The following is a 248,468-nucleotide window of genomic DNA, read 5'->3' on the forward strand; positions in this document are numbered from 1 at the left end:
AGTCCAAAGTGGTCTATTGATATTATTCATTCTTTTCATTCTAAATTAAGTACCTATTGAGTTAAGGACAAAGCTCATTTTAGCTCATTCTAACATAGAGACTTAAAAAATGGTCATTTTTATTGTCATCTCGAACATTTATAGAATATTAACATCTTGTAATCTCGAGCCGTCCTTTGTTAAAGTCACACAGGTGCATCCCTGCAGTGAGCATCATAAAAACGAGCAACGGAAATGTGCAGCAGTTAACTGAGTACGTGCTGGACTTTAAGCAGGGGTTTGTAGATAAGCAGTCACGTCCAGAGCTTAATTGTTGCAATAAAAGTTGCACTCAGATATTACAGGCGCAAAGTGTTAATCAGAGCACAAGCCGTATTGACGATTATGTTGCAAGGATCTCTGTTCTCTTTTGGACTTTCTTTCCATGTAACATTTTTCTCCAGAAATGAAGGAAGTATTTGTTTTGCTTTCAGGTAAGGGGCTTCACAGCTTTATCGTAGTCATTACTCTGTATCAGTGTGTAACTTGGAGAAAGTGTATTTTACTCATATGGATTCTGATTTACTAAGAAGTTCAAAGAGGTGGCAGGATTCATCTAATGTGTCACCCTCAATAAACTACACAGGTAGTGCAGTGACAATGGTGTTCTGGAAACGTGCAATATGTTCATATTTCTCTCCCCCTCTCTCTTTTTTATCTCTTTGTCATAAAACTTTCTTCTCAGTGCTGTTAGTCACTGTGTCCTCTCGCACTGATGAGGAGTTCAGCTGTAAATCCCAAGAATGTCTTCCTGCTCGAGTCGTCTCTGATTTCAAGAGGGATTGTAAAGATGGCTCAGACGAGGAGTTTTGTGGTATGCTGCAATTTTTCCAGGTCATATTTAGTTAGCAACAAATAAATCATAAGAGAGACAGGAAAAATGTATGTATGTAACGCGCGCACTTACCTCTAGGCTACTGGCGCCCCCCAAATTATATCTTTTCGACTGCACAAAACTTAAAACAAATGAAATCAAGTGCAATAAAAAAAAGAACAAAAAGCAGGAACCCTATGCCCTCGATTAATTTTACAATCTGTAAATGTTTACACTCTCTGACTATTTATCTGATTTGGCCTCCACTGCTTTTTAAGGGTCATGTGATTTTGAGCTTCACTCCTGCGGATGGAACGACACCAGTGATGGTTCCTATCGCTGGAGACGGCAGATGGCAAATGTCACTTTAATACCTGGACAGGACCACACGACAGGAAGTCAAAGTGGTAAATATTCACCTTCAGTTTTTTTTACATTTGTGATGTTCCTTTGATAATCCTTTACTTTAAACAGCATTAAGAATTTCAGTTGATGTTTAATAAGATTACAAGATCTGCCTGCGTCACACTGTTATTATTTCATATTTCTCTGCTGGATTCAGGTCATGTCATGCACGTAGATGGCAAACAAGGCGGTTTCCTTTCAAAGGCCCATTTAGAGTTTTCTGTGTCCAACCAGGCAGCTTTGGGTTGCCAGATCAGGTACTAAAAATGATCCCACCTCTGACAATACAATAAACATCACTAGAATCACAAGGATTAGTATTGACTTGTCTGTAAGTTGTTGCCTTTAAAAATGTGTTTCAGCTTTTGGTACCACATTTACGATAACAAGTCTTCATCATCTTCATCGCTCCTTACATTAACGATGGTCCGAGGCTCCTCAAGAACAACATTGGATACAATTTCTAAAAGTCACACTGACGGTTGGGAGAAATCCACGGCCTTCCTAGGTAATCAGCCAGGAGGATATAAGGTAAGTGAAATATTCTTCATGTTTTCAGGCTTCACCCGGGGAGGTTGATGTGAGCTATTACCAAACTATTAAACAAGTGAGGTCAAAGAGGCTGATGCATTTATGTTTTTACAACTCCATGGAGTCAAATCTTATGATACACACAGATAGAAGCAGAACACATACTGTAAGTTTGGATGTTTCTTTCTAAGGATGTTATTATGTCACATGTCCACTCCATGTAAACATCTATAATTACACTAAGAAATATATGTGATAAAAAAAAATAATTCATTGACGCTCTTGTGTTTCAAAGACATGGGCTGGACATGGCCAAGGATTCCGCCTAGATAACTTCTTACTCTTTCTTCTTCCCTATATCAGATTTTTTTTTTTTTTTTACATTGGTTTAATGGTTCGTAGGTGTAAAGCAGAAAGCCTTCCACAATAAGGATGTGTCCCCTCTCCTCATTGTCAGACTTTGGTACAATCTCAGTTCACAGGGTGTTAGGAAGGCCATGAGATTTCTCAAACTTCACCCCCCCCATGTGTAGATCGTACTCATTATGCCGTAATACTCCTGTATGCAATCATTTGTTCATTGCAAAAATGAATAACTAGTTGATGGTTATTCTGCCTGTTTTTATTGTGCCAATTTGTCAAAATGAGAACAATTAGGCGCCAGAGGCAAAAACATCAGTCCAAATTATAGCCCACAATATCCCTCTCTAACATACCTTAAGCATTATGGGAACTGCTGAGTTAAGATCCTAAGTGTCTTACAAAGTGGAGTGACCTTACCATGTAGAGGACATTAGGTTTTACTTTCTTAAAATCTGCTTTTTAAAGCTCTCTTTTTAATTGTTTTGTATCTGTTTGAAGCTTTAATTCAATTTAGATACAATACCATTTTATAGTACAATACCGCTAAACTTTATTGTGTCTTTATCTGCTCCGCTTTCTGTAATTACACTGTAATTCATTTCCTGAGGGGGGGACTCATTAAAGAGATTTTATTGTTTCATTTGATAGCTTACTTGCTACATATTCTGTTGGTAAACATGCTGAGGTTGAAGGCAAATTAAATCTGCCATACTTCTCAGACTTCATCCTTCTTTAACCCTGAAACAAAAATCTCTTTCTTCCTTCATCAGTTTAGATATTGAACAACCATTGTGTCCAACATTTCTCTTCCTACAGCTGCAGTTTTCATTCAGCCCTCCTTTTTCAGACGTAAAGGATGTAATGTTGGATGACATCATCTTCGAGTACTGCTTAGAGGGAGAAGTCCCCGCAGGGTCAGACAGACTCTCGTGTGATTTTGAAGATAACACCTGTTCATGGTACCATGATTATACTGCCAGCCTGCTGTGGAAAAGGAGTGACGGGGGATTTAATGAGGGCCCTGCTGGCAATGGTGAGAATCATGTTTACAGTAAAGGACCGTTGTGTTTACACAATCAATTATTGGTTTGTTGAAAAAGCACATTTGAGTAAAAACGTCCCATGAGATTTGAAGCCTAAAAACTAAACTTCATGTTAATAAATTGGTTGTAGATTCCAGGCGCCTCTTTAGTTAATGATAAGCATCAGTGATGCTCATGAAACTTAAATGACCTCAATGTAACTGCCCAACAGAAAACTTGAAACCTTTCGGGCCACGGGGCAAAAGCCTGTTTGGCTCACATTTTTTATACACCAGTGTGAGCATGCTCTGTTTACATGTTTTCTTCTAGTTTATTTAAACCACATTAGCTTTACTTTTACATAAAAACATTCAATCATTTTAATCCATCCAAGCTATACAAACAAGCAAGGTGATAAAAAAGCATTAAAAGTCAAATTAAATAATATTATTAATAATAATAATACTTTATTTGTACATCGCTTTTAAATACAGACAATAAACGCAAACAGACAGGCAGGAAGAAAAACAGTCAAATAAACGTAGACTAACAGACTAAAGAATTACAAATAAAAACCAAATGACAGAGTGAAAGCTTTTTTGTAAAGTAGAGAAATAAAACAAAGGGACTGACCCTGCAAGTCTGAGCTCCTCATGCAGGCTGTTCTCCAAAGTCTGGGGGTCTCTAACAGCAAAAGATCTGTCCCCTTTAGGCCTGGACCCTAGAACAGCCGGCAGTGCTCTGCCAGGGGAAACTCACGCTGCGTGAGGTAAATAACTCTGTGTTGGTCATGTTACTGCAACCAAAGAAATAATAATATATTATATAGCATATATGGAAAATGGGCACTTTATGCACTTCTGCACTTTTACACATGTACCATGCATTTGCACTTTGTTTGTTTTATGTTTTATTTGTGGTTATTAAGTATATGTGACCAAATGTAGCTACAGGTACAAATAAAGTAACCTGAACCTGAACCTGACTTATTGTCTCCCAATAAGTGACCTAAATTAACACGTATTCATTCAATTAAAAGGATGCACAGATAAGGGGGCTTTTCCTCCAAGCGGGCGGCCGGGCTAGAATCTGACCTGTGGCTGCTTTCCCGCGTGTCATTCCCCAATTTGGGATTGGAAATATACGACTACATATTTCTTTATGGTCAAGGATTGTTTGTTTTTTTCATAACAAAGTCGTGAAGACAATAAACTAATGTTTTCACAATTTTGTATTAATTCTTGTTTGTTTTGTCTGTCCATCATGCAGTTGACATAGAATTGAGTGAAGAGAGAGTGAAGAGTGATTTGACAGTTTTTCTCCTCCACAGGTTCCTACATGCTCATAAGTACTAAACTCGAGGTGGATAACTCAGCAGCAGCCAGACTCATCAGCTTCCCTCAGCCTGCAGGTCCAGTCATATGTGTGAGCTTCTGGTATCACATATTTGGCAACAGCATCGGTGCGCACCTCTCTGGCTACAGCTACACTTCAAATAACTATTCAAACCTAGAGATACACACACAGAAAATGCTTCTCTCGGTCACAAAATGAGCCGTACAATTAGGATTCATTCATGCCACTTTTAGCTTCTCCAAAAAACACATGCATCCTTCTAATGCAAGGATTGTGCCTGTTTATCTTGTTTTTAGGTTCATTGAAGATTATAACAAAGCGTCCTGACGAAGCAGAGACTGTCGTATGGATGAGAAGTGGCACACAAGGAAACAAATGGAGATTTGCAGATCTGACCTTCAAAAGTGAAAAGCCAATACAGGTATTCTTATTATTGTTACATTTTGTAAATTCATTTACTGATCATTACAAACACAGTTATTTCGAGATTTATTTTGAATGAGAAGATGTTCTATTTCCAGTTAAGAGTCAATAAAAAAAAGAGCCATCAAGCTGCAAGATTATGAAACAGAATCTCTTATGTATGTATTTTTCCGCACAAATTGTCTTTTCCAAATGAGTCTTACAACAGGTCGGCTAACATGCACTCTCCATATGTTTTCCATCAACTTTCATTTTAAGAACAGCAGGCTTAATGAACATGTTTTACAGTGAAGTTGAACTTGCTCTTCAAATATTTGCAATGTTTCCAGTTCATAATAGAAGCTGTGGTAGGTGGGGACCAAGGCAGCATAGCCATTGATGACATAATGGTTACCGGCGGTGAGAATGGATCTTGTCCAGCAGAGAGAGAGTGCACCTTCCAGGGCTCTCTGTGTGGTCTGCTGCCTGAGCCGTCTGCCAACTTCACCTGGAGCCGCATCACCGGCGCGACAAAACCCTCAAACTCCTCAAGCCCCGCCGCAGATCACACGCTAGGGACAGAGCAAGGTTGGCAAACTTCTAGATTTGCTGCTCTGCTGGTTTACCTGCTTTGTGAAAACTTTTAAAAGTGTGTTGTATTTGTTTGTTTTAGCCTGTGAATATAAACTTTGAGCTCTTTTGGTTCATCTTGGAAATGTGGCAACACATATCACCAGCTCAATATGGCTTTAGTTTAGTCATGAAAAACAAGGTCACATTGTTATCACTGGTAAATCTACTTTAAAATCCTATATTTCAAAGGGTCTGTATTTTAATAACTAACAGAGGATAGATACAGAAGATGCTTTATTATGATATTATTTTTTGTTATTTAGTTTTTTTTACGATTAAAACCGTGCTCTGATTCATCTGTAGGATGTCTGAGTAATGAACATTTCAAAATAAAAGTTTGTTTTTTCACATGAGATGATGTATCCTGTTTGTTATATAAGTCAGTGTAGATTGTTGATCCCATGATATATTAAAGACATTTTTTACATACTTTTGTGCATATTTCTGTCGTATCTGTAGGTTATTACCTGAGTGCCCATCTGTGGAGCCACTCCGAGGGGTCCAGAGGAGCGGTGATGACAGCGCTGATGGAGCCCACCCCTCCTGAAGGAGAGTGCTTAACGTTCTGGTATTACATGGAGGGAAGTGGAGTGGGGGAACTTAATGTTTACCTACAAACACCCTACAACAACAGACCCTCTGCCCAGCTGTGGACCAGAAGAGGAGATCAGGGGGAGCACTGGAGACATGGAAGAGTGACGCTCCTCAGCCCCAATACCCCCTATCAGGTATGTACTGTTACTACAACCTGGTGGTGAGTCATCAGATGATGGCACATAATAATACATGACATGCATCAATGCACATGTTGTGGGTTATAACCTCTATGCACGTGCTAAATACTTGTTTCCTTCTGCTTTGAGCTCATTTGAAGAAAATAAAAAGTGAACACCTACATACATTCATTTAGATTCTATACTCCATCAAATCAGTAATTTTCAATGTTGTTATAAAAGACATACATTTGATTGTCTCTTGGACATGGTTAGCGCTGCGAGGAGGTTCCTGGTTCCAATCCTCCAATCCAATCTCTGTGTGGAGTTTGCATGTTCTCCATGTGCATGCCTGGGTACTCCAGCTTCTAAAGACATGCTTGTTATGCTCAATTGGTGATAGGTGTAAATGTTTGTGTGGCTGGTTGTCTGTCTCTATATCAGCTCCAGCCGTCCCGCGACCCCGAGCAGTATAGATAATGGATTGTTGGATGGATGGACATGATCACCTTTCTTAAGAGCTGTTTGTTGCTTTCGTTGTTCTTCCCTCTCCATATGTGGAGTACTGGTATATTATATATTTTTTTAGTAGTCTGTGTTTGGAAAAAACACAAGCACGTCTCTTTGGTGTGCTATTCCTTTCTTTTGCATGTTTTTTTTTATCTGCTACAGCTCAGTTGTTGAAACACAAAGAGAAAGAAATGCAACTCTTGATTTGTCAAAGATACTGACTATCAGAGGTTGCTCTCTGACTATAAATCCAGTTTCTTTCTGATTGACAGGTTGTGTTTGAAGCAGTAGCTGGGGAGAATCCGTGGAGAGATATCGCTCTTGACGACCTCATGGTCTTCAATGACGCCTGCCCCCCACCCGGTAAGTGAAAGCTTCTACTTGAGAAAAAAAATCAATTGAGCTGCTTATGATTTAGAAATGCATGATTGTGTATTGTATCCATGCTATTGCTTGCAGGTTTTTGTGACTTTGAAATGGACTTGTGTGGCTGGGTGAACAGTCCTCCAGCAGAGTCCGCAGTGGACTGGGACTGGTTCCCAGCTGACAGTGATGGTCATTTCATTCCTGATAGAGACCACACTACAAATTCTGCCCTGGGTAAGTGACCACACACACGACCCTAATAAACAGTGTGACGTTTGATCATTCACAAAAGCACATATTCTAACCAAACATGCAACTTGCAGCCATAATGGGAACCTGAAATGATGCAACTGTTGGCACATTCAGGAAACTGTTCCTGGATATTTCAAGTTTTTTCTTTTTCTCCCTGTAGGCCATTTTGCTTTCTTCATTTCATTTGACTCTGATAGAGAGGAAATTGGCCGACTGGAGAGTGAGACGATGGAGGCAGTGGACCGAGCTTGTCTGGAGATCTGGCACCACACTGAAGGGTGGGGCAGTAATGGTTAGTGTGGTCTCTCTTCTGTGTCATAAGCACTGATTTGGTTATATGAACTTCACTATTGTTACACCTCGTTTATATTTGGTCTGAATGTCAACATTACATCTACACTTTACAAGAGTCACAAAGACATTGAATTTAATGATTTAGATATTAACATTTATGGCCTGTGTCCATGAACAAAAAATGTTGTGCTAGCTGCGCCTATTTACAATACAGAGCTAATGCAGTTCAGCATTTTTAGCCCTCCTTAGTGAAAATATTCCCTTGTTATCAGCTTTTTTTTGTAGCTGCAGTCACACTGCTCTCAATTAAAAATATTTCAGCATTTGGGACACCGTCACACTCAACAGAAAGGCAGTTAGGTGTCACATCATCCCCACCAAGCAAACAAAATCAAAAAGAGATTGTATAGCTACAATAAAGAATTTTATACAGAACATATGGGATAGAAGGACTTGTCCTGACCTGAAAGCTACTAAAGTGAAAAACGAAATATATGGTAAGGGTTTGATGCTCACTGGTTTGAACACCAGTGAAGCTGCACTGTCATTAACTCCAGATGTCCTGAAGAATAACATTTCAGAGGCTTGTTAACAGATGAAAATAATGTTTTTTTAATTATTTTCCAGGGCCTTCAAGCATTACATTGACAGTGTTTGTGAATGAGACTGCTGAACTGCGTCCTGTGTGGAGTACACAGGGATATACAAACAGGACATGGATCCAAGACAGGGTGGATTACAGTGCATCAGGGCGCCACCAGGTAAGGGGAAATGTATCATTTCATGCAGTGCTGTACAGGTAATTAGTACAATTCTTTAGGAGCTCTCATTCCATGTTGCAGATTATTTTACAAGCCAGTTGTCCAAAGTCAAAGGATGGAAGCTTTGCTCTGGACGACGTCCACATCATCAGGGACACATCCTGTGAGGACATGACACCCACCACCACCCCAAATCCTTCCCCTACCACCACTGCTCCTGCCTCCGCCATGGACTGCACCTTTGAACAAGGTGACTCAGAGAAAATAGTCATTGTCAATAATGTTGTATGGTCTCTCTCTCTCTCTCTCTATCCTCTCTCAACTCAACACAGTTTCGGCAGATGGCTGTTCAACATGAGTCTGGTTCTGTTCCAGGTTTCTGCCTGTTAAAGCAAGATGTTCCTTTCCACTGTAACTTTGATAAATGTTGCTTAGTGCTGTGATGGCAGATTACAGAGTCATTATAAAAGTTAAAAATCATCAATAAAATCAAGTTGTAATTTTCCTGACTTTTTGACTTGATTCATATTTTGTCTCAAGAGTTGAAAGCCCATACTTCCTAATATGTGTTTTTAAAATACAAGAAAAAAAACACTATTTTAACTTATTAAACAAAAAAAATGTAGTCGAAGTTTTAAATGTTTAGGAAAAAAATGAGTGTCAACATATTTTAACTTTATCTCTTATTTTTTGTGTTACATTTGAAGCAGAATTTGAATTAGGATGTTTTAAAACTAACAGCAATTAATGTATTTTTTTTTTTTAATCCCATTTTCTTTGTAAGTCAAACAGTATTTTGTGATTCTCAATCCTGTCTTTTTAAAACAGGTCTATGCAGCTGGGTCCAGGAGATCAGTGATGGTTTGAACTGGACTCTCAGTAATGGACTTCAAGTCAACCAGCCGTGGGATGGACCTCAGTATGATCACACTGTTGGAAATAATCAAGGTATTGATCACCGCCAGCCTCCGGCCCTCCCTGCAGGTTAACTACCACATGTCAGTGTGAAATGTGGTTACACATTGCTCTGGTGGATAGGCCAGTTTAACCTGGTTCAGCCTACAAATATTTTTGTCTCCAGTTACATCTGGGTAGTAGAGCAGAAACCACAACAATTATTTTTAAACCATAAAAAGTGTCAGACTTTATTTAAAGGGGCTATATGTAACTTTCAAAAATACTGCAGCGATACCGCATGGCCGTTAGCCATCATCATGCTGGATATTTACCGGCATAATGTTTACAGAGGAGTTAAGTGGTCATACACATGTGGAAGTCTGTGAAGGAGTCTGTGTGTCTGTATTCATTCTCCAGCCTACAAACGACAGTCTCTGCAGGCACTGGCTGAGAGCAGGAGTGTGTGATGAGTTTGTCTGTCTTTGAGAGCTCCTAGAGCGGATAGAAGTGTGTGGAAGGCGGCCTCTGGCTGTAGCGGGAGTGTGTGATGAGTTTGTACTGTTGATCTACGAGGAGGACGTTGAGAACGTGCATAAAATGTCATTTCCTGGAGCTTTCGCGGAAAATACGACCCGGGGAAACTTTTTATACAGGCAACACAGATAGAAAGTGAACATCTACTTTTTCACATCAGTTAACCGCTCGCTTATTAATGGGATACAAAAAAATATTTATAAATGTAAAAAGTTACATATAGCCCCTTTAAATTAGAACATTAATATAAAAAATCATGTCAGTACTGATTTGGATGTTAGCTCTGACTTGTCAACAATGATATGGATAAAAAAAAAAAGAACTCTGATCAGTGTGTAGCTTCGTTAAGTGATTTTCCTCACAGTCTGTCAACCTCTCTTTTTTCTCTCCGTCCAACAAGGTTTCTTCTTACTGCTGAATGGATTTGGACTAAAGGATGGAGATAAAGCAGTGATCTCTGTTCCTATCAATGACGTAACATCACATGTCTGTGTTGGATTCTGGTTTTACATGCTCGGGCCTTCAGTATCCAGCCTGGATCTGCTGGTTCAGACAGTAAGTAGCATCTTTGGCCTTCAGCCTTTTGAAACAGGTGTTGCTTTCAGGGTCATGAATATTTAGCTGTCATGGTTGGCTCTGTTCTAGAAATCTGCTGAAGATTTAGTCTGGACTCGCAGAGGGACCCAGAATCCAGGGTGGATTAAAGCACAAGTATCCATCAGCATGCACAATACTACAAAGGTAACATTTTACTCAAACACCTTCAGCATTTTTATTTTAAGTTTGAGGGTTTGAAAAATAAATCAAAGATTCACCAGCTGATTATTTTAACCATAAATGCATCACATCACCACAAATATGATTTTGGATTTTAAATTAGATTATTCATTATTATTATTGTCGTCTCAAGCGGGCGGCCCGGGTTCACATCTCACCTGTGGCCTCTTTCCCACATGTCATTCCCCACTCTCTCTCTCCCTGATTTCCAACTCTATCCACTGACCTATCTCTCCATTAAAGGCACAAAAAGCCCAAAAATAAATCTTAAAAAAACATTTTTTTTTTTAAAACACAAGTGTGTCTAATCTCCATATTCTCTCTTGTGGATAGACTGTTTTTAAATATTTAGACTTTTCAATTGATTTTCTGCCTAGTTATTGGCTGAATTTGCAATCAAACCTTCGTACTTACAAAAAACACATATGGGCAGATTTTTCTGTAGGAATTAAATCTGCATGTTCAGTCATTTCATTTCATTTCTAAAGGGAACCCTATTCGGTTCATCAAGAAAAAAACAACAAACAAAGAAACCTTTCAAACTTATTCCACTGACTGTATCTTGACTTTGCTGTTCTTCTTTAATCACAGTTAATGTTCACCGGCCATAGAAACTCCAGCAGCAAAGGATTCATCGCTATTGATGACATAACAGTGAGGGAGGGGGTTTGTAATAATCAGGGTAAGTAAACACAGATTTTTGATACGCGCAGGAAGTCACAACATACCAGAGGTTACTGCAAATGATCGCTTTTTTTTAAACTCCATTATAGATTTGTGCGGGTTTGATTCCAGCTGGTGTGGCTTTGAGAACGATGTGGGACAGAAAGGTCACTGGGGTCGCAAAAAAGCCACAAAACATCAGGTGGATCACACCTTCGGAACTGAAAATGGTGAGTTGTACTCTGTAATCAACCAAATGAGAAAGCAGGATAATGGTTGGTCTCACAAGACTCGAAACAGCTTCAACTCTCTTTGCCCTGTAAAGGCTTCTACATGACTGTGATGACACCGAATTGGAGACAGAATGAAGTAGCTCAGCTGCTCACACCTGCTCTCACCTCAGCTAAAGAGATGTGTGTTCGCTTCTGGTGAGTGCATTGCTGCCGTCACACACATGTGCAAGCTGTTGTCTGATGCACGTTCTAACGTTTGTTCATGGACTGTATTTGCTCAGGTACTGGTTACCCGCAGGGCTTTCCAACAGCTTCTCTGTGCACGTGATGCGGAACGCAGAGACAGGCGATGCACTTTGGCATCGATCCGGATCACCCTCCACTGGGTGGGAGGTGGCAGAAGTCACTGTGTCCTCTCCTGCAAAATTTTATGTAAGTGGTTGTGTACACTGATCCCTTTTTTCTCACTCTCTCCCAAAACACACTTTATTTTAAGCCAATGAACAGCAATAATCACTGTGACGCTGCTTTCTTAAAAAAAAAAAAACGTATGTACTTCATCAGGTGGTGTTTAAAGCAGTTCACGGGCCTGACTCGAGCTCCGCGGTGAGATTAGATGATGTCTCCGTGAGGGATGGGGCCTGCACTCCTCCAGGCAGCTGTGACTTTGAGTCTGGACTGTGCGCCTGGATCAACATTCACAAAGACAATGGTCATGACTGGGTGCTGGCCCGTGGAGACTTCCTGGGGCCACTAACAGACCACACCACTCAGACTCCAGAGGGTACAACTTTACTTACTTTGTACCTAACAAAATGGTGACAGGAAACATTAGCCTTTTGCACACACATGCACAAAACTCCTCAGAAATTTGCAAAAATTATGAGCTGTATTCAGGAAAAATGTATCATGAGCATCCCTGCAGAGGTGATGATGTCATTATCATGTGACTGGTGTGCAATCAGTGGAATCTTCATGCACGTACTGAAGCTGCTTTGTACTCTATTCTGCTCGCCACTGTTCTTATCCGCTCATTTGTTGACACGGCAAATTCATCCAATTACATTGCACGTATCATTGCCATACACTGTCGTCATAAAATCCAAACTCTGTTGCTCCATCTCGGATGTGTTTTTAAACAATACAAGGAGACTTCCGTAGCATCCTGTTATGTCCTGTCATCATCCCCCTCCCCACCCCCTGTCCAACAGGAAAAATCTCCTGCCGTGAGGGACATGTATGAAAGAGCAACTCAGGAAGATAGAAAGACTTCCGGGGCAGGCTTTCCTGACATTTTCAGGAGTGGGTGTGTGAAAATGATTATAGTTAATTTGTTACTGAACTCTGATGTGTGCATGTAGAGTTTAAATTATTCATAGCCACGACATTGCAATTTATAATTAATATGAGCCAGCGCAGCTCATGTTAATCCATCCCATCTGTTACTTACGAACGTTACTTTTTTTGTCCTTAATTCATGTCCCGTTGTTGACATTACTTCCTCTGTACTCCAACAAGATTGTTCTTTATGACTCTTCTGTGAAAGACCCTTTAAAATAATAACTGTATAAACAATTCGTCTGCAGCAGACTTTTAATAGTTTAATGAGCAGCAGTGTGAGGGATTCGCCGCTGATTGTCTGCAATGAATAAAAGCCCTCATTAACTCGTCTGTTGTGATTTCTATTTTGCTTTCAGGTCAGTTCTTGTTGAGCTCATCACTGCACCAAAACCACAGAAGTCTCGCTCAGGTTTTGTCCGAGTGGATCCACCTGAGAGACACCCCCTCCTGTCTCACATTGTGGTACCAAATGGACAGCAGGTCAGCAATAGAACATTTAAGAACCACCACCCCTTCACGACCATCTGTAACAATGCAGAGGATGCCCTCTATCCTCTTCATCCTGTTTAGTTTCCTCATTGACTTCCTGAGGAAGTGTGCACAAATGTCACTTAGGCATGAATCACCTGCCTCCCTTTGTGCAAGACGATACATGTTCTGTGGCAGAGTTCACTCCGAACACAGATCTGTGTCAGTCGTTCCAAACTTAAATAAAAAAAGACCTTATATCAACGTTGAACAAAAAACTAATGGTTTAAGATATCATACACATTATTCTCCTTGTGGGGATGTTTGTCTTGGACTCAAATGCTGCACATACTAATATAGCTGCCCGTATAGAGGTTGTAATAAAAACATTATACAAAGAATGCAGCACGTACTACAGCGAATCACAGCAGCATATTGCACATATATTACATAAACAGTCATAAGAACGCCATGAAGCTGTTGTAGAACTCCTGAAACCTCAATCAACATTGTTAAAGAAATTGATTGAGAAATGCAAAGATTATTTGTGAAACTGTTGAGGTTTGCGTTTGGGTTCTTTAAAACACCTGATAGTGTAAACACTCACACTCTTACTCATGAGAGCGGTCAGACAATTTTCTCTGTACTTGCTAAGAAACAGATTGCGTACATATGGGAGTGACTGGTGTTCAATACTTCCCATAACTGTCATGGCAGTCTTTACCAGTGAAGCAAGTCTTTAACAAAATGTTTGCGTCTGATGTGAGAAAAAGGGAAGAGAGTTAATGAACCAATTTTCTAGGAACTACACGGTGCCAGACCCCCCCTGGCCTGTTCGATGGCCACGTCTGGCCCATTGAAACACAAGAACTTTTGATTTTTTTTAAAAAGTACACTTTTTTTAGTAACAGTATTGTAAAGTGAACAACTGTTTTATGTTCAATCTAACTGTAAGAGGTGACTGCCAACTGTTAGAGGTGACTGCAAGTTTCCCCTCAGGCGATCCATGTCTTTGTCACTTTCAAGGGTCGTTTGAAGCTGTGGCTCTGAACGAACCAGATCTGTGATCATCTAATAATCAAATAATAAAATTTTCCATTATGCCAACATACATACATCTACAATATGTATCTAAGCCCAGTGCAATACTGCAGACATAAAACACATATACTGTATGTATGCTAACCCTGTGTAATAGTATGTGCATACACATGTCTGTATATGTACAAAAAGGTACAGTAGGGCTATGTGCAATCACAGCAGCACTTTAAAGTTACAATCCCCAGGGCAAATGTGCAATTTACATCAGTACCTCATAATCTTGTGCAATACTCCTGCATTTTGGCACTTCAATTCTCTAGCACTTTACCTCCCTTAGCAGCACTTTAAGCACTTTAAATCTGAAGGTCACTTTATCCCTGCAGGTTTTGAACAAAATGGCACAGCCACCAAACACCAGTTTATGTTGTTGTTTGGTCAATATCTGTTGTGTGAGAAATTCTGTTCTTGCCCCTTGAGATGAACCATCTCGTTTTCGAGGGGGTCCAACACAAAAACAAAAACACAACAGTACAGTGTGATACAGACAGTCACGCACAACATACACACATAAACGTGTGTTTATTGGTATATAATTTTTATTGTGGCTATATGTAATTTTGTAAACATGTGTACCACCGACCTGCCATGGACTACAGGTGGAAATTAGACGATGGCTACAATCTGGCATATTAACATGTTCATTAATGTGTACTGTCCCTAATTATAATAAATAAATAAATAAACAAGTGGTTTGATACTTCACTTATAAAATATAATATTTTCCTCTTGTTCCTCAGTGACTCTGGGACACTGAAGGTGTATCTGCGTTCAGGTCTGTCGGAGGCTGATCTGATGTTCAGCACTACCAGCAGTGGACACAGCTGGACAAGATTCAGTCAGTCTATAGAGAGCAGCGACCCTTTCCAGGTAACCTCAGACAGACTCATCATGGGTACACAAAATAACAAGATAAACAATTTCATCAATGGTGTTCACTCCCTTCTTTAACAAACGGACACTTAGCTGCTGATGGAAGCCGACGCTGACACCAGAGGATTTATTGCCATTGATGACATCAGTGTCACACCAGGCCTTTGTCCAGGTACACATAATGATTTCTGCAGTTTATTTGTGAAGTGTGTTTGATAATTAACAAATCTCTCTTTTTCTTGCAGTAAATGAAACAAGTTTAGGATTTGTTGGTTGTTCATTTGAAAGCGACACATGTGGATGGGAGGACATCAGTGATGGCCAACTTCAGTGGATGAGAGGAAGGAATGCTACTGGGAACACTGGACCCCCTGTCGACCACACAGTGGGCACTGAACTGGGTAAGGTCACACACTTATCTTCTTTCTCTATTTTGTTATCTTTACCTGGACGGCTTTACTGTTAAACGGAGACCCTGGCAGGTCACACAGACTGTCTCAGGCTGTGTAGATTCAAATCCAAGGCACACATTTTGACCCCTTCTTTTTATATAAATCCAAATGATGTCATAGAGTAACTCTTCACAGTTTCTACTCACCAAAAAGGTGAGAAACAAGAGTATCTCTTTTCGTCTTTAAGGCATTTTTGGCTCATTCCTCCACATAACAAGGTGCTTTGATCTTTAACATTGGTAAATGAAACTGATAGATAGGTAGATCTCCACAGCTTCATGTTTTCTCTATGGGTCATTTCTCTATGGGTATTTTTTCTGATTCATCCAGGTTGGTACATGGCCGTAGAGTCTGACCGAGGAACTCAAATGAGCCCTGCTGCCGTGCAGAGTCCCACCATGAAACAGGCCAGCACCGCCTGCACACTGCACTTCTACTACAACATGTTTGGACAGGGTACGTTCTGCATATTAAACCATCAAAACCACACGTGATGCCTCTCTATGTTTCTACCTTTGGTATTTAACTCCTCCTTCCATTGTCACAGACGTAGAAGAGCTGAATGTCCTGCTGAAGGAGGGCCCCAGGACCACCACACTGTGGTGGCTTTCTGGTAACCATGGAGATTTGTGGCATCACGGTGAGGTCACAGTTGGAAGAACCCCTCAGGACTTCACTATCCTGTTTGAGGCCTCGAGGGCCTTCAATAAGCTCGGACACATCGCTATAGATGACATATATTTCACCAACTGCACTCTGCCTGGTAGGAATCTTGATTTACTTTCTTTGTTATCAGTTTGGCAAATTATTTCAATCTAGCTCTCATGGATTAATATTTATATTTCAGAGCCGCAGCCCCAGTGTCCACAGAATATGTTCATGTGCGATAACAGTGTGTGTATAGAGCACAACCAAGTGTGTGACTACAGCGATGACTGCGGGGACTCGTCTGATGAGATCAAATGTGGTGAGATCTATATAAGCTATATAAGATATATAAGAATACTGAAAACATTGGGACAGTAAACTCATCGAGTCTGTTCACAATATGCTGCCACTCCCTGTGTTGTTCTTCTTCTCCTTAACGTTGTTACGTAATTTCCTTCTTCATCTTTGAAGCTTTGACATTTTGATATTATGTAACAGAAATGTATATTTAAATGTATAAAACTTGATGATGAGGGGTTTATCATTATTTCCTAAGAATGTTTTCTATCAATGTAAACTTCTGTGAATGTTTGTGTGGCTTGAGAAAAATGTATTCACATTCATAGACCAGCAACAATGAGTTGATTTGAAGACAGAAATCACACAGAGGGCCGGGCCTGCTGATTGATTGAAAATGAATTTGACTGTTTGTTGCAGCCTGGCAACATTCACTGACTGATGTTTTTAACAAGTGCTTTGTAACTGGTCGTCCTATTCCTCCCTTTGTCTTTATAATGGCAACAATTTAGAGCAACACGGTTTCGAGGAGCGCTGCAGTTTTGAGCGAGGCCTGTGTTCCTGGATGGGGAGCGAGGTGGACACACCTGGAGCAGAGTGGAGCCATCACAACGGACAGGAAGCCTGGCCCAAATATGGGCCTGCGAGAGATCACACCCAAAACACTGGTGCAGGTATCAGACTCTCACTACACTCGTCTATTCCTTAGGGGTCTGAATAACTTTCGATGTTGATGTCCTTTTACTTATTTTCTTCAAAGCTGACTTTTTATTTTATTATCCATTTCCATTCATCAGGTCACTACATTATCCCTGGGACTCACCTGACAGAGGATGGCCAGACGTCAGAGATTCTCTCCAAAACTTTACTGCCCAGCTCCAACTGCACTGTGAGTGTTCAAAGTTGCACAGGCGATATGAAAGTGGGCTTGTATACCAGACTGACATGACTAACAAAGTTAGCATAGGTTGCATCCATGCTGTAACAAGAGCTAAAAAACTAAAAATCAGGCTTACACGCTGCAGTAATGAAACTTAGCTATGTGTGTTAGCATGCTAACACTAACTAAAAAACTTTAAGTATAGCTGGGAGTGATGAGAATGTCATTAGTTTTATGGATATTTGGTGGTGAATGTTTTCAGCTGATGATGCGGAGGGAAAAAAACAGGTCTCATCAAACTTAAATAAATAATCTAGGAAACATGAATGTTTTTGGGGCTTTGATGATCTTTACTCAGTGTACATGACACATGAGTAGGAAGAGAGAGAGAGAGAGAGAGAGAGAGAGCGGGGAATGACTTGGCAAAGCACCGAGGGTCAGAGTCCAACTCGGGTCGCTCGATGAATATAACCTTTGTGTGTTGGGCGCCAGACCTAACTGCTGTTAGACCAACCAGCTCCCAAAGACATCAATTTTTATACCAAATTTTATGACAACTCAATGTTTCATTCAGGAATAAAGTGGGGAGTGGGGACCCATCATCCTACAGCCATGCTGCTAAAGTGGTTATGAAGCTATGCAGCTCACATTACAATGTGTTTCAACTACGCACCCAAATCACTCCTAGTTTTATTTGGCTGCCTTTAATATATTACAGGTGTCTTATCTAAGAGTACGTTATTACCACCCTTGCATTTTGATCACAGTTTATATGTTTACCGGGTCAATAGAGATAGATGCATTATTGAATTCAAATCACGTCACTACGATTACACTTGTTGTATCCCCGTAGGTGAGATTCTTCTTCTTCAGCCTTGACGATGCCTCAGCCAGACTGACGGCCCAGTCCAGGACGCAGCGCTCTGGCAGTGGTGACACTGTGATGTGGCTCAGGGAGGACTCACAGTCTTACAGCTGGCAGAAAGCAGAGGTCACATTCTCCATCTCCGTCAATAGCAAGGTCAGTGAGACGGTAAACAGACAAATCGAATAACAGATAGAAGTGCTGACAGAATGAAGTTCCTTGATAGTTCATAACATTGTTCCCTGAGCAGTCCAATCCATTTCTTTGTTTTCCAAAGCTCTAAAAAGTGTTTATTGATTTGTTGATCTACCTGCTCAGCACCAAACAGCAGACACTGTTTGTAACTAATGAATGAGACATAATTTTCTCACTAATCTAAAACGTATCAACTCATACATAAATAAATAGACCATTGTGCAAAACTGAAGAGCTGAACAAAATCAGAAGCACACATTTGGCCTTGTCTTCCTTGTTAATAAAGTGTTTGCTAATAACAGATGTAAAGGGCCATGATTAGAGCAAGCATTATCACAACAAGCATTATCACTCTCCAGCGTGTCAAGTGATGATGCAAGTACATGCACAGTTACTTTCCAGTTGTGTTTGATAATTGCATTTGAGGGATCAACACAAGACGTGTTTATCTCTACAGATTGAAGATAGATCTAAGGAAGATATCTGCAAATATATCGGTATCGGGTGTTTTTGCTCCCTAATATCGATGTCAGTATCAGCCCCAAAAATTCTATATCGGTCAGGCCCTAGCCATGATATGATCAGAGTTCTGTGTTTTTTAGATTATTTCCCTTCTCAGATTGTCTTTAGGTATGAGCGAGTGGATGAACGCAGAGGACTCGTCGCCCTGGACGACATCTCTTTCTCCAGGGAATGTTCATTTGATCCTGACAACAACAGACTGCCTGACACATCACCAACCCCTGCACCACCCACGAGTCCAGCTTCAACCTCAACCTCAACCGCACCCACCAATCCCTGTCAGGTAAACTACCTCACATAAAATAGCTCACGACGCAATGGCAGTCCTGTGAAAGTTAAAGTATCCCTGTTGAAGGTTAAATCCACTATCCGCTTTCTGTTGCAGGAGGATGAGTTTTTCTGTTGGCGTTCAGCCGGAGAGCCGAGGTGTATTCAGGCTTCTTTAAAGTGTGATTATTATTCACACTGCCCCCAGGGAGAGGACGAGGATGGCTGTGGTGAGCTCACGGTTACATTTACTATGTCAATTTCAAAGCTGCTGTAAAAAAAATATTCTTTCACGGGGCGCTGGTGGCGCAGTGGTTAGTGCGCTGTAGTCTTCCAAGCGGGCGGCCCAGGTTTGAATCCGACCTGTGACTCCTTTCCCGCATGTCATTCCCTACTCTCTCTCTCCCTAACTTCCGACTCTATCCACTGTCCTATCTCTACAATAAAGGCACAAAAAGCCCAAAAATAAATCTTTAAAAAAATGTGATTCATGGAGCAGTGTTAACGTTCCTTTTTCCTCATCATTATTACTCACGCCTTACTGTAAACTTTCAGGTCCGTGCACATTTGAGAGGGACCAGTGCCAGTGGGCTGACACCGGCGTTGGACCGAGCAGGTGGCAGAGACAGAAATCCAGTCACAACACTGAGCCGCCCACAGACCAGACCACTGGAACTGGTGACTTTAGTGGCTCATTGAATGAATGATTCCTTTATTTTTGTGGATCCAAAAGACAAATGAAATGTTTAATCATATGAAATCATCACAACTGCAATTAAACATTGCTGATTGAGGATGTTTTCTCTCGTACTTAGGCTACTACATGGGAGTGAAATTCAGTCAGGGCTCCACTCAGAGTGAGGCCAGACTTCAGAGTCCCCCACTCGCCCCTTCTTCACTCTACTGCCAGATGAAGTAAGTAATAACCGAAGTATTTTTTTATGAAACAAAGTTGAAAAACCAACGTATGAATTGCTCAATGCACCCCCACCGCCCCCGACTCTTTAACATGCAACTCTCTTCCCAATCCTACACTCTCCCCTTCTTCCTCCTTTCCTAAACGCAGGTTTCACTTCCATATCAGCGCAGAGAATGCTGGGTCACTCAGAGTGCTTATGCAGCAAGCTGAGGGGAGTGAAGCAATACTGTGGTCACGCAGTCACAACACGGGGTCCCACTGGACCCCAGAGCAGCTGCCGCTCGGCCTGCACCAGCGGCCTTATAAGGTGTTTAACAGTTACATGTTAACGCAACGACAAGGGTCCACAGACAAGTGACATTATGAAAGAAAAATGCATTCATGTTTTGATTTGTACAATAATGTGTTAATCATAAAATGATGGTTTAGCCTTAATGGTACTTTTTTTCTTTCAACGTGTCACCTGTCAGTATTTTCACAATAAATAGAGATTTAATACATAAACATACCATTTAATATGCAGTAATGTGCCACATATCGTAGACAACATGTTCTATGTGTATGGCAGAGTATATCAAGTTGTGTCACTTCTAAAAACAACAGCTGTATTCAGAATTCTTGCTGTAAAGTGTCAGCCACGTTTATAGCCGTAATGATCTGCACAATATGAAAACTACTCTACTGGCAATAAGATCCAAAAGCCTCTGAAAGAGACATCAAGTTGAATTCACCAAACCTTTTGCTGAACATTACCATGAAATGAAGCTTCTTTGCAGGATTGGGACACCTGATAGTCTAGTTATGTCACACGCCATGAACAGAGGCTATAAGACCTCGCTGCAGCAGCAACTGTGGGTCCGAATAGGACCTCGGCCCTCTGCTGCGTGTCATCCCCCCACTCCCAACATGTCCTGTCTCTCTTCAGCTGTCCTGTCCAATAAAGACAAAAATGGCCCAAAAAATAACTTAAAATAGAAATAAAAATTAGGATGGTTGCATGACTGCATTCATTTTCGCTTGTTGTACCCAATGCATTTAAACTAAGTGTGTATCTAAATGTGCAATATTTTTTATATGAAGTCCATGAAAAGAGAGGCACTCAAACCATTTTCATTTCTATCTAAAATATGTGACACAAATGTATTAGAACAATAGAAAATGAGTAGAAGATGTAAACACAGAAGTGTCAGTAGTGAATGTGTGCTTGAGGGAATTAATTATTTTGTTTAGGATGCCATTCCTTCAAAAACCTGATTTCAAGTATTTCTACTCATAGGTTTGGTTTAGTGCCTTAAATAAAGAGACTCAGACGGACTCTACTTCTGGAGATCCCAGTGTTGCAGTGGATGATATCTCTTTTGTCAACTGTGAAGAATCCTACCAACCACCAGGTGAATAAAACGTCAACATCACATGCCTTACTAGAACAGAGCCAAAGTGGTGGGCTTCATAAGGGGGGAAGCACTGTGGAGAAGAAATTGTTCAATCCTAAACTCTTTTTCTTCCTTCCTCAGCTCTGTCCACCAATGGCTGTTCTTTTGAAGACGGGCTGTGTGGTTGGGTTCAGGGCGCTGACGATGAGTTGGACTGGCTCAGCAGCTCTGGTCCTACTGAAACCCCAAACACGGGACCAGCAGGAGACCACACCAGCGGCAAAGGTCACTTTCACTCCAGACTGTCTGTGTTTGTTGTCTCCTAAAACAGTATAACCATAACCCAAAAAATAATATTGTGCATGTATTGATTATAGTTAATACAGAAAGTGCATCAGTTCCCGTGTTCATCATTTTCCTTGAAAGAAATCTTCAGTGACTGGAAAGAAGTCACTGTGGCCATGAGTGACCACACTGCACCATTACTGGAACCATTAGTCACATTAGCACAAATAAAGAAGTCATGATTAATAAAAACTGACTCATTAATGTAAGGTACACAGCTGCTCTGGTCAAACCGGACAAAGAAAGACATCAGCGGAAAAGTCCCCTTAGTGCTTTGAATTAAACAGCTGTGGTATCAACTTTTTGTATCTGATAGGGGATTGTGTTGAATTCACTTTTAAAAGGTGTAAACTTTTGCCTCCAAAAGTAAAGCTTTTATATAATTACAAACACCAGCAAAGCATTTGAAAGTAAAACATGATTACGTAACAGTCAGGAGCTGTTTTGTTTGGCAGTGGTTCCAAACGTTGGGGAACAGGGGCGACCTAATGGGTTGCTAGCTTTGGAAGTCATAAGACGATGAAAAGAGTCAGAAGCAAGGAAAAAGATCAATCCTACTTTAGATTTAAAAAATCTTTGTCTTTTATAGCTTTTTCTCAAATCGTTAATTTTGTCATAAACGCTTGATAGTCTCCCGTCAACCTGTAAAAGGTTTTGAAATGGAAGTTCAAATAACCTCCTCACAGCTCAAACAGAAATCACAGATCACTAAAAAAAAAAAAAAGTTGCTTGTGCACTTTCTTTTTTGCTTAAACTGCTGTTTATGTTGTTTCACAGGAAAATACCTTTACATCAAGAGCTCCAAACCAAGTGTGAAGGGAAATACTGCACAACTGAAGTCTTCACTGCTGCCATCTGCTGGTGACCAAGGATACTGTTTCACATTCTGGCACCATATGTTCGGAGCTACTGTTGGCTCTCTGAGGATGCTTCTAAAAACAGCTGATCCTTTGAAGAAAACACTGGTAAAACCTGCATTAAACTTATAGATTTATTATTTATTTATATTGAAGCAAAGAGACACCAGAGGTCAGAGAAGGCCACTTTGTTTTTCTATCAAGAAATCTGTTTGAATCTGGACATATAACTTCCCTTTACGACTTCAGAGAAACGGCTCTGAGGGTTGATTGAGAAATATTGGTCCCTGTTCCCACGTGGTTCTCTCTCTGTTATGATACTTTGCACATTATTGTGAAATGCCGATTGCAAAATAACATGAATGCATTGTATAATGAGTGCAAGCTGCACAGTTTCAGTGCATACACGGTGTTGCAAAAACCTCCTCACATCCTCATTAAGACGAGTGAATCACCTCCTGTCCTTCCTGTAGGTGTGGCAAAAATCAGGAAACCAAGGGGACGAGTGGCAAGTGGTGCAGATCCACGTGACCCTGCAGAAAGTCCATCAAGTGGTTCTGGAGGCCACGGTTGGAGGAGAGGCCGGAGATATAGCCATCGATGACATGTCCTTCATCAGTGGACCGTGTCCCCCCTCTGGTAATAAGACTGACACTGCAAATAATAGATTGAGTGAAGGGGGGCTGAAAAAGAGAAGACCTCCTTTCTCTCCTCAGTGATTCAAATCTCCTCAACCTTTTTTCTGATTCACTTTGTCTGGTTAACTTGCACCTCAGAAGAAAATGTTCACACAATCAAAGGTGCCTCTCTCACTTCTCACCTCTCATTTGTTTGTACTTAATGACCCTTAACATAATCGAATCTTGACCAATAGGAAGTCTTGACAACTTAGTACCATATGTTTAAAGACACGAAAATCAACAAAGTTTTGCCTGATATGTCCTATTTGTCCTTGCAATAGAGCTCTGTAGTTGGTCTATGTATTATATTGATATAGTTGGTGACATGAGATGAGCACTGTATTTAATTTGATTAATGCAAAGACACTGTTGTGCTGTCAATAATTCTCCCTCAAGAAACAAATCAAAGCTTGGACTATTCAATTAATGCACAATTCCTTTGTTTCCTATTTGCTTTGCATGCTTACATTTCAGTCTTTGGTTGGACTAAATTTGCTTTAATTATACTGTTTAGTTGCTTTATGGGATATTTTTTCTTGCAGATCTGTGTGACTTTGAGGAGGGGAGCTGCAACTGGCAGCAGCAGACCTCGGATGACTTTGACTGGGTCCGTCAGTCGGGCCCCACCTTTAATCCCAACACAGGGCCAGACAGCGACCACACCACAAACACACCCACAGGACATTACTATCTCCTGCCCTCCTCCGCCTCCGACGATGCCGGCCAGACGGCCGAAATGTCCTCACCACTGTACCCTGCAGATCAGACCGTCACAGGTTTTCTCTCTGCTGTTGTTTTACTTTGTCCTCTCAGATCTACAAGCTAGGTTTCAAAATGCTGCGGCTCTGATTTGGTTCTATTCTTGCTACAATAAGTGAGAGAGTTGAATAATTACATTGTAGAAGGAGAATAAGGTCTCAGATGCCACTTTGATTTTGTGTTTCATGATGTTTATGCAGACAGTCCAAAGGGTTTTCTGATATACAAAGAACATTTAACTGACCAGGAGGAGAACAGTCTCAACAACTAAGATACAACTAAACTAGAGCTAATGATTTATTTGAAGTTTATCTTAGAGATAGGACAGTGGATAGGGTCAGAAACTGGAGAGAGAGAGAGTGGGGAACGACATGGAGTGAATGGAGCCACAGGTCAGATTCAAACCGGGTCGTCCGCGTTCGAGGACTTGGGCCTCCTTTGTGGCACATGCACTAACTACTATAGGCCACCAACGCCCTTATTTATTCCCATTTAGACATATTCCCTGCGTTAAAATATTCCCCCTTCCTCGTAGAGTCTTGTCCTGTAGTTCTGAGGACATTTAATTTGATAGGACAAATGGCCGGTTAACAGGCATCAAGATGGTGTCGTTGTGATCCAGTAAGACCAAACAAGAACTGCAACATACCAACAGTATGACACACTGTCATGCATGTAGTAAAACATCAGCTAGAATCATTCAATGTTTTACATGAAAAATGACATTACTTATATTTAAGGCCTCATTTGACTGGCTTGTTGGTTAATTAATTATTTTAAAGATTTAATAGATGTATTAGAAAAAGATCTAAAAGATTTCTTTCCCAGACAGAACAGAGTACAAAGTTAAAAGGATTGAAACATAATGAATACTCAAGTACCTTAATGTAGCTTTGCTAAATGCCCTGCGGTTTATAGAGGTTAAATGTGAACAACAGTAAGTTGTGCTTTGGTGTTGCAAACCTCTCTGAAATCACATGTGGTCTGATTATTTTCCCTGTGTCTGTTCAGGTCAAGGAGCGTGTTTGCATCTTTGGTACCACATGTGTGGCGCGGGCATGGGGGTGCTGAACGTTTACCAGCAGAGTGAGGAAGGGAAGCGAGCTCTGATTTTCTCTCAGACGGGAGACCAGGGCCGGCTGTGGAGGCTCGCTCAGGCTTCACTTCTGCCCCGGGTTCAGCCTTACAGGGTGAGTCCTCCTGAACGCGTCCAGGTAGACAGACTCTTATCATTCAAACTAAGATAAGAGATGAATATGGATAATGGTGGAAGGTAGTCGTGTTATCTCTTCTACTCAACTCTTCTGCTCTAAGACACATTTGTCAACCAAACCAGGTAACACAAAAAACAAATGATGCGTATATGACAGCATTAGCATAGTCCATCATACCTGTATGATAAAACACTAGAAACTGTGACTCAAGCACCAGTTACGACGAGAGAGACACCCTCTCGTCAGTGGTGACGTCAGTTTATCAAAAATAATAACCATATCAATACCAATCCATTAAGAAGACAGCAACTTGATACCTTTAAACATCTGCTCATAACCTGAAACTGTATATGATATTATCACTGGGATTGACTTGTGCAAATGTAGCCTGTAAAGATATCAACAAGGCCATTTAGCAGAACTGACAACTAAAATACTCCCTGGCTTCCTTGCCTCAAGATTAAAGCTCATTAGACAAAAGTCTGCCACCGTGATGACATCTTAAACACGACTTTTAACTTCTCAATGACACTTTAAGTTCACAGTTTGATCCCCATGATCTGCTATGCGCTCTGTGTTTCAGATAGTGGTGGTGGGTGTAAAGGCTGGCCCTACACAGGAGGGAGACATGGCTTTTGATGATGTCATGCTGACAGACACTCAGTGTCCTACTCATGGACGTTGTGACTTTGAGATCAACATGTGCAGCTGGACCAACCTGGGAGGAAAAGTCGACCAGGGGGACTGGCTCCGCGGCAGTGGAGCCTCCCCAAACCCCAACACCGGACCCAGTGTTGATCACACCACAAACTCTACTAACGGTAATAATACATACATGTGACTCATGAAGGCGGTCATGAAGTGTTATTAAATCTGATTCTTGGAAACTTTAAAAAAAAAAAAAAACAACATTAATCTGAGAGCCAGAGTTTTCTTTCCTTGTTTCCACCAGGTCATTATCTGTACGTGGACAGCTCAGTGGGCGAGTGGGGAGACATGTCCTTTGTGGTTAGTGATGTGTTCCCTCCGTCCACCAGAGGTCACTGTCTGTCATTCTGGTATCACATGTATGGCAACCATGTTGGGACTCTAAGAGTTTACATAAATGACAGGTAACTATCTGTATTAACAATAAATATGAAATGTACTATGATGACATTTATCGTACAGTAATTTAAATGTGTTCTGTGCTCACTGATAGAAACACACACACTGGTGGTAATGAAGAAGGAACTCTGGTGTGGATAGAGGCAGGAAACAAAGGAGACAAGTGGAACGAGGCCAGAGTGTCTATTAAACATACAGAAGCATTTTGGGTAATATTTTTTTAACTATACTTACACAAAAATAATTCTGGATGTTTCTGATTAAAAACAACATTTAGTCTCTTTAGAGCGAGTGTCAGTAGAAAGTTAAAAAGTTAAAAAGATCACTTTATTATTATGAACATAAAGTAACGGTAATGTTTAGTTCCTGTTTGTTTGTTCATTCCGTGCTTGATCTGAACTTCCTTTTTCTATTACAGTTTGTGTTTGTGTACCAGAGGGGGATGACTACAGGGGGGGATGTTGCTCTTGATGACATCATCATACTCTCCAGCGGTTGCTACACAGACCCCATTGGCCCTACTGATCATAATAATGGTAACCCAAAACTCACCTTCGCTTTTTCAACCAAGCAGGTGATTATTCCTCAGCTGTGAGGTATTTTACAGAAGACAAGAAGGAACCATTTTCTTCTGATCCCCTTTTTTTAGGAATTTATTCACAAGTTATCAAACCAAATCCAAATTATCTAGAGATGATTAAACCATGTACCGGTATATATTAGTCCACACAATTTCTTGTATCAAGTTTTGGGGCGGATGTAAGTTTAACAAAATGTTGTTTAGTAATTATATATATCCACACTAACGAGTTAAATCTTTGAAAATGGTCACAAATGGATAACTACAAATACCTAAAATAACCGTGAGCTTAACAAACAAATAAAGGTTTGAATAGTGAATTTGTATGCCATGGCTTCTGTCACTTCAAAAAGATACACAAAGCTCCAACTCGGCATGGGCTGTCTATGAGCAGTGTGGCCGTTATGAACTGTTTTCATAGAAACCATGTTTTTTGTTTTGGTTTTTTGACATTTTGATTTTGTTTGACCAGTATCTCATCTGTGAACAGAGAAGAGGCAGAGCCTATGACCTTGACTGCAGTCTGTAGGGGGAGCTTCAAATGGTTCAGTCTCACTTTTGAGGAGCTGTCATGTCATCCATCTTTTTATTCAGTCTTTGAAGATTTGAAGATTTAGAAGATTCATTTGGGGGGAATAAATGATGCTATCAGATTTATGCATTTACTGACAGACTTGCCAATACTGCATTTAAAGCTTTATCAGAAGAGGTTTTAATATGCACAGTTCTGTAGCTCATTTATGTGTTTTTTAATAGTTTATGAACAACACCGAAGCTTAGAGTGAAGATCGAATAGAACAATACGCTTTATAAGGATTTGGCTGCACAGGCATATGATTAAGTAATTATAGTTTTTGGCCTTTTAATGGAAATCAAGTAAAAATGTAGAATATCATCATCCTCATCCTTTAAAAAACTATTCTGGAGCAGCCTCCTCAGATAATTATTTTGCTAATGCTTGAAGTGAAGGCCACTTTAAACCTTCACAATGTTAATCCTGTTTCTCTTGTGCCTCTGTGTCTGCAGACATGTCCGTGGGTCTGGCAGTGGGTCTCACTCTGCTGGCTGGAGTCATCATCACCATCCTCCTCTTCATGCTGAACAGAAAGTGGAGAACAATGTACGCAGTTGTTTAAATACCTGAGTCATTTACATAATAATCATTAGCTTGTAAAAAATGTGCAGGATTATCCTCGCTGACATTTCTGCTTGCTTTTTGCTCAGGAACGAGCCGTCACTTATGGACAACAACTCAACTGACCAAAACTCTGCTTTGGACGTTTTTGAAAGCAAAACAGATGTAAGAAAGCAGGATTTGAAAAGAAAACATTTTGTGTTTGAAAGAGTTCGGATGATCAGAAAACATTTTTTTTCCCCTCACAGGTCACACAACATGAATCTGACTTCTCCTTCTTCAACAAAATGTACGATCCTTCCACGAATGTGCCTGACACCGCTACGACCTCATCTAATGCCTAGTCCAGATTAATATCTACAATCAGTCACATAAACCACATGTGTTATCAGTGCTGGTGTTCCCTCAAACAAAGATGTGTAATGGCGGGATCAGTGGCTTTTTCTTTCAATAACGACAACTGGAAATGTATTATATTAACATGCGTTATTTATTGCCTGAAAATCCTTCCATGCAGAGAAACAGAACTGCCTAGCTGAGAATAAGTGACGCTTGTACTTTGAAAATTAAAACTGTGTATAAATGAAACTAAGATTCGGTCTTAGCTTATCTCTTGCTGTTTGTTGTGGAACCAGCAGAATCAACTCTCCTGTTGAACTGGTTTTTGGTAATGGATGAGGTGTGAACAATGCTGAGTAAAGTGTTTCTGTCTAAATCTTACAGTGTCAAAGTGAAAGTCAACTACATTGAAAAAGACAGAAATAATAACTGTGTTTTCTCATAGTTTATGAAAAATTTTGTTTGTTCATGAAGTATATATGTGAGACTTAAAAAGATAAAACATCACTTTTTTTTTTAAATGGCAACAAATATAAACTGTAAATGATCAACAGTGGCTTTATGTGCCAGGTAAGCACAGAAAAACAAACGTGTAAAAGTGTGCAAATAAATTCAATCTCTATCTTGTGATTTATTTTTTTGTATAAATCATATTGATACATCATAAGTGCTTTATAGGTCTTGACACCTAATGATTTAATACAGAAATTAATTATATAATAAAAATATAGGTTTATTGAATATTAGAATGATATATTTAAAACAGTGTAGTGTAACTAGGCACCTATTTTTGTGATTGTACAGCCCTATCCCCGCCATAATCAATATTCTCTAATGACTTCATATATAAACCTTTAATTAATGCCTCTGTGCCATTTATATATTTAAACATCATTAGCAGGACCATCATCATTATACATATGAGGTTGAAGGTTGAGAAAACGGGGCTAAAGCAAAGACTATAAATAAACCACAAAAAAGGGAGTGGATGTTGAACATGTATAGACTGTACTTACAGTCCTGAAGTGCTTACATAAGGAGTGGACGAAACCACTTAGACATTTTATAGGGGTGTTGGTCTTACTGAGGCTGTAGTGTCATTTAGATTTAAAAAAATAGTCCGTCCAGGCATGTACTTAACCAACAGTCATACGTGTATAAAGATGCATATAACATTAGGTTTCATAATTATCAAAGAGAACAGCCTTTTATTGTTATACTGTGTTTTTCGTCGTCCCCCTTTTGAGCGTCTTCATGGCTGCGCCTCAGTACAACGCCCCTGCTGCTAAACCATCGATTTTATTTGCATTTATGCTTAATTAAAACATATTTATCCAATAACATAATTCACAACGATGAATAGTGAACCAATGTAAACACCCAGACCCATAAAATCACACTAGCAGTCTTAAAACCACCTCGCCAAGAAGATCCGCCTCTGCAATGTGGTCTCGTTCATGCGCCGAGACAAGTAGTCCTCGCTGAACGAGCAAATCACATCGCGCGTAACGGAACACCAGTCGCTAAGCTGAGAGAGCTCGTGCTCCAGGAAGTGAGAGGGAAGACTGCTCTGAAAGAACAATGGGTGTCAAAGTGGAAACCCTGAGACCCGGAGACGGTAAAGATTAATTAGTCCTGCTAATTGTTGTGTTGAAGACAATTCATTTTTAAAATGAATACATTCTGATGTTCGTTGTTCCTCTTTTAGGAACGACTTATCCGAAGAGGGGACAGACGGTCACCGTGCACTACGTTGGTAAAACATTACCTTTTCTTATTGCTGCCATGTCACGTTTTTTGGTCTCAATCATGTTTAATTTGACATATCTCTTCAATTAGATATGAACCCACGGTCGATATTGAATATATGTCAACGAAATAGTGTATTCTCTCATTTGAGAAATGGCGTATTGGGCTTCATGCGGACTGGTAACGTAAACGGAGGGGGGTCGCCCCTCTTGTGTCTGTGATGTGAGGCACTAGCATTACAGCTTAGCTTAGCTTAGCTTAGCACACACTGGAATCAGGGGCAAACCTGGTCGTTCAAGGTAAACTAAATCTGATATCAGCACGCCGTTATGCTCACTATTAACCCCCCCCCCCCCCCCCCCCATGTTATTAATTCACAAGCTTGATCCAGATGAGGGGTTTCCCTTCTCTGCCATTATTTTCACTGAGCTAGTAAAGCTAACCGTGCTCATGCTGCAGCCTCATAATGGATGAAACATTAAATACCTTGAGAAGATCTCATTCCCAGATTCTGATATATTAAATATATATAATATATATAAAATAATTGTCCTATTGTGTTTTACAAAAGGGAGCATTACAAATATTTTTCATTTGTGGAGAATCAATGCACTAAGTGGATGCTTTTTTTTTAATGTGTCATCTTACAGGAACACTGACATGTGGGAAAAAGTTTGATTCCTCCAGGGACCGGACAGAGCCCTTCCAATTCAAAATTGGTCATGGTCAAGTGATCAAGGCGTGGGATGAGGGTGTAGCACAGGTATGGAAAGACACTTAAAAAACTACTGTCATTCAACTCAGCCTCTCAGTATGCATTTCAAGAATAATTCTTTGACTTAATCATTTCTTAATGGATGATAATTGCCCCCCTGTCATGTGTACCAATAAAGAAATTATTTTTTTTTACAAGAAATGTTACAAAGCTGTAAACATGTTCATTTCCACTTTAAAAACAGGCATTTCGATATGGAATTTAATGGGGATGCCTTGACTTTTATCAAGGGGGCACTAGAGGAACTGCAGTTGTTGATGTTTTTTGCACTTGTGCATTGGTTTAATTTTATTAGCTGGACTATGGAAATATCTCCATTGCCTTTAAGATACCACTGCCTGTTAAGGTTTATTTATGCTCTGGACTGAATTTAAGTAAACCTCAGACTCCACAAAAAGAATGATCATCCAATTAATTTTAAACTACATTAATATCTTTATGTAACTTGTTCCTCGTCTCCTCCACAGATGAGCGTTGGTGAACTGGCCACGTTGACCTGCTCACCTGACTACGCCTACGGCGCCCGAGGATACCCGCCGGTCATCCCACCAAATGCCACTCTAATTTTCGAAGTGGAGCTCCTGCGTGTTTAAGTTAAAGGTTGCTCATCTAAGTTTCTAATTCCACCCACATCTCTGAAACAATTAAGCGTTTATCCAGAGGTGATGTCAGTACCATTTTTAACATGAATAAATCATTGTAGAAAGAATGATGACAGCTTGGTATGTTGGAAACAAATAACAAGAACTATTTTTTTATGTGTGCCATGAAACAATCAGAACAATCGATCTGGATCACCACCGAATCTGAACCAGGGGCACTTAATTGGAAGACATCTTGTGTGTTAATAGATCAGAATAGATCTGTCTCAAAAGTGGTGTGACAATGATTATTAATGTCAAAAATGTATGTGAAACACCTTTTTACTAAGATCTGGCTTTTTTTTTTGTGGTGTTTTCCCTTGTGTTGAACCCTTCAATGGATACATCGAGTTGATAGCTTAAAACTTTGACACATTGTAAACAAGCACCTCATGTGAAATGGTCCATGATTTAATTTTTCACCGCTGCTTGTATTTTTCCATTCATAGAAATAGATTTTAAATCCCAACCCTCTATTCTCTGATTTCTTTGTTGTACTTAAAGGCCTCAAGTGTCCTTGTGTTATGGCATCACGCTTAAAATTTGTTTTGTATTGTGTTTCTTTATCCTGTCATGCTCCTTAGAATTGGTCTTTTCAGTGGGTATTGCACTCTTTAATTAAACAAAAAGATACAATACTTATGCCTCATTCCTTGTGGATGTGACTATGAATCGCTGTACTGTTAAGTGGTATATTAGAACAAGTTATCTTAAGAACGTTGAGCTCTTTTTGAAGTTGTTTTCCCATAGTGTCAGTCACTAATACAGCTAAGCTATGCTGAAAAAATGTCCTTTGAGAATAGCAGGCTTGTAAAGCTTAACCTCAGTAAATATTTGTTAATTAGGAACTATGTCAGTCCCTTCAAGGCAAATACTTTGTTATTATGTAATCAGACATAACAGTGCTCCATTGCAGCTCAGAGTCCTGCGAGCCAAAACAATAAGCGACGAGCTGTTTCTTGTTTAGGAGTACATTTTTCACACCATGTACTTATTATAATTTTCTAAAATTAATATCCTAATAATTTTCAAAAGTTGTCTCAGAGCAGCAATGAATACTGATTATCAAAACTGTAAGGGGTCAAATTGCCAAATTGAAAAAGTTATTTTACCTAGAGGTTTTAAAAATCAGTAAATCTCAAAAGATTGAAAACAAAAGGAGTAATGATGAGTTACAGGGTGCCCAGAAAAGCTAACCACCCAATAAGGTATAGGAACTAAAAAAATAAAATTAGATAAACGCTAAAGATGTGAATGATTAAATTAAAAAGTAGACTTTAAAGGCTTCATATTAGATTTTTTGATCCAGCAGGTGTCGCCCTTGAGCACCAGCATGAAACCAAAACAACTTGCAGTGCATTGTTGCGTTAGCATGCTAGTGCTAGCAATCTTTATTATGCTCGTATCTTCACACTGCATGTAAATTTACCCGAAATGAGCGTGATCTAGAAACACAGTTAAGCAGTGAGTACAGTATGTTATTCTTCTTTTCTCTAATCCCTCAATTAAACAACTTTTATACGCGAGGGGAGGAGCCAGCTGCTGTCCCAACGATGTCAACAAACTGAAGATAGGACTCTGAAAACTCTGAAAACATCACAGACAGTGGGACTCAGGTGTTACACCCATTGTAGACAGTCATTACTCACAGAGTTATTTTCAGAGGATATACTTGATTTCTATTATATTTAAGTGAAAAATCGCATATAAAGCCTTTAATAAATTAACTAAACCCAAAAGGACACCTCGGTATTGTCTTTCATGGGCTTCACTCGCCTCAAGATTGTCATCATTTTTTTATTGCACAAACCCGTCGCTTTTAACGTTCAAATTATATTTATTCACATTTAAGGTGTTAAGGTTAAGTAGGGTTTAAGACCGTGGCCACCTAGCGGGGAAATTGTTAAAATGCATCTGGACGCAACCTTCAGTGGTCATAGTAATCCTCAGCTTAGCCGCACATTCAGGGGGAAAACAGGGGGCAAGCATTCAGATCATGAAGTCTATTAGCCTTGAAATAGGAACAGTTCAACAATAGGAACTAAAATTGTACCACTTTAAACGGCATGTACTCAGATTTCACTGATTGATTTGCCATTTGTATACATTATAATAATTTAAGTCTGTAAATGATACTTGTTACGGAGTAAAGGAAGTGTTGTTACGTAAGGTACATATATATATTTTTTCTAAATGTGGAGTAGTGTAAATATAAGGTTTTAGAAAGTAAAAATGCTAAAGTAAAATACAAGAAATTAATTTAGCGACAGTAATGAATATATACTCTTCACAGCTGACATCGATGTTTTTTTGTTTTTTTTAAGAAACGGCCCTTTTTTAAATTACAGAGTAAACCTGCACCAACAGGACGTGGAAGGGCAATTGTTGAATGCAGTATGTTTAGTTGTAGAGGAGTATTTTCACAGTTTGTTGTCACAATTCGTAACTTAAATGAGTTATATTCGCCTCCTCCCCGTGCTATGGTCATAACTATGGTATTTACGACAACACGTGAATGCATCGTGTTTTATTCCCGTGAAGACTCATCTGATGCACACACAGTAAGCAGACTTTTTTTCTTTAAAAAAAACGACGTTATCATGATGTGAAGCTTAATGCACGACTATTTAAATACTTTAAATATTAGTAATACAATACAGGAACCTTGACTTACTTACTTAGTTCTAGTTATGCTACTTGACTTACCGTGAGACTTCGAGCCTAAAAGATTGGGAAAGGGTTTTCAAATTAGCCACGGCTAAAAACATGCATACATGGCATATACTTTTAGAACAGTATTTTACATGTGAAGCAATGTCCCTTGCCTGTGTCCCTGCTAAATAAACGAATAAAATCATTCAAAAGCTCAAATTTCCGAGCTTCCGGGGAGTACGTGAATGCAGGTTTAAATAGCGAAGGAAGTGCTCACCCAGAGGAGGCTGGGACCTGAGTTTAAACCACATCCCTCCACCTCAACTCCATGTTTTTGTTATTCGTGCACTGGTTCATCCCGAGGCATCTTCTCTGTCTCCTCCTTTCAATAGAAGTTGTCAACAGATATTATTTCCCCCCCCCCTCTCTCTTGTTTGTGCCCGGATAGAAACCCAAATCGTGTCTCTCTGTTTCATTTCATCACAAGGTAAGATCTAATTGTTCGGACATACTTGGTGTTGATGAATAATGCAACATGAGTACTTTACGTCGTTCGGTAAACTACAGTTGTCTAAGCTATGCGACAATACCTAGAAACCGGGAGGATTTGTTCTTTTTATATGTTTTCATTTAACTCTGCACCAACAGCAGAAGCATTATGGCAGATCAAGTCCAGGTGATATGTCGTTACTTTTATGGTCTTTTTTTTTGTCAGTCTTAGTTAAAGTAGCAAACATCTCCGTATGTCAACAAGCGGCGAACATTGCGCGAGACTTGTTGCTCTGAAGTAGTCACCTGCAGCCACTCCTGTCTTTACCTTTCACTTCACACCTGTTTGCTTTATCCACCGAAACTCAAGATTCTCGTGTATTCGGTGGCAGCTAATCTGACACTTCTGTCAGTAGGTAATAAAAATGAATCTAGGTCATTAACTATCACCTACTGGTTAGACAGCAGCACCTTTGCGTTCCTCACATTCCCCTTCCACTTAATATCACACAAAACACAAATGCATTGTAGTCAAACAAACTTTATTTTTATTAACTTGCGAACAAAACAGCGTCAGGTATTTTTTAATTTAGGACAAGGTCATGATGGTTTTTTTCCACGTTAAAGGCGGACTGATATGAGAATTGAGGGTCACGGTTAAAGATTTCACTAAAAGTAGTCCTCGCGGATTGTGTAAACCTAAAATTAGACGTTTAAGTTTGAGTTCAGCATTTGAAACATGGCATTCAAACATTTTTTTTAGAGCCTAAATATCAAGAGTGATAAGATAGTAAAAGTTAAAAACGATATGAAAGTAGTTGGAAGTGATTAAGCTTTAAATTGAATTAATACCAGATGGTACGGAATTAGATGATATTTCAAATGTTGTATGATAAATCAACTTTGTATGACCACTAGTTATAGAGCTAATGGAGGTGACTATCAGAGAACCAAGTTTCACTTATTTATTTTTCATGCAATATGGTAGTAAAATCCTCAAAACTGTTTCAGTCCTGTTCATCTCAGTAAACCCTGATTCAGTATCTCCTTATGCCAACATGCTGCAGGAGGATTTCTCTCTGGGGGGGGGCTGGTCTCTTTACATCATTTCAGTAGTAATAGGTGTTGGAGGATAACGCATCAGGTTGTAGATGCTTAGACAAATAACTTTCCGCTCTGTGGCCGTGGATTTGTTGACCTGTGGTTTTACACTTCCTTCAGGATTGAGGACTCGTTAAGGGTAGGATTCACTAGCTGACAATGACAAAAGAAACACGTTGGCATGCATTTACAACACACTCCACTAAAGATAAAAATGTGGACAGGATTTAGAAGTTAATGGGTAAACTGTGTCAAGGCCGTGTGATATGAAGGTCACATGGAAAAACGCATTCACGATCCGTCGCTGTAAGGAGGAAGAAGATTTCAGCCATGCGGTGTTCCTGTTTTTGCCAAATTATACCTGTGTGATCATTTGAAACAAATACAGCCTTTAGGGTTTGTTAGGAACAAGAGTATCACAGATCCCTTGTTTCGTTTGCGTCAGCCTCCTCAGGCTAGTGGGTACAGTTTCACGCCTGGTAAACCGTCATCGTTGTTACGTGATGACAGAACTTCGGCAACTCTCACTTGTTTTAGTCGTGTTGTTGTAGCCGTGTTAAAATGATTAGTGCCCATGTCTCCCTAAGTGACATTTCTTTCCACAAACACAGCAGTTAGCTCCCCCCCCCCCCCCCCCCCCCCCCACCGTCTATCTGCCTCATACTTGCCAGACTCGCCGGTCTTGTTTTGTCTCCTGCAGAGAATGACCTGTATTTCATGCTTCTCTCTTCTATGTCAGTGTGGGTGTATCATTTAAGGAGTGGCTGTCACTCACAAACATCCCTCTCTACCAATAACATACGGAGAGGCTCAGAAACAAGTCTTTAAAGAAAGTGAGAGAAGTTCTTGAGAAAGTTGTTCAAGCAGGAGGTGCTGTAAGGTATGTTTATAGAAAAGTGTTGCATGTGATCAGTAAAGGCCTGAACATAGAGTTACTGCTATCGATATACCCTCAAAAACTGGAGCAGTATTTGGAAAAATACATGAAACATAAAAGGGTTTAGTGGCATTAAGAGCAGAGAAATGTTGATTAAATAATAAAATGTATTTATATAGTCGTTTTTAAAACACAATGTACAAAGTGCTTTACACAGGGGGGGAAACGATGAGATACAGATTAACATATGGTATACACAAGTCACATGTAGGGGGGCATCATAGCAGACAAAAGTAGAGCACGACTAGAAACAACAGCAATAGGCAAACAGGAAGAGTTATAAAAAGAGTATCCTGAAGAAGTACATTTTTAACAGCCGTCTAAAAGAAGCCACAGTTTCAGACAATCTGATGGACAAGGCTGTTCCAGAGTTTGGGAGTCACCTCTCGTCTTACATCGAAGCTGCTGATCAGATGAACAAAGAGGCCGACCTCTACAGTAAGGATGTAACAGCTCAGAAATATATGCAGGTGCCAGGCCACGCAGGGCTTTCATAAGTGATTAACAAGATTTTGAAGTCCATTCTGTGTGTAACAGGTCGCCAGTGTAGTGAAGCGAGAAGTGGAGTCATGTGTAACAGGACTAAAACCAACATCTTTTTAGATATTGCCAAAAATCGAATAATTCAGTTTGTAAAATCAACAGAGACTTGCAACACTGTCTGAAAGTCGAGATGGCTGAAGTGCACCGGTTGTCGTCTTGCATATTTATGATGGTGACCTCGTTAATGGCAGTGTTAATCTTTCACCTTGTGGTCCAGACTGAAATATCTCAACATCAACTGTGCAACATGTGCTGCCGTGTTGTTTTGCTCAGTCGTCCACGTTCCATGGTTAAGTTATTTACAGAGTTCTTCATGTTTCCTGGGAGGATGAATCCTTCTGACCTTTTGACCCCCACGCATTTTTATCTAGATGCGCCATGAGGTTCAGATTTGTGGTGTGTATTGAAGCATCTTATCATCTGTTCTGTTGATTACCAAAAAAACGAGTACAGACATTTATTTATAATGAATGGTTGTAACTTTGGTTATCCCTTAACTCTTCATCTTTTCATGTCAAACTGACACCATTTCCACCAGCCTCAGTTTTACTTTCTGTTTAGTGCTAGTTAGCTAATGTTCAAACACAATGGTACACATTGCATCTCATTGGCACCCTCTACTTAGCATTGTCATTGTGAGCATGTTAGCATACTGACATAAGGAATGAGCTCAGAGTAATACTGACGAGTAGTCGTGTTGTCAGCATGGCTAGACCCTCTCGCTGCTTGATCAGTGACAGAAGTTTTTTCGAAGCAGGCAGAATTTTTAAATTTAAACTTTGACATTTGAACCGTGCCTTCTCAAAACAATGGGATATTTTATAAGGGATTCCCACTTTTGGCAGCCCTGAGAGACCTTTGTTCGCCTTCAGTTAAAGCTTAGTTAAATGTCGGCTAGTTTGCTCCTGAGGGGCGGCTGTAGCTCAGTGGTAGAGTTGGTCTACCAGAAGGTCGGGGTTTGATTCCCAGCTCCTGGAGCCACATGTCAGATGTGTCCTGGGTCTAGACTCAATTTTGTCCCGCTTCTTGATTGGCAGCATATGAAAGTGTATGAATGGGATTAGTTACTTCTGATACATGGCGATCTATCAGTTTGTGAATGGGTCGGTGTGACCTGCGATGCTAAAGCTCTTTGAGTCGTCAGAAGACTATGAAAAACACAATACTTGCTCAAGTCAATTTACCATTTCTGATCTTGATCTCTGATCTTTGTTTCAAACACTTGAGCCAGACACCAGCTGGAGAGCTCCTGTGTGAGTTTGTGTCACAGATACTGAAGTCAAACAGTAATGTGTATGTTTGAGGTGTGTCTTACTTTGCCTCTTAAACTCTCTCTGTTAAATAAACAAGCGTCGAGATAAATAGATTCCTGTTCGTTGACGGGGAAAAAAAGTCGACACTTCTCAGCAGTTTTGACTGTTATCCATGTTTATTTCTCCTAATTATATTTTATTGAAGCCATTGTTCCAGTCGATTTTATCAGTCAAAAGCCTTGTTACTGGGGGGCGCTGATGGCGCAGTGGTTAGAGCGTCGCCCCATGTGTGGAGGCTATGGTCCTCCAGGCGGACGGCCCAGGTTCAAATGTGACCTGTGGCTCCTTTCCCGCACATCATTCCCCACTGTCTAAACCCTGATGTCCGACTATATCCACTGTCATACCTCGACAATAAAGGCACAAAAAGCCCAAAAGTAAATCTTAAAAAAATGAAAAAAAGCTTTGTTACTCGTGCCTTTTGTACACGATAACGGTTGATCTGTCTCATTGGTCCTTGAGGAACTGTTATTACCTAGCCAGCAGGGTAAACAACACATAAACTGGGACCCTGTGTCTACTTTCTGTCGGGGTCTGCAACAAATTCAATCTAACACTTACCCCTTGAACTTTTTTGCTATTTTCATTTCACTTTTATTCTCTTGTTTGACCAGATTATTTCCCCCCCCCCCCTTTTATATATATTTTTTTCAGTATCACAAGGAGAACGATGGAAGGCATAACGCAGCAAACATAAACAGAAGTATATGAGGTGAGTCATTGTTGGCCTGCGACAAAGCGCTTTAAGAAGTCAGTTTGGAACAACATGAGTGATTATATTTAAAGGACAAATCCGTCAAAGGATTGTCATGAAGTCTGTCAACTTTTCACGGCGAGATGTGTGTCTCACCGGGATGTGAATCAAGATGAAACACGATAAGCACGCGGTTACACAACATGTATCTTAAGCACTGTCTCTTATAAGTAGAATGGAAAATGTAAATCTATGTCAGTGCACACATTAACTTCTACACCTTAACTTCTTTAATCTATCTTCATAAATCATGTTGTGTCTGATGTTAAAAGCAGTCTCATTTAGCTGTGTCTTTGCCTTAGTGCTGGTCTGACTTGAGTTTTCACACTTTGTCAAACCTGTTCCCTCTCCTCAGGGTTACATTTCCATGGCAACAAGCTGTTTAGAAGTGTTTTTTTTCCCTCTTGTAGGTAAACCTGTCTGTTTGAAGGCTCGTCGTGAGTCAGCAAAGTGCCTTCAGAAACAGATAATAATAGAGGTGTGTTTATTTTCTCTTCCTGTTGAAAAGTAAGCACTTGATCCTGATGATCCTATAATTCACTTTCATTGTAGCGCTGCATAAGAATCTATGTGTTGTCTTTTTAGTACTGAGGTAAGGTTACCTGTCTTCATGCTGTACGAAACGCTGATGTCAAAGTCTAAGCTTTAAGAAAATGGAAACAGGACACGAGAGTTTTTACTTTATACACTAGAGCAGTGATTCTCAACTGGTCACCACCACCTTCTCCTTGAAACATCGCAACAAATATCGTATATTTTTCAACCAATCATCAATTTATTCAATGAAAGTTGATGCAGTTGGGACATCAGATGGTACAAAACATGTGACAGAACAAAGAAATGGAAAAAAAACAAGCATGTTTTAAAAGTGCTTTTGTAGACTTTTTGACACAATCTTTTTTCCAGGCACACATTCTCAACCCACATAAAACAACTTTGCGACCCATTCTTGGGTCCCAACCCTTCAGTTGAGAACCACAGCACTTGAGTATCCTTGTTTGAATTAATGCGCAACGGTGGAGCACAGCTTATTTTACTGAGCATCAGTTTGGAAATATTGTGTGATTTAAACAAATAAATGTATCCACATTCTTTAATTCTAAATAATTTACATATATATATATATATTAACACGTCAACGTTTCTCAGCTTTAGTTTGTCATTATTTGGTTTCAGCCAATTACATTTTCTCTAGATTCCTTTTTTATGTTACTTTAAGTTGCTTAAAAAGAGTACTTCTTTCTCTGTGACTCACACAGTCTATTTTCCAATCTCTGCCCCCTCTCTCTTTCTCTCCCTCTGCTTCTCTCTCTCTTCTCTCTGCTTCTCTCTCTCTTCTCTCTGCTTCTCTCTCTCTTCTCTCTCTCTTCTCTCTCTCTTCTCTCTGCTTCTCTCTCTCTTCTCTCTCTCTCTCTCTTCTCTCTCTCTTCTCTCTCTCTCTCTCCTCTCTGCCTCTCTTTCTGCCTCTCTCTCTCCCTCTCTCCCTCTCTCTCTCCCTGCCTCTCTCTCTCTTCTCTCTTTCTCTCCCTCTTTCTCTCTCTCTTCTCTCTGCCCCCTCTCTCTTCTCTCTCTCTCCCTCTCTTTCTCTCTCTCTCTGCCTCTCTCTCTTCTCTCTTTCTCTCCCTCTTTCTTTCTCTCTCTCTCTGCCTCTCTCTCTCTTCTCTCTGCCCCCCTCTCTCTTCTCTCTCTCTGCCTCTCTCTTTCCCCTCTCTGCCTCTCTCTCTCTCTTTCTCTCTCTCTCTCTCACTCAGCTGTGAGGAGGGGAGAGTGTTCCTCCCCCGGCCTCATATGGCCTCCCTGCATGATTTCTCAGTCCAGGCATGACTGTCATCCCTAAAAACCTCAGTGCTCAGCCTGGTTCTTCCTCTTTTGACGACACAAGTCCCAGGTTGGTGACCGTGTATTTTAAGAACACAACACAGCCGTCAGTGTCCTAGTTTTCCCTCATAAACAAGTAAAACAGTTTTCTAGTCAAGAGGGAAATATTTTCTGGGTTTGTTGTTTGCCTGATAGAGTTTTTTTTTTTTAACTTATTGTGACTCATGTCTGGGCCCTTTGTTGTAGTCAGCTGCATTTCGTCTTTGACATCACTGCAGTGTGCATCAGATAGATAAATTCAGATCTGACGCTCCAAACACTGAATTAACCAATAGCACTGAATGCTTTATTTGTGTGAGTGCATGTTTGAGCGCTGACATCACTTTTACCTGCTGAGCTTTATCTCATCACATACCACGCAGATCCGGTGCAGCGCAGATGGATGAGGTCGATGTCCTGCGTTTGAGGCTCTCCACTGACGACTTGGTGTCACTGGCTCCCACTGAGCCCATCAACCTAGAAGGTCAGCTGGTCACTTTTAACAGGATTGGAATCTACGGAAAGCCCGCTGTGCCATTTTGTCATGGTAGAACTATGTAGCTTCCTGGGAAAAAAGGAAATGTGGATGCAGTTTTAATATGGATGGAGTAAAGTTTGATGTTCTCCTCAAAATAGTGTCCCACACTGCTGAGCACTTTATCTATCAGAATAAGTTAATATGGTTCATGCAAATAATTGACAGTGTGACAGATTTCTTCACATGGATCAGTAAGGGTGGGTCAAAATAGCCATATAGCAGTATAGTGTATATCATCATCCTGACTCGTGTGATACTGTTAATGAATCACTGGTGCAAAATATAGGAGAAAAAAAATATGGAATTGACAAATTCTTTAATCTTTAATTTCTTTTTGACATTTAAAAAAAAAAAAATATTGCTAAATAAATTGTAGATGAATATGATTCTGTGTAAGATTTTCTATGAAATTGTATGAAATGATAAAAGCCCATCACCTTTTAAAGTGAGATAAACAGCGATGGCCAGTGAGGGATCCCTCGGACTCATTTGACCATAAATCACAATCCTCGTTTCTGTCCCTTTCTACACGTCGTCCAGACTCCCATTATGATTTGCTGCGATCTGACCTTGAGTCTGATGCCCAGAACCTGGAGGCCGAGTCCTGGAGCCTGGCCGTGGACCAGAACATCCAGAAGACCCTGAGCAAAGAGGCCATTAAAAGACAGGATGTCATCCACGGTAAACTGAACCAACTGATTCTGAGGATGGATTATCTGTTCAAAGAAATCCGTACATTTAATCAATCCAAAGTGTTTCTAGTATCATATACAATGTCTTACAGTGATGTATAAACAGACAGAGGTCACGCCAATCACATGTTGAAGAAGATGAATTTATAACCGCTCGTGTTTAAGCGGACCTTTTTACTGGTTAACTCAAACAAGCTGTCTGCATTGAAGGTCCTTTTTAGAGCAAATCTATTTGTTTAAGCTGGTAGTTCTTAAGTTATACAAATGTTATTGTCATTTTACCCCCCCCACACGTTTTCCAACCCTGGTCTCTTTAAATGGTTTGTATGGATTATTGAAAGTCTTTGGATCACTTTCCTAGAGCTGATCCAGACAGAGATGCACCATGTTCGCACCTTAAAGATCCTCCTCCATGTCTACATGCACGAGTTGAGGCAGTCTCTGCTGATTGAAGAGTCCAGGCTGGAGAGGCTCTTCTTCGGGGTGGAAGCTCTGCTCGCCCTCCACCAGCGTTTTCTAAACCACCTCAAAGTCCGCCAAAGCCAGAGTCAGGAGGAAGACAACCCAAACATCTATCAGATCACACAACTGGGGGATATTCTCATCGCTCAGGTGAGGAATGTTAATAATGTGAATCCATGCACCTCTCTCCAGCCCTGTCGCTCTCTCTGAATGTGCTGACTGAGTGTGCAGGTGTCTATAGGAATGGCTGGTATGTCTCAAACACGCTGTAAGGGACCGCCGATAGGTGTGTTTGCCCCATAAGCCCGGGATTGGCTGTCTCACCTTCATGCAGAGGCATTTTGACAAGAAAAAAACCCATTATGAGTTTAAAGCACAGATGAACAAGAGCTCTTGTTTCTGGAATGAACTGTAAAAATATTAAGTTTAACAACTTGTAAAGTTTAACAAGTAGACTGAGGATTATATTTCACATCTCTGGCATCAGTTACTGTGAAATGACTTGGGGGGGGGGGGGCTGTTATAGTTCAACCGCAGCTAGTTTGCAGTTTTGACTGGTTTTGGTCATTTCATTTGTAAATTCTAATTCACTTCGACTCACCAGAATAGACTCTCCCTGAAAGCTGCATTACAGTTTCCTCCTCGTTTTGACTTTTTTTTGCTGCATTACCTGAACAACATTTCGGTTCGTTGTTACACACGCCATACAATGCAGGGTGGGATGCATTTTGTGTGGACCACGAGGCCTGATTTAATTCTTAGCTCGCTCTTTTTTTTCACGTCGTCAAATTACGCGACGTGATATTATATAAAGATAATTCGCAAAATAGTAACGTTGAAATCATATCCTGATGTGCATTAATGTTGTGTGTTACTTCCTTTTGACTCAGTTTTCAGGCGCAATGGGAGAAGGGATGTTTGAGAGTTACAGTGTTTTCTGCAGTCATCACAGTGAAGCCATCAGCTTCTACAAAGATCAGCTGCAGAACAACAAGAAACTGCAGCTCCTCATAAGGGTAAGTCGTCTTCACTGATTGGTCCGTTTAGGTACAGTGATGGGATCATGTTCAGGACACAGTGATGGCTGTGGTTGTGTTTAGTCACAGAGAAAATGTACAAGAGTATTTTTTTTAAAGTGAATTATGTGCAAGTCTGCAGCATCAGTAGCAGGATGTAGTAATAATAATAATAATAACTTTATTTAAATAGCACCTTTTTAAAAACACAGGTTTACAAAGTGCTTTGCACAAACAGCAAAAACAAGAACAAAGCAAACCAAACACAGAAGAACATAAACAACGGCGAGAACATAACAAATGCAAAATACTAAAAATAATTGAATACAATTCAACAGAAAAGAACCCAAAGTGCACGATACCCAATAGACATATATAACCAAGAACCATCGTAAGAACCATCATAAGAACCCAGGAAACACAAGAACCCAACAACACGAGCTGAGACCAAGAGGACCAAAGATTTAAAAAAATGTAAGAAACTAAAAGAGATAAAAGCAAATAAAAAGATAACAGCAATAAGAAGGTAAGAGCAGTAAAATAAATAGAAACAAGTGATTAAATTATCAAAAAAAAAACATAATATTAATAAAAATAAAAAGTGTGTATATATATATATATATATATAGGCCCGAGCAACATTTCAGTCATAAAAGAGAGGGATTTGTTTTTAAATACAAGTGCACATTCGGCACAGCAAGCACGGTTGTTTTGTTGTAGGGCAGTAGAGCAGTAGCTACTCCTGGTTGAATATTTAATATATAATAGCTAACAGGTGGATTTCTGTAACACAGATCAAACTTAATTAATTCCTGTTACAGAAATATTTCCTACTCAATTGTTTTGGGGTTGCTTTAATGGCTATATGGATTTAAAAAATATACCCTCAATACCACAATATAGTTTTTCCTCCTCACATTTTCTAAATTTAATTATATTCTGGGGGCCGGATGGGAAGCTTTGGGGGGCCACATGTGGCCCCCAGGCTGCCAGTTGACGATCGATCACTGTTCTACACAGATTGACACTGTCTGTCGAGAGGAAACTATTCAGAATGATGCAAGGCCTAAAAAATGTCAACCTTTTCCTATATTCAGAAAATTGGTCAGCTGCCTCTTGTGCGAAGGTTGGGAATCCCTGAATGTTTTCTGCTGGTGACTCAGCGCATCACAAAATATCCTATCCTGGTGGACAGAATCATTCAAAACACTGAAGGTAGAACCTCAACACTCACTTAACTATCGTAACTCTCAGATCCAAAAAAGTCCAACTGGCTTCCTGCATCAGTAACACAAATGCGTTTTGTATTTCTGTGAAATATTCTCATCTTAATACGCAAAGGCTTTTCAATTGCTACATTTGAATCCTTCCTACAGCTGACACAGAGGAGCACCAGTCACTGGTCCAGGCTTTGGCTCTGATTAAAGAAACCATCTCCCAGGTCAACGATCAGGTCAGTGAATACGAGAATGCGACTCGTCTGAGAGAGATCGGCCTTCGCCTGGAGCCGAAGTCTCAGGGCCGGCTGAAGGATGGCCAGCTGTTCCGCAGAGAGGATCTCTTACAGGGAGAGAGGACGCTGCTGCACGAAGGCGCCGTAACCTGGAAGACGTCTGGCAAACAGAAAGGTTTGTGACCTGTTTATTGACAGTGAATACACGCGCAGTGTGTGCCATCATAACCATTTGGTTGGTTTGGAGAATGTGAAGCATGAATAAATGTTGTTAGTCGTATTACTGATACCAGAAATGTATCAACTTTTAGTCCAGTTTCAGCATCCTTACCTGTTGAGTATGTCATGGACATGATTTTCTTTTCAACAAAAGTGTCTTTATCGTTTCAGATTACTGTCTGCTCTGACTCTTATTAAAACAGATTTTACATTTGATTATCAAAGGCAACTTTACATGAAGCCCCAGAGCAGTGTGTAGAAACCAAGACGGTGCCAGCTGCAGAAGTTTATACATCAACATTGCTTGTTTCCTGTTTTTGTTTTTTTTATTTCTTTGTGAATAGGAGATTATATTAAAATTCAATTTACAGTGGTATTTATAACAGTCTAAAAGGCAAAACAAAAGAAACATACTTGACCCTCTTTGCATACAAACCTTGACTTCGTAAAAAGAAAAGTGTTATAGCAAAATCTTTAACTGGTAGGAATAGATGTATCTTTAAAAGGATGATACATCAAGGGACTGCTGACTCAGCGTTTTAGTGCATGATCAGAGTGACAACATTTGAATTTTTATTTTATTTTTGTATTTATTTCTGGGCTTTTCTTGTCTTAATTAAAGGGACAGGATGGTGGATAGAGTTGGAAATCAGAGAGAGAGAGAGACAGAGTGGAAAATGACATGCAGGAAGTGCCACAGGTTGGATCAAACCGTGGCTCCCCGCTTTGAGGACTGTAGCCTCTGTACATGGGGTACACTTAAATAACCGCAATGCCACTTGCACCCCAGAGTGACTACATTTGTTTCTATTTAGGAAAAGTTTTATTTTTGAAAGGATAAAAATGCAGAGAAGCAATTTAGCAGAGATTTTTTTTTTTTTTTTTTTTACATCATAGCGGTCGTCTTTAAGATGAACAGTCACACAAACGGGAAGGTCCATCTGCTGCGGTAGCTTGAGATGAAACATGGAGCACTTGTTTTGTTTTGTTTTTGATACTGAGAAGCATTTCTGTGTCTCTGCAGACATCCATGCTGTGCTGCTGTCAGACGTGCTCCTCCTCTTACAAGAGAAAGATCAGAAGCTTGTGTTTCCTGCTGTGGTGAGTTCTGGAAAAACATCAGTGAGAGTTTTCTGCAGCCTTCTCTAAGAAAGTTTCACTCACTTACTGAATTTTTAATTTCAAAGTGTTGCTTCTGTCAATCAAGAAAAAAAGTGAACAAATAAGTGGGAAATATGTTAATGATTCTTTACATCATCTTACACGATCTTGTGCTTTTTGTCTCAGTACTAATAACTCCTGCTGTATTATAACGCAGGATAACAAACCTCCAGTGATCTCCCTTCAAAGGCTGATAGTCCGAGAGGTCGCTCATGAGGACAAAGCCATGTTCCTCATCTGTGCTTGCACCTCCAGCATGCCGGAGATGTACGAGATTCACACCAGCTCCAGAGAGGAACGCATCGCATGGACAGCCCAGATCCGGGAAGCAGTGAACCGGTAAGCTGCAGACTCGGAGGATGTGAGAAGTCATTTAACGTGGTCATTAATATATGTTGATTCAGCAATTTCTAGCTGACTTGAGATGCAAAGGATCAGCACATTAAACAGACCCAAGCATGATAACATGTTTGTGTGTGTTGTTCAGTTATCCAGAAGAGGAGCAGTATCGTGAGCTGACTGCAAGACTGCAGCAGTTTCAAGGTAAGAGAGCCCAAATGAACCGCCTCTTACCAAACCTCACAGAATCATATCTCTCTCTAAAAGGGAATCTTTTAGGGTTGTCTTTGTCCTTGTCAGAAGAGATTATTGGAAAAGATAACTGACAGAATTTTATCACATCATTTGTAAATGACATGTTCCTGTGGTGCACACGTTTTCTACCTTTTCTACCTACACTTGATGTTTACCCGTAAAAACTCTTTTTGTGAGAGTTTCTCCAAAAAATCATATTCAAGCCATTTCATGCTGAGCCAAATTTATAGGTAAAAAAACAAAAACTTTAAATGATTAAGCTCTATGTCAAGTATCCTCTATAGAAAGAGGGACTAAATCTGATGTTTGCTATGAAGGAAAGATTTAATTTTTATGAAGAGTCCAAGCCCCGAAATTGCTGAAAAATAACTTTTTAATATTATTTCATTTTTTTTGGTCATGTGAATTTAAGTTTCAAAAAGAAGCTCTTGTTTTCCTTGAAGTCACCTCAGTTGGGTTTGGATTTTGAAGAATAGCGACAAACATCTGTCAACTTTCTGATTCAAAGGGAAAAAACAGAATTTGTTTTTTCAATTGTTTTTTTTCAATTTCTTTTTTTGATTGATTAAAATGTTAAAACTAAATTGACTCTGACTTGGAACTGTACGCCCCACGGCAAGTGATCCATCTAACATCAAGGCCATCTAACCATTTCTATCTCTATCTAGATTTCTGGTTGTCAGTCAAACATGCTGTTTATTTTAAACTGCTGCTGTTTCAGATATTCTTAAGATGAGGGATGACCAGATAAGGCAAAGTCTGACAGAGAAGCAGCAGATCTTTGCCGCTCTGTATGAGACTGTGACAGAACAGGAAACCCCTCACAAAGGTCTGCTGCTGCGAGGAGACACCACAGACCTCCAGCAGGGGGAGACACTGCTCAAAGGAGCCATCGATGAGGGTGAGTTTAGCAGTTTTCCCTTTTATAAAAAAAAGAATTATCAGGCAGTAGTCTGTATTGATTAATTCTTCTCTCATTAACTATCATGCTATTATCATTGACATGTCATAAGTTGTATTTTTTAGTACTGATATTGTCCTCTTAACTAAAGTTAAGAACTTGTTTGTTTTTCTTTTGTTTGCAGTGGAAAACTTGCAGAACCTGCTTTTCTCACGGATTAGAGACCCAAACCTTCTTTTGAATGAGAGAAAGTCACAGGAGGAACTGCTTCTGGGGAGGGCCGATACTGATGGGGTGGCCGATGATGATAATCTGGCTGCTAGTGCCATGACAAGTAAGCTGACATGAAGATAAATCTTATATATATATTTATAAATTAACATATTAATGATGGAGTGTTCAGAGAGAGAAGATGAAACCCAAATAATATAGAACAAAACATAACTAATAGTTATTGAGTTTATTCATGTATTTATGAATGTAAAACATAATGTGTTGAGGCCATTATATTAAACATTTGTATTTGAATAGAGGTAGTGAGGTGTTTCATTCCGACCATCATTTCTCAAACGTCAGGAGTCGGGGAGTTTTCTTTTGGTCAGGTTTGTTGTATAAAACAACATATTGATGTTTGTTTTGAAGACTGATTGCACTGATTCTTCTCACAACAAAGTTCAGACGTAACAAAAAGTCATTTTTGATTGTGTCAGATGGCGACGCTCCTGACGGTCCCGGTGACAGCGAGGTCGATCTGGATCACAACAGTGACACCGCTGGTGATCCTCAGCTGCAGGATTCGTACGCTGACAGTCTGGAACAGTCTGTGAGTGAGACAGATGTAAAATAAAACACATCTTGTTTGTATTCAACAGATAAATGAAAGAGAATGAACATGTTTGTGCTCATTTTTTAAATCTTTTTGCATAGGCTGATGATGAAACAGATCTTCCAAACCGCAGTTTACCTCCCAGTCATTTCCATGAGGCAGAGGTAACACTTCTTCTAATGCACATTTTGTTTGTTAGTTTCCTCTTTTTCCATCAGTTTTCATTCATGCACAATCATTGATATCTAACACTGCGTCTCCTGTTTTCTGCAGGTGTGTGACCGGGTGATACTGCTCGCACAAAGGCTTTACAGTTTACAAGTGAGACATTTCAAAGGTTATACATGAAGCACGTCATTTCTAGGTACAAGTTTTCTTCCATTAGTGTCTTTTAAATGTTGTAAATGTTTTATAAAACTCTCCAATACACAGGCAATAATCGCCCAGCAGGACAGCCAGATCGAGCTTCAGCAGGTGTTCCAGTCAAAGAGCAAGCAGCCTGCCCGTCACTACAGCAGTGTGCTGCTTGAGCAGGAGAAGCAGCGGAACCAGGAGAAGCAGAAGGAGGAACTGAACAACTTGCACAGACTGCGGGTGCAGCACCGAGAGGAGCAGCAGCGCTGGGAGAAGGACTGGGAGCGGCAGAGGATCCAGATAGAGGCCCTGGAGGGTCAGCTTCAACAGAGGGAGGACGAGTGCAGGAAGTGGGAGGAGAAGCTCAATGAGGAGAAAGCAGACCTGGAGAGGCAGAGGGAGGACTATCAGCAGGACCTGGAGAGGCTGAGGGAGTCCACAAAATCAGTCGGCAAGGACCAGGAGCGTCTGAACCAGGAGAGGGAGCGTCTGGAGCAGCTGCAAGAGAAGATAAGGAAGAGCCTCCCAAACCCAGGACATGCCAACTATGAAGATCCTTCACAAGTGAGGAACAAGATCTGATTCAACACGTTTAACATTATCCTGTTTTCATCTGTCCAATAACTGTCTACATTTAAAATATGCATGTGCAAATGTCCTTTTTCACCACAAGGTACAGTCTACTAAAGTTAGAAAGGCCCGTTTATAAAAAATGAAGAAGAGGTTTTAATCTTCTGAACCCACATTAGTGGTCTAGTCTTTATTTAAAGCTGACATTTGGAAAGAAAACAGTGCTATTGGTTTTTAAATTGATTATTAAAATCAATTTAAAATAAAAATAAAATACTTTTGTAAAGCAATAAAGTGTTGGAATAGAACAGCAGTTTGATCACACAAGTTGATGCTAAACATGGTGACAAGTTTGATTTCTTGATCATTTCCTGTGTGTCCTCCAGTCCTGGGCTCTCTCCAGTTACCAGTCGTTCAGAGGAAGCATAGTGAACGGAGGATGGAGTCTGACCTTACCGCCAAAGCTTCACGTCTCGCCCTCTTTCTCGGACCCCAAAGAAATACCGCCGAAGGTTCCACCTCGCAGGGAGAGCATCAGCCCCCTGCCGGCTCGGCCCGAGCGGCCCATCCAGCTGATCAGCACCACCAATCAGGTTAACAAGCCGGCAGCCGTGCAGCAGCAGATCCCCGCCAAGCTTGCCACTCTGTCCAAAGGAAAGGACAAAGGCTCCAAGATGAAAGGCTCCCACCACAGGGCGCACAGTGCAGGTCAGGATGCAGATCTGTTTACAAGATGTCTATAACACAAACAGACACATTTGTCACTCTGACTTTATCCCGAGTTTCTCCTGCCAGCCCCTAAGTATTTTTTCCGTAGTGAGCTGATGTGAGAATGTAGCACATACTATCAGGAGAATTCACCTTGAGGAAGAAGGAAGGGGGGGTGACGTTTATATCCTGCTTATTTTTGTTTCAGTGCATGGGTTAGTCTGAGTTTGAAATCTTGACTATTTCTTTCTCTGTAAAGAGATTAAAACTTCTATTTTAAACAATTACAAGAAAAAAATCAAGAAATCAGCAGATGTTTATTTGAGGGCAGTGACATTGTTGCTGAAAATAGTTAATCAGCAGTGAGTTAGTTGTTAAAATAATTCAATAGGCGTTCATCTTCATAAGCTACAAAGATGTCTTTATTGAGAGTTTTTAAAAGTTCTTCAGAATAAAAGGCTGCTAAATAACTACTTCAAGTGTTTTATCTTTCTACATCCAGCCTCCATAGACGTGAATCAGGTGCTGCCCATCCGAGTGACCGGGAAGGAAGGAGGCAGCATGAGAGCCAGAAGGAACGCCAGTCCTCAAAAAGCTCAAAAGCATTCAGGTACGGACAGTCGCGAGGGTGAAATGGCTTTTCAATCAGTCAGTAATAAAGAGATCAACCTTACATTCAAGGGGAGATATTATGAGAAATCCACTTTTACTTTTGTGTTTTTGAACATATATTTGGGTAACCGTCTACCAACCCACAGAATGTGAAACAAATCCATCCAGTCCTTTGTTTGTAGTCTGCATAAGTCTTACAACACAGAGAAAAATGCTCCGTTTCAAATTTGCTCAACTTGTGAACTTGATATCTCCACCCATTGACTCCATCCCCAGCCTAGAGCAAAGGTTTTGCGCAGGTCCACCATTTTTATTCTCACTACAGAGGAGTGATGTGTACTGGGAAAACTCAGGGGGGGGGTCATTGCATTTAAAGAGACACACACACCAAAACGTAGTGTTCTGAGAGAGCTGGTTTATACAGGGTCACAAACCTCCTCTGGTGCCTGATTCATGTTATATTTTGACCAAAGCACAGCACAGATGTTTCATTTAGACCACAGGGGGACTGTTTGAAAAGGGGTGTAATATGTCCTCTTTAATAAAGATGTGGTTCCAAATGTTCAAGGTTCAAGTTTTGATTTAAATTCATGGTCAATCCTTATGTCTAACTTTTTGAATGATACTTTAGATTATACAAAAAGAGAAATAACATACGTAAACATTTTAAAAGGACCCATTTCATGATGGAACACATCATCAAGAGGAGTCTCACCACCTCTGGAGAGGTGAACATCGCAGTCAGCTTCAATTCCCATTGTGTGAATGACTTAGCAACATTTTAACCATTCAACTAAAAACCTAAAACAAAAGGTCCAAAAAACGATATTTGGTAATCTTTAGTTTTGCCATTTTAAACTTTAATCTTGGCATTAACGAAATCTGTTTGAAATAGCTGTTTTACTGTTTTATGTTTGTTTCAGGAAAAAGGGGATTCAGATTATTTGATTTTTTTCATATTCGTGTTAAACTATTTCTTCTTTCTCCCTTCAGGTGCCTTTAACCTACCAGGTTCCGTCCACAATGTGAAGATGTCTCAGTCCTTCAGCACACACAGGAGGAGCAACAGCGATGCTCCTCCTCCAACACCGCCTCCTTTCCCCAAAGACATTCTGGAAGCAGGCAAAGAGAAGGTAATATTCCTTTAACCCTGAACTTCTGACTGGAGTTCAGATGAGGACTGCTCCGTCATAAAGACTTTGACGTGGAAGACTGACGTGAACTCATGAGTCCAGTAAGAAGAGAACTGTCACTTTAATGGGAATTGAACCCTGGACTTTAACAATGACCTGAACTAAAACAAAAAAACAATGACATTTAATGCAGAGGTTGCACAAAAAATGTCAAAAACCTCGACCTTTTTCTACACCGGGATGATAATATTTCACATGAAGATGTTACAAAAACAAAACACTTTGCCAAAGACTTTTATGAGACGTTATTTTTTAGCTATTTTTTTATTAGAAATGAATGTAAGTTTTCTTTCAACCGTAGAGCACTCATGTTTTACATCTGAAGCTGTCTTTTTAATTTATGAATGATGAATACAGGGTGAGTTGTATATTTCTTAACGTTTGCATCGGTTTCAATGTGAGGTGCTAAGCACAGGAGTTTGATTTGGGAATGGATCAAAGGTGTAATATACAGTGTGTGTGTGTATATATATATATATATATACCACGGTCCTGCTCCTCAGCTGCAACAAAATGATACATTAATGGACTATATTGAAGAAACTACATGCAGGCTTCGAACCTGTTGTTTGTAAATAGTATCAGCTGACGTTCCCTGTTCATTAATGTTCACGTTATTTCACAGATTTTCTCTTGAAAAGACAAATCAAACGCTGTTCCTTTTGCTTAAAGAAAAGCATCCTTCACAATCCAAACTCATGGAATTAAAGATCACTGACCTGACAAAACTGAGTGTGGCATTTTGTATTCTTCAGTTAAACACATCGTGATGGATCATTAGGATTGCATTATATCAATTATCGCAGAACCGATGTATTTTGATATCCTTATGTGGGCCACATATCACACAATGAATCATTGGTTATCCTGTGATTTCCATCGCTAATGACTCCCCTTATCAAGTTAGAAGATTAGCACTAAAAAAGCTGCTAAAAAGACAACCTCCTCTTTGGGGTTAGACTGCCGACCGATAAACTCCTAAAAACAGTTTTAAATTTTTTGCACAACAAGCAGTGAGTGACCTGTGAGACTTACACAACCAGCAGATACACACCACATATTTTACTAGCTTGAATTCCACAAATGTCACAAAGGAGACGTCTCACTGCACCTACATTATCAAAGAGCTTTATTTGTAATCATTCACCTAAAGGTAGATCTCTTTGGCGAGCAGATGGGTACCTTATTGTGGACTTTGGAAGTTGTATGAATGTATGTGAGGTATGTCATACACTGGAGTCTGAAATAGGAGCAGTCGGATTAGATACAGCGCTCTGCACTGCATTGCAAACCAGTCAACCAAACAGCACGGCAGTCTATGAAATAGTGATCCAGCATGAAGAGGACTTCAGTTTTGAGTGACTGAGCAGCAGTCTGACAAAGAGCCTCTTTGTCAGACTGCTGCTCATTTCTGCCCAGCCTGAACAGCAGGCGACCTTTTTCACAGCTAGAGGGATGTGATGAAAAGACGCATTGAGACTGAAAAACCCATGCAGGCGGCCGAGTTATGTTTGGCATCAGAAAGCTGATACAAAGATATTGAAACAGCCATTCAAACAGACGATAACACACACCAAATATCAGATACAATGTTTTATTTATTCCATATATTCCTCCGTAGAGGCATTAAAAACCACTTGGTGACACAAACTATACCGGTGAATGAATAATCTCCTTGACAACACTGTTGTTGATTCAGCGAGGGCACAGATCCAGACATCTAAACTGTTCTCATTTGACTCTTTTTTTTTTTTACTCTTTGACCCTTTACTTCTACGCAGAGGTGATCAACAGGCTTCATTAACATGAGAATGACACTCTTGGTTCAGAAAAAACAGGATGAGTACTGGATATATTGATACCTTCTTCTTTTCTTTACACCCCTGTATACGTTTTTTTTTTTTATACATAGACATATATAGACATGAACCAACAAATGTCAGCTCACAAGTTCAAAAAATATTGTGCAAACGCTTCGTATAAACCAACCTAGAGACATCCGTAACACAACCCGTCACTCGTTCCTCAGCTCAAACTGCAGCACATCAGCCTTCAGAGTACAGTACTCGTGTTCATCATAAAGCAACCTCTACCAATTCTGCTGCAGCCTCCCCCCCCGATTTAACGCATCTAAGGCCAAAACAAATTCTTAAGACAATATCAGTTACAACTTGGGGTTCAAGTCTCCGACATTTTACCTGTCGCACCACCAAAAAGTTATACAAGTCTGCACTACAGGGTTATACACTGGTTTTATAGAAAGGGTAGAAATGTTAAACCATAGCATGCAAAAGAGGAAAAAAAAAACCATCAAAAAGAAAGAAGAGACAACAAATCAAAGTAAAAGCTTTGGCTCAGTCAACAACCATGATAGCACCACATTTGAAAGTGTGTGAAACTCTTTGTAACGTGGTTTATGTCAGAGAGAAATATGGAGAGCTGAATGGCTTATTATGGTGTGTGTGAGTGCTTGTGCTTTTCAAAATAAAGGTCTCGGTATGCTTTACATGACATCTTAAAACTTTTTGGTTATGTGTCATTTTTTCTCTTACATGTGAATCTCATCCTACTGTTTTAACAGACTAACATGTCACTCATCAAGAGTCTTTGCTGTGAAGAATCTCTAGAAAAATAAGAGGTTGTCTAGGCAGGTTGCAGCTGAACACTTTGTCTGACACCTAACCCCTCAGTGGGTCCAAGTGACTATAGAGCAATAATCAATCTTGTTGCTTATTGTTCTCTTTAGCTTTTATAGGTCATAAAGAGGTCAGTATAAATTTCAGTCTTTTTTTTCATAACCAGCTTAAAACTCCTGTCAGTAGCTTTGAAAACCTGTTCATTTGAAGTATACTGAGACCTTTTTAAAGCACTGAAATAGCAGCAGGGTCAACGGTAAAACTATATTCTATAGGCTACTTCGGGCTACTTGCAGAGCATGTGCAGTAAACGTCTAACAAACCAGTACAAGATCTCACATTTGAGCTCTACATTGTCATACTGTATTAAACTAAACACCCTTTTATTTAATAAAGAAGTCAATGTGTGTTTGAAACACTAACATCAATCTCCTTTTAACTGTGGAGCTAAAATCAGCAATCACTTCCATGATTGACCTCTTTGCTCTTTTTTAAAATCATTTTCAGATTCTCAGTCACGTTGGTCTCGAGCATGTCAGGACAGAGTGGAAATGCCCACTCTTTTGTTGTTTAAACTAAAAAAGGACACAAAGGATATTCAATTGACTTTCATTTGACACTGAAAAGCTTCAACTGGGGAAAGTACTCTCAGCCAATCTTTGGCATGTTTGCATTAAAAAAGGCTTAAATGGTTATTTAATTATCCAGATCACTGCAGCTCCATCATTTGTTCTTTGTGGAGCACCAGAGGAGGTCGAATTAAAGGGGAATTAGCAATTAGCAAAACTACTAACAAGTCATGAAAAAAATCAATTTACCTCACCCCAATAAAAAAAAAAAAAAATCCCCTTATCAAATTAATTCAATTGTAATCAATCTGTTTGAACGGAGCCTTCAGGGCTGTTAAGCTTCTTCTTACTCTCATTATGAGGTTCCAGACTGTTAAATAGTAGAAAGAGTTTGTGGAGATCTGGTAATTAGTGTGTCAGTTTAATGCCTAGACCTTATGTGTCCGGTCCCGGTGCCCCGCTGAGCCAGCAATTCAGGAAAACAAACCTCTGCTGCTCTTCCCTTCGCACCAAGTGCAAATAAATGTCCGTACTTCAAATGTCCATTGACTGAGACAACAAAATAAAAAGAAACAAATCTCGACAACAAATAAAAACATGAAGTGAAGTATGAAATGCTGTACTAGTTGTCCTTTCGGTCAGATTTGTTTTCCTCTTCGTCTTTCTCTTCTGGGGGGGTTTCTTGAGGTGGGGGGGGATCTTTGCTCTGATTGGTGGCCTCATCAGTTTGTGGCTCTAGTTTTGTTGAGGGTCCCTTTGTCTGCGGTGCTGGAGTTTGTGTACAGTTGATGGGTGCGAGGACTATGGCAGGCTGCAGGGGACAAAAGAAGTGTTGATATCAAATTGCTGAATTGTGTCAAACAGAAACTAAAAATGTAAAAAAAAAATAACAACAGAGACTGAAAAAGCTGCAGACACAACAAAGAACATACAGTCATCCCTCTGTCCACAGGCAGATTTTAAGATATATTTGACTGTTTTTTGTTTTTAATTACATTCTGCCATTACCACAATTAAAAGAGCCTCAGTGCTCAGTGAAGTCAGAGGTATTCCTGTACATACAGAGTTAAAGATATTCACAAAGAAAGAGGAAGCATATCAAAGAAAATCCCATAGGAATTAGTTCCACTAATTACACACATAAAACATGCTAACCTAGATGATTAAAAAGACGACATGAACTAGTCTACATAATTTTTAGCTCCACCAGTTGTTAACCGCTAGCCTACCACAGAATCAAATCATAACATCTACTGTTCAGGGAAACAACAAAAAAGGAACCTTAAGTACAGTAAGGGTGTTTTAATGGTAGAGTGTGAAGTAGCAAAGCCCAGATAGAATACCTGCAGTGACATTCACAGACAGCATAGCCCTCAGCAGCAGACTAGAGCACACCCACAGTAAAATAAAGGGCAAGAGGCAGCGATGGTTGGGAGGGGGGGAGGGGGGGAGGGGACAGTAAAACAGAAAAGAGGCAGTTGGAATGGATGGAATTATTTAAAGGGGTTACTCAACTTAATATTCTACTTTACTCTGCATGAAATTTAACTAGATGTTCTTTTTTTTTTTTAAAGTCTTTTTGTTCTTCGGCAGTAGGCGATCAAATCAAACTGGTATTCACCACAAATCCACTTCCAGTCCAGAACTGGGGCAACTCCTCGCGCCACAGCGCTACAGTGAGGCTGGTGAGCAGAGTGCAAGGCACCAAGTAGAGCAGGGCCGGCTGACCCATCTGCATCACGGCCAGGGCCACGAAGGTGATCAGCAGGCCGATGCCATACGCTGAGGACAGAGACAGAGACAGAGACAAATGCAAGGTTGGCATTCACAAGCGATTTGACCACATACAGAGCCCCATTCAGACTGGATGTTTCTCTCAGGATGGTGAAGTGTTATCATCCTCTGCAATGATTTTTTTTAAGATCTAGATCTGGCATTTATGGGTCATTTTTCACCCCCACCTCAGTACCATTTTCATCAGCGATTTCCTAAAGATGTTCTGTGAACTTGACGCCCTTCCTGTAATTGAAATGCCAATCAGACGTTCTTATAGAGAGCTGCTTCTTCTTTCACGCTAATATTTTATCAGCTCAGTCTTTCATTTGACTTTTGGAAGGAAACTGAGGGAGTCGTGGAACATGTGCTTTCTGATCCAAAAGCTTAACCAGGCCTTTAAACATATAAGCTCATAAGAGAAACTACTTTGCCGACCAGTAAAATAAATATTCCACCGTTAGAGTACATTTTTACAAGTTTTGATCAAGGTACCAGTGTTCTACATCTGCTACACCTGTAAAATGTCCATGTTTGTTCCAGACCACATCCTGTAACCCCCCCCCCCCCCCCCCCGACCCCCACACACACACTTCCTGTAATGTTCATCCTGTCCCAATGGTGCCAAACATAAGCATTTCAACAAAATCCATCCCCGCCAACCCCACTGACATGTACGTACCGATTGTACAGGCCACAAAATAGATCCTGGAGGATTGTGTTAAAATGTCAAACCTGTGACAGTATGCCACCAGCAGACCTGACAGACACACACAAAAAACAGAGAGGCATTCAAAGCAATGATCAACAAGAACTACTGTACTCAGCAAATTACCATCATGCACAGGAAACAGAGTAATCCCAATAATTATTCCTTGATTGCAAGATTTAAGCAGCTTGAGTTTGGTATGATGTAATGATATGGTTAAATACCTGGTACTAAAATATCCCCAAAGCCCAGGAGGGAGAAGGGTCGGTCACAGAGAGCCAGAGGAGAGGAGTTTAACCGTGGCACTTTGAGCACCATGGGGAGCTGGGGAAAATACAGACCATTAGTGTTACTATCAAATTCTTTCCTCTTAGCTTAGAGGGGCACGAGGAGTTAGGGTAGCAGAACTCCACCTTAAGGGAGTTGTGGAATTCAAACACAAACTCACCTTTTCATGCGTGGAGGAATCTGAGGGACCAGCCGCTACCTCCACCATTATACTTTGCCCAGTCTGTGGAGTAAAGGTTATGGTTTAATCAGCGCACGGCAACACAGTAACAGAGACAGTAGACATTTTTGTTTAAGCAGTCTTGACGTACCTTTGTGAAGAAGGGAGTAATAAATACAAAGAAAACATCGTACACAAAAAGCACCGACAGCAGTAAGGTGCAAGCCTGAAAAGCAGAGACACAAAAAAGGCATCAAGTGAGTTTATTGACTAATACAGCGACGTGCCACACATTCACTTTTCATTATCAGAAACTTAAAGATATAAAAAAAAGTCCCAATTTGTAGTAGATTATGAGAAATGCTGACATACCTTAAACGTGGGGAGCCTGACGGTTTTGAGCATGTAGAGGCAGAAGGCGATCCCCAGGGCGTCCTGTAACACCCACGCCCACCTGGAGGACACATAACCAGACTGTGAGTCAACCCCACACCTTCATCACAGTATACAGCTCCAATACATCATCACATGTATGACAGATAGAAACTCTTATGTCACCTCACACAACCAAGTCCCACAACACAGTAAAAGAACACTTCTGACTAAAGTCTTCGGAGTAGGATAACACTGAAATCAAGTTTAGAAAGAGAAAAACTGTCATCTTTTTTCAGAGCCGGCAGGATCGTAATAACTCCAGAGCTGTTTAACATCCAACTCTAAAAAAAAAAATCTCACGTGAGCAATATGACCTCTTTTTTCTACTTGGTTCATCTGTGTTGTTCTTAGTCTTGAAGATTAAGTTCTCTGTAACTTGATTTTTACAAGTGAAAACAGCCGAGTGTGTTCAGAATACTATTAAATACAGCCCAATGGTGAAATCTGACCCTTCAGGGAGGAAGTGATGGGTGATGTGTCAGATTCATTGTTGCACTGGTTGAGTCTGAAGTGAAGCTAGACCTGAAAACTAACCTAATAGAAACCAAGCTACTCAGGAGGGACACATTTCAAACTTGTTACAACCTCCTGTTTAAAACATAAAGCTTGTTTCACGGGTGACCCTCGTGTTATAAAACACCAAAGTAACGCAAGAACAAAACTTCTTAACTTTAACGCAGCAACTGGCTGATTTTGTCCGTGTACGTGTGACTGACTGCCACACAGTTTCTCTTCACACTTACTGGTCTTCATTGCGGAACACCATCCAGGTGATGCTGACACCGATGCAGACCGCGGACAGCAGCAACATGCGGATCTGTGGTCGTTTGTGTAAGTACGGCAAGTTGTTCTCTGGAACCCTGTGGTCACAAGACAGTCCATCAACAGTGTGCAGGCTATATTTACTGGCTTAACATTTACCTCTTATAATTGAATGCTTCAATTAGATACACTTTTTGTAGATTGGACTTTTAAGTACACAGTATTGTTGTTCACTGGTGTCCAGAAATTGTAGGTGCAGGGCTCATGCCTCTGATGATTTTGGTTCAGGATTGGGAAAAGTAGACAATTGAGTGTTTTATTCTCTCAATCAAATTTAGGTTTGCCTTGTTATAGCTCTGAGGAGTCATCTTTTAATCAGATATATTTACTAATCTGATTTAAAGCTCCTCTGAGGAACTTAGTGTTTGCGTCTATTTTGGAACCACTTATTGTACATCGTCATGTCTGATCAATTTACTGATTTTGTCCTGTACAAAAAAAAAAGACCTCTTTAGCCAGTGACAACATTTACAGGCATTAACAGATAGATAGAATATAGTCTTCTTTCTACGTAGTGTTGCTTGCTGTTGTTACGTTCCATGCAGGCATCAGTGGCGGTTTCTGTTTCATAACCAGCTAAAAACTCCTCAAGGAGCTTTGAGATGCATCCTGTGGCCATGTTTCTCTCCTCTATTGCTTTTAATCCATGCAATAGCTACATTTATTTGACCAAATCAATCTGGTTTTATCGTGCTTTCCTTTCTCCCACAATGAAGGGTCTTATCCTAAATAGTGTTCTGCCAGTAGTCCTCCATTTTAAGGATTTTTTTCCCCCCACAAAACTTGAAACCATTATGAGAAACAAATACCGGCGTATCAGTTCATGTAAAGCCAGAACAATGAAACTATTTGGACGTGACTCACCTGCACTTGCAGAAAGGAAGTCTCTTGACAAAAGGCCAAAGGCAACTGTGGAGGCCAACAGAGGAGGCCACGCAGAAGATGCCGATGACCCAAATGGCTAAACAGTAGAGACAGAAGCAGAATAGGGCATTGTCAACTTTATATGCACTTCAATGAAATTTAAAAAAAGACATTTTACTTAAGAGGGTCCTGAAACATTTAATTAGTGGTTTCAGTTTCCCTACTGTCACCAGTATTTAGCATGCAAAGTGACAGCTGATCAAAGATCATAAGCATTCTATCAGTTAGTCTGTTACTCTCTTTTTTTCAACATCAGTCATTACACAAATCCAGATCTGTAAACTGGATCTAGTGTCATGATGCCAGACACAGAGCTGCATATTTTAGCTTGGAGGAATTTATATCTCACTTTGTTATCCAAATTCTCTCAGATGGCCTCGGTGACTTTGAATATATTTTAGTATCAGGGGACGATGTTTCATACAAACTCTATATTCATCCAGTTAAAAAGAGGAAAAGGAAAACAGAAGTATAGTAATTATTACACTTGTGTTTCAGGTGTTTAAGATCAACGTCTCTGTCGAAGTTAAAAAAAAAAAGACATTTGTGGTAATCAGCTGAAAACTCAGGATAAGTAAGTGGCATTGGCCATACAAGAAAAGCATTGTTGGTTAACTTCACTCAGCCTGCTGTATCCTAACCAAATGCTTTATTGAGTCATGCAAGACCGCAGTAAGTGAGGGAAAATAACTGACTTTATAAATCGTAGCCCCAGCAAATAAATACTGAGCAGTCAGGACTGAAACCACCATTGATCTTTCATTTCATGTGTATCCTTTAAACAAGCGCATCTTTTTGAATGTCATCTTGAGTGTGGACAGATCGCTGATGTGTGAGTGTGTCCGTCTGACTGAGTTGTACCGAGGCTGTCGTAGAAAAAGTAGAGCAGCACCAGCATGCTGCAGCACATGACCACGAACACACAGATCATGATGGGCGTGACGTCTACGGTCTCTTCATCCTGCTTCTCTGCGCCGTCGTCCCGCTTATGCTTCATGTAGCGTCTGCAGGAGGAAGATTCAGAGATGTATGCTGATGCGAAGAGATGTTTTTGGCGCATTGAAAACTGTAACTGTATCTATGCACTTTCATTAGCTCGTAAAAGCTTCTCAAGCAAAATAGTCCTGTTGGTTTTGTGTCACGTTCGTAAAAGGTTTTCATTGATGGTTGGTGACTTGCCAAAGCAGTGAGCGAGTACATCCGACTGTCTGTAGTCAATATTTACTATCACTTGGCTGGCTGGCAAAGGCTTCCTGCTCCAGTTCAAAACACACACACACTCATTTTCCAAACAGCTCTTTTGCTTACGGCCCTATGTGTCACAGACCCCAGCTGACTGTGTCCTCAGTAACCTTGGCAACTCCATCACGAAGGATGGACTCGGATAGTTTGGCTTTAGCCTGTGAGTCACTCATACCGCCTCAAATAAACAACAGTGCCCTTTAGTGGAGTCGCAGCCAAAATATACAGACGTCTTGGTTGAAAGAGGACAACAGATTCCTCAGAGAAAAAAGTTTGTTGTCAAGAAAACAGTGACTAATTCTCCCCGTAGAAGACTCCAGGATAAATTAACTTTGATTTAATTTTAGTAGTGGGGTCAAAAAGAATGGTATGTGCAGTCAAAAAGAAGCTTTTTGTCCTATGTGGAAAAGAGAAAACTGGGTAAACTGTACACTACAAGCTGCATCAATATTTACATTCCACTACAAGCTGATTCTTTTGAAATACTGTATTTTTATAAAAATGTAAATGTCAAAAAAAACATGAATAGAAACCAAGAAAGGGAGTATGCTCTGTCCTAAGAAAAAAAACGGTGATAAATTCAACCTGCCGCCTTATAGTCCACTACACATTAAGTACAGTTATTTTTGTAAACACAGAATGTTACTGTCAAACTCAGTTTAGCATTCAGGATTATGAGAGTAATTGTGCACATTAAAAATAGTTGTTTCCACTTACTTCTTGTGGTCTCTGCTGCCTGCCCAGCAACCTCCAACAGCTACTGTTCCTACCGCCATCAAAAAGATGATCACCATGTTATAGTCCAACACCGGCTCATTGGGCGCGTACATGGCCACCAGTCTCCCTTTCCCAAAGGTCTGCAGGAGTAAGAAACAGCTCTTATTCAGGTGTGGAATAAAGATTTTGTTGAATTGGTTCCTCAGAAAACATACTTCTTCATAGCTGATCCTCATTAAAACATTATTTCATATTTGGCAAAGATCCACTTTGTTTCTCTGCTTGTCTTCACACGGTTTATTGACTTTACCAATCAGGAAGAATTTAACTACTTAGGCCCCTGCTGGTAGCCAGATGATTGTTGGTTTCCATGGTTAGTGACTGTTCTCTCACCTTGCTTATTTCCAGCATATCGGAGTAGCTGAGCAGCGCTACAGGAATGTCAATCTCCTCATACTGAGTCTTGTTTCCTGCTGGTGGTGTCTGTAATAATAAAATAATATTTTAAATGAAATAAAAATAAACATGTTTCTTGATGCACAGTAATTACAAGCAAGACTCCGCAGATGTGAATAGTTATAAGCAGGGTTACCAGTCTGTCCTTGCTGACGATGAGCAGGCCCTTGGCGCCATTAAGCTGGGCCAGTCGGACTTTTTCATAGAACGTGCAGTTGCCTCTCATCACCATGGGGATGCGGTTTGGGAAACCTCCCTCCGGGACGTCGGTGGCCGAACACAGGACCGATGTTGTCAAGTCGTGGATCTGGAGACGTGACTTCAAGACAAAAGGTTTGCAGTGTTAGCCAGAAGTGGACCAACATCTGTTATGTCTAAAGACTCAGACTCAATAAACACATTTCCTGCTAATAACAGAATAGATTGTAAATACTGTATATAAAATCATTCTTCACTTGATGATTCAAATTCTCTTTGAATGACTTATACAGTATTGCGCTGGATCGAGGTACTGCTAAAAGACTGAAGTCAAAGGAGAGTCTGGTCCTTATATGCTAAACACCTACACAAAACTTTTTTTAAATGAATGTATCCATAACATAAACTATAATTCATGCATTTAATTCCTCTAGTGCTGATGTCAGTAAACCACTACTTTCTGATGTCAGCCATATTGACCTCACACTCGCAGCATGTTCAGAAAGAAGCTGTGTGAGGGTATCTGGAGTCCTAACAGATCAGATTACAGCATCCTTTATGAAGCTTCCTGAAAACATTTTTATTGATTGTGAATTTAAAAGTGCAAACTGTAGTTTATCCTCATTATTCTGTATGACTGCGATGCACTTCCTTAAGACGTTATTTATAAGTGTCATTCAAATGATGCCATTAGTTACATCTCTCCTTCACTTACTGCCTTGTTGAGGTCCTGAGGTAGACGAGCCCACTCGGAGTTGAAGAATATGCAGTAATCCTTTCCTTTGCTCTTACCCGTGTCACTGAAATGGGCCATGCCGTATTCTCCCACCACCTGTCAACACAACAACGCTATGGAACTCAACCCAAGAAATCACTATACCTTGATTATTTGGATCATAGACTTAGACAAACTTTCAGCCACACAAAAACTGTTGCTAAAGTCCTTTTTCCGAAGGTCAAAGTCAAAAGTACTAAAAGGTAGGAGTAACGGTATTCTGCTCTGAAAAACCACTGGAAATCGATAATATTTTCTTAACGCTGAGACACACACTCATGCTGTAAGTAATGACATCACTTTACAAGTAAGATCTTTTGTCCTGTTACATATTTTGAATATAAAACTTTTTTTTCTAATACACATTGAAGGATACATTGTGGAACTGTGTATTCCCCTGACTGATATGGACGGGTTGGACAAAATGCACAACAAGGTCAACGACTTTAAAAACTACAGCCTCCAAAGTGACAGTGAATTAACAGCTCTATCGGGGGAATGAAATAAGCACACGCCAATAAGTTAAATACAAGGTGACTGTTGGCTGTGGCAGGTAGAAGAAATAGATCATCTTCCCTCATTGCAGATATGCTTCTTTTAAAAAAATAATAATCCTGACATCAAGAAGAGAGTAAATCAAATGTTCCACGTTGTGAAAGTCAAATCCCAGTGACTGTGTAAATAAGTTGATTTCAGAAGTTGACCTTACTTTGTTCTAAAACAACCAAAGGGGAGCGACTGATGAACTGTTGCATGGTTGTTGTGTGACTCTACATTAGATTAAACAGGATGGAAACATTTGGCCAATGGTTACTGACAACAGGACTTCATGTACCTGCTTACACAACGACGTGTTCCAGGTGTGCGGACAGTCTACTGGTGTTCAGAGTTGAACACCTAAATGTTGACTCAGTGGGTCAAAGTACAGTTGGTTTGAATAATTCAGAAAGTATTACAATAATCTGAAGCATGTTTCAGCACCCTCAGGTCACACATTTCAGACGCGTTAACACTGTGCTGTATCTGTAGTCTTATGAGAGCTGTTAGCCTACATTTCCCGGTCCAATGCCTGCTTGTGAGAAACGAAATTCGGTAGCACAATACACAATAAACCGGTGGATGCGACGGTGCCGTGAATCAGCAGGATCCTTGCTACGTTTACTTCACATCGAAAGGTGAGTGTGGGTTTCTAGGGCCCCGCGGTGATCTCCGCAAGCTAACAGCCGTAGCATCCGAGCTAATAATCCTGGACCACGGCTATAAGAAAGCATTGTTGTTGTATCTGTAACGTGCCGCGACACAAAAGGAAACGCGTGGGAAAAAAAATAATTTTCGCAAGCAATACACTTGGTCTCTCACCTTCTGGATGAGAAAAGCGGCCCATATCAGTGTTTCAGGGACCCTCATGATGCCTAGCTTGTTGTTGTTTCCCCCATTGACCAACCAACCGTTCGGCTCAAGCCCCTCAACTCACCCACACCAGCTGTTTTTTACAAGCCACGCCCATATTCCCATTTTGGGTCGTTTAATTGGCTAACACGGTCACTAGCAACTTAGGACGTGTCTTGATTGGTTAATGTCAAAGTCAGTCAAACAGAAAACGTATGTCTTGATGTTAATCAGCAAATTCGTTTGCTAATATATAATAATTAATATTAATATTTGCAAAAGTAACTTGACAGGAATGTTACCGCTTCATAAAATAAAAATATCTAACAGCTTTAATCGGAGTTTGGCAGGTAAAATTGAAATGATGAAGTCCTGGTTCAGCTTCTGTTAATAACAGTTTATGCTCATGTCTGAAATATTAACAACAGATCAGATTGAAGATGTCATGTTCACTTAAAGTTTAAATAAGTACGCGATGAATGCTTTTTAAGTTAACTTAATTAATAATGCTTCAACATTTCACGTGAAAAAAATTAGTTCAAACAATATTACTTGCACATAGCTCTGTATATATATATATATTTATTTCTCGTTTACTGCACATAGTTCTGGTCACATCTGTTTACATCTGTTAGTCCGATCACTGTCCACTTATATGTACTCCTTTATATTTTGTATTTTTAAGTTAAGTTTGAGCTTTAAGTTGTATTTAAATTGACACTTTATATTTAGGTTAAAATGTTTCGTCTACTTGCACTGCTCTGTGTGCCTTTGAATTGCCCCCCGGGGACAAATACAGTTTTTTGAATTGAATTGAATTGAATTGAATTGAATATCAAATTATAGCCTACAGTTCTACCAGTAACATAATAATGGAATTAAAATCAAATAATAAAATTAAAAGTGATATTTAAAGCTACTATGTGGAGATTTTAGTTGGTAAGGAAACAAACTGACATTAATACTATGTCTCTTTATGACCTATATGAAGCAAAAGAGTCAGCCACAATATTGATTATTCTATATACTCATTCATTTTTGATGTCTTAAACTAGTGTGTGTGGGAGGGGGGGGGTAGGTGTCAGACTACTGTTTCGCTAGGCCCTGCCAAACTAGTTTTTTTTTTTACTTTTTCCACAGCAAAGATTCTTGATCCCTGTTAGGATGAGAATTTGTTTTAACCATTCACTGCGGGAAAAATCACTCAAATCAACAAAGAGATAAGACATACCGCTTTGTCCATAAGTCAAAACGCACAAAATCAGTGCAAACCAAAATTCCTCACAGGAGCTTTAAACAGGATATAAAAATGAAATCATATATATATATACTTCACTTGTTTTCTTTCTGTCTTCTTTTTTCTTTTCTTTTCTTTCTTGCGTTCTTTCTTTCTTTCTTTCTTTCTTTCAGTTTTATTTGCTTAATTAATTTAACAATGTTTTTTTTCTTGTGTTTTTGTTAACACACTAAACAGTTTGGTGTATGTTTTATGATTCTAAGTAAATGTTTTTATTGCAGCTCCTTGTGTTGCAATCACAGAAAGATAAATCTTCTTTAAATTGAAAACTATCACTCGAGTACATTTGTGGGACCACATGACTTTGACTCTTGAAGTCAGACTTAAGCCCTTTAAGCTGGCAGTGCTGCAGCTATGCTTTCTATCCCTAACCCTGTATTTTCACTGTAATTACAGTTTACTGGACAGCCTCCAGTGTAACTGCTTATCTGCAACTTTGTGCTTTTTATTTTATCTTCCATGCCACTTCACTGCAGAGAGACATGTAGTACTTTTCAGTTCAGTTTAGTGGTCTTGATGACTCAAATACTATGTCTCCAAAACAGGTCTCCTACTCTTGACGAAGCATTTTAACTTTTCTAAAGCAAATCTGATAACTTTCTTTTTTGTTATTAGACTTCTTGCTTAATATGTGTTGCCTGTTAATTCATATATATATTAAATCAACGTTAAAATGCGTTAACAGAGATAAACAAATACTTTATATAGCCTAGTAGGCTAATTGTTTCAGACTCATATGTTCATATCATGGACCTCTTATTTGAAAACATAGTTTGACAATTGGACTGGAACTGAAAGAAGTATACTAAATGGTAATAACTGGTGTGTTGTACATGCTCTAAAAAACAGCCTTACTTATAAATGCGAAATATTTACATTGTTTTGATGTTATGTAATGGTAACTTCTGACCGCCTGCCTCACTTCGAGAGTATTTTTTTAGGATGACATCAGTCCCTCCTAACTCTTTGCCGTTGCAGGCCTGATCTTGTTTTTCATTGACGTACTGCTGCGGCTTGATTCACTCGGCATGATGTCATCCCATATGGTCCCCCTTCTGCCGAATATTTACCTGCATCACGCGACAAATCACCGGAGATGGACCGATAACTGCCTTCAGAATAAAAGGCTGCATTCAGATGTGTGCGTTTAGGTTTATACCCTTTGGTTTATACTTTTGTTTGGTGTACAAGTAGAAAACAATAATATTTTGAATTACAGGGTATTGAAACACAGACATACCTGCAACTTATAGATTCTGAATAGTGGGGTCACATTAAGGTAAAATAAGGATATGGATTCCCATAGGGGAAATTCTGAATTCATATAATATAGACGAAGGACGAGGAGACTTAATCTAGTTAATATTTATTTGTTCATATCTGACTACCTTCATACCTACCTACAGACCGACCGACCACTGCCTGTTTACATGCATTTCAAACCCAAACATTGTAATATGCAATGATGTTTTTTCCTACAGTTATTTCCACTCAAACATCGAATCACTGTTTCTCTAAACGTTGTTTTCTATATGAAAATGACAAAAGGGTTTGTTGTCTTGCAGTTCTTTATGGTTGCCAGTGTTTTGCAATTGGCAAAAAACAAAGATATGCACGCACCTTGACATGAAGGCATGATATTCCTTACCACCATACACATAACTCAAGCACACAACAAATCAAATGTTTTAGGATATATTTTTTTTAACCACAGTAGTGAGAGCACACCCCTATAGCTTTATCACCGAATACGTCATTACGTCTTTTATTTTGAAGACAAACCGGAAGTTGTTGTTTCCTCGATGTGTAGTTTGACATCGTCCAGTCTGGGAATTCACTCTGAACTACTTTGAAGAGGAATGCAGCACTCGTAGCCAAACGTACTGTAAGTATGCCTTATATCGACGCTTTTACACTTGTTTTATTTACACGTCAACTTGTTTTAGTGTTATTAATCTCGGTGGATATTTTTTACGAGGTAATTACTCTCCACAAACAGAGAAAGCCGGTGTTTGTACAGTACAATAATGTAAGCTAGTTAATGTCAACCAGCTAAGCTAGCTCTCTTCCGTCGCCGGTTGTTGCTTTATCTCCTCTTCTTATGCCTCGAATCTCAACGATGATGAAATACTATATAAGTGGCAATGGTTTCTTTTGTGTGTCTTATCCTTTTGTTGTTTTTAATAATCATTTTTCCTCGCTTAGAAAAACGTCCTTCTGGATGTTTTGTGCCTTTACAGTAGAGTCGCTGCACAGCCTTTATGAGCGCTCACCATTTATACGATGCAGTTTAAAAAAAACAAAAAAAAACAGATTTAACAGTTTTTGATTGGGAAATGTTATTCAAGGTTTAAGATGAGAAAATACTGTGTTGTGTGGCTGAAGCTCAGACCCTTTAATTGAGTCAGATGGCTGGTTGAGGGCAGGAGATGATGTAAGTAGGACTGGTATGCAAGAGGTCTGACATCAGCCAGAAAGTGTCTGAAAAACTAAAGCTGTGATGATCCGGCCAAATAAGGAGGAAAGAAACCTCACAGCTGGAGTGTGCTTACAGCCAATACTTCTATCGCAGTTAAGATTACGTGGCTTTGTTGAGTTCTGACTAATCTTTGCTGGTGTTTAGTTGGTTCATATCTTTTTTTCCCATATCTTTCTCCTTTTTTTCTTTACTGCAGTGAATCAAAAGGTGTTCATCCCATCATCATTATTCCAGTCAGCACACCATGGCTGGCTTCAGGCAAGAGGATGTCGAGCTTTATTATGAGATGGGAGAGGAGCTGGGCAGGTATGTTTCCAGATTCATTGTCTCTTTCACCTCTGGCAGAATACCTCTTAAAGTAAAGCATCTGTTTGATACTCAGTCTGCTGTCACTGTTTAAAGAGACACTGTTTACACTTGAGTCGTATCATGTGTCCTTGATGACCATCAGATGACACCCATAAAACACGTGTGAGCGCACCTAAAACAAATTTATGGAGGATGCATTAATAATTCCAAATCCAAATGCCATCAGCAATTTCTATGTCCTTATTTGTAATTTAATGTAAATACAAATTCATACATGGCATTTGAAACTGCAATTTCCTGAATGTATGCATAGTTCAGTTACCTCTGTGAAACAGAAAGTGTTTAAAGATGGTTCCAAAGAGCTGCTCAATTAAAATCCCACAACGTTACATTAGTTTGTGTTTGAGGTGCATTTTGGGAAAGAATGAGCTGCAGGCCATCCAAAATATCCGATTTGATAAAGGTAAACAAATATTTAATGTATTAGAAAAATGATGCATATCCCTCTATCTCTGTTCTTGATAGTTTGTGAATGAGTTGTTGGATGTTATTACATAAAGCTGTCTCCAGCTGAGCTGTTGTTCTCTGCAGTAATGCAGCAAAAGCTTGACGTCACAGACTTTCAATGTGCCTTTCTACCTCTGCTGTGGTGTGGGAGAGAGCACTGTGGGTGTATGTGTGTATGTTGGTTTGTTTGTGTGTGTCAGTTGTGCAGTTATCTCATGTTGTATGAAATAGTTTCTCTGTACTTGCACACTAAATTACATCAGGTTTGTTTTCGTTTCAGTTATTCCAAACATACTGTTACAACATAGTATTTCAGTTTTCCGGCTTATTTTCCTGCTCCTTTGAGAACGAAGAACCATTTTCAGTCCAACTCTTTAATAATCCATTATGCAATACAATGTGTTTAACAACCAAGGGGTCAGCATTTGACAGGTCATAAGATCAGTGCAAAGACCTCCTTTGTACCAAGTCATTAAGTGCCCCAGATTTAAACCCCTTAAAGTTTCTTAAAACAATTAAAGTAGTTGTTCAGTACATTATGTCAACTTTTTCAGGTATTTAAGGGATTTCTTCTTGTTAATAATGTGCACAGAACTTCCTGTTAGTATTATATGTTACAGACTAATTACAAAAAAAGTCTTTGAACAAGTTGGTTCTGTAAGGAGGAAAATTGTCCAATTGTATTTTAAGAAAATAATGCTTAATGATTTGATTACTGACAGATATGAGATGAGATAAGAGATGTGTTTTTTTGTTCTGTAATGATTCTCAACCAATTTTTCTTGCAACACAAGTACAACACACCTTTCACTCCTTACTCTGCGAACATTTGAAATGAAACAAATTTAGTATATATTTATAAGTTTATGACAAAATGAAGGCCTTTCTCTTTAAAGACAACTACAATTTTAAGGGTGCGCAAGCCAAATCCCGTAAAAAGACCTGACCTAATCAGGTATGTGTGATAAAAAATATTACTATCATGATTTTGAATTGCTTGTATAATCTTACCAGCAGCTAAAAACATCTTTTCAGTCAGTCCCATCATCCTCTGTCGTTTTGAAAAATCCTTTATTGAGAGTCTTCAGAGCTTTTGTCTGCTGCTTTCACAGCCTCACATTTAAAACAGGAACAATATGAAAATCTCTCTGATGATCACAGGAGGGAATCAAAGAGACCTTCCATGCATTTGCAGTCTGCGACTCTGTCAGAGAGCTGCAGGTTGAACATTGAACTCACAAGTGAATGTCCTCTGTTGCCATCACTGCGTCTATCTTTTACCTGTTTGTAATACTGACCCGCTATTTAATCGTTCCCTCGATCATCCCCTCTGCAATCAGACGACTTATTGCTCCATGGGTTTTCTCTTCCTTGGCAGACTGATCCTCTTATCCTTTTATCAAGACTGATCCTCTCATCCTTTTATCAAGTCTGATCCTTTTATCTCGTTGTCCAGTTTGTTGATCACTGGTTATTCATCAGAAAAAGTTTTAGAGTTCAATTCATATTTTAGGTGTTTGTGTATTTGTTGTCTGTGTGTCATGGTTGTGTGTGTTTATGTTTTTATATATGATTTGTCCATACCAGTCTTCCAAAGTGGGATTGATAAAGTTGTTTGACTCATGTATTTGAAGGAATTGAATCATCATAATAAGAAAAGGCTGGAGAGAAAAAAGGCTAAAAGCTCTAAATCTTTTTCTTTTTTTTCTCTCTATCCTTTCTGCAGCGGACAGTTTGCCATTGTTCGTAAGTGCAAGGAGAAGAGCTCAGGCGACGAGTACGCTGCGAAGTTCATCAAGAAGCGGCGGCTGTCGTCCAGTAGGCGAGGGGTGAGCCGCGAGGAGATCGAGCGCGAGGTCAACATCCTGCGGGAGATCCAACACAGCAACATCATCACGTTGCACGACATCTTTGAAAACAAGACGGACGTGATCCTGATCCTGGAGCTGGTGTCAGGGGGAGAGCTGTTTGACTTCCTGGCTGAGAAGGAATCTCTGACGGAGGAGGAGGCCACCCAGTTCCTTAAGCAGATCCTGGATGGCGTTCAGTATCTTCACTCCAAACGGATCGCTCACTTTGACCTCAAGGTCAGCAGTGTGTGTGGTTAAAGCAGCTTGTTTTTGAGGCTGTGGGCCAGTAGTCGTAGTTGACATGTTAGTGAGAACTTGAGGTCAGGGGAAAGAAGTTTATGCCGTACTTTCAAGGATGTTCCACTGTTGTGTGCAGAGAGATTTTTGCAATTTGTAAGATTTTTCATCCTCTAAGAAAACTACAGACAAGATATCTTTCTATGAATACATTTCAGTCAGCTTTAATAGTCTGGTAAAATTCTAGTTCTGGTAAAATGTGCCACTTTAATGTAGTACAAGTTTAAACCCGGAAAAAAAAGATGTGAAGCCATCTCAGATCAAATCAGATTGTATTTGTCGAGAAACTTGACAGTCAACGTTTCCGTATAGACTCCTTTAGGAAAGGTGTCTGGTGCCTCTGTCTTGTTTCGATAGTTACGTTAATCGAGTGCTATTGCCACGCTTCAGGCACGTTCACAGTTTAACACGTTGATTTTTGTTTGATGTAATGTTTTTCAGTGAAGTGATGCCCAGATTAAAAAGTGGCTGATGGTACGCCACACTTTGTAATGTGGCACATGCCAGTGTGGCGGTGCTTGTTATTAAGATGAGATCATCCTTTATTGATCCCCAAATGCAGGTGTTACAGAACAACAAGGACAGAAATAAGTGCGGACATGCATAATGTGATAGCTAGCAGCTTCACAGAGTACAATAAAAAGATATTAACCAAACAGTAAATACTCAGATAGTTCCAAACTTACAGAGGATCTAATAAAATACAACTTTTAAAGCTTTCCTACTTTATAGCTCTCATGTTTACTTGTGTACTGCATGAGAAACAATTTTCTCATCATTGTAATCGTTTCCTCTTTCAGCCTGAGAACATCATGCTGCTAGACAAGAATGTCCCAAACCCCAGAATCAAGCTGATCGACTTCGGGATCGCTCATCAGATTAAAGCTGGAAATGAGTTCAAGAACATCTTTGGAACACCGGAGTTTGTCGGTGAGACCGCGTTTTCTTTTTCTTGTAATATCCGAGTGAAAAGTTTCCATTGTGAGCGCGAGCTGGCGAGTAAGTTAAACCCTGTAAGTGGATGTTACAGATCTCCACATCTGGTTTCAATTAAGGCGTTCATTCCTCTTTGCTTTACAGCGCCAGAAATAGTCAACTATGAGCCTCTTGGACTGGAGGCAGACATGTGGTAAGATTTTCCCTTCTTGTAGTTTACCCATCTGAAGATATTTACTCACCAATGTGAGCGTTTTCATTCATGCTCGGTTCTCCTCTTCTCTGTAGGAGTATCGGAGTGATCACATACATCCTGTGAGTAATCATTCATCTCACCACTGGCCGTTGTTTAACATTTAATGCAACCTAAACCACTTCACCGCTCATCTCATGTGGTTTATAAAAGCATATCTGTGTCCCTGTAGGTTGAGCGGGGCTTCACCTTTCCTGGGTGAGACCAAACAGGAGACCCTGACCAACATCTCTGCTGTCAACTACGACTTCGATGAGGAGTATTTCAGCAACACCAGTGAGCTGGCTAAAGACTTCATACGCCGCCTGCTGGTTAAAGATCCAAAGTAAGCACTTTCTTTAGGTTTCAAATAAAAAAGAGAAACCTTTATTGTTCACACATTGAAGTATTTGCTTAAATGTTTTTGTCATTTTCTCACTGGTGAATCATTTAATTTATTTATTCAGAAAGAGGATGACAATCGATGACAGTCTTGAACACCCCTGGATTAAGGTGAGTCATTTATTTAGAATTCAATCACCTGCTGATATTGTCTCATATTCACTGATTGTCTTTCATGATAAGAGACTTGTATCCAATCCTCTGAGAGTGCTGAGGAATGGGTCTGTGCATTTTGAGTATTCATGATCCACCTGCTAAACTCATGATGCGTTACTGTTTGCTGAGAAAGTGCCTCAACATACAGAAAGTACATGATCACTTATGTTGGCCATGTCTGTTCCTTTCTGGCTTCTTTTGTAGAGTTTAAATATAAAATGTTTCTGATCAGGCTCTACAGGTTGAAGCCCTGTATTACATGTGCTCTTACAGTGATGTAATGCTAAGTCTATGTGTAGGTCGACCTCTGTCAGTTTTTTAAAATTCTTCTGAAATTTTAACAAATCTTCGCCAGACTCATTTGTATTTCTTTGTATTCTTAGCTGACGTCTTGTTTTGTTGTTCTTGTGTCATAGACTTTATAACCTGTTTGGTATTTGGGGCGGCAATGCTTCTATTCAAACATTACATTTTAAAATGGTTATTTTTTACTTGTTTAAAAGAGCTTCTGCACATCTGTTCTTCGCTCATTATCAAATAGAGCTGGACAGATATATTAGTCGATTAAGCTTGTTGCAGATATGCCTCATCAGTGTATTTCGGCTAATAAGTGACAAGAAGTTGCACGAATGATGCTCTAATGTGTTGAGAAACAGTCTGCCTGATATATAGTTTTTCAATTAAAGATCAATGAGTAAAAAGTTCTCCTCATACCGTAAGCAAAAAATTGGTTTGTTCAAGTATGTTATTACGGGTTTTTTTTATGTGTCTCATATATCATTCTTGCTATTGGCTAAAAAAGCCCAGTATCATTCAGAGTAGTCCTCCATATTTAGACTTGTATTTTTTCTTTTAACCCTCTCCAGGTGATAAAGAGGCGAAATGTCCGTCAGGAGGAGAGAGACCACAAGACTGAGCGCCGGCGCCTGAAGACCACTCGTCTGAAGGAGTACACCATTAAGTCCCACTCCAGTATGCCACCCAACAATACTTACGTCAACTTTGAGCGCTTCTCCCAGGTCCTTGAGGAGATCGCCGCAGCGGAGGAGGGCCTGAGGGATCTGGAGCGCAATCAGCGCTCGTGCAGGGAGGACGTGGCGGCGCTGCTGTCCATCTACGAGGAGAAGGAGGGTTGGTACAAGGAGGAGAACCAGAGCATCTCCAGCGACCTGAGCCACATCCGCCAGGAGCTGCAGCGCACTCAAGCCCAGCGCAAGAAGAGCCAGGAGGAGACCCGGCTTACCATGCAGGCCGCAAACATCCTCAAGCGCAAGTTTGGGCGCCTGGAGAATCGCTACGAGGTCCTGGCTGAGCAGGTGGCCTCTGAAGTCCGCTGGGTGGAGGAGCTGGTCAAGTCCATATCCGTAGACAAAGACCACGGCTCTGTAAGCATGCCCTGAGCTGAGCTGGAGTCCGACAAATGACTAAGTGATCTGCAAGTATCGTCCTGCCCGTCTTCTCCGCTCGTGTCTCTGCACCGCGGAGTTGGAGTGGGTCAGTCGTCATCATAAGCTCTGCTGCTGCTGCCCATTAGGAAACATGCTCCACCCTTTGTTAAGTAAAGCTGGGGAGAACGTGCAAGAAGCAGAGAGGTAAAATGTTGAATCCATTCCCTGTTGAAAAGGCTCATTGCTGTGTTTTATACCTTTATTTATCATTTTAGAGATGTTACGTGTTATGTCCCTCACTCACATCACAGTTTAAACCTTCCATTACAACTTTTTTTTTGCAGTTGTTAGAATTGCAGATTGTTAATACATTCATTCATTTTTTTCTTTATTCCTTGATCACATTTGTTTTTGTTTTTTTAAAGCCATATGTGTCAGCTCATTTTCTCTCGCCTCAGGTTATCAGCCAGCTATATGAGGAATCTTCACAGAGATATTGTGAGAGGTTTGCTTAGAGTTCAGGGGTAGTTACTTATCTTGTTATATTTCAGATTTGACTGCAGCTGACATCCTATTTCCACGTGTCAGGAAAGTGTTTCGACTTTAAAGAATGCAATAAACCATCAGCTATATATATATATATATATATATATATATATATATATATATATATATATATAATGATAAAGATAAAGGTTATTGCTTTATTTGACAGGTCTGTAAGTTCTTGACGGTTTCCTGGAAATTATGAGAAGATTTGGTCCTAGTTACATGGTCACTGGAGACAGAGCTGTTATTGGCTGTTTTGAGTTTACTGTTGAATTACGTTTTTATAAAAAAAAAAAAACTCAATTTAACCCAAGTAAATACTTTTTTTCCACCATTATCATTATGGCAAAATCCGTTCCTTAAGCTGAATTTAATGTTTGAAGAGACAGTTTTCATGTGAAGCTCTCCTGCTTTCCTTTGCTTTTTTAATGTTTGATAAGGCCCCTCTCTAAAGCTCTTTCTGACTTGTGTCTGTTTAAAGGGCCTGATTTACTTACTCCCCTCTGACTAAGTCTTACATTCAGGATAGCTCAGACTTAAGCTTACATGCTAGCTAAGATTAGCATTGGGGCTGATGGAATATGTTTGACACTGAATCTGAAGTAACAGACCTGTCAAACAAAGCAGTGTTGCCAGATTGAGAATGTATAAACTCATCTTTGCAGTGCCTGTAAACTGATCAACCTTATTGCCTCTGCAAGCACTCACCTGTCATCGAGTTCATGACATTTCTATCACATTGATATCGCTAAATGTCTTAAAACGCAACAACTTTTTGCACAGTAGCCTCGTAAACCAAAATAGTGTGCATGGAAACCTTTGTGTATAAAACTGTAACTCTGGTAGTGTTTTCATCCAGACCGTCCCTGCACACGTCAAAACATTCCATCGATGCGTTTCACATCCACGCAACACATTCCCCATGTACAGCATAGAACGTGTATGATATATTCAGTAGTATTTTTCAGTAGAGAGGAAATGTACTCAGTTGCACTTAAATGATTGTAGCATTGTTCCAAAATATATTTTAACCTGTCTCGAAGTTGTAACAGAGCTGTAAAATGAAATCCTGTCTGAACTAGTTTCAAATAAAAAAAAAGAATCATTCATGTGACTGAGGTTTATTCATGTGCCGTCTTTCTATGAATGGGAAATACAGTTCTCGAGTACTTTTCTCTGTATTTATTCTCCATACTATATCTCTGTTTCACAGAAAAGTTCTCTGTTCGCAGAAAAGACCCCCTCAATGATAGACAGAAGGTATTTGTGTTCTCTTTAGAGCAGTGAGGGGGCTCCCTCCAATGGTGGTCCACCAGAATACACGTTTCATCTTTCACTTCACTCTGAGGATCCAAAAGCCTAAACATCAACTTTCTTTAGTGATCAGACAACGACAGGAATTAACCAATCGCCTGAAAGTCTGGGTAGACCGTCCCACCAAAGATGTTGGTGAGAAATAACTTCTTTTCCTATCATTTGAAGAGCTCCAAAGCACATTCGTTTATATATATTCATTCAAATGTAACATTTATGAAAAAGTTTTTAATATTTTGTGATTTTGAAGAATTTGAATATACTGCATTTGTTTTACCCCACACTCTGATGACATCACCTCATGATCTATAGTCCAAGGAAAAGAATTGAAGTAAAGCTCAGAAGGGAAATTTGGCCACTTTTATCTATAAACCACAAAACAGTTCAACATATTTGAGTCTTTTTATTCGCTTTTTAGTTAGTTATGGTTTTAATAAATAATTCATAAATAACAACATCGTCATCAGTTTGTTTCCAGGAGCCATTAAAAGCATGTTTCCTGATGAAGTGTATCAAATGTGTAAGATAGTAAGCATGTATCTGTTTTGTAAACTTTGAGACTGGGCAGCAGACCTTAACTGCTTTGTGTGAGGACGTAAAGGTAGAGTTGTTTTCTTTACATTCAAATGTACAGAAGCCCTGAGAGGCAAGTGAGGAAAAAGGCAGATGATTCCAGTTTTTTTTAAATGTGTTTTCTCACCTGTGTTACAACCTAAGAAATGGAAATGGTAAACTTAAACAACACTGGGTCACTGCTGGTTTGGTAAAGTGGGCGTCCCAGTGCATAAGCCAAAGTCCTTGATGCACTGGTGACCAGTACGACTCCCGGTCCTGAAGCTACTCAGTACATCATCCTCCACTCTCTCCCTGTATTTCCTGTCTCTCTGTAGCTGTACTATTAAAAAATAGGCTAAAACAAAAAAATGTCGATGTAACTTCAAACACAAAATAAAATCTGTATCTCATTTCTGCCATACATTTTGGTTGTACGACTTCCCAATAAAGACTCTGCAGTAACACATTCATAAACAACCTTTCCGAAGAACGATTTAGAAAGATCATCATGGCAGTAACCTCAGTCATCTTCAGTCATAACAACAAGATAAAAAACGTATTCTCCACGTATACAGGAGACTTAAATAAAGGATCACTGGACCTTTTGCACAGCCTGTCTCTCAAGGATTCCATACTACTGATAAAAGATCTTCTTAAACCATTTTGAAACAAATGGATCATCAGAGTGAAACTGCTACAATCAGTACAAAGTAATGACAAGAGGCGATAAAAGGAAATGCTCATCTGTGTGTAGAAACCAGCTGTGGCAGTGTGTGGACTCGTCGGTGTGGCCGAGGCGCCCAGAGAGAAACTTTGACAGTTGTCTGAGAAAATGGCAGTCTGTACATTTGTTATTTCAGTTCAATATAATCCGCTCTGTTTGAGATCGAGTCACATCGACAGTGCGTGTTATCTCTGCAGGAATAAACAGAGTGTCTTGTTTACCTCATCCCGGTCCAGATAGAAGCAACTATTCCGTTCTTACAGAGTGGAAATGCTCATTGTTTACGCATCTTTCAGCAAATTTATGTGTGCACAGATTTTCAGTGCGGGTCCCAGTTTAAGGTTCATGCTGCTGACCAGGTGGTCCTCTGTGAGCAGCAGTAGAGCCTGTCCATCGATTTCCTGGGAACGAAACTCCTGGGCCACATCCTGACCACCTGGAGGAGAGAGAAGACGTGGATGTGGAAGGTGAATACAAACTATGAGAGAGAGAATACAAACTACAAATATGTTTCTGCAAGAACATAGTACATTCCTTCATTGCAGTTTTGATGCACAAAAGATCATTCCTTTTTTTTTTTATGTCAATGAAAACACCAACAGTGCAGCAAAAGTAAATGTGCGCTACTTTGTAAACAATGTAAAGATTTTTCCTGGATGCTTTTTGATACTCTTGATGAAAACATATTGCTCCTCTTCCCTTGTCTTCCCCTTGTTTCAAACGGGTTTTCCTGCTTAAACCAGTCTTAAAGTTTGTGTCCCCCTTGTTCTCCTGCTGCCTTACACTCATCTATTTTACAATCTCTCTATTCTACAGTAGCTTTTTTTTCCCACATGTAGCCACACTTCAAATGTAAACAGCAACTTTTACCTACTTTACTTTTTACAAACTATCATTCTGGGGGTCATTATCTTCCTTTTCTATGACAGGAAAAGGATTCTTTTCACTCACATATTTGCACAGGTCAAGGGTTTGATTGCTAGCTTCATTTATAGTATGTAAGTGTCTCTGTCATGTTTACTGTCATGAGGTTTGCTCATGTCCCAGCATCTACCTGGCAGAGAGTTGATAAAAGAGAACACTTGTTCTACGTTCCAGTGAGACGGAGAGACGGCGTCTTCGTCCCTGTCAGATAGGCAGACTGTCTCTGTCACCCTCTGCTCCTGCTCTTTCTCCCTCTCCCTTTCCCTCTCTCGCTGTCTCTCGGCCTGTTTCCGGAGCCTGGTTGTCATGGGGACGGCAGGCTCATCCTCCTCCTGTTCATTGTCCGGGTCCCCCTCGTCTCTCAGTGACATTTGAAGGGCCTCCTCCGAACCAAGCAACCTTGAAGTCTGTGGAACACAAAGACAATCAGACAAATATTACATCTACATACTTTCATTCAGTGGTTAAATAAAATGGTCTGAGAGAATGAGTAATTTAGAAGTTTTCAAGCAAGATGGGTCAGTGTGCCCTGGTGCTTCTTACCGTAAAGGAATTTCAGTAGATATGGACATTTTCCCATTTTGCTAAAGTTTAGAAATGCATTCATATTTCACTGCTCTCCTTTAAAACTCTTCTGCTGTCAGATGCAACTGTTCCCCCGAGAGCGGCCCGTCTCAGAGGACCAGTGATCCCTGCGGCACTTCAGCATGTTGTTGTGCGCAGCGGGTCGCTGATGTTAACTGACCTGTCTCAGAAAATGTTCTCTGGAGGCTCCCTTGACTCTGCCTGGGGGTCGTCCTCTCCTGCCCATCGGCCTGTGACCCCAGCGGCCTGCTCCCAGCATGCTGATACGCTTGGTGCAGCTCACACTAAACCTGCACACACACACACACACACACACACACACACACATTCAAATATTCAGAGAGATTCAAACCCTTCATGCAGTCCATTGCAGATGATCACATCTGTGTAGCGATGGCCCTGCAGTCAGGATGTCATCCATGAAGCCCAGCAGCCCTTTGAGACTTGATTATTCATGATGTGCCAAGTGCAGACAGTAAGACGGGCTTTTGTTGAGCTCTGGACTTTAAGCTTTAACGCCTCGAGTTGTCTCAAAGAGAAACCCGGTTGTGATTATGCTCTTGAGACTGTTTCTTAGAACCCAAATGTAGCCAAATAGATTCCAGATGTCAGATCACATTTTTTTTACCACCAATGAGACAGACATTTTTTTAGAAGTGATAAACATAATTCAGATTTTCTTAATCATCATTTATACAACAAATTATGCTCTTTTGCAGCATAACTCAGACTTTTTATACGTTCTGTTCCAGCCAAAGTTTCAGCACCTTGCTCGAGGGCACGTTTAGTCATTCATGAGTCTTACTCAGTGTTTCCACATCATGTTCCAGATGCAAACAAAACTGGATTTAAGCTTTAAAGCCCAATACAAATTTAAAGTTGCTTTTTTTTTTTTTTTTTTTTTAAATGATATTCATCCAACAAAATCATAAACAAAAAAATCCTGTCCTTATTTTTTAAACTATAACTTTGGTGTTGCTCTTCATGTATCTGATTGTTGCCAAATGACATTGAAAGGTCAAACTGTTTGAGTCCATCTCTCCACACTTTCAGACTTCACTACTCAAAAGCAAGTGGTCATTTGTTTATGACGACGTACGTCTTAAACAGTGTATTAAAAGTGAATAGAGTTAGTTTGAAAGAAAGTACTCTGTTCATTCCTAAAACAGCTGGGCACTTTTTTACTTTTTTAAGCACAAATGACTCAACAACAGTCGATAGTGCATTCATCTCAAAAGCCTGGAAGAGACTTCAGGATGGTTTATTTCATGAGTATTATTATTATTAAAGGCAGGGTTTGCAATTTAAAAAAATAATGACATTATTTCAGAGGGCCAGACTGATACTTGATGCTTTTCCTGCTGATTTCTTGAACTGTTGTTATTGGTATTCGAATCTGAATGAGAGTGTGGGTGTGTTTACCTTCTGACACACGTCATCGAGCAGAAGCGTTTGGAGCGCAGAAATGTGTAAGCGTAGCCTCTGCTCCCACAGAACTCACACTGCAGCACACCTGACACACTCTCTGCCAGATCTGAAACTCCACAGGACCAGGTGTTAGCCACACACTTTTGAAACACACACATACACTCCCACACACACAAATAAGTGAAAAATTCAAGAGAAAAAAAAAAAAAAAAAAAAAAAAGATTAGAGAAACGTGTCAAACTCAGATGCTTTCATTCAAGACATGAGGAGTTCTTAGATGGAAATTCAACTGAATATCTAGAGGCGTATGATGTTTTTTCCTTAAAAAGTGCCCCACTTGGGAATATTAACAGTTAATTTACACACAAACAAATTCACCCAGGCATGCACACAACTCACCATCTGCTGCAGCGTCATCGTTTTCCATCTCAGAGTCTGTGGAGTCAGACAGGTCAGCTTCCAGCGGACTGTCCTCTGCTGCTGCAGCTCCGTTGGTTTGCATCTCCTGGGATTCGGGAAGTGAAGCCTGCTGGTCTGATAACAGTGATGTGGAAACCACCTGAATTAAAAGGTAAATTTACAATGTCAAATTTCGCTCACAGACATGGAAAAACACGTGCACTCTGCGTGGATACAGATGGATGAGGCTGGAGTGATTGGATGACAATTGAAGGAAAAAGTGTTTTGACTTGATGTTATTGTGTGCTGTCCTGTACGTGGTTTCAACGTCTGTGTCACTCATATTGTGTTTTTATGCTCTCTGTGGAAGGCAAATTCCCCTAGGGGCAATAAAGGTTTCATTCATTCGTTCAAAAAATGAAAATATCTGGGGTGCGCTGGTGGCGCAATGGTTAGGGCGCGCGTCCCATGTATTGAGGCTGTCGTCTCAAGCGGCCGGCCCGGGCTCGCATCCCGCCTGTGGCCTCCCTCCCGCATGCCGCTCCCCACCCCCTCTCCCTGGTTTCCGACTCTATCCACTGTCCTGTCTCTCCATTAAGGCACAAAAAGCCCAAAAAATATATATTTTTTTAAATGAAAATATCTGTTTAGAAAATGACTGAGCTTTTTTTTTAGAGGTAAACAAACATTACTCAGATTTCTGTCTTAGGAATAAGTTAGTTTCAAAATAAATAAAAGCCACAACTCTGAAGCATAGCCACAATTCTGTGTATGGGTATTTGTTGCACTTGTTGTAATGTTGCACCAGGACATACCGGGAAAGGCTCCAGGCCCTCTCTGATGACGAAGCCCTCTACGAGGTGTGTGAGGACGTGGGCTGTGAGGATCCTGTCAGGGCTGGCTGGGGGGCTGGCCGGGCAGGAGAGGGGTTGGCTGGGGCCTCTGACCGCTGCTGGCAGGACGGGAGGAGGCAGAGGAGGAGGTGGACGAGATGGAGGAGGAGGAGGGTTGCTGCTGCCATTGTCGGAGGTGATCTGGGACGGCTGTTCAACACTTGATGACCTCATCAATGAGGGACTGGATATGATGGAGGGTAAATCCAACATGGCTGAACAACGAGAGAAAGGAGAGATAACAGGCTGAGTGAGGATTGATGAAGCAACATTCAACCAGGCCTCTCTTAGTTGTCCAGTCTTATTTTAAGGACTTCTTGTTTCTTGAGGTTTGAATCAGTTTGGCCTTAGCTACCATGAAAACGTTTCACTGCTACTCAGTGAATATAAGTCCAATGCTGTCATTCTATAATCACATACAGACATGGAAAACATTTAATTCCCTCTTTCGAATCTGAGCTTCTCTCTTTCAATCCCAACTATCTGTTTAATAATCAATACATGTCCTTTTAAATGATCTGTCGCTAAATAAAGTAAATGAATGACTTTGACACCATTATTCCTTCCTATCACTTGTAATCCAAATGGAACAGAATTTTTGTCTCGCAACAATGACAAAACACATTGGTTTCCTCAAAAACAAACTGGGCTCCATTTTATAAATAGCGTACACACATGTTGCATCTTATTCAACGATATGCTAATTATTCAAAGCCCCTGACATCATGCCTTAACCTGCTTTATAAAAAAAATTGATTGATCTTGGTGTATTCAAGATTTTTTTTTTTTAGCACAGGACCAGCTTTGTTTTTGTTAAAGTAAATAAAAATCCTTTTGTCTTTTACCTGTAACATTGTGCTCAGGCGGCACAGGGGGAGCTGTTGTGGACCTGTTTCTCTGTGGACTTGGAGAAGATTCTTCTTTCCTCTCTGCTGAGCTCAGTCCGTTCACTTTGCATGTTTGCCCAAACTAAAAGGTCAACCAAAACAAATCTGTTATCGAAACAACTCACACTGAGAACAGGCAACGCTTACAGAGCTGAACAACGACAAACGGTGACTCACTGTTGGAGCTTCATCCCGTCTGACTGGATGCACCTTCAGATCCACAGCCACTGTTTGAGGAGGTGGAAGGTTCATGTAAGGCATTTGAACCAGAGCCTCGGCTACAGGCAGCTCCTGCTCTCTTAGCAGCATCTGTCCTGACTGCACCGCTAAAGCATGGACAGAGTGTAGGGACAGCCTCTGGAGGGAGGCAGGGGGATTCCGGGGCAGCCTGGGGAGAACCAGCGGTGGAGGAGGCGGTGGAGGCTGGTTCTGCACTTGAGGGATTGATGTCCGACGCTGAGGAGCCGCCACCAGAGGAGGAGGCTGAGGCTGGACAGCTGCTGGGATGGACGTTTGAGTCGATGAGGCAGAAACACGAGTAACAGAGGATGAAGAAGAAGAAGTAGTAGAAGAAGAAGCAGCTGGGGTGTGGTTGCTGGTTTGTGACGGTGTGCTGTTTGTGGTCAGTCTTTTAATTGAAAGAGAGAGAGGGGTGGAGTTGGTTTCGTGAGGTGCGACTCTGAGGGCGATGGGCTGGAGTTGGCGATGGTGTTGAGCTCCTCCTGTTGTCTGCTGGAGGATGAGCTGGTGCTGCGCCACCCGCTGGCCTGGAGGACAGGACAGCTGCTGCTTCATCAGAGCATGGGTCTGCACCGGTGTGTAAGCTGAAATGAGAGCAATACAGAGATGGACATGAAAACAAGTAACGACATGTAACATATGCTTGACTTAATCATATTTATTTAGTCATTATTCATTAGTTGATGGTTGTGTACTGAGTTTACCAGTAACGTAGACAGAGTGCGGTAGATGATTTTGGTTAGAGTGACTCATGAATTTAGCCTGTATCACGTGGTCTTTCTAATAATTTCTTCCTGTAATCCTCACTATTTGAACAAATTAGCTCACCTGGGGTTATGATCTGCGGTCCGGAGGACAGCTGGGAGACACCAGCCGGTCCTGTTTCTGTTGAGGGTTCAGTCTGCTGGTTGTTCTTCAGAGCACAGACTGATGTCTTGGATAACGTCGCCGCTTGAGACAGGTTAGATGGCTTTAAAATCACACTGTGGGCTGTGGCAAGAGAGCCAGGCAAATGTGCACGCAGAGCTAGATTCTGCACCTGAATATAGGCAGAAAGAAGACCACTTTTACATTGTTTACCACGCTTCAGTCTGTTGTACAGTCGAACACTCTCCGGTCTAATATTAGAGGTTTTGTGGCATGCAAGGTCTAATTATGTGCCTGGCAAAGTTTGTACCTGAGTGGAGGTAGATAGCGAGGAACAAGAGGTGACAACAGGGAAGTCTGATTGAACTGTTGTCACCGGGGCTGCAGGAGTGAGAATGAGCTGACGAAGGAGAAGCAAAAAGCATATAGAGACAGATTGCAAGATGTTTTTTAAAAAAAAGAGATATAAAATGCACAAAACTTGAAAAAAAAAAGCCTTCTGTGGAGATATAAATCTATCAACCAGTGCATGAGACATTTGAAAAGGTTTTCACCATCTGAGTGCGGAGGTACATCTGAGCTTGGCTACAGTTGGGCGGTCTGTTTCCGAGGAGCATGGCCTGCTGGGATATGGAGGATGCTGCACTGGCAGAGTTAGACGCTTGGGTACGAGCAATCAGCTGGGCTGTTAGTGGCGATGCTGGGAGTGTGATCTGGATTCAGGGGCAGCATTGAGGAGAATGACGTCGAGGTTATGAATGTGCTCAGAGCAGAATTTGAACGGAAAATACTTACAGATGGAGCAACAGGCTGATGAACCAAACTGCTGCTTGACGATGAAGGTGACTGCCTCTGACAGACTGAAGCCTAAAAACATTGGAGGAACGTGTCACTTCCCATGAATTGTGTTAAAATGACTCCTGATTCTGCACAGGACACCGTCAATCTGACCTGCTGTAAGGAGGCCAGGCTCTGCAGGTGGGGGGCGTGCTGGTGCTGCTGCAGGGCTGCTGTCTGCAGCATGAGGTGCTGCTGCTGGGCTGCGTACATGTGATGCAGGTACTGGGCCGCCATGCTCTGAGGTCTGTGGATGGCGTGCTGGATCACCTATTTCATCACATGTTTGACACATCAGGCACTTCAAAAAAGAACATTCCATCTGCTATGTAAAACGCAAGGTTAGTAGTTTTAAGTAATCGACTGGCTTGACATACTTAAACACTTACGAAAGGTGCAATAGAGACGCAGTATAGTTGTGCAGGAATGTGTACGAATTGCTTGTACTGCCAGTAATTTGTGCAAAAGGAACACTGGATCATCTGTCACCTGGCTGCCTGCCAAGTTCAACAATGCCCCAAGAAGTCCCAGGTGCTGTCTACGTCCTCTCAGGTATCACAATGTATGCAGATATCCCAGGAACTGTTGATTACCTGGACTGTCTTCCAGTCATTTCAAACAATGGAAAGAGAGGTCTCGGATCCGTCTATTAGTCTGATTGCCAGTCAGTCAAGTCAAACAATGCCTGCAGAGGTCCATGGTGTTGTCTATTAAACTGGACTCCTCCTGAGTCCCAAATGAAACAGTGCATGCAGAGGTGCCAAAAGCTTTGGATTACCTGCCAATCAAGTGAAAACAATCAATGCCCGCAAAGGTTTACAATAGTTTATTTTACCAGGATTACCCTAACTGTCAAATAGTCGTCCTTTGTGTCACATGAAATAGTGACACAATTTTTACTTTTTTTTTTTTTTTTTAAAGTGCTCTATAAATAAAGATTGTTATTATAATCATTAACAGGTTATGCAGTGCTCCCAGTATTACCTTGAATGCCCTCAAAATAAAATAAAAATGTATGCAGCAGTCCAAATAATATACTGTCAATTTCCTGAACCACCTTATAGTCAGGTAATAATAAACCTGCAGGGGTCAACATTGCTGTCTGTTGTCTGGACCTCCTGCCCGTCTAATGAAACAATCACTGTAGAAGACTCAGGTACTGTCTATTACCTGGACAGCTTGGCTATCTGGTGAAACGACGCTGAGGGAGGTAGAGGGCGCCGGGGTGCACACAGTGCTGCTGGAGCTGACTGTTGCCATGGTGACAGTAGCTGATGGGATGGGGGTGGTGGTGACCACAGTGCTGTTAGCATCTGGCTGTTTCGCTCCTGGGCTCTGTCGATCCATCTCCCAGGTCACGCTCAGATTCAGTGTTGGGAAAAAACTGAGGATGTGAAATAGACAATAGGAAAAGTTTGTTTTTTTTAAATTGAAAATGCAGTTGAGTCAGGCTGATGGAGATGTTCTGCTTAAGTGTTTGGTAGTTTCATAAAATGTGTCACTTTGCGGTAAAAAAACAACAACACATGTTTAGCTTACAAGAGATGCTAAACAACAGCTGAAGCTATTTGTCAAACAAAAAAAATGTCCACACAAAAATATTACTTCAAAACAATACTTCTTAGATTATCGACATGCACATTTACAGGAAAAGAAACAATAACATACTTGAATGTAGACAGTGTTTAGAAAATATGAATTAATCAGGAATATTGGGACAAAATGTGACAAATCTTTTTTTTTTTTGTTATCAATAAAGAAAACATCAAATCACAACTCAAAAAAATTGATGCAAAAGATATCACACAACAACTTTTTTCCCAGGGTATTGAATACACAATTATGAAAAACGAATTGAATGTATGAAAATTGTAAATTTGTCACACATTGAGTCATTTTCTAAATGTGTATAAAGGTCATTGAGTTATCTCCTCACCTGTAAAGACAGCCTACACATCACACACATTTGCTACATTGCAGCAGGGTTTTGTTTTTACTGTCAACTGCTAATCAATAAAAAATATATATTGTTTTTCCATTTGAATGTAATGATCTTAGAAAAGGAGTGTTAAACTTAAACATTTTTTTTTGTTGCCATATAACATGATGCTGAACGCTGCTGTCTCTCCATATGGCAACTTGAATATTGATTGCATTTTGCTGCAGAGCCGCTTATCTCCATTACACACCATCAGGACATTCTCGATGAACCTCAACGTTTACAAATAAGCTTGTATTTGAGGCTCACATCTCATATTCGGACAACACATTCAACAAATCAGGGTGTCTGCCCCTGCCTCTTTGCCTCTCCTCTCTCAGACAGCGCTTTATATGCATGCACAATCATTCCCCTCTTGTCGGCGTTACCTGCCTGGTGTTGATAGACATGGGACATCAGGAGCTAAGCAAAGCCCGGCACATTGTTCCAGTCATGAAGCACACGGATGCAGCTGTACTGTCTAAAATGGAGATTAAAAATAAACATGAAACGGTAGGCTATATAGAAGGCGATATTTATATTTTAAAAGCCTGACACAGCACCGCTCGCAGTGCGGGAGGACCTTCCACATCCCGGGCTGCCTGCTGCGCTCCTGCTGCACGGAGTGGGAGTCCCGGGGGTGTAAATAGGTTTATAAGATGTATTTATGCTTAAATTACTTTTTTTTTCTGCTGTCTGACAAAAAAAAGCTTCAAATACCGAAGACTGGTTGTTAACTGTAGAAGCTTGTAATAGAGGCCAGACACAAAAAAAAATAGGCTAATAATAAAATGCATAATGGCTGTTGGTGGGCTTATAGACATTTGGTCATGCTCTCTATATGGTTTATGGCTCTTTGCTTTAGAAGGACCAAACGAAGAAGAACAATTAAATGACTGCTTTTGAGACAACGTTAAGTTACCTCGGGAATGGTCATCACGACCTGTCAGGGGATTTATCCAGAGAAAGGATAAACAGCAAGTTCCTGATCACAAAGGATGATCTTTTAACGTGGACTTCAAGTTTTGCAAGATATATTTAAACAGCCTACCACATAAATATATATGATTGACACTGCAAAAATGTTTAAAGCATACTCATGTAATAATATTATTCAGTGGCAGTCTCTATGTTGAGAAACATATAAAGATACGTTTAGTGGTGGAGTGAAATGTAGTAGCAAATAAAGCAACTAATGACAATTTCTATTTTGTGTTTCCATTATTTTATTATTCATATGCCGGTTACAAGTTTTTTCCTTTTTCATTCAAGCGCAGCCGCACACACTAGTTCACTCATCCCTAAAAAAATGTTGAAATAAAAAAATAAACACGTTTTACTTTTGTTACTGGCCAGTGAAGTTATTTCCAAACCAAAGCATTTGAAAGCGCGACATGTCTTGAGGGCTGCTCCGATGTCTGAGCTCAGATGTTCGAACGTAAAGGCACCACCCACCCAGACGACAGCATCACTTGGTTCAGTCGGAATTCTTCCATATGTATACTTTAACTTTTCGTAAGTTATTTTGACACTGTAGGGGTTCATTTGAATTCATAAACAGTAAAAAAAAATCCGTCAAAGAGAGCATTTAAAGTATTTGTATATCTTATTTTCCATTAAGTCAGCTTAGAGTTTGGTATGTCTGTAAACGCCACCCCCAAACATTCCGACAATGGACTCATCCGTCGTTAGGCCTTTGCAGTAGGGAGTTGTTTGGCGGACCCCGCAAGTTTTTCTTTACTTTGAATGTTATTTTTGTATCTCTTAAGAAGGATAAATTCATCATTTTTATAACCGATAGACTCGTTTGTTTCCCGGTCTGTCGACGGGACTATACAAACCAAGTGATTTAGGGCGTGGTGTACAACTGGAGAGCCCAAGAAGGAAGGAAGGCAATCGGTGACTCGGACTCACCGCGGCGGAGCTTATGATGCCGACGTTGCGGGACAGCACCATGTCCCACCCCGGCGAGAATTCCCACCAAGTCCGGGTGAAAGCGTATTACAAAGGGTAAGAAATCCCCGGTTCACCAGCCGTGTCACCGTTTCTGTTTACACGCAGACAAGGAGCAGTTATGGACTCTGAAAGGTGGCTAACTACTTCGCTAACATTAGCTGAAGAGGCTAACGGCTTGCTAATGTTGGGGTACCAGGTTTAGGTAAACTTAGTCCAGACAGACAGACAGGTGAGACTGTCCAGACCCCACTGTCAGCGGACTCTCTCTGCGGGGGTGTTTAATGGATTCACCAGCTGTGACTGTGAAGCTGTCAAAGGGGTTTATTATTATTCAGTCAGGACGAGGTTTTTTTTTTTTTTTGATCGTGCTAAAAGATTAATTGTGACACAGATTGAAAGCTACGAGCCAGACTTCAGATCAGCTAACAGAAGCTAGCAGTGGCTGTTCAACACTGATGATGCCAACTTAACTTTCACAAGGAATACAACCAGTCTGATTGTGATTTTTAGTCAAGCATTGACAAGTTAGCATGCTGTTAAAAAATGTTGTGGCAGCATGATGGGTAACATTACAAAAGGATAGTTTGTGGTCATGTAAATCAGATCATTGGTCTGTCCTGTTTGGTGAGTCTAAGTGTCGGGATCAGCTGGTATTGTCAGGTATTTCAGGGAGACTGATACACTACATCTTCCCCCTTGTTATCTATCTATCTATCTATAAACTCTCAACAGATCTGCTGCTCATTGACTGACTTATTCATAAACATTTTGGTCAACTTGGTCACATGAATATTCACAATAAGTTCTGTGACATTGAGGTTTGTTTCTCTGGTTCATAACTAAAATATTATTCATTTAAAGTAATAGGATCACTTGATATCCTTGCATTATACATGTATTGTAAATGTGTGTGCCTTGTGTTAACTTGTATTAAGCGTTATGCAAACTTGGATAGAAGGTACATTGTGTCATACTAAGCCCAGCAAAAGGAAGGTCAACTGTTCTAGTTTCATACTTGGATTTGTTGATGGAAATCATTGGTCACCCAGTTGTTTCCACACCACTCCCTGCCCCTCCGTCTCTGCTAAATGGAGCCAGTGATTGGAGCTCAGCCAAGACTTGAAAAACGTGAAGTGCAAGTCACCTCAGCCATACCTGTAATATTTTTCAGAGACTGTGTGACACACCTCAGGAACTCTGTAATGTGTGTTGATCATCAGGTGTCATCTGACAGAACAAAGCATCTCAAGTATTCATGAGGTCACTGCTGAGGAATCTCTGCTATGTTGCTGAAGCAGGGAGATAGTCTATTTGTTTGGCAATTAGGATGCATTAAGCAAGGGCATCTGAAGAGTAGTTAGACTTCCCCTGCTGAAGTTAGGGACGGGAGACTGAGGACAACCTTTCCCAAAAATGAAATAGATACAAAGTGAACTCAGACATCAATTAGAGTTGAAACTATCTCAATCAATCAATCAATCAATCAATCAATCAATCAATCAATCAATCAATCTTTGCTTGCATAGCGCCAATTCATAACAAGTGTTATCTCAAGACACTTTACAAAGAAGCAGATAAAAGACCTCACTCATTGTTATGTTACAAAGACCCGGCTTAATCCATCGTGACTGCTTTAGCAACATTTTAGCAAAAGTTACAGTGGCAAGAAAAAACTTCCATTTAGCAGGCAGAAATCTTGGGCAAATCCAGGCTCATGACGAAACAGCCATTTACAGAAACTGCGCCGGGCTTGAAAGTGGGATAGGGGGAGTTGTTCATTAATTCATTAAGAAACAATTTTGATTGAATTATTTCAGTGATTTCCAAAAATAATTGTTGTTTTTTTATGATAGAAATTGTATGTTTTTGTTATCCTCACAAAAAGCAGAATTAGTTCCTTCTCTTTGTTTTATGCATGATTTCAAATAGAAATCATGCATAACATGCTGTTTGGTTTTGGGCTTAAGACAAAACAAGACATTGGAAAATATCACATGCTCCACAAAGTTGTAAGTGGAATTTTATATGTTTGATTTAAATTATTGTTATTTTTTTTTTGGATAAAACAAACGGGAAGTTAATCGGAAATTTAAATATTTTAAATCCGTTGCAGCTCTAATTACCGATAAACGCTTTTCACCCTCAGCAGCATGTTAGAGAGATCCCAAGAGTCTGTTAGTTCCTCAACTGCAGTTGCTCATTTGATTGATTTTTACCATTTAGTGTTTCAATATGGTAATCAATGAAATGATGTTTTTGAGTGTTTAGTTTCTTTATCTGTCCGTTTATGACATGAAGACATCCGAATAGCATCTTACACGTGGCTCTCTTGATGGCTTTATACTCAGTGGTAGTGTCTCAACTCGTCTATTTTCAGTAAAGTGTCTTTTTTCACTCCACTCTATCTTCTTTGCATGTCTGTGGTTGGTCAGTGCCAGCAACAGCAGACTGGTGTCAGCCTGTAGCAGTCTCAGCCTTTCACTGGCTCGTCTTCATCTTCCTCTCATTCAGGCTGATGGTCAATAGAGAGGGCTGTAAATTCACCGAGCACATGACCAGAGGACTGACAGTGATGCTAACGCTGTACAATAGTTGTGTTGCAGGGCTGTAAATGAAGTATGGAAAGTAGTCGTGCTACAACAAACAATTGTTTTTTAATGTCCCGAATATTCTATCGATCAGTGTGTGACCTCTGTAGGATTATTTTTCCTGCTCAGTATTTAAAGATATTCCATTTAAGGTAACATGAAAAAGAATAACAGCAAATACTCTCAGTTTATAAGCTGGACCAATCGACGACTTTTTGATTTGAAAGGAGACTAAAGATATATCACTCACTTAACTCAAGTAATAATTATTTTATGAAAATTACCAAATAGATGAATCAGCTACATAATACTTTTTTAATGCATGACACAGCTGCTCAATCCTCACTTATGCTTCAGGAGTAGGCATCTTACAATCATTAGGACGCTAATGCTCCTCTTTCCTCTTACTCCATGTATAACTTGCCTCACATCCTTCTTTTAATATGTATTGCTTCCTGTATACGTCCAAACAAAGGAACAGAATTAAATGAGGCGGGTTAAAGGGGATGCATTTTTACAAAAAAAGTGCCTTAACCCTTGATCCTGCAATTCCACTCTGGATCTCCCTGCTAACTTTATATTTTGCCACAAAGTACCATTCCTCATTCAAAACAACACTATGCTACAGTTTCAGAAAGAGGTAATCTTCAGTGTTTGCTGAAGCGCTCGTCAGGTTTTTAACCAAATATTTGTCTGGTGAAGGATCGTGTTGGTGTGCGCTGCCGTCAGCGATGTTCTGACACTCCCCGTCTTTCTTTATGTCATGGTCAGCTTACCTGAATGCTGTTTTTAAGATATTAAGATAAACTTTTTTTAGATTATGAAGTGAAAATAAACTGAAAGTGATGGTTGTAATTTTTTTTTACACTGGTAACACTTATTCATTTCAATACCGGTGTTTTTTTAAAATCCATGTTGTGAAAGTAAAAATCATTGTTTTGCAGACTTGCTAACACTGAATAATACAAGGCTCCTTAAGCGCCCGATCGTTTCAGGATTCCTGTATAAGGCATGTTGTTTGGCAGGAAACTGAGATTACACCGGCTCGACGGAGCAGTTCAATTATTTTACTCTTTTGAGGGGAGCTGCTCCTGCATTCAAAGACTCTGCCATCTGCATCAGGGCTTCAAGGCTTTGCTTTGTTCAAAATACGGGAAGCGGTACTTGTCTTGCCATTTACTTTTCCTTTAAAAGCCCCTCAAGCACTGAACCACAAAGTCAAACAAACCCCTCACCCACCCGTCCACTCTTTCCCCATGATTGTAGCTAACGAGTTTGAGTATCACAGAATCTCAGCATCTGCAGACATGTGAAGATTTGTTGTAGCGTCTACACGACCTGCACATTGTGTGTAAAACAGCACAGGTGTTAGAACACACATGTCTGCCAATATAAGCGACCTTGTCTCCGTCTCAGCTTAAGTGTTTGGTTGGTGCTGCGGTACTGCGTGAAGCCAGACTCCCTCTTGTTTTGCACCACAGGTGGGCCGTGTTGCCTGGAGACCACAGCATCCCGCAGTCTGTGCCTCAGTCACCCTGACCCCCAGTGGAGGTGGAGTGGGACGGTGCAGATTTATTTTTTCTTTTTGCGAGAATCAGGTGTGGCTGTTTTGGTAACTTCAACTAGCTTGTGGATATCTTTTATATTTGTGCTTGCATGAGACTCTTTGATATCGCAGAGTGTTCGTCCAGGTTGTGCGAAGGTGTTTCAGTGGGAACACCGCTGCATGGCCACTGCTGACAGGGAGATGGATGGTCCTTGGTGCTCATGGAAGCCCAGAGAGGCACTCAGGCCCTTTTCTGTGCTTGAGCGCTCACCAGTGACGAATGGCTTCATGCTGGGCAGATGGGGCTGCTGAGCTTCTCCTTACAACAGTTCATACGCCAGGGGCACAGGCCAGCACTCCCTGCCTCCTCCTTCTCCTCCCTCTTTAATTTAGCTGTACTGAAGGACGGAGGAGAGCAGAGGAATGCCAGGTCTGTGTGGAATGCCACTTCCTCCCAGCTACTCGGCGATGACGTGCTCCCAGCCGCTCGCTGCAGAATCCTTCTGCCTTAATCACCCCGAGGAATCCACTCAGCTCGCCTTTCTTTGTCTCTTCCTTTTGAATAGAATTTATGATTCCTTTTCATTGAATGCAATGTTATGTTGCATCTTACATTGTTTAAAAATACAGTAGTGCAATGCATGGTGTATTTTTTAGACCAAAGAAGCAGCACAGAAGTCATCACGTGGTCACTTAATCAGCCTTGTTGGTTGTTGAGCAGTTATTTAGCTTCAGTAAAGTTCAGTTTTTGTCAAACAAAAACAACTATCCTATTATTTCTCTTAAAAATGATCCCTTTATAGATACTATAACCAGAAGGAATTGTTGATTGTTAAGGCTGCTAGTCTACATTAACTATTTAGAGGACACATTGAAAGGTGACACCTTTTGAAATGAGTCATAAATCATGTTTGTTTACATGGAGCCAAATCACAAGACATCATTGTATCATCATGATGACAGCTTTACATTGCACTCTTTTGTTGTGCCATACTCAAAGACATCCATCCAGTATGTTTACCTCATATCCTGTTCGGGGTCACAGGGGGCTGGAGCCAATCCCAGCTGTCATTGGGCAACGGGTGGGCTACACCGAGGTCAGACAGGTCAACAGCCTGTCACAGGGTCGACGAATAGAGACAAACAGCCATTCACATCTCAATTTTTTATTCATGTAAATAAACAAAATGTGTGAAAATGTTCTTTTTTTTAAATACCGCACATAATGTATTTGTATCGCTTTCAAGTCTCTGCCGTGTTACTGCTACTGCTGTAGCCGTTAGCGGAGCTTGTATCTGTGTCACAGAGGATGCAGTGTGAGGCTACTGAGACATGGCTAAACTTTAACTACAGTGTAGACTCGCAGTGTTTAATGATCACCCACAGCTCAGGTCCTGTTGCATGTGACACAGTTAAAGTCACCTGCTGGGCAGTAATATGCTGCCTACATGGTCTGAAGTCACGCTGTGGGATCCTTTTAGTTTCACATTTACGTGTTTATGCACTCTTTATCTTCTGATGTTATCAGTGCTGTAGGAGGAAGTAGAGCTGCCATACTTGTCCTGGATCAGACTGTAGGAGAATACAGTCTCTTCCTCCACCTCCTCACAGGCAATGATTAACACCAGCAGGATGGTGGAGGAGGTGGAGGCGACGGCGTCAGTGTCAGTCTGAGCTGTACGTCACTTACTGCTTAATCACAAAGCTTTATTCAAATTGATTTCTACTATTCAGACGACATTTTAGTTCTTGCCTTATGTAAGTTTCAAGAGCCGTACTTTGTAGATGCTTTACAAATATGTGAAATGCAAAAAACGCCAAAAAACAAACAAACACATAAAGTAAAGTCTGACTTGTTGCTGCAAATAAACAATATTTTTCGTAGACAAACAATGCTTTCATAATCAGCATGCGTACATTTTAACTATTGGATGGAGGCTGTGGTTTAACGACCATGATGTCACACCGCTTTGATACAGTCAGATGAAGCGCAAGCTAGCTGTCAGCTATCCTCAGATGAATTAGTGTTAATTCAGTAGCGAAAACAATTACCTTTTTTTATTGGTTTAGATTCATGAGGGAGATCTTGCAAGAGCATTTGTGAGAGCAGCAGACAAACGTACAACTGTTGGTTAGTATAGCTAATATGAACTTCATAATATTAGTGTGTTTATCACGTTTCTCATCATTATAGTGCTGTTGAATGATATTATCACACATTGCATATTTTTCTCTTATCGTGCAGGCCTATAAATGTCACCAGCACAGCACAACATTATAGTGCTGTCTTTTTTTCTTTCAGTGACCTTACACACTATTTGCTGTCCTTGGACTTCTACAGTAGATGTCCTTGAGAGGGCGAACCATTTTAACTCCATGTGTTGGGATTTTATCATCCTGCTGTAAAGCTCTCAAGTCGATGAAAAAACTGGGTCCGTCTTTGACAACGGCTGTAAAGGGAGCGACTTTCTCATGCTTGAGGGTCACTCCCTGGCTTGTGGGACGTATTTAACACATTGTCCCCTATTTACCTTCTTTTTTTTACTCCCCTCTTTACCGTGCTTATCCCCTTGTTTTGCACATTCTATCTCAGCTGATTCCACACATGAGCTCAGGAGCCTGTTCCCTGCAGACCTGTAAAAAGCTAATGTGTGCACCATCTCCATCCCCCTTTGTTGGGTTGTAAAACACAGCACAGGCTGGCCAAAAGGCGGAGAGCAGGCGACATCAATCCTTTAACGCCGCCACGAAACAACGAGGGGCAGATGATCCCAGCCACAGGGGGGAAGATGCTCTTGGTCACCCACCACTAGGCTCCTTATCACCTGTCTCACCATGATGTTTGTGTGAACAGAGGAGCCAGTAGAGAGTGATGGAATTGTTGATTAAAAGCAGTAAGCCAAGTGTTTTTTTTTCTGCTTTCAAGGAATTGATGGAGTGCAGTGGTGGACAGTGATCCTTAACCACAGCGGTCACAACACAACTACAACTGCCATCGCCTGTGATTCATTCTGCTTCACTGTGCGGCTCTCTCCTTCTGCAGTCTTTTTCACTCTCTTTTTTTTGTTTGCTCTTTTCTTACTCACACCCACAATCATGCTGTATGGATGAATACACACACTAATGTGACAGACTGAGAGACTGTGACTCACACACAGTGGCACAGTTTGCAAAAAGACGGGGCGTCCCTTCCCTCTTTCTCTCCCAATCAAAAGTGTGACTGAGTTTGTCTGTTTGGTGCAATGAAAAGTGCAGGGGAGAGTTTTCTCTTCATGTCAAAAGATAATAATTAGTGTTGAAAAAATCAGTGCATTAATCAGTCAGTTGTCAAAAAGGAAATGCCCTTTATTTTTAGGCTACAACTGAACTTATATGAACTGAAATATTATGATTTAGTGCTTTCACTATCTCTTTTAGGTTTTTATTTTTTATTTCATCCAGTGGTCAGGGGAGTTCAGATGTGCATCTTTTACTGTTTTCCGACAATTTTTGGGTTATTTGATAATGAAAAATTGACAGCTGCAGCCATTTTAACAATTTAATTTCTGTATGTTTGTGTTCTTTTAATGTAGAGCAGTTAAAATGCTGCAGAAAGTAACTCAATAATTATAGTAGCAGTGTAGTTTTGATGATATTTTGTGCTGAACCTTTGTATTTCTATTTATGGTACCCGATCAGATTTCAGGTGAAGGTATTGTTTTTCTGTCAATTGATGAAGTGGCAGAGTTGGTTACAAGGAACTTCAAAATATTGGATTATCATAACAAAACTGAATACACTTTAAAGTTATTGATCACCACTTCTGCAATTTGGGTTTTTTTTTTACTAATAGACAGAATAGATTTTATATTCTTTTGCATATATTGCCTTTTTATAACAATTGACATTCTCTCTCTATATATATATTAATCTCATACCTCTGCTTTGGATTTCTGCAGATACTGTATGCAGTGTAATTAAAGAATCATCTCTTCCCATTTGGAGTCTTTTTTTTTGTTGCAAGGAAATACAATGAGAAGGATCGCTTTCATTATCAAAATCTGAGTCTGTGAGGGTTGTGCCTGAACAAATGTTTTGGGTGCACTACACAAACTTTAACCTTTAACATTGACTAAGAATAAGGGGAAGTTAGTCATATCCTAGCCAAATGTGTTTCCCAAATTAAGTATTAACGGGCATACAGATTCCTTATATTCAATTGCTGAAGACTAATCATTAAAGTGTAATTAAGTACGTCTTATATTTCTTCTTCACAGGGACATCATGATCACTCATTTTGAGCCGTCCATCTCATACGAGGGTCTGTACGGGGAGGTGAAGGACATGTGCTCCATGGACAACGACCAGCTCTTCACCATGAAGTGGATCGACGAGGAAGGTACATCCCGGCGATACTCAACCTCTGCACCCTCTACTGCTTTCTTTTGTTCTGTGCTTCAAGATCTAAAACGTTCACCTCACATGAAAATACAGCCATGATTACATGTGGCATCATCAAAAAAGATCAGACTAGTGATTTGGCATTTGATGGTGCCATGTGTTGCTATGAACACAGCTCAATTCCTTCTTGGCAGTCAGTTAGTCAGGCAGGAGTCACTGTGTCATAGGAAAGATGGAGCCGTCACATTGCTCTGCCCAGGATAAGGTCAGTCTGCCCAAACTCATTAGCCTCAGTTCAGCTCCCACTGGTGGCCACACACAGACAATCAGTGGAGTCATTAGCCTGTCTGAGGAAGAAAAACTGCTTGATGGTCTTAATGAAGTACTCTGTTCAGTGGGAGCTGTCTCACCTACTGCCCCATCCATAGAAACCACACAGCTCTGCTATATGAACCCCCGTCATTATCTCTTTAATTAGACCACATACATGTTATTAATTAATACTTTATAACCCTGGGTTGAAGTTTCCAAACACCACCAACAGCTTTTGTGTTTCTGCAATCTGCTTTACAATTGAAAATTATAAAAAGTAAGTGTGCTCACTGTATCTGATCTCTGTGATATTTCAAAGTTATGTCACTATAAGCTTAATCTGCATTTTTTAAATTTTATTAATTGTTGTGCACCTTAACAGGTAAACTTTAATTATTAAAATGTATCCTAAATGAGAAAAAAATTGGGTTATTGGAACAAAAGAGCAAAAAGGATGCATATAAAAAAAATGTTTGAAGGATTCAGCATTAAGACTTCCTGTATTAATCGTAAACACCACCTTTAATAGCTATACATTTTTGAAAGATATAAACCACACTACAACTACATAACAGTCTGCAATGTTATGAGGATGGTAAATAACTCCATGTATCAGACCAAGCTAACAGAATGTAGCACCTGTGTGTTCAATCAGATTTAAAGCAGTTTGTTTGCACTCAGTGACGTTTCCTCCTCTCTAGATCCTTGCTTCTGTTGTACTTACTCTCTGATGTTCGTCGCTTTGGATAAAAGCGTCTGCTAAATGAATTGTAGAATTAAATCATCCATGTCGTTACCATTTAAATATATCTAATACTTCCTCATTTAATGTGAGTTGTGATTGGCTAACTCATATATCGTCTTTTATGATGGAGCCGAGTGCGTTTGAGATAAAACATATTCTGCAGTTCATGTGCTGTTAAGCCCCAAAAAACGTTGACTGCAGTGGTTATATTACAAGTTACAATGCATAAAAAAAAACAGAATATAAAAAGCAAATAAAATTATCATTATTGTTATTATTATTGTCTTTATATTGTTTAAGAATATCCAGATGTCAGCTTGTATTTCTCTGAATGAACTATCCCGTCCTAAAGTCCAAACCTTGACCTAATTATAAAAGCAGACGATGCCGTGGCAGCAAGTTCCCTTTGACATGATTGTGTCACAGTTATACCGCTTATATGCCTATTTTTAAGTTCCATCGTCATCCATCACTTACAGACATGTATGCATGTTACAGTTTCTCTCGACAGATTATTTATAAAGCAGCTTCTTGTAGTTGTCATTAGTCACTTAGAGAACTGAGAAAAGAACCAATAGCATCTGGGTCAATGCACACTGTACCCTGTTAATGATAAGGAAATAATGAGACCTGCATCTGAGTGGTATTTAAGGGATTGACTGAGATTCATCACTGTACAAATGTGTACATCTGTACAAATAAACAACTAATGATGTGATTTGAAATGGCAACATTGACTGCTATATGTTATTCTAACAATCAAACGATGTGACAGTTCCTTTACTACGGTTCAATCGCTCTGCTTTAGCACACACAAACCTTTGCTTTTTGAGCTAGATTATATAGATATAATTATAGATCATATAGGAGACTTAATTGTTCCTGCTCTGTTTCAGCGTGTCTTGTTGTTTTATTCTGAATTAAAATGTAAAAGCTGTGGTAATGGTTGATTGTCAGAAATGAATTGTGGTGGTTGACATCTCGTGTCTCATCTGTTGTTAGGTGACCCCTGCACAGTGTCGTCTCAGCTCGAGCTGGAAGAAGCTCTGCGCCTCTACGAGCTCAACAAAGACTCCGAGCTGATCATCCATGGTGGGTCTAACTGCTTTTCTCTCACACAGTATTTAACATAAAGAGTTTCATGTTTTATATCACATTAAGTAAGTCTGCGGTTCACACCAGGGTCCAGTCAGCTGTCTGTTGATCTTTTTAGAGAGGCATTATTAATTCATCAGATTGGCAGCATTATTCATGAAGGTACAGAATTCAACTGAAGAGCAGTTCCAAAGTTGAATATCATCCTTACAGTTTGTGATTAAACAAAACTTTAGTTTTTTGTAGTTCACTGCCTGTAGGTATATTGAATTAGTCTTTGATGCTAATTAGGTAAAAGTGATGTTATATGTATTATTGTGCACAGTGTAACCGACTGAATACTTTTGTTGGGTGAACATTTGAGGAGATGGCAGATCGAGAGTGGACTTTAAAAATGACAGAGATAAATATATTTAATATCACGTTGTTAGAAACAGCCTCAGACATATTAAATTGATATAAAACAGTAAAAAAGATCATACACAAACACTTGATAATAACAAATGGGTAAATTAATTAAGCCATGTCAATAAAGTTGAGTAGCTTTTATGACGCTGGTTATGAACTTAGCCTGTTAACTTTGTACTCTGGCTTCAGTAGTGTAGGGTTAGTGGGTTTGTGTATTTGGAGTGATATGCAACATTTGATTGACAGGCTCTGTGTGTATACGCATGTTACCTGAGGGTAACAGGGTCTGCTGTGTGGTTAATGTAAAGTTTTAATCAAATCAGAGGTGAGGGGTCAAGAGTACAGTTGATGCCAGAGTGACGGCAGATGATGAACGGAGGAGGTGGATGGGGGAGGGGATGGAGAAGAGGATGTGACCGTACTGCAGGGGGGATCGTCAGGTCTGCTCGTTAACGAGCTTGTTGGTTGAAGCCCACGCCTGGCCTCTGACTCACACACTGCCCCCAGTCTGGCTCGATTCATCTCTGTTTCTCTTTCTCTCTCTCTTACACACAAATAATCTTCACCTGCTTCTTCAAGCCTGTGTCATTTCCGTCATTACTGTACGATACAAACACTCTGACATGCTGTTTGTGCGTGTGCATCACAAAAACAACATGAGTGTATTTCAAGATGAACTAGCGAGGTGTGCTACAGGTTGTCTTAACTGTTATCGTGATGGGAATGTCAGAAGCGTGTCGACTCCCTCAGACGTTTTTTTACTCCAATCCCTACTTAAAGTCTAACTTTGAATCTAATGTTCTCTTTTCCTTCTCAGTGTTCCCAAATATTCCAGAGAAAGCTGGCATGCCCTGTCCGGGAGAAGACAGTGAGTCAAACATTTTATCCTTTTTAGTGTTATCTACATTTTTAGCTGCAGACGGATGTAATATATTTACATTTGGAATTTTGGCACTTTCACTTACTCTGAGGAGTTTTCACCTGGTTATAAAACAGAATGACATTTCTACTGATGCCTCTAAATGAGCTTTAAAAGCCAATCGGACCTCCAGTATAAAATTGGAAATGAAAAATATAATTTAGGTTAATATTTGATTCAATAATAATTGAATGCCTGAAGTTTGTGTGAAGACATTTTACAGTCAGACAGATATGGAAATAAATACTATCATGACATTCAAATGTGTTAAATTAGATAATAAAATAATTTCCTTGTAAAGGAGGCAATGGTTGTTCATAATCGGGGTGTAATTAGAAATCAGGTTTTACATTTTTCATATTCACTCTAATGTACAAACACATACTCACAGGTCAAGCTCGACTCAGCCCTCCTTTCACTTCTTCTTACAGAGTCTATATACCGGCGTGGAGCCCGGCGCTGGAGGAAACTTTACTATGCCAGTGGTCACGCCTTTCAGGCCAAGCGCTTCAACAGGGTAAGACATGACACTGAGTTCTGCACTGTAAGGCCCGCTGTCCACCTAGGGTTTATTCTGAGTGCCAGTGTCTTCTTTTCATTTGTTTTCAATGAGGAGCGAGCGTTCGCAGCGCAGAGCCCAGCATTTGTTTCCGAGCGCTTCGCCTTTTTTGTGGGCTGCTCCGAGCGCTCAAGATTAAAATCTTTCAACTTTTCAGAAAGGCACTGTTGACGTCACTGGCTCTCTTCCCAAATGTATGATATCCCCTGTAGTTTTGCTGCCTACGGATCGGGTCTTGTACCCTCATCCTCTTTGCCCCCTGTCTGATCGAGAAATAAAAAATCTAAAATAAAAAACATACAGTAATAAGCAACGGAGCAGTGACGTCATACAGCCGCCATTGTCAACAGACAGTTGTCATAGAGACAGGACGAATGTGCAGCGTTTTTCTTGTCAGCGCACAAACGCTTCATGCAAACACTCCCGAGCGCACAGCCAGCGCTTTTCTGCCCAGAAAAAAACCCTTGGTGACCACGGGTTCTAAGGCTGTTGTTTCATGAACTATGTGTTAAATGTGATGTTTTTCACATATTATAAATGATCATTTGTTTGGATGGTGGAGATGTCGGCTGTAAATTTCTAAGCTTAGTTTCTGTATTTAAAGGAGAGTGAGGCATTCTCCCACCCTCATTCATTTGTCTCTGTATTGATTGATGGAGTGAAAAAGATGGAGGTGACACAGAACAATGGCTTCAGTAGAACTGATCCTGGACCAGCTGGGCTACACGTTTTATAAGCCATCACAGCCTCTGCAGCATGTCCAGTAATATAATGTGCGCTCTGTTTGTGATGACGATTTTCTTTTCAGAGAGCCCACTGTGCCATCTGTGCAGACCGAATCTGGGGACTGGGCAGACAAGGCTACAAATGCATCAACTGCAAACTTCTGGTGCACAAGAAGTGCCATAAATTGGTCACAATGGAGTGTGGCCGACCGATGATTCAGGTGAGGACTGTGGCGGTTAACTTGATGGTGTGATCACTGCTGTCCATGACTCACACACTTTATGTCAGTGTCCTGTGTCTGTGCTGATTATACTTAATGACGGATGTTGTTGTCCAGGAACCAATGATGCCCGGCCCACCATCAAGTCCATTAGACCAAACTGAACAGCCAGGTAACACACACACACAAAACAATTGTATTTGTTAAAAAGCACATAAATAGGAAAACTCAACCAATCAAATGACAGGCTTTTCTAATCTATTACTTTTCGAAACTTTTATTGAGGCTGGCAAGAATATTTTCTCATCTTAAATCCCACTTTTAAATCTTATATCATTGACATAAAGACTTGCATGTCTATCGGCTCTTTGCGTTCAGTTTCTGACCACTATTCTGAAATCAGCTACTAATACATTTTTTATTGATAAAGTAAACAAATCCCATGAAAGAACCAAAACCAGCAGTGCGTTTGTGTTTCTCCCATTACTCCGACTTTCCCAGAGAGTGGACGACTCGACTCTCAAGTCACAGCGTTCTTTTAAGTGACCCTGGCATTGTGCAGGGGGGTAGCTGTGGCTAAACAACAGATATCAGAATAGAAGCTAGGTGTAGCTAGGTATCGTTTACTACCGAGCTGGAGACTCGGCCCAAAATTTGGCAAATAATCTCAACCTGTGAAATTTGTATTGTTATATAGATTGATACATAAACTATACCATCATTCCAGAGATCAACCTTGAGGAGCAGGTCAAATAATAATCAATGCCAGGGGAGGAATGGTTAAAAAAAAAAAAAAAAAAGGACTAAAGTTTGGGAATAGCTTCCCTTTTCGATTCGATGCAAGATGAGGATTTGCAGCAGCAGGGTGTTTGTGGGATCAACACTCAATAAATGTTCATCATAAGAAATGAAACATATTCACATGCAAAAAGATGAGCTCACTGCCCTGTCTGTAATGCATCCAGCAGTGGAGCTCAGTGTAACAATAGTTATATCAGACTTGGGGAAACACACTGAAAAGGTGTTTGTAGTTCATAGTAGGTTTCAGGTTTTCTTGGGGTTTATTGACTCTAAGAGAAACAAAATGATCATCAGTCTTTGTCCTTTAAGAACGCATGAATACACTCAGCATTCAGGCCTTGTTGTTGTGGGAGCAGCAGAGGCCACCCAGACTAAAAGCTGCATTCTGAGTTTACATACAGCACCAGACTTAAGACCAGTCAGGTGGTCTGGAGGCTGACTGGAATGAAAGAGCTTAGGATTGTTGATGCTATTGTTACTGAAGCTGTTGAAACTTCTTTCATAAAAAGTAATCACAAGGAACCTGGACACATGCAGACATCTTTGTTTAAGCCTCTTATGAAGTCAATGAATGATTTAAAATAATTCATCATCGATGATATGAGAAGACATGTGTCTTATCTGCATGGACGTACAAAATAAATGACATCTATTTCTGTACATTTCATTAAAACGGTGTATGAAAAAGAAAGGTGTTTTCTTTTGTAACTAGGCAGGAGAAAATTACTCCAGACTCTGCGAGGCTGTGAACAAAGCGTGTGACTCGTCTCTCACCTCCTTTTTCTCCCTCTTCTCTCCTATTTATTTCTCCCGTCTCCTGCCTCCCCCTCTCCTTCTGTCTGTCTGTCACTTTCTCCTCACTCTCTCAGGCCCACATAAAGACCCCAGAGAAAGCTTGCCTTTCGACGGAGTAGAGAAAGAGGTGAGAGAGGAATCTTTTTTTTTTAAGCTGTTGATGTGTGACTCATAGTCTGTCAACCTGTCATTATTGTCCAGATAGACGCGTGTGTGTCTATGTATAGTAAGAGAGTGACATCAGGGGAGTTTGAGAACAAGTGAGGAGTATAATATCACCTGTAATTGGAAGTAGGACTATTTTGCCATTTGAAACGTTTGGGTGATTCTTTTCCTTCTTCATCCACCTGCTGTGCATGTGTGATATAGAGCACATGCAGACGTAGGCACCCGAGCAGCGCTGTGCGAGTATTGATTTCCTTTGGTGGAGCTAATAAAGTAACCTTTTATCACAGCTCTTAACACCAGAGGCTGATTAATGGCCAGGGATGTAGTTTGGGGAGTGGAGGAATGGTGGGGGAGTTGTTGGACCGGAGCAAGAGGGCTGAAGATGGGAATGAAATGGATGGAGTTGGACACAGATAGACTCAGATAAAAGGGGAAGAGCAGAATGATCTTATCTTTGGGTCCATGTCTGTCTCAGGGGATGAGAGGTTAGATGGATAGGTAGTGGAAAAGGTTCACTGCAGAAGAGATTATAGGAAAGGAAAGAGGAAGGTAGGCGAGGAAAGTGTTCATCAGTTTTATCAAGAAGAAGTAATATAGCTCTAACTAATCTTTAAAAGATAAAATATCCTTCAGAAATCCCACGACGGGGACATTTTCTATAGATTTATATATTTTTTAAATGGTCGTGGAAGGATTTATTTATATATATTGATATTTGTTACCCAAAGGAAATCAGAAAGCAAATCTGGAAATGTTGGTGTTACAGGACAGATCGTTCCAGAAATGACTTCATGACTTCCACAGTATTCGCACGAGGTTCTTGTCGATATGTCCCTCACTCTGTGTGTGTTATCTGTTCCAAAGGCGGGGAGCAGCAGAGACACGGGGAAATCACCTTCTAGCCTCGGCCTGGCAGACTTCGATCTTCTGAGGGTGATCGGCAGAGGCAGCTACGCAAAGGTGCTTCTGGTGCAGCTGAAGAAGACGGAGCGCATCTACGCCATGAAGGTGGTGAAGAAGGAGCTGGTCAATGACGATGAGGTAAACGATAATGATGCCGTCAAAGTCGTATTGTTCACACTGTGACAGCTGTAGGTGGACAGGCGCTGCAGGTAAGTGGTTTCCAAGTCAAGTGTTATAATGGCCTTTTGTGTAAACAGTTAGCGGTCTGACTCTGACCGCTGGTTTTGAAAACAGCTCCAACATGGAACAGCAGCCTCACGTCTCTCCTTCATAATCTCTCTCAGGGTTTCTCTTTTGCCTCTCTTTGATACTACAGGCATCTACAAAGAAACCAAAACTGGTGAGGTATATAAAACAAATCCTAACATATTGTTAACAAGACTGACCGAACATGGCATACAACCTTCACTTAACCTTGGATTCATAATGACTCAACGGTTCAAAATGAAGGATACGCTTCAGGAAAGTCAGCAAAACAACTGCGCAATGCAGTTTTGTTTTAAATGAGGACACTTGTCAAATTGCATTAAGCAAGCAGAAAAAAAACCTGAAATGTATTTAGTTATATTTAAAAAAATAAATAAAATACTTCAGAGCTTCCCTGAGGATCAAGGCAGCTCTTGACAAATGTGATGAAAGACACACACCCGCTCAGTAAAGTAGTCTCTTTGCAGATTCAATAAGGCACTACTAAAGGTTTGGACTTCAGTGCTGCACATTGAGCTGCCTCTACAGTTAAATCAATAAATACAAACTAAACAAAATGAGACTTTCTTTTATATTGTTTATCAATAAGAGTTGTTACTCCCCTCAAGTTGAAATCACGAAACCAAGATGTTCTTTGAGCTACAGGCATTTATTAGCATCTTCATGCCATCAATCATGCCGTGAGAACTAAACAAAATACACAAAGCATAAAATAAGAAAGCGTTCTCATAGAGAACAATAAAATATCACAAACACAAATACATGTTCACACAATGTAGCTTGTTAAATATTCATTGCAATGTTAAGCTGTCATGTGAATCATGTTATCATGAATAGTCATTAGCCTGTTAACATATTATCTAAAACATGAGCTTATTAGCCTTATTAGGCTATAATATAGAAACAAAAAACACAGTTTACCTCATTGGCAGCATTAACCGAAGGAGGTAAAGGAAACTTCACTTAACGGCACCTTTGAAAGTTACACAGAACCACTCTCAACATCCTCCTGTGATGAACCGGTCATGTGCTCTGCCTCTTGTGGCTAAGTGAAGAACGCAACTCAAAATAATGTCCCGCCCCAAACTGCAGCACAGAACATTGTTCCACCATGGAAATAACAGAAAGCTTCTTTAAGACAGATATTCTTAATTATATTAATGTTATAAAACAAAAATATTATTTTATTAAACGTAAATCATTGTTATATTTAACTCAAAATTAAGAACCTAAACTGTGCAGGCCTGACTGATTCTGATGGCAGCTACAGGAGTTGTCAAGCTTTTAAGACAAAAAGCTACTTAATGACAGGCTTTGTAATAATCTCTCTTAATTATCTAAAGCATTGCTTTACAGGTCGGCTCACTCAGTTTGCATAACTTTTTTTCTAGTCGTTTATTATTTATTTCAACATTTCTGTTGTACTTTTTCTCCACCCTCTTTTAGTCTTTATGCACAAACTTCTGTAATCTACTTATCTTGCTTGCAGTTCTTTTTTCCCCCACATACACACACCTTCTCCTCTGCTCTGCTCTGCGCTCTCTCTCTCTCTCTCTCTCTCTCTCTCTCTCTCTCTCTCTCTCTCTCTCTCTCTCTCTCTCTCTCTCTCTGTTTGTATCCGCTCTGTGGTCTGACTTCAGCAGCAGGATGTTTAATAAAAAAAACTCCAAAACTGTTGTAATGTAAATTTTCACCTGGGATATAATTCTTAAAACAGCAGATGAGCCACAGGTAGAAAAAAGCGTTTACTTAATGACCCAGGGGATCAAAACCATCAAAAGCAACATGATACTGTATACAATTTCAGTGCGTTCACCAAAATATCCGCTGCCTCCTAAGCTGACCCAACAACACAACACCTCCATCTGTTGAGACGTGAGGAGGTCAGTTAACTGTGCACTCATCAGTCTTCTTTCTCTGCCATGTATAATTAATATAATTAGTGCAGTCAACAGAGGCTGTTATATATAGCATAAGGAACGTGTCTCGTGCTATTGAACACACATCTTGTTTATCTCGTCTGAAACACTTTGAGTTAAGTTGACAGACCTCTTTAAGCCGTCATTCTCTTGAAGAAGGGTGCAGATGAACCATCATGTCATCAAAAATTGATCCTGACATACAGATGTAGCAGCACAGCCACAGGCGATCGGAGTAGTTAGCCTTGATTAGACGCACTTAGCGTGATTGACAAATTGACAAGCGACTCTGGATCAATGGAGAAGTGTTATTCTGTCCCTGCCCTGTCAGCGTGAGCAGCATCCGTGTCCAGACATATTATCACCGAGCCATCGATGGAGGCCGCCTTCTGCTTCTACCGGCTCAGCCCTTTTCTTCTGCACTATGTCACCACGCACAGGCCCCAGCCTTTATGTGTACAGGACGGTCGATAAAGCACCATGCTTATTCAGCTTTTCTAAGTTCAAGGGTAGCTTGGAAGAATGATCTCTGATGTTACGTCTGGGTGTGTTCTTGTGTGTTTCTCTTCCAGGACATCGACTGGGTCCAAACAGAAAAGCATGTTTTTGAGCAGGCCTCTAATCATCCTTTCCTGGTCGGCCTCCACTCCTGTTTCCAAACAGAAAGCAGGTGAGAGCCTCTGTTCATGGTACACAGCTCAATGTCTCCATCATGCTTTGATCCCCGAAAAACTAGCTTGAGGTTGGTCATTCTCAGTGGCCATATTTATAGCTAACTAGTCAATAATCAATATAAATATCTCAAAGTTTGTTTTGACTTCACTTTTTTTGCATCAATGATGTTTGATTGGTTTTGTCTGATCAGTGGTGTACTGTATATATATTACATCTTAACAATAACAAAAACATAGTGTAAAGAATCGTACCATAAAAATGAACCTCATGGAAGATGACCACCTCGTTGTTATTGAAGGATAACGGCGTGTTTCCTTTACTAGTAACAAGCAGTTGATAGAAAAAGCTGAAAAATTAAAAATTCAGAAAATGTAACACTTGCTTCTTTTTACAGACTGTTCTTTGTTATCGAATATGTGAATGGTGGCGATCTCATGTTCCACATGCAGAGGCAAAGAAAACTCCCAGAAGAACACGCCAGGTAGAGTGATGCTCGCTGTCACACTGAATACCAATTATTTCCATGTTTTTTCTGAATATGGCAAGAGGATTTTGAAAGAGGTTATTTCAACAGTATACCTCATACGGATAATCAGTATAACACCTTTCCAATGAAGCATTTTCCAATTAAATGTGTGATTCCTCAGGTTCTAGGAGCATTCAGCTCAATATGAAGAAGTAAACATTTCTCTCTGTTCCTCTCAGGTCTTATTCAAATTGAAACATTTGATGTCACCTTATGTTTTTTTTTTAGTCTTGTTTTTTTTTTTTAAGTAAATTTTTTTCTTTCTTTCAGATTCTACTCAGCAGAAATCAGTCTGGCACTAAACTACCTCCATGAGCGGGGAATCATTTACAGAGATCTGAAGCTGGACAATGTGCTGCTGGACTCCGAGGGACACATCAAGCTTACAGACTACGGCATGTGCAAGGTAGGGTTTGTAGCTTACTGTGTGTAGTGAAGATGGAGGATATCGAGATCCCACTATGCACTTAAAAACAGCTGCAAATGTGCATTATTGTTGGTTTACAGCTTCATGTGATGACCTCACAGATTTTTTTTCTTTTTCTTTTTCAGGAGGGCTTAAGACCAGGCGACACAACAAGCACTTTTTGTGGTACCCCAAATTACATCGCCCCCGAAATACTGAGAGGAGAGGATTACGGTGAGAACTACACAATACAAGGACTCCTCAGAAATGACATTGTTTTATTTGCTATGATACAATATTTATATTTAGTCATATCTGGGATGCTGCTCTCAGGCATGGTTGTGCTACATCTCCTGAGTTAGCTTTTTAATGTGATACAAATCAAAGTAGCTTTGATTAATAGGTGGGCGGGGGTGAGGGGGGCACAAAGTCATCGCTTATTTTATAAACAACACCGGTGATTTTCTTCTTTTCTTCAAGAAACAAACACAACACATTTGGTTTTACTGCCTAAAGAGGAAATTTATTTTTTTATTAGGCTACAAGTGAATCTGATATATAGAAAAAAATATTTGAGTCACATTCAATACTGCTCCTTCATGATTGACTTGTTTATTGGAGATTGTTTATTTAACTTACAACACGACAACAAAAATGAATAATGCTCTCTTTTTTTTAACTCACACAAGAAGCCACCCAGGATTCAATGTTTCTACATTCAGTGTCAGGGTTCTGAGAGTGAAAAAGACTCATTTTGGTTCTGATGGCTTGTTGCTAAGACACTGAGAGATCTATTATTAAAAACATTTAGTTTCTCCTCACACGGCTTTTGAAAAAAAAACTATTTCTTTTGTTGAGATGCTCGTCTAATTTCATGCTGCAGGCTTTAAGTCGTTTACTAAAATATGCAGCGTGTCTGTGTTGACAAAAGATCTTCTGGAACGAGTTGTAATTGTTGAAGGTGAATCGATAAAGATTGGATGAGGGATCATTTGATTTCCTGTTTATAACACTTTATTGTATCCTTTTCCAATCTGCGTTCATGAAGGATTTAGATCAACAACAAAAAAAGACAAGAGGAAGGATCACATGACAAGAGCATGGCGTTCTGAGTCGTTTGGCGCCCACAGACCAGAAAGTTTAATAAATAAATACCTCTTAAATTAAAAAAAATAGAGAGCTGTTCATGTCAGACATTGACGGTTGAATGTCAGGCAGAGTATACGTACGTGAAACGAGACAGGCAGCAAAAAGACAAGAAAATCAGCTCACGCCTCTAAACAAAGCATGGCCGAGGAGATACCACCTGCCCGGGCACAGGTGGCGAGCATAAAAGATTCCAGCAAAGATTTGATGACCTGAACAATTCCATTAAAGAGCTTAAAAAAGAAAAGATCATGTTGCCTAAACCAGGTGATATTAGCACTTTGCAAACGTCCAAATGTAACGAAAATAATCTGTGATTATTATTTGTTTCTTTGATGCAGTGACACTCTGATGGTTTTCAGAGAAAAATCATGAGCTGTAATGAAAAGTATTTGTTGTCATCTGGAGAAGGCATGCAAAAAAAAAACTGCATGATGTGGGAGTGGTTGCTATAGTAACACTAAAACCCTGGTATGCGTGGTGCAGCTTTTAAGGAGTGGATGAAGTTGTTTGAATTAACGAGGGGTTTTAAAAAAACATCTCTGCTATAAAAGTTCATGTGCACCTTGCTTTTTTTTTTCTCTGAATATATATTTGACCTGTCAGACTTTTTGTGTTGCTGTTTTAACTCTTCCACAATGGTCGTGGACTTCACCACAAAATGTGTTTTTAACGTATTTGGTTCAGTTAAAGGAACTAGTACAAACTCTTTCTCAACTTTGCCTGCCGTCTTACTATTTTTTTAGTGTCTATAAATGGTTATGGATATTTAACATAATGAAATACATGTAAATAACAGAATTAATTCTGGAAGTAATGGGTGTTTGTGAGTGTGTGTAGTCGTATGAGTGTATGTATATGGGCAAAGAAATAATGTGAGAGAATAAGAGAAAGGAAATACTGTTCTCTGTTGTCCCCATCTTTTATTTGGATTAACTAAATGTGATGCGTTTGAATTGCTGCTGTTAGTATACCTTTTCCTTCTTCTATGAAAGCCTCCCAGTGTTATTAGAAATCAGAAATATGATGCATTAATATCATGCTGTCTGTGTGTGTGTGTGTTCCTCCAGGGTTCAGTGTGGACTGGTGGGCGTTGGGCGTACTGATGTTTGAGATGATGGCAGGCCGGTCTCCATTTGACATTGTTGGGAGCTCGGACAACCCAGACCAGAACACAGAAGACTACCTTTTCCAAGGTAATAAACAAACAAACACACACACACACATACACACACACACACACCTGCTGAGGTTCATAACCAGAGGGAGGCATGGAAGCATGCAACACCTTTGTATTGACACCTTTCTAATTGCTGTGTCTCCCAGTACCAGGCACATACCATCTGCTGCTCAGCATGTGTGAATGCCTACATGTTTGTCTGTTTATTAAATGTAAATAGAGTTTAAGGACAAGTCATGGTTTTCAGATTAGTGTTTAATTCAGAAGAATTCTACTCGATAGGCACAGTCGTATTTCAAGACAGAAGCCATTCACACTTAACTGCAAGGTTTCTGTTTCTCATGAGTGTACCTGCCAGCATTGCACTCATAAGTACAGCACCATCACCTTGTCATTTTAGCCTCATGAGGCAGTCCGTCTCACTCCCTTTTCTCACCCCTTTTTTTTCTCTCACCTCCTGCAGTAATATTGGAAAAACAGATCAGGATCCCCCGCTCGTTGTCAGTCAAAGCTGCCAGCGTCCTCAAGGGATTCCTCAACAAGGTAAGAAGGGGTCAGGCGCCTCCAGATCAATTTGAAACACTGTGGGCTGCTGCTGGCCCCTGAGAATGACATTTAAATTGAATGCCATAGCTCGCTGTCTTTGCATCCACTTTCCCTCTCACACTTTTTCACCTTTCCATAATATTTCATACTTTTCCTCTGAGCAAAAGCCTCTCCTCTTCTTCACTTATATTACAAACGATCTGCTTTCACGCCTTCTCCACCTTTGTCCCCCCCCTGTCGTCTGCCTTCTTGTCTCGTATCTTGCACCATCATCTCTCGCTGTGTCTCACCTACTTCACCCTCATTCCCACAGGATCCAAAGGAGCGTCTAGGCTGCCACCCTCAGACTGGCTTCGCCGACATCATGGGCCATCCATTCTTCCGAAACGTCGACTGGGAACTTGTGAGTCATTCACTTATATTCTCTCCATGTTTCTGTCTCTCTCTCTCTCTCTCTCTCTCGCTCTCTCGCTCTCTCGCTCTCTCGCTCTCTCGCTCTCTCTCTCTCTCTCGCTCTACTTCTTGAGTTGCCTCATTCATCAAGATTTTCATCACAAACCCAAATGATGGGAATCATTGCATGCCGTGCCAAATAGGTCAAATTCAATCCATATATTGATTCTGCGGGGAAGGAAAAAAAACAGACAGCTCCTACTAGACAGCAGAAGGTCAAATTTAAGTGCAGCAGTGTCGTCCTCTCTTGGCTGCCCTGCGGGTGTAGAAGCTCAGGCGGAGCAGGCGGTTATTAGTGATGGGATCATGAGATTACGTACAGACAGGTAGAAATCAAACCGGCCAGACAGGAGACGGACAACAGCAGGAACTGATTAACAGAGATTGGAGAGGAGGAGAAAGTATGACCATTGGTTGGACAAAATGTAATTGTCGTTCGTCTGACAGAGACCACAATTAGCTTTCACGTAAGTTTTGACTTAATTTTTCCCCATTGGGCCAAAAGTACCGAGACACACTGACGATACAAGATGATAACATATCAAGATTGTAGCGGGACGAAGCTCTGCAACAGAGTGAGGATTCAGGGTAAAACAAACTTTGCATCTATGAAAGTGTAGCAGTTGTTCAATATAGCAGTACAACAGTAAAAAATCATATGATAGATTATTATGATCATAGTTCATTTAAACTGTTGCTGAGACTCGGTTCATGAGCAGAAATGAATTCTTTGGCCTTGGGTTAAACAACAGTTGTTAAAAACAGACATTTCACAGTCAAAGAGTAACATGGGATAAAAGTCTGAATCTTCATCCACTATGAGATCAACCTCACTCATTCAATTACAACTATGACATGTCTAAACAGTTCAGCTAACGTACATTATCAACATACTGTAGCTGACCGCCTCATCAGAAACAAATCATGTTTTTAAATGAAGACGTGAATTAAAATAATACAGATGTTAATCATATTTGGTGCATTAGTGGTTGGGTTACAGAACTGAATGTGGATGTGTATAAATGTTTACTTTCTGGATTTATTTTTCAGGGTGTTTCTTTATTTTTTTCACCATGAGTTGTCAGCGAAAATGTCCGCAGCACTTTGATTTAAAGCTGTAAAACTGAAAATGAATGACCATGTTGTTACCATCCTCCCAAACAGTTTGTCGAGCCCTGTTCGGCTATAAAAAGCGTCGCAGAATCACGAACAGGAATACAAATATTCAGTTATTTATGATGCTTCCTGTTCTCAGTTTCAGCGATGAGTAAAAGATGAAATGTAAGATCAACAACACTTCCTGTTGTGTGACATCTTAAACTGTAAAATGAAACCACCGTCCTAAAGATTATATTTAGTCCTCGTGGTGAGTTGTCAACATATTCCGTGCACTCACATGCTGAAAGATGTACAGTGCAAGTTGCTGGAGCTTTAGGTGGAAGGTTTAGAAAAACAAAACAATGCACAGTTTACATTTTGGTAAAAAGGAAATCCAAACCTTTGAGGAGTCTGGACACACAAGTAGTTTTTATAGTTTCTGAAAAAACACAAAAATTATTTGATTAGTAAAAATAACTGGCCATTCAGTTTTGTTGATGAATTAATTCATCTCAGATTTATGTTGGAAGAATAAAATGTATAAAATCTGCTTCAAATGAAAAAAAGACATTCACAACTGTTGAAGTGAGTCTATATCAAGAGGTCACAGTCACCTTGATATAGTTTTCAGTTGTATAAATGATCAGACAGACAATCAGACAATCAATCAGACTGACCGACAGACAGACAAACAGACAGACGGACAGACGTGACCTTAACAAATGTACAGACATGCGCTGCTGGTAAACATGACAGACAGACAGACACAGGCAGGGCAGCTCGCCAGGGATCTCAATGACCTCTTTTCCTTGTTTGGTCTGGTGCAGGGACCCAGCAGTCGGTCAGAGTGTCTGGAGAGATCAGTTTACACTCCTCCCTCACCCCCTCCATCCCTCTCACCAACACGCACGCAGACACTAACTGGAAGTTTCCCCATGTTATCTCCCTTTCTACCTGCAGGGGGTGCAGTTGTTGGCTCGCAGACAAGTAATGTAACAGTAGAGAGACAACAAGCACACAGAGAAACCGCTACAGGGTGATACATGTAATCTGAGGCACAAAGCCTTTAGTTACTATTCATCACTCAGATGTTGTTTCTACTTTTACTCTTGTATTGTTTTCACAAGAAACTAATATTTCAATTATTGAATAAACTGCAGATTATTTCCTAAATCAATACGTTTTACAAATCATGGAATCAAAGAGCCTGTTGTTTCTAGAATAAAATCCAGGTATATTTCAGATTATAGTAAATGACAATGGCATCATGACGCATGAAAAGCAACAAAATAAGGATGTTACCAAATCCTTTCACAACTCAAGCTCAATTAATATGATGAAAACATGTGTTTACATATATTGTACACCAAATTTTTTTTTTTACAATTAGGTTAACAGGCCGGTAGATTAAGAGAATAGTATGAGCTTGTTTTCCTTGTTTCTGAAGGCACAGCAAGTGAATTGTCGATGAATACTAGACTAGACAATAGCTTGATGTAAAGTGACATGACTTCCACAAGAAACAGTTCTGATGTCTGATCTGTTTAAAGCTACTGTGAACTGGTTATAAAACTGACTGAGATGTATACTGATGTCTCTTAATGAATTACAGAAGCACCACCCCCTCCCCCCCCAGCTGGGGGGGTGGCGGGGTGGTAGGTGTCAGGGGGACTTTATTCAGAGAAAGGAGAGTGGATAGAGTCAGAAATAGGAGAGAGAGAGAGAGTGGGGAATGACATGCAGGAAAGGAGCCACAGATCAGATTCAAACCCGCTTGGAGGACTACAGCCTCCAGTCCGTACATGGGATGCGCTCGCGAACCATTACTGCAAAAGCACTTCCTACACATGTACAGGACAAAATCAGCAAAGAGATAAGACATAAGACAAACCGCTTTGCCCAGAGGGGTCGCCAAAATGGACACAAATGTAAAGTTCCTGACAGAAGCGTCAATGATTCAGAGACAGATACAGATAACGACGTCTCTGTTAACCTCTCACTGTAAATCCATACTCTAACCAAAAAACCTCATCGCCTGAAAAAAAAACACTTGAACTAATCATAAATTATCAAAACTCTTATTAATTCATTTCATTCCATTTGTATCTCTTAGTTGTAATGCTTACTGTGAAGAGATGTCAGTTTGAATAGTAAGGTTGTTGAGTCTGATTCCTGTGCTCTTTGTTATTCCAGCTGGAGCAGAAGCAGGTGGTCCCTCCTTTCAAGCCCAACATCTCAGGGGAATTCGGGCTGGATAACTTTGACGCCCAGTTCACCAACGAGCCCATTCAGCTCACGCCTGACGATGAGTGAGTTTTCCATTACGTGATTTCTATTTCTCATTGAATTATTCAAATACTTGGATGTTGTTTTAAATAAGTTGATACAACTAATAAAATGAACGTTTTTTTTTTTTTTTTTTTTTTTTTGTTGCCTTTGTAGCGATGTGGTGAAGAAGATCGACCAGTCTGAGTTTGAAGGCTTCGAGTACATAAACCCACTCCTGATGTCAGCGGAGGAGTGTGTGTGACCCAGCTCCCGCGCTCACACACATACCATTCCCGAACACACTCGCACACACTCACACACTCTCTCATGCACGTGTAACGTGGCGTCTCAGTGTCTTCAAGCTGCATGGTTACGAGACAACCTGACGACATCAACCTTCGTTTTGAGGGCGGCACATGCACAGCTGAACGCTTATTTGCCAAAACCAGACTCACACTCAGCCATTTATAACCACTTGCCCTTAAGCCTACCTTCTTTCTTAATTATTTTTATATCATGTAAATCTGCACTGATATCAACCTCCTCATCGGGGCCTCTTTATCGGTAGCCCAAGAGGCTACAACGTTCTTCCAAGGTTGCTGTACACAAGAGGGGCAAGGCAGGTCAAGACATTGCCCCCCCCCCCCCCCCCCGCGACAGATGAACTGAACATCCTTTCCTTCCAGCTGGTGGGTGTTTTAAATGCATATTTTATTTGTATATATATGAATCTACTACGAGGATTATTGTTAGACAAGGCCTTTTTCAGCTACAAGCCACAGTCGGACAAAAACTGACAACTGAATAATCGTAAAGTCATTTTGAATTTGGCTTTGTGGGGACGTCCCTTCTGTAGCGGAAAGAAGAATCATAACACTAGCCTTTAAAAAGAAAGATAAAAATCTATATATTTTCTCATTTTTTTTTATTTAACAACATAGCAGTCATTATATATGTTGTTGTTGAGTGTTTAAATGCCCAGCCTGAGTAACAGAACCCAAACAGGTTCAGGCTATGTTGTTGTTTTAGATGAATACACAACATCTGGAAACAGAAGGTGTCTTGCTTCGAGTCCCTTCGCCCAGAATGAAGGAACGTGAACAGCTGTGGCATCCAGGCGACACTAATAACGAGTTATTGCTCTCAAACTGTGAATGAAAGAGCTCGCTTTGCAGGGAAACGGGCTGGAAGAGTGGAACGCGAACGCTGGAGCACAGGTGAAATGTTGCTGTGCAGACCATCCATGAAATAAACATTACAACAGGACCAAAAATAAACATTTTTCTCAAAGATGTCTTGCTGGTACAAACTAGATGGTACAGTCGATGTAAGGAAGATGTGCTGTTCTGAGTCATAGAATTTATATATTCTGATTTCTTTCTTCTCATTTTTTTTAATACTATGCCTTTCTGAAACACACGGTCTGTTTTTCTTTTTTTTTCTTTTTTTTTGTACTTTCTTCATTCCATGTATGTCTTTTGTTGTAAATCAAAACACTAAATGATTGTTTGAATGAGAGTTCCTACAGAAATCCAAAGCCATGACTCTCCTATATTCCATTTTTTTCCACATCAAAACTAAAAATAATTATTTTCTGAATTTGTTTTTTTGTACGAGTGCTTTAAAGCACATTAAAGCTCTGGAGAGCCTCTCTCCTCCCTCTCACTGTATCGACACTAAGTGATGGTGCATGGACCTCCAGATCATCCAGTCTAAGTTTCTCTCTACTTGGGAAATGTTTTTTGGGGCTCACATGGTGACCAGAGGAACACTCTCATCTGTTACACATCTTACTTTTGTTCAATGTTACTTTTTTTGTAAATCAGATTCATTTTTACATTTTTTTTTTTTTTTTGTATCACTACATTGATTCCAAAATGTTACTGGATGAACCCAGAGGAAACACTACTTGTTATATTGGTTGTTTTTTGGGGTGTTTATCACCCAGAGGACTCTGCTGATCTTTGTTATTAGTGTGCAAAAAAAACAAAACACAGATGGTAAAATAAACATTTTATTTCTCTCCTTGTGGTAATATGTGCTTGTGTCAGCGTGTGTCTTTCATTGCACTTTTTTTTTTGTATTTCTTAGCTATCCAGCCTTCTTAAAACAGCTGTGTAAAGTGTAGTGTGTTTCTATGGAGCAAGACTTTGAATATAACCATAATGATGTCATAGTGACATCATCAGGGTTATCTGGAGTTTAAGGTTTTTGATAGTTGATAGAAAACAAGCAGTAGGAGATAGGTATGACTCCTAGAAGATGAATGATTATAAGAGACAGAAAAGTTATTTTTGAAAATGTTTTTGAATTGCATTATGGGAAATGTAGGATTCAGTGTGAAAAGAAGCTTTGCCTATGCAACAGGGAGGATCACTTGTATTTGATTGTGATGAAAACTGTTACTGGAAATTATACCTTTAAAATAACTGTAAACACTAGTGGAGATCTTTTTGAATATGTTTCTTGTTTGCCAAAGCAGAAAAATATTGCATGCTTTATTTTGATGGTATTTAACCCCCCCCCCCCCCGTCCAACCAGGTGGTTGTAAAGACTTTGTCAGCCCCCTCTTAAAACTGTTATTTTTTCAAAGGATAACTGAGAACTAATCTAGTCACTTTACTCTGACAAAAACACCAAATAGCATCTCAAACAATTGTGCAATTTGTGTACTTGTTGGCAAGTCAGCACATAATCAGGAATACATGTATGGGCACTCTTCATTGTCACAAAAAATGTCATGGGAATGCGTTCACTGATTAAAACATTTCCTGAAAAAAACAAAAAATCAAGCCTCATGGGGGATTCAAGGAACAAATGTTAGAATGTCAAAAATTCGATTTGTAATGCAATCCAGCCAATACTGAATGATATCATTCAGCCTGGGTCAGAGGTGATTCATGTGAAGTGTGCATACTGCAAAGATTTTAAAAAGTTGATTAGAAGTTTAAAAGAAATGATGCAGACTCATCTGTGAACAGACTGGTACCATCAGGCCTGTGATAGTTTTACTGCTGAGAGCAGACCTGAGCTCCGAGACCCTCACAAGCCTCTGGAGAGAAAGGGGAATAAAGCTTGAGTCGTTAAGCTTGAGCTTTTCCACCCCAGCTGCCTGTGTGTGTGTGTGTGTGTGTGTGTGTTTAAATTCTGGTCATGTGACTCCTACGTGGCTTTTTTAGAAGACCCTCGGCTTGCCTGGGGGTTAAAAGGTCATCGACACCATTGCTCCCCCCCCCCTCTGCTCCACACAGCACTGAGCGTTTAGAGGTGAATGAAACAGGGGTCGTGGAAATGATGATGTGTCAGAAATATTAAGCAGATTGATTTGCGTGCTGCAATAATTCGCACAATGGTGGATAGAGACCCATTGTGTGAGGCTTATGTGACATACTGCACCACTAAACCATTGTATATTGTCTCAATTGAAGCAGATTTTGTGGAAAATGACTCCCCTTGTACGCCTGTACGAGACAAAAACAGCACAGCCACACGCAGGACGAGGATAAATGTCTTTGCATAATTCTGTATTCCCATGATGGTGTGTTTGACATTGTTCCTGTGCCCTCTGAGGTGGAGAATAGGGGGTACACCTCCCCAGGCACTGTGGCTCCACATCACCTTGTGGAAGACACAGGGAAGAATAACCTTGTATAATTAATGATGTTAAAACGGAGGAGGATCTGAAAAACATCCTGTTTTAATTGCTCTTATCTTGTTGGGTGTTTCATTCCGTCCCTGAAGGGATTAATTAAGCTGCAAGAAGAATCATACTCGCCGCTAAATGCAATCCCTTAGTAAAACACACTGCAGTTTAAGGTGCGTCTATCGGCACCGTCTGCATGCTATCACACTATATTACTGTTTGCTTTTGACTGTAGTACTGAGTAATCGAAACACCTCGAGGTAAATAAACCTATACCAGTCTTTCTGTATGGTAGCCTGTAATTGAGCATGCTGCTTGAGCGATTGTAATTATACCATAGAAGCATCTAGAGATCCAATACATTCTCCAGAAACACCCACATATTGTGTATGAAGGAATGGGGCTTACAAGTAGCACACAGTTATAATAATTACAGTAATTAAACATATTTATAGGAACAGAAAAAATAAAAACTTTGTAAATGCCTGAGAAATCAGTTGCTGTGATTTTTAGCTGAAATATCCCAGTCAAAGATCACCTAGGATGTAGGATTAAAACCCTACATGCACTACAAAGTATGATTAATAAAATCTTTAGTTAGTCATACAATCACTGTTACAAACTTGTTTTTTTAGGTTGTCTGTCTGGTAGGAACATTTGGAAATCCCCTGAATGATGTCGATGTCTGACTGTTTTTCTGCACAGTTTCAACCACTACTGTATTTTTTTCTAAACTCTGCACAGCTCTTGTTTTTGCCTTTGTCTGTGTGTGTGTGTGTGTGTGTGTGTGTGTGTGTGAGTGTGTGTGTGTGTGAGTGTGTGTGCAAGACTTCACTCCAAATTCAAAGATTGGTTCACAAGTCTTTAACCTCGCTTGTTCTCTACTCCTTCTTGTCCACTCTTTTTGTGAAGATATGTCTTCCTTCAGTGAGTCCAGTCTAAACTATCAGACTAAATCTCAATTCCTGGGGCGCTTCAGGCCTTCGCAGTATTGTTGCGCCCCATGTATGGAGGCTGTAGTCCTCCAAGCAGGCGGCCTGGTTTCAAATCCATCCTGTGGCTCCTGTCCTGCATGACATTCCCCTCTTTCTCTCTCTCTCTCTCTCTCTCTCTCTCTCTCTCTCACTTACTCGATCCTGTCCAAGATAAGGCATAATTACTCCTAAATGAAATAAAAAAATCTGAATCTTCAGTTCTTGTCTCAAAGCTGAAGATATATTTGCTCTAAATTCTGTTGCCACTTTATTTGACGTAAGTCCAACACTGCAGTAAGTTCGTTCTTATTAAGGTTATAATTAGAAGTGAGTTGTTTTCAAAGCTTTCTCTGATTATTTTGGCACTTTTATACATTATAAACTTAATGTGGTGACATTCACTGCAGGACTGTTCTATCAGATTGGATGTGTTTTATTAGATGAACTACATAGCTTTTTTGAAGTTTATTATAGATGTATTTCAATTTGCTTATTATAATTTCTCTCTCTCTGTCTCTCTAGCAAATGCGCTGCGCTTACTCATCACATCACATAATATCACCTCTTCCTACAATAACACACATTTACTATTTTTTCTCATTTATTTATTTTTCCTTCGTTCTGTATCTAATTTTTCATTAATCAAAATGTTATCTCTGCTCTCAGTCTGCTCTTTCATGGTCCATTCCTAACAGGAACCATATTATTTGGTACGCCTGTACATTCATTATCTATTGTCTTATCATCTTCTTTCTTTATCTTCATTTGTCACTTTTTCCATTTTGCAAAGTCATTTCACCTAAATAGGGTAAAAAGGTAGGAGGAGGTTAAAAAAAGAAGCTGCAGCTCAGACCCTGATAAGTGAGCGTGTGTAAGCAGGTTAACGATGACCAATAACACATCATCTCATCTGTGAATCAATGACACCTGCTGTGTGATAATGATACATCCACTCATTGAGGTATTGGGTTGGTCATCCGTTTAACAATCATATTGATATTGCTCACTTGTACAAGATATGAAGCACACAAAAACCCGGACAACCCAAGCATCTCACCACAAGAAAGCTGAATAAATGACTGCTCTGACTATTTCACAACTGTCTTTACTGTTCAGCACCTGTAGCGTTTTCACATCACGTAACAATCAAAATAAATGCATGTGAAAGGGTCACTTGAAAAGCTGGACCAGACTCTTCTCCCTCCACCCTGAAGCACTGTGCTGATCAGCTGTCTCCAGTCTTTACAGACATTTTTAACAGCTCATTGGAGACCGTGCCGTGTGCCAGCCTGCTTCAAGTCCTCCACCATCATCCATGTCCCCAACGAACCAAGGACCACAGGATTTAATGACTTCAGACCCGTCGCCTCGACCTCTGTGGTGATGAAGTCTTTTGAGCGCCTTGTGCTCTCCCACCTCAAAGACATCACAGACCTATCTAGGTCTATCAGGACTATCAGCATTGGCTCCCCTCAAGGCTGCGTTCTTTCTCCTCTGCGCTTCTCCCTGTACACCGACAGCTGTACCTCCAGTCATCAGTCTGTCAAGAGACGACACCACCCTCATTGGACTCATCTCTGGTGGGGATGAGTCTGCCTACAGGTGGGAGGCTGACCATCTGGTGATCTGGTGCGGCGAAAACAATCTAGAGCTTAACGCTCTGAAGACAGTGGAGATGGTTGTGGACTTTAGGAAAAATGCAGCCGCCCCCAGCCCCATCACCATCGATGAATCCACGGTGTCTACTGTGGAGTCTTTCCGCTTCCTGGGGACCATCATCACCCAGGACCTCAAGTGGGAGCTGAACATCACCTCCCTCATCAAGAAAGGACAGCAGAGGATGTACTTCCTGCAGCAGCTGAAGAAGTTCAACCAACCAAAGACCATGATGGTTCACTTCTACACTGCCTTCATTGAGTCCATCCTCTCCTCCTCCATCACAGTCTGGTACGCTGCAGCCACAGCAAAGGACAAGTGCAGGCTGCAGCGCATCATCCGCTCTGCAGAGAAGGTGACTGGCTGCAACCTGCCATCTCTCCACGATCTGTACACCTCCAGGACCCTGAGGCGTGCAGGTAAGATTGTGGCCGACCCCTCTCACCCCACACATGGACTGTTTGAGACTCTCCCCTCTGGCAAGAGGCTGCGGTCCATCAAGACCAAAACCTCTCGCCACTAGAACAGTTTCTTCCCCTCTGCTGTCAGCCTGATGAACAATGTCTCTGCCCTCCTCCCACATAACCCAGACTCTCATCAGCCCCACAGTCAGTAAAACAGCAAAGTAATGTGAATACTGAACTCTTCTTTATGCGTTACATTAACTCTGTGAGTAGTTACACACACTAAGATTTTTTTTCTCATAGTCCACTGCACAGCTCCTACATTGCACCTTTTGTACATTTTGTGTTTTTTATTTTTTATATTTTACATTTTTAAATTCTATTTTATATATTGTAATAGCTTCTTATACTATATTATTTAAGTTGTTACTAGTTCTGCTTTATTTCCCTGTTAATTGTTTAGCACCAATACACCAAGTCAAATTCCTTGTACGTGTAAATGTACTTGGCAATAAAACCTGATTCTGATTCTGATTGAAAATAAAAAAAATCCTGCACACTACTTTTGCTAAGAAACTCTAATGTATTAGAAAAATTTTACCCCAAAAATTGTGAAATTTAGCAAGAGAAACTGGCTTGAGGGGCTGCATGATACTGGTGACACTAGCTGGAGTTGGTTGGATGTGCAAACACCTTTAAAAAACAAATCACGTGAAAGGGTCACCATAATGGGGAAACTACACCGATTTTAACTGAAGCTAGTATAATACAAAGTTTAAAAATGTAATTTAACATTTTGGAAATAATGTTTCTTTTATAAAAGGCTCATAGCAGTAGAGTATTGAGATAATGAATTTGATTTTTTAGCTGCTTACATCTCTAATACAGACAAATGCTACATACTCAGAGAGGTAACATGCACACTGGAGTCCAAATCACAGGTTATACATCTTGATTTTTCAGGATACCATTTGTTTTACCTGGGACATAAAAAAGGTAATTTCTAATCTTGTATCCTTTGTTGTGACATCGCTAATGCTTAGTGATATGTATGCTGTCATGCTGGGGTTTATCAATTTTGTATCAACAAGTAGAAACCAGAAACCTGCATGAGGCGTTAATGTGCTTTGGATCAAGGACTATCAGAGTACTTAAGGAAGAATATTTGCCATGTTTCTTTCTAGTCTGTATTCCCTGTGTGCTCTGTGTGTGCTTGTATGTTTCTGTGATGTTATTTGTCACTGTGTATACTTTTATATTAAGCTTCTCATTTTTTTGCGCCCCAACTTGAACAGGACTCCCTGTTGTCGGGGAGGCATATTCCTTGATGAAAATCTCTGCTTCTATTAAAGGATTTATAAAAGAATAAACATATAACCATAAATCTTAGAAATTAACAGTTTCAAAGAATTGTGGTTTTATGTTTATATGTAAAAAAAAAAAAAAACATTACAAGGATATTTCACAAACCAGTTGAACATCTGGACAACACACTCCCTGGCATGAAGTCAATATATTCACTGTGATGCAGCTTCTGTCCCATTCTTTGCCAGATCAGAATTGATTTTCATTTTGTTATTTGTCCACCTCCTGTAAGTTCTCAGACTGATCGCAGGACAGAATGATGATTACCCTTTTGACCAAGTAAAAGCCAAATATTTAAGAGGCACTCAGTGAAAATACAAAACTAGATTTAAACGAGGACTACAGATGAAATTTGACAACATCCTCTGAGACACATTATTCTTCTTATAATAATAATAATAATAGGACATTTATTTATATAGCACTTTTCAAAACAAGTTACAAAGCGCTTAACATACAATTAAAATGCCAATAAGCATCAGTTATTAAAATATTATAAAACATAACACATAGTAATAAAACAATGAAACCATAAAATCAATAAAAAGCAAGTCTAAAATAATGCAATTTAAGAAGGATGTGGGCTATCAATTGTCTGACACAGCACAATGTGTGGTGAAGGTGTGTGACATCTGAGCAGCTCTTCCACAAGCATCATTACGCCAAATTACAGATACATCCACTGAACAACCACGCACATATTCCAATATTCCCCATTGATTCCAAACGCGATGTATGAAAACGACTCTGTGAGGTGTCTGCCCCCAGGGTCCACTTAGCACTGAGTCCAATAACACTTAGACTGAGTCTGGTCTTATCAATGTGCTGTTAGTCTGTGAAAGCGCCACTGCTAATGCTAACACAAAGTCTCCTCCTTTAGCGTGGCGCTTTAGCTCTAATGAACAATCAGTGTTGGTCACAATACAGCAGATATGAGATTAATTTAGTCCCTGTAGTACAAAGAGTGATGTTATTACAGGAAAATCAATGTCCCTCTTGTTGTTCTCGGGGGCTGGACAGGGTGTACGCACATCTGCTCTCATAATACAACTGCTGACCTTGCTGTCAGAGAGCGAGCCAGAGAAAGAGAGAGAGAGAGAGAGAGAGGCTGCAGAGAAACAGCCGACCGTGTTGTTTATCAAAGCTTTATCAAGCCTGTGTGCTCCAACAGACGTGTGACATCAGACCGTGGGCCAGTCAACCAGAGTGCACACCAGCTGAAAAAAAAGAAAAACTGCATGTGTGGACAGGGCATGATAACCTTTTCAGATCAAGATTCCAGCTAGGAAATGAATTAGATTTGATTCAGAAGACATTGGTGAGGGACTCAACCTCCTGGAGATGAACATGAATGATCTATAATTCACAGAATCACATTATTGACCTGCTCATACTCAGATTTTTATTAACTCTCACTATCACTGACAGCACAATAGACGACTGAATGACCTCTTGACCTTTTTTTTTTTTTTTCAGAAGATAGGTCCATAAAAAGAGACAGGGGGGGGGAGGGGATGGGAGTGAAGGGAGAAGTAGAAGCTCCACTTTTGCCCAGTGTCAGTTTGTACTTGTTTGCACAAAGTTGATGGAAAGCCAAAAAAGAGAGGGAGAGAGATAAAGACGCTGTCATGTCAGTTCATGCCGTTACAAAGAGTCAACCAGGGCATGTCAATAAAACTAAGTGATGCAGGCAAAAAAGGTCTAGAACATGAAAAATCTGCAGAGGGACAGGAGATGGAAATTTGCTCTAGCTAACGCTTGTTCAATAAATATAATGACGACATTTATGTTAAAATTGTACATTTACAAAAAAAGGCTTGAAGAAAGATTCTACCTTGAAATTAAAGATTTCACATTTTTAAGATTTTACCAATTAAGTGATGGATGAATTCTGAGATATTTAAGTACGCTGAACTAGCAATAATATAGAGTTGAAATTATTCATGCAAAATAAATACAATATGAAAAAGTATTAGCATCAAAATATAGGCTACATGATGTAACCTACTAAAACATAAAAGCACTCATTATGCAGACTGGTCAATTTGAGATTCATTAACATTTCATTGGATAATAATTACTAATGCATTAATGGGTATGTCACTATAATGATGAAGCTGATGCTATCATTTTAAATATTTAAACTGATATGCAGCTTGACCTATAATGTAATAAGGCTATAAAGACTAATATGCATATTATTTTACATTTCTTAATTTTATTATAATCGTATCCACAATGTAACTAATTACTTACGTTATTTTTTTTATATGAAGTGGCGTGTAAGGCATAGAATATAATGGAAAATACAGTAAAGTATCATCAAATTGAGAAATGCAAATAGCCTACTATGGTTGCTTGTCTATTTGGGTTGATCACTAAACCACTTAACTGTTTAATTTAAATAGGCCAGTCCTAATTAAACAATCCTTTAGCCTAATATACTGTAGCCTAAATATAGGCCTACACATATAGCCTATATATATATGTGTGTGTGTGTGTGTGTGTGTGTGTTTATAGGCCTATTAAAACCCATGCACAGAAAAGAGTTGCTGTGGTGAATAACCTCTGAAAAGTCCCTGGACTCCAGCTTTGGCTTTCTGTTGACATCTATTTCCACCTCTCCTATGCTCACGGCTTTAACTACAGCTGGAGGAAAACAAATCCCTCTCAGGCGGTGCGAGACAGACAGACAGACACAGTCAGACAAACCGACAGACAGGGAGGCAGGCAGGCAGACAGACAGACGAGAGACACCCCCGCATAGTTTCCGTCAGCCGAGTGACGTCTCCGCCTCTCAACCCCGTGTGCAGTGTGACGTTGCGGGGCTGTAGTGGAACCTCTAGCTGCATCTTGTTGACGGTCCGCCAGGCTTTTTCTAGTACGGAGAGGACCACGGGCGAGTGAGGAGCAGCGACCTAACACGCAGCGTTCACAAGGCAAGTGTTTTAAACCATTTTAAAACGTTTTAATGACATAAAAGAGACGGGGGTGTTTATTTTAAACACCGTTAGGTTTTGTGGTAACTGTGGAAACCAGCGCTTGACGGTTAACGGTTGAGTTTTGAATTCCGGTGTTGAGTCGTAGCGGACGGAGAGGAGGAGGAGGAGGAGGGGGCGCTGCTAACACGGTTTAGCCTGCTGTGTGGCTCTCTATTCGGGGGTTAGCCTGCTGTAAATGTTAGCGCTCTCGGTCCTCTCTGTTAGCCAGCTTTAATCACTTATTATAACAGGACAGCACAGCCGACCTTTGCTTACATTATAGCGGGTCACTTTCACTGCTGCCGTCGCCCTCTACGTGTTTTGTGAGACGGGGTATGTTCTTTTTTTTTTTTTTTTTTTTTAAATTATCGCTCTCATCGCTGTGGATAAGTTAGCCTGCCTTTGCTCTTGAGAGCTGGGTTAGCCTGCTTTCGTAGCCCACTGTGCCGGGGTATGAGCTGGACGTAGCTAAGCTACCTAGCCTAATTAGTATCACCCAATATCTTATTTTTTTCTGTTCATTTCCAGAAGAATGCGCACAATTTTTACGGCGCTCGCTTTACGTTTACCTTGATGTCTCATGTCATACATTATTTTTATTCATGTTAAATTCAAATGCGTAATATTCAGTGGCTTGTTAGAAGCGATTTGACCCTTTTTGGGTTTGTCGGACAGGCTCTCTACTCGGGTTGTCTGACATACACTACAAGCCGCGGTTGTAGTTAAATCCCCCACCGTGTCGGTGTGTACGTTACGCTCGACCGCGGTGCCTTCCCAGACCAGACTGTAGTGTAGACAGTGAATGTCATTATCAGCGCTGTCTGCATACCAGTGCCGTCGTGGCGAGCCAGCAGAGGAGGCGAGGTACAGTTTGCAGACTGGTGAGGAGGAGGGAGGAGGGAGGAGGAGGAGGAGGGGGGGTTGTTGCTGAGGATGTAGCAGAGCAGTATTATAAGCGATGTCCTTGCAGCAGCCGAGTAAGGATAACAGAAGTGAGAGATATTTCCCAGAAGCTATGAATGTTTGAAAGAGGGTTTTTCGGGAATATTTGTTTTTTTTTAAGTGAAGCTTGACCGACATCCAAGAGACCCCGGTTGGGGGTCTATGCAACCAAAGCGAAGTCCTGTTTTGGGAAAAGCTGCTGCAACCCCCAGCCCCAGATATCTGTGCCCCTGATCTAGATTTGTCCCCCCCCCCCCTTCCTCTATCTCATTTATCAACCCGTGGTTATACATCCAATTAAACGCCCATAAGCGTCAACCGCGTCGGGGTTTGCACCGCTGCAGCTTTTCAGCCGGTGGAAGAAAAAAAAACAAAAAACGACGGGATGCCGAAATAGGCGAAGGCATGCAAATGCGTCCATCGTGGTAACCTGACCGAAAGATTTTCTGTCCTTTCTGAAAAGCCGCAAACGCCGTTTATTGTAGCCTACATCAATGAACGAAACTCAATTTGACATAGCCTGCATGAAATCGTCAGTGACTGCAGCATAAATGTTGTATTTTCGGGCCAAATCTTGCGTTTCTCGCTGTCGTATACTGCAGCAGTAGCCATTATCATCGACAGTGCGTTCTGAATTGGGGATACCAGCTTAGTGTTATTTAACCCATTAATGTTGATTTAGTTATTCCGCAGTAGCGCACGTGAGTGGAAAGAAGGGGGGAAACACCGCTTTCCACACTGCTGCATGTCAAGCTGTGAGAGGATTAAGAGTGGGGGCCGACTGCTGTTAAAGCTTTTATCAATTGTTTTTCGCGGAGTTGATGGGGTCAGCATGGGGTAAGCAGACCTAGAGGAAGGCTGGGAAGGGCACTTTCATTTGCAAAGTGACATGTTTCTTGACCATTGTATCAGCCTTACATTAACAATGTGATGGGAGAGGGGCATAGTGGTGGTGGATTTCACTTGGCCTGTCATGTCTGGTCAACTGGTTTCACTTGTTTAATTTCTCACCTTGTGCTACAGAGTTTGTTTCTCAAACCTTTGGTAAAACCTAGATGTAAATTTCCCAATGGGGTTCAATTACAAGGGCTGAACAAGCCTTGTGTTTGTGTGAAGTATGGTAATGGCCATTTGGTTTAGTGGTCCACGCAAACAGCCATTGACCCCTCTAGCCCCCCTGGCTGGGACAGCTGCCATAAAACATTTACACTCCTTATGGATATTTCATTTCCCACAACATCTTTATGAGTTAATTTTCGGTTTGTTTATTCAACAAGAGGGAAGGAATTGATTAGCTGTTGTTAAGATGTCGCTGAATGTTTTTTCTGCCAATTATCTGTTTTCTAAATTCATTTTTTTCCCCCCATGTTCAGGTAGCGGATCAGGACATACAACAGATCTTAACTTCAGTTATCACCATGCATGTGTCTAACTACCAGAAGATTTGTGTTATTTGAAAAGATTTCAGGAGAAAAAAAAGACTCAGAGGAATACAAGAACTCAGTCAGTAGACACAAGCAACAATTACCCAGTACTTAGACATGGCCAGCACCCAGACCAGTTTGAAAACCCCTTTCAAAGACTTGACCTCATTCAAAGGCAACATGAAACGGCTTTACAGAGAGCGACTGGAGGATGCACCCATCAAGAAGCGAGTGATGGCAGAGATGAACCTGAAGCGTCGCAGTTTAGATTCCCTCCCCAAAATTCCAAAGGTGAAGAGGGAGCAGATAGAGGATCTGCACCACGACTCTGACATGGATGTGGAGGGCCGAGCTGAACTGCACGTGGTGGGCTCTGGTAAAGCCCTGGACCTGAGCCCTGGGCTCAAACACACACTGGCTCAATTCACCCTTAGCAGTCAGAGCTCCTTGGGGGGCCCAGCTGCCTTCTCAGCCCGTACTGGCCACGAGCATTCCGCAGCCGGCATGCCCCCCCTGCCTTCCCCTCCTGTTCTTGGAGGGGGCCCTCTGCTGGTTCCCTGTGACAGCTCCACTGAACTTACCCACTCGCTGCTGGAAGGAGAGTCTATCTCCTGTTTTGTTGTTGGAGGAGAGAAGCGTCTCTGCCTGCCTCAGGTGCTCAACTCTGTTCTCCGAGACTTCTCGCTGCAGCAGATCAACACCGTTTGCGACGAGCTCTACGTGTACTGCTCACGCTGTGACGCCGAGCAGCTGCACATCCTCAAGGTGCTGGGCATTCTGCCGTTCAATGCACCTTCCTGTGGCCTCATTACGCTGACGGATGCACAGCGGTTGTGCAATGCTCTTCTGCGTCCTGGGGCAGCTCTGCCTGCTGACCCCAGTGGAAAGCTGTCGAACCATGGCCTGCTGAAGGAGAGTGAAGCCAGCTTCCAGGTGGAGCACCAGTGTTTGGGGAAGTGCCAGGGTCTTTTTGTGCCCCAGTTCTACACCCAGCCTGAGGCACCCTGCATCCAGTGCATCGAGTGCCAGTTGCTCTTTTCACCACAGAAGTTTGTCATGCATTCACACAAGTCACCTGATAAGAGAACCTGCCACTGGGGCTTTGACTCGGCCAAGTGGCCCTGCTACCTGCAGCTTGCCAGGAAGTACCAAGGCACATCTGAGGAGGCAAAGCTCAAGCAGCATCTTGACGAGGTCAAAGAAAAGTTCCACTACAAACTCAAGAGGTCGCTAGACAAAGTAAGAGAATCTCTCAATATTACATTTCCCTTTGTCTGTCTTTACTTAAAAGTTAATGTTTTACATCTTCACTCTGTTAAGAACAGACTGAAACAGTTTCTTCTGTGCTTTTAAAACTCTCCCAAACTAGCTAGCTAGTTGGCCCTTCTTCCCGATCCTGTCCCACATTCTGTATATTCAGCAGGTTTGGCTAGACTAACTCATGGCTGGTGTTTTCTTAAACCAGTGTTGACCTAGTATGTGTGAAACAGGCCTGGGACAGGTGGTGACATCTGCCTGGCCAGGTCTGATCAGACGAGGTTAGGCCAGCTGGCCACAGCTGAAGGGGAAGTGCATAATTTGTCCACTCAGGTCACCTGGAGGTCACTGGGAATGTCACGGAACAAAAGGCCAATAAAGAAGGCCCAGGAGCAGCCCTTTTAACTCCTCTATTTAAACTAAATGACAGTAGTTAATCATTGGCTGTTTATCTTTCTGAAAAATAGAAATACCCAAAGCAAGCAACAGATTAGACTTTTTTGTACATGCTCGCACATTATTAAACCAAGACTAAAGGAATTTTGACTGTATTCTTCTGCAAGAGAAGCATTTTTCATGTTCCAACTTTCTCTGCAATCCAGACATAATACCAAACTTCTGTAAATAAGAAAATGTCCGGAGGCAATGTGACACTTTTTTTTATTTGAACATTAACATAATTCACTACTGTTTTACCTCCAGGGAAAATCTGAAAGGGAATTAGCTTCGTGGCACTACCAGGAAAATGGCATCACTAAATACTGCAGAGTCTTTCAAATGAGTTATGACCTATGACGAATGATAATGGATATTCTTTTTTTTTCTTGTAGTGTATAAAATAGATGTCACTGTAGTATGAGTATGAGAGCCACAAGCACAGCGAGTCTATTGAAAAGTCAGCATTCAGTTGGGGAAAAACTCTAGACTGTTTCACTGCATTTGACTTATTGGTTTTATGTCTCTTGACCTCCCTCTGACCACAGCGGACTGCCCTTGTACTGTTTTATGGTTAAAAGTGTGGTTGTGCTTTTTGTTAGTTTGGTAACTTTTGATTGAGTAAAAATAAAGAAACACTGTAAGATTTCCCGGGTTAAATGAGCAAACACACATTCAGAACAGAACAGACTGACAGGGGCTGTACTACCCCACTTCCTCTCAGTATTTATTTGTGATAGTAGTACAGCAGGTCAACCGAGATGGTTACAGTGTGTATTCAGTGTGTGTGTTTAGGTTTGAAAAAGAAACACAAGACACAAATTCTGTTTCTGTGTACCTGAGTGTGGAAAATGCATTGCTTTTTCTGGTTGACTTGGCCAGTGAGTGTGCCGGAAATACCGTCTGCTGTTTCGTCTAGTGTCTCAACCACATTCCTGTCTCGCCTCTTCCCAACTGTCCTCTGTCTTTTCCCCTGTCTCGGTTTTAAAGTATGCACCCCTACAGATGTTGACATTGTAATACCACAGAGGAAAACAGCAGTGTCAGGCATTCACAAACAACAATGCACACAAACCAGACACAAACACGTACAAAAAACAAGCTTAAGGTGGATGATGAGTCCTGACCTCTACCCTATATTGTATGTGTGTGTTTATGTGTGAGACATTGCCAACTTCTGTGTGTGTAATAAGGTGGTAACTGGCAGCTAGTATGACACATCTTTGTCTCACACTTCACCAGGCTCTCTGGCACCACTGTCTCACCACAGTTCCAGGTGCTGTCTTCTCTCTGTGGGATGATTTCTCAGCCTGTTTCTTTCTCTCTTCTCTGTCTTTTTTTCCCTTGCAGCTCTTGTTTGACATCCATGATCATATTTTACCCTGTCTGTTTATTTTTGGGGGTTTTGGCGTGATGGGAAATTGTGCTTTCAAGTTAATAGCAGAAGTAAAAACAGTGAAGTTTTTGTAGACAGTGGCACGTAAAGTCAGAAATGGCTAAATTCCTGGAAACACAGTTGCCTTTATGTCTACAGGAAGCAGGTGCTTTTGGCATGAAAAAAGTATGGCACTACACATACTCCAAACCTGAGTGGATGTAAGGTTGTGTGAAAGGCCAGTTGGCGGAGAACAAAGTGACCTGGCGGTTTCCTGCTTCACCAAGTTAGGACACAGGAGTTCCCTTCCAAGTTCAACCACTTTCTGTTTGTGTGAAATGAAAGTGTGTGTTTGACTGAACAGGAAGTGAGGCAGACGGACATGTCTCTCACCCTGAACATCCTCCAGACTCTCTGTGTCCAGTCGCCTCCACTGCACTGGCTGTGTGACTCATACTTTCCACATCCGATTGGATGTTACTCTGAGGCCAGCCAGACAGCTTGTAGTCACACATGCTTTTTTAGAAAGATGGCTCAGCCCTGTGTGTTGGTGTAACCCCTACTGCAGACCCCTTTTCCCTATGGCCCTTATTTACACACAGTGTCAATGCATACGTTTACAAGCAGTTCATAGTTTCACCTCAGAGCTCTGGGACCTCCAAAAGGGAAGAGACTCAAACAAGGGAGCTTTCTGGAAGTTTTTTTCCCTCCTTCTTCAATAGTTCCATATCCTGTTAGGAGTGTTTGGTTTGTAAAGGTGAGGGGCAGTTGCTGGACTTGCTCTCTTTGAACGGTGCTTTGTGCCGAAAGGCACTGCTACCCTGTCTACTGATCCCTGCTGTGTAAATAGAGCTTGCTAGACAGACGCCACCAACAGACAGCAACAAGGTTAAGCCTTACCTCAATAGTTACTTAAGTATCTGACAGACAATGAGTTCATTTTGCCTTCAGGGGAAGTGATAGACACTTGTACTTTCCGTTGTGACACCATCATGTGTCGGTATTGAATAGGATTAGTTTTTTTATCCAACAAGATGTGGAGTAACACATTTGTATTGATTATCATGTTGTTTTTTTTACTTTGGCTGGATGTTTACATGGTATTTCAACAGGCATTCTAAAAGCAATTTAATTTATTACACAACATAAAAAATCCCTTGTACTTTCTGCATTGTCATTGGATTGATCAACTGGAGCCATGAACTGTTCTTAATTTGTATGTCTAAGGAAGCTGTTTTGAAATAAGAAAGAACATCATGACCTACTATTCTAGACACATTTCCTGTCCTGGCCAACAGAACAACATAGTGAACATAGCTGTGTGTTCCTGATTTGCCTCAGCCTTATTTGTTAGGTTGTGCTGGCCTGGAGTCAAAAGTGTCAGACGGGGAGAACAGCCTTCCTCTGTCTGTCTCCCTGGCTGGGTTGACACAGTGGCTGCGGCGCAGACGGCAGACAGCTGCATCTCTCTGGCTTCCTCTATTTGCTATTTGGAAACCAGTGACTTCATTACCACAGACCAGTGCAGCTGCACTCTCTGGCTGTCTCCTGAGCTGTCTGCTCTGTCTGTTAGTCTGTATTCTTGTCAGTCATTCTCTTGGGCTGTCTCTAATTGGATTTTGGCAGGCTTGCTAATCGTTCACTGTGCTGCTTTGGCCATCTCTTCCTCCACCTCTTCCTCTCCCTCCATCTTGACATCAATCTTCCATTTGCCTTTTTTTCTTGGGTACAGGTCCTCACCAAATTCGACTTACAGCCTTCCCTCTGCTCCTTCTAACCAAGACGGTTCTGCTGTTGTCCACATGTGTCTGTTAACAGTCAATACACCCTGGGCCCCAATCAGCGGACAGTAACAAAATAAGCAACCAAATGACCCGATAAGTCAATCGTTACATAGGCCATAAGACCACATGTGTTTGTCTGTGAGCCGGATGAGAGTGATGCCAGTGGCTATTGATCGGGTCTCCGACCTTGATGGATGTGGCTAGTTGTCGGACGACATGGACACAGAACAGAGGAAGAGAATGGTTCTGAGAGGGAGGCAGAAGAAGACTGAAACAGGGCGACTCAGTTACAGGCACCACAGCTGGTGTTGCATAAGTTCCTGTCTGTGTTCAGGCAAGTTAACCTCAATTCTGCTTCTGCTATTGCCTGTCTACATTTTTGTAACTCAGACAGACAGGCAGCCAGACAGTAGTAGTGTCAGACAGGCACAGCAAAAAGGTATAACTGGTCAGAAACACAACATTCCCCTAGGGGAGGCAGTTGAGCAAATAAGCTAACAGGTTGGTTCTGGTCACAAACTGCTCCACACTTTGGCTGTCTTCCATAACACAGACTAGATCAATTAGGTTGTTGCAGAAAGTTGGGCCCTGGGTCCATTTTCCCAGAGTTGAAAATTAACCTCCACAAGACCTGAGCTGAACCACAAATCTAGCCTGGAACAGCCCCTCTTGGTTGTCCAATCAAATGCAGGCTAGCTCACATTTCCCCAGCCAACACTCTCTCCTTTGCTTCCCACCCCACCCATTCATATATTGCTATGTCTGTTTGTATGTCTTTGCATTTCCCAAAGAACAATTATCCACTTATGCTAAATACACAGCAGCTTCTTTGAATGCTGGCCCAGAGTAAACTACAGTTTATATGCCTTTCTGGGTAGTGATGTGGGAGACTGTTTCCTGAGCACAACAGGCTGTGGCTTGGCCAGTGTTTTCTGTCTGTTGTAAAGCGCTAAATGGGGCCCCACAAGGTAGGAGGGGCTGAGCAGAGGGGCCTCTGGTATGTCACCATCAGGTCAGTGCCAGTATCACAGCTCCATAACAGCATTGCAGCTAACTGGAGGGAAGCCAAAGTCATTACTTCTGTGATTTTCTTAAACAGAAACAAATCTTCTCAAGTTTTCAGTTTCAGAACCAACAATCAATAATGGTCACATCCCCTGCCCACAATTTTATTTACCTCTTGGATTTGTTGTGTGTCAGATCACAGCTTTCCCTGTGAACTACAACCCCACATTTAAAAATGTATTGTTGCAGTTTCCAACCACAACAGCAGCCTGTTATTTTTTACCGTTTACTTGGCCCAGACTCTGTTCTCACACCGCCACCAGAAGAAAAAGGAGATAATGCACTGCATTTGGACTGATGTGCACTAAAAGCCACAGCAGCAAGCTGTAGATAGGCCTGTCCAGATAAAGTGGAGCCTCTGCCACGTCTGCCAATTATCTCATAGACTAAACAAACTGACTAAGCACCTCCCACCCAAATGTCCTGCGGGCTATGAAAGAGTCCTGGATTGACAGCCTGTTTGCATGTTCACTGCGCTCTGGCTCTCTCCCCTCAGGGTGCTAGACCAGTTTGCTGTAGGAAAATTAGTAGCAAGATATAGTGAAAGAGAGGGGATATAATGGGCTACGAGTTCAAACAAGATTGTAAGAAGAGAAAGCAGCTTGGATCGCAACACAGTTGAGTAGCTTGCTTGGCTTGTTGCATGAGACCAGAATAATGAAGAGTCTTGGTATTAATTAATCGATGTGTGGATGAGAAGATTAAGTGTCCACTGTCTGGTATCCCTAGGAGACAGTCAGGCAAACAGGTTGTGTGTGTTGGGGGGCAGGGAGTAGGAGGCGAGGGAGGTGTACTGTAAAGAGGCTGTGGGACACTGCCAGCCTCTGCGTGTTGTGTGCAAGCAGAGAGCGTGGTGCGTTTGCATTTGAAAGACTCCTCTGTGCTCCTTTCCCGGTGGGAACGGTGATTAATGAAGATATAAATGGAGAGACCCAGTGACGGAGCTTTCCATAGGAGCACCATATACCCAGCAGATGAACACACATTACACACCATATAGGCACTTAGACTCCCGCTCTGTCATATTTTCTCACACAGCCACTGTCTCCCAGACAGGGAGATAAACACAGGATATCAAAGGCGTGTCATGAGTCCCGCTGGGCTGCCACCCGGCACATCTACAACACATTAAGCCCAGCCACTACACTGATCAATTATTCATGATGCAAACAGAAAAATCCGGGGGAAATAGTTGGCCTGCGAGATTAAAGGAATCCCCATCTCTCCACTTAGCCATCCATTTATTTGCATGTTTGGTAATGGCTTGTCATACGGAAGAGACTCCGTTTGTGTTGTGTGCAGTTTGGTGTACATGTTTTCTTTTTGTTTTAAATTAGATTGCCTGTGCGTAGTTTATTGCACGCAACAGTGTCAGCAAAGAAAAGTGCTGCTGTGGCCCATGTTAGTTTTGACCTTCAGCCTGCACACCAGATAAAAGCAAAAAAGCCTCAGCAAACCACTGTGAGATGCTAACTTGCCAAGCTTGGTGGTGATTGCTTGCCTGCCCTGAAAGTCCTTTATTTGCAGTCTCACCTTTGCTCCACTAACATCAAACACCCTCCAACTGTTTCTTTCCCTTCCACGGCTGGCGGCCTCTCTACCCTGTAAATCTTTATCTCACCGGGGGCCTGACTGATGTTGCTCAGGGCAAAGCTGTAAAGCTTGCAGCTTGGAAACAGACCACATTAGTGAAGGTGAAACAAGTGACATTTTGTGGTTTTGCCTGGTCTTTCATATCTCTCCGCCACTGCCTTCCCTGCCAAATGCTGATGTGTTTATCTTGCAGCTTATTCCCACCTGCAGTGCTGCCACTCATGGGAATCATCTGTCTCTCTCATACTTCTTTAGGCAGACACACACATGCAAACATACAGTCTTCTTTGCCTTATGCCCCTCAGGGGTCTAAACCAGCTCATCAAGATCCTGTAAATAGGAGACAATATCCCTCTGGATCCTCAACAGCACCTATGCACCTCTCCAACTCATGAACTAAAACTTGGCAAACCTCAAAGTCGTTGACCTCCAGATGCAATTAATTATCAAGTGGCTTACATTAAAGGTATAATGTGTACTTATATTTGAGTATACTTCAGCTACAGTGTCTCATCAAGGGTTGCATGTGTTGAGACTGGAGCGTGCTCCTCAGCATCCCTGCATGCAAACGAATAGGGAAGTACGTCTTAAGTGTGCCCAAGAATCATAGATGTGGTGTTTCAACTTGTGTTGAGAAAGTAGCCCTGGTTGGCTCTCTTTGCGTGTCCAACTCTGGCTTTGCGTTTTTCTGGTTTTGCTAATGGCACAGCTCAGCCGTATTGCCAATAACTCTATCCTGATTGAAATAAAGTGAAGCATTGCCTTGTGGTTTAGAGTCTGGCTACATTTTAACCAGTTCCTATGACAAACAGCTTTGTAATGTTAGACATGTTCTGTGTCATCACTATCAAAGTTTAGCAGCGGAGACACATCCTGATCCCAGATGAGGCCATATGTACAGTAGTTCTTCAGAAGTCTGACTCATGTTGAGGGAAGAAATCTAGCCTCTAGCTAAATGATGGTTAAACTTTTGGCGAGCTTTTGCTGTCAGCTGCTTATGACTGGTTCTTATTCCTATTCAGTAAAAGCAGTTCAAAATATTTTCTGGTTGAAATTGTAAATCTAAAATGCAAACTTTTTGTCCTTGTGTCTTCAGAAGTGAACGACAAAAAGTCAGACTTGAGTGACGTGAGCTTTGAACGTTTCCACATGGTGACAACCCTTATTAAAAAGATGACACACACTCACACAGACAGACAGACAGACACAGTAGCACGGGATGCTCTGCAGATGACACAGTCCACAGTTCCAAGATAAAAGGAAGTCAAATGGGTCAAACACAGCCAGAAACACAGCCAGACACACTAGACACAATCACTGCGACCGTGAGCCACTTCCTCCCGTCACCACGCCAACCCTATCCTGCAGCGTGAGTCACAGTGCTCCATCAGCACTGCAGTCTGCTCTCAACTCATCAGCGTCACTGTGGAGCCAGGACAAAGATTTATCACCATCCTGCTCTGTTTGATCTACGCCCAGGTGTGTTCACTTAGAGCTCTGACTCGTGCGTAATGACATTTACCAAACCCAGCCACGCTAAACTCGAGCTGCTGTCAAGCCTGCCTCAGACAGTCGCTGTTTTAATGAGGGAAGTCTGGTGATCAAGTGTTTGAGGACTTTAAGTTCACCTGCCAAAGATTCTGGTGTGTTCCTATCAGTACAGTTAGGATGGTTAATGAATAGCCACCTCCGACCGCATATGGCCAGATTTCTTTGTGTGTATGAGTTAAGTTAAAGTTGTTCACTTAATAATTTAGATGTTACAGACCAAAAGTAGACTAATCTAGGGAGTTTTGCAGCCCACTAGCTTTTGTGAAAGTAGCAAGCAATGGTCTTCAGAGGCTTGTTTTGAATACCACAGCTTGTCACAGAGAAAATGAGAGAGAGTAGAGTCATGGTAGTTGATGGATTTGCATTACTGGAGCTGTGTGTGATTGTGCGTGTTTGTGTGTATGGGAGAGACAGGCAAGCCCGGGGGGCCCGGACAGCAAAGCCAAGCTGCCCATGCAAAGACGAGCAGTAGAGGCTTCAAACAAGCTCCTGCATGTAATATGGATGAGACCAGAGCTCCCTGCAGAACAGTCAGAGGACCCAGGGCCAGATTTAACTGTCTCTCTTTCCATGTGTCTGTGATAGATTTAGACCTCTGGGGCGTTTTGGCCAGGTGGAGCCTTCTCTTTGTAGGACTGGTACTGTATCATAGGTCACCCCCCTTTACCCTCAGCCTTTCTCCACCCTTCAGCCTGTCTTGCACAATCTTATATCCCTCCTCCTCTAGCCTTGTTGCAGACGGCAAGGACCAAGCAAGCATTGACATTTACTGCAGTATTCCCCATTACAGCAGAGCAGCCTCCTGCTCCCATGCTGAGGAAGAAGTAAACAAACCACCGATCAATAATGACTGCATAGTAGAGCCTGTAAAGTAAGGTTTAAGTCGAAGCCAACTCCAGCTTCTGCATTGAAACAGCATAATTTCAACACTCCATTATTTAAAAGTAAAGCCATTTGTTCTTGATCTTTAAGACTTGTTTAAGGGGTGCAGAAATAGAATTTAGAGTTGTGTTCTACCAGTCACCAAGGTACATTAGCTGATTTTAGTGTCATGAAAGAGAAGGCAGGCCAATTATACCATCATTGTAACTTGGTGTTTTAAAGTGCACTTGGCTATAAAAATACTTAGAGGCAGGAATCAGCATATATTATGATGCATTTCAGTTGATGCTGTGTAATTCATTGCAAAGACAGTGGGGTTGGGCAGTGTCTCCATTTTGTGTTTTCTCTCTGTAGTGATAGCAGAGCATTGCTGGCTTGCTGTCAGCCTCTCTCAGCTTTCATTCTGCTTAGCAACGCTCATCCTCTCTCTGCAGCTCTCTCACTTCCCCGTCTCCAAGCACTCTGAGTTGTTTTCAGCATTGCAAAAGTGAGCCGAGTTCCCTTATATAGAAATCCAGGAGTTGTGTTCGGTGCTAATAGCGTGCGTGTTTCTCTTCCTAATATCTGATTTGAACCAGTAACACACCTACAAACTGCATCTCATTGTTTTTTAAGATGGTGAAGCATACACACTGGTCGAGAGAAAACTCAAGTGATGATGCATACAGTCATCCACAGACAAGACAAGAGCCCACTGGCCTCATTTTCAGTCAATGTTTCCTCCTGGGAGAGTAAAGTGTGTCTGCCTGTGTCTGTGTGCGTATTTGTGCACGACAGTTTGCTTGCGGTAAAAGTACGTCATCGTCTCCATCCTCCTACTCTGCTGTTTGATGGTCGATGCATTTTTTTAAGGGATGTCTGTTGACATACGTTTACATCTTTATCCGTGTCAGTCTGTGTGTCTGTGTGTCTGTGTGTGTGTGTGTGTGTGTGTGTGTGTGTGTGTGTGTGTGTGTGTGTGTGTGTGTGTGTGTGTGTGTGTGTGTGTGTGTGTGTGTGTGTGTGTGTGTGTGTGTGTGTGTGTGTGTGTGTGTGTGTGTGTGTGTGTGTGTGTGTGTGTGTGTGTGTCTGTCTGTCTGTGTGTCTGTCTGTCTGTCTGTCTGTCTGTCTGTCTGTCTGTCTGTCTGTCTGTCTGTCTGTCTGTCTGTCTGTCTGTCTGTCTGTCTGTCTGGCAACCAGGCTGACTCTCATCCTGGTTGACACACATAGGTGAGCCCTGACAGCTTTGGTAATTAACACTCCTGGAGGCTCTGGGGAAGAAAAGTGGAGCACACGCACACTGAGCTTCTGTGCCAGAGACAGTAAGCTGCACATGTATATGCAGCTAGTATGCTCTCTTGCACATGGATGATTTTTAAATGCCCTTCACTGACTCAAACACGCTGCCATTTCCTTCTATATACTTGAATGCATATTAAGTAATTGAACATCTTTGGCCACATTTTTTATAACAGCCTGTTTTGCTTTGTATCAAGGCTGATGATATAAACTGGGGGAAGAGGCGACATATGATAGATTCTTGGGAGTCATCATGTGGTCAATCTTGATTTGAAGGTGGAATAAATAGTCAGAGAATACACGTTGTTTGTGCACTGCAACTGCAAGGCCAAACAGAAAATTCCACTAATAAATCTCTCAACCTGAATTCTGTTCCTCTCTTTTACAAGGCTTTCTCATAAAACTTCTTGATTAAAGCCTAAAGGACCCTATTTTGCATTGTACTTGGTCTATGACCATTAATCGCAGTACATGAGGTTGATGATTCGATAAGTGTTATTTCGAGCCTCTGATGCAACAATAGGGCTGCTCACAGTGACAGCATACATGTGAGTAATGTTTCATTAAGTTCCCATTATGCCTAGTAATATTGATCTATAAATCATAAAGTATGTGACAGATTTGCATCTGAAGTTTCAGAGATCAAACAGATGTCTCAGAATAGTCCATTTTGTCTTACTACACTAAAACAGCAAACAGATTTGAATTTCAATGTGAATGTGGAAAGAAGACATTCGTATATCAGAAGTTAAAAACCAGCTTACATTTATTCTTTATAAATGACTCAAATGATTAACAATCCGGGTAGTCATGGATTCATTTCCTGTTCCAAGCAACAGATCAACACTAATCGTCTCTGTGATAATTAAGGCAACTTCATACAAAAGTCACTCAGTCGTGGAGCCAAAGCTGCATCTAAAATTAAGTTAGACAGCTCAGTGAAGATTAGTGGACTAGCACAATGAATTTGAATGATTTTGTATTTTAAGAATAAAACATTCGATTGACAGGCATTCTTATTGTTGTATGATAGTTTAATTAATTTGACGAAAATGCCAAAGAGTTTAACAGTCTTAGCTTCTGACATTTGAACACTTTTTGATTTTCTTAGTCATCCATGATTACTGATAATCTTTAGCTGATAAAGACATCATTTTGTGATAGACATTTTCTTTCTTCAGTCATCAGTTTTAGTGGTAGTATTTTACAGTCACCTCTTTAATATGTACGTGGATGTGGGTTATCTTGGCCTGCTTAGTGTATCCCAGTCAGACAATTTGTCCATTCATGAGGTAACATTATTACAACCCTGCTCATGTACTGCTGTGAATATAGACTGAAAACTGCCGCCTGGGATTTGACTGTGAAACATGAGAAACAGAGGAGGAGGGGAGGTAGAGAGATGAATAGAAAATTGATCGAGAGAGTCTAAAGAGACGTCATTTTCTGTGAAGGATCATAGAGAAGTACTCTAGCTGGTTTCCAAATTTAACTCCTGTCAATGGCGAAGCTACAGAAGGTGGACAGATGGGAAGATTCCTTACAATCACGGTTATAGATTCCTTTATTTTCTCCCATAAACTGACTCCTGTTAACTGTATTTTTCCCTTTGGGTCCTATGGGCTTTGGCCATCTAGGCCCTAGTGTGTGAATTGTAAAATGGCTGACTAGCTGTAGTTGTGGATGAGGGAGCTCAACAACCCATCGCAAGGGGTGTGTGTATGTATGACGTGCATGTGATGATGACTGTCTAGACAGCGTGCCCATGTGGCACAAAAAATGTGCCCGAGGCCTGAAGCCAAAGCAATTTAGGAGTGAACTTATCCTTATCAGTGTGTGTGTGTGTGTGTGTGTGTGTGTGCGTGCGTGTGTGTGGCATGACTAGTCTGGCTGATTCTTATCAGTGTGCTTGTCTGGTTCTGTTCTTTCTGTTTTGTGTTTGGAAAGAGGGAGGAACAGGTGTGTGTGAACTGTGTGTGTCTGGGGTAAAGGCACAAACAGACAGACAGTCACATGCTGTCTGTTTGTCTCTTCATCTGTCTTGGCTGCCTGCCTGTTTTTTTTCTTCTTTCCTGTTTACCTCTGTCACCTGTTTGTTTAACTGTCCACCTGTCAGACCTGTCTTCACCTGTTTCCTGCTCTGTTTTAATACTGCTTATTTATTTGCTAAAGGCTGAAGTGAAAGAATATATGCTGGGAATAATCTACTCAAACATACAGTAGAAAAAAAAAACATGTTTCCTGTTAAAACAGGTGTCTAGTGAGGGGCTTGTTTTAATTGATTGGTTGTCACAGCAACAGTTAGCACTAAAAGTAAGAACATTCAGGTACAAACAAAGTCACAATACATAACTACTAGCCGTAAATTATTGGGGAGGGTTATAAAACTCAATGAAATCTTTGCCGCAAAATTAGTATGCCAATCTGAGTGCGTGATGATCTTATTTCATGTTTTTTTTCAGAAAATGAAAGACTTCAACGATGCAAGATATACTTAATGCAAGACTCATCAGATATATTTTGACTTCATAGGCACTCTATATAACTAAAAGACTAAATGGTTTTACAAGAACTAGTTTGAGAGGTAATAATGTAGTTTCTAAAACCAAATTCAGTCTAATTTCACAGTGCTATGTTAATTACAAAAAAGTGTATTCCTTTTAATGCCCCATTTTACAGTCTGGTTCCCCTGTGGGCTGTTATTGATTTGGCTGCAGAAACAAAGTGCGGCTCCCGGTCTATGGATAAATGGCTTATTGGATTAAGACCTCCATACAAAGGCCTCTGGTGTGTGTGTGGTGGAGGCAAGGGGCAGGTGGGACCACAACAGCACCAGTTAAACACATAGACAACTAGATCCTAAAGACAGATTTTAAGCTTGAATACCAAATCTTCACTTCAGGCAGCCACTTTATTTAGCCCTAATGGGAAAAAGACAAGAGGCTTAAATAAATATCTGTCACATTTGAAGTCTGTGGTATGGAGTCGTCGAATGGTTCCTAGCCAGGAAATATACAAACCTACATATCCGTAGCCTGATCTTTGACACAGCTGACGACTGCAGCAGAACAGGATGTGGTCTAGAAACAGACAGGGCGTGACTGACTGTCTCTGCGACTGTCTCTGTGTGTGCTTGTGTGTTCCTCCTTTCCTCCCTCGCTGTCTGAGGTAGAATGAAAAGACACCCAAATAAAAGCTGTTTACTTCCTCCTTAGAGGGGGGAAAAAGGAAAATGAGTTGCATTACTCTCTTCTCCTCTGCTGCCCACCAACAAACCCCTTCCCTCCTTCTCCCCCGTCTTGAATGCCTGCTTCATGAATGGCTCAGAGGGGGAGGAGAAGGAAGAAGGAGGAAGAGGGAGGATGGCTGGCACAGTTCTGTTTCGGGAACCCCTCTGTCTCTGCCCCACAACGGAGATTGTTGGCGCTCGCCTGGGGTTTGTTTTCCATACATAACCACTGATGCCTGGGTTTCAACAGATGTGAAGACAATCGGGCCCACCAGTGTTAATGTTTAAGGGCACAAAAAGCATTTTAAATAGATTTTAATGACACTCACACACTTACACACATCCACACACAAACACATAAGGCATGCTGCTCGGGGATGAAAGGTCAGAACTGAGGTTTGTGCACTCTTTATTGTGCCCTAGATAAGATTTGCCATCAGGCTTGTTGAGACTAGTTGTGTTTGTGTAAGTGTGTTATATCCTGGGCAGGGCTTTACAGTGTTACCATTTTGGCTATCTAATTCTTGTAAGGTCACGTCATTTTAAGCACACTCATGGCAATACAATTGCACCAAGGGCTTCAACTTATGATTTTCAAGAACTTATATTGGAAACTAATTCCTCTATTAACCCATTTGTCCTCAAAATATCATAAAAGAAGGTAAAACAAAAATGCTGAGCTCATTTGAAACACAATTGTTCATTGCTTTGTTTTGTCCAACCCTAGAATATTCAGTTTCCAGTGATATAGAAAGGAAAACAACATATTTTTGCATGAACAATTTCGATGTTTATGTTTTCAGCTCATAGTTAAACCCTTTTAGTTGTATTTCCTAAATAGTTACCAGCGTTTCACTATCATGTAATCCTTGACTTGAAGAAGCAGCTTGTTTATGAGCTGCTTGTTTTGAGTAAAGCGACATGTTAAACATATGATTTGTTAGTAAATGTTTGGTTGTTTGTGTCTACAGAACTTCCTCCCAAACGTGTTCCCTCTGCTCCTACATTTTTCAAACTAAGTGCTGGTTTGCTCCATGGAAAATTAAACACTTCAGTGTGTACGCGTTGTGGAGGCTGGGAAGCAGTGTATGTGGTTTATAATACATGTATGGAGACAACCTGCGTATTTATAGCATGTGTGTGTGCTTATCTGCTCTAAGACAGCAGTCAACTGGAGTGTCCATGTGACTGGAGTGGAGGAGGAGGAGAGCTTGACCTCGGACTTGTTTGCACTTTGAGTGGCAGTGTGTCAGACTGTGTGTGTGTGTGTGCCTTCAGTTCTAATCCATATAAATTACATCAAGAGTAAGTTAGTGTCTGTGGGTGTTAGCTGACTGGAATGGACCGAATGTGACTTGCCTATATCTTTGGTTGTCAGTTCAAGTCTTCACCCAAATCAAAAATCAACTCTTCATCAATGATTTGGTGATGGTTCTGCTTCACTTTACAAAAGCAGATAAAAGTCCTTACTGGTTGTTATATACACCTTTGCTGTAAATATTCCAGCCTAAGAAGAAAAAGAGACACGAGACAACAAGTTTTCAAAGTGTAAATAACATGTAAGTGCTTTGCAGAGGGAAGATCAGATGCAAGTCATGGTTAAAATCCACACGGCTGCTGCTGAAGTGAATTTACTCCCCTTCGCCATGGATTTCTGTTTAGTGGAGTAGTGCTTGTTATTGTTGGATTTAACAGCACTCAGGCTAAACATACACACACAGAAAAACACTTTCTGCTCCATTAATGCGTCTGCGTTGGAAATGTCACGTGTGCTAATGGTCTGGGGACCAAACTGAGGCCCTGGAAATGGGTCATTAAAAAAGTTCACATGGCTCTGTTTGTCTAGAGTAGTATGTTTCATCTAGCTGTGTAGTGCATGGATGGACTGTGTGTGTGTGTGTATTGTAGCTGCAGCGGCAGGCAGACTGCTGGTGATTAGGAACAACAGGGCAGAGTTCAGCTGAGCGAGTGTGTGGAATGCTAATCCACATTGTCATAAGGCAAGCTTGAGCCTGACAAAGGGCTCGAGACTTGGGGGGGGTTAGTGGCTGTTTGTGTGTGTAGTACATGTGTGTGCGTGTGGCTAAGACAAAGATATGAGAGATTCTTCATTATTGTAGATCAGGACGGAGTAGCAGGATGTTGTGTGTTAATAGAGCAGAGGGTGGGTGGGGGTGGAAAGGTGTAACGACCAGGAAAGAGAGAGAAATGGGTGACGGGGGAGGAGAGGAAAACAGCTGTGTTGAAAAAATGTGTAAACGTTTGCACCTGAACAACACATTCATTAAGGAATAAAGAGCAAAGAGCTGCAGGAATAATGAGCAGGAGTTTGTGTGTGGGTGGATGGTCGGGTGGATGGTCGGGTGGATGGTGGGCGGGTGGGTGTTAGACTGTCAACTGTCAGGAATTACAGGGAGAGACACAGGCAGCCATTAGTGAAACATGGATGTCTATTCAATATGTGGATACACATTTACCTAAAGCCTTTACATACTCATATGGGACATACATTCATCAACAAAGTCTCAGAATATCTTTCTTGTACCCAAGCACTCACACATAGACTGACACACACAAAACTACCTTTTAATGAGCTGTCAGTTGACTCATCAGCAGAGGATCTGCTGTCTTGGGGGTCAAGCAGATGAAAGACCTCTGGATGACCTGGTGTTAATGTGAGTTTGGCCTCGTGCTGGCTCCCTCTGACTCTGTTTGTCTGTCCCTAACACACGGGCACACACGGGCACACACACACACACATACAGGACAAGGGGGAGTCACAGATTTTGAGGGGGAATGTACAACACATACACGCACATTCAGACAACCTTGATACAGGGAATCCAGCCAGCACGGACCCAGCTCTCCACTGCACCACTGCAGAGGGTTTATTGTTGTTTTCTGTCAATTCAACCTTCTCTCTATCTCTGCCCTGTCCCATCACTCCCCCTTCCCTCTCTATGCCTCCCCTCCTCCCCCCCCCCCTCTTCAGTGCTGCAGTGCTGCCTTCTGGAAAAAAAAAAGGAAAAAACACCAACCACAAGCGCTTGCAAACGGACGAGCCCCTTTTCTATAGACTCTTGCAGAACGACACACCTGGCAGCACATATGGCTCCAGCCTGTTAGATTTGCATGCACAGGCTCATTCATCCATGCCTTCGTAAATAAAGGACTCTCCCCTACATACAGAATTTCCATCAACACAAATCAGGGCTAGCTGTAGTTGTTGTTTTTTATTTTGAGACATAACAGAAACTTAAACAGTTTTAGTGCAGTCACTACAATAACTATTATAAACTGCATTTCGAAACTATAACGAATACACTGATTAATACCAAAGAAATATAAGGTTTTTTTGTCCAAACTCTTGTAGTTTTTGATCTTAGTTTAGCTTAGCATAAAGACTCTTGGTAAGGGGAAAAGGCTAGCTGGTTCTTGTATGCATCGAAGAATGCACACCTTTTAACATGTTGTTTAACCGGTGTACAAACACAAACAGGAGAGATACCAATTTCCATAAGCTGAGGTTGTTAAGCTTAAAAGAAAATGTTTGACCCTCAGTATGTGGGAAAGAGTTTTGTGCAAGCACTGGCATACAAACATGACAATGTGGACTACATGGCTAAGAAGTTACATCTTTAATTCAGACAGATTTGAATGATTTGTGAAAATAAAGTTTTCTAAAGCTAATGCTACTTAAAAAAGCTGCTTCTAGACTTGAAGCCAATTTAACTGTTAGGCAGCTATTACATGGTTGTCACAACCAGGCTTTATTGTTCAGATAATGACAACATCTCATCGGATACTATGCAGAGGAAAATCCTTACGTCCAGCTGATGAAAGGCTGTTTGTTCATTATTCACAACGAGTGCATGTGTGCGTGTATGTGCATTCTCTGCATAAACGGTTATAGATGGCTTTAAAAGGCTTGTAAGTCAATAATTGATGCTGTCTACAACCTCTATATCTATTTCTCCCTTCCTTCTGCTCTTTCTCTATTTTCTTTTCCTATTTCCTCTTCTCCCACGTTATCTCCTCTCTGGCCTCCCCCTCTCGTCTCTGTCTCTCTCTTGTCTCTCACTGTGGGCTAGCTAGTGGTTCATATTTTGCAACGCTGGAAAGTCTTGTTCCTCTGGTGCGTGTGCTACCTGACAGTTGAGTTGAAAGTGTGTGTGTGTGTGTCTGTGTGTACGTGTGAACTGTGTGCCTAGTGTCAGGACTGTCTGCCACAGATAAGCATCAACTCCATCAGCTTGTGGCCTCTTGCTGAGCGTGTCCTGGATTTGCTCAAAAAAACCAACACATACACACACACACAACTCGAGGCAGTGCCAGCAGTATTTACTGAACACACATGGCTCAGAGGATACAAAGCTGACACAATGAATCATAAACATTCAACAGAAAATATGTCTTCACGTTGAATGAATTGCTGGCTCCTACCGCGTTGCATGTATACCAGTGAATCACACACACGGAAAGCACATGACAGGGCCATGTTCCACAGCTCTGTTGACTATCAGTTAGGCTTTTCTTCTGTTTTATTCATAGGCTATACTCAGTGGGCTCATTCAGCCTCTACTCTTACCATACCCATTTTCCTGCTTCCTTCCTTTTCTCCCACAGTGTATCAAAGGCTATAGCTCACTTGTCCAGCTCACTTTTAATGCCATTTATCTCCATTTCTATCTCTATGATGTCATTTGTCTCTATTCTCCTTTCGTTTAAATGTAATTTGTCTCCGTCTTTCCCCCTCTGTGACCGTGGTTGTAATTCTTCCCTCTTACTCCCGTCCTTCCCGACAGAGTCTGTGCATCATTTTAATTGTGAAGAGTATCCTATCATACATGTTAAATGCTACTCTCCATCTTGATTGCGTTTAACTTTGGCATGTGATGGTCTGTCCTTTTAACCGCCGTGCCTCTCTTTCCTTGTGTTTCAGAAGGCAGTAGAGGAGGAGGAGAGCCAGGTGAGGAAATCCTCTGCAGGACTCTGCTCCCCTGCCAGCAAGTTACCAGACTCCGACCCTGCCAGAAAGGTCAGTTGTCGGTTTCCCCCCCTGTATCCATCCACCCCTCCCTCCATCACCTCCCACTGCTCCAACATCCCCATCCTCTCTTAGCACCCCCTCCCCCCTCCCTCTTCCTCTACACACAGGTCGGTTCTCAGGGTCACTACCCCCAACCCTGACTGACAGGCACACACCCCCTGTTCAGCCATTCATAACGGCACACTTCTCCTCTCTGACCTGTCAGGAAATATACTCATACTGCTGCTGAAAGGCTCTTCACCTCCCCCTACCACAGCACACACACACTAACTTTACAAGCACACACAGGGAAGAAGCTCTTTATCATGATTATCTTTTTTCTTCCAGCACACACACTTTTTCCCAGCTGATGGCTGATGGATGATCCCTCATCCACATGTGCACATGCATATTTTAGCTTTATTAGATTACAGCTCCAGGAGCGCCATGTGCAGTACAGCACATTCCCTTCTCCTCCTGCTGCGTCTCATGCATTCATATAAATATATATGCACGCCTCTGTGTGTGCCTGGACATGCACCTGATTGCCATTCAAATAATTCATCCAGTTAACTGCAAAATTAAATTCAAAGATAAATAAACGTGGAAGAAAAATATCATTCTGTGTGTTATTATAACTGTAAAAGAATGCTTTAGGAGACATTGTTGTTGTGATGTGAGATATTTACGTTTGTTTGTTTGTCATTACTCACAGGGGAAGACATCTACACCCAATCTGATGTTCAACCGTCTTTTCTCTGACATCAAGGAGGAACCAGGACACCCCACCATGGTCCATCCCAGGTACTACACCTTATTAACTTTGATTAATCAACATCAATACACTATTACTTTTTTTTCTCTCCAGTATATACTTCTTTATTTAAAGGATATAGGTTTCGGTTAATTTATTTTCTTTAAACAATGACAGCTGGCTATTACATGTTCTCTGAGTTTAAGTTATCTAATTTATCACATTAATTGTTCCGTTTGACAATAAGCGCACAATCTGGAAGAGTTGATAAACATGAAAAGTGTTCACATTTGAGAAGATGTAACCAGAGAATGTATAACTTAGTTTGATAAATGGCTCTAGGAGTAAAACTGTTATAATAAAAAAATGGCTGTAAAACATTTAAGTTGGCTGTGTTTAGGGCTGCAGCTAAGACCTAATCTTTAAATGTATGCTGTAGGGGACTCTGCTTAGATTTATTTTATCAATATCTGAAGCTATTCCAGATGTCATAGTGACACCGTAGTTGTCTTGGATTTATTTCGCCCTTCTGCTTTGGTAAAACTTTCAGTTTGACTGAAGTGTGTTCATAAAATTAAAAATGAAAGCCCCAATTTCTTATTTGGTGGCACTGCATTCCCTCTTCTGCACTATTCGCTCCTTGTCCTTCAGTCTTCATCACGTGTGCCGCTACTCTCGCTCCCTCCTTAGCCTTTGGTTCCTGTCTTCTGCTTCTCTTTTCCACCCTCCTTTCCTCCCCCAGAGCGTACCAGCCTGTGTTTGGATATGGCACTCTCATAGCTAACACTGTAATCTGACCCAGATTAAAACTTGGAATTAGATGGTTTAATGGCGCCACAGCTTCATGTGACTGCCTTGACATACTGACTGTGTGGAGGCATGCAGACGTCAGGCGAGACAAACTGGCAGGATTAGAGATCTGGTCACCTACCAGCATCACATGGCTGCTGCACTCTCAAACCAGTCAGAACTTGCACAGACCAGTCTGCAGTGGGCTTTTTTTTTGCATCGCAGCATTAGAAATAAGTAAAGGCACTGCTAGTCAACAGCCAGAGCACTTAACGTCCTATTTGGACTACTACCGACATCCATTAGCGGAACACTTGTCAAATACAAGGCAGGCTTACATTATTCAATCACATCTTAGGCTTTTCATGTGAAGGAGTTTCAGATTCTCGCTCAGGCGAGCAGGCAGCGCTTCGTATTACATCAGGAAGAGAGAGGAAGCAAGGCTCGGCTGCTGTAGTTTTTCAGGCAGAGCCCCACTGAGCTGTCATGCTTAACCTAGTTCACAGCTCCAGCTCCAGCTCTGTCTGGAGGGGACTGCTGGTGGGGGAGGGGTTCAAAGCTTCTCTCCTCCTCTCTTCTCTCCTCCATCTGCTTCTCTATCTCTCTGACTCTCTCTATTTCTCTTTCCTCTCTTCATTTCCCGCCATGTAGCCAGGAATAGAAAGATAGTGTTGGCTCAGTGGCTTCAGTGCATCTTCAGACTCTATCTCTCTCTATTACTACCTGGCCATTTGTGATAAGCCCAAGGTCTGTTTAGGCTGAAATCCTGTAAACACATGATAAGAAATATCCATATTCCACACTGTGTTTTTCCTGTCTTCAGATGGTGCAGTTATTGTGGGCAACATCAGCCACCAAATCACTCTTGTTCTATTACTCAGATTCAACTGTGTTTTTTATCGTAGTAGAGGAGAAGGTTTGAGTTATAGCAGACATGTATGTTGTTGTTTTATGCACATCGGCAACAGCAGCATCTATAAATCCTAACGTTTTACGATCTTTCCTACAAAGACGGGAGTATGTAAAAGGTGATACCGCTAGCATTATGAGTTGAATGAAAAAAAAAAACACAAAACAGATGTTTGATTCTTTAAGTACCAGCAGCAGGAAAACTGACATAAAATCACTTTTCAATTATATTGCATGTTCATTTTTGTGTTTGCATAAGCTACAATTTATCTTCAAATAAATCCCGTCCGGAGCTTAATTGTCTTTTTTCTCTCTCTTACAGTTACTACCTGTACACTTATGATAAGATGGTGGCTCCCAACGTGTCTCTGGAGAGGGAGGCGGAGATGAGCACTGAAATGCTTGGAGCACTGCTCAAACACCACTACAGCCGCAGAGTGCTGGGCCACGATGAGCCGCCCATGGGTCAGTACTGAGACACACAATACTTTAAAATCTGTGTTTTCCACTTTGAAACTTGGGTCAACAATTAATTGAATTACTCTGAGCACTTTATTGTAGAAGATAAAAGCAGGAATTAACACATCTGTTAACAAGGCTATCTTTACCCAGTAGAGTTCTCTATAAATTGATCAAATACACTACTGGAGACACAGAAGTAAAACATGTTTTCATGAGAGAAGTTGTAATTAACTTATCTTTGTACATTATACGGCTATTTATATTTATTAAATGGTAATACAGTGCTCATAAATGCTTGATCAACATCAAACTTATGTTGCTTATTTGTAAAGAAAGTAAAAAAATAAAAACACAACTAATATTTAAAAGTTTAGGATTTCTATTAACAGTGTACGGTTCTGTTGATGTCAATGATTTTGGCTCATGCATTTATTCCACACACGAACATGTCTGACACATGCCCACTGTAAAAACATGACACACATACAACAAGCGGTTTACATACATAGAGTACAACAGAGCAGAGGAGACATGCAGATCATGTTAATGTAACACACTCAGGCACGTGCTTACTGTCAACACACAACCTACAGTAAAACTCCACACTGCGTACACACACATTAATGCACACACAGCTAACATTGTAGCCTGCAGGGATGCACATAATCATGCATTGACCTTCACAAAAAGACTCCGGGGGCACCTCACTATTGATGAACAAGAGGGGTGGAAATGGCAGTGACCTCGTCTCTCTGCTGTGTGTATTTTTTATGTGTATACAAGACAAGACTGCATTAATAAGATATATTTCTAATGTTTGTATAGAAAGAGAGAGAGAGAGAGAATCAGAGTGGATTCCGTCTGCCATTATTACACCACTTCTTACTGCGAGGCTGTCTCACTCATATCGCTCAGGCATTCTCCCCCTCCTCGCATTTTTCCTCTCCAACCAATCTGTCTCTCTTGCCTCCACCCTCTCTTTCCCTGGCAGTCATGTCCATATCCTAGCCGAGTCCGTCTTCTGTCTGCCTCTTCCATCCATCCATTCATCCATCCTCGTCTCTTTCATCTCCACCTCTCTCTCAGTCTGCTGCTGTCACTTTCTCCCTCTCCCCCTCCTCCTCCTTTGCTTCCCCCTCCACCTCCTCCTCTTCTCTCCTTTTCTCTCATTGAATGCTTTCCTCCTCCACTTTCTGTGTGCCTTTCACTCTCTCTTTTGGCCCTCTCTCTCTCCTGCTTTATTCTTTTCAACTTACCACCACATTACCCTCTCCTGTTATTTGTGTGCCTCTACTATCCTGAATGTGTGCATGTGTGTGTGTGTGCACAGGCGCATGCCAGCTTGAGTGAGTAGATGAGGGTCCTCTCCAGTGCCAGACATGCTGTGTGCAGAGCATGCTGTATCCTGTCACATACATACAGCACGAGAACACAAGGCTGGAAAACACTGTTCTCGTGCACCCTCTGTCATTCTCTTTTAACTGTTCCTTCTCCTCTTACTGTCTGTGAGCTTTTGCCTTCAAATGCATTGTCATTACTAGCCTACAAATGCACGTGAGAGTGGCACACAGCCTGTTTGATCCTTAAACCCCATGATGTACGTCCTAAAGGCAACAATGAGGGAACAGACCAGAGTTTCAGCAGAGTTGGAGTCCCTGCAGAGCAGCACAGCTTCTACACAAGGCCCTCTCTTCCCCTCTTTTCTCCTATAGATACATACAGAGAATCATTTTTGGTTGAATGTTTGGTTCCTTGGCTGTTGCCGTGCCATGCCTGTTTGCTCACATTATAAAAGAGGTGTGAGCTTTTATGATGTTGTGGGAGGGTGTTACTTAGGCGCGTAGGCGCGAGTGTGCATCAGCTCGACTCGCACTTTCTGCCTTTAAACCACCTCCTCTCCCTTAAAAAAAGAAAAAAAGAGAAATAATTTTTAAGAACTCCTATCTTCATGCTTCCTTTGCTCCCTCCTTAGATCTCCATGCATCTCCTCCCCTTGCTGCTGGCGCCGAGGAGGCCAAATCTCAACGTGCCACTGCTGCCTCGGCCACCGAGCGGGAATGCCAAACCCTGGCAGTTTCCATGGAGACAAGCAGCCCGAGCTGCAAGAAAGCCACCCGCAACCCCACCCACACCCCTCCTCCTCCTGCTTCGTTGTTGTCACCAGTAACGGAAGTAGTGGCTAAGGACACGGGCTGTGCATCGAGCAGCGCTGCAGTGGTGGTGGGGGGGCTGGAGGACGACAAGGACAGGATTGTTGTGGAGATCATGCAGATGTACAGCAAACAGCAGGAGAAGCTCAACTCCACCCTGCACAAGCATCTGCAGCTGGAAATGGTGAGTTGATGGTTGGAAAAGAACGAAGTCCAAGATAAATGAGCTCCTAACTACGCCATATCTGTCCCCGCCTATTAAAAATGTCCTTGGCGTAGATGTGGAGGTGATGCTCACCTTCTAATGACCTCTCCATTTCACCAACCTACTGCCTGAAAAATCCAGAACCTACTCTGTTCAAATGTTGCTGTCCGAGGGTTCTGCATTTTAAAAAAAAGTCTGCAAACCCAGCTTGTGTAAATCACAATGTCTCACTAATATGTACCAGTATGGGATTATAACAACTTTAACTTTTAGTTGAGCATATGGTATAGAAGGGACCTTCATCATATTACTGATTGATTTATTATTTTGGCCAGCAGGGCCACATTAAGCTTAAAAAGATGTATCTAGTGTCATCAAACATGTTGCCTCCCTGTGGAAATGGTAACATATGTAGCATCTTTCTTGTTGGGCCAATAAAGTACGCCATTTTCATTGATGTCTCCCTAAAATGAATCTCTGTGTCTCCAGGAGCTAGAGGCATTGCGTGGAGGAGAAGCGGCGAGGCTGCGGGAGCTGAGCGCAGAGCAGCGGGAACTGCGCTGCGAGCTGGAGGCGGTGCACAGTGAGCAGGCGCGACAGCTCAGCCAGGCCCGCCAGGAACAGCTGGAGCTGGAGACGCGTCTGGAGCAGCTCCGACAGCAGGCATGTGCCTGCGAGCCAGGGACACAACGCCAGCAAGAGGCCCAGTACACTGCACAGGTATGGACATAGTGAGGCACACGCATGTATGCACATTAGTGATTATTGCATCAGAATGGTCTGAGTGAATCACAGTGACATATACAGTTTGTGCATTAGACACATCATTGAACACATGCCATTTTCATCTCAAACACATTACAATGCCAAAGCATCAATGCAGCGCTCCACATATCAAAACCAAGGATTTCCCTCGCATTTACAACGAGTCATCCACTGTTTTCAATCTATTACCATAAAAATGCTCAGTGAAATATATACTGAGACTTTTCACTGTAAATGCTGCACACTCAGCTTTCAGGGTGTGATGGATCATCATTTCTAAACAACACTCTAAAGACCTTGAGTAAGTTCTCAAAATTGCAAGTCAACATGTAGTGAATGCAAGCAGGATATATGTACCAGTGAGTGTAGATTCAAAGTAATCATATTTTAAAACTATTATAAATCTGCGCATCAGTTAGAGATCACTGAGTCATCACTCACATATTTCCTCTGGTGGTGGAGGGATGTGGTCATAATTCATTTGTGATTGTGTTTCCTATCTAAACAATGTTGTGTCCTTTCTGAGTCACTATGCTGTTAAAGTGTGTCAAAGCACACACTCCAGAGCCCATCACATTCTGACATCTGGTGTTGTTTTAATGTCTCTTAGATCAAGTGTTGTATGTAGAGAACTGTAGCTTTGGTTATGACGACCCTCTAGCTAATTACTGTTCAGCTGATGTGAATCTCAATATTGTCAGTGTCTTTTAAGTTTCACCAGGAAAGAAGGACTGAGATGTAAAAAAATCTTTGCAAAGCTTAATGGAGTTTTGTATTGTGCAATGCTGAATCATTCCTTGTCATCATAGAAGCTTTTAGTATGTCTGGAACCAAACACCATGACTTATGACAGACTGTTCTTCAATGTGATAATCTGTTAGACTAAATGTCTCCTTATTTGCTGTAGGCATATGTTGACCTCATGTCTGTCTGTCTGTCTGTCTCCTCCCAGTTGTCAGAGCTGCGTCAGAGGCTGGAGCAGGCGGAGGCGGACCGGCTGGAGCTGCAGGAAGAGCTGCGTAGGGAGCGAGAAGCACGGGAAAAACTAGAGCGCACAATCTCTCAGCTCAAGCAGCAGATGGCCCAGTCTGGCACGATGGGAGGCAGCCCCTCTCCGCCTCTTACCCCGTCCACCGGACCCCCTAATGTCCACTCTCCGCCCTCCTCCTCCTCTTCTTCCTTCTCTGAGGCCCCATCGGCTGGCCAGAAGTAACTGCAAACCCCTCCAGGCGCCTCCCCTCCCTCCATCATTCCTCTCCCAATCACCCGCCAACTATACTGACACAAACAAATCAGCCAGCGGCAGAAAAGAGTTTCACATCTCCTCCAGGCTGTTTTCAACTTGTGCATCACCCCCTCCCTGTTTTATTTCAGCGTAGGACTGACTTTTGTTTGTAATTTAACATCACTTAAAAGAAAAATGTTATGTTGTTTTTATGCTTATTTCTTTTGCTCCTTGCCTGTGTTCAAACAGTATTTAAAGTTTTTATGAGGGGCTTGTATGTTTTGATTTTATTTATAATTTTTACCGAACAAACAGCTGCTTTACAGACAGGAGTTTGATCAACTCGACCCATCACCATTTCTTTCTCCCTCCCCAATTGTCAAACTCCTCTTCACCCCTTATCCCCTGCTCTGGACTCTGCAGCTAATGACTTGAGATGTCTGACTTCAGTTCAGACTCCAGACTTATCTCAGCTCCTCACTGATGTGAGGCTACTACCTGGCACAACAACTGGTGCCCACAGACACAAAATGGCACCCGGTTGCTGTGCCCATTCTCCATCTTTCTGTATGTACAGCCCAAACGCTCAATAACCAGCGACTGCAGGTAACTGCATGGACATTTCAATTGTTTTTTTTTTCTGTTATGAAAACATAAGAGGAGTGTAATATGTAAAAAAAAACAAAAAAAAAAAAAAAAAAACATCAAATCTATATGGAGAAGAAAGACCTTTACTGTACAAATAAGACAAATGTTGTAAAACCTCATGAAAATATGCCAACAGTGACGCTGAACTTGAAATGAGTGTTGAGTGTGATCCCCTAAAAGGTAGCTGGCTTGTAAATGAACTGGCCTGTTAGACAGTTGGTCCTCACAAAGACTACTTTTCCTCTTCCCTCTGCTGGGTAACACCTGGACTCTCCTGTTGTAGACCAAACAGTCTGTCAGTTGATCCGCCAGCTGCCCAGCGTCTCCTCTAACTCCCCCCTCCTCTTCCCCCCCTCATCAGAGGAGGCCTCACACCCTCCACCACTGTACGCTAGCAAGATTGCCCTCTGCTTGGAAACACCTCCATGCTGTTGTTTTTCACCCACTTCGGGCTGGACAGGAAACGCTGTATTGTTTTCAGGCTTGGCATGAAGAAGCTCATGAGCAGTGTTGTGCACTTAAGGCGCTCTCCTCCCCCAGAATCCCCTGGGAATGGAATGTGTCTGGACACAGGCGCTGTAGCTTTTCTAAGAAAGAAGAAAGGCAGAGTCTCACATGTGCGGGTAGCTGTGCTGTGAGTATAATACATACGACATTGACTGTGTCAGTGCAGTCCAGGCATTCAGGCAAAACAATGGCCCCAGCGTTCCCAGCAGATGATCAAAGCTCCAGTCTGCCCCTGTTTTCTGGGCTTCTCTTTTTTGTATGATCTGACTTCATTGTTGGCAGACGGTTTTATCCCCACCCTGTTCGACACAGCGTCTTCTTAGAATGTGGGCCACAGGTGAAAGCAGTTAGTCCAGTGTGGTTTGGGGCTCAAATTCAGCCCTTGCTTCACGTTATTCTGCCTGGCTGAACAAACAGCACCAGACAGGGAGAGGAAGCGAGGGGAGCGCTCAGGGGGGACTGGTGCACTCTTACCCGCGGCAGGCTGGGTGGCCCGAACACAAGAGGTACAGAGGGAACCCTTTTTGTTTTGTGCCGTCAGAATGGGGGCAGCTGTTGTTGTCTAGGGGCCTGTGCTAGCCCTCGGGTGAGACTGTACAGGAGCCCCCATTTCCCAACAACCTCCCACCCTCCTCTAACACAGAACAACCGTCACTAACTCACTCACTCACACACATACCCGTCCATCCATCTCCAGTGCAGGATCAGCTGGGGGTGTGCATTGTTTTATAGATGCCCAGGAGAGCGAGCAGGCGTCCAGCCAGAGGAAAAGAGGACTTTATTGTTTCAGTTGCCAGGCAAAAGTGCTTTTTATTGCCACAGAGGAGATCCCTGTAAGCCAGTGTGTGTGTGTGCGTGTGTGTGTGTGTGTGTGTGTAAATAATTGTTTAAAAAGAGAAGGGAGATCGGCCTCAGCTCAACTCTAGGCTTTTTTTATGCATCTGCTCTAAATGCAAATTGATAGACATTCCACTGTGCTCCATCCTGTTTGATGCAGAGTTTCTTACACAGCTTCCCTTTACAATAACAGACTTTAAAGACCAGGCGGAGGACAGTTGTGATTTGTTGATAGACATGCAAGCAGGTGTAGGTGCAAGCCAGTAAAATCCAACCCATGCAGCAAATGTACACTTCACTGTTGTTCCATTTAAACCTTTATTGAAATTATGAAAGAAAATATTTAACGTATTAACTAAAGATTTATATTCACTTTGTAAATACAGTAGTCATTAATATATTAACTGTTCTTATATAAAAAAAAATCTTCAAAAGGTTATATAAATTGGACCAGATTTTGCTTTCTTTTTCTTAAGTGGTCTTTGCAGATATAAGAACTTGACCTTTGTCAAGTGCATACTGGGAAGTGAAATGCATGGTTTACTGAGATGTGATGCTGGACAAAATAGGAAAAAAATATGTTGTTACACACTTCCCCCTTTCTGAAATGTTTTTTTTGTGTGGACTTTTCAATGTGTAATGTAACAAACTTCTATTCCTTCTTTTCTAAAAACCCTCTCCCTCAAGCTAAATTGAAGATTTGTTGAAGAAAAGGCATTTTGGAAAAAAAGAAAACAAACAAAAATGATTTTTTTTTTTGTTTTGCATGTTTTGCTGCCCCTAATGTTTTGTGACACAGGGCCACTCTATCAATCTGTTCATTGATTTAAAAAAAAGAAAAAAAGAGTTTCCCCCCACATTACGCACAAAAACTATTGAGATGGCTCATATGCATGAACATTGATCTGTGCAAGTTTTATATCCTTATTGGTTTAGAGATTGGCTGAATATTGAGTCAGCATATGAAGAACATAAAATGTAGCCTCATTTGATTTGGAAATGATGTGAGTGTGCGGTTAAGAGAGAGAGAGAGAGTGTGTGTGTGCGCGCGCCTGTTTGTTTGCTTCCTACATCTGAAGCAGCTTTGAAAAGGGAAAGAGTGAAACTTGTTCATGTTGTTCTGGACGTGTAGTTATATTTTCTGATTCTGATTATGAACCCATGTCTGGATGTGTTGACATCACTCAATGGATAATCAGTGTTAGATTTATTGACTAATTATCATCATCAAAAAATCATTGAAATGAATCACGAGCAGATAAATAAATCTGCGTTTGCCATTTTACTTTGTGTGTAAGTCCCATTTTATACACAAGGGGGCAGTGTTTGGCTTCTCTCTGATTGTTTACCCTTATTGCAAAAAAAAAAAAAAAACTTAATGTGAAAGAAACAGGAGGAAACTTGTGACATGGTTTGCTGGGCCTTTTTGCATTTTGCAGTGTTATGAGAACTTGGATATGATTTGTACAGAATTGAACTGGTGTGACGTTTGCCCAGCCGATAAAATAAAGTGAACGGAGAAGAGATTTATCACCTGAACCACATTTGAATACTGAGCTGATGTATAACATCAGCCGGTAAATCTTTTTCCATTGTGTAAGACTGATCACACAGATCACTAGTTAATAAGAGGTACACCATGTTTAACTTTACACTCATCCTGTTATAGATGAAACAGAACATATATATATATATCATGCTTGGCTTAAAAAGAATCCCTTTCCCCCTCTTAACACTGTTTATGAAACATGAAACACAGTGTCTGTGTATGACCATTGCATACTACTTTGCCAATACTACAGTGTGATGAGACTTTTGTTCTTGCATGAATCGAGACACTGTTCTCCTACCTCATGTTGTGATATAAAAGATGTTTTTTAAGCAGAAGACACTGCATCTCTGTTTATCATTGATATTTACGAGTAAATTACATACATGTAAATGCTTTTAGCTAATACCTCAGTTGTATCTAGTGTTTGTTATTTTCTGTTATTATTTTTTTTTCCTTCCCTCAATTTCCGATCTTGTAAATAAACCCTGTATAGACAATGAACTTGGATCAAATTCAAGTAAAGTTCTGTAGTGTCAAACCAGTGATGTCTCTTGCCTTTCTTGTCTGTGTTTTTTCGTTTATTATTTCTCTAATGATCACTCGTTTGTTGACAGTAGGATATTTTTTGAAGACCACAAAAGCTTCTAACCAGAGAAAGCAGCAGAAGCAGTGATTAATGATTGAGCTCATTTAAACTCTGGAGACAGTGGTGAGCTTAGAGGGAGAAGAGTATCTGTAAAAGCAGTATATTATGAGCAGGGCTGAAACACATAGTGGTGTGTCAAACAAAAGGAAATGTAACTTAAATTTTTGATCTTTGATTGCAGAAGATTTTCACAACAAAATAACATTTGGGCTGTTAGTTGTAATGATTTAATTGAGTTCTTCTCGTCCTCCGTTACACTTTTAAAAATAGGTATTTGTTTTTATTTTAATTGCAGAAAAAATGATCACATGAAATTCGCCTTTTTTTAATTCAATATGAAACATTCAACTTTCATCTAACTGACATTTCCCAGAACTTAAAACACAAACGGACACTACTAAACATTCAATGGGAGGTTTAACTTGAACACAGACAGCTGGAAGAAAGGATTGACCATTTTTTCACCTTTCTTACAATCTGCCTCATTTACTTAAAAAGCTGTCAGTGACATGAGTATGATTTGAAGCGGCGCTGCTTCTGTGCACAAGTAAACTGAAATTGACGGCCAGATGTAACATGAATTTACTTTAAGTTCACAATGATGCATTTTTAAAACCATAAGGGCTCCAAATGAAGAATGAACGTTTTAGAGGACTTGGAGTTAATGCCACACCTCGGCTCTGTAGGCTGCTGTCCTGTCCTGAGCTACCAAACATTAACACATTCATTGCTTTTCATTGTTAACGAACTGTTAAACCAGAATGTATCAGAATCAGAATCAGCTTTATTGGCCGTGTATGCTTACACACACAGGGAATTTGTCTTCAGTAACTGAGCTCTGAATGTACAAAGTTAAACATTAAACACAATATAAGCAAAACACTAATATATACAAGTCTAAATAAGACCATAATGCAGTGGTGAGTAGTGCAAAATGCTGAGATGAACATGATAATAAATATGTAGTTATGTAACAGATGGTATGCAAATCATAGAGTGCAAATATTAAGGGTGAACAAACAGGAGAAAACCTAAATGTTCATGTCAACAATTTAACCTGTCAGCATCCCAGATTTTTATTACAGGGAAATACGCAACAGAAGATGACTGGAAAACTTAAGTTTAAAAAATATATATTTACTCATTTATGGACAAATCAAAATTGAACAATTTTAAAGAATTTAAATGAATCAAGTATTGCCTTTCTATTCATAATTAAACCATATATACAGTGTGTGTATATATATATATATATATATATCCTGTACTGTATAGAATAATGTTAATAGGGACCATACAATACAATTCTGATCTTGAATGTCAAGAATATAAGTCAAATATGAATCTGCTTGATACCAATTTATTAAAAGATGCAGTGAATCATATAAATCATAACAATGGCACCATTCCTCATTTTTTTAGTTAAATACATTTATCTCAAAATTACAACGACAGACCTCATGGTGGGGACAAATCACAACAGGTCTATTGATTTAAAATGTCTCTGATACTTTTCATTTCGGTACCTTAAATTTCTAACAAATATTGTTTCAATCCATCTGGTGGTAAATGAGGACATATTTGTACCAACTAATAGATCCATGGGCCATTTGTTAAGATTGAGTGACAATAAGAAAAAAGTCTACTGCAGGTCTCAGCATCTATGTCCACTACTTCTATACAGAATATGTCCTGTGTGTATTTTCACAGTGCAGTATTGTTCTGTCGTCCTCAGCCAAGCTAAATTTGTATCTCCACTCACAGAAGCTGTCGGGGGGAACTGCTGCCAAGCCCTGTGCAAGCTGCGGGGCTGGACAGACTGCACATAAAAGGACTGCTATCAAGGTGCTGTTGAGAAAGCTCAACCAGACAACGTTCATGTCCAGGTATGCAGGTATTCCCACAGGTAGCAAGAGGAGCACGGCAAGAAAAAACAGAAACAAGACCCAAGTGTTCAGGAAAACATGTAAGGTTTGGTAAACAACATTTTTCCTGGAGAGTGTTCTACTTTGGACTGTATTTTGATCTTTCCATAACTGTGTGCTGCACCCAGCATTCAGTGCTGCATAGCCAAGAGATAGGAGGAGCAACATGGCGACCTGCAGGGTATAAGAAGTTCTCAAGATCCAGCACTGATGAATCTGGTTGTAAGACACTTCCTCTAGGACAGGATTGAAGTCAGACAGCAGAAAGACGTAAAGAGCAGTTAGGTACCACAGGAAGCCGGTCGCAGATAAGATGAAAAACATTCTGACCCCGGCAATGGTGAATTGCAACCTCTGAGTGAGAGTACAGAAATGGTCCAATCCAGCTAAGACTACAACAGGCAGCTGCAGAGCACTGTAGATTTGTCCGAGAATTTGAACCAGCAAACACACATGAAACCTGGTCAGCTTCAAGCCCAGGAGGATGACATATCCGTTGGTGTGGAGGTGAAGCGTGGTGGCAGAGAGGGTCAGGGCTGTGTCGATGACAGAAAGGGAAACACTGAAAACTCCCAGGAAGCTTTGGCAAATGTGGTTCCTCTGGATAAACACCAGCGTCCAGTTAAGCAGGCATTTTCCTCCCAGGCTGATCAGGATGGAGGGGATGGGGATCATCATGGTGTTCAATCTGGGAGAGCTTCTGACCGAGTGAGCACCAGTCACTGTGGGCAATTACGAAGACTCATCTGTTGGAGAAGGGAAATTAAGGTTTTAAAATGTTTGATTTGTTTCATGGGTTTCTCTGTGGCATACAATGATGATTTCACAATCACATATCAAACCGGGAATAACTTCATGTTCGGTAACAGAAAAGGCTAAACACAACAGAGACAAATCATCACCATTTAACTGGATATGGTGTCGGGGAAATATCTCGCAAATCAGCTACAGCAAAAAAAGGAAAAAAAACACCATCCCAGCTATACAAAACCCAGCGGGGAAGCTTCTCATATCACCTGATGAAATTACAAACACCTTTAAAAACTTCTACCAACAGCTGTACACATCAGACACAGAACCCAATTCAAAAGACATATATGAATTCCTTGATAAACTAGACATACCAACCTTAACAAAAACTCAAGCAGAAGCATTAGATAAACCACTCACAAAAGAAGAATTCTATTCAGCACTAAAGTTAATTCCCCCTAACAAAGCACCAGGACCTGATGGCTTCCCCGCTGAGTTTTATAGACATTTCTGGTCAACCATTTCACCACTATTCATCAGAATGACAGAAGATCTCATAAATTCCAGACAAATCCCTTCACATATGAACACTGCCAACATCTCAGTCATATTGAAACCAGATAAAGATCCTACCCTCACCTCCAGTTACCGCCCAATATCCCTCATCAATACAGACATCAAAATAATTAGCAAAGCACTATCCACAAGAATCGAAATGGTCACTCCATCCATAATCCACATTGATCAAACAGGTTTTATTAAAGGTAGACACGCAAACAATAACACACGCAGACTATTCAACATAATTCACCAAGCAACACAGACCACAGAAGAAGTCTCTAAAGACGCTTCAACTAGTCCAGAACGCTGCAGCTCGTGTACTGACCAGAACTAGGAAAAGGGACCACATTACTCCTGTCCTGGCTTCTCTGCACTCCCTATACAGTCTAGAATAGAATTCAAGATCCTTCTTCTCACTTACAAAGCTCTAAATGGCCAGGCACCATCTTATCTTAAGGAGCTACTAGTGCCGTACTGCCCCTCGAGAACATTACGGTCCCAGAATGCAGGCCTACTCGTGGTACCTACAGTCTCTAAGTGTACTATGGGGGGTAAAGCCTTCAGTTATCGGACTCCTCTCCTCTGGAATCGTCTTCCAGCCGGGGTCCGGGAGGCAGACACAGTCTGTATTTTTAAGAATAGACTTAAAACTTTCCTTTTTGATAAATCTTATAGTTAGGGCTGGTGCTGGTGTAGACCAGCTCTTAGTTAGGCTTAGACTACCGGGGGAACTGGCACCCTGAGCTCCTCTCTCTCTCTCTCTCTCTCTCTCTCTCTCTCTCTCTCTGTGCATATACAGTACATCATATTACTGCATGTATCTATCTGTAAATCTCAGTCACTAACCACCTACTTTCCTGGGAGCTCTTGAGCTCTCTTAGGCTCCTCAAGATCGTTGGTTGACGGCCTGCCAGAACGAGTTGACGCTATACAGATTGATTGATTGAAGAAACAATAATAGCTTCTTTAGATGCCGAAAAAGCGTTTGACCGCGTAAACTGGACATTTTTACTTGCCACACTTCATAAATTTGGATTGGGAAAGTCATTTATCACCTGGGTCAAAACACTATACAACTCACCAAGAGCAACAGTCACAGTCAACGGTCTAACGTCATCAAGCTTCACACGGCACAGAGGAACAAGACAAGGATGCCCACTCTCTCCCTCTCTATCTGCAATATACATCAAACCACTTGCTGCAGCAGTCCGCCAGAATAATCTCATTAAAGGTATACAATCACCCAACGTAACCCACAAGATAAGTTTATATGCTGACGACATCATACTCTACCTACAAAATCCACAAATCTCACTACAAGAAACAAATATAAAAATACTCCAAAATCTCTAATTACTCAATAAACTGGACCAAATCGACACTGCTTCCAATCTCTGTAAAGAGGTGGAACCTGGCAGCCCTACCACTACCTATTCCCTCCACCACTGAAACTATAAGATACCTAGGCATCAATATCTCCCCCAAATTGTCAGAACTTATACCATTGAATTTCAATCCACTTACCAGAAATATAGAAGACGACACGACCAGATGGATGAATCTACCGGTATCACTCATAGGAAGAATAGCAATCACAAAAATGACCATACTTCCCAAAATAAATGACCTTTTCTCTATGATCCCAGCATGTCCACCCCCCACATGGTTCAGTTCCTTAAACTCAACAATAACCAAAATTTACTGGAAAAACAAAAAACCTAGAATAAAATTGACCACACTTCAAACACCAAAAAATACCGGAGGACTAGATGCACCAAACTTTTATGACCACTTCCTGGCAAACCAGTTACAAATCATAACAAAATGGATACACCCCACCGAACAATCCCACCCACGGCTAGACATAGAACAGGAACAATGCAAAAACATACCCATATCAACCCTACCATTTATCAGCACTTCAATTAAACATCATAACTCCTTCAAAAATCCTCTCATTGCTACAGCCCTAACAGCATGGTGGAAAGCCCACAAAATAATGAATCTCACCACCTGGAAGGACAAAGGCATCACCCAGCTTCATCACATAATTCAAAACAAAACCTTCATCCCCTTCAAAGAAATAACTCAAAAGTACAATATAAACAATAAATCTCACTTCCAATATCTCCAAATCCAATCTATCATAACACATAAGCTCAACCTCAAACAAGACTACATCGAAAATTCAACACTAGCAGACACAATACTAAAACTCTCAACACCCACTAAAACGCTATCTAAACTATACAAACTCATACAATACAATATCTCTCCCCACAGCAAAATGGGAAAAAGATTTATTAACAACAATAGACCATGACACCTAGAACATAATCTGCAACAATACCTTCTCAATGACAAATAAACCTAACCTCCAACGAATTCAGTATAAGATTAACCACAGAACTCATATCACACAAAAAACATCAAATGGGACTTTCTGATACAAATAACTGCTCAGTATGCCCCCCTAACACCCTGGATGACTACATGCATGCAATCTGGCACTGCCCACCCATACAGCAATTCTGGAAACAAATCACAACTAAACTCTCTTCAATACTGAACTGCCGGGTTCCACTCTCCCCTTCACTATGCATCCTAGGAAACACTCTTTCAATCACACTTCCCAACAACCAAAAAAACCCCAATACTCATTGGGCTCACTGTCGCCAAGAAAGCAATCCTCCTCAACTGGAAAAGCAGAAAAAAAAACTAAACACCTCAGTATGGATAGACCTCTTTGTCGAACACATCACCATGGAAAAACTTACAGCATCCATCCACAATAAATCACACCAATTTCTGACAACTTGGGAGCCAATCCTCACCTCACTACTTCCCGAACAACATAGTTCAAACCCCTGATATTCACTACCACAAATATAGACTCATACAAATACACACACACACACACACACACACAGACACACACATACACAAAGACACACAACCTTTTTTTTGTTTCCTTTCTGTATAACTATCACAACTTATTTGTGAATTTATTTTCCTCTTACCATCAAATTTAATCTTTTTTTATTATTATTATTATTATTATTATTATTATTATTGTTGTTGTCCTTAGCCACCATTTTATTATGACCTATTTATTGATTTATTTCCTCTCTCCCTCCTTATATTCATATCATATTCATCATCATAAATTCTCATCACAGCCACTCTAATTTTTCATGCATTTCTTTTTATTTTATTTATTTATTTTCTCTTTCATTACACACACACACACACACACACACACACACACACACACACACACACACACACACACACACACACATACACAAGCAGGGCCCTTCAACACCCTCAACATACAAAATTGCAAAACGTTATTATTACTCCCTGCTTGCCTGTTTTGTCTTTGTCTATGCTGTGCATTGTATCGTCGTGTCTCCCCTGTCACTGCGGTCAAGCCAGCCGCTCCTCGCTTTTACATGGTGAAGTGAGCCGCCCCTAAATGTGAAGTGCCCACGTATTCTGATCTTTATGGTAAATGCTCCGGACTCCAGAGCGAGCAGAGAGAGAGAGAGCGATGAAGTGAAGTGCTAAATGCGTAGGTCTTACCATAAAAATGACTATGAGATATACGTGTATGAAACGGGAGCAAACAAAATACTGTTCATGGAATAATACTGCGAGTCTGCGATAACTTCCGTTTTTCAAAATAAGGTGTTTTCCTGGGAAAAAAATATAAAAATATATGTTCTTCCATAAGTAGACAATGATTCTGATATGGGTGGACTTAGTACTTCCTATAATACATGCACCTGTACTATGAAGTACTTTTACTGTGTACTTTTTGAGAAATCCATTGTCAAAGTCCATTCTAAAGCACTATAATGAGTCTTTTTTATGACTTTGATGTCTTGTAAAAAATAATTCTTCCATAAGTAGAAAATGATTCTGATATGGTTGGACTTAGTACTTCCTATAATACATGCACCTGTACTATGAAGTACTTTTACTGTGTACTTTTTGAGAAATCCACTGTCAAAGTCTTTTATAAATCACGATAATGAGTCTTTTTTTCTGACTTTGATGTCTTGTAAAAAGAAATTCTTCCATAAGTAGAAAATGATTCTGATATGGTTGGACTTAGTACGTCCTAAACTACATGCACAGGTAATATGAAGTACTTTTACTGTGTACTTTTTGTGAAATCCATTGATTTTATGGATATCAGATACCATATCAGAATCATTTTCTACTTATGGAAGAATTATTTTTTACAAGACATCAAAGTCAGAAAAAAAGAGTCATTATAGTGATTTATAAAGGACTTTGACAGTGGATTTCTCAAAAAGTACACAGTAAAAGTACTTCATATTACTTGTACATGTAGTCTAGGACGTACTAAGTCCAACCATATCAGAATCATTTTCTACTTATGGAAGAATTATTTTTTACAAGACATCAAAGTCATAAAAAAGACTCATTATAGTGATTTATAAAGGACTTTGTCAATGGATTTCTCAAAATCAGAATATCAGAATCATTTTCTACTTATGGAAGATTTTTTTTTGTCTGGAAAAGGAGATTAATAACGGGTCAAAATCGCTCTCTCTGTCTGTTACTCCTGCTCGCTCTGCAGTCCGGAGCATTTACCATAAAGATCAGAATACGTGGGCACTTAAAATTTAGGGCCGACTCACTTCACCATGTAAACTCGAGGAGCGGCTGGCTTGACCGCAGTCCCCTGTCTCCTACATACTTTTGCTCTTGTCATGTCCCTCACTTGTCTTGTATTGTTCTGCATCACCTAATAAAAAAACCCCACATTTTAGATACTGGAGACGTTTACTGTGCAGCTTTTTTCTTCCTTTACTTCGTTTGCATGCTTTCTCACCTTTAACACTCGGATGATGACTGAAGCAAATAATGAACAGGAACGGGGGGGGGGGGGCGTTGTCAGAAACCTTCACAGCTAACTGTCTCAGCAGGAGTCACACTGTTGATGTTTCCTCAGCAGAAGGCGTTCCAGTGTTTGGCTTGTTAAATTATGTCTCCCTCTGCTGGTGTTCAAACGAAACTGCGGTTGCTTTCATTGAGCAAAGGATGTGTGACGGCTGAATCAGAGTGGGGCTGAACGATGTTGGAACAAAAGTTATATTGCAATATATTTCATTTATGCTGTCAGTGTTTCCTCCATGTTGATAACTTTTGCCTCTTCTGAGCGCAAAAAACGTGAACGTGTTATTGCTTATGTTGTTTATTTTTTTACTTATGTATTCAGCACGTGAGGCAAAACATTTAATAATTTTAAGATCATATAGGTAACCGTCTGATAGATTAATACTCTCCTAAAATTCTCTCATCAGCTCCTGATGGAAATATCTGGTTTGTCTTTGTGTCCAGTCAAACCAAACTTTATTGAAGTTAACCAAGACTGTGATGTAAAACCGAAACAATGAGCTGATAGACACTCTGTAGAGCTGAGAGGAAGTTTTGTTTCATGAGAGTAACCCTCCTCCCAAACAAGCACTCATCCCCCCCCCCCCCCAGACCTGCTCACTTTCAACAATTGGAATAGAGCTTAAATAGACTCAAATCCCCAAACATCTCCCCTCTGCAAAAACAACAATGGCAAAAAATAAAAATCACTCGAAGAGTAATTATTAAGAAATGACATGTTAAGGACCATCAAATACAATTTTGGAAAGTCGTCTTTCAATGAATCCTTTCAGTCCAGACAGCTGGAATAACTAAACCAAAAGATGAACTGCTTCCTCAGCAATAATGGGATGTTAAGCTTCCCCAAATGCTACTCACTTAAAATTTATCAAACTTTCAAACTTTAAGTGGCGCTGATGGCGCAGTGGTTGGTGCGCGTGTCCCATGTATGGAGGCTGTAGTCCTCCAATCGGACGGCCCAGGTTCAAATCCAACCTGTGGCTCCTTTCCTGCATGTCATTCCCCACTCTCTCTCTCTCTCTCTCTCTCCCTGATTTACAACTCTATCCACTGTCCTATCTCTCCAATAAAGGCTAAAAAGCCATGAAAAAAACTGTCAAACTTTAACTTCTGCTTTTTTGAACTGCCATTTCCTCTGCAGATAATGGGGAACTACACAACACGTATGCAATGCTGCATAGCCCAAAGATAGGAGGATATGTTGCCTTAAAAGTATGGTGTGATATATGTCCACATGTTATACTGAGAGGGCGAGAGAGAGAGAGAGAGAGAGATATTTGAATTTAAATCAGCTTAACATGGAAAAGTATCTGTATCGATGTATTATTTCACACTTTAGGGTTTACACCATGTAAGGACTGGTGTAGATCAAAGAGTTGATTATAGTTCAAATAACACACACAAGTTTTGACTTGACTTGTTTGTACGCCTCAGTTGTTTGCATACCTGCCATGCTGTACTGAAGGTCCGGTTCAGCAGCTTTTTTTGTTGTCATTGCACAGGTAACAGCAAAGAGGTGGATCAGCCTGGGATAAAACACAGAGATTCAATATTAACACAGAAAACCCCAGTCAAAAGATACACTGTTAGGTTGTAATTATTAGATTATATAGAAATGTTTAATGAAGAACCAATTCACTATTTTCAGTGCACTGAATATGTGGATGCTATATTGATGTACTAAAGTCAGTATCACACACACTTGAAGAGGATTTTGCAACACAACACTCACATATTTAAAACAGACATTCAAAGAAAGATGCATCTACCTTTATAGAGATGTTACCTTTGTAGAAGCAGTGATCTGATGTTAAATGCAGCCCTTTCAAAGAACAGCAGACGACAGTGCTTTGAGCACTTGAATTATACCCAGTCAAGTTTCAGTGCATCCGTATTATGAAAAAGCTTTTCTCCGAAGGCGTGGTTAAAAGTATTGCAGTAAGACAGCTTTGATCAAGATTTAAGAATTCATTTAATCATTTCAGGTTTTATACAGTCCAGTTGGATAAATGTAGAGATTTCTGACATAACACTGTTTGAAATAAATGAGAATGAAAACCTCAATTATTTGGCAAAATGACAAATGTTTTCATGCATGACTATAAAGAGAGATCAACATCTACTGCAGCTTCATTTTGTCTGCTTTGAATTAAAAGTATTCTGCCTTCATCTGCCTATGAGTATTTTTTTGTAATTGAATGAATTGGGGCGCATAATCCATGTTATATAGTTTGGAGAAATGCACAATGTGAAAGAAAATAAAATGACTCATTTCCTTTGTTTCTCTATTTTTCATGTTCACATTAGGTACTCCCTGCACAAATCATTATAAACTCATCAAATAAAAAAGTTCCCACAAACACAGAAATACTTCAAATTAGAATCAATTTGAAAGATATTGAGGAGCAATGCAATATAGGGGGGAAATACTAACAGAGTCCATTGAACTTAGCCAAACAGCTCTCCCCCAGATTTTAATAGCCAGTAATCAAACAAAAGGGTTCATATAGTTTTTTTAATTCAAGTTCAAATACAATTAGCTACTCTGTTGTTTCCAAACCCTATATCCCATTCGATATGGGTTCAATATGGATATTTATAATTTATTTGTTGCACTATGTAAACTAAATGTATACTGTGTATACTGTATATAGTATGTCACTTTAAAGGGGACATATTATGAAAAATCCACTTTTACAGTGTTTTTGAACATATATTTGGGTAACCGTCTACTGACCCACAAAATGTGAAATAAATCCATCCAGTCCTTTGTTTGTAGTCTGCATAAGTCTTACAACACAGACAAAAATGCTTTGTTTCAAATTTGCCCTCCTTGTGATGTCACAAGTTGGATTCTGGTAAAAAAAAAACCCTCCCCTCCCTTGATATCTCCACCCATGGACTCCCCCCAGCCTAAAACAAAACTTTTGTGCAGGTCTGCCATTTATATTCTTGCTACAGAGGAGTGATGTCTACTGGGAAAACTCAGGGGGGGAGGGTCATTGCATTTAAAGAGACACACACACCAAAACAGAGCGCTCTGAGAGAGCTGGTTTATACAGGGTCACAAACCTCCACTGGTGCTTGATTCATGTTATATTTTGACCAAAGCACAGCACAGATGTTTCATTTAGACCATAGAGGACTGTTTGACAATATAGAAAAGGGGTATAATATGTCCTCTTTAAATGTCACTTTAACATTGCCTCTTCATCTATTATGCCACTATACCTGTTTTAGTCACTTTAGTCACTTTAAATTGTTGTTACTGGTTCAACTGCTTTTCAGTGCACTTCAATATGTTAACTAATTTAACTTTTTATAGCTGCCTTCTTGTCATTGTATTTAATCTCAGATTCCTACATCTTAATTCTTAATTTTTTATTCTCTATTGTGTTATGTAGCATCACAGTCCTATAGAGGGAAAAATGTCATCTCACTGTGTACTTTGTGTATGGTTGAATTGATAATAAAGTGAACGTGAACTATAGCTGGGCTTATCACTACTTAGAATGCATGTAACAGTGCTGTGAACTTGTTACTGTAATGTCTCACAGTCGGGTTAAACATTGCCAAATTATTATCTTTTCTGTTCACCTCATTGCACTATTTCATCACTGCAACAAATCTACATTAAGCACCAATATATGTGTAAAGTGAGCTGTTTCGTTATCCGCTTATTCATTCTTCTATCCCATAGGCTATTTTATACATTTTTCTCAACATTATTCATTGATATCTTATTTTTGCAGATTCAAAATATAATAACATAACCACACAATGTTTTTTTTTTAAATAACTGTTCTTTGTCTTTCAAAAGTAAAAGTGCTCATAATGTATATTTCTAGTAATATTTTATTACCATACTTTTCTTCTTATAATAAATTACTGTAAATATGTTTGTTCTTTTACTTTTTGCTATTTTGCTGATTCTATTCCTCTATTTTTTAGCTTGATTGTAACAACCACATTTCCCCCACTGAGGGATCAAAACAAGTTTATCTTATAATATTCAAGTACCGGTAATACATAATAAACATAATCATAGATAAGATGACAGTGAAACTACACATGGGCAGCTCGTCTGGTCTCTATCTATCTTAGGTCCCTTGGAGGAAGCAGCAGAGGCGCTGATCCTGCAGCTGATCCTCCTCCGTCCTGCGCACTTTTCAAACCACGCTGATGTTCCTGAACGTCCTACGTCACTCCGGCTCCTCCCCCTCCGGCTCCTCCCCCTCCGGCTCCAGCAGCGTGCGCTCAATATTTTGTAACATGTCAGTTTTAAAGTTGACGCCGGTGGTGTCTGTCTTCATTTGTCACAGCGTCTGAAAACGCTCCAGTCTCAATGAACAAATAGTGAAATCTCTTCTTTCTGACACAGTAAGACTTCGTTTCTTTCAGATGACTCAGGTTAGCTCGGTGGCTAAATAGCTTGCTAATGTAGCGGTAGCTGTTTGACCCCATGGTTTGAAGAACGCTATCAGGTTGGCTTTATTATTTATATTAGTCAGCTGCTTATCAAAGTGTCATGTTGTATATAAAGACTATTAGCTATCTTATACTGGGGCCCAAGGTCAGTAAAGGGAAGAGACAGAGAATTGAACTTTGACTTTATTACATTTTTGTAGTTTAATGAATTCAAAAACACAATATAACTTTGTTATGTTTAACTGTAGTTAATGACTTCAGTGATTCATTTATTGGGTAAACATTTACTCATACAAACCCTACTGTGTGTGTATTTACAGTTTATGGTCCAGACTCAAAAAATGTCTTAAAATAGTTAACGAGGAAAACCCAAAGACTAAAATAGTTACTTATTTATGTGGAAAAAAGGGATATAATACTAGATACACTAGCTTTATTATTCTCTGTAACTTATTTATGGATGCATTTTTCTATAAAATGTGAACAGAGTGAAAACTACCTGTAAATTATTCTTCAGTATCTTAAAGTGATGTTCTCAGAATTGCTTGTTTTGACCATAGACTGTAGATATTAAGGGTTTGACTGACCAGCAGTTCCACAGTGTAAAACATTTAGAGAAATAGAGCAGCAGCAAAAGCTCTTTATTAAGATGGAACCGGATAACGTTTGGCAATTTGCCTTTTCAGGTGACTTTACAATTATACAGCCACCTTGCAGCTGGCTCTTGCTTTTCTTGCAACTCCAACAATTAATTATCTAGCATACAAAGGGATATTTTTTTATTATTTCTCAGACTCATTGATTGTTTTTTTAATTTTTTTTTATCTCAAATATCTTTTGATAAATGTTTCTGTGTTGCTTTCCTTGCAGAATGGAGAATCTAGAGTCCAGTTCATCATCAGGCGCCGTGGTAGTCCCAGACAGAGGCATGGCACAGTCCTCAGCGTCCTCTGGTCAGCTGTTCGAGTCAGCCAGGCCCACCAAGCACAGGGAGCACCCGTCCAAGTCACCAAGGAGACGTAGGAAGGGCACCAAGTCGCAGCGACAGGGGGGCGGTCATGAACAGCTGCTGGGGGAGATCGAGCGACGGAGGTTGCCAGGCCAACATGAGCATTTGGAGCCCTCTGGCTCGGCCAGCGACACAGCAGAAAGCTCTCCTAAGAGGTTTGCCTTGCAGGTTGCCAGCTGGTCTGCCATGCCACTGTTGCCCCTGACATGAGGTGATAGAGTCTTGACTTGCTGCCTCTTTTTTCCCCCTATCCTCACAGGAGAGCACACTTTCTACATGGGCCGTACCCAGCCACTCACTTCGGACCCAAAGCCTGTATTCTTCCCAACCCAACTTCAGTCATGTAAGCGTGAAATAGTCGAACTTTGTGTGTACAGACTTGACTTTGTTTGTGATTGAGGCCGTTGACACAGAAAAGCTTGTGTAACCGCGTTAGATAAGATAAAAACGTGCATGCTGTGATTGGATGGGACTTAAAATGGGATGGGTAACAGAACAGACTACAAGATGCGTAATTTCACTCATGAGTGTTTCCTTGGACTTGATCTGAAAACGCACACAGAATGCCTGTTGTCCGCTACGAAAAGGAGGAGGGAGACAAACGGTAAAGAGGAGGAAGAACTTTTTTTTCTGATATTTGGAGTTTGGACCTCACTCCTTCACTAGTGTCACAACAGTTAACAAATGACAGCAGCTTTTAGTGAGAATAATCTAATCTACACTTTGTTTTTTGAGATGAGGTAAGGCATGTTTATCTGAACTAAAGTTAGGAGATAATGTCAGTCTGCGTTTTGAGAGTCTTGTTCACCATGTATTTGTCTGTTTCTGTGTTTCTCTCAGTATTGGAAATGTGTGCGTGTGTGTTTGATAATTAACTTGTGTCTCTGTTTCTGTGTCTCAGGCACATCCAGGACCCAGCAAGCCAGCGGCTCACCTGGAATAAACCACCTGTCAATGTGCTCGTCATCAGGAAAATCAGAGATGAAAGCCTCGTCGAGCCTTTTAAGGAGCTCTGCAGGTTTCTAGTGGAGGTAGGACATCGCAGGATTTGTTATTATATTATGTTGTGTAACAGTACAGTGTGATCAAGGATGCTGACAAAATACAATAGAGAAACCAGATTTGGAGTGTTTTTGTCGTCTTGAGCCTTCTACTGAAAATCAGAGACCGTCTGTTGTGTGTTCAATACACACTGCCAAACTTTTTCAGAAGAGTTGTAAGGATGTTTTTTCACCCTGATACTTCCTCAACAAATGATCACAATATTTAATCAAAACGTGTGATACGTCTCATGTGTCAAGGTCGTTTTTGTCAGGCATAAGAAAAGGAGTGAAAACAGTAAAACTGCATCAAAAACCACAAAGTGGACTGAGGTGATCATAAAAAGTTCAATATTTACCTTCATCAGACACATTTAAAGTTGGACAATCGTTTTTTCGGTAAGAAATATAGACATTTTATCGAAAGTCAGTGAGCCATTGTTTGAGGTTTCTGCAGGCCTCAAAAATACTGACAAAGTTTTTATTCTGTAAAAAAAAAAAGACAGTAATAACTAAAACCTCAGCGATTAATCGACTGGCCTATAATATCGGCCGATATTAGCTTATCAAGTGAGTATCGTATCGGCTAATTTTGTCGCAGTTATGCATTTTAGCCGTTCACAGGCGGATACTGGACAAGCAGGGAAATCGTTTTTTATTGTCAGTATATTAACTTTATTAAATTGGATCGCCAGTTCAAATGATTTCCATAAGAGAGTTTTGTCTCACTGAGGCATGTTGTCGAACACTGAAGTCAAGGAACAGACTGAAACATTTGTGTCTCTGAAGGGCGCCAAGAAACGAATAAGAGAAGAGGAAATGAGACAGATGTGTAGTGTAGCAGGCCGGTCTCATGCAGGAATCACACATGTATGGCATCGCTCTACTTTACTTCAGAAGGAGGACACTGGGAAGTGCCTGTGTGTTTGTGCTAATGTCACTTAAGCATTTGTGTGTGTGTGTGTGTATCAGGAGAAGCAGATGATGGTGTACGTGGAGCGAAGGGTGGCAGACGACGCTACGCTATCCAAGGACGAGACGTTCGGCTCCATCCGCAATCAGCTCTGCACCTTCAGAGAGGGTGAGACTCCTGAGTGTCCGAACGCCTGCCACACGATGCAGACACACACCAAGTCTGGTGTCATCTATTCAAATACATTTACTTCAAGAGTGAACCAGAGTACAAAATCTGATTTGAGTCTTCTCTACTGAACTCAGAGGAAAATGTTGCTTTGTTTGTTTCATGAATAGCTCACAGCTTTACATCATTTATAATAAAAAAACAGAAGACGCTTAACTTACTAATAATAATAATACAAACATGGATGCCCTGTGCACTGCACTGTCAGTCCTCATGTCTTGGTGCAGGTGATGTCAGGAAACATCATCTTGACAGCAGATGAACAGATGAGAAGAAGAAGAATAACTTCTTTTTATTTTATTACATGCTCACTAAAAAAAACGTGTTTAGCCCGCAAGGCTTCTTTACAAATAATTCTGTTTATATAAAACAGTCAGAGTCTTGTTCAAACTTTTTATGTTTTCAGTTCACCAACTGTGAAGAAGTTTTGCTTTTCTCTAATCAGACAAAACATTTTTTTTTTTTTAATGATAAGCTAAACAAAACATGATGTAGATATCAGTACTGAGTTTAGTTTTTGTTATTGTGGTGTCATATCTCGCCAGTTCAAGTAAAACAAACAATACCTCGATAAAGTAATGTACCTCATGTGCATGGTGTAACAAATTACAAACATGAAAAATGGTCCAGAAATGTATGGGCTGCATTCCATTAAATATTCTTATGAGCTGTTCGTTAGACTATACAAAATAAATGTAGACCAAAGCATTAAAATACAGTATACCTAATATAATCACCCTCTTCACCTCTCATATACAAGCCAGCAAGCTTGTTTGTCTTTTTTGACCCACAATCCTCTGCACATCAGATGATATGTCACATCAGCTGAGCCGCTTGGAGAGCAAACATCACATATCTGTCACATTAATGCTGTAGAAAATGTTCAGCTTTGTTTGGTCGTTGCTTCGTTGTGTTGTGTTGCCACTGCTCTGTTGGATATTCATCAGTTTCAAATCAGATTGCACTGGGCTTAGTTGAATTGGATATATTGCGTTGTTTATTTGCCTGCAGGCTATGATGATATCTCCGACTGCATAGACCTGATCATCTGTTTGGGGGGAGATGGGACTCTACTCTACGCCTCCTCTCTGTTTCAGGTAATTGCACTAGTATCAACTGATCACTGCAGACGGAATCAGCTGCAGTCAGACGTCTCGTACTAAATGAAATTACTTTAAAAGATATGCTGCAAGATGGCTCAGTGTTTATTCTTTTAAATCAAATATTTTAAATGATATTATTACAAGGAAGTTATATTGTATTTCCTCTTTGCAAATGTTTCCGTGTCGTGCTTTTTGTTTGATTTTCTTTTAAGACACTGAAGTAAAAAAAAAAAGCCTTTGATTTACCAGTGATGACTGAAAACAAGTAAAAAGGACTTTTCATGTCAGAGAATTGTGACACCTAGTTGGCCATCACATGCTGAATAGTCAGATTATGAAACATCATTTAAAGGAGCAATATGTAAGATATCTGCTGAATTAAATCATAAAATGACCTTACTGTATAATCACACAGTAAGGAAACATGCTATGTTGAAGTGCTGGCCTCTCTGTCAACAATGCAGCAGTCAGTATTACCTCCTATAGGTTTAAGTCCTGAATGGTCTGTATTTGTTTTGACCAGAGAAGGTAGGCGATTTTTAAAGCCTCTGTATTTTTCTAATAAGCTCCACTAGCAGCAACGTGGTAAAACGATAAATACTGGCGATGCTTTTGAAAAATGGAGAGAGGTTAGATCAGAGGAAGGTTTCAAGACCGATGTAGAGCTGCTTAAACACTTCATTGTCCGTGACATGGCAACCTGTGTGCACATCGACTCTAGAGAGGAAGGGGGCTGATTATGACTTTATTTGTTCATAAGTGCTCTGATAAATGTCTATCAGGTATACCATAATGGATTTTTAACCAAATGTGTTGAGATTATCTTAGTTTGTATCATGAATAGTTCTGTCAATAGAAGAGTTTTACATACGGACTGTTTCCTTCCTGTAGGGCAGCGTCCCTCCTGTTATGGCGTTTCACCTCGGCTCTTTGGGTTTCCTGACCCCCTTCAAGTTTGAGTCCTACAAGACCGAAGTGGCCAAAGTGTTTGAAGGTAGACTGGAGCTTCAAGTGAAATACTATTCTGATGTTAACTTGTCGTCAAAGAAAATGGAAGTCACGTGTTTGCCTATGTTTGAACGTATATTTGTGTGTTTTTTTTTAATTTTTTTTTTTTTAGGCAACGCTGCCATCACTCTGCGCAGTCGTCTGAAGGTGAAGGTGGTGAAGGACATGCTTCATAGAGCAGGCCAGCAGCAGCAGGAACACAATGGACTCCTTCCTCATGGACACACCAACAATGAGGCCGGGAAGGTCACCCTGCAGCTACAGGTAGGAACAAGCAGTGCTTTTACTCTGCGCCTTTAAAGGAACAAGGAAAGGGCAGCAAGTGAGGCAGTTCTCTGAAGTTCAGCTAAGGAGGGTCAATTATTTGAGGTATGATGATAAGGAAGTTAAACGGCTATTTGGCTGTTTATTTACTTAAATACAGATTCAAGTTTCTCATCTTTCCTGTGTCTGATCATTTATTTTGGTCTGTTGAACGTATGCACAAAAGATGCAGCGTCTTCTTGAAGCAGAAACTTTTCGAGGAGGGCCATGAACGGTTATAGCAACATGTGGACTTAAACTGTCTTTCCATCGTGTTACCAGAAAGGTCTCTGCTTCCAGGCAGCACTTCATGATGGTCCACAGATTATGGGATGTCACGGCTTGGTCAATAAGGAAACTCTTGGCTGGTTTTCCAGACCTGTGACAGAATGATCATCGTATTATCATTGTTTATAACTATTATAAATCACTTTCATAGATAATATAATGGCAAACAGCTGTACAAAGGAGGGTCTTCAGCTTTGATTTAAAAGACCTCAGAGATTTAGTAGACCTGCAGTTTTCTGGGAGTTTGTTCCAGATTTTATCTTCACCGTCAAGTTCTAAAGACACAGATAACCTTTAGTCCTTAACAGATTGTCCACTTTAAAACAGACAGAGCTTGAAGTACATTTTTCAATGTCTGCTTTATTCGTTAATGTCAGATTTCAGAGTCACACAAGGATTAAATATGAACCTCAAGATACTTCTTTGTTGTCGTTCATCGTGTGTGAAAATTGTGTCTCAAATGACGTCATGTGTCTTAATCAGTTATTGGACTAATCTTTATGGTTTCCAGCGGCAGTGGAAACACAAACAGGAATGTGTTTAAAGAGGGACTTTGAGTTCCCAGTTTCCTTCTGTAATTATTGCATTTATCTTAATTAATTACTGGTCACCCCCCTCACATGATGCTATAAGCCTGTAAGGACGTCAAAGGCTTAAATGTTTGTGTGTGTGTGTGAACCATTGTGTCATCCCTGGCATGTTCATACGTCTGTACATGTGTTTGTTGCTCAGTGAGCCAGCTGGGTTGCCATGGTGACAGTCATAATAAGTTTGCATATATTGGCGAAAAAAGTCAGACGTTTTCAAAGTTTTTCCAGAGCCTAGTTACTATGGCAACAGTGGCGTCAACAGGGCTGTACATGTTCAATGGTTATTAAATGAGCTTTGATGCGTTCGGTCTGAAACACTGTGTAACTAAACAACCTCATTGCTGCACGCACAAACGAACGAACACACACACACACACACACACACACACACACACACACAGACTTACAGACAATTTGAGCTCACATTACATCACGTCTGCTGGACGGATGTTGAGCTCATCTGACATCAGTACATCTGGCAGTCATCCCTCGCTGCTGCAGCACGCTGTGATTGACTCAGGTGTGGAACATGATTTGTGTGCCGTTGGTCTGAACGCCAGTCTTTCTTTCTCTGCATGTAGTTTCTTGCTGTGATGTTGGAGTGTTATGCTCTGTAACCCTGTGTTTGCTGTTTTGCATTTATTTTATTTAGCTTCAGATTATTATTTTTTAAAATAATTTACATTTTTAACAATTCCCTAAAGTACCTCACACTACGTTGTAGTAACCAGACGGTGAACTCTGAGTTGTTCACTATCAGTGCAAAATAACACAACTTCATAAATGAAATTGTGGGGGAGCCATAACAGTTATGGTATTTCACCTGTAGGTGGCACTACAGTAACATGTAGATCAGTGACCTGGAGTCTTTTTAAAGGAATAATGTATACCCTATTAATAAATCTCAATACACATGTATGTTGCAGTTTTTCATGATGCTAACACACTAAGAAACCTAAGAAACCTTCCTCCCTTTTCAATAAACTGTAAACTCAATAAATTCACATCATCATCAGATTTTACTGGCAAAATCAAACAATCACATCAAAACAGTTAATGTATCTGTGCTCAGCATCAAACACTGTTTTCACATCATACACACATGTCAACAGAAAACACAGCAGTCAGGGACCGCTCGAGAATTTTTAAAATGATTTTAAAATGAAAACGCTTGCATGAACCTTTAGTGCACAGAAGAAAAGCACTGCGCGTCCATCCTGTCTCTATGACAACGGCACCGAGTGACTGACACTGCTCCGTCGCTTTTTACTGCATGTTGTTTATTTGAGATAGTTGTTACTGCGGCAGACATGGAGAAAAGAGGATGTGGGAACCAGACGTGATCTGTGGGCGGTAAAAATATGGGGAATATCATACATTTGGAAAAGAGTGCTGTCTGCTCTTGGAAATGCTCTCTACTCATCCAAAACATTTGAAAAAAGCGGTTGCGCTCAAAACACCAGGTGGACACGGGGCCTAACTGTAGAATTGTTGAAGGTTTTGCCAGAAGTGTCCTTACTTCAATAAATGGGTTTCAGCCACGGACCATCTGGTTCAGAGAATGGGATTTAGTGTTTTAGCAATAATGAAAAACTGTAAAGACTGTGCAATTTAAAAGCAGTGATGTGCTCTGTAATTGAATAATAATCTGTGTGTGTGTGTTACAGGTGTTGAATGAGGTGGTGGTGGACCGAGGTCCCTCCTCCTACCTGTCTAATGTGGACTTGTACCTGGATGGACGTCTTATCACCTCTGTGCAGGGAGACGGTAAGGCAGTCTTCACAAACAACATGGAGAGGAGTAACTTTGAAGTTATAAACGCAGACGACTTTGTAAATCAAGATGTTAAATATGATAAATGTCCTCCCTCTCCGTCCTGCAGGTGTGATTGTGTCCACACCTACGGGCAGCACGGCGTACGCCGCTGCAGCAGGAGCCTCCATGATCCACCCTAATGTACCGGCCATCATGGTTACCCCCATCTGCCCACACTCGCTCTCCTTCAGGCCCATCGTTGTCCCTGCTGGGGTGGAGCTCATGGTGAGATTGAGAGCCTTGATATTCTTCATTGATGCAGGAGAGGGGACTCTTTTTGAGCGTTTTCTGTCACTCTATTGTTTTATTCAGGGTTGTCTTGTAAAGAATGGTAGAGCTTTTTGCGCAGTACTAATAAATGATTTTGTTTTGCTGACAGTCAGTTAGGCGCAGTAGATTAACATCTGTTTTTATTTCTCCTTCTCTGACATCAACTGTTGCACAGTCCTAAATGAAATCCTTAAACGTTCCTCCCAGTTAAAAGTCTCCCTGTCTGTTATGTCATGGCTGTGTCATGAAGTTTCCATGCGTTAATGTTTGACGGACTGCCAGCAGCACGTGTGTTTACTCTTCTGAGGTACAGTAGTGCTCAAGGCCATCACTCTCACATTCATGGTATCATTGTGTTCCTGAGCTGAGGAGCGACACATTACCTAATCGCTCACGTACATTTTCTATCATATATATTTACACGGCCACTTTTTTTTAGACACACTATCCGCACGGATCTAGGGAGGCATCAGCCACCACTTTCTATTGGATGAATGATTTCCATGAAAATCCCTGTGGTGCCTTTATAATAAATACTAATGGTTTAGATATTCATCTGACTTTAATACAGACGATTAAATCTAACATATTAATCGTTTTTTAATTTCCATAAACTACCTCAAGAACACTAGATATCTATTTGTTATCTCAAGAGAGTGAAGCATGTTTCTCATGATACGGGCTCGGGTTCTTCTCCCTGAAACAGATCACGTTGTCCCCTGACGCCAGAAACACCGCCTGGGTGTCGTTTGACGGCAGAAAGAGACAGGAGATTCAACACGGAGACTGGTAAAGATCATTCTCAGCCGTTGGTCTTTTGACTGATTTCTTTTTCTCTCAGTTAAAGAACCGGTTGTCTTGAATTCTTTCTTCTCAACAGTATAAAGATCACCACGTCTTGTTACCCGGTGCCCTCCATCTGTTGCCACGACCTGGTGTACGACTGGTTCGAGAGCCTGGCTCAGTGTTTGCACTGGAACGTACGCAAGAGGCAGGCGAGACTGGCCGACGTCTCCGACTCATCGGACACAGAAAACTGAACCAGCGGGGACTTATTTATTTATTTTTTACACCTGTTAAAGACGTTACTTTAAAGACATCCATCTTTAAAGTCATCGTTCAGTTAATTTAACGACACAACTAGTTACATCAGTGTTACGTTTGTAATTTAGATAGCATGTACGGAGAGTACAGTATGCTGTGCTCGCAGTTATGTTTCAATCAGAGTACGCATCCCATTACATTCCATTACACACACACACACACACACACACACACACACACACACACACACACACACACACACACACACACACACACACACACACACACACACACACACACACACACACACACACACACACACACACACACACACACACGTGTCGCTTACAGGGAGAGCATGTTTCTCACCTAGAAAAAAAACCTGTTTTCAATGAATGAAGTTTTTTTTTGGGGGGCTTGAAGCACTTAATCATCTTTGTGACGATCAGTGTGAAAGCTTTAAGCCCTTCTCTCAGATTAGATGTAGAAACATGAAATGTCTGTAAATCTACTATGTGTACATATCAGATGCTAGGATCGATTTATTTAACGTCATATTTATGTGATATTTATATATTTACAATATGTCAGCTTAAAAAAAAAACAACGTCGAACTGTTTTTCATTACTGGGTTAGCCAAAGACTCTTGTGACTGTTCTGTTCAAACATCCAGAGCGAAGAGACTTTCTGTGGATCATACCAGTAGCTGTGAAGGATTTGATTTTATTTATTTTGAAGTAGTTTTCATAAATGTGTGATTTATTGCTTCCAGTCAGATTGCATGATGTGAAACAAAAAAGAAAGAGTTCCACAGGCCATGTCGTTTTTCATGATCATAAATAAACTCAAGTATAAACGATCAAATTTTGGACAGAACTATGATCGGATTATTTCATATTCTCTCAGCATCACCTTTTATTAAACACATTGACATCAAGTGTTCAATTGTCAGGAGTGGATAAGTGGTCTTTATTTATTGTAGGCGTACATCGAGTTCTTATAACGTGATAAAAAAAAAGAGGAAACACTTTGATGCTTTCTATATTTTTATTGCAATGATAAGATACAGATATATATCCAGACATCCAGTTTCATTAAATTATACTCCAATATTGCATGTGACAGTCTTCAGAATGACATTTCTTTTTTTTTCTTGACCAGAGATAAAACACAGATGTTTGAACTATTTCACTTTTGATTTTCCCCAGAAATGTGCGATGAGAAGCAGCAGCGTAAAGAGTCAGAATAATACTACAATATACAACAGACCGATACTGTGCAATAGTCAAGAACAACTGGGAGAAGTATTTCTTTTTTTTTTTCTCTCTCTCTCTCTTTTGTGTAATGCCAAACTCTGGGAGTACAGTGGCTGGCAGGATGTAGGGATAGATGCACTTTGCCCAATTTGGGGAGGAAAAACGAAACACGACAGATGTTAGAAAGAAAAACGAGGGGTTGTGAGTCTCACAGCCGGAGAGCTACGAGCCTCAGCGGGGTTACAGTAGAACAAACTAGTAGATTTAGTGCGGTGAGTTCACTTGGTAAGCATCTGTATAGGGCTGTGTGAAATATACTCAGGTATTGTCGAATTCTTTAGGAAACCATTTGGGTTGCTGTTAATGACGCTTTGTTTGTAGTGAGAGAAATACAGACGACCCCACTACACCACACATTCAATGTTAAGGTGGCAAATGTACAAAGAAAATAATGAAAAACTGTTAATAAATCCACCGCTTTCTAACCCCAGAAGTTGCCTTTAAATAACGAGTACATTTCTTTTGATGGTCGTATAAAACAAAAACAAAGAGGAGCGTTACAAACACTCCAACACCTCCTAATACAAAAAGAGAAAAAGCTGAAAAAAGGTTTTTATAATTTTTTTTTAGACTGCAAGTATATCTTTGATATATATCGATAGAATCCATATATAAATGATACATTTCTATTTTTTTTATACTTAAATATAATCCTCGCTATGACTACAAAGGGCGTCTAAGACGGTTCTAGGCTGCAGTGGATGCGACGGAGCAGCTTGGACCACAGGCTTCCACTGGAAATGTCACTGCAACTTCGGATTATTCAGACCCGGATAAGTCAGCGGACCATTTTGACATGTCATTGGTTTGACTTTTAATTACATCCTCACAAGTTGAGAGTCTTCATATAACCTTTTTTTTTTTGTGTCAGTCAAAAACCCTGTGACTCATTAACCAAACATGACCAAGGCAGCAGATCATTAGAGAGGCTGAAATTAGCAAATGTTTGATAAATCAATAAGGGATTTAATACTTCAAGTCATTGATTAATCGACTAAGCGTTCCTGCTCAGTGGAACTAGATTCATGAAACGTCGCAATTTCCACACGACCACACAAATCCGGTTTGGATGACTTGGAGAGCAAACACCTTTTAAACGGTTTCATTGAGACCAAAAAAATCTTTGTCATAGATTAAACCTAACAGCCGGTGCGTTTTCTTTTTAACCTTTATTTTTCCAAACATCGTAGATCTGAGGAGGTATCACTGCAGTTACAAAATGAAACTAAGTAAAGACATGTAACTTTAACATGGTAGCTTGCTCTCGCACTCTGTTTTAAATCAGCATGCTTAACATCAGTATTAGATGTGTTTGGCACTAAACGTTTCATTGATGTCTTGGTTCCTGTTTGCAAATAGGCTTAAATATCTTCTAGATTTAGTTGTACAACAAATGCTGAAATCTTTTTCTAAAAAAGAAAATTACGTTCGCCAGCTGTGTCCCAGTTTACTCTTACAGATGAGTTCCACATTAAAAATGAACTAGACTGTGAGAGGATTGCACTATGAACACCAGTCCTTTCAGAAAAACATGATTTTTTTTTTCTCAGTACCTCAAAGAGCCAAAACCCCCTAGCCAGCCAAAATATGGTTGTTTTTTGTTTTTGTTTGTTTCCTTTGAGTAATTCCAGGATTTGGTCCATCTGGCTCTAACGCTCGTCAGTTGCTTCGCTGTCTGCCTGAGAAAGCTATCAGACTCATTGGTGCTCCTGCAACAGAACAACAAGATGAATGAACGGGGCCTTTCTCCAGAGATACTGATTGTACCAACAACAGTGAGCTCTGAGACGACAATGAAAACAGAAAAGGGGGGGGGGGGGGGCAGCAGCACTATCTTTTCTCCATCGTCTGTATATAAGATCTTGTATTAACCACATACAAAAGTAACCAGGGGGACATAAATAAAACATTTTGGGTTGAAATGACAAAAAGATGTGGAGCTCTGGACAGCTTCCTCAGGCAGGTTTTCATTTTGACGTAAATCACAGCGAGCCGAGAGGAATCGGCTCCACATAAGGCTTCCTTATCGTACAATTTGTTTTCCTCATTGTCGGAGCTGCTTGCTTTCTCCGGTCCTGATCTGTGGGTACTGTGTCAGTGGAAGATCTCAACAACAAGAGATGGAGCGTCTCCTCGTGCGGAGACGCGACAGGCAGGTCCTGGGATCACAGAGGAAGGAGGGAGGGACAGAGAGAGGAAAGTAAAGAGTGATGGGATTGTAAGAAGTTTATGTTTCAGCCGCCTGGGCTCTAGTCTCACTCACATTCCCTTCTTCCCTCTCTTGCGTCTCCGTCTCCTCCTCCTCCTCTTCCTCTTCCTCCTCCTCCTCCTCTTCCGTGTGCTGCTCCAGCTCCTCCCTGGTGATCATCTCAAAGTCGTTTCCGTTGCTGTGCTGCGAGCCTTCATCCTCCCGCCGGTCGCTGTCTGAGTCCGAGTGTCGATCCGTCCCCTCACCCTCTGCTTCTTTACTCTCTTCTGCCGCCACATCTTTACTCTCCTCCTCTTCTTCCTCCTCGTCGTCATCCCCGTCCTTCTTCTCGCTGTCGGACTTTTCGTCGCTGTCTGACTTCTGAGCCTTGGTGGATTCTCCGTTGTCCTTGTCGTCCGTCTTGTCTGAGCCCTTCTTGCTGCTGGCTTGCGGTCCTTTGTACTCGTGAGTGTAGAGCGGCCTGAACGAGTCGATAAAGCCCACGTCTGCAGTCAGGTTGGGGAGGAACCAGAAGTGATGGCGCCCGCCTGTCACCACCCAGATGATCAGGAAGAGGATGCAGCGGGCTGAGGAAAGACGGAAACGAGCGGGATCAGTTTTTGAAAAGAGGAAGTCTTCCATTTAAATCTCTGCATTTTATGTGACTTCATTTAGTTCATTTTGGGCAAATCAACTGTACAACTTATTCTAACGCTTTAACTAAGCCTATAGTATGATCATTAATCCAATTCAATTACAGTGAAGTCCAGTGTATAAAACACACTTTAATACCATTTTTTTCATCTTAAAAGTTGACTGCGTCTTATACACTGATGACACCAATATACCAGTATAAAATGCTTGTTATACACCAAATGTTCTATGTATTTTATTTCAATGACAGCAGATGCTGTGCAGGAACTTTATTTATTTTATTCTTTATTTCTATAAGGTCTTTGTACTCACCAACAGCCAGAAGCAGTATACTGGCCACGAAGCAGCCGGCTGCTACACTTAGATAGTAAACTCCTACACGCATTTCTGCAGGCCACAGTGGGAACAGCGTGGCTGCGATTACTGCAATAACTTAAAGAAAGAAAAACACAAAAACAGTACGAGTAAACACAACCCTTCATTTTCTTGTTCCAACTTAATTCATGTTTTTTTCATGTTTTTGACTCACCCAGTATGAGTCCCATGGCAAAGGTCTTGAAATGGACAGGATCATAAATCCACACATACACCTGTAGGAGAAAAAGAGACAGTTTGTGTTTTCATGTGTTTTAGGATTTTAAAACATTTGTACTACAACGTGTTTCCTCTACACACAAACTCACCTCATTTCCATCAACAAACAGCTGCTCCTCATGAGGCTCCAGTTTAAACTTCTTCTTCACCTCTTTCTTCTTCTTCGGGGTCCCAGGACTTTCATCCTAATCCAAATAATGTTGGAAATAATCAAACAGGCTTACTTCTTTTCATAGGCTTTCTTTTTGAAAAGACTGATACTACTCTCATGTATGTGTGGTAGGAGCCAGCTAACTTGTCTCTGTATAAAGTCGTGACCATAGACTGTAAATGTTAATGGAGAAAGCCTGAGTGATGTCAGCCATTCTTTACAGCAGGGGGCTCCGGAGGTTCATCGGCAGCCGCCGCCATGCTAGAAATCCCTTCAGTCAACCTAACGTCAGGCTTAGAGCCGAAACTGGGGCTAACCCTAACCCTAGACGAACCGTTACATAGCGCCCACCTGTCATAATGTCAGCTACACGCCTAACTATGAATAACACGTTTTCAAAATAAAACAAAGCCGTTTTTAAAAAAATCACCCCCCCAGTACAGTGTGTGCCAGTGATGACAATAACTGATCAGACCGATTTAGTTTTTTTTGTACCAGGCTGTAAACATGTTTGTTTACACTGTAAAAACTTATTTTTTGCCAGTCATGTGTACACATCAAAAGCTCACCAATCTTAAATCCCGCCCCCTTTAGTAACAGTTATTGAGACATAGAAGCTTGACAAAGAAGCACATTGCAACAGCTATTCTGCTAAGCATGATGCCACAGTGTATTACACTCACACATGTCAGGCTATTTCAAGAAGCTGACAGCAGGAACTACTGTATGGGATTGAAAAATGCATCAAAAACAGAGCCACAGAATATTTTTGTAACGATCAAAAATGACAATACAATCAGTTAACTTTGCCCTGCACTGCTGTGTTACCTGATGCCCCTGAAGTCTAATCAGCGAATGGAGCCTGACCCAAGTGTCTCTTCTGCTATTTGTTAAACTGTTATTGGCGCACAAAGCAAAAAGGGGCGTGAATAACTCGGGATTATTTAACACATTGTATGTCATATGTTTACAGAAAAAGGCGGAAAAATTTAGTTCTTTTTTTTTTTGCTTATCTTACTCTTTGCACTAAGACCAATGTACCGGTAAGTAGTTGGAATAAATCTATCTTTTCTACAGTACACGTTTAAGGCAGAATTTCTGGTCTTTTTTTTTTTTTTTAAAGATATTTCTGCATTTATTCAGACAGGACAGAGAAAAGTGACTTTTGGAAATGTTGGCAGAAGAGTTGGGCGACATATGGCAAATGTTCGAACCCGGGACTGCAGCAAAGACTTTTGCCTCTGCATATGTGGCACACGCTCAACCACATGCCCTTTTCAGCTTTAAATATAATGTTATTATCATTTATGTATCACCGTTGGCTTCAAAGGTCAATTTAAAAACTTGATCACAGCTCACTGTACTCATGAGTGTAAATGTTATTAACTGTAGTTACCTGCTTACTGCTTATTCTTCTGGTCTTATAATCTATGTATTTTGTCTTTTTTGTCTCTTATTCGTTTTAATTGTACTCTCGACGTCAATGTAAACGAGGGCTTGCCCTCAATGATTTCTCGAGAATAAATAAAGGTAAAATGAAATGAAGTCACAAAACACAAGTTTTGTAGTATACCTACAATAATATTAAAGTGTCAGAGTTGTTTATCGTTATCTGAGGGCTAGAGTGTATTGAGACTTACGCTCTTCTCCTTCTTGGTTTCAGCGACCTCAGTCTCTTTCTTCTTATCTTTCTCCTTCTTCCCTTTTTTCTCCTCTTCTTTGCTGCTGTCCCCCTTGACCTTCTCTTTCTCCTTCTCCTTCTCTTTCTCCTTCTCTTTCTCCTTTTCCTTTTCCTTTTCCTTGTCCTTCTCTTTCTCTTTTTTGGTGTCCTTCTCAGGTTTCTTCTTCATCACCTTCAGAGCCCGGTGGAAGAACTGCTTCTTTAGAAGTCTACGGAGAAATGATGAGAAAAACAATTGTAAAGGATTAAAAAAAAACACAAAATGAGTTTAAATGGTTTCATTGTGTAAGGGGCCATTGTCTGATAGCCATGGCCGTGTGAAAGATTTTATCCTAAAATGTAATGATGTCAGCCTTGCATTTGTTAGCTTATGTAGTTACTTACTCTGCAGGACTGAAATCATGTTCATTCACACTTCACTTTCAACTTTAGTGTTTCGATGTTTCGATGGAGTGTTTCTGCACCAGACAAAGCTTAATGCAGGGTTTCTCCATCTTTTCACAGTAAACTGAACATCATGCAAAATAAAGGTATTAGCTTGTAAAGACATTTTAACAGCCATTTTTTTTAAATATATAAGTAGGTTTGTTGCAGAAGTAAATAACAGCTTCAGTGAATGATTGACTGTTTTGAAGTGTTGCGTTTAACAAATGCTGACATTCTCTTTGTGCTTTAAAATAAAATCCTTCATTTACCAAATGCCGTTAGATCCACATTAGAAAATGTGCAGCAGAGTGTTCACAGCTCACCTGTTGCAGTAATCCATCACAGACTCTCTGGTGGTGAACACTGCCTCCTCTCCTTTCTTCGCCTTGGCCCACTTTGAGTCCAGCAGACAGTCCACTGCCTTGGAGGCTAAATATAGGGACACAAAGGTAGACATTAAAGAACACTGAGGGTAAAGTGGGCCTGAAAATGTCAAACAGTGATTCTTCTGGTATACAGTGATTACAGTTTTATTAGAAGAGTAGAAGCTGACAAGTACTTGAAATTCCTCCTTTTAAATTTCATTATGTAAAAAACAAGCTCTGAACACAGCCGTGACATTAAAGCATTACCACCTGTCATGTTGGTATAGTGGATTTATAAACAAAGACGTTCTCATTTCAGCACCAGGCAGACACGGACAAAGGTTATTATTTATTCTTTGTTCTATATAAATAAACCTGACTAGACTTGATAATGTATCGCATCCTCATCTTTCTTCACTATGTGTACATTACTACAATTCCAATAATAATACTTGTACAAGCAGTTGGATAAACCTGACCTTCCTTTTATTAATAAAGTGCTTTTAAAAAAATCAGTGTTTTTTTTTCATCTTGTCGTATATTGACAATGTTGAACATGTAACATACACACAGCGTTCATTTTGTGAGGGGTGATCCGAACAGATCACGGATTAACTGTGATCCTTTGCATCACCTCTTGGTACATAATCATTATGAAAATATTGATCACAAATTGTTAAAAGAACATGAACTAGTCATTGTAACTGAGAACAAATGAAGCTGTAATAATACAGTCAGGTCATGTGATTCTAGCCTCAAGTACTAAGTAAACATTAATGATGCAACAGGACAACACATTAACGAATCTTAAGTTGGATGATCAGGTCTGCATTTTGGACTGCAATGAAAACATTTAGAAAGGGACAACTCTTCAGCGAAGCAGCACAAAATTCACATGTGAAAATCACACACAAACAAAGTCTCAGCAGCGGTCATACCTCCACTCTAAAACAAGTGTCTGTCTGACAAACTGAAGGCTGACTTTGATAGTCATAACCTGGTTCACACTCAACCCACTGTCCACTTGTTTTGCCTGTTTCCTTTAATGATCCGCGCACGTACCGATAAAGTAGTCCACTCTGTGACCCATCATGTTGGTGGATTTGGTGGGGCAGTTGAATCTAAGGTACTTGGCCACCGCCTTCTCCTCCTTGGTGGGTTCACTCACCTCCTGCAAGGTCAGACAAACGCACACGATCGGCTCAAAGTCAGGTTCATAAGTCAAAGATCAAAACATGTAAATTACAAATCGATCAGGGCAAGCACATCAGATATTAAATCACACGTAATAAGCCAGGGTTAAGGACATTTTGCTGAACGTGTATCGCAATATCATGTGGTCTTACTCTGACTCAGCATTGAATAATCATCCCAGCATACAATTGAGATGACACATTATCATGCATCCCAGTATGTGTGTGTGTAAGTCTTTATTTGAAAACACATAATTATTGCATAATTTATATATGTTTTGTATTAAGAGAATGGCTCCTAACTGTATGGTAAGCCCCACATCAGCTCATTTGAGTCACTAACTTTGGTCTCTTTTGTATCCTCGCTCTTGTCAAAGTTAATGCCTGTCTCCACAAACTGAGATGATAACAGTCTACACGCCAAACTCAGGACTTTTTCTGAAAGGACTTCTTATTCTGAAAACAACGTGAGACATCTTGGTGCCATGCAGTGTATGCTTTTGATCTGTAGACTGTGTCTCCACCTCTAGAAGCGGATGCACTGTCTGTCTACCTTCAGTTTTTTTTTTTTTTATACACTAGATGTTATTCTGGAACAATACCAGAGAGAGGCTATATCTTCTTCCTCGAACAATTCCTTCATTTTCACAACATCTGCACTGTTTTTCATCCTGCCAGCAGCACTGAAGCACATGCCAAAACAGAGGGAATGAAAGCATCAGCACAATGAGATTCAGTGCTGCTTAAACCAATCCAGCTGGCTCGGGCCTGCAACATGAGGAAGAAGAGGCCATCAAACAGGCCTTTGTTTAAAGAAGCAGGTATCAGGCATGCACACAGCTCAGTTTCATGAGACCCCTACATGAAAAAGATCCCCGTCACAGTCTATATGATCTACCTGGCTTCATCACGGGAGGATTAGCTGCTCTCTGAAACAGAGTGTGGTCCCTTACAATTTATGTTAAGGTTACAGTTTTGGCCCTCAATGTAGCCCATTCTCAAATGCCTTAATGCTTATTGGGGAAATGGGATATGAACGATGAGAAAAAAAACAACATTTAAATGAAAAAGAAGTGTTGTGATAATCTTGGGAAGCCTGTTGAGTTTTGGTTAACTTACAAAGCAGATAACGGTATGCACATCAGGCTTTTAAACTGAATGCTGTTTTACAGAGGTGTTTATAGGGGTAGATAAAATCTCTAAAAACTGTTTCAACAAAAGCAAATCTTTGAGGAATTATTCAGTTACTGCACAATTGACTGTGTGTTTAATGCGTGAGTGTAACAGACAGGCCTCTTTTGGTTGTGGTCTGCTCATAAAGGAGATAACAGTATGTGCCGTTATGCAACTGACTTCAAACAGGCAAGAGAACTGGGGACAATTTCCAGTTTGTAACGCAACACCTAGATAAAACTCAAGCGTACTTAACACAACACGATAAATCTGACATCAAATGATACACTGTTTCAGTTTTTGTTTGAACTGTTTAGTTATTGTTTGCTTACCTCGGTGATGAAATCTAATGTATGATGCAACAGGGGCTAAACATTTGGTCAGCAGTGACACACATGAGGACATAAACTGAACATTTTAACTTTCACAGAGGTAGGATTTCTTTTATCAAAGCTGACTTTGAGTGTTTTCGTTGCATTTTGGTTACACATTAATTTCAGCTATTGATACGGCTAACTTAGGCAGAAAAAAGGGGGATATATGATGGTTGTGGAAGGCAGAGAGATGTTATTGGCAGGCCTCTCATGTTTCATTCAATGTGTGTTATTATGCAGCTGAACAGATTGTTATGTCATCCTGATGCCCTGTAACAGACAATTCAGGACTCTCAGAGTGATAACAACAGACGGAGTATGAAGAGTTTATCTTACCTCATCTCACTGCTGTACGATACTAGTATGCATCCCAAATCCAAAGTACATAATGACTGAAAATGTTACAGTCAACCTACCAAGTTAGTACAACGGTAATTAACCAGAGCACATGTAGAGACTAGTATACAACCAACTTTAACATGTTACAAACAGGAAATATACATAATACTGCTAAAAAATTTCAATTCAGTAATTTGTTTTAGCCTATTTTGAGTTTAATTACACAATAAACTCAAATCCTCCTACAAGGATTGCCTGAAGTTCTACATCTGGGGATATCTTATGACTGCATGAAAAACAGTCTCAATCAATATTGAATTAGTGATCTGGATCAGTGCACATGCATCAATTGACAGCTGAGTGGGAGACAGATAATTTCTTCTCTTCACAGAGGAGTTGAATCATTTCGATCATCGTTGTCTTTGTTGTTATGTTGCATAAAGGTCGTAAAGATGTGAATACACTTTGAGTTCACTGAGACTGTAGCAACTCTTCAAGCTGTTGCTTTAGATCTTTTTTTTTTTTTTTTTTACAGCTTTTACTCCTGGAGCAACAATGTCTAACCTGAACCTGACCGGATAAGTCATGAAACACTACGATGCGCTCAGTTGACTCGTGTGTTTAATGTCACGCTGATTGCTTCACGTTATGTAAACATGTCTGATTTGGGCTGACGCAGCTTTACAGCCACTTCAAACATAATAAACATTACTTCCTACAGAGGAAACGTAATGGCAGACACATTAAACATCGGTTTAACATGTAGTGCAGCAAGTAACTGTAGCTGGTAGAGGTGATACTACGCTCGGGGAATGTTTACCAAAGTATAATTACTAACATTTGTTTCTGCTAGCAACCATTTGCTAGCTAATCGTTAGCCATCGTATGGTTTAATCTATTGTGTGTTCCGGGCTCCTCGCGAGGATGCTCTCCTTCACAAACACTCCGCGACATGTCGGTTAACAGCGACACAGTTGTAAAGTGTTATTCTCCGACCTGCTCGGGCAGTTTTTCCTATGAATCAAGCGGTGTTACCTGGATCCGTTTCTTGTGCCTCCTGCGCTCCGCCATGATCCTCCAACTCAGCTCTACCAACGTTCGCGAGGCTGAGCGCGCGCACAGAGTGTGTACTATCGCGAGACTGACTAATGTAATTTAGTTGAAGAAAAAACATCTCCATTCACAAGTTGTACAGTTTATCAAAATAACATCTAAACATCTATTTATGTGTATATTATGAGAAAATACGTTTCGTCCAATGTTGTACTTACTCAAGTAGCTGACAGCTTGAGGTAAGCTCTAACTTTCATCAATATCAGACTTTGTACTTTTAAATATCAATTATGTGGTAAAAACTTTTTTTTTCTTCTTAATTGTTGTTGTTGTTGTTGTTGTTGTTGTTGTTGTTGTGTGTGAATGTTTTTGTTTATTTTTACTTTTTTTTTCTTTCTTTCATCATTAGCTCAGTATTTTTTGTATTATTACTAGTATTATTATTATTCTTGTCTCTACATGAATTTGATGACATCTAGATGTTGCTTTGCACCGGGCTCGGGACAGGGGGGGGAATGTGAATGTCAGTACGGTGCTGTTGTAAGACGGGTTAAAGATATATGTTATTGCTGCTAGTACTGTCTTGCCTGCATGGTGTCTATTGTTTGGGGTAAAATGAATTAAAATAAAATAATTGAAAAATCATGTGGTAAAAACTAAACTCTTACTCTGCATTTGTTTGTTACTCACCTACATTGAGCATGAAGCGAGCTGTTTAAATAAAGGGGACTTGAAACCCTCTTTTAAATCCAGGTTGAAGACACACCTGTTTACAGCTGCCTTTCATTAAACAGCTTTAATAAGATCTTAAATTTTAACTCTGCACTGTAACTTTTAACTCTTTTTATATTTTTACTTAATTAATTTCAATTAATTTAAATTTTTATTTGAACATATGTTCAGATTTAATAATTCCAGTGATTTTTTATTTATTTTTGTTCTATTTTAATGTTTCTTTTCTTTCCTCTGTCATGATGCTTTTGATGTCTTGTGTGAAGCACTTTGAATTGCCTTGTTGTTGAAATGTGCTCTATAAATAAACTTGCCTTGATCGGTATCTTTACCAAACGCGGCATTAAATTGAAATAGGCTTAGTCTGTAGGCCTTTTGATACATTAAAATACTATTTAATAGTAAACCTATACTACAGGATACATTATTCCGTGCCATTTCTATCATGTAGAGCAGGGGTGGGCAACTGGCGGCCCGGGGGCCACATGCGGCCCCCATCAACCCTCAACGTGGCCCTCAGGTCAATTTTTACATATCAATTAATTGGGAACATGAAGAAAACATGACTAAATCTGCCATGAAATCATGAAAACCAGAAGTATGTCCATAATAATATTTGATCACTGGTATATGTTGAGTTAAATTGGAGAAAAAATTGACTGTAATCCTTTTTGTATACTACAATTTGGCCCCCTGGCAGTCAGAATTAAATGAATGTGGCCCTTGCTGTGACCAAAGTTGCCCATCCCTGATGTATAGGCTCCTTTGACTTTTCATACGGTATGGACTTTTTAATTTATTTTTTACTTTGATTGCAGCACTTAGAGCCCATTTCTACAATACAGCACTGAAGGATCTGTATACACCTAGTAGTCTACAGAAGAACACAAGTTTTGTAATGTGTTTAAGGGTTTTATTTATGTTTTTCTTGAAATCTGGGATTATTTGATCATCACATCTTTGTCCTTTGACCTCACAGAAACAGTGTAGCAGGTTAATTTGTAGAAAAAAAACTTTATTTACAATCCAACAAAAGCATAAAGGTATCCCAACCAAATAAAAAACTCTTCATCATTCAATTACAAAACAATTTCCATGTTATTTATATGATCTTTATGCAGACCTACTGTAGAAATGATACCTAGCAGCATTGAAGTACGTTTGTTTAAAACTATAGTAAGATATTTCCAGATTAATAAAAATGTAATTTTAAGATAACTTTAACTCTACGGTTGTTAAAAAAATATAAATGTCCATACACATGTTAATTACAAAATATTTAGCTGACACCTGAGCCTATGGGGTGATCATCAGCATTTAAAGGCCAGGTAGCATATAATAAAAAGCATCTGAAATCAGTCAATAATTATGTAAACATATCATCCACTGATGCAGCAGCAAACACCGCGCTGTAGGTGCAGACTGGGCCTGGTTATGTTTTTGTTTGTCCTCATTTCTTGCTCTGATCAGGCCGTCTCACTGCTAGCAGATGGCGGTGAGTTGTTGTTGTTGTCTGTCTCTTGAAGGGTCTCTGTGGACTTGAGGACATCAGCGTCTCGTGGACTCGCCACCATCTCCTCACTGTTGCAGTTGACAGGGGAGCCGATCTCCGGTGAACGGTCCCCGGGCTTCTCTGGAGGGGCCTGCAGCGGTGCAGCGGTGGCGAGCGGCAGGTTCATCATGTACAACATGTTGCCCATGCGTCTGGAAACCTGTGGAGGAATAGAGGTAGTTAATAAGACATTCCTAATGAAGATAAACATTCTTCATGCCTTGATATTTTCATCTTTCATTACTTAATTGTGAGTTTTTAAGCCACGGTCAATGTTGGGGTTCCCCACCTGTGAGCGGATCTTTAGAGCTGGTCCCAGCTTGAGCCCCAGTGTGTCCAGCAGATGCTCCTCTGACAGTAGGGGCAGTGTCTCCCCGTCAATCATGTGGTCTTTGAAGGTCTGCAAATGAAATCATGTTACATATATAGCCATGATTGCGCCGCAACACAACAAAATACATCAGATCTTGGTTATAGAAAACTGTACGAAACACACCTGTGCATATTCTGAACACGTGGGTATACTGTTGATGAAGTTGTAAACATCATTCACCGTCCATTTTCTTACGTCCTCAGACACCTCGTCGCCATTGAGAAAGAGATTGGCTGGACCTTGAAAACACATTCAAAATGTGTTAAAGCTGTACACATTCAAAATAATTCCCTAAAAGAATACTGTGTAATCTTTCTTTGGGACCTACCAGGTGGAAGAAAACCATTTCCAGGGACTGGGAACATGTAAGGCATTCCTGTAAGCGTTCCACCAGAGGAGGGATACATGAATTTGTCCTGGAAAGCTGAACACTGGCTAGAAATGTCTTTATCATTCGTGCTGCTGTTGGCCACATCTGAGCAGCCATCTTGACTGTTCGCACAGTTTTTGCGCAGGCCGGGCTCCCCTTCTTTGTAGTTTTTCCTGCTCCCTGTGCTGAGCTCAGAGTCTATTTTGGCCTGATGATGCGTCTTGCTTGTCGCGCACTCTTCTCCCATGTCCCCCTTCGCTTCCGCCTCTTTCTCCTCCCCTGACGTCGCCCCCGGGCTCTGCTCTACACTTTTGTCTTCTGCCTGGCATTTCAGGTGGGCGACGTGGCTCTCTGAGGTCTTGTGAGCGGTCGGCCTCCTGCCTGCCCTGCGGCCCCGCTCTCTGTGCAGTGTGCTCATTGGTGGGTAAGGGCTAGCCGACATGAGGAGGCTGTTGGAGTGCAGCTCATCGAGGGTGGGACGGTGAACGAAGACATCATGGCCATCCGGCAGGCGCTGACGACTTCTAAACGCCATGGGGTTGGCGGAGTATGCCATGGGGTTATCAATTCCAATAAGTCCCTTTTGATGGGCGTTCTCTAGCTCCTTCTGATGTAGGATGGCGTTCATCTCCATTCTGAACGGGAGCACGCACACACATATGACATATTAGACCAAGATTTTATTACAGCAGAGAGTAAAAAAAACTGAGAGTGCAAAAAGTGGCCAAGTCTTTAGCTTCATGCAATGCTGCGAAATCTCGGCACAAACTACCTGGCTATATTCTGCTTGTGAATGAGCTCCTGTCGCCGGGCTACTGTTTCCATGGGCTCTGAGGGCAGGAACCCGTAGCCAGCTGAGAGGAAGAGAAAAAGAGAGAGGCAAGCTGTTAGAGCTCATTCACATTCCTGAAGTGGAACAAGGAATTCTCTCAGGCATGGGCATGCTCTCAGCAATGCTCACCTGCTCCTGGGAATGCTCTCCCGGGCAGGACATTGGCATGTGGTGGTAGAGGTGGACCCAGGTGGGGTCCCATGTGCATCTGTCTGGTGTCAGAAGCAACCATTTCGTTTTGGGGGACCAGCTCCCTGAAGAAAGAAAAGCACAGAAATCATCTATCAAGGCACTGAAACATTCGTCGATAGATGATCAGCTTCTAACAACTGAAATAAGTGCTACTTCTATTATATCTAAGTTCATTTTGGTGTGCTATTTAAATCATACAGAAAAGGACACCTCTGGCAGTCACGTCTTCTTTGCTTTTGCCCCTTAGCTTAATATGAACTGTGATTCCGGTACATACCTCTCCATGAAGCGAGGTTCGAACTGTGTAGGGACACCCTGCAACCTTTGCTGCCCCTGAGCGAGGATCTGCGGGGCCATGGCCATCTGGTTCCTCATAATCATCTCCTGTCTCTGCCTCAGCTCTGCAAGCGAAGGGGGGGGGAAAAGCACAAAAGGTCACTGGGAAGTAAGTTTAGCCTCACTAACTGAGACATGTACTGACTGTGAAGCTGGAGACGATTCACAAGAGTCAATATATGGGACACGAGGTCAAACAATTGGTTTAACCTGTTTGTAATTCCAGATAGGACCCACATTCAGGCAAAATCTGACATTTTTTCTCTACAAATCATTGTTGTCGTTTATGCACTTAATATTTTTTAGCTTTAATATTTTACTCGGGGGGGGAAAAAACAAATTGTCGATGCTTTATGTTATCTCTTATGTGTGTTCAGTCCTCACCTCCAGCAGACATGCCGTTAACCAGACGGTACCAGTGCTTCTCATCTAAAGCCCCCTGCTCTCCCAGCGCTGTCATCTTCCTCAGCTGCTCCCGTGGGGTCATGACAAACCCAACTTTGACCTCGACCTGAATGCTGAAGAGGGAAAAGGAAGGTGAAATCACTGGAACACATGAAAACTGACGAACTGGTTAGTATGATTTTGAGCGATATATTGTGGCTTTGAAGGGTAGAAAATTGAACTTTGATCAATTGGCAGATATATACATATTGTAACTTCTAATGTCTACCACTAGGAGGCAGCAAATATCTTTACTTAAAAGAGCTATAGATGCTCACTGAACTTTGTGTTGCTCTTCAAAAAAAAAATATAATCTCAATATAAGAGGCAGTCTATCTATTTTTAGCAAATACTTTATCATCACACACACACACACACACACACACACACACATATATATATATGTATATAGACAAGAACAAAACACATTTTACACAACCAGTCAGACTTGATTAAACGGCACGGAAATGGATATATATGTGGTGTCATAAATGTCATGTACCAGGTTATTTCTAAGTATTTAATTTTCTTATATAATAAGATATAACTTGTATAAATTAAGGGATTTAAATAAATTGCTTCACAGATATTTGATGTTACATCTGGCCAAATTCATTCTCTCACCTATGATCCTTAACCTCACCTCTCACCTCTACAGCATTAAGCATTAATCTTAAACCTACCTTAAACCTAACGCTCCCCGTACCCTAATCCTAAACTTCAATTTAACACCTAATGCCAAATCCTAACCTTAAAACTAACATTTTTAAAATACCCAGATCAGCAGAAAAAGTCCTTCTCTTTGAGATTTTTTCTTCCTTTTATATCTTTACTCGCTCATTTTGTCCTTTTAAGTTTAGCAAACACTTACACAATCACATAAACTGACATGCAGTCATACTGTAGACAAAAATGTCCATCTGTTCTTTGCTAAGCCAGCAGCTTGTGTGCACAACAACAATCTACTTAGACACCCCAAATGAGCTTTTCTACAGACAGATATTCCATATGAAAATATGATACTGTAAAATGAAAATAAAAAATCCAGCTCCAGATTTCTAGATGCTTGAAACTGAATCTTTGCTACATCAGTTCAAAATCATTCTTAACAAATTATGTTCCTTTATAATACTCATTTTTTGTATTGATAACTTTGTGCAAACCCTGCACATGTTCTTCTCCACATATTTTCCTGCTGTTCCCTCCCCCAGACTGCCATAAGATTTGCCCAGAGGCCTTGTGCATTATCTGCAGTCACTCAAGTTCCCTCTGAAGCCCATCTAATCTGAGGGCTGTAATCCTCCTATTAGTCCTGCAACAGTCTGCTAGCTACATCTGCTGACCTGCCTGCAGAGCGCCCTGCCAGCCCCCCCCCCCCCCCCCCCCCCCCCCCCCCCACAGCCTTCTCTAGGCCCTCACCACCCCATGGATCCTATTAGCTAAGTCCTGGCTATACAGCACTTTAAAGGGATGTGTTGGAGGTAATCCGCACGTTTAGAGTGTTACCCTCAGCAAACCTTGCCTGTAAGCATCCTGGACAATACACCCTAAGTGCTAAGCCTATTAGCCTCCATTAGCTCCCAGGATGTCCTAAAAACACCTTGGGGATAAATCTGGGGATTCAGTGGGTTTATATGAAGCTATGTGGCACGAACACATGCACCCTGCCTCCACATACTTATCTACCAAAGTCATAAAAATCAGTTTTAGCAAATGAGTGAAAAGACTTCAACATGTATGTCTCTGTAGTTCCAAAGTGGGCACTAAGCCCTGGGCTTCAGGTCTATAGTGTAACACAGTCTTTAATAATTTCTGCCATGTGCTGCGTAAAGTTCACCACAGGAGGATTTGACTTTGTTTCTGATGTGGTTCAAGCAGATGAAAAAAGAAGCTGATGACGAAGCTTTATGATTAAATTGTGAAATTAAAAGGGAAAATATGAAATCATTTGATCTCTGAACTTGAATCTGATAATGGTGCTTGTGTTAAGCAAAAATACAACTACAAACTTTGCAGGGCCTGTGTTAGCATCAGCATGTTTCAAGTCACAGAGCTGAGGTCCCAGTGTCCCAAAAACAAATACTGTGCAATCTTTGAAAAACTCTCCTCATGACGTGTCGCACAATCCACAAAGACTCTTTCACAAATACAGCAGTCTGCTGCTCGGAAACAACATAAATTGTGCTTAGTCTTTTTGCTAACTATCCAAATATTGACTTACAATCTTGCGTTGACAATTAAAGAGATGCTGCAGAGAAACATCAAGATATAGACACAACTTCAGAAAACTTTATCAGACTTTATCTCAGATTTATATTAATATTAATGTTAATATTTAATTGAATAAAGATGTAGTATGTATATAATTTAATTTATATTTATCCTAAAAAAAGATTGATATGTTATATTTTAAATACAGATGTTCTATATACATATTTATATTTCATAAAGTCAGTTTGGTATTTAATAAGATAAATACCAAAGTAAACAAGGCAACAAAATTAGCTATCAACGTCCAATAACAGAAAATATGATACATTTTCTGATGATGTTTTTAATACTTGAGAACAGAGATACGTCATTTCCATATATCATCTTAGTTTGAAGTCTAAATTGAAAACTTTAAATGTTTTTGTTTCACAACAGTCACAATATTTGACGAGATTCTTGTTTTTCTGGATATTCCTTTATGACTCTGTACCTACAGCACAGGGCTGAGTGATGTTATCACTGTCCAGGACGTATTCTTTTTAGAAGTTTGAATGTTGATTGCTTTGAAGTCATCAAGAACGGAGTCTAGCATTCTGGGAACTTGAGTCATTTGGAAGAACCCTTCATAAGACCTGTCCTATCACAGCTAAAACTTTGATTAGGTTTTCTTTTAAGTCTCTTAAGTCAAGTTGTAGCCTGAGACTTAGCAGCTGTATCTCTGCATGTCCAAACCTGACCTCAGATAGAATTCCTTTGGCAGCATCTCAATCCTACGAGGACATTTCAAGTGGCTTTATGCTTTTTTTTTTTTTTTACTGAGTGCATCTGTCATCAAAGGTGTGAGCTCGAGAAACTCTCGTCATATTTCCTCTAAGAGCGATGGCCACAACACAGCTGCCAAATCCGGGGATTGGACTCCTTGGATTTGCTGTTGCCTGGTTAATCTCATTACAAGAATGAATTAAAGGGAAAAATTGCTGACGACTTAGATGGAGCCTTGAGGAGGTCATATCAGACAAGACAGAAGTATTGTCTAGTCCTTCCTAATCCTCTCTCACACAACAAACACATGCTAAACCGTGTTTATTCTGCCAGTTATACAAGAAGCAGATTAAATTTTATGACTATCATTAATAGAACTGCAGGTCATATTGATTTTAGATTCACTTTTTGGGTCATAAAAATACATGAACCAAAAAGTGTGTATCCCTTTTCCCTCCAAAACATGAAGTTTTGGAGGGAAAAGGGATACACACATAGAAATGTAATGCATGACATCAACTCACATTTTAACAGTTCAAAACCTCTGGGAAACTTTTCATAGCATTGTTTTTATTTAATCGCAGAACTGGGCTAATTATGAAGGTAATTATCCAGATTTCAAGGTTGTTCCTTTAATCGCATTTGCCTTCAATTTAATCATAAGCCGAGGGATCTGTAGCCTTTTATGAGGTTTACCGCGCATAACACACATGACAAGATTTCCTGTTTGAAAGTTTTGCATTATTATAAAAGCGTGATTGTATATTGAGCTCTGCTGGTGGTTTTTAACGTTACTTTAATTGTCTAACACACAATAAGTCATTAGAACATTTTCCTAAACTACAAATTAATAAAATAAACTAGACATGGATAGAAATGAGGTATATGCAGCTTAATACAAACAAACAAATCTGTCAACAAACACAACAACACAAACGTTTGGTCTAACAGTAGAAGAGAAAACAAATTACGTTTTATAAAAGAGGAAGTTTTAATGGACTTACCTGAAGTTCAAACCAGTGAGCGAAACTTGAAACTGTATTTCAATTCACAGTAAAAAAAAAACAATCTTCAGACAGCTTACAGAAAGTGTGTACTGTCCCTCCTTCACATCCAACTGAACTGCCTCGCTCGTACCAGCCAACTGTCTGCTGCCAGCTAACTGCCTTAACTAAAAAAGACCTTTTAAATACCGATTCATTTCATCTCCATTAGCTGGCCTTATCTCCTGCGGTAAGCCCTCCCTGTCCTGACATCACTATGATCTCCCTTCCAACTGTTTGCTGCACCTTGCAACTGATGTGTAATTACTGCAGCAGCACTGGCCCTAAGCATGGAGTGCTAAACCTCTTTCATCGTTTACCTCACTAATCCCTTGTTAGCACTTTAGACCATGGTTAAGACACCTAAATGCTTAGCTTCCTTTTCCAGTGGCAAAATGGCCAACCCCACCTTAACCGCTCAGAGGCCACATGCAGAGAAGCTAAGTGATGCTGCTTGAAGAAAATCCAAAAATCCAACAGATCAGCCTTGTTTTTGTTTTTCCTCACATGTCTAGTTCGGTTGTCACAAGTATCGAGCTCCCCAGGGTGCCAAAAAAAGTTGACCCAAACAATCTTGGAGGTAATTTGCTGGAAATCCGACTAAATGTTGGCCGGATCATCCTCTCAGACCTCTTAATCTGACAGTTTGTGCTCACCCCCTGCTTACAGTATGCAGGCCTGCACTCCTTTGAATTATGTTTTTCTTTAACGCCTGGTGGGCGGCAAGGTGTGCACGATTGGGGGTCTGAGGGGAGATTTTACTAAACAGCAGACATGATATGGAGGGGGGTCATCGTGGTGTGTTTCTACTGTTTTATTAACAACAAAGAAATCTTGGAGCGATGAATGAACCTAGAAGTTAATGTATGTGTTGTTTACTGTACATATTTACAAACGTACACATATACAATATTATTTGAATAATGTGTAAGGTCAATCTTAAATTTAGTTAAAAATGTTTTGGAGAGCCATTGATTACACATTATGATCAGTTTGGAGGCTGTGGTTTGATAGAGAGACCTTGGTTGTTGTTGCACAAGTACAGAACAACAAACTTGGGTGGCAGCCCTTAGCAGTGCAGATGGTATAAAAAATAAATATAGACAAACAATAGCCCTGTCAAACGAAAAATGGCTACATTTTAATAGTTAATCACGATTAATCTCATGTTTGAAAATCCATTATTTTGCATGTAAAATTTCAAATTGTTAGGCTTTTATTTTGAATTTTTTTCAATGTACTGTATTAACCGGAGAGTACTACTTGTGCATTCATTTTAGACCATTTGATGGCCGACAATAGTCTACTGAATGTTTTTGAAAAAAAGAAAGATGTGGGATGATGTAATACTGATGAAATGTTCTTCCTATGTCCTTCCTTCTTCATTCGGCAAAATAAGAAAAAACAAATTGAAGAAAATTCCTGAATCTAATAAGTTGCATTTACAGAATCCCTCCATTACCTCAAATGGTATAGAGGCCATGATAACTATTGTTTTATCCTTTTTTTCAATTCGTTAACCTGCTTGTATTCATTGACATGTGCATTTGGATATGACTATAAATACTGTTTGTACGCCTGTATGTTTGATGCTTTATGTATTTCTTACTTCTTTTTTTAACATGCAGTCCAGCAAAATCATCCTGTCCAAATTTGATCAAAGAGCTGCAGAACCTATAGCCTGTAACATTCTCGATAACATTAGTTTTGGTTGGAGACAATTTTCCGATGTTAGCATGCTAGCCACTGTAGCTAATGCCAGCTTCACAGAGCATTGCTGTGAGTTTTCTTCTTGTTCCTGTTTCAAAGCATGTTCCATGTTTTGTGTGAATGTGTTTTTTTTTTATTATCAGCGAGGAGGAAATGATCTGTAGAAAATGATGCAGCTCATTATTCTACAGTCTCTTCCTTATTAAAGTTGCAGACATAAATAGGTGCACATGGTTTCCAATAATACTTTGGTTCACTGTGACCTTTGACAGTTTGATATGTGTCTGATACAGTATTTATCATTACACATTAAACCTACACAATAAGAAAGTCATAGTCTGTCAGCAGTGATGTGTGTGTGTGTTTGTGTGTGTGTGTGTGTGTGTGTGTGTGTGTGTGTGTGTGTGTGTGTGTGTGTGTGTGTGTGTTTGTGTGTGTGTGTGTGTGTGTGTGTGTGTGTGTGTGTGTTCTGCACACAAAGCCTGTTTCATACTAGTGATGCGGCCATTAGCCATAATGGGCTCTGCCATTTTTCCTTGGAGCCGCTGCAGAATAATAGGGACATAGTGAAGCTGTTACCAGGACCAAAAATCATGGTGTGGGTAATACTGTTACAAACAATGGAACCTTTTTGAAACCCCTGCATTCATAATTTCACTTCTGTAGAGGTATATTAGCACAAAATGACATTTGAACATCAACGTCTGCTCGTAATATTATTAAATATTAAAGCTATTCCTCAAATTGGGTTTGCACATAACCGAGAAATCATGATAGTACAAAAACTATATGCAGCAAAATACCAACATCAGAAGAATCAGATGTATTGGCTCCTGACATTTTGTTGCAGGGGCTACACCTAAACAGGAAAGAAACATATTGCTTGGAGGACAATAGGTTGACCATTTCTATTGAAAAAAGACTAATGAAAAACTTGAGAATCAAGAGAACAGAGCATTAGGGCTTTTAAACCTCTAATTTAAGACTCTAGGTGTAAGCTTTTTATAAGGGATTTCAGTCCATGCTGTTTGCACCTCGAATTATAGTGTCACAGTGAGGCGAAGGGATCAGCGCAGGTTTAACCTCAAGAAGCAGGACCAGCTATAAATTCACTGAGTTGGCTCAGGCACGGACACCATCCATCTTCTAATTGCAGTAACAATCTGGTATCCAGATCTCCTGGATTTCCTGGATTCTTCCCTATCGATTCTCAATCGTACCAAAGCTGTAATCCCTCAAACGTTGAGGAATTACACTCAGTGGAAATCTTGTTTAGGGCTCGACTACTGTGAGATCCTGTAGAGTAAGATTCTTCAGGATACATAAACCCTGAAGTACCGGGAAAAGCCTTAGATCCTTGATGTATTACACAGAAAGTATCGCCCTAAGTACTGAAAGGTCAAATGCTTAAAAAACACTGTAAAAATGTAATGCGTTCATTCATTATATCATTACGACTGCAAAATCATCCCTTATTGAAGAGGATATAAAAGACAATGGAGTTTTACACATGTTTTTCTTATTTAATAACTAAAGCTGAACGTGTAGAGAAATGTGTAGTGTTGTTTAGGAAAGTCATCTTCTTTCCAATATAATGGAGCACCTTTATGTCGGTATCAATAAAAGAAAAGTTGGCCCACTTCTTCCTGTGACAGTCTTGCTCTGAAGTTGGCAAATCAAACTGCAGCTCCAAATCAACCGAGACCGATAACGCAAACCATTATAAATTATGTATAGAAGTAAAAAAAAAGAAATGTAGAAAAGTGAAATGATTGGCAGCTCATTTGATTCAATATTTGAGGCTCAAACGGGACATTCACGGTCAGATTCGAACCCGGGCCGCCCACTTCGAGGGCAGCAGCCTCTGTACATAGGGCGCGAAACTAACCAGTAAGAACATGTCCTCATTTGTTTTTAATGTCTATCATGACACTCACAATAATTGTGAATTAAATAATTGTTTTATGTAGAACACTGACGACTGTTTCTTCAGTGTCCTATTAATTGCTACGACACCTGCAGCAGGCTTTCCAGGCGTAAAGGGTTAAGGGTACAGAAACGATCAGTCTTGTCTCTGACGGTATGGTTCGTTTTGTAGGTCATACGGAGGCCTCTGTCTTCATTTCAGTCTGGTTTTTAATCATCCAAAACCTCCCCAAGGGTAATTTTAGCACAGCACTGTCATGGGTAAATTTAAATGCTAATGTCAGCTAACAGCTAATACAGTACAATGTTTACATGGTTTGCTGCTTTGGTTCAATTATTTATCATCTTAGAGTGTTAGCACGCAACATACTCAAAATGAAAGTCTTACCATCTCATGAAGGGTTTGTTTACCATCTCTTGTTAGCATGCTAGCAATTTTATAATGAGGTTGCTATGATGTTATGTTTACAAAGATTATCATCAAGTTGAACATGTTAGCACGCTAAAATGGCCACAAATACCGACTAGCAAGTGTGTTGCATTAACAGAAAGATAACTTTTTATTTTATTTTTAAAACAACCCCAAACGCTCCTATCGACACGCTAACATGCGCACAAAGACAATGCTAACATACTGATGTTTATCAAGTACATTTTATATTTATACTATCTGAGTTTACCATGTAAGCATGCCGATGTCTGCTTATTGGTATAAATGAAGCTGTGGCATTTTGTGAAGATAAAGCACTGCACAAAATAACGAGTTCAACCATTTATAGCAACATAAAAAGAGATGAATTTCTTATCAATCTTTAAAGTTATTTGCTTCAATGTATCACCAGGGGAACATTAATATCTTTACCAGACGTTATGTCATAGAGCTATATGTTGAAATATTATTAGCATACATTTTACATTCATGGTAAGAGGAACTCAACAGAGTCACTGGGATTGTTTAAAAACGTTTTTTTATGGAAATCATCTTATTTCCTTTTATTTTTTAGATTTGTTTTAGTCAAAAGGACTTCAGGTCTGTATACTAGAGTCTTAACATGTAACCCGTCAGTCATCTGTTTTTCTGTCCGAGGCCTCTTTAAACACAAAATACAAACGTGGACAGGTGCTGATTCTCACACTTTTCTCAAAATAGCCTCACAAGTTACGGAATGGAGAGGAGGGTGTGCAGAACAAGCATCACTGGTGTATATAAGTGCCATCAAAACCCACAACTTTACTGCTTCCCAGTGACACAAGTAAGCAGCAGAAAGGAGATGCTCAAGCCCTTTCCAGCGGTGTCTCTTCCTGTCAATATTTCAGTGAATGAATCTTGAAAACTGAATTTCTGTTTGTTGTTATTGCTGTTGTCTACAGGTTGTAAAGGAAAGATGAATTCCCTTCAGGTGATTTTCCTCACTCTGCTGTCTGTGCTGGCTGCTAACGCTCAGGTCATCTCACCTGGAAGATGCCCCAAGGCGGCTGTTCAGGAGAACTTTGATGCTGCCAGGGTGACTACCAAACCCTTTTTTTTTAATATTCCTTTTTGATTAAAAATATTCAGTTAGGAATAAAGAGGCATTTATTTTTCATTGTAGGAGTTAATAAATTAGATCATCCAAGGAGACATGAAAACAAAAATAGCCACTAAATGCCTCATGACTCCGTATCTCTTCATGATCAAAAACTGAATTTTACGATCTTATGTTCCTTGTTCCTCCTCTGCAGTATCTGGGTAAGTGGTATGACATCCAGAGACTGCCACACAGCTTCCAGAAGGGCGAGTGCTGCACCGCCACCTACAGCCTGAAGAGCCCCGGAGTCGTTGGAGTCATGAACCAGGAGCTGCTGTGAGTACTCTGCACACCTCTCTAGTTTGAGTATTGACATGTTGTTGTAGGTATAAACTAAGACTCAAATCCTACTAAAGGAAAATACTCGCCCATCACGGGTGTTACTATCTCTAAAGTCTTTACTGTCTCTTTCTCTCAGTGCTGACGGGACCATCAACAGCATCAGTGGATCTGCATGGGCTAAGGATGCCTCCGAACCCGCCAAGCTGCTTGTCTCATTCTTTGAGTGTAACGAACCCTTTTTATTATTCACAAGAAAAATGGAAGATTTATGTTCCAGTGCTTAGAAATATCAGTTTTCAAGCAACGGAGCGCACAAAAATAATTTTGTTAAATTTAACTGCCATGTTCTTTCCTCCCCCAGTCTCTCCCCCTGCCCCTTATTGGGTGCTGTCCACCGATTACGACAACTACTCTCTGGTGTACAGCTGCACTGACCTCGGCGTGGCGCACGTGGAGTTCGCCTGGATCATGAGCAGGCAGCCCACCCTGTCTGAGGAGACCCTTGAGGATCTGCACAGCACCCTGAAGTCCATCGGAGTCAAAGTGGAAAAGCTGCTGACCACCAACCAGGACCCTGCTCTCTGCAGCGCCATGTAAACGATCGGAGCGGATTTATCCTGCAGACCGATGTGTGGTGCCTGACTGGGGAACATCTCACTGTGCTTCTCATGCAAAGTTAATATAATAAACTTATTTAAACAGTAGTGCTGGTTTGTGTGTCCTTTCTGTGGTGGTTGTATAAGATTAAGATTAAGATTGACTTTATTGATCCCACAAGGGGAAATTCTGTTTTTACACTCTGTAAGTCATGCAACACACACATAGGCTGAAATATACACACATGCACAAACAGGATCCTATGGACATGCACTAATGGAGAGATGTCAGAGTGACGGAGCGGCCCCCAGGAGGCGCTCCTGAGCTGGTGTGGGGTGGGGGGTTTGATGCCTTGCTCAAGGGCACCTCAGCAGTGCTCAGGAAGTGATCTGGTACCTCTCCAGCTGCCAGACCAACTTCCATATTTGGTCTGCACCAGGACTTGAACCGGTGACCCTCCGGTTCCCAACCCAAGACCCTACAGACTGAGCTACTGCCGCCCAAAAGTGAGCTTTGAAAATATATTACCTGTTCGTAACATTACCTTTGCTCTCATAGTTTTCCCTTCATAAAATAGCTGATTGGGTAGTATTCAGCATGTACTGTGCTCATAAATAACTTGTCTCAAGCCCATATTTAACAGCTTATTTGATTTGCCTTTAAATATGCAACAGCTGCTGATCTCTGCATTCTTCTTCTATTGGTACAATATTAGCACTAACTGAATCTTTTAAAGTAAAAATAGTATTAAAATGTTTGAATTAATTCATATGTTGAGAAAAAAATCCAGTGAACTGCCCTTCATTAAGTTTACACGAGTCACAGTGCACAAGGTTAGTAAAAATAAAATGGCATGCTGAACCTTAAGAAATAGAGGGGAAAGTATAAAAGCGGTGAATTCTCCACCTCGCTTTCGATCAATCTGACACAGGCAACGAGTTGGAGAGGAGTCAGACTTTAAGCAAATGTTTGCAAAACTCTCAGCCTCAAAATAAATATTTAAAAAAGTCACCATAATGAGATCTAATGAACACTATTAAAGAATGCTTTTCACTGACTGTCCAAAAGTCAAAACGTCATATTTGCAAACATATTTTGGATGGTTTTGACTTTATTCTAGTTAAGATGAACCTTACGTCTCCCTAATGCAACCAAACAATGACACGACTTAAGTCAGTACCTAACCAGTTTCAAAGCTGTGGTTCAGTTAGGACTTTCTCCCAAATTGAAGAACTTACTCAAAACTGGAGCAACAGTCCACAGGTCTTTACACTTTGTAATATTGTTCACTGCAGACCCAAAATTAATGAATCAATGAAAAAGGTCTTGGAAATAGAACCTATATATAAAAAACAACCTTTAAACGGACAGAAACGTCATGAGGAAGCAGGGCAATTTGTTTTTCAGTCAGAAGTAAAACTCATACGACCATATACAGCCTGCAATCAGCAGACAACATAGGATGGACAATAAATAAATACAGTAGTTAAGAAACAGGCAACACAGTTAGTTATTTAAAAAGGTGATGGCAGCAGGAACAAATTAGTTTCTCATCCTCTTTGTCCTGCATGCTGGCAGGTTGAATCTGTGGCCTGATGGCAGCAACTTCAAATTCTTGGACAAAGGATGACTTTGATCTGCCAAGATTGACTGAGCTTTCGTCGAGTACCCAGACTAAACAGATATTGGTGACTTTGAACACAATTACCAATGACTTAGGAGCCCCTTATTTGGTTGACTCGGCACATCTCAGGTCTAACCATACATCTACATTCATGAGCAGGAGGTATACATTTAACATTTCTGGTTTAATTGACATGAGTGATGCGTCTTCAGTATCTTATTTGTGTAATTTATTCTCCAAAGGCCTCAAACAGTTGATTGCATTCAATCAGATACATTATTAAAATTCAGGCTCTCATTGTTCATGTTTCACAGTCCTGTGGAAGCTTTTCATTCTTTAAATAGTGTACTCATTTGTCTTTGTGGTTCAGAGGGCATGTTGAAGAGAGGAATACTGATTACAGAACAAAACACATCACACAATGTTTTTCTTTCTACAGGTTTATTGCACTGACTTTGCATGACATATTTAACAGGGCGATCATGTCTGTCTCACAGTCCTGTAGGTTGAAACAGGAGTATCTCGGGTTACTGGTCCATGGGGGCGCAGTAAGTCTCGTCCTGGTTGGTGGCGACCATCTTCTCAGGGTTGACACCGGCAGCTGACAGGATGTTCTGCAGACTTTGCAGGGTCTCCTCAGACATGGTGGGCTCTCTGCTCAGGATCCAAGCAAACTCCAAGCGGAACAGACCGAAGTCTGAGCAGCCGTAGACCAGAGAGTGGGTCTCGTAGTCGGAGGACAGCACCCAGTAGGGGCCAGGGGGAGAAGGAACTGAAGGGATGAGGAGGAGAGTTAGTGCTGCTGGAATATTAAGCACACTGGAAACTTCTTATAATGACTTAATTACAGAATATATTTCAGAAAAATTCTTACTCTCAGTGAAAGAGACCTCCAGCTTGGCAGGCTCAGAGGGATGCTTGACCTTGGCAGAGCCGACGATGAAATTAATGCTTCCATCCTTACTAAAATCAGAGAGTTGAAACATTCAAATCCTAAGTATAAGACACATATTATTGTACTTGCTCTTATTTGTTAAATTACATTCTATAGTATCTCTATACTTTTCACAGATGTTGTATACATTCTGTCATAACTATGACAAACTGAACTCTTGACTGTTGTCTAACTTTGTTTGTGTTATACTCTGTGTTTTTTGTGTGTCTGTTCTTTGGTGGGAACTGTCTGTTCAGACAGAAATGGTGCTGTGGAAAATAATTTCCCCAGACTTAGACTTAAAATGTCTAATTTCTAACAAAAGAGGGATTTTTGCAGAGGACAATCAATAAGAACTTTAACAACATTAAGGTTATTAACAAAGTAGTTTAGCAAATGTGACAGCTGTAGACAACTCTGTGTGGAAATGATTAAAAAACCCATTTTTAACATTAATAATAAAAAGACAATTTTAAGGACTTTGACAGGGACTATGGTTGAAAAGTTGTCGATCCAAAATGTTGTAGAGATGAAGGAGTATTTATTTCTAAATGAATATGTATCAACCTATAAAACTGTTAGATATTTATGTGGTCTGGACTCACAGCAGCTCCCTGTTGAGGACTCCGATGACTCCTGGACTCTTTGGGCTGTAGGTGGCAGTGCCGCACTCGCCTTTCTGGAACTGTGTTGGCAGCTTCATGATCTCATACCACTTACCAACGTACTAAACAAGAAACACAGAATGTCACCAAAAAAAAACTGATAGATCCTAAACATTTAATCATTATAAATACGGACGGATAGGTTATACTTTTACAGCATTATCGACTTTATATTTCATGATGTTTATAGCAGATAAGAATAAACGGTTCATATTCACCCTGCTGGAATCAAAGTTGGCCTGCACAGGGGGTTTGGGGCATTTTCCAAACCTCAGCATCTGAGCACTGGCTGCCATAACACACAGCAGAGTCAAGGAAATCACCTGCATGGCCTTCATCTTTACACCTCGAGCTGCAAAGAAACAAAAAAAACAAACATTAAACCGTCAAAAACTTCAAAAGATTTCTCCTGAACTCCTGAAGAAAAGAGCAGGAGACACATTAGGAGGAGTAATGGCTGCAGTCTGCTCACCTGTATGTAATCAGAGATACTACGCTGAGTGCTGGATGGTCACTTTGGGGGTCTTTTATAGATCTAAGCGCCTGTAGCTTCATCATTGATCACATTCTTTCCCCCCCTCCTCCTTGTGTTTACATGTAATTGTGTTATGAGGAGGTGGGGCATGTGTGGGAGACGACATCTGTTCAAACGGGCCTCACACCTTCTTATCTTAGTACTATATCCACATTGTCATTCACTCCTCTCTATGTTTTCATGTCAGAACAATAAAAACGTTCAGTGCATGCAAGCAGTGCCTTCATATCAAAAGGGAGTTTCCACATATTATTTGGATGTTGGGATTAATTTCTAACTTATGTCCCCAATTGTGATTTTTGGAATGTACTTGTATAGAGGGAAAGGCTTCACTTACTGTTTTTCATAACTGCTAAAACACTAAATCCCATTCCATGAACCAAATGGTCCATGGCCTAAACCCATTTCTTGAATTAATCACTCTTCTGGCAAAACCTATTTTTGTGCAAAAACTCGAAATGCATTCTCACTCACTAAAATATATTTTGCACTGTGTTTCACTTGTTATGCAAAATCGCAACCACGGGTGTCAAAGTTTACACAAAAAAAACTACAAACTGAAAACACTTGTTGCCAATTATGTGATTAAACCAAAGTGAGGAAGTTCAGAGTGCATGAGTGAGTTTAAAACTGATAATACAGAGAATCTTATCATTTCAAACCCAAAACCCCGGCTGCAGTCAACTTCCCCTAAAACATAATCATTACACAAACGCTCACGTCTCACACCACAACATTGTTCAACATCAACATATTCAACACACACACACTGCTCAACTCCTCAACTCTCTTCTACCTCTCAAGTCCCCCTTACAAAGCACCTTCTCTCCCTCCCCTTCTCTCTTTCTCTCTATCGCTTCTTTCACTTCTTGTATCCTTCCTTTCTTTTTTTTGTGCCTCATTTGTTAAGTATATATCACCAGTTTGTCACTTTATTGCACCTAATTAAAAAAAAAAGAAGAAAAGAGAAAAGAAAAAGAAAAGCATGCAACATACTCAAAATGAAAGTCTTACCATCTCATGAAGGTTTTGTTTACCATCTCTTGTTAGCATGCTAGCAATTTTATAATGAGGTTGCTATGATGTTATGTTTACAAAGATTATCATCAAGTTGGACATGTTAGCACGCTAAAATGGCCACAAATACCGACTAGCAAGTGTGTTGTATTAACAGAAAGATAACTTTTTATTTTATTTTTAAAACAACCCTAAACGCTCCTATCGACACGCTAACATGCGCACAAAGACAATGCTAACATACTGATGTTTATCAAGTACATTTTATATTTATACTATCTGAGTTTACCATGTAAGCATGCCGATGTCTGCTTATTGGTATAAATGAAGCTGTGGCATTTTGTGAAGATAAAGCACTGCACAAAATAACGAGTTTAACCATTTATAGCAACATAAAAAGAGATGAATTTCTTATCAATCTTTAAAGTTATTTGCTTCAATGTATCACCAGGGGAACATTAATATCTTTACCAGACGTTATGTCATAGAGCTATATGTTGAAATATTATTAGCATACATTTTACATTCATGGTAAGAGGAACTCAACAGAGTCACTGGAGCGCCATGTAAATGATTGGAGCGGATTTATCCTGCAGACCGATGTGTGGTGCCTGACTGGGGAACATCTCACTGTGCTTCTCATGCAAAGTTAATATAATAAACTTATTTAAACAGTAGTGCTGGTTTGTGTGTCTTTTCTGTGGACCTCTGTGGTGGTTGTATGAAAAACATTATTGAAAATATATTACCTGTTCGTAACATTACCTTTGCTCTCATAGTTTTCCCTTCATAAAATAGCTGATTGGGTAGTATTCAGCATGTACTGTGCTCATAAATAACTTGTCTCAAGCCCATATTTAACAGCTTATTTGATTTGCCTTTAAATATGCAACAGCTGCTGATCTCTGCATTCTTCTTCTATTGGTACAATATTAGCACTAACTGAATCTTTTTAAGTAAAATAGTATTAAAATGTTTGAATTAATTCATATGTTGAGAAAAAAATCCAGTGAACTGCCCTTCATTAAGTTTACACGAGTCACAGTGCACAAGGTTAGTAAAAATAAAATGGCATGCTGAACCTTAAGAAATAGAGGAAAGTATAAAAGCGGTGAATTCTCCACCTCGCTTTCAATCAATCTGACACAGGCAACGAGTTGGAGAGGAGTCAGACTTTAAGCCTCCTGGCAAACAGATATAATGCACCCAGCTTTCAGACAACTCATCCGCACCCCTTATTATGCAAATGTATGCAAAACTCTCTGCCTCAATACAATCAAAATAAATATTTAAAAAAGTCACCATAATGAGATCTAATGAACACTACTGAAGAATGCTTTATGCTGACTGTCCAAAAGTCAAAACGTCATATTTGCAAACATATTTTGGATGGTTTTGACTTTATTCTAGTTAAGATGAACCTTACGTCTCCCTTGTGCAACCAAACTGAAGAACTTACACAAAATTGGAGCAACAGGCCACAGGTCTATACACTTTGTAATATTGTTCACTGCAGATCCAAAATTAATGAATCAACGAAAAAGGTATTGGAAATAGTGGAAAGAAAAAAATCTTTAATGGACAGAAACCTCATGAAGAACCAGAGTTATTAATAGACAGACATCTTTCACGACTGGACCGGATGGACCCTGGGAAATGGGATGGTTGGGCAGAGAGGCAGAAAAAAAGAGAACTTTATATGAACCTATATGGTTTAAACTTTGCAAGATGAACACAGATTTTTTTTTTATTGTATATAGTGGTCATGTTTGTACTCAGACTAAACAGATATTGGTGACTTGGTGACACAATTACCAATGACTTAGGAGCCCCTTATTTGGTTGACTCGGCACATCTCAGGTCTAACCATACATCTACATTCATGAGCAGGAGGTATACATTTAACATTTCTGGTTTAATTGACATGAGTGATGCGTCTTCATTATCTTATTTGTGTAATTTATTCTCCAAAGGCCTCAAACAGTTGATTGCATTCAATCAGATACATTATTAAAATTCAGGCTCTCATTGTTCATGTTTCACAGTCCTGTGGAAGCTTTTCATTCTTTAAATAGTGTACTCATTTGTCTTTGTGGTTCAGAGGGCATGTTGAAGAGAGGAATACTGATTACAGAACAAAACACATCACACAATGTTTTTCTTTCTACAGGTTTATTGCACTGACTTTGCATGACATATTTAACAGGGCGATCATGTCTGTCTCACAGTCCTGTAGGTTGAAACAGGAGTATCTCGGGTTACTGGTCCATGGGGGCGCAGTAAGTCTCGTCCTGGTTGGTGGCGACCATCTTCTCAGGGTTGACACCGGCAGCTGACAGGATGTTCTGCAGACTTTGCAGGGTCTCCTCAGACATGGTGGGCTCTCTGCTCAGGATCCAAGCAAACTCCAAGCGGAACAGACCGAAGTCTGAGCAGCCGTAGACCAGGGAGTGGGTCTCGTAGTCGGAGGACAGCACCCAGTAGGGGCCAGGGGGAGAAGGAACTGAAGGGATGAGGAGGAGAGTTAGTGCTGCTGGAATATTAAGCACACTGGAAACTTCTTATAATGACTTAATTACAGAATATATTTCAGAAAAATTCCTACTCTCAGTGAAGGAGACCTCCAGCTTGGCAGGCTCAGAGGGATGCTTGACCTTGGCAGAGCCGACGATGAAATTAATGCTTCCATCCTTACTAAAATCAGAGAGTTGAAACATTGAAATCCTAAGTATAAGACACATATTATTGTACTTGCTCTTATTTGTTAAATTACATTCTATAGTATCTTTATACTTTTCACAGATGTTGTATACATTCTGTCATAACTACGACAAACTGAACTCTTGACTTTGTTTGTGTTATACTCTGTGTTTTTTGTGTGTCTGTTCTTTGGTGGGAACTGTCTGTTCAGACAGAAACGGTGCTGTGGAAAATAATTTCCCCAGACTTAGACTTAGAAAGTCTAATTTCTAACAAAAGAGGGATTTTTGCAGAGGACAATCAATAAGAACTTAAACAACATTAAGGTTATTAACAAAGTAGTTTAGCAAATGTGACAGCTGTGGGCTGTAGGTGGCAGTGCCGCACTCGCCTTTCTGGAACTGTGTTGGCAGCTTCATGATCTCATACCACTTACCGACGTACTAAACAAGAAACACAGAATGTCACCAAAAAAAAACTGATAGATCCTAAACATTTAATCATTATAAATACGGACGGATAGGTTATACTTTTACAGCATTATCGACTTTATATTTCATGATGTTTATAGCAGATAAGAATAAACGGTTCATATTCACCCTGTTGGAATCAAATCACCTGCATGGCCTTCATCTTTAAACCTCGAGCTGCAAAGAAACAAAAAAAAAACCATTCAACCGTCAAAAACTTCAAAAGATTGCTCCTGAACTCCTGAAGAAAAGAGCAGGAGACACATTAGGAGGAGTAATGGTTGCAGTCTGCTCACCTGTATGTAATCGGAGATACTACGCTGAGTGCTGGATGGTCACTTTGGGGGTCTTTTATAGATCTAAGCGCCTGTAGCTTCATCACTGATCACATTCTCTCCTTGTGTTTACATGTAATTGTGTTATGAGGAGGTGGGGCATGTGTGGGAGACGACATTGTCTCAAGAATAATACAAAATAAATAATCCTGGAGCGATCCTTGACCCCCGTGTTATTTATTTTTGACGTGTAATGCCCGCTCAGTGGTATTTTTAGTTTCACGGCTGCATGATGTGAAAACAGCGTTTGATTCTGAGCTCAGATGAAACTGTTTTGATGAGATTGTAGTTTGAAAACTGGGTTTTGTGTTTACATTTTAGAGAAAAGGGAGGTTTCACAAAATGTGTCTTAGCAATAGTGAAAAACTGTAAAGCTTATATACTCAGAGCAGATAATATAAATCATACTGATTGCTGTCAAGAAAAAAAAAGAAATTACAGATGCACACAGAATGACATTCAATGCACAAAACATCATCGCCATCAACACCACAAACTTTAACAAATGAGGGTTAAAACATATACAGACATAATAAAACAGGCATTCATTCCAGCACAAAGCATGATGAACTGCTGCTACTCAATCGATTCATCAGTGTACTGTAGGCTTAACGCACCAAGAAAGCTGCTTATTTTTCTTAGGTTGCTGAGCTGTTGCAGCACAAAAAAATAAATAAATAAAATGACATTAAAACCTGACAGATTTTGAGCTGTTGTGTCTCCTTACCTCATCCACCTATCACGTCGTTACCTGAGCTGTCTGACTGACTGACAGGTGAGGGAAATACTGTGAAAACGAGGATGTTTGCAAGTTCTTTCATCACCTCATTTAGTGCTCTGCTCCCTGGAGCTGCTAAAAATACTATTTTGTAGGGATTGTGTGATTATTCACAGGGAGAATAGGGTTAAAATACACTCAGTGTTAAAGATGTGTGAAGTTAAAGATTTCCTGATGAACTGCAAGAGAGTAGGCCGATTATTCTCTGCTTGACCATGACATTATTTGAAGCCATGTTTCAGGTTGCTATGTTTTTTTCCATATGTATTGTTTTAGCTAATTCACAATGCATTTATGGGGCAGGGGGAAAAAAATCTAAATATGCCATGTTACACAATTAATGATGGTGCTGCTGCATTAAGAACAGATATTTCCCCAACAGAGAACCAGAAAACATCCACATCTGCTGTAGGCGTTTCTCACACTTCAATTAATTTTGCAAATTGCAGATCAATATCTTTAACTAACAAGCAAAAGTGATATTCTTCTCATCCAATGTTGGGAATCAGAGTCATTAAAAAATCCTCCTCTGCTTGAAATGGAAGGATCATTTTTTGTTGGATCTTGTACAACTGCATTAAAAAAAAAAAATACAGAAAGAAGCCGAGTTAACGTCTGACAGCAAATTAGATTTTCTGTTACCATAAAGGTAAGTGAAAGAAAGTATTGTAGTTCTTATAAAAAAAAGAACCTTAACATGTCCCTCCACTCTTGTCAGAAAGGGTCTTTAGCTCTTCAAATACAAGTCATCATTTAGTGCATCGATCTCCTTGCTTCATTAATAAACCTCTTGGAGCTTCTCCTTTACTCAAACAAACTCAGCCAGGTTGTTAATGATGAATTAGTCACAGGTCCGTCTGGTTCTCTGGATTGCATCTCTCTCTCTCTCTCTCTGCTTCAAGATTCACTTCCACTCTCTGCCCACAGAGAGCTTCCAGAGCCTTTCAAACACTTTCACTTGGAACAGGTTGAAAGCAAAGCAGTCTTGTTGTTTATCAACAGAAGACATGGAGAAAACTGAGACGGACAAAAAAAAAATACTCATTCAATGATTGAAAACACAATACACAGCTAGAGTCATCGGAAATATGGTCCGGAAAGAAGAATGTATGAATTCTAATGAGTTCAATGCCTCATCTGCAACTTGATTTCTGGGTAATGTGTTTGAGAATCAGACTGTTGGATCTTTGCTGCTTCACCACTCACAACCGGAGTGGAGCAGCTTTAGAGAATGGCATCAATGAACAGCAAATAAATCAACAATATTTAGTCTACATTATATCAGTTGTAAGTTTAATTTTTTCAACCATTCTGCTACACTTATTTCAGCGACTGTTATTTCAGTCTGTAACCATGCTAGCATTTCTGTGAGGCTGTACTTACAAATAGAGTGCTTTGAGCTACATGCTAACATTTATAATTGTGTAATGTAGGTAGGTTAACTTTTGCATCATGCTTACTTTCCAGTGTAGCACTTAATAATAATTAATGATAATATGTCTTGTTTCTAAAATGCACTCAAAAACAGACTCATAATGTCGACATAATAAAAGTCAGGATGTTAGCAGGTAGACATTTCACTTTGAGTTTGCAACAAATCGCACCTCATCATATAGAACTTTAAAAAAAAAAAAAGTTTGGATATCTTTGTTCTTTAGAGAGATTTAGTTAGCTAAAGTTAGATGTTTCAGGGAGGTGGCGCAACCAACTTCCCTCTCTTTAGCCCAGGGTGCCGGGGTGCATGTTCAAACCTCTAAATATTTGTCCTCACTTCATTTGCATTCCTTTGTTATAAAGCATGAATGAACTTCTTTCAAAACCAGATCCATTAAACTCTGTTCAAACATGACCTGCCATTCATCTGTACTGTTCTGCTGAAGAAGAATAACAAAACTAAAGTCGGTCAGCAGTAATATTGATCCTTAATAGATACAACTGTGAAAATAAAAGGCATAGAATTCTTATCTGTATCGGCTTAACCAAACGGTCACCTGCAGTCAGTGTTGGGATAGCAATGACCAGTTAATGGAAGAACGACTTCCTTATCTCGGGAATGTATAAATGTAATAAGTAACAAGATAACCTGAATCAAGCATGCTTATGAAAAAGATCTTCCTTAACATGTAGTCTGTGGTTAAAGGTGCGAGAAACTACTGAAATGTGTGCTTTAATATTATTTCAACATGTTTATTATTTTTTGCTCAGAGCATTGTTGTGGCTGATGATGGTATAGTGTGTAGAAAAAGTTGTGTTTTGTATAACTGGAAAATAAAACTGAACTCTTATTAGCTGAAAAATGCCTCTTCTGGCCATCTGTGACTTAATTCTGCTCTTTAGTACACTTGATAATGATCTACAGAGGCTCATATTTCTAGCTCAGTTAGTTCAGACCTTCCAGTCCAGTTGCCTTCGGTTCAAGCTTCGAGAGTCTTACTGCTTTTAAATAAAAGCAAAAACAAATATTAGGTAAACTTTTATTTAGATCTCTTACTACTAGAGTCCCAAAATTAAAGAGAGGCTCTCCACAGCGAGAAATATGTCTTCTACTTACAATAATGCTGCACAAGTACTGGGAAAAGGTGTAGATTCAATTGGGGTTAACGGTCAGAGCTGTTGTTTTGACCTCTGTGGTTCTTAAGCAGCAGGAAATATTCTCAAGCTCGTGTATATGTTACAGGTTTTTATGTTTTCACATACACTGGTTTGACCTTCAGTGTGTGTGTGTGTGTGTGTGTGTAAGTGAGTGTACACAGGTGTCACAGACCCCCATATGACCCCATGTTTAGTGACATGTGAGCCTCATGTAGTGGTCACATAAGCCTGTCAGGCTTTCAGTCAGGTATGTTTCTGTTCCTGTGACAAACTCAAGTTTAGAATACAACACCGTTTTAAATATATGTTTGTCAAACACTGGTTAGTCATCAACACGCTTAAGCGAAGAAAGTTAAGTCATAGAAGAAATTCAACCTCCAAAGAGGCAGTTCTCACTGCACACATTTAGAAAAACACGATCATAGGTTTCATCTCACAAGTGTCATGGAATTTGAAAAACTAAACAAAAATTACAGAATAAACTAAATATTTAATGAAACAAAAAGGCAAAAAACAGAAATTACTTTTCACAGTTCTGGTAATCAACTCTCCAACACAAGAACCTTTCCAATAGTCCAAAAAAAAAAAAAAAAACACGAGGAAGCACACTAGAAGACACAAGGGCAAATGTGACGAGTAGGAAGACAACTGACACAGAAGGGAAGAAACAAAGAGAATAAATACTGGAGGCAATCAAACACCTGCAGACGCAGGTGAAGACAGTGAGGCCAATCAAAAAGGGAGGGAAACACACAAAGGGAGAAAGTAACACTAGAGATTAAACTTGGAAAAAATATAATAAAAAAGCAGACAAGGGAAACAAGCAACACCCAGGTGTGTGTAATATGAAAGCAGAATTTAAGCAGGATTATTAACTGACTCGCCTTCCTCTTTTGAACTATGGATTATTTTTTAGCATCTTTACTTTCGTTTTCAGAGCCACGACTTTACCGCTGTCTTAAAAAGAAATATAACTTTGATAAACCAACAGTGCACTACATACTCTGTACCAAACAGACGGAATCGTTTGCACCAGCTGGTCAACTTGTTGAAGAATTTAGCAGCTATAAGGGTTTTTATTTTTCTAGATCCAGAAGCTAATTTAATGGGTAAATTAGCTTCTGTTGTGTAGCTTATTAGCCATATCAACTTTATAAAGTGATGCTATCTCACTGACGTGGATAAAGATTATTTTACTGCCCCCAAAATGCCTAAAAAAAAAAAAAAAAAAAAAAACTGTTTTTTGAATACTCGTGTTTAATTAAACATCCATTTCTGTCAGGGGTTTAAAATCCATCATGGCATCACAAGGCTCTCCTGTGGCTCTGGGCTGATCAGGTCTGAGGAAACATGATGGTGCTGATGGAGGAGAGAGTCCTAGAGGTATGGAGGCGTGACCCTTGAGGGCTCCCCCACAGTCTGTCTGTGATTGGCCGGTTAATTTGAACAATAGGCAACATAAGCAGTGAATGCACTCATACCTTTGAAAGCAAAGGAAAGAGTGCCACCTACAGAATCTCTAACCATATGCAACAACAGAAATCATCAGTGAAATTTTTTTTTAAAACCAAAAGATCAACAACCAAGATGAAAAAGCCTTGTTAAAGATGAAGCTTTGTATAGAGAATATAATATGGGTAGCAAATATTAAACAGTAAAGCATATTTCAAAACAAGTTTTTTTTTTTTTTGCTGAAATACTGCAGGGAGTCTCTGCGTTCTCATATTTAACATTCCTTCTACTTCTTGATATTTTTAGAGTGAGCTGGTACAGGTTGTTTCTGTCCCTGATCATGTTCTGACCGGTCAGCATCATCGCCTCCATCCAGGGAAAAACCGGCCGCCTCGTCTTCAGCCATGGCTTTGATGTTTCCGGGTGCAGTTAACAAGTCATTCCCCTCTGAAATGTAGAAGCTGGAAATGATGTCTTTTGATCATCCTCTTCCTTCATTTGACCTTGTTCATAGCCGTGGGGCTGTGTATGACAGCGGAGAGCATTTAATGGAATTTGCCTTCAACAAGCAGTGGCTTAAACTGTTTGGAGTGTTAAACAGCTGTGGTACACTACACAGGGGCCGATGTTTACATGACATGCAGGTTATAGAAGACACTGATATATCATTTTATTCAGTTTATATTTTGGACCATGACCATGTTTTTTTAAAAGGTTTATTTTTAGGCTTCCATGTCCTTTATTCAGAGAAAGGAGAGTGGACAGAGCCAGAAATTGGTTGGAGAGAGAGAGAGAGTAGGAAATTACATGCAGGAAAGGAACTCTGAAAGGTTTTTTTAAAAAAAAACAGGTGATCACAAGTTTTTAGATGAGTTCAACATGTTGGCAAATGTTCAGCTCTTATAACTGATCATGTGCTTACTTTATTACTTCAAAAGACATGATGTAAATCCTTTAAACAGAACTTGTAGGGAAAACAAAATCAACAACAGCAGCTGTAACTTTCTCCTGTAGCCTGTTCTTTGTTTGAATGTGTGTACCAAGAAAGAACCTAAGAATATAAAAACCCATTGTTCTACATCTGTAGTTGTGAAAGGGTCCTGTGGACCTTTCTAGAAATATCTCTGCAACTCCTGGATTTATCCCCCGTCCCCAGAGGATGAATCCTAATATCTTTGTCGATCCCCTGACTTTTCATCTCCCTCTTCCACAAGGATGACATTTTCTATTCAAATTGGAAACATCTCTACTATTATTGCATTGCTTTCAAGCATATATATATGTTCAAGACCCCTGGAGGACAAATTCAAATGACCTTGTTGATCTTCTGACTTTTCTCTCCAGCGCCACCACGAGGCTGACATTTGAGGTCTCATAAATGTTGTAACCCATCGTGATGATGACGAATTACCCCAAGGGTCTCCAGCAGAGGCTTCAGGGGGCTCCAGTGTAGCCTGCAGATTTTTCTGTCAACGCTTTAAGTCCGACTAGCAACAGCCATGTACTCAGTAATAGATATCTGTTGATAGAGATGAATAAAAAATTGTCGATTGGTAAGAAGGTGACTCTTAAGCCTTTATCATGTGTTGTTAATGTCTACCCTGATGATTTAGTTAACAAACAGTGCAACATCTCCGCTCAATGTTTTATTTTCCTGGAAGCTAAATGTTGCATTGCCTGCTCGCGGAAGAAGCAAACCACCTGTGTCATTTCTCAGTGGTGGAAAGGAACGACTTATTTAAATGTGTTGATTCAGTGGTGAATGTTTAGTTGATGTATAATTGATTAACACATTTAAATATATGTAAGGCTGCTTTTTTAAATGTATGTTTTTGTTGCAATATTATGTATTTGTTTAGGCTCAAATATAGATCAGATTGTTTTGTAAAGGGGACGAGATTTTATAAAAAAAACTACTAATTTGTAATCTAAAGACAGTGAGTGCATTCTGATTGTATTACAGCTAATAAGCAAACGTGCTAACACACTTTATCAACAGTATGTGTGGCCTAAGTGGTACTTAACAGAGCTGCTGGCATGGTTTTAGCTTTGATTCATCTTCTGTAGGGGTGTGATATATTTTTATATCCGTATGTTCTCAAATCTTTATGAATCAGATCTGAAAGTACAAATATAAAATGCTTTATGAACATATTCTGTTACATAGTTCACTTCACACCCATCACACCTGATATAGATGTTTTTATCAGTTCACACAGCGTCTGTCACTCCAGACATCTGCAGCTCATAAATGGATTCATGCTAAAGACTTGTGTGAAAAAGATGCTCCTGCACACACTTTCTGGAGGCCTGTTTCGAGTGGGCGTCGCTTGAGTCCTCTGTTTCCAGCCGTGTAATGACTGACGGGATGAGAGTCACCTGTCAGGCTGGCTGAAAAACAACACAGAACAGAAAGCAGTGATTCTTCTCACTGCACACTGACAGAAAAGCTAGGACTCATGGCTCTTTGTGTTTGAAAGCATTAATGACATGTGACACCATCGCTGTGCAACACTTGTCTTCTTAGTTTTTCTCCGCCACATACTAACTCTCTTGTCATGTCAGATCCAGCCGCTCCCTCCTGACCTGCAGGTCCCCGGCTCCCTCTCCTGCCAGTCCTCATCGTCTGACCTTCCCCGCCAACTGCCTCCCGTGTTTCCACTCTCCGTCATCATCTCCTGTATTATCCCGTCAAGGATAGCCTGGCCTTTCTAACTGGCTTTTTTTTTTTTTTACCACCACTAACCCTGAACGTGTACCTGACCTATGAGTCAAATATCTGGCTTTCACACCTGATTATCTACTTAATATTCAAAATAATTCACAGCCTTAGATGTCAAAGATGATGCCGTTAGACGGAAAAGTCAAGGCTCACCAAAGCTCTTACAGTTTATCCTGGGGGAACATGATGTCTGAACCAAATGCTGTGGTGACCCATCCAGTAATAGTTGAGACATTTCACTGAAGCTTGTACCGCAGAGCTTCAACTAATGATTGTATTCATTGGTGATTATTAACAGTAAACTGTCTGGTGTTTCAGAAAATGGAGAAATTGTTCTGTTTTTCCTTATAATGATCTCAACCCCATGCTTCATAGATTAAGCATTATTAAGTTACTGTGGCAGATCTACAAGCAAAGCTGCCCTGCTACATGTGTCCTGAGATACTGTGAAGTGAATGTGACAAAATATAATTGAATTAAGTGAATGTTTTAAACCCCTAAACATAACAGGGATGGTAGTGGATGTCCTGCACAGTAACAACAGAGGATATAACACAGATTACACTTTCGAATGCTACTTGAGTAGTGAGACATTTTTAGGTTTGATGAAAAAATGGGATCTATTTTTATCAACATTAAAATGTCTTTCTGCTCTGTTGTGTACAGACCTTGTGTGTCTTTAGGTGAATGAGGGTCACACATGGCTGTCCATTTAAGGCAGAAAAACAGCCAGATTGTTTTATAACATCTCCACCGGTATGCAACCCCATGACTCCACTTTTACTAATAGTTTACTTCATGTCTGAAATAAAGCAGCTGCCTCTCCACAAAGACGCCCATTGATGACACATTGTCGCAAAGCTGGAAGACCTCGCTGAGAGCAACGTCTCGGATTCAAATACAAGAATTCACCCGAGGGAGAGAACATATATCTGAATCTCCTGGAAGCAGAGGTACGAAAACGTATATTGAATTATTGTTATATGATCCTTTTTGGATTACAAATGCTATTTTTGCCTAAATTCACATTGTGGTCTTGTATTTAGAGGGGATTTGTTAAACTCTTTTTTTTCCCTGCTGATAAACTTCTGCAGGTACCAAGGGTCCGACTCCACCATGAGGTTATCTGTCGTTCTTGTTTCGGTGTTGTTCCTCCCGCTCATCGAGGCTCAGGTGCCTCACTGGGGGCCGTGTCCAGAACCGACAGTTCAACCGGCATTCAACCTTAAACAGGTACAACCCAGTCTGTTCAAAACAGGTCAAAACTGGTAGAAAGAAAAAAGTATGGTGGCATGATAGTGTATGGATGACATGCTGTGTTGGACAGCCTTTAATCCTTCTGGAGGGCTAAAAGTCAGACTTCAGACTTGTTACACATTTCTAATGTTTGTCCTTTAACAAGATTATTTTTTTAAATGTGGCAAAAAATTACTTTATAAGGTGTACTTGCTTATCCATTACAAATAGACATTAATGATTATAAAGAAGCACATTTGCTATGTAACTTAAAATCAGAATAATCTGAGCAAAGGTGTGCATTTATACACTGATTATTTACATGTTAACATATTCAACTTATAATGAAGTTATGAGTAGATATTTGTATTTGTTAATGTAATCAATACATCACACTGAACTACATCACTGCACTATATGGACTACGGCTGCACTGAGCTCCTTAAGTGAATGACTGTGCTGCTCCTTTCATTTTATTATTATTATTAAATTGTTATTGGATTGTGGAATACATTTGAAATAGTTGTGTCTTGCTTTTAGAAGGGTTGTTTATACAAGGAGTCTTACATAAATATTTATTTTATGTAGGCTATAATAGGAAAATTATAATTTAACTGAAATGTGAATCTTCATGAATTTTATAAAATCCCCCTTTGGGCACAATAATGTCTGCTGGGTATGTACATTTTTAAAGGGCCTTTAACTGCATACATTTACATTATAGTTTGGTTTTGCTCATAAATAAATATTAGTGGATTATCCCTACTGCATCATCTTTATATATGAGTGACATTTCACTGTTGAAGTTGGTCAAGATGAAGCCAAATGAAGTCATAATAATACTAGTAGGCACAAATAAAATTATAACGCTGTTAAATAAAATAGAAATATTTAATTAACCAAATTCTACTCAATTAGATGTACTAACTTAGTTTCCTGGTAGAGACTAGGTTTGATAGGAGAGCTGCTGCACATTTTACTGACGACACTAAAGCATGTAGATTTATTCATACTCTCTACTGACAATGTTCTCGATTGTCTTTGAACTCTCCTGCGTGTTTCTGCCCTCTCAGTTCATGGGGAGATGGTTTGAAATTGCCAAGCTGCCGGCCCAGTTTGAGAAGGGACGATGCATCGAAACCAATTTCACTTTGACAACGGACAGCTCCATCCGAGTGGTCAGCTCGGAGATACTGTGAGTCCTATCTGCAATTTCCTTGTGCAAATGTGGAGTCATGAGGTGATGCTCGCCTGGTTTTTGTATTTTCCTAAATGCAACATGAAATGTGACTGTCTGGAAACAGAAAAGGAGAGCTGAGGAAAATCGAAGGGATTGGTGTCATAGAAGATATTAAGAATCCGGCCAAGCTGGGAATAAGTTATTCCTATGGTGAGTGAGACATTTGATACAGAAAAACTGCACCTTTAGTTGTGTTCATTGTAGGTAATCTGATTTTGTTGCTGCACAGTGCTGCCATACTCCCCTTACTGGATCCTGTCCACTGACTATGTGAACTCAGCCCTGGTCTACTCCTGCACGGACATCCTGAGACTCTTCCACGTAGACTTCGCCTGGATCCTGGGCCGAACACGATCCCTGCCCGACTCCACTGTTCAGAAAGCAAGGGAGACCTTTGCAAAAAACAACATTGACGTGAGCAGGATGGTGGCCAGCAGGCAGCAAGGCTGTGACAAAACTCTCTAGAAAATGTCACAAGATGGTGCTGTTCATGACAGACGGAAAAGATGCTTCGACAGCTGTTCCACTTTTGTTTGAGCTTTTACTAATACTTGTGCTGATCATGACCAGGAGGGTATACTCAACTCTGTTTCTCAGTTTATTTAGATCTGGAGTCTTTCTGCCTTCATAAGATTATTTGTTTACAGCTGAAGGTAAAAGCATGTCACTACAGAACATCATGTAGTTGAATTGGAGGATGTGTAGCATCCTCGTTGTTTGTTAACATATCATCAACGGGTTTCATTTTATCTGGGGGTAATGTTTTACACAACTTTAAACATCCATATGTATTTTTGGTCACAATACATTCCTGTTCCCATTGCAGTTTGAAATTGAAGAATCAAATGTGGGGCATATTCTATTTATAAAAACAATGGGATATAAATACTGCAAACTGCAGACACAAGGAATCTAATAAAAGACAATAAAGGTTTGTGAAACTTACTTCATGTGATTCATATTGGTCATGAGTTTGCAATTCAGAGTCACAACAAAAACTGATTTTAAACATCCGTGGATGAAAGGTGTTCACTTCCCTCTTTAAAACTTTTTAAATGAACTTCTATGAAATTCAGGCTTTTGAAACTATTAAGACATTGACACCTTAATAGAACATGATGACTGTGTTAAAGAGTAATACATTCAGTAAGACGCAGGGCTAAACCTAAGAACACATTGAAATATCTACACACTACTTTACAATCAGCACTTTTCCCCATACTGTCTTAATTTGTGTGTTATTTTTTAAGGCAGAATATCCCCATGAAAGCTCACCTCAAAACATGCTGCGGAACCTTTGTGTGTTGATTCCGCTACCTGGTCGGATTTATTTTCATGTGGCGCTGCATTAGCCTGAGTTTGTAGTGGAGCATTTGATGAAAATCTGAAGATTAGACGCCCGGTGTTTTGGGTTATCCATGCCACTGAAGGATCCGTCCAACTCGACCGCCATGAAACCAGCAGTGGACGAGATGTTTCCGGAGGGAGCCGGGCCGTACATGGACCTGGACGAGGTTCGTGAACTTTGTTAGCTCGCTGGTTTATTTGGATAGGGCTACGTGATCGTCAAGGTTACCAGGTGCGTTTGCTATTTAAGATCACCCGAGAGACGGTGTCACCGTAAATGTTAACGATTACGACGCACACAGTCGTTCAAGATAATGTTAGTACGGATCATTTATAATGGTTAATTTGCTAGAAGGTTTATTCGTCTGTAGTGTTGAAATGTTTCTGAGTAACATCACACGATGACGTTTTAAATAACAGCTGTTAATTGTATGTCTTCAGCTCACCTGTCAGGCGGAGGGATACGGTGACAAGTGAAGGTGTTCTCCATTGAATGCCTCTTGTCCAATCAGATCACTTGTTCAATCTGACTTTTGCATGAGTACATTTATGTAATCGCTTTATTATAGTGCTATTTGAGGGTTGTTAATGTTGCCTATTTGAGCACATTTTGCTCACTATACTAAATAACATTTTGATTTCACCTGTAACTCACCTATGTAAAGTCAGTGGGATGTAGATAACACAATTAATGACCTGTTGCAGCATTAGTCTGACATACAAACGATCATAATGACACATGTCTCTAAGTGTACAGTGGGGGGCTTCTGCTGGGATTGTGGGTCATATTTGTGCCTCTGAGCTGCATGTCTGTCCTTTGGCAGGCTGGGGGAAGCACAGGACTGCTGATGGACCTGGCTGCCAATGAAAAGGCAGTTCATGCAGACTTCTTCAATGGTAAACAAACCATGCATTACCGTTTAAATCCACGGATCAGAACCCCTCGTCTAAAGAAAAAAATAACCTTTTCTTTCTGGGGCTGTTAGACATTTCAGTATATGCACATATTTAAACAAGTCTCTTAAGTATTTACATAAAACAATGCAGACAGGTTTGTAAAAAGTTTGATGTACAGAAGCTGGAAATTCATTTTAGTCAACTGTGGCAGAGGACTTTTTTAGATGTAATTTTATTTGATCAGAGTCTCAAAATAATAATAATTTCGAGAGCCATCTATTGAAAGTTCAGTCCGCACTTTCACCCTGCTGATAATGCTAAATATAAGTTCTTGAGAAAATGAGGTGACACACTTGGCAATGATTGAGGAAGTACCTCGAGATCAGTTTTTGCCGACTTGGTGTGTGTATCTAGTGTTTCACCACCAACGCCAACATGAAACACTTACTCACCCTGTGTCTCACTGATGCCTACTCTGTTGGTACTTGCATTTTTTTTGGACTTCCTCTAGATAAATAAGCAGCAGAGTTGGTGGTACCAGGAGTTGTTTCATATTAGTTCTAGATACCAGAAGTCCTCTTGGAAGTTTTTAGTTTTCTGCAAAATTGGCACTTTTACATTTTGGACTTTAGGTTGCCATGGAGTCCAACTTTTATCCAGGTGGAAATTAGTTGCAGGTGATGAGTGTTTCTGAAACAAATACAAATCCCTCGTACAACATTAAAAAAAAAAAAAGGCAGCTGAGGTTATTTGCTGAGAATTTGTTTTTATCGTGTTGATTAGTTTGATGTCATCAGTGAATTTGGTGCTACATAATGTGGATCTGAATTTTGAAATGATTTTTTTGGGACGTTGTCAGTTTATCCTTCATCTCTAAACAGTCTCACGAAACGTCTTGGCTGTCATAATCCTCTTACAGAATAATAGAAATAGGCGCATGAATGCAAATCGATGTAGTTTCTCAGGTGATCTGAAGTGAACACAGGAGAAGTCAGACATCTTCAGTGAGGAGGTTGTCACTCCGGGGCAGATTGAATCTATTAGTCCATGATGGTTTTTCACCCCTGGGCATCAGAGCGCTGCTGGTTCCACAGCAGGAAATCTCTTTACTGGCCCTCAAACATTCCTTGTACCCCCCCCCCCCCTTCCCCCAGCTTTTTTTACTAACTGTGTTTTATAATGTAGTGTGATCTCTGTCCCGAGGCACAGCTACATCAAACAGCCACAACTTCTCGCCATGTGTGACACAGATTCCACGCAGACTTTTCAGCTGGAGCTCTGTGGGTGTGAATGTATCAGGCTCCTTTAGGGGGGGAGGGGGGGGCACGCTTTATTCCCTTTCAAACAGAGATGCGTGCCTTTTCACTGTCTTCAGGCGTATTGGAAGCAGCTCTCGATCACCCTGGCCTACATTTGTAAAGGGATTTTAAACGTTCATTAATTTAAACAATCAGTGTCACACTGGCTCATTTCTGTTACCGTCACAAAAGTAAAGCTGCAGTGACAGTTTGTGCTAATTTATGTCACTCCCCACATGTGGGGAATATTCAGGCTGCAGTAGCTCTGAGGAAAAACCCTTCACTAATTAATCACTAATTGTGAGGTAAAGTTCTTTTTGGTTTTAAGGCCCTGACACACCAAGGAGATCGTCGGCCGTCGGTCCTTGTCGGTAGTTTTTATCGGGTTTGTCCGGCTCCGTCTACTGGATCAAAAAGTTGCACATTCTTCCTTTTAAACATTTAGCGTAGGTCAGCCGTTATTTGTTTCAGCACAATAACAATGAGGAGGGTTTTGGGAAAAGATTTACATTTATGTGTTTGTGCTGACTTTATATTCTTGTCTATATGACCAGCAGACACACAGAGTGAAGGAGGGAATTTTGTCACATGACATGCTTGTCTTCCGTTTTTTTTTTTTTTTCAAGGCTTTAATTTGGGACAAAATATAGTTTTTCTGTCATGTGCGGTCTGATTTCTGTGTTTTGCGTGCGTGATGACACCTTTTAAAAGAGTCTGTCTGGTCTCAGTCTGCATGAGGAGGGAGGGTATGTGGATAACAGACTCTGGTTGCAGACAAATATTCATATTCTACAAAACGCTACGTGTCAGAAAACATGTAATTCCTCCTGAGTTGTCAAACATTTACTTATCATGTAGATCTTGTTTCCTGCCTAGCTGTGTCGTCTGCAGTCTGCCTGCAGGAACAGAGGATGTGGCACATACTCCCGTGCATTTTCATCCAATTCTCCTGTTGAGCTCTGACCTCACAAACTGTCAGACCCACAGGAAGGCCACTCAGCAGACTCCTTAGCTCAAACATTCCAAGATGCTTTGACTTTTATCACCCTGCACTCCTCTGACCCACTGTCCTATAACGCTGCTTTATGAGAACAGGCCTGGCCTGCAGAAACATTTGTAATACAGCCAGCTGTTATGTAATGTCGTGTAATAATTGTGTTTTTGGTTTTCCTTCCACAGATTATGAGGATTTGTTTGATGATGACGACATCCAGTGACTTGAGGCTAAAATGTCTTCACAGTAAAGATGGATGATATTCGCACCACTCTGAACCTTTTATTTTTTCCTCAACCTTTTTTTTTTTTGTGTGTGGAAAGCAAACCACCCATTTTCTGTCTAATGACATACAATTTCCTTTCATAGTCGTTCTAGTTTGAGGCTTTTTAAAGCATCCTTAAAAAGTCGACACAGGCTCCAGATGTTGTGAAATTCTCAAGATCCCAAGGATTCCTTCATATATGGTATGTTTAAATTATGAGCTTGTATCGTGCTCATGTCTCAGACTGTTTCTGAACTGGATTGCAGGTTTCAGAGTGCAGGAGAACACCTGTTAGAAGTGTAATTACACCTATGATGGGCAGAGGCTCCTATTGCTGTCGCCATGCATGCTGCAGGTGGCATATGATAAATGGTCTGTTACAATGGCTTAAACTATTCGAATGACAGTATGTGTTAGACTCACATTCTGCAGTGGGTTATGTAATGTCATAATGTGTTCGTATGTGTACAGTAGTAATGCATCCATTGTTGTATTTTTGTGATATATTCTATTTGTGACACTGTTTAAACATGTATAAATAGTATTTTGAATTTATGAAGCTGGATAATGTCTTCATTTACATTTTTAGTTATTTATTTACTTTATAGATATAACAGTCAGAACTGATATATAGAAGGTTCTGTTAGGGTTGGAGACATAAGCAGATTTCTCAATAGGGAATTGCACAAAGGTAGTAGCAGAGTGATTTATTTTATTGAGCAATCAGTGAATGCATTTACATGCACACGTGTGTCATGGTGATGGATGGGTTTTTGGATTGAGAGTTCTAGTTTGTGCACAACTCATCCAGGTTTCCCTTTCTTTGACACTATGAAGCACGGTGATAAATCTAAACAAAAGCAGCACACAGTTGATCAGAAATTAGGATTTTATCACTTCTAATATTACCACCGTAGATAGAATGAATCATAATTTATACAAAGATAAAGTTCCTTTAGAGACAGACTCTATTAACAAATATGTACAGCTTCTCTGAAAAAGCCAGAAGGGCCTGTTCTTGTTAATTAAATGAGTTTGTTGGCGTCTGCAGCCGTCAGTCTGACAGTAAACAGCACATAGACTGTTGTATGTCTGTAGATTGTATCACCACCGTCAAAGAAGACTTCTTTAATGTCTGAACAGTTTCCATGCTGATTTGAGGGGCAATAATATTTTCATTTTTGGGCAACAGCATATTTTTTATTTATTACTATTCAGCACATGCTGAAGACAGATAAGAGGCTTCTTAAGTGCACAAAATGCAGACTTCACAGTTTTAAAAGCTCTGTACAGAATCAGCAAAACAGAGAACTGTGTGGTCAGCACAGACATTTCCAACAGTTGTCTCCAAAACAAAAATGTTAATAACACTCAAAGCTCCCCGTAGTCGAGCATAAACCAGCAGTAAACACAAATAAAGGGTTCAGATTGGGAATTTCAAAATTAACCAACAGCTCATTTGGGCCAATTTACAAAAAACGATATCAGTAACTCATCAATTAAGTATGCTTTAGAAAATGTTGATTAGCCTCCCGGCATGGTTTTCATGAATGAAGGGACAGAAATGATGCTCTTTGGTAAATGGTAAATGGACTTGAGTTTGCATAGAGCTTTTCTAGTCTTCTGACTTCTCAAAGTGCTTTTACACCGCAGGGAACACCTACACACTCACACTCTGATGGTAGAGGCTGCTAAGTGTCACATAGGACATGTAGCTGTAGAGGCTGGGGATCAAACCCCTGACTCTTAAACTGACCCACAGCTGTACGTGGGTTTAAATCCGACCACAGATCTTTGAAACTGTCCATGGCTCTTAGTAAAATGTGAATTATGTAACAACTTGAAAGAGTGGTGGTTGACATGCACCAAATCCATGGACGGATTCAAACCCACATCCGCTGCAATGAGGACTATAGCCTCTGTAAAGTCCAAGGGGCATGCAACATAACCAATAGCCTATCTGAAGCCCTGATATGTTACAACTTAAGAAAATTATTTAACAAGAACCTCAATTTTTGGGTGACTTGCATGGACAATCTAGAGACTTTACTGCTAAGCTAAAGGTACTCTGTCTTCTTTCTTATTGTAGGGAGCTAGCATTCAAATATTAACTACTAAACACGTCAACCAAAGAACAGTTGATGCTGACTGAAATGTCGAAGAATGTTGTTGCATGTTGTCGATCATGAAGCTTGAACATTTGACAGAATCATCAAAATAATATTTTTTTTCATGGAGGAATGCACATTCTGTAATACAATCAATACATGTCACATTTTTCCCCCATGGAACTACTTATGTTTACTTCAAAAAATCTGCATGTAGCCAACGTACTCAGGATTGATTAGGGGTCATGAAGATCTCAGACTCGTTGAGTCTCCCTTCCCTTCCACTATTAAAAGCACAGCTGAAGTGCTTACATAAAAGGCTTTGACAGGCACCGTCATTTTTACAAGGGTCTGTGTATTTAATGAGCTTTTCTTTCATAAGAAGCATGACAAGCTTTATGGGTTCTCAGCCCAAATCAAGGGTAAGTTGCTGTGACTTTTCCATGCACATAAAGAGACCGACATCTCTCCATGATGGCTGGCTACGTTAAACTGAAGAAAATAACCATTTTGTCTCTTTCTGTGACAGCACCGGTTATCCTGAAATGTGTAAACTGCAGAGACATGGCAAGTCTCAGTCATCAGAAGTCATTCAAGAGAGAGAAGTCTGAGAGGACAAACTGTACTGAGCGTTGAATACAGCACAGTGTATTGGAAGATTGTACTTCATGTTTTTATCTCCATATTACCATAGAAACCAAATAAACCTATGTTGATGTCTTGCTCTAGCTTCTACTCCAGTGAGACCTAAACATGGTACTTGTTCTTCAGGTGGCCAAGACAAAGTATAAAGCTACTTACGACATAAAACTACATCCAAAAAATATAACCACAGAAATGTCAGCTGGAATCTGTCTCTTAAATAAAAGCATAACTACTAGCAATAGGCTCACACAGTTTGCTAAGTATAGAAGAAAATCCACAATTTAAATAATTAGAAAATACAATTTATTTAATTGATCGTTATGGAGAAATAGTGACGATAATGTATGAACAACTTATTACCTTAACGTAAGGTAAGTATAAAGATAAGCTATAAATGTGACAGATAATTGTTTACGATAGCTTAAGTTGACGAATTGTTTGCTAAATGTATGAATAGACATTTCAAAATATAAGATAAGTGTAATAAGAGAACAAATACCAACAGTATAGTCATGGACAAATGGTATAAATGCTAACAGTAAAGTCAAAGTTTGGAAATTATTATTTAAGAACCGTCAACCAAAAGTTCTGGATAAATGATAAATAATATTTTTAAAGTTATATACAGGTTGTTTGAAAATGCCTTAAAGTAATAGATGTATGTTTCAAAGAGTTAGCTAAAGTAGTTTTTGAATACGAGGATGAAATCAAATTGTAGCTAATACTTCAAACAGCATTGTTAATTAGAAACAAATGAAAAATGGTCAAGTAACTTGGCAACAGCTTCTTCTACTGTTATGTTATATCATTTTAAATAATGATTTAAAATGTCAGCATACATCATTGAAAAGGTAGCGAAAGGTGAGACGCTGATTTCAGCTAAATATTAGTGATAAATAGGCCTAGCTGAAACATGCTAGCTTCTGCTCGTATAGGCTACATATGAGAGACTTGGACCAAACTAAACACAGTTGGTTTATGATATGAATAATTATTGTAACGTTTCGACAAGTCGATTGAGCTTGAAAAAAGAGCGATAAAGTCCCCATGAATCAGAACTTTGAGCGTATCTAACTGCCTTGTAGTGACGCATTACCTACTGAAATAGGGATAGAACCGATCACAAGATGGGACGGGACATAACGTTGGGATGAATTTGCTTTTGAATTGGTCAAAAAGTAGTAAACCCCCCTGAGTGCAGACATTTTTTTTTACGTTTTACAGGAAGAGAAATTACAGTTATTTTGATGTAAAAATACTCAGATCATACTTTATTGAAATAGAATTTGCAGATAATTTAACATTAAAAACAGGAAGGCTGGATTAAAAACCCAGAAAATGTATTTTTCATTTCATGGGGACTTTAAAAAACATTCAGTAGAACTCATTTGGATCAAAATGATGAAGTCTACATGAGGAGTCCTGAGTTCATCTGTTGGGATAAGTGTGAAGGTTGTACAGTTTATGTAAATTAATTAATCTGTTTGGTGGATCTTTTCTAAGCAAGATAAACTTTTAAAGAATGCCTGCTCTGTCTGACTGTTTTCAGGTAATGTTAGCTAGTTTCCATAACTCCTATACACACTGTATATTCCACTGGCATTAACTCGAGGCTCTACGAGCTACGTGGCACATTGTAAGCATCGGGAACATGAACCAAAGAAACAGGGTTGTTGGCGTGCTGGTCCTAATGGCTCCACTCACCTACAGCAGCAGCCTCATTAGTGATGTGTGCTGCATGAAACCTACTTCTCCTAATGACTGCAGTTTTTTTTCATGTTGTTGGAGAGAAAACATGCAAGAAGGTAAGCAGTGAAAAACAAAATGCTTGTTTTGTGGCATGGTTTTAAAACTATGACCATGTTTTGTTTGTCTTAAGGATGATTTGATGGTTAGTAAAGAAAAAACAAACACTCCTCCATTCAGAGTGATCAAATGACAATATATACATCATATTATGTGTCTCTTCTAACGTCATCTTACCCTTTGTATTAACTCAGAAACAGGTTAATTGCCAAGTTTACACGTAGAATAATCCTGGTGTTTTTGGTATAAATGTAGGTGTAGCTTCTATTAAATATCAGCTGAGTAACTAAAAAAGACAAATGGCTGGAGACTTTTAGCAAGACACTAAGTTTGGAAACGTTATCCAAAGAGGCTGGTGTAACTCCTGATCCGATGCAGTAAAGCACCATTGAAATGAGAGGAGTCACTTTCCTGTCATCCTGGACAATATTGCTCATACATTTGTCAATACACTGATGCAACACAGGAATTATTTCAGAAATCGTTTTTTTTATTCTTTGCAGAGAGAAAGTTCTTATGGAGATGGAGCACAGAGATAAAAAAAAAAAATGAAGGTTTATTTTACGACTGATTTCTTCAGAAGTATAGTATAATGTTGTTATTTACGGCTTCTTATTCACCAGTAGATTCCTGTTCATGCATCTTTATCATCTGTAAAGTATAGGAACATGAGGACTCTCTCTTGCCATAGGTTTCCACTGAATGCTTTATGAGTGCCACCTCTGCAATAGCTGCAGGCAGTTCTATATAAATCTGCTGTAACAGAGGCCTCGAGCTGACAGAATTTAACAGCTTACAGTTTTAAGGTTTACGCCCACTGAGTCATTTATGTAAATTTTAAATCTCAAAATCAACTAGTGGCTGATACATACTGTCACTTTACATGTTGACCCCAAATTCCAAACCTGTGAGGAAAGAAACCCGACGCTAAGTGGCACCTTGTTAATGTTTCTCCACAGAAAGCAGTCGTGCTGCTCACCTCCACTAATTACAGGACCCCCATTGGTTGGACGGATGGCAGTGCTGGAGCCAATCCTGGAGCGCCTACCAGCACGCCGGAGCCGTATGACATGCATTTTTGTTTTTAATGATCAAGAGAGCTCCTTAAAAATGTTCCCCTGCCCGGCCATGCCATACAGGGGAGCAGAGAGGTAGAGCGTTTAGACAGCTCCAACGACCACACTGCAGTGAGCCCCCCTCGTCCCGAGAAGCAGAGAGCCTCACCTGATCACAGGAGGCCACGACTTCAGCACCTTTGCAGGTAAGGACCAAATGTGCATGCTGCATGTAGTTCAGTTGATACAATGTTCAGAAAGCCAGAGAAACGGCCTGCAACTTTGGTGTGTTAGCATGAAAAGTGATAACGACCTCAGATTTATTCACGAGTGTGAAACTGAAGAAGACAATCTCTCCTTTGAGCACAGAGGCTGGAATTCAGCAGCCATTCATGCAGTAATGGAGAAGAACATTTTGCCTTTTTCATAGACCAGTGCAGTATATTTTGATACTCATAACTAAAGACTTCTTTTTCTCCGTAATCCCTGAAAAGCTCTACTGCAGCATGTCCCCAATCCTTCCTGTTAGCTCCAGCCAGTTAAAGAGGAGCTCTTTCAATGCATTGTCTTCTCGGTTTCATATCTAACAGTTTGCTGAAAAACTCTCCAAAAAAGAACAAGAAGAAGCATGAATAAATCCAAGTCTAGCTGCATTCTTGTTAGAAGATAGTATAATGCCAGAAGTTCATATTGTGTAATCCATCCTCTAATACATTTTCCAATGAATATTGTTTCTATCTTTTTCTTCAGGAAGCACATTAAACTCAAAATGGCCCGCTTTGGACGACCATCATTTTCTCTGATCCACACAGGACTCCTGTTAGCTATTGTTTTATTACCAGGTGAGACTTTATCTAAGTTTTTAAAACTGATTTAAATGTGTTTTTGACTTCATAAAAATCAGTTGGCAGAGAGTCTGGAGCTTTCTCTTATGTAATGTGGTTTTTCCTCTTCAGATGTATTGAAGATAGTGAGGTTGTTCAGGAAATTAAATGAAATGAAATTTTATTCTGAGTTTTCTTTTCTTTACATGAAATGAAACCTTTCAGTCAGGAATATAAAAGCAATACTGAAAGAGAGGACTGCAGTTCTGTCTTAGAGCTGGTCTTCCAATGTGATCAGATGGGATGGTGTGAAATTGGTAAAATGACTCAAGGGCATAAAAAGGAAAATCATTTACATTACCAGTTTCCCACTAAATTATTATTTTTATGGCTGTAAAACAATTTTGAAAAACACGATGTGGACAATTCGAAATCTTCCACTTGAGACATTATGAATCCATATCGCAATGAAACCACTCATCACAGGATATGCACCTTATTTTAAAAGTTCAAAGCATCATGTTTCCTTCTCCCAATTTTTCATTTGACGGATTTTTTACAAGCCTGAGGAAATGAAAGTAGCCAGTATTTTATAATGAAAAGCAGAGCAAAAGTTGGAAAAATCACCTCAGTGACAGAAATCTGAAAAAGAAGGAAGATGATTGATAGTGGAATGAAACTAAGTTAATTTCCTTAAATACACCTTTAGGATATGTGTACCTTAATTACCCTTCAAAACTAAAACAATATATATACAAATGACAAGAGTTAAGAGTAATGATGTGAATACTTCTAAACTTTACTCTAATAGGACATCAAAGGTCTTTTTGTTCACTGGTTTTAGTCAAATGTACTGGGAGAGTGGGGGCGTTAGTATATCTAAGATACTGTCTAGCATTCGATTTATCCATGGGTCAGATTCTAAACACGCCCTTACTCTCATCTCTTTAACTCATCATGGCAGCTTGTTAGTACGACAAAATCCTTTCAGAGTCATAAAAAGACATCCATCACTGCACCTCTGGGAGACTTTCCACATTAATAAATGAAATGAGGTCAGGAAGTTTCTGCCATAATCAGCTGACTTGGCTGTTTTTTCCCCCCTTAAAGTTGTAAACTTCTGAAGAAAACCCCCTGGTAGAGCAAGAAGACAGTCCACATGTGGAGACAGGGATGCACATAGGCATGTCCCGTCCCTCCCACCTTCCACATTTACAGTGCAGGGGTAATTGGTTTGTGTGAGGGCCCTCTCTTTGTAGTTTTACAGGTAAAAGAGGCCCCCAGTTTTTTTTGCACAAGCTCCACCAGTCTTGTTCAAAGTCTAACTAAGCCTGCAAAGTTCTGGGTGGGGGTCTGCAGGAAGAGAGTGGGGGTGTTTACGCTGCAGGATGCTGCCTGTGCCGGGGCGCCAGAGCCCAAGCACCTGCCGTGTTTCACCCAGGGGCTTATTAGCAGCTCAGCGTTTCCCCTCGTGTTAAGAGAAAGCTCAACATCTGGTCCTAGTCAGCTAATGTCCCTGCTGCTGCTAATGTGGCTCCTGCTCCTGTTTTACAGAGTTTCTGGGGGCCGTTCCAGTGGAGCAGCACAAGGAGGAGGAAGGTGAGGACCTGAGACGTGGCATGGGGGGACCTGTTGGCTTTTAAGTCTGTGATACAGAAAATTTATTTGGAAAATGGACTTCAAAACTCAGATATAATCACTTAACATAGATCACTCTATTTTTCAGCCAAGCATGAATTGTGATGCTTTAATGCACCCCTGCAGTTTAGATTAATATGGAAAGTCCTTCAACCAAAATAACAATTGGCAGGTGCCAGTCTTTCAAATGTGAAGGTTTCATCTTTCTCTTTCTTATTTGTTAATGTAATGTTTAATTAATTAATATAAAAAAATACTTTTTTACTAAAACAGACATTTTTGACATCTTCGAGTCTGTGTTGGGCATTTTTACAGTATGTTCTAAACTGATAGTTAGTGGTCCAGCAATAAGCCAATTTATCTGATCAGTATTCATCGGGTGAACTTCTAGAAATGTTCTTATGTTCAAACCTTGTTGTCAAACTCTATTGAGGCTAGAGATTGTGAGCTTATTATTTTTTATATTGCTTCATATTTCATACTGAAATAAAACAACAATAGAGACAAGCAGTATGACATTCTCTGTCTATTCAAATCAGATATAAGGAAACATACTGTCCATCTTGGTTAAATAATTCAAACACATGTCAAACACAAAAAAAGGCCCAACACATTGGGCTTACAAAAAACGTTCATCATTTTGGAAAGAAGCTCATTTTGTGTCTTGTAAAAAGTCAGATGAAAATATTGATACCATTCACATTTCTGTGCACTAAATGTGAAGCTGGAGGCAGCAGCCATTTAGCTGAACAAAACACAGCATCCCATAAAGCTGCTAATTGACCTTTTTTTCCATCGGTAATTGTATGTTTCTCCACAGAAAAGCTTATGCATGATTACTGATGAGATTTTCTTTTTAAGATGGAGCAAAGACCTTATGCAAAGCTATAAGCTAACCAGCGTTAGCATCACATTTAGGAAATTACTATTCCTGTCCACTTTACAGCATGAATGTAGATAAGAAAAATAGATATTGAACTGAAACAGATTTTAAGATTTAAGAAGTATTGGGTCAGGGTTGGTACACTTTTGAGTTTAATACTTTATATATCACAATACAAACATAGAAGATAGTGTAACATGAATGTATTAAAGCATAGGGTCCAAACAGTATTCCAATATAAAAAAACAACAATTATTTCATCATGTAAATAAAACCAGGTGCGCTTACATAACTGAGACTTTCCCCTTCATGTGGCGTGTAAATTACAGAACCTGCACGCTTCATTAAGTTCACTTTCCCACCTCTTCTCTCGTTAGTGCATGCAGAGTCTGAAGATGTGAAAGAACAGGCCATGGCGAGCCTGACCAAACTCGTTCGTAACAGAAGGAACCTCCCCGTCTTGCCTGTGCCCCAGTTTAAACGCCTGCCGGACTTCTGGGGATGGTACAAGTACTTCATGGACAGCCACAACCAGGAGGGAGTGAGTGGAGTTTATTTCACATTAATTATTCAATCTCTCCCAGTTGGGATTCTCAACCACGGCTTGTTTTTCTTGAAACAACAATCACAGTTTCTCTGGCCTTTTTGATCATCGAAGCACTCAACAGCTTTTGCCCGAACAGATAGATTCAGACTTCTTTTTGATGTACACTCCTTATTTTTTCACAGCAATAAATACTTTATTTCTCCTACCATGATTATATAAAAGTGTTAATAAGCCATTAGCCTCTTTGCTGAGTTATTCTGCCATGCAAGTCATGTTCCAGCAGAGTGGGAGCTCTGCGGTTACAGAGTCAGCAGTGTGGTTTGAGTAATAAAACAGTGAGCTGAAAAAGTACATGCATCCCCCCTTGGAGTATTGGTGTTGTTCCTCTATCAGGGGCTTTGTTTAAATTTTCATAGGTTTATTTTTAGTTTATTTTGCGCTCTCTATGGCATGAAAATTATATGGATTTAGAGCAGATGTATTCATTCTTTGCCCTTCTCTTTCTTTATTTTAGTTGGAGGATCTGGATCGTCTGTACATGGCATTCTTGCAGAACAAGCACAGGTCAGAGGAGGGCCCTACCTTCAACCACTACCTCAAGTACCTCAGTGAAGTCTACAAGACCTGTGCTGACTCTGATGATCCAGAGTGCATCGCCGAGTCCACCAGCAAGCCAAAGGCTGCCGTGATGATGCCTGAGACCATAAAGTCCGCTTCTGTCAGGATGTGCAATCCTTACCTCGACCCCTACTGTCTCTTCCCCCTCCTTCCCAAGGCAGCCGCCCCTGAGCCAGCTCCAGCCAAGGTCCCAGCCCCCATCCTCACCCCCATGCTGCCCATGCCACTGAAGAGCCCCACCGGCTTCTACTACTACGCCCCCGTCCTGGAGCCCTTCTTGAGTGCCGAGCAGAAGACTGAGCTGCTGAGGATCTGCAATTCTGAAGATGTGGAGTGTCTGCAGTATCACCTGAGGGCAGCTTATGGTTACCGCCCAGCCCCTGGCCCTGCCCCATCCTATGCCGCCCTCAAATGTGACCCAAAGAACCCCTACTGCATGCCATCCCTGGTGCAAAAAGCCCCCACCGGTTTCTACCACTTGGTCTACCCAAGCTGTGACCCAGCAGTTGATCCCCTGTGTGTGACCAACGTTGCTGCTCCAGCTCCCCTCGCTGGAGAGGAAGCTCCTACAGAACAACAATGCAACCCTCTCTTTGATGCCGACTGCAACCCCTTGACCGCCACCAAGCTGTCTGGCCTCACCAAGCCCGTGCTGGAGTATGCCCCCAAACACAAGCCTGCACCTCCTGCTGCTCCCCTGTCCTGCGACCCTCGCTATGACCCATACTGCATACTGGCAGCCGCCGCTGCCCTGCGCAAGCCTGCTCCGAAGATCCCCGAACACCAGGTCTGAAAAGTCCTGCTTCTTGGATTACATAGTTCAATATTTTGACTAATCTAGTGTAATCTTGCCTGTTGAATTGTTCTATTAATGTTTTCTTCTTTTCATATGGTTTATTAAATGATGTAGTGAAATGAAATGGGTGTTGCATGATGCTTTCACTTGCTATCTTCCATCTTTTATTGCATCTGTCTTGAACAAACACACAAATCAATCAATCAATCAATCAGGTCCGCTACAAGCTTGGAGTCCCAGGCAAGACCAAGGATGGCCACGACTGCTTTGTGCACTATGACAAAGACTGCACCCCAGTGAAGTCTGGCTCTGAGGCCAAGGCTGACATCAAGGCTCCAGCCAAGCCCGCCTGCCATCCATTCGACCCGAACTGCGGAAAGTTTGCTGCACCCTCTGGCGTTGTTGCCTCGAAGCCCAGCAAGGATGGCATAATCATGCCCGACCCTGACTGCGATCCTGAGTTCGACTACAACTGCCGCCTGCGACGCGCTGAGCCCGCAGAAGCTGCTGATGAGCCTGCAGCAGCCGCCGCTGTTGAGGAGAAGGCTGCCGATGAGCCCGCCAAGGAGGCCCCTGTCCCACGATTTGAAGACTTCCTTAGAGATTTCATGAGCCAGCACAAGTAAATTTAAAAATAACTTGATAACAGCATCTACACCTACTTGATGATCTACCTGCCAGAGATGGAGTTCACTTTGTAGTCATAACTTTAATGGATTTCATCGACCACAACCTTCCACAGTATCATACAGTTGAAAAAACAAAATCCATACATTTTTTTTTGTATTATGGGGGAACAATTCCAGGGGGCTTAGTATCATATAGCAGCATTATGTGAAACTTGTGGATTCAACTCTTCATGTTTGTATGTTTGTAGAAAAGTGTCGTATGTATAGATGTGTGATAGTTTAGGGGTAGTTTGAATTTTTGTCATCGGCAAGAATTTATAACTGTTGTACATTCTCTGTTTCCATTTGAGTTAGCAAAAGTGTATTTAATGTTTTTTTCTTTTTTTTTTCTGTATCTCTACAACTCATTAAGCTTCATCTGTTTAGTTTTTATGGATGAAAAATAAAAAAGGATTTGAAAAACATTGAAAATGTTATTTCTAATACAACACCGTTGGCACACTTATCCATCTGTCCAGAAGCTCAAGATAAACAAATATGAAACTTTCTTATAACAACAAAACACCCACACTTTATAGACATTAACTCCTACTCTAAAGAAAGCATACTTATTTTATGCACACGGTATTCCTGCATTATTAATCCCCAGATGTCGCATCTCATATGAACACATACTTGAGTTTCATTGTGCCAGATGGCATGTTGCAAATACACCAGTTTATGCTCCAACATTATAAAAACTGCTTATTGCTGCATATTTTACATTCAGACTTAATCACCAAAGAGATTTTTTTGCAGGATAGTACATTGCACTGAAGCCCCTAATGAATTATAAATGCATGAATGCAGGTTTTTGAATAAATATGCAGTGATAGGCCGGTAATGCAGAGTTGGAGTGGATGTCATGCAACAAAATCCCCAGCCTTTGTCGTGACACTACAGTATGTTTCTCAGCAGCTGGTCTCATCTAATGCTACTGTAATCCATTTTTATTTAATTTTGATGAAGATAAATCAGAGAACCATACTAATAACTAGCCATTCATTTAGATCTATGCAGCAGCAGAACTCCACCAAACAAATAGGCTATAACAGCGGACATGATAGCAGCTTAGCTAGACTGCATCCAGGTGAAGCAGTGTTTAGAGCTAATAGCTATTATTAGCGCGCTAATATGACCTCAGCTTTGAGAATGTTCTCCATTTTGCCTCTGCGTCTTAGCATGCTGACATAACTATGTCCTGTCCTGTTATGCCTTGCCGCAAAAAACAATCGCCCTTTTGGGACAAACACAGTTGAAGTTGAGTTGAGATAAGTTACCATTGTTAAATCTCAAAGTACACCTTTAGAACAAAGTTTCGGACAAATATGGTCAGTAACAAAACGTTGCTAGTTTTGCGCATGGTTAAAAACTGTTAGCTATGAACACGTTGTATTGACTATTTGATTCCTGAAGGCTAAATGACTGCTTACCTGAAGTTACAACAGTGTAATCCATTCTATGTAAGGTAATTCAGATTTTGTGTCCATATTTGTGTGGCAACTTTGAATGAAGTATGCAGCCTACAGTCTAGAAGTTATACATGAACATGCATAAAAATGAGAACATTATTATTTTGGACATGCACAGTGGTGTATGAACAGGAGGATAAAATGTGCAAGTCAAAACATCAGAAACAAGCCAGATTTATTGTCCCTGTGTGAACTGGACATTAGTTAATCACCTGAACAGCATGACCACTAATTAAGCCTCTAGTAATGAATCAAGGTATTCTCTATAACCTTTGATCAAGAAAATGTAAGTGATGAGCCGCACTATTTTCTCTCCTGAAGCTGACCTGTTATATTTTAGAATTACATTTCAGTTACAAGGACTGCGGTGTGATTTTCAATAAAACAACTTTTCAGCAGCTTCCTCACACAGCATTCCCCTCAAGGAGAAAAACACTGCTGCTGCTGACAGTTTTATGGGCAGATAATACACAGCCGGGCCCAGTAATGACCACCTGAACACGACATGCACTCAAGAAAGCCTCATGGAGGTATGGTCCTAATTGTAGCTGCTGTCCTGTAAAGTTTGGACATATGTGCTCAGTGCTCCTGGGGTCTGAAGTTACATTCAAGTACAATCAGGATTATAAAAGTGGAACACTTTACACTGAGAGCTCTGATGTTCCTGCAGGCTCTCAAGGGCTGAAGTGGTAAAAATTCAACACTTGAAACTTATATCAATTTTTCGTCATAGTCCCCCCCTCCTATCTAAAATATTATTAAGCCCATCAGTCCCTTTATTGTAATCCCTGTGTGTGTTTTCATAGTGATCCAAGCAATATTTGAGGATATCTTTTGATTGTGTCAAATTCTCCCAACAGGAAGCGGAGCGTCATTAATTACCTGCCAAGATTGTTTATTGCTTATGGGGCTTGAGGGAACTTCCCCATGCTAGTTGGTGACCTTTGACCCTCACAAGGTCAGTAAAATTAAAGTCATATTTTAATTTGAGTATAACCTGAGCCAAAGTTAACTCCAAGTACTGTAATGTTTCTCAATGAGGCTGTTGGGAGCTTATGGTTGATTTTAATTTCCCCTAAATCCTAAAGATGTCACTTTGTTTGTTGTGTTATGTAAAGGATGATGCACAGTGAATAGAACTCTGGCAGGGTGAGCAGGACCCCGAAGGAGGGTGGTCTTGTCTCAACCATAGGCTGTATAAAGCATGCATGTTTAGTCTTAGTGACGTCACCCACTGGTTTCTGAAGAGGCATTTTGAAGCCAACAATGATGGTCGCTATATGGGAAATGCTAACTCCACCTAACTTTGGATCAATCTAAACAGGTAGAGTTTGAGTTAGGCGGGCCTTAAGCCTCCTGGCAAATGGCTACAATGCACCCACCTGTCGGGCAAATTGGCCAAACCCCCAATTACACAAATTTAAGGATAACTATTGGCCTGCAAACATGTTCAATTCTGGAGCTTCCTGGGCTTTTGGAGCCAGCCTCAAATGGACACTGCCGTTTTTTTTGCACTTCTGCATTGGCTTCATTTTTCAACATCAAAGTTTGCAGCTTGGTCTCAACCTGTCGTGGTTCCTCTGCTTTAACTACTTGCTCACTATACATTATTCTGCTTATAAGATGCAAGTGATTATCCAGACTTTTTGGATTGGGGGGGGGGACCCAGTTAAGGCACTGACTTAAACACATTTTTTTTAAATTTACCCTCTCTACAGTTAATATAACTATAACTCCTTACATTAAAATATCTAAAAGATGTTCAATTCCACAGCGGCAAAATCAGTTGTATGGATCTACTTAGATTTATTCTTTAAGGACTCAAAAATATGTTTTTCCAAATTCCAAATTTAAATAACCACATTTAGATGCAATGGAAGCTACCAGCATATTATTATTACAACACATCCTAAAAAGTTGTTTTTGACACAATTCCTGCCTCCAACAAGACAATTAGCCAGTCATATTTTAGGATTCTGAGGTGGCATCTGGACAGACATTAAGGGGGACGAGGACACCAGAGTCGGCTATTGAGGAATAACGGATGATTGTTCTGTGTAATTGTCCAATCAGAACCAACTATTTAACACAGCTGTGTAATAATGTTCTTTAAGGCCCTACTCCCCTACACAACTGCATATAACCAATCATAAATCATGACCCGTCGTTTTCTGACCTCAATTTGGATTTCTTATAATCCTGGTTATTCCGACAAATTGAAGTACATTCATATTTGAAGCTGAAGTTTTGTGTATCTTTATATTGTATTGACCTTGAAATAAATGACAAACCTGCCTTTTCAAATAGTTTTCCGAACAAAATTTTTACTTTTTAATTACATGTTTACTTTGCTTTGCTCAAAGTCAAAACATTAAGTATATTTCTTGTAAATGTCTTGCATCAAGTAAAAAGCCATTGAAGTTAAGGTAAATTCATTCAATCTAGAGATGTTTCCACTTTACTTTGAGAGTGTGAGCCTGTATGTTTACTCACAGCTTCCACCAGGTGGCTCTGATCTCCCAGAGCCCCAAATACTGAGGCTTAATGCAGGTCTACCATCTGTCTGCACCTGCTGTCTCTACTGTCTCCATCACAGTCTGACTGTCACGGCTGTTTAACTTTAATAAAACTCACATAGCGGATGGAGGAGATATTTGACTGACTTTGACTAAACATTTTCACACAGAAACCTTTCAAAACATCCAATGAGAAATCTTCATTGACTGT

The 248,468-nt window shown here is 40.4% G+C and overlaps 19 protein-coding genes across 28 annotated transcripts; 12 read left to right on the plus strand and 7 right to left on the minus strand.

The window, feature by feature from the left end:
• The first annotated feature begins 331 nt into the window (after positions 1 to 331).
• si:ch211-106h4.4 (MAM and LDL-receptor class A domain-containing protein 1) lies at positions 332 to 24,797 on the plus strand. 2 transcript variants are annotated; one of them, XM_061045059.1, is made up of 43 exons: positions 332 to 473; positions 725 to 853; positions 1,132 to 1,260; positions 1,416 to 1,515; positions 1,621 to 1,789; positions 2,969 to 3,185; positions 4,505 to 4,636; positions 4,827 to 4,951; positions 5,283 to 5,520; positions 6,025 to 6,293; positions 7,061 to 7,151; positions 7,248 to 7,388; positions 7,567 to 7,698; positions 8,328 to 8,461; positions 8,543 to 8,711; positions 9,290 to 9,409; positions 10,293 to 10,447; positions 10,538 to 10,633; positions 11,261 to 11,351; positions 11,443 to 11,562; positions 11,658 to 11,760; positions 11,847 to 11,997; positions 12,130 to 12,349; positions 13,263 to 13,386; positions 15,213 to 15,342; positions 15,439 to 15,517; positions 15,591 to 15,746; positions 16,128 to 16,253; positions 16,345 to 16,560; positions 16,645 to 16,764; positions 17,255 to 17,416; positions 17,540 to 17,631; positions 18,476 to 18,643; positions 19,302 to 19,487; positions 19,590 to 19,701; positions 20,027 to 20,116; positions 20,287 to 20,386; positions 20,538 to 20,697; positions 21,667 to 21,781; positions 21,905 to 22,048; positions 22,886 to 23,073; positions 23,439 to 23,604; positions 24,188 to 24,797. In XM_061045059.1, exons 1-43 carry the CDS (start codon positions 446 to 448, stop codon positions 24,469 to 24,471), a joined length of 6,177 nt encoding a protein of 2,058 aa, XP_060901042.1. In that variant the 5' UTR covers positions 332 to 445; the 3' UTR covers positions 24,472 to 24,797. The 2 variants fall into 2 exon arrangements, with proteins under 2 accessions (XP_060901042.1, XP_060901041.1); XM_061045058.1 differs by having other exon boundaries at positions 20,027 to 20,149; positions 24,188 to 24,796.
• A 577-nt stretch (positions 24,798 to 25,374) lies between these two features.
• On the plus strand, positions 25,375 to 29,409 carry LOC132979342 (MAM and LDL-receptor class A domain-containing protein 1-like). Its single transcript, XM_061045060.1, has 8 exons — positions 25,375 to 25,594; positions 26,202 to 26,439; positions 26,571 to 26,730; positions 26,820 to 26,934; positions 27,144 to 27,261; positions 28,332 to 28,425; positions 28,530 to 28,605; positions 28,689 to 29,409. Exons 1-8 carry the CDS (start codon positions 25,382 to 25,384, stop codon positions 28,782 to 28,784), a joined length of 1,110 nt encoding a protein of 369 aa, XP_060901043.1. The 5' UTR covers positions 25,375 to 25,381; the 3' UTR covers positions 28,785 to 29,409.
• An 834-nt stretch (positions 29,410 to 30,243) lies between these two features.
• Positions 30,244 to 32,582, plus strand: LOC132979343 (peptidyl-prolyl cis-trans isomerase Fkbp12-like). The gene is made up of 4 exons (XM_061045061.1): positions 30,244 to 30,397; positions 30,488 to 30,535; positions 31,179 to 31,291; positions 31,771 to 32,582. Exons 1-4 carry the CDS (start codon positions 30,361 to 30,363, stop codon positions 31,894 to 31,896), a joined length of 324 nt encoding a protein of 107 aa, XP_060901044.1. The 5' UTR covers positions 30,244 to 30,360; the 3' UTR covers positions 31,897 to 32,582.
• A 2,314-nt stretch (positions 32,583 to 34,896) lies between these two features.
• On the plus strand, positions 34,897 to 53,621 carry arhgef18a (rho/rac guanine nucleotide exchange factor (GEF) 18a). Of its 2 annotated transcripts, XM_061045063.1 has the most exons (22): positions 34,897 to 35,083; positions 39,634 to 39,691; positions 40,144 to 40,211; positions 41,485 to 41,621; positions 41,974 to 42,074; positions 42,669 to 42,809; positions 43,182 to 43,432; positions 44,173 to 44,298; positions 45,396 to 45,513; positions 45,675 to 45,926; positions 46,995 to 47,071; positions 47,289 to 47,470; positions 47,619 to 47,674; positions 48,447 to 48,626; positions 48,811 to 48,960; positions 49,337 to 49,449; positions 49,554 to 49,616; positions 49,726 to 49,773; positions 49,885 to 50,370; positions 50,763 to 51,084; positions 51,587 to 51,694; positions 52,690 to 53,621. In XM_061045063.1, exons 4-22 carry the CDS (start codon positions 41,554 to 41,556, stop codon positions 52,842 to 52,844), a joined length of 2,997 nt encoding a protein of 998 aa, XP_060901046.1. In that variant the 5' UTR covers positions 34,897 to 35,083; positions 39,634 to 39,691; positions 40,144 to 40,211; positions 41,485 to 41,553; the 3' UTR covers positions 52,845 to 53,621. The 2 variants fall into 2 exon arrangements, with proteins under 2 accessions (XP_060901046.1, XP_060901047.1); XM_061045064.1 differs by lacking the exon at positions 41,485 to 41,621.
• Positions 53,622 to 54,631: 1,010 nt separating this feature from the next.
• Positions 54,632 to 66,090, minus strand: sppl2 (signal peptide peptidase-like 2). Of its 2 annotated transcripts, none has more exons than XM_061045065.1 (15): positions 65,953 to 66,090; positions 64,534 to 64,650; positions 63,757 to 63,939; positions 63,558 to 63,647; positions 63,165 to 63,304; positions 62,067 to 62,209; positions 61,146 to 61,242; positions 60,203 to 60,319; positions 59,397 to 59,478; positions 59,176 to 59,250; positions 59,025 to 59,087; positions 58,801 to 58,900; positions 58,550 to 58,627; positions 57,716 to 57,876; positions 54,632 to 56,905 (listed from the first exon to the last, which is right to left on the minus strand). In XM_061045065.1, exons 1-15 carry the CDS (start codon positions 65,998 to 66,000, stop codon positions 56,717 to 56,719), a joined length of 1,683 nt encoding a protein of 560 aa, XP_060901048.1. In that variant the 5' UTR covers positions 66,001 to 66,090; the 3' UTR covers positions 54,632 to 56,716. The 2 variants fall into 2 exon arrangements, 1 of the variants encoding a protein (XP_060901048.1); XR_009674044.1 differs by having other exon boundaries at positions 56,750 to 56,905; positions 57,438 to 57,876.
• Positions 66,091 to 69,055: 2,965 nt separating this feature from the next.
• dapk3 (death-associated protein kinase 3) lies at positions 69,056 to 77,498 on the plus strand. The gene is made up of 9 exons (XM_061045067.1): positions 69,056 to 69,164; positions 69,955 to 70,064; positions 72,301 to 72,661; positions 73,522 to 73,651; positions 73,802 to 73,850; positions 73,946 to 73,972; positions 74,083 to 74,235; positions 74,357 to 74,402; positions 75,314 to 77,498. The coding sequence occupies exons 2-9, from the start codon at positions 70,003 to 70,005 to the stop codon at positions 75,845 to 75,847; spliced, it is 1,362 nt and encodes a 453-aa protein (XP_060901050.1). The 5' UTR covers positions 69,056 to 69,164; positions 69,955 to 70,002; the 3' UTR covers positions 75,848 to 77,498.
• Positions 77,499 to 78,081: 583 nt separating this feature from the next.
• Positions 78,082 to 87,414, minus strand: phc3 (polyhomeotic homolog 3 (Drosophila)). The gene is made up of 14 exons (XM_061045066.1): positions 87,208 to 87,414; positions 86,152 to 86,307; positions 85,996 to 86,067; positions 85,755 to 85,913; positions 85,511 to 85,600; positions 85,162 to 85,372; positions 84,271 to 84,917; positions 84,052 to 84,175; positions 83,129 to 83,421; positions 82,314 to 82,473; positions 81,909 to 82,020; positions 80,647 to 80,776; positions 80,032 to 80,308; positions 78,082 to 79,413 (listed from the first exon to the last, which is right to left on the minus strand). The coding sequence occupies exons 1-14, from the start codon at positions 87,382 to 87,384 to the stop codon at positions 79,259 to 79,261; spliced, it is 2,763 nt and encodes a 920-aa protein (XP_060901049.1). The 5' UTR covers positions 87,385 to 87,414; the 3' UTR covers positions 78,082 to 79,258.
• A 2,270-nt stretch (positions 87,415 to 89,684) lies between these two features.
• On the plus strand, positions 89,685 to 118,657 carry prkci (protein kinase C, iota). Its single transcript, XM_061045068.1, has 18 exons — positions 89,685 to 90,025; positions 98,362 to 98,483; positions 100,545 to 100,634; positions 101,863 to 101,913; positions 102,396 to 102,481; positions 103,332 to 103,469; positions 103,587 to 103,641; positions 105,140 to 105,192; positions 106,098 to 106,274; positions 108,895 to 108,992; positions 109,392 to 109,478; positions 109,794 to 109,929; positions 110,076 to 110,163; positions 112,146 to 112,271; positions 112,719 to 112,798; positions 113,115 to 113,204; positions 116,546 to 116,661; positions 116,795 to 118,657. Exons 1-18 carry the CDS (start codon positions 89,943 to 89,945, stop codon positions 116,880 to 116,882), a joined length of 1,764 nt encoding a protein of 587 aa, XP_060901051.1. The 5' UTR covers positions 89,685 to 89,942; the 3' UTR covers positions 116,883 to 118,657.
• An 8,707-nt stretch (positions 118,658 to 127,364) lies between these two features.
• On the plus strand, positions 127,365 to 160,832 carry skila (SKI-like proto-oncogene a). 2 transcript variants are annotated; one of them, XM_061045069.1, is made up of 8 exons: positions 127,365 to 127,605; positions 129,963 to 131,248; positions 149,401 to 149,496; positions 150,203 to 150,291; positions 152,262 to 152,404; positions 154,374 to 154,735; positions 155,246 to 155,476; positions 156,474 to 160,832. In XM_061045069.1, the coding sequence occupies exons 2-8, from the start codon at positions 130,127 to 130,129 to the stop codon at positions 156,732 to 156,734; spliced, it is 2,304 nt and encodes a 767-aa protein (XP_060901052.1). In that variant the 5' UTR covers positions 127,365 to 127,605; positions 129,963 to 130,126; the 3' UTR covers positions 156,735 to 160,832. The 2 variants fall into 2 exon arrangements, with proteins under 2 accessions (XP_060901052.1, XP_060901053.1); XM_061045070.1 differs by lacking the exon at positions 127,365 to 127,605 and adding an exon at positions 127,684 to 127,976 and having other exon boundaries at positions 129,959 to 131,248.
• An 868-nt stretch (positions 160,833 to 161,700) lies between these two features.
• gpr160 (G protein-coupled receptor 160) lies at positions 161,701 to 170,632 on the minus strand. Of its 2 annotated transcripts, none has more exons than XM_061045072.1 (2): positions 170,551 to 170,632; positions 161,701 to 163,607 (listed from the first exon to the last, which is right to left on the minus strand). In XM_061045072.1, exon 2 carries the CDS (start codon positions 163,537 to 163,539, stop codon positions 162,613 to 162,615), a length of 927 nt encoding a protein of 308 aa, XP_060901055.1. In that variant the 5' UTR covers positions 163,540 to 163,607; positions 170,551 to 170,632; the 3' UTR covers positions 161,701 to 162,612. The 2 variants fall into 2 exon arrangements, with proteins under 2 accessions (XP_060901055.1, XP_060901054.1); XM_061045071.1 differs by lacking the exon at positions 170,551 to 170,632 and adding an exon at positions 169,987 to 170,261.
• Positions 170,633 to 173,332: 2,700 nt separating this feature from the next.
• nadkb (NAD kinase b) lies at positions 173,333 to 183,194 on the plus strand. Of its 4 annotated transcripts, none has more exons than XM_061045075.1 (12): positions 173,333 to 173,484; positions 174,403 to 174,696; positions 174,801 to 174,884; positions 175,443 to 175,572; positions 176,554 to 176,662; positions 177,734 to 177,819; positions 178,717 to 178,819; positions 178,946 to 179,097; positions 181,682 to 181,781; positions 181,897 to 182,054; positions 182,806 to 182,888; positions 182,980 to 183,194. In XM_061045075.1, exons 2-12 carry the CDS (start codon positions 174,404 to 174,406, stop codon positions 183,137 to 183,139), a joined length of 1,458 nt encoding a protein of 485 aa, XP_060901058.1. In that variant the 5' UTR covers positions 173,333 to 173,484; position 174,403; the 3' UTR covers positions 183,140 to 183,194. The 4 variants fall into 4 exon arrangements, with proteins under 4 accessions (XP_060901058.1, XP_060901056.1, XP_060901060.1 ...); XM_061045073.1 differs by having other exon boundaries at positions 173,344 to 173,588; XM_061045077.1 differs by lacking the exons at positions 173,333 to 173,484; positions 174,403 to 174,696; positions 174,801 to 174,884 and adding an exon at positions 174,992 to 175,145.
• Positions 183,195 to 186,050: 2,856 nt separating this feature from the next.
• Positions 186,051 to 194,722, minus strand: sec62 (SEC62 homolog, preprotein translocation factor). Its single transcript, XM_061045078.1, has 8 exons — positions 194,633 to 194,722; positions 191,581 to 191,689; positions 190,477 to 190,582; positions 189,687 to 189,936; positions 187,985 to 188,080; positions 187,831 to 187,891; positions 187,614 to 187,733; positions 186,051 to 187,234 (listed from the first exon to the last, which is right to left on the minus strand). The coding sequence occupies exons 1-8, from the start codon at positions 194,666 to 194,668 to the stop codon at positions 186,687 to 186,689; spliced, it is 1,326 nt and encodes a 441-aa protein (XP_060901061.1). The 5' UTR covers positions 194,669 to 194,722; the 3' UTR covers positions 186,051 to 186,686.
• Positions 194,723 to 196,394: 1,672 nt separating this feature from the next.
• samd7 (sterile alpha motif domain containing 7) lies at positions 196,395 to 203,714 on the minus strand. The gene is made up of 9 exons (XM_061043686.1): positions 203,459 to 203,714; positions 199,422 to 199,555; positions 198,979 to 199,102; positions 198,639 to 198,763; positions 198,450 to 198,531; positions 197,636 to 198,312; positions 197,431 to 197,546; positions 197,224 to 197,334; positions 196,395 to 197,094 (listed from the first exon to the last, which is right to left on the minus strand). The coding sequence occupies exons 2-9, from the start codon at positions 199,522 to 199,524 to the stop codon at positions 196,849 to 196,851; spliced, it is 1,584 nt and encodes a 527-aa protein (XP_060899669.1). The 5' UTR covers positions 199,525 to 199,555; positions 203,459 to 203,714; the 3' UTR covers positions 196,395 to 196,848.
• A 4,767-nt stretch (positions 203,715 to 208,481) lies between these two features.
• Positions 208,482 to 209,687, plus strand: LOC132978474 (apolipoprotein D-like). The gene is made up of 4 exons (XM_061043687.1): positions 208,482 to 208,638; positions 208,856 to 208,977; positions 209,120 to 209,208; positions 209,345 to 209,687. Exons 1-4 carry the CDS (start codon positions 208,519 to 208,521, stop codon positions 209,578 to 209,580), a joined length of 567 nt encoding a protein of 188 aa, XP_060899670.1. The 5' UTR covers positions 208,482 to 208,518; the 3' UTR covers positions 209,581 to 209,687.
• Positions 209,688 to 211,638: 1,951 nt separating this feature from the next.
• On the minus strand, positions 211,639 to 221,835 carry LOC132979354 (apolipoprotein D-like). 2 transcript variants are annotated; one of them, XM_061045079.1, is made up of 5 exons: positions 221,755 to 221,835; positions 213,022 to 213,155; positions 212,744 to 212,865; positions 212,079 to 212,167; positions 211,639 to 211,976 (listed from the first exon to the last, which is right to left on the minus strand). In XM_061045079.1, exons 2-5 carry the CDS (start codon positions 213,139 to 213,141, stop codon positions 211,732 to 211,734), a joined length of 576 nt encoding a protein of 191 aa, XP_060901062.1. In that variant the 5' UTR covers positions 213,142 to 213,155; positions 221,755 to 221,835; the 3' UTR covers positions 211,639 to 211,731. The 2 variants fall into 2 exon arrangements, with proteins under 2 accessions (XP_060901062.1, XP_060901063.1); XM_061045080.1 differs by lacking the exon at positions 221,755 to 221,835 and adding an exon at positions 213,276 to 213,422.
• LOC132978475 (apolipoprotein D-like) lies at positions 216,521 to 217,110 on the minus strand. The gene is made up of 2 exons (XM_061043688.1): positions 216,961 to 217,110; positions 216,521 to 216,858 (listed from the first exon to the last, which is right to left on the minus strand). The coding sequence occupies exons 1-2, from the start codon at positions 217,094 to 217,096 to the stop codon at positions 216,614 to 216,616; spliced, it is 381 nt and encodes a 126-aa protein (XP_060899671.1). The 5' UTR covers positions 217,097 to 217,110; the 3' UTR covers positions 216,521 to 216,613.
• Positions 221,836 to 226,504: 4,669 nt separating the features above from the next.
• On the plus strand, positions 226,505 to 233,236 carry apoda.1 (apolipoprotein Da, duplicate 1). The gene is made up of 5 exons (XM_061045081.1): positions 226,505 to 226,637; positions 227,714 to 227,835; positions 227,945 to 228,030; positions 228,110 to 229,394; positions 232,602 to 233,236. Exons 1-4 carry the CDS (start codon positions 226,521 to 226,523, stop codon positions 228,343 to 228,345), a joined length of 561 nt encoding a protein of 186 aa, XP_060901064.1. The 5' UTR covers positions 226,505 to 226,520; the 3' UTR covers positions 228,346 to 229,394; positions 232,602 to 233,236.
• On the plus strand, positions 229,258 to 233,236 carry LOC132979356 (COP9 signalosome complex subunit 9-like). The gene is made up of 3 exons (XM_061045082.1): positions 229,258 to 229,394; positions 230,052 to 230,124; positions 232,602 to 233,236. The coding sequence occupies exons 1-3, from the start codon at positions 229,299 to 229,301 to the stop codon at positions 232,637 to 232,639; spliced, it is 207 nt and encodes a 68-aa protein (XP_060901065.1). The 5' UTR covers positions 229,258 to 229,298; the 3' UTR covers positions 232,640 to 233,236.
• Positions 233,237 to 238,342: 5,106 nt separating this feature from the next.
• On the plus strand, positions 238,343 to 244,701 carry and2 (actinodin2). The gene is made up of 6 exons (XM_061045083.1): positions 238,343 to 238,501; positions 239,046 to 239,137; positions 240,674 to 240,718; positions 242,018 to 242,181; positions 242,702 to 243,592; positions 243,817 to 244,701. The coding sequence occupies exons 2-6, from the start codon at positions 239,065 to 239,067 to the stop codon at positions 244,225 to 244,227; spliced, it is 1,584 nt and encodes a 527-aa protein (XP_060901066.1). The 5' UTR covers positions 238,343 to 238,501; positions 239,046 to 239,064; the 3' UTR covers positions 244,228 to 244,701.
• The last annotated feature ends 3,767 nt before the right edge of the window (positions 244,702 to 248,468 follow it).

The sequence above is a fragment of the Labrus mixtus genome, chromosome 8, assembly GCF_963584025.1.
Source record: "Labrus mixtus chromosome 8, fLabMix1.1, whole genome shotgun sequence".
Classification (NCBI taxonomy): Eukaryota; Metazoa; Chordata; class Actinopteri; order Labriformes; family Labridae; genus Labrus; species Labrus mixtus.

Excerpts from the sequence above, each read along its gene's own strand:
- prkci (XM_061045068.1), top strand. The coding sequence starts at position 89,943 with ATGATGCCGACGTTGCGGGACAGCACCATGTCCCACCCCGGCGAGAAT. Across the intron at positions 102,482-103,331 it reads AGGCCAAGCGCTTCAACAGG|AGAGCCCACTGTGCCATCTG; the intron begins GTAAGACATGAC and ends TTTTCTTTTCAG. Across the intron at positions 106,275-108,894 it reads AGCTGGTCAATGACGATGAG|GACATCGACTGGGTCCAAAC; the intron begins GTAAACGATAAT and ends TTTCTCTTCCAG.
- samd7 (XM_061043686.1), bottom strand. The coding sequence starts at position 199,524 with ATGACCCCACGGGAGCAGCTGAGGAAGATGACAGCGCTGGGAGAGCAG. Across the intron at positions 197,547-197,635 it reads AAATGGTTTTCTTCCACCTG|GTCCAGCCAATCTCTTTCTC; the intron begins GTAGGTCCCAAA and ends TGTGTTTTCAAG. Across the intron at positions 197,335-197,430 it reads CGTGTTCAGAATATGCACAG|ACCTTCAAAGACCACATGAT; the intron begins GTGTGTTTCGTA and ends TTTCATTTGCAG.
- nadkb (XM_061045075.1), top strand. The coding sequence starts at position 174,404 with ATGGAGAATCTAGAGTCCAGTTCATCATCAGGCGCCGTGGTAGTCCCA. Across the intron at positions 176,663-177,733 it reads GCTCTGCACCTTCAGAGAGG|GCTATGATGATATCTCCGAC; the intron begins GTGAGACTCCTG and ends ATTTGCCTGCAG. Across the intron at positions 177,820-178,716 it reads ACGCCTCCTCTCTGTTTCAG|GGCAGCGTCCCTCCTGTTAT; the intron begins GTAATTGCACTA and ends TCCTTCCTGTAG.
- si:ch211-106h4.4 (XM_061045058.1), top strand. The coding sequence starts at position 446 with ATGAAGGAAGTATTTGTTTTGCTTTCAG. Across the intron at positions 5,521-6,024 it reads CACGCTAGGGACAGAGCAAG|GTTATTACCTGAGTGCCCAT; the intron begins GTTGGCAAACTT and ends TCGTATCTGTAG. Across the intron at positions 20,150-20,286 it reads AGACCAGACCACTGGAACTG|GCTACTACATGGGAGTGAAA; the intron begins GTGACTTTAGTG and ends TCTCGTACTTAG.
- LOC132979342 (XM_061045060.1), top strand. The coding sequence starts at position 25,382 with ATGTGGTCTGATTATTTTCCCTGTGTCTGTTCAGGTCAAGGAGCGTGT. Across the intron at positions 26,440-26,570 it reads CACCACAAACTCTACTAACG|GTCATTATCTGTACGTGGAC; the intron begins GTAATAATACAT and ends TGTTTCCACCAG. Across the intron at positions 28,426-28,529 it reads AACAGAAAGTGGAGAACAAT|GAACGAGCCGTCACTTATGG; the intron begins GTACGCAGTTGT and ends CTTTTTGCTCAG.
- LOC132978475 (XM_061043688.1), bottom strand. The coding sequence starts at position 217,096 with ATGTGTCTTATACTTAGGATTTCAATGTTTCAACTCTCTGATTTTAGT. Across the intron at positions 216,859-216,960 it reads GGAGGTCTCCTTCACTGAGA|TTCCTTCTCCCCCTGGCCCC; the intron begins GTAGGAATTTTT and ends TCATCCCTTCAG.
- apoda.1 (XM_061045081.1), top strand. The coding sequence starts at position 226,521 with ATGAGGTTATCTGTCGTTCTTGTTTCGGTGTTGTTCCTCCCGCTCATC. Across the intron at positions 226,638-227,713 it reads CGGCATTCAACCTTAAACAG|TTCATGGGGAGATGGTTTGA; the intron begins GTACAACCCAGT and ends CTGCCCTCTCAG. Across the intron at positions 228,031-228,109 it reads GGGAATAAGTTATTCCTATG|TGCTGCCATACTCCCCTTAC; the intron begins GTGAGTGAGACA and ends GTTGCTGCACAG.
- phc3 (XM_061045066.1), bottom strand. The coding sequence starts at position 87,384 with ATGGATCGACAGAGCCCAGGAGCGAAACAGCCAGATGCTAACAGCACT. Across the intron at positions 83,422-84,051 it reads GCCTGAGCACAATGTTACAG|CCATGTTGGATTTACCCTCC; the intron begins GTAAAAGACAAA and ends CTCGTTGTTCAG. Across the intron at positions 82,021-82,313 it reads CGATGACGCTGCAGCAGATG|ATCTGGCAGAGAGTGTGTCA; the intron begins GTGAGTTGTGTG and ends GTGGAGTTTCAG.
- sppl2 (XM_061045065.1), bottom strand. The coding sequence starts at position 66,000 with ATGAGGGTCCCTGAAACACTGATATGGGCCGCTTTTCTCATCCAGAAG. Across the intron at positions 60,320-61,145 it reads CTTCCTTTCTGCAAGTGCAG|GGTTCCAGAGAACAACTTGC; the intron begins GTGAGTCACGTC and ends TTGTGACCACAG. Across the intron at positions 59,479-60,202 it reads GTGTTCCGCAATGAAGACCA|GTGGGCGTGGGTGTTACAGG; the intron begins GTAAGTGTGAAG and ends TGTGTCCTCCAG.
- skila (XM_061045069.1), top strand. The coding sequence starts at position 130,127 with ATGGCCAGCACCCAGACCAGTTTGAAAACCCCTTTCAAAGACTTGACC. Across the intron at positions 131,249-149,400 it reads TCAAGAGGTCGCTAGACAAA|AAGGCAGTAGAGGAGGAGGA; the intron begins GTAAGAGAATCT and ends CTTGTGTTTCAG. Across the intron at positions 149,497-150,202 it reads ACTCCGACCCTGCCAGAAAG|GGGAAGACATCTACACCCAA; the intron begins GTCAGTTGTCGG and ends CATTACTCACAG.
- LOC132979354 (XM_061045079.1), bottom strand. The coding sequence starts at position 213,141 with ATGAAGGCCATGCAGGTGATTTCCTTGACTCTGCTGTGTGTTATGGCA. Across the intron at positions 212,168-212,743 it reads GTCCTCAACAGGGAGCTGCT|TAAGGATGGAAGCATTAATT; the intron begins GTGAGTCCAGAC and ends CTCTGATTTTAG. Across the intron at positions 211,977-212,078 it reads GGAGGTCTCTTTCACTGAGA|TTCCTTCTCCCCCTGGCCCC; the intron begins GTAAGAATTTTT and ends TCATCCCTTCAG.
- dapk3 (XM_061045067.1), top strand. The coding sequence starts at position 70,003 with ATGGCTGGCTTCAGGCAAGAGGATGTCGAGCTTTATTATGAGATGGGA. Across the intron at positions 73,652-73,801 it reads TGGAACACCGGAGTTTGTCG|CGCCAGAAATAGTCAACTAT; the intron begins GTGAGACCGCGT and ends TTTGCTTTACAG. Across the intron at positions 74,236-74,356 it reads CTGCTGGTTAAAGATCCAAA|AAAGAGGATGACAATCGATG; the intron begins GTAAGCACTTTC and ends TTATTTATTCAG.
- gpr160 (XM_061045072.1), bottom strand. The coding sequence starts at position 163,539 with ATGATGATCCCCATCCCCTCCATCCTGATCAGCCTGGGAGGAAAATGC.
- arhgef18a (XM_061045063.1), top strand. The coding sequence starts at position 41,554 with ATGACTGTCATCCCTAAAAACCTCAGTGCTCAGCCTGGTTCTTCCTCT. Across the intron at positions 43,433-44,172 it reads GGGATATTCTCATCGCTCAG|TTTTCAGGCGCAATGGGAGA; the intron begins GTGAGGAATGTT and ends CTTTTGACTCAG. Across the intron at positions 44,299-45,395 it reads AACTGCAGCTCCTCATAAGG|AAAATTGGTCAGCTGCCTCT; the intron begins GTAAGTCGTCTT and ends TCCTATATTCAG.
- and2 (XM_061045083.1), top strand. The coding sequence starts at position 239,065 with ATGGCCCGCTTTGGACGACCATCATTTTCTCTGATCCACACAGGACTC. Across the intron at positions 240,719-242,017 it reads GCAGCACAAGGAGGAGGAAG|TGCATGCAGAGTCTGAAGAT; the intron begins GTGAGGACCTGA and ends TTCTCTCGTTAG. Across the intron at positions 243,593-243,816 it reads CGAAGATCCCCGAACACCAG|GTCCGCTACAAGCTTGGAGT; the intron begins GTCTGAAAAGTC and ends TCAATCAATCAG.
- LOC132978474 (XM_061043687.1), top strand. The coding sequence starts at position 208,519 with ATGAATTCCCTTCAGGTGATTTTCCTCACTCTGCTGTCTGTGCTGGCT. Across the intron at positions 208,978-209,119 it reads GTCATGAACCAGGAGCTGCT|TGCTGACGGGACCATCAACA; the intron begins GTGAGTACTCTG and ends TCTTTCTCTCAG. Across the intron at positions 209,209-209,344 it reads GCTTGTCTCATTCTTTGAGT|TCTCTCCCCCTGCCCCTTAT; the intron begins GTAACGAACCCT and ends TTCCTCCCCCAG.
- LOC132979356 (XM_061045082.1), top strand. The coding sequence starts at position 229,299 with ATGCCACTGAAGGATCCGTCCAACTCGACCGCCATGAAACCAGCAGTG. Across the intron at positions 229,395-230,051 it reads CGTACATGGACCTGGACGAG|GCTGGGGGAAGCACAGGACT; the intron begins GTTCGTGAACTT and ends GTCCTTTGGCAG. Across the intron at positions 230,125-232,601 it reads TCATGCAGACTTCTTCAATG|ATTATGAGGATTTGTTTGAT; the intron begins GTAAACAAACCA and ends TTCCTTCCACAG.
- LOC132979343 (XM_061045061.1), top strand. The coding sequence starts at position 30,361 with ATGGGTGTCAAAGTGGAAACCCTGAGACCCGGAGACG. Across the intron at positions 30,398-30,487 it reads AACCCTGAGACCCGGAGACG|GAACGACTTATCCGAAGAGG; the intron begins GTAAAGATTAAT and ends TTCCTCTTTTAG. Across the intron at positions 30,536-31,178 it reads GGTCACCGTGCACTACGTTG|GAACACTGACATGTGGGAAA; the intron begins GTAAAACATTAC and ends GTCATCTTACAG.
- sec62 (XM_061045078.1), bottom strand. The coding sequence starts at position 194,668 with ATGGCGGAGCGCAGGAGGCACAAGAAACGGATCCAG. Across the intron at positions 190,583-191,580 it reads CAGAGTGGACTACTTTATCG|CCTCCAAGGCAGTGGACTGT; the intron begins GTACGTGCGCGG and ends CCCTATATTTAG. Across the intron at positions 187,734-187,830 it reads TGCCATGGGACTCATACTGG|TTATTGCAGTAATCGCAGCC; the intron begins GTGAGTCAAAAA and ends TCTTTCTTTAAG.